At 42.5% G+C, this 288,358-nt stretch overlaps 2 protein-coding genes and 1 long non-coding RNA gene across 3 annotated transcripts; 1 reads left to right on the top strand and 2 right to left on the bottom strand.

Annotated features, from left to right (window-relative positions):
* Window positions 1-64,720: 64,720 nt before the first annotated feature.
* Window positions 64,721-194,300, bottom strand: KCNA7 (potassium voltage-gated channel subfamily A member 7). The gene is made up of 2 exons (XM_089681796.1): window positions 193,192-194,300; window positions 64,721-71,931 (listed from the first exon to the last, which is right to left on the bottom strand). Exons 1-2 carry the CDS (start codon window positions 193,777-193,779, stop codon window positions 71,062-71,064), a joined length of 1,458 nt encoding a protein of 485 aa, XP_089537922.1. The 5' UTR covers window positions 193,780-194,300; the 3' UTR covers window positions 64,721-71,061.
* On the top strand, window positions 121,899-183,686 carry LOC149458712 (uncharacterized). Its single transcript, XR_016313389.1, has 3 exons — window positions 121,899-122,052; window positions 162,071-162,165; window positions 183,547-183,686. It is a non-coding gene; the product is annotated as an uncharacterized LOC149458712 (long non-coding RNA).
* Window positions 194,301-243,797: 49,497 nt separating the features above from the next.
* On the bottom strand, window positions 243,798-261,423 carry LOC149458710 (lysoplasmalogenase TMEM86A-like). Its single transcript, XM_089681794.1, has 3 exons — window positions 261,269-261,423; window positions 250,716-250,974; window positions 243,798-244,537 (listed from the first exon to the last, which is right to left on the bottom strand). The coding sequence occupies exons 1-3, from the start codon at window positions 261,317-261,319 to the stop codon at window positions 244,116-244,118; spliced, it is 732 nt and encodes a 243-aa protein (XP_089537920.1). The 5' UTR covers window positions 261,320-261,423; the 3' UTR covers window positions 243,798-244,115.
* Window positions 261,424-288,358: the final 26,935 nt, after the last annotated feature.

The raw sequence follows: 288,358 nt of genomic DNA, 5'->3' as shown, positions 1-288,358 counted from the left end.
CTCTCCCTGTATGGTGGTAGCAACAGCGGAGGGAGGTCAACATCTGCCTAAACTTGTACCCTATATGGGTAAAAGTTTGTGAACACCTGACCATCACATCTATTCTATGTGGCCTATGGTTTTTAGACACCCTGCCAAAATATTCAGAAGAAAAGAATTCAGAAGTTTCAAGTAACAGGTACTGTTAATTCAAAGCATACAAAGGCATTTTAGACAATTATGGGCTTCCAACTGTTTGGCCACAATGTTCTAACAAGCTCAAGTGATGGGGAAAGTGAAACTAAACTCACCTTTTTTATAAAATAATATGAATATGTTTAAATATAAGTAGATTGTACCTTCTATTCTCTCTTCCTTTGTTTCATGTCTCAAATGTAATTTTTTTTACTGATTTTCTCTGACTTCCTGTTCTAAGGTGGCTATATTAATTTTTCATGCCCCTCCTGTGTATGTGAATGTAGCCACCCTTTCCTGTTTGCCCCCAAGGTGGACTACACATCTACCTGCAGAAGCATTCTATCCTATGGAAATTGTAGCATACATAGTGCATATGACAAAAAAATAATTGGCACTGCTCTCTGTACACTAGTAGAGGTGAGGTGCATCAACAGAGAATCGGGAGAGTGCACAGGATAATAAAGAAGCGTGAAAAAAACGGTAAGAGACAAGCTGCCATATACTTGATATTTTAGAACTATTGATGTAAAAAATTTGAGTTTAGTGTTACTGTAAGTGACTGTCAGGGAGCGAGGAGCCAGACACACAAGGAGGTGCAATTAAAGGTAGGTTTATTATACAAAAACAAGACAGAGTCTATGCAAGTCCAACAGCAACAGCGGATGACTTGGTAGAACAGTACCCAGGAAGGATGGTCGCCAGAGCCGGGGTCAGAAGCCAGGTAGGATGATCGCCAGAGCTGGGGTCAGAAGCCAGGAAGGATGGTCGCCAGAGCCGGGGTCAGAAGCCAGGAAGGATGGTCGACAGAGCCGGGGGTCAGAAGCCAGGAAGGAGTCTTGCCAAAGCCGAGTCGGTATCCAGGAGAGCAATGAGAAATTAAACAGGAGCTTGCTGCTGTACAACAGACAGGGCACGAGTGCAATGGACAGCTACAAACAGCAGACTTATATGTGATAAGCCGCCACCTCCTGGGGGAGGAGCCGCAGAGGGCTGAAAGAATAAAGGATCCCACAATGCTTTGCAGACACCTAAGATGGATGCCAGCACATAGAGCAGCACAAGACCTGAGGAAAGGTAGGACCTTGACAGTGACCTTGCAAGCCTCCTGAAACCGCTGACACTCAGGGTTCAGACTTATTTCAACAGTAGAGAATAATAATACAAGATACATAATTCTTTAGTAGCACCTCTATACTAGACTTATTCAACAGAGTAGACCAAAGGAATAATGGGTTTAGGGTGCACAACCCCTTGTACAATAGAAACTGTCAATTAGCAACGTTTAACAGATTACACATTTATGAGACACAAACTTCAACTATTTAAATGCAACACCGGCAGTAATAGAGGGAAGAAAAGATTTGTTGGTTTATCAGTTCACTCTGGGCCACTGGAACTACAAGGGGTATTCAGAGAATTATGTAAATGTATACTCCTGCACAAATATATGGATTTGAGTAACATTGGCCTTACAAAGGAAGAGGTATCTTTAATTAGAGATTGCAGCTTGAGTTCTGTTATGTTAAATGTTCCCGACATGGAAGTATCCGCTGTCTTCTGCTAGCAATGGTGGGGCCCATAAACATTAATGAATACTGGTAATTCAATTACATTAAACAGATAGGCTGTGGTACTGCTCAAAGCAAAGGTCTTCTGGTGACTGAGGTATAAAGATGTATGCATGCAGTGTCTCTAGAGTGATGACAGAAAGAGTTTGGGCATCCTCCCACTCACCAATCCTGTATATAGCACAGCCTCCTAGGAACAAGAGTTCTTGAACAGGCTCTTGACTGTCTGCAGAGATGTGTAGTTATCTCCTTACAGCCTGTCAGCACAGCGAGCAGCGATGTCTGTGTGGAGGCTGGACAGTGACAATCCTGGTGCAGAGAAAGATTGATAAATTCCTGGTGTGGCGATCAGCGTCACAGCTATGCTAAACTACTGCCCAGAGTCCTGTTGCCCCAGGCCTGTAATCTCGCTCTTGAGGAGAACAGCAGTCTGTCTACTTCAGCTCTGAAACCTGTGCCAAGAGACCCCTTGCAGAAGGATATACCTCCTCTCCCAGAATCCTTCTGGTTCGCCAGCTTTTTTGGTAGGTGTGGTTCAGTCAGCCCTCAGGAATACAGTATGCATTAACTATAAGACTAGAGGTCCCAAGATCTTCTCTTGTAGAATAGGATCCACTCTGCTGGCAGGAAGTGATATAGCTGTCCCAGTACTGGGTGCTAGGGTAGAAAAGTCTTAATTATAATCCCATCTGTAAGTGTCACTGAATTGCAGTTTTGGCATAGCTGGCCCTTGGCTGCATCATTTTTATTTTAATCAATGGTATGTGAATGTTTATATATGTAACAATGCCAATTGATACATCTCGGATTAAAATCAGAATGTATTATTGGTAATGTGTTGTCTACTTAATATGCAAAACTGTAATGAAAAAGTACTCAATGCAAGAGTTAAAACAGAAATGGATGGCTGCATAAAGTTTTGGAACTTATCACAGGATTTTTTATGCCTCTTTTTCTTGCAGTTCTACTGCAAGTTTTCTCGAGTATCTTGTACCAGTAAATCAAATCAACAAAAGAAAAAATAAGTGCTTTAGTGCTGTCCTTGTTCAAAACAATCCCAAACCACAGTAACTAAAGCTCATAATCTTTTAACATAATAAACAGATTAATTGTAAGAATCGCTTCAATTATATTATGGCACCTCCAGCAAAAGTTATATATAATTTCTCTGGAATATTGCAAATTTAATGTCCAGTTGAGTGGAAGTTATTTCGTATAGTTCTTGCCTGCCACCAAGGCGAACAAATTAAATAAATCCATCTAGCTTTCCCTGTGAAAAACACTTCTAAATCAGGAGCAGATGGTATCAGATGGCTCCTAATATGAATCCAACATGGAATAAGGGAGCGTGGGTGGCATCAAGGGTTTGGCAGGCTCCTTAGATGTAGAGAATAGATCACTTGGCTCACAGCTAACTGCAAGATATTGTATATTTTCCCAGAAATAGTAATATATTATACATCTCACCAGAAATAAGTATTTCCCAGGTTTATGTTAACTGTGATTGACATCTGATAAATAAACTGCTAATGTAATATTGTATGTTTAATTTGGCATGAATCAAACTGACACAGAGTTTAATACAAAATGTAAACAGCAACACTGAGAAAATGATGGTTTGCCAGGTAGTCCATACAAAAATAAAATGATTTCAATTAGACAGTTTCTTGGACAAAATCATACACAGGATTTAATTTGTTGGAGATTCTTTGGGGTTGATTTACTAATATTGGGGTGTGCAAAATCTGGTGCAGTTCTGCATAGAAACCAATTGGCTTCCAGTTTTTTTTTGTCAAACAAGCTGAAGTTAGAAGCTGATTGGCTACCATTGCACAACTGCACCAAACATTGCACTCTTCAGTTTTAGTAAATAAACCCCTTTGAGTCGGCTCTGCCCTCCAGATATAGATTATCATCACTTCTGCTGTCATAGAAAATGCCTTTGGAAGACAAAGATATTTAAGAACCACACTAAGGCTTTTGTGTCAATTTTATTATACTTTTGGTAAGTTTTTAACTGATATTTTAAATCTATTTTTGTACTGTCTATGTTGTATTGTTTGATTAAAACTAGAAAAGCTACAATTTCTGGGGAAATTGTGTGAAGTGTTCTTGCCTCCACCAGTAGTCTGCAACTGGAGTGGTTGCAGTTTAGAAATTGCCCTTCAAATCTGAGGTGGCTAGTTTCAATGAATGTCAATGGGCAGCGTGACTTGCAAACAAATGGTCATATTGTAAAAACTATCAGGACTATGGCTTAGCCGCAGACATTTTTAGTGGCAGCAGGGTTAGATGAGCGTTTTGATATATGATTTGTGTAAATGGGCTTGAAAATGAGGGAGTGATGGCAGTTTAGAAATCATGTTCTGATTTTTCAGCTCCCACTTTAGCTTTTGTCAGCTCCCACTCTAGTTTTGAACATTCTGCCATTCATTCCTATGGGACCAATTTCACCACAAAAGCGCCGATATTTCGTGAACCATTCGGCGAAATGTTCCACAAAGTAATAGCACACCAATCGGGAACAATCCGCACGTTTCGGTATATTACTGTCTATGTAGTGTAAAAACTGTGGGAGGAGTTAGGGTGGTAAATTTGGCTATAATAATAAGAATATATATGTGACATAACAGTAAGTGGTCTTGCCATGCAAGAACACTTAACTACATATGGCTGTTATCTGTAGACAGTAGGTAAGAAGGTTAAAGCAGAATTCCACCTGCAAAAAAAAAAAGTCAGCAGCTACAAAAACTGTAGCTGCTGACTTTTAAAATATACCCTTACCTGTCCCTCAGTCCAGCGGTGTCCTCACAACCGCTGGTTTCACCGGCCGTCTTCTCTCCCTGGCGTCGGCATCTTCAGTGTGGGCATCTGGCTGTGACAGTTTACGGCTTCACAGCCAGATGCCCACTACGCATGCGAAAGAAGCGCTGCGCTTTGTGAATGGCCCACATGTCCCATGTCCAAGAAGACTATGGGGAGGGAGGACAACTTCCGCTTCTGATTGCCTAGGCGGTCGCAGCGGAAGTGGGAGCGGGTACCTGTCAAATTCGGGTACCTGCTCCCCAAAGGTGCCAATCCTTAATGAGGAGTGGGGGAACAAAGGCTTAAAGCAGAACGTCCCTTTTTGGGTGTAGCTCCGCTTTAAAGTGTTAGTGAACATTCTTTTGCTGACAGACAGGAGGATATTTATGACAGAAGAAATCCTATTGGTCTCTTCTGTCAGAAATGCTTCCTCCTACCTGTCAGCGCATGGCAGCTCAGTGAACATTTATGGCTTGATCTGTGCCACTGTGATGTGACTACCTTGCGCATGCGTAGGGGTGACATCAATGCAGCCATTCAAGCGGCAGAAAGCACAAAACCCTTGAGGGAGACCAGGCAAAGATGGACCCGCCATTTCTTTCAAAGCACAGAGTTGGAGGGCTTGGTTTGACAGGTTAGTCTGTTATAATGTGCTAATATCCTGTGCATACAAGCACATTATGGCACAACCCACCTGGGGGCACCGAAAAATGAGAAACGTAAGCAGAATTTACTATCACTTTAAGGAGGGGCACGAGAATTCCAAATATGGCTATGATATACATAGTTAAATTGGTCCATGCTGAGTGGCTGGCCTGATGCATTGTGAACACAGGAGGTCCGCTACTGAGCACAGGCATCATTCAGAGAGAGCTTTGTATTTTCTGCATAAATGCAAAGCGTTCTCCGATTGGACAAGGTGGAGAGTGTGACGTCACTGCCCAACACATCCAATTACAGAATGCTTTGCATTCATTAAGAAAATACAAAGCACTCTCTGAATAGGACTCATGCTGAGTGGCAGACCACCTGTGTTCACTCTGCAACAATCTGGTCACTGGCACAGGCCCTGGAAACAATCAATGAATGAAGCAGTGTTATCTGCATTATTGATTTCCAGCTTCCAAGGACATTGGCCAGGCATTGTATATATATAGTTACATTGGTCAAAGCTGGACCAATGTAACTATGCATAATATAGCCACACCTGGAATTATTCTTTAAATGCAAGAAAAGTGAGAGCCAGCAGCTGGGCAGACTTGGAAACACCCACGTGATGTCATTGTTAAAGGTACTGAGTTTTTTCTATATTTCATCTATTGTAAAGGCTTTTTTTCTGATAAACATATATATCATAGAAAAACATCACAATAGAGGACAAACCACATACACAAAGCAAAAGTACCAAATTAACCCAACTTTACATATTCATAACATATTTTAGTATATTTTATCTACCAGGGCCTGTCAACAGAGAGTACAGTTAAGACCGTTCCTGCTCTAAAAATAAACTAAGGATTTCTATACATCCTATGGACAATAAATAACTAAGCTGTTCTCTCAGAGGTTGATATCAATGTCTTTAATATGTCCGACCATTTATCCTCTTCCACATTTCCTGTCTCAAACCCATTGCTCTCTGCATTTCAGGGAATGTTTTATTATATATTTATGGATTACTATGTTGTGTGCAAAAGAAATGGTCCCCACCTGCATGATCAGACAACACCACATCTGTTTTCTATACCTAATAAAGTTTTTTATGATTCCAGTGGCTGTACAAGGAACATGAAAGACTGGATTCAAACTTTTTTATGATTCCAGTGGCTCTACAGGGAACATGAAAACTGGTAAATAGTTGTTACTATACAATAATAAAGGGCCACGACCAGGGGCGGACTGACAACTCATGGGGCCCCCGGGCAATAGGGGATCATGGGGCCCCTGTGTCGTTTCCCAAACTCAAAAAAGCCTATGAAAAAAGTACCAGGGGCATCTCATGGGGCCCCCTACTGGCCCCGGCCCTCGGGCAGTGCCCGAGTTTCCAAATGGTCAGTCCGTCCCTGGCCACGACCATTCATACCACAAATATTTGGTCTATTAGTTTTATTTGGCTTTAGTCTCCAGTTCCATCACTGTATTGCAATTGCTAAAATCTTAAAGCAGAACTAAACCCATCAATTTAACAGTTTACCAAAACAGTTACATTCAAGGCATGCATTAAATGATATCTGTCACATTTGCTTGTGCTCCCAATCCAAACTCTCAAACCATCAATTGGCTGCAAGATGGTACTTAGTGCCTGAGCATCTTTTTGAAATTTACCCAGGTTCATCACCCTCCTGCTTTAAGGGCTGTGGCCAGGTTGGCTCCGTTCTCCATCTATTGTGGACCTACCCAAAGGTTTGGCGTTTTTGGACACGGGTTCATTCTTTCTTTGGTTACTATGGTTAACATCACCATAGATCCTCGGATCGCACTGCTCACTGAACCCGTGGGCAATATCGCAAGATCCACGCAGACTTTAATATATTACATGTTTCTGGAGGCCACAATAGCCATCACTACTGCTTGGAAAAGCCCCGTGATTGACTTAGCCTTAATGAAATAGAAGCTAACTTGGATCATGCTGCATGAAAAAATTGTCAGTGTCCTACGGGACAAACAACCTGTTTGAAAAAATATGGAACTCTTGGCTTTCTTACTTGCAAGTACCAGACACTTAAGGCCAGTTAAGGTCTGGTAGTTCTCCTGGACGGGCATGTCCTCATTTTTCTACTCTTCTCTTTTCTTCCTTCCTTTATTTTCCCTCTTTTCTTTCCCCTCACTTGTTTTGTCTGCCTTAATTGTTTTGGTGCAGTTTTGGTCCCCTTGTTGGACCTTTACTTAAGGTTAAAGATTCTAGTCTAGATTTTATATGTGATACATCCTTCATAAGTGGTGCTGGGACAAGGTCATCTAGCGCCCAGGGCAAAGATGCCAAACTGCACCCCTACAAGATGTATGAGCATCACGTGTCAGCAAAAACATCCCCCCCAAAAAAAGCATGCTTAGCCCCAAGCACTAATTCCTTTTGAAAGCCAAAATTCTCCCCAAATAAAAATTCCCCCTCCTCCCAGTAGAAATTCCATTACAAATCACTAAGCTCAAATCCTCTCTCTTCCCAAAAATTCCCTGCTAGCACACATCCGTACCACTCAAATTTCCCCTTCCTAGCAAAAAATACTCCCCCCCTCCACCCCCAATTTCCCTTCCTAGCACAAATACCCCTATTCAACCCTACTAGCACAAATCCTCTCCCCAAAATCCCCCTTCCTAACACAAATCCCCCCCCAAAAAAATTCCCCTTCTTGCACAAACCCCCCCCCTAAAAAAGTCCTCTTTTTGCACAAAGCCCCCCTCTCAAATTACCCCTTCTAGTACAACCCCCTCAAATCCCCCCTCCTAGCACAAATCCTCTTCCCCCCATCTGCCCAGTGCAAACCCCCCAAACCATTCCTACTAACACCCCCCAAAAAATGTACTCTTCTAGAACAAATTCTACTCCTGTCACCCCCCCAAAATTTCCCTTCCTAACAAATATCCATTCTCCCCCAAATTTTTCCCTTAGCAAAAATTCTCCCCCCCTCAATCCCCCTTTCTAACAGCCCCAAGATTTCACATTTTGCTAGTACAAATCATGCCCCTCCTACCCTTGTCCCGGCCCTGTTCATAAGGATATGAGGTTGAATCATTTTTTTGAGAATCTTCTGATACACATAAAGGGATGTTGCTTAGTACCATAATGGTTCCTGTATTGGCTATGGTTAACTACATACCATAATGTTATTCATCTGCCCAGTCGGTAGGTGGGTGGGTATAGTCCTGCTCGTCCTCTCTGCTGAGCAGACAATGTTGACCTAAAGCAAGGTCCCTTTGTGGTTAAAGTTCCTTCTGAAATATAGTTGCTTATACAGTGTTACATGGGACTCTTTATAATTGACCACTTTGGTGCAGTTCCTCATACCTACATATGGACACTTTATGGGTTCCCAGCTGAACTCCTCCTTGTTTATAATTTTCTTTTTGTTGTTTCTTGTTGTTGTCACCATTGTATACATTCTGATTATGTAGACATAGTTCACATTGTATATAGAAGGAGATGAAAGAAAGAGCACACAAACCTTGCGCATTACCTCAATAAATAGTGACTAATTTTATTTTATTTAGGAAATATACTCCCAAAAGTGATGGTAAAACATGCATAAGTAATCCATAATCCACACAGGGTTACAGGTAAATCCAAAGAGGGGGGGGATACATTCTAACGCGTTTCGAAGGGTGCTCCCTTCTTCATTAGAGCTGGGTTTGGCAGATAGAAACTTCAGTATAGCAGAGTTCCCATGGCAAGGAGACATTCAGCCACTGAGTGTCAGTATTACAGCATTTCAGCCTGTTTAGTCCTAAGACTAAAGACTATTATTTTTCAACAGACTAAGTCCAGCAAAAGTAGCAGTTTGAGAATTTAACACTGAGAGGGGTGCTTACAATAGTCAGCTTTCATTCATTTAAGTAAAACCTTTATCTCAAAAGGAAAAGAAGCTCATGCTCTGATTGCTTAGATGGTGTCTGGCTTTAATTTGTTCGTCAATTCAGTCAAGCTGCGGGTGGCAGCTCCAGGCCAGGGGACATACTGGTCATACGCCGTGACTGCTCTTCCGGGTTTGGGGTGCACATGCTCGCACCCCTTGCTGAATGGACACAGCACAATTTTGGCAGCTGATTTCAGCCAATGATTTTTGGCTGAAGTCAGCTGATTGGCTGTGTCCAATTACACACTGAGTTCTGTGTTTACAAAACACAGAACTCTGTGTACAGGGAAAAGAAAGCTGACTGTTTATTCTCCCTGCAAAACAGTGAGAATAAACAGCCATACAGTAAAATAAAAGCAGCACATATAACACACATTACACATTGATAGGCACACAGTTCACCCTTTGATTGGCCCTAGATGTTAACCCCTTCCCAGCCAGTGTCATTAGTACAGTATACAATATTAGCACTGATCACTGTATTAATGTCAGGGTGAGTTAGTCACTTAGTGTACCTCCCAGGCAGAGTCAGCTAGTGCCAGGTTGCTGATCACCACCATTACTAGTATAGTGTCACAGCAGCATAGATTAACGCATTTACAGTATACCATAGTTTGTAGATGTTACAACTTTTGCACAAACCAATTCATATACACTTATTAGGATTTTTTTTACCAAAGAGATTTAGCAGAATACATTTTGGCCTAATTTTATAAAGATTTTTTAATTTTTTTTTTATTGATCATGTTTTATAAAAGGAAGTAGAAAATATACATTTTTAAAAAATTCTCGACCTTTTTTCATTTATATCGCAAAAAATAATAAACCCACCCATATGGAAGAAAAATATATTTGAAAAATATTTTTAAAATATTCTTCCCAAATATATTGACATATATTTTAAATACTACAATTATGACCATGTTCAGTATTTTCAAAATATATTTATATATATATATATATATATATATATGTATATATATGTATATATATACACTGTATATTGAAATGCGTTTTTATTACAGAATATATGAAAAATATTTTTAAAAATACATTTCAAATATACTGTATGTCTTTAAAAATACAAATCTACATTTTTGGAATGCATTTACAAATATATGTAAAAATATATGTTAAAATGACTTTTTTATATGTTAAAAAAAATCTGAAGACTATATTTAAAAAAAATATGATTTTAAAACCCCATTACCCTATCCAAGTTCAATCCCCTCCATAAAAAAACAAAAACAACGCTCAAAGCCTGCTTTCTGTCCATGGATAAACGCTGTGTGAAAAATGCTAACTGACTGGCTGTGCAGGGCTATAGGGGACCCAAATTTAAGAGCAACCCCTAAGGGGGTAGTGTTTCACATCTATGACAAAGTATGGACAAAAATTATATTTCTTGCCTAAAAACAGATGTAAATGGGTATCATTTACATTTATTCAGATCCATCTAAACAGAAAACATTGCAGCATTGTTCTGTTAACTACCAGACACTTTCACCCCCTTCCTGCCCAGGCCAATTTTCAGTTTTCAGCACTGTCACACTTTGAATGACAATTGCACAGTCACGCTGTACTCATATAAAAAAAATTTTCACACAAATAGAGCTGTCTTTTAGTGGCATTTAATCAGCGCCAGGTTTTTTATTTTTTGCTAAACAATCGAAAAAAAGACCAAACATTTTGAAAAAAAAAAGGTTATAGTTTCTGTTATAAAATGTAGCAAATAGGTAATTTTTTTCCTTCACTGATGTGCGCTGATCAGGCTACACTGATGGGCACTGATAGGTAGCACTGATGAAGCAGCACTGATGAGGCTGCACTGATCTGTGGTACGGATGGCCACTGATAGGCAACACTAATGGGTACTGACTGGCATTAATAGGCAGCACTGATAGGTGGCACTGACTGGCAGCACTGATGGGCACTGATGGACACTGCTGGGGCTGCACAGATAATTAAGACACTGATAATCAGTGCCCTGTGTGACGAAACATGGTGCCCAACCCCTGCCCTTCTCATCAACTTGTGACAAAGAACCAGCCAATCTCACACCGCGCTGTCACTTGCGTAACAATGTCACTCTCAGCTGCACCCTGCACAAAGATTTTCCAGCTTGTGGGACCACAATCTATGTGCCAGCAGCCTGAGGGCGATTGTCACTGGGTTAGGTTAATTACGCAATTAACCTAACCCACCGCCTTTTTACAGAGAAGGAGGAAACTCACAAATCTTAGCAGTAACACTATGATATTAGTATAGGCTTCTGCAACACACACTGTCACCACAGATAGATATATTCAGAGGATTATTGCATACAGTAGCACTGTTCAAGAGAGAGGGATTCTTTAGTTTACATTAAAAGCTTTAGAGACAGTTTCAACACTTTTCAAAATAGGGTTTATTACTAAAAAGGTCAAAATGGTACAATTAAAATATTTACAGAAAAAGATGTTACAAAGACATAAAGAAAACAATAAAGCAACAGAGAAATAAAAGAAAGGAGTTAAAAAGGCAGAATACTTGCAAAGTCCTTGGTTTAGCAGTGTCCAATTGTCTGAGCAAAAATGTTGCCTTGGCTCTCAAGTCTGTTAAGATGTTTCTTTATTGATGTTAAACAGGGGCTCCCTTCTCCAGGCCTGTCAGTCCTTTTCTATGATATTAAAAGGGTGTCGCCTGAGAACAACTGACCAATCATCCGGTTTAGGGGATGGGTTCCAGGAGGTCACCATGTTTATGACCAAGTTCCAACTACAATTTCATACTAATATTAATAACTTCCAATATGTGCAGGTGGTATTCTAGGAGCTGGCAGATTAATATTCAGAATTATATTTCAAACCCAGGGATACCAAATACAGCGTACCTTTGACACCCAGGAGGGAAGAGACTGCTTTCTTCTCTTTCCTATGTGCTAACATAGTCATGTAGGACCTTGTTGGTTCAGCATGATCTGATCTATCCAAATATATATCTAATATTAATGTGCCTAGTTCCAGTTGAATTTTATGAATTGTTACATGAATAGATGTTTTATGGCACACTCTGCATTCCTAGAGCTCTAATGGCCTAACAGGTCATGTGTGATGGCTGACTGAGTTTTTGTTTTACAATAGGGCAGCGGAAAGTGTCTTTGCAAAATAGACATCCTACCAAGACTAATTAGCAGTTTACAGCTCTGGAGCTGGCCTCTATTTGTGTTTTATTTAAGATTAGAGGCTCTTTTAAAGTTTTGTTACAACTTACAGCTACAAATTTCATATTCAAGAGGAGGAGAGAAAGATGATTGTTCATGAAAAACAAAATGGATGAGACCTTAACAAGATGGCTGTTGTGTTCAGCTTCCATGTCTCTATTGCGCATAATCGTTATACCCTGGTTAAAAGTGTGAAGGTCCACTTTCACACTTACCGGTTACTGGCTCTCCTCTCCTCATGCTGTGACAGCCTGTAGAAAGTACTGCTGATAACCAGAAACTGTGTTTACATCGTGATCAGATATGTCATTGGTAAAGCGATCACAGAGCGTGCGTGGTATGTGTCGCAGCAGGCACATGGGGGACAGAGTTCTGGGGGGACGTCAATAGATGTCCTCCCAGAACTGGCCATCATTCGGCTATAGCGCAGTTACCAAGTGGATATATTTGATTAATCATACTGTACACCTGACTCTAATCCTACAAAATCCCTGACTGTGTGCAAGTTAAGAAATTATGCTGGTTTGAAGCCAAATGGTAGCCACACCAAATATTAATTTGATTTAGATTTGTCTTCTGTTTGCTCACTTTGCATTTTATAAAATGATATAAATAAACAATTACAATATATGTTTTTTAAACCACTCTCACTTTACAGCATTTCTTCACACCTGTCTAAAACGTCTGGTTAGTTTGGTAAACCATAACACTTCTGATGAATAAACAGGCAATACCCTAAAAACAGAACACAAGGACATTAGGGTCTATCTTTTTTTTTAAGAGTTGTTATTGCCAGACAACAAAGCATCAAATTACATACATGGCCCATAGCATAGCTATACATAACATAATAAAGACCAACAGCTAAACGTACAGTCTCAGCAATGACCATTGTAGAGAGCAATGTAATGGACTGTAAAAATAAGCCAGGTAGCATTATTTAACCCAACTCTAGCAAGGTCTATCTTTAATGTTGGTTGAGACTGTTATACCAAATGATCTAATAACCGAACCTGGCTGTGTCACCTTACTAATTCAAGGAAAGCATAGAGGTACAAACAACTACAACTGGTCTTTAAAAAAGTTTTTCTTAAAATGCACCAACATGTTACTTACTGAAAGAACAAAGTGCAAATCTACTTACAAAAAAACAAAAAAACAACTTGCTGCTATGATATCAAATAAGCAACCTGCAGCTACTACCATCTCTCACACTCTCATAAAACAGCATGTAAAATAAAGCTATTTATAAAATGGTGTAGCACTTGATGCATCAAAATTGTGAAATTTTACAGAAAGTTTTGAATGTCATGGAGATCCACTTTAGTGTCCTTCTTTATAAGGAACTTCCAAGAATATTAATCAAATGATTGTTATACCTTTCAGCTGAATATATCTGGAAGAGTTTAGAGGTCTACCATTTTGTCTGAAAAAAAGGACACAAAGTGCATTTGACCGTACATAATATGTAGGGTCCTACTAGTACGATGAGCGTACATCTAATGGGTTAAGCAGCACATATATGAGAATTAATATTCTTGGAAGTTCCCTATAAAGGAGGACACTGGGTGTTTTGAGATTCCAGTCGGACTAGGAGTTTAGGGTTTTCACAAATTGAAATTAAGAGACTCTATGTTTTTATTTGATTTACATGAGTCTACGATACAACTTTTGGAGTTTTGAGCTTGTGTTATGGATATAGTGTGAAATAACACACAGAGTGTGGGATTAAGTATTTAACAATTTTAATTTAATATTTTGATTTGCACATGCATTTCTGATTATTATGGTTATAACATGCATTATAGCGATATTGACACATTAAAACCCGGAGTAGGATACATTTTTCACTATTTTATTTCAAATTTTGCTTTGCACATGCGTTTTTAATAACATTTAAAGTTCTGTTGTGTACATGCATTTATAATATTGATGCATCAAGAGATACACCATTTTATTAAAAAAAAAATCACATCTACCTACCCCACCACCAACTTTCCCACTAACTGTTTTCTACTTTAAAACAGAAATATGCCAAAAAGGCTTCAACATATTTTCTAAGTGATGCAGCCTCTTTCCTTGTCTTCTTCTGTTCTCAAAGACAAAGGACAATTCAGTCTTCAAGAAGATAATTGATGGCAAATGAGATGTTTACCAAAGCCCAAGGACATTTTTGCAATGTGGAGATGAAGCAGTTGATATTTCAGGATACACAATCAATTTTAGTGATCCAAAATTGGAAAAACAAAGAATTATTAGGAGATATATTAAGCTTTTGCAGATGCCATTTTTTTGTTTTCTGTTATTTTGAAAGTGTAAATGATGGAAATAAAATCTAACTTTTGTTGACATATTATAAGAATGTCTAATCTGTAATTTTATGCCTGTTGGAGATTTTCCATCTTTTCTTGGCTTCTTTATGCACATTAATACAAATTTTTAGCTGGGGTGCCCAAACTTTCCATCCCCACTGTATGTCTATGCTTGGTTGACCTATATTATCATATCGATCCATTTCATGAGGTGAGTGACCATCCTTATCCGTAGGTGGAGGTGCACCTTTTTGTTGCGGTGGAGCACTGAAGTTTTTGGAGTTATCTGGAGCACGTTTTATATTCAAGCACTTATAAGCACATTATTGGATTTGAACCGTCACAATATAAAGACAAAAGATACATTTTTTTCTCATTTATTATTACTATACTATTATTTTTGTTGTGCTGAGTGTGGGATCACTTTTAAGTGTATTGCAGCAGCTCATTTAATGTTTCAATTTTTTTTATTGTAGTGCACATTGATTTTTATTTTTATTGTTGGCCAATATATTGTGTTTTTGTGCATTAAAATTCAAAAAAGTTTATTTTTTCCAAAAAATGTGCATTTGAAAAATCTCTGAGCAAGTACTGTGTGACATAAAAACCCATCTGCAAAAATATTATGCTTGGGGTTCAAAGTAATCGTCTAGCAAACAAAATCCTGATTTTTTTTCATGTGAACAAAAAGTGTCAGAAAGGCTTGGTCTTTAAGTGGTTAGAAGAGTGGCCACGATAACAACCCTCCCCCCATGACCCCTTTTTAGAAAGTAGATACCCTAAACTGTTTGAGACGCATGTTGAGTCAATAGAAGAATTTATTTTTTACCACAAGTTTTTGGAAAATTACATAAAAAAAAGAAAAATACACAAAGTTGTCATCTAAATGATAAATTGCTCACACATGTCATGAGTATATTATGATTATTATTACAGGATTTATATAGCGTTGAAAGTTTGTGCAGCGCTTTACAAAATGAAGGTAGACATTACAGTTACAATACAATTAGGTACAAGAGGAAACAGAGGGCCCTGCTCATTAGAGCTTACAATCTAAGAGGAAGGGTTGAGTGATACAAAAGGTAATGGCTGTGGGGGATGAGCAGATGGAGGAATAAATGGCAGTTTACTAGTTAGAAGCAGGATAGACTTCTTTAAAGAGAGAGGTTTTTAGGGATCATCTAAAGTTGGATAGATTAGGAGATAGGCAGACAGATTGGGGTAGTAAGTTCAATAGGATTATAGAAGCTCTGGAGAAGTCCTGGAGGCGAGCATGGGAGGAGGTGACACGAGAACTAGAGAACAGAAGGTCTTGGGAGCATCAAAAAGAGCGGTTTAGTTGATATTTTGAGACCAGGTTGGGGATGTAGCTGGGGGCAGAGTTGTGGATGGCTTTGTAAGTTGTTTTTAGTATTTTGAATTGAATTCGTTGGGCGAGTGGAAGCCAGTGGAGGGATTGACAGAGAGGGGTAGCAGGCACTAAATGGTTGGTAAGGTGGATGAGCCTGCCAGCAGCATTCATGATTGACTGGAGGGGGGATAGGCTATGTAAAGATAAGCCAATGAGGAGGGAGATGCAGTAGTCGAGAGATAACAAGGGGAGGAATCATTGGTTAAAAGGGGTGTATTCTGGAGATGTTGCAGGGGTTGAGGCGGTATGATTGGACAGGGATTGGATGTGGGCCTGAAATGATAGTTCATATGTGGAATTACACCCCAAAATATATTCTGCTACTTCTCCCGAGTATGGAGGTACCACATGAGAGACTTTTTGTTAGTCTAGCCGCATACAGGACCCCCAAATCCAATAAGCACTTTCAGGCTTTTAAAGGGCTTTATTTCCTCATTACACTTCCTGACTACCTATCACAGTTTCTGAGGCCCTGAAATGCCAGAATAGTACAAAACCCCCTCAAATTACCCCTTTTTGGAAAGTAGACACTCCAAGGTATTTGCTAAGAGGCATGGTGAGTATTTTGAAGATCTCATTTGTTGCCACAAGTTTATGGAAAATGAAGATAGCAAACAAAAACAAATTGATTCTTTTCTCTTTTTTAATATTTCAAAACCTTATAACAAAAAATTATTAAACTCCTTGGGGTGCCTACATTCCAAAAAGGGGTCATTTGGGGGGGGGGGGGTTGTGCTATCCTGGCATTTCAGAGCCTCTGAATCTGTGATAGGTAGTAAGGAAGTGAAATGAGGAAATTATGCACCTTCAGGCTTTCAAAAGGTCATTGAATTTCAAGCTCCTGTATGCAGCTAGGCTCCCAAAAGATCTAAAACATGCGGTATCCCCATACTCAGGAGAAGTAGCAGAATGTATTTTGGGGTGTAATTCCACATATAGCCATGGCATGTGTGAGCAATATATCATTTAACTGACAACTTTCTGTTAAAAAAAAGGCATTTTCCAAAAAATAAAGTATTCCATTGACTAAAAATGCCTCTCAGAAAATAGTTTGGGTTGTCTAGTTTCCAAAAAGGGGTCATTTATGAGGGGATTGTGCTATCCTGGCATTTCAGAGCCTCTGAAACTGTGAGAGATAGTAAGGAAGTGAAATGGGGAAATTAGGGAACTTCAGGCTTTCATAAGGGTCATTGAATTTCAGGCTTCTGTATGCGGCTAGGCTCCCAAAAAGTCTCACAACTGTGGTATCCCCATACTAAGGAAAAGTAGCAGAATATATTTTGGGGTGTAATTCCGAATATACCCATGGTGAATGTGAGCAATATACCATTTAAATAACAACTTTGTGTAAAAAAAAAATATTTTTTTGTCATTTTCCAAATAGTTGTGGAAAAAAATAAATCTTCCATGATTCCATGGACATGGAAAAGATAGTTACGTGGAGTACCCCGGATGCCCAGACTATATGGGGAGCAGTGGCAAGATAGTTTGGGACTTGGTGTTGCCCTTATCTCACTTATACGTTGACAATTTTTATACAAGCCTGCCATTATTTTGACATTTGTACAATCTTGGAATTGGCGCATGTGGCACCGTGCAACCTAATCGCCAGGGCTTCCCCCAACGGCTTGTAAATACCCTTCTTAGAAAGGGGGAGAAAGCCTGCTTGAAAAACGATGAATTTCTCACAGTGAAGTGGAAGGACGAATGGGATGTTTTCGTCCTGTCTTCCATGCAAGCAGACACGACCATCAAAATTTCCACGGCAGCTGGTGTTGCTGAGAAGCCCTGGCTATAACCTTAACATGGGAGGAGCAGACACCCGCTTTTTTTATCCCTCCTGTCTTAGCCAACCTGGTCTCTGCCTCAAGGACCACTTCCGTTGCTACCATACACTAGTGGAGTATTAGTGTAGGGTACAGCACGGCACAGTCTAGGGGACATATATACACAGGGTCTCGAAAGATGTTGGCTATCACATTTGAGAGACCCTAACTGAAGGTTACAGTTTAAAAAAAAAATAAAAAAAAAAACATTAAAAAAAAAATAGTTGTCATTTTATTGAGTTACTGTTTTATTGTTACTGTTTTATTGTTAACCATTCCTGTTTTTCTTGCAGGAATGCCATTCAGCTGCAGCACCAATCTTTTTATTCTGACAGCAACAGGGTCTTGCTCTCAAAATTTACATAAGTGTGTACAGCGCTGTTGGATGAAATTTTTCATCTGCAGTTAAAAAGAGCATATATTCCCAAGCATGGGGACCTGGGGTGGACAGTGGGTGGATCGCTCCTATACTTCAGCATATATATTTTACAATATTTTTTGGCACAGATTTCAATAAAAAGGTTGTTTTATTGAGTTATTGTTTTATTGTTACTGTTTTGTTGTTAACCATAGCTGTTTTCTTTTCAGGAATGCCATATATGCCCAAGCATGGGGGCCTGGGGTGGTCAGTGGGTGGATCGCTCCTATGCGTTGGCATATATTTTTAAAATTCTTTTTTTGGCAGAGATTTCTTCATCCACATCAATCAATGTGAATAGAGGAATCTGTTAGGTTCTTTTTTTTCATTCAGCTCATGGGCTAGTGGGCATACCACACACTTTTTCTGGCAGAGATTTATTCTCTTTTTTTCATTCAGCCCACAGGCTACATAAAAAAAAGAACATAACATATATACCCAACAAGGACCAGCGACGTACTGGTGCATCACTGGACTTTGAGCGGTTATACCAAGATGATGCCTGCATTGTTTTCAGCCAGCGATCAGTTTTACTGTAAAAGCAATCCTAATGGCTAATTAGCTGCAGGATTGCTTTTACAAGCAGTGGGAGGATATGCCCCCCTCCCCCACTGCCTTCCACGACTTTCTTGGGCAATCCCGTTCCATCAGGGAACCTGAGAATGCAGCCGCCATTTCCGCCAGCTGACCATAGAGCTGATTGGAGACCAGAATGGGGTCTATAGTCTAAGAAACTGGAAGCTACAAGCATTTCATCACTTCAGTTTCGCCGGATATAAACAGCATAATTTTTAAATTGGGAAAGCATCTGACCACACATCGCTTTGTGAGATCAGATGATTTAGGGCAGAGGAGATATTAAGAGTCTAAGAGACTCCAAATTTCTCAGAAAAAAAGAAAAGAATACCTGTCACTGTCTATTGCTATCACAGGGGATATTTACATTCCCTGTAATAACAATACAAATGATTTAAATAAATAAATAAAAGGGACAGTGGAAAAAAAAATTAAAAAAATTAAAGCACCCTTGTTCCCCCTGCACATGTGCGCAATGCAAGCGTTGGCCCTGTGTCAGTATGTAAACAGTGGTTTCACCATGCATGTGAGGTATTACTGTGAATGTCAGATTGAGGGCAATAATTCTAGCACTAGACCTCCTGTGCAAATCTAAAATGGTAGCCTGTAAAGGCTTTTAAAGCATTGCCAATAGATATTAAAAATGTATGTAGTGTGTCGCCATTGCATGGGGCATGCACATCTATAATGCATGTCATGTTTGGTATCTATTTACTCAGCATACCATCATCTTTTATATTTTAGCAAACAATTGGCCAATATATTGTGTTTTTGTGCATTAAAATTTTAAAAAGTGCATTTTTTAAAAAATATTTTGGGTTTGAAAATTGCTGTCCAAGTACTATGTGACATAAAAAAATTGCAACACCCACCATTTTATTCTCTAGGGCATCTGCTTTAAAAAATTTTTTTTATATATATATATATTTATTTGGGGGTTCAAAGTAATTTTCTAGCAAAAAATACTGATTTTTTTCATGTGAACAAAAGTGTCAGAAAAGGCTTGGTCTTCAAGTGGTTTGAAGAGTGAGTGATATGTGGCATAAGCTTCTAATGTTGGGCATAAAATGCGAAGATAACACCCCCCCCCCCCCCAAATGACCCCTTTTTGGATAGTAAACACCCCAGACTATTTACTACTAAGGTATGTACTTTCCTGGTCTGTTTTTTGGTTTAGATTGTCCACAGTCCCTGTTTTGGCATTTCAAGGGATGGCTTGACAAAGACACTGATCTAAAAAAAAATAAAAAAAAATGCTGTGCAACATCTCTGTGTCTCAAAGTTATTACCTCTGTTTGGCTATTGTGAGTGCTTAAACAAATAATGATTAAATAGCAGCAGTGCACCACTTTAAATGCTTGCCACAATATCTGGATACAATGTCCCCTTGAGGCTAAATCTCAGCATCACCTATTTCCAGCAATCCAGCGGCAATTCCAGGTTGACGCAATGATGTCATAGGCCCACCCTGACTTTATGAAAGAGTACTGTGGCAAGTGTTTGAAGTGGTGCACTGCTGTCTGAGTGCACCTATCCTGCAAGTGTACATATTGTAAGATTTTTAATAAAGGGATTGTGTGTTATACCAGTAACACAGTAATATACCATGCTATTCCTTTTTTTTTCAGTGGAGGAGTGCAGACGTGGAGGCTGCATAATAATGGTGATTCACACAGGAGCCAGTGGAGAAATCCCCAGGAGGGAGAGAGTGGTGAAGCCCTGGGAATAGACCCTTTAAAGAGGAAGGTGCATTGGACCTATTGCTTACACTAATAGGTCCTCAGGTGAGAGCACATGATGAATGATGGTGGGACTCACTTGTGCTGTTGATGCATGTTAAGAATTTAAGAAGAAGTATATCTCTTCACTTTGGAGAAGGCACAATTGAAGGGACTTATGTGATGGACATGTTAATGTCATTTATATTATTTTTGTTACTTTAAGGATAATAAGTGGTATCGTCACTCATCAATGTACACAGGTGCAGAAATCTTTATTTGATGAATGCAGCTGTGAGATTGGTTGTTTTGAGCATTTTTGTTGATTTATAGTAGCATTATTTACTCTTTATTTATTTACTATTGGAGCACTCACAATAGCCAAGTAGGGGTAATAACTTTGAGACACAGAGGTGTTGTGCAGCATTTTTTGTTTATTTTATATTGGTGCGAAACACATTATAGTGCGAGCAGCAACAGATTAACACAGAACAAGTCTTTACTAGCAGGAATGTGCAGAGAACAATTCCACTTATTGTCGCCAAAGACCCTGATATAGTGAAGGCTGCAACACTGGTTCAAAGCTTTTTTGGCTGGTCACACCTGAGCATGACAGTGTGATAAATGGTGATCTGATTAATAAAAAATTAAATTTTTGTGATTAAACAGTGGGTAAACATCCAACTGGTATTGATCCCATGGAAAATGATCATTCTGATTGTTTACAATCTGCATTGACAACTTGCGGTTTCACAGCCGGTGTCCACTGAGCATGCGCAAGAAGCGCTGCGCTTTGTGAATGGCTCCGTAGTCTTCTGGGACCTGTCACGTGTCCCAGAAGAAGGGAGGGAGGAAGGACAACTCCGCGGAAGTGGGAGCAAGTACCTTTCAAATTCGGGTACCCACTCTCCAAAGGTCTGTAGTCCCTGGAAATCTCCTGTACTATGTCCGCAGTCTCTGGTTATCTCCTGTGCTATGACCACAGTCTCTGGTCATCTCCTGCACTATGTCTGCAGTCTCTGGTCATCTCCTGTAGTATGTCCGCAGTCTCTGGTCATCTCCTGTAGTATGTCCGCAGTCTCTGGACATCTCCTGTACTATGTCCGCTGTCTCTGGTCATCTCCTATAAAATGTCCGCAGTCTCTGGTCATCTCCTGTAGCATGTCCGCAGTCTCTGGTCATCTCCTGTACTATGTGCACAGTTTCTTATCATCTCCTGTACTATATCCGCAGTCTCTGGTCATCTCCTGTAGCATGTCCGCAGTCTCTGGTCATCTCCTGTACTATGTGCACAGTTTCTTATCATCTCCTGTACTATGTCCGCAGTCTCTGGTCATCTCCAGTAGTATGTCCACAGTCTCTGGTCATCTTCTGTAATATGTCCGCAGTCTCTGGTCATCTCCTGTATTACGTCCACACTCTCTGGTCAATTCCTGTACTATGTCTGCAGTCCATTGGTTCAGAATATTTTTTTTCTTGTTTTCCTCCTCTAAAACCTAGGTGAGTCTTATGGTCAGGTGTGTCTTATGGAGCAAAAAATACAGTACACAAATTAGAGCTACAGTATTTCCCTCTCCTCTATGCTTTTGAGGATGTAGTGAAGGAGAATTATTTTCTTTTTTTTTCTCATGTTTATTTCTTTTGTGCGTATGACACAAAAAAGTGGAGACACAAAAATCCAAAACTGACATGTTTCACATAAAACCCTAAAAATGGACTGGACAAAATTATTGGCATAGTCCCTAGTGCTTTGTCCTGTGCCCTGCCTGCATTTTTACCGTTATTTCTGCCTGGAAACTTAGAAAAGTCCATGGCATCCAAAAAGCATCCCTTTAGGTCAAAAGCGGTTTTAGACCAGCTAGAAAACAGCGATAGTAAATCAGAACCACTTGCAGAATTGAGTGATAATGATTCGTGGGGAAATTCATCATCAGACACTGAAAACGATTCTGCGACTGAGCTCAGTGATGTGCGAACTTGGCGCTCTATTTCAAATGTCAGTGTTTTTGGTTTGATTATATTATTGAATTAAATTTATTATATTATTATTTTTTATGATTATTTATTATGTTATAATTTATGATTTCGTGTTTCAAATTTTATCATACCCGGGATGTTTACTAGACTCTTGTTCGGACAGATTTCAGGGAGTTATTCCTAAGAATTACAGGCCTACAATAAAAAAAACAACATATTTCCATGCAAAAAAAAGTACCACTTTGAGCACAGAAATACTGACATAATCAGACCACTAGGGAGGTTAATCAACGACCCTAGTATTGCCAAGCGGAAGTGCTAACCACTGAGCCACTGAGGTTCAGCAATCCCTGTTGTTTTCCTGTCTTCTCCTCTACCATCCTTGTTTTCTTTTGGATAGTGCATACTCAGTCGTCCATGAATAGCATTCTAGCATTGCTGCCATAAATGCGCTCTGAAAGTGTAGTTCCAGCACTCTGTAGATTAAACCTCTGTCGGTCTGGAAGCCAAATGTCATCTTATGCCTAGTCCTTATGGTTAGTCACTTTGTATGCTAAACTGTGTTATTATCACTGTTAATCCATTTTTTGCTTGCCTAGTTACCAACCAAATTGAATGAAAATATATCAAATTTGCCTTTATTAGCTAGTTTTTATGTAGCGTTATTACTGGGTAGTAAGTATTTTCAGTGATTTTCAATAATATTGTATGGTTGTATACTCAAACTGGTGTGTCAGTGGTGCTGAGGTTCTTGAGAAGGTCAAGGCAATGGACAGAGGACCCATCCTTTCCACCGGCTATCACAGGGGTAGTGCTACACATATAATGACACCCTTAGTTGTGAAAAATTGTGCAATATAGCTGAACACTGTCCCATTTGAGGAGCGCCAAATGCCTGTATAACTCCTGCTAACAAAGCTAGTGTGAACTTAGCCTTACCCGAGCTTGCAGCCCGGCGGGTCAAGAAAGGGGGAAGACAAAAGAGCGCCCCCCTCCAAGCACCTTGTTCCCATGTGGATGGGGACAAGGACGTATTCCCCACAACCCTGGCTGGTAGTTTTGGGGGTCTGCGGGTTGAGAGGGTTTCTGAATCTTGAAGCCCCCTTTAACAAGGGGACTTCCATATCCCGCCCCCCTGATGTAAATGAATGTGGGGTACACCCACTCTCCGGCTCTCACCATCCACTTCCTGCCTTCCTTTGCATGGGACTGACTGTAGCGTACATGATCTTGATGGCTTCAGTCCAGCACTAGGTTTTATTTACGAGCTGTTGCACAGAGAAGTGAAAAGGTTAAAAATCCTTCTACTTCCCTTCCAATGTCATGAGATGTCTTTCACTGCTATCATCCAATTCTGCTTCAATAACAAATTAATAAGAAAGAGAAGATACATTTCCTAACAGGGCAGAACTATTACTGGAGCGGAACTGCTCCCTCAGATATCTGCCTGAGGTAGAGGAAACTTTATAGCACCAACACTTTTAATTAAATCTATTTTTTAATAGAGACCCACTTAAAACCTGCATAGTGTGAAGAAACCATCATGTGAAGTGATTGCCCTGACATTCCCCTCTGGCCTCCAGCACATTTATTTTTTGTCTTGTGAACCAAGGATCAAGTCCTGGTGACATTTCCAGACCTCTTAACAAAGAAAATCTGAAATAACTCAACTGTACAAGTTAAAGTGGTTCTAGAGGCTGAAGGTTTTTTACCTTTATGCATTCTATTCATGAAGGTAAATAACCTTCAGTGTGCATCTCCCCCGTCAGCCCCTCTAACACTCACCTGTGCACCATTGGGATCCAGCAATGTGCACAAAAGCAGCAGCTCTCTCGGGTCTCTCCCCCCTCATTGGCTGGAACACGTCAATCGCTTCTGTCAGTCACAGCCAGTGAGGAAGGGACAGGGCTGAACCACGCTCTGTGTGTCTTGGGAGTGAGAATGCACAAGTGCCCCCAGAGCAAGAAGCTTGCTCTGGGGACACTCAGCAGGGATGAGGAGCCAGAAGCACCAGCAGAGGACTTATCAGAGCTGCTTTGCACAAAACCATTGAAAAAAAATCTGAACCTTTTGTATCACTTTAAACAACAGGGAGATAAAAAAAGATACACTTTAATGCATCTCTGTATTTATGTGTTTTTTATTTTCATAAATGCAAACAGTGTAAGAACCAAGTGGTTATAACAAACAAATGGTTGCAGCTGCAGCCATGAGCTTAGTGTCATTTTTTTTTTATAGCTGGTGTTTGGCTCTTCAGTAAAAGTGATCTGGGAAGCTCTACATCCACCCAATCACTGTTACTGTAATGAGAAGGGACCAATCTGTAATCAATCTCTCACTCTCATGAATGCTATCAGTGAGATAGTGAGAAAGGATGGTCAGAGCACTGCACAGTGTACTGGATGAATAGGATGGAGTAGGCAGTCTACCCCGGCCACACTCCACCCCCCTGATGTGAACACAGCAGTGAGAGGACTTGCTGTATATGTACTGCTCATGCTGGATTGCATACAGAGTGCAGGAAATAGCTGTAGACCCTGAGGCTGAGGGAGTAATTGGTGAGTCCAGGCATACTAACATCTCCCCCCCCCCCCTTGGATGTCCCTCACTCTACTGTTCTGGCTGAAAAAGAATGCTGCTCCTTTGAAAAGTAATTCAGTCACAGATTACTTTTCAGAGGCATTTCACAGCTGGTGAGGAGGCAACAAATTGCCTCCTCTCCCCCTGTTTTAACCCCCTAAATGCTACAACCACCACGACCACATGCATTGCACACAGTTACAGGGAGGTTGCAGCACGTACCTTTTTTTTCATTTTTAATGGGTCATGTTCAGTGATCAGTAGTACCCAGGGGCGGACTGACAACTCATGGGGCCCCCGGGCAATAGGGGATCATGGGGCCCCTGTGTCCTTGCCCAAACTCAAAAAAGACTATGAAAAAGGTACCATGGGGCCCCCTACTGACCCCGGGCCCTCGGCAGTGCCCGAGTTTCCAAATGGTCAGTCCGCCCCTGGTAGTACCTGCCAAATACAACAAGAGCAGGGGCTCAGTCCGCCCATGAACAAGAGGTATAATCCTTGCCGCAGCTGTAAAGCAAAGCGGCTGCAACATGTGTACACCACCAGCTGCTGCCTTGTCATCTAAGGATCTGTTCACACCAGACACTGCATTACAATTATGTTGTATCAGAGCAGTGCAGATGCGTCGATTGTGGTGCATCATACTGTTCCTTTTTTTAAAACAAAGTTTATTGAAATATCACACAACATTTTATAAAGTTCAAATGGCTACCACACAGTACGAGGCAGTAGACATCTTTGCACTGCCCTGCATTGAAATAAAGGACTGCATGCAATACTTCCTTTAGTGGACATCACTGAACCGGGCATACCAGAGACAAGGTATTTTGCTTTGTCATGCGGTGGGACTGAGCAGGAATAGAACTCCAACACAGACCCACTGCATCTGGTGTGAATCTACTCTAACCCCTGGATCACATCTGTGCAGGTACTGCTGCATATCCGCAGAAAAATCTGTACAGCTGCACCACCCGCACAGAGGAATGCGGACCCGCAGGCGGGTGCCATTAATTCTAATGGAACGCCGCCCGCACTGGAAATCGCACTGGAAAGGTTCCCATGCGGGCTGCGTTTTCCCCAGAGGTGCAGGAACTTCTTTCCTTCATGCCTGTGCAAAATGCAACCCGCAGGAATGCAGCCTAAGGACTAGTTCACATTAGATGCAGTCCAGTGCGTTTTTTTTCTGCATCAAAAATGCATGCGCAGTGTTTTCCATGTATTTCAATGGCCCTACTTCACAGCAATGCAGTCAGTTCCAGTCATTTTACGGTGCAGAAAAAAAATAGAACATGCTGCATTTTTTCTGCACAGAACTGTATTGAAACATATCAAACTGCATCAAAACTGCACTGGAATGGAGTGTGGTGTAAACTTTAAGCAAAAACGTATCCGGAATGAATCCAGAGTGCATTTTTGTACTGTGAACTGGCCCTAAAGGGAAGCAGTAAAACCACAGCTCAACCAAATGGTTTTACCTTTTTTTTTTTTTTACCTAAAGCCACAGAAAACCACGGCCCATTTTTGCTGCTGTGTGCTGTGAATGCCTCACTTTCTTTTCCTCTGGCAGGAGGGCCAAGTTATGATCATGTACACTGGCCCACTGCTTTCAGAAAACACCCCTGCCAAAGTAGCATGGCTACATGGTCTGTTGCTATTTGTGAAGAGGGGACTATGTTGTGATGGGGAATGGGGGGGCTCTGTTATACTGACAGGTGGTAATGATAATAATGATAGGTGGGATACTCGTAATGGGGAGAACTCCAAGGGCTCCAGTGGAAAGGAGGGGATTCTGATAGGATGGGGGAAACTCTGATTTGAAGGAGACGGTGTAATGGGAGGACTGTGATGTAAAGGTGACTGACTCTGAAGTGATGGGTGGAATCTGATATGAAGAGGGGACTTCCCCATGTGGCACCAAGGAGTCCGTGACATAATCATCCAATACAGATGTCAGTGTCCTTCAGCCCAATAAATTCAGTTCAGGCATGGAGTGTCTCGGATTTTGCATACTTTAAAAGTGTGCCATCAATAATGAAACACCGGCCTAATACATGTGTTTTTAATTGCAGCCACATGGAGAAGTAGGGAACTAAGAAAGGAGAGGATAAAACGATTGTGTGTTGACATTATGCCCCCCTGACTTTTTTTTACTGCACCCCCAGATTAGTTCATATTTGCATGTTTTAGGTACTCTACAGGTGTAAATCATTGCGAAAAGTGCTGCTTCTTACACCTTTGATGAAGTTTACATACAATTTAATGGTAAGGTATGTAAAACTTGCCAGAAACGCACAACACCTAAAACGTGTAGCTGTGGAACAGAGCCTAATGCCTGGTACACATGATCAGATAATTGGACAACTTATTGTTCATTTTTTTGTTGCATGGCAGTCTCATATCAAAAATCAGGAGGTTACTAAAGTTACAAAAATTCTCGTACGACAATGTAACTTTGGAAGTACAAATAAATATAAAAGTGATGCAGCGCTATAACTAGTAATAAACACTCAAGAGGTATTAGAAATAATTTTTACATAAAATAAAGTACTAAAAATGGACCTTAACAAACGGGGCAACAGATGACCCAAATCCACATGGGGATATATAAGGAATAGTGACCTCTAGTACCCAAAGGGTACCCAGTGAAGTGAATGGACTCCCGTGCCCTGTGACACACGGGAAGAAGTCCCTGCACTTTTTCTGAAAACACAGCCTGCACGGGAACCTCGGTTCCCAGTACGGCTGCGTTTTCAGTATTACACTATGAAGATTGTGTTCTCTTCTTGGTTTATGGGCATATGAGCTTTTGTACTTGATGAGAGTATATCTTCACCTGCCAATTGGTCCGGTCGAGTATTGCTTATTTGATGACTGCCTGCACCATCCTACCTGAGGAGCCACTAGTTTGAGGGATCCAGAGGTGATCTACATTTGCTTTGTGGCCCTGCGGAGTCGTGAAGTGGAGGTGAGAGGCCATTGCAGCCATACTGCTTGGGATCACGTTTGAAGGGTGCTGTTACTCACCTGCACGTCTTGGAAATTACAGCATTTTTATATGAACTGTGGACACGTCATTTGTTTTGCACAAAGCATTTGCTATCTGTTTGGCTTCTCCTGTAGATACTCACTTGGTCTTCACTGGGTACCCTTTGGGTACTAGGGGTCACTATTCCTTATATATCCCCATGTGGATTTGGGTCATCTGTTGCCCCATTTGTTAAGGTCCATTTTTAGTACTTTATTTTATGTAAAAATTATTTCTAATACCTCTTGAGTGTTTATTACTAGTTATACCGCTGCATCACTTTTATATTTATTTGTACGATAGTTCTTATTTGGTATAGGTTAGATGCTGGCTGCTTTTTAGTTGAGTTTAGTATCTACCATAAAAGCGCAGGAGGACATTTTTATATTATAACTTTGGAAGTGATGTATTATATTCTTTAGTTTCTGAGCATGCATGGTCTTGGTCTCTCAATTTTTTTTGGATGAATGCTGTACTAAATGAAAATCGTTTGTGCTGTTATTGTATGATAAATTTTTGCACTTGTTCGTTCAGATATTGTCGCATTAACTGTCATTATCATCTGTTGAAAGCTATGTACTTACAATCAGATTACTATACGATCCCTCCAAAAGCGACTTGGATTTCTGGTCGTGTGTATGGGGCATAAAGTTCTTCTAAACTTCAATTCTAGTCAGGCCTTGAAGCTTAGCTTGACGCACACACAATCCCCCCGGTGTTCCTAATTTTATGTTTTTAAGTGTGTTAAGGTTTTGTCTGCCTCTGAAAAGGCTTTACGATACTTAATGTTCTAAATTTGCTTCTGTTTATTTAATTTTAAGAGATGTAATATATATGTAAGGCATCTTATACATATAAAGGTTTGCATCTTTATAATACAATTGTCTAATATCTGTCTGTTTTGTAGAGTCAGTATACAATATACTTCTATATGTAGCATATTATTTCTTATACATATTTCTCTATGGCTTGATTGACATGTGTGGGTGGTGCCGCTGCGGAACTGCACGAAAATCCGTGCAGCCACACCACCCGCAGAGAGGAATGAGGACCTGTGTGTGGGTGCCATTAGTTCTAATGGCATGCCACCTGCACTGGAAAACGCAGCCATACTCGGAACCAAGGTTCCCGTGCAGGCTGTGTTTTCAGAAAAAGTGCAGGGACTTCTTCCCTGTGTGTCACGGAGCACGGGAGTCCATTCAAATGAATGGGCTCTCATGTCCGTGATAAACGCGGCCCGCACAGCCAAATATATGTGAACCAGGGGTTAATGTTACATTGTATAAAATCAATGAGTAATATAGATAGTGGTATGTTTGTATTTGAGTGTATTATTTATAGAAAAAAAGTGTGTTTTATGTGGGATTTTTTTTTAAGGGGGTAGGTTGAATAGGCTTCCTACGTTTCACCCTAGGTTCACACTTAAGCGTTTTCTGCAGTGTTTTCCAGAAACACAGTACAGTGTATTAACATGATTTCCTATGGGACACGTTAACATCTCTGCATTTTCACCCTGTGAGGTTTTTGGAAAGGGTGAAAGGGTCAAGGACTTTTTTTAACGCAAAAAGTTGCGTTTTTGGTTCTATAGATGCCTCAGAAAAGCATGTATTGCGCTTTTGATGGGTTCTGCGTTTTTAAATCTGCTTAGCAACAAGAAAAATTTTAAAATAAAACGCAATGCAGAAATGGCTGAAACACAACCTGCGTAGGTGTGAACCTAGCCTTAGCCTGGGTTCACACTGATGCGGTGCGGAACTCAGGTCGTTTTCTGTGCAAATTCTGCACTGCATCATAATCGTACCCTGTTCTTGTGAACCGCTGCAGGTGTGTATGTTAACACCTCAAAATTGGTTCGCAAAATGCGGTGCGATGTGCAGAATTGGATTGTATAAGTGTGATTACCCATGTGATACGATTCTAGTACAGACAAAAAAAAGGGTCCTGCACCTTCTTGGTGCGGATGCGGTATGATTTGAGCCATATAAAATGTATGGCTCAAATCGCACCGCACAGAATTCACATGTGATTTGCACTGCATTCCTGTGTGAACTACATGCGATGTGCCGCACCACAGAAGTGTGAACTCGGGCTCAATGTTGTTGCTGGATTGGGGCTCCATTCACATTTTGTGATAGGGCAGTCTGTGACCAGACTTAATCACTGCATGGTTACATGCAAATGGCCGTAAATACCTTCAGGCACTATCAGTTTCCCATAGCATTGAATGGGGCTTTCCACCCACAGCTCTTCATGGGGGACCCTGCTGAGTCTCCTGCAAGTAATTGCAGTCGGCTCCATTAAACCAACTGTGAATCAGGCCTAATAGACATAAACGGGTTGATTTATTAAAGGCAAATAGACTGTGCACTTTGATTCCACATGATTGGATGATGGAAGTCAGCAGAGCTCCTGATTATTTACCAAGCTCTGGATCAACATCACTTGCAGAGTTCAACTGCTCTCTGCAAAGTGCAGTCAATTTGCTTTTAGTAAATCATCCCCAGGGGCGGACTGACCATTTGGAAACTCAGGCACTGCCCGAGGGCCCGGGGTCAGTAGGGGGCCCCATGAGATGCCCCTGGTACCTTTTTCATAGGCTTTTTTGAGTTTGGCCAAGGACACAGGGGCCCCATGATCCCCTATTGCCCGGGGGCCCCATGAGTTGTCAGTCCACCCCTGATAATCCCCTTTGCATCACGACTAGATGATATTGTCAGACTTATTGCAACAAGGAAGGGAAGGTTTGAGCTGATACATTTTGATATATAGTTACTGTCCAGCAGTTAGCTTTTTTTTTTAGTAATGCTATATTTACAGTGTTTCCATCCTCTTCTCCCAAAAGCTGATTTGGGAAGGGGTTAATTCCTCTACAATGTACCCATGATGCTGCTGCGTACATCTAACAATATGTAATTGCAATCTCAGTGGTTTGATTTGCTGGCCTCTATTTCACTACTGTGTCCAGCAATTTGGGTCTAGTGGGAGGAACACCGCACACAAGGGATCTCTAAGGCTCTGTTCACACCAATGTGTTTTTTGCAGAAAAGCACTATAGTCCTTATAACAAAGCAAAAAGCAGCATTTTTGCTACAATAGTAATAGAGGAGAAGTTGCTGAAATGCCTGGTAGTGCAGTTTTATTCTGCCTAGCAACAAAAAAATTCCACTTTAACTAAAAAAAAAGCTGAACAAAACCTGGTAAAAACGTAGGTAGAAAAATGTAAAACAAACTGCAAAAAGCACTGGAGAAAGCATCAAACGCAAAATACATATATGTGAACCAAGGACAGCAGGGAAGGAGAGTACAGTCAAAAATAGTGTCGCGCTCCACTACCTATTGCAATAATAAAATTGTGAATTAATAAAAAATTTTTATTATTGCAGTTGGTAGTGGAGCGCATCACTATTTTTGACTGTATTCTCTATAACACAATGATATGAGTATGTGTAGAGTGTAAGCGAACCACATTTCTTCACAATTTTTACACACAATTTAATTTTATTTTCACCATTGCACTGATTTCACATTTAAGTTTAGTATTATTTAAAATATTTAATTAATTATTCACTAGCACTTTGTATACACCATAGTAGCTCACAAGACCCCATACGCCAAGGAAGGAGAGTATTTAGTGAATTTGTTTACACGGAGCCCTTTATTGGAAAGTTTCATTTTATTAAGAGTGTTGCTTTAATAAACTGCCATGATAGAAATGCTTAGGCTCTCATTGCTAATGTCTTTCCAAAATGCTTGGTCCATGGTTGTCACGCTGATGCTCTTGTTTAGAAAAAAAACTATAATGTCATATGTTATTTAATGCACCAGTCCCATAGAGTAGAAGGGACATATAATAGTTTGTCCCATCTTCCTAGGAGCTGTAGATGCTGAGCTTTAGTATTTGACAATGCACTCCAACAAATGTGTCTGTAATTTTATTTTTCTGTCAAGACAGATTTCCTTTAAAACTTATTTTTTTATTTTTTTTTTATCCCATTATCATTGAGATTGTCTGTCTCAATTTTCTGAATAGGAGGAGACCCAGCAAACACTATGGTAACTGATATGAAATGTATTGCAACTAACCATAGAAACCAATTCAGTGGTAGCCAATCACCCCAATGGCATAAAGCAGAAGCTGCTGTCACATTAACAAATGTTTCCGTAATTTTATTTTTCTGTCAAGACAGATTCCCTTTAAAACTTCTATTTTTATTTATTTTTTATCCCATTATCATTGAGATTGCCTGTCTCAATTTTCTGAATAGGAGGAGACCCAGCAAACACTATGGAAACTGATATTAAATGCATTGCAACTAACCATAGAAACCAATGCAGTGGTAGCCATTCACCCCAATGGCATAAAGCAGAAGCTTCTGTCACATTATATTCATGCCGCACGGTCCAGTTACAACTTCTTCAGAACAGGAATTTCGACTATCCTGACAGCCTAATTTTAACGTAGCTGTCTCAGCAGGCTAAAGAAGCATCTCATGCAAACAACATGACATGGAGTGGTACAGACAGTACCTTTACCATGGGGGCCCCTGTCATTTCTTTAGAAGGAATTCCAACAAATTAAAAGTACCAGTGCTGCCATATTGTAATATATATCTGTCATCCTTAAAGCCCAATTCCAGCCAACACATTTTTTTTTGTTTTGGATAGAGTGGGAAAGGATTAGGCCTTCTGTAAATAGATGACTGGGCATAGACAGTGGCAAGAGACAGCATATTGCTGAAGGTGGGCTGAAAGGCTGTTGCAGACTGCTGCAGCCTGCACAAAGCAATAACAGGCTGACAGAAGCAGCAGCTGTCCGCTAGTCTTCGCATGTATTGACACATCAAGCGTTTACCCGTTTACCTAGACAAACACAGATCCAGGAATACGCTGGATTCCTTCAGAATCTGGCGGCATGCTGTGTAAATGAGGACTTAACCTGGTGTAAATATACAGCTGTAATGTTTTAACTTTTTAAACTTATATTTGTAACAGGTGATTAGGAGAGGAAGGTATTAACTTTTTTGGTTCTGCAGGAATGTTGTACAGTAGAGATCAGTTATTGCTTAATAGGAGTGTCTGGGAGGAAAAATATAAATACAGCAGAACAGGGGCGGACTGACCTTTTGAGCACTCAGGCACTGCCTGATGGCCCAGGGTCAGTAGGTGGCCCCATGAAATGCCCCTGGTACCTTCTACAGGCTTTTTTGGGTGTGCTTTGAGTGTGGGCAAAGACACAGAGGCCCATATTGTCCCTATTGTCAGTCCGCCATTGCAGCAGAATACTTCTGGCCAATCAGAAGTTTGCAGGAGTAGGAAAAGAAGATAAAGGGGGCTTCTTACAGAGTGTGTGGCATTATATAGGTCCCAGTGAGCACATACGTATTGGGGGAGATTTACTAAAACTGGAGCACGCAGAATCTTGTGTGGTAGCCAATCAGCTTCTTACTTAAGCTTGTTTAATTAAGCTTTGGCAATAAAACCTGGAAGCTGATTGGAGAGAGAGACATCATTTTTCCCCTGTGAAAATCATTAGTAAGACCTCATCTGGAATATGCAGTTCAGTTTTGGGCAACAATTCACAAAAAGAACATTGGGGAACTGGAGAAAGTACAGAGAAGGGCAACCAAACTGATTCGAGGAATGGGGGAGATCAGCTATGAGGAAAGATTAGAGGAACTGAATTTATTCTCTCTTGAGAAGAGGAGATTAAGGGGGGGGTATGATCAACATGTATAAATACATCAGTGGTTCATATAGTGAACTCGGTGTAGAGTTATTCACCCTGAGGTCATCACAGAGGACAAGGGGGCACTCTTTACGTCTGGAGGGAAAGAAATTTAATTTTCAAACATGGAAAGGTTTCTTCTCAGTGAGGGCTGTGAAAATGTGGAATAGACTCCCTCAAGAGTTGGTTCTGACCAGCTCAGTGGATTGCTTTAAAAAAGGGCAGGATTCTTTCTTAGATACACAGAATATAACTGGATACTAACATTTAAGTTGATCCAGGGAATATCCGATTGCCTCTCGGGAGATCAGGAAGGAATTTTTTTCCCCTGCATGAGCAAATTGGATTATGCTTTGCTGTTTTTTTTTGCCTTCCTCTGGATCAACTGTGGGTATGGGGTTATAACTTTTTTTTAAATGGTTGAACTGGATGGACTTTGTCTATTTTCAGCCAGACTAACTTTGTAAGACCTGGGCACAGGGGTGGAAGCTTCATCTCACCCAATCTCTTTGAAGCCTCCGGACTAACAGACCCTCTTCCAGGAATAACAAAACACGGAGAAAACCAAAAACGTGGTTTTCTCCCCATAGAAAAACTATTCTGAAGCCCCTCACATATGTGAGACCCCTGTGTTATCTTGAATTGTTTTTCTACATAGCAAGGCAAAAGATCAGTCCAAGCGGCAGGCAAAAAACATGGTCAATTAACAGGCCGAGGTCCGTTCAGGTGGAAGGCAGAAACGTGGTTGACAGTTCAGACTGCAAGCAGAGGCATTGTCAATAAACAGGCTGGGGTCAGTTCTGGAGCAGGCAGATGTATGGTCAATTTAGGCGGCAGGCAGTGGTGTAGTCAAATAACATGCTAGGGCCAGTTCAGGAGCAGGCAGAGGCATGAGGAGTGTGAAGGCAAATGACAGGAATTCAGAATTATGTTTACCATACATCACTGATATTGTAGAGAAGTATAGTAACGGCAGCAACAGTCACCTATACAGAGGATTGGTTGGGAAGGACACTAGGGACAATAAAAACTTTTTCTGGGAGGGACTTTTTCAGAAAAATGGCGTTCCTGGAGTCTGTTCACTACATCTGAGCGTAAGCTTTCTGGTGGGCCTTCAGGGTACAAAAGGGCAGTGACAATTTCCTTCTGATAGCAAAGAAAGGATATGGTTGTCTCTGTGGATTTGTGGTAGATTGCATATGAATTATAAATGGACAGATTGAAAAAATAAATGGAGATTTTCTTGTACCAATGGTGGGTTCTTCTTACAGCAAGGCAGGGCTGGATCATCTGATCATTGAAGTTGACTCCCCCCTATGAGCAAATTGTAATCATGCACACATACTGGTTTCTGGTTTGAGCCATTTCTGGTGATTTGCACGTAGATGTCCTCATGAATTGATGAGGGCATGTAGATATCTTGTTTGTCCCTCCACTTCATAGCCAATATTTCTTTGTTCTGCAAACTCACCGACTCCCCTCATTGTAGTCTTGTGTTCACCATCTTTTGCGGGAAGCCCTTCCTACTAGCTCTCATAGTGCCACATACTAGTTTTCTTTTGCTGAAGATTGCAGAAAAAGGCCAAGCTGGTGCAGTAATTATCAACATAGAGATGTTAACCCTTTTCAAGGAGTGGAAATACAAGCTCCCAAACAACTTTTCCACTTGATTCAATATAATCTGAGAATTCAGAGAGATAAAGATGGGTGTCCTTTCCTTCGTACACGAGGAAGGCATAGGTGGCTCTGTCGTATAACTTGTAGGGCTTAAACTCATATTGAGCTCTTTTACTGGGGATAAACTGCTTGAAGTCCAGCCTGCCAGTGAAGGGGACAAGTGACTCATCCACGTAGGTATTTTTGTGGGACCTCCCATCCTCCCAGGCACCCGATCTGGGACCCCTCTGACTATCTGTGCCCGGTTGTGCCTCACCACCCCTCTATCATCCGCTTACTCCCCCCTTTATCCAATCTTAATGAACCCATGCTTCTCTCCTGGATTACCGGGGGGAACACTTCATAACCTTTTGAGCTCCCGCTGTTACCAAGCATCCCACTTTTTGCACTCCACACAGTGCCCTTCAATACAACACTCACCTCTGCGACGGAACACTACTGTCTGAACTTTTCGAGTGCCTTGCAGCTACGACATTTTTTTGATGACACTCCCTCTTCCGAACAGTTTTCAACGTCATTTGACTCCCTTTGAACACTTGAGTGAGGGGGATGGCCCTCTGCCTCATTCCCTATCTCAAATGTACTCTCATTTGATTACTCCACCAGAGGGTTACTTTCCCCCTTTCATACGAAAATGGGAACAGATCCTTCCCTTTTCCCTTCAGCCCAACAACGGCGGATTATTCGTTTTGCTCTCAAATCATCCAGAGGTATGAGGACGCAAGAAACAAACTTTAAACTTCTTACCAGATTGTACCGTACATCGTCGATACTTTCCAAATATTGTCCCACACTCTCAGACCAATGTTGGCGATGCCAGGATGGTGAGGTCTCTTTATTACACATCTTTTGGATGTGTCCAAAATTGTAATCCTTTTGGATAGAGGTACATCGTATCTCCCAGAAGTTCACTGACTATGACCATCCTGAAGACCCAGCCCTTTTCCTCTTACATGTCTCGGATATACCCGAAAAACATACAGCACATCGATTCTTCGCCATTTGTTTAATTCTGCTAGATCATGCATCACCCTTCGGTGGAGAGATACATGACCCCCTCCCATCTCCCTCTGGCTCTCGAAGGTGGAAGAGGTGAACAAGATGGAGGACCTGATGGAGGACCTGATACAATCATCGCAAAACAGAGAAGAGGCCTACTTGAAAACCTGTCTTCTCTGGAACATGTTTACTTTCTCTGAAGAGTGGAAAACCCTCTTTGTATCTTCCATGCAAGACTGACACATCAAACCCTCCCCCCCCCCTTCCTTTTTTCTTTCCTCTCTCCCCCCTTTTTTTGCTTTCTTTCCCGTTCTTCCTATTCTAGCTTTGCCTCTCTGATTTCACAACACTCCTCTTTCCCCTTAAAGACATTTTGTTAAAACAAACCCAGACACTCATAGATGCAATCAGATTAATCTCTGAAGTACACCCCTTGTTTGGTTCCTATTTAACAGCTTAAGGGCTAGTTGGAAATCTAATGAAAGCTTATTTTGCATTTTCTACTGTTTATATTGGTGGATGTATCTTTTCAGAATGACCTGTGTACAATTGGGGTGTTGCCCTTTGCTGTTTAGTATGTTCTGGATACATTGAATTGCTCTGTGAGTACAGTGTGGTTTACATAAATTAAGAATTTGAAAAAAAAATTAACGGTGGAAAATTTTGCATGGTCACCTGGACTGGGCTGGGCAATAAAAAGGGGGATGTCCACTGCTTCTGAGTTAGGGGGAAGCCATAGAGGGTTTACAAAGCATGGGTCCTAACCCTTTGGGGCTGAGGTGATACTCCATTAGTACCTGGCCTTTCTTGAGGTAGGCTCCTTTCACATGGGCGTTCCATATGTTCGTTTTTCATCTGTCCATTTACAGATAAAACACGGACCCCCATGTATTTCTATGGACTTGCAGATGTAAACGGATGAATATCTTTTTACATCTGTTAATGTCCGCATCCGTTAACATCTGTTTTTTTGATTGCAAGAAAACCCTATTTTTCTACCGCAACAAAAACCCGGAACGGATGAAAAACGGATGTAAACGGATGAAAAATGGATGTAAATGGATGAAAAATTTGTTGGGAATGCAACAGCATGTACTATAATGTACTATATATAGTATTATGTGTTAATATCACTTGAGCAGTAGATGGCACTATACACTAAAGGTTACTAGTTGTGTATATCTGAAAACTTGTTTGTTCCTCCCTTCTCTCTATCATCTTCAGGAAGTAATATCTGTCTGCTGTGAAATGTGCTCTGTATGTTTGTAACTTAAGCCACACAAGTAAAGTCTGAATTCTGCTATCACTACCAGTGTCTTCTCTAACACATAACCAACAGGTTATGGGCCCAGCTCCAGACACTGGAAAAAGGAGAACTACAAGCAAGTAAGTGCTGCATTTACAATCCTACCAATTCACTGAAAGATGGCAAGTGCTTCAGATATGAAGTTTACAATAGCAAAGCTCAACAATACCAACTACCAGCTATGGAAGTTTAAGCTTGAAATGATGTTATCCAAAGATGACTTGTAGCAGGTACTAGATACACACAGACCCAATGACAACCCAGAAGAATGGGACAGGAAAAACAGGCAAGCAAAAGCAGTCATAAGCCTGTTAGTGGAGGACGATCAGCTCATTCATATAAGGAAAGAAAGCACAGCTAAAGGTATGTGGACTGCATTACAAAAACTACATGAACGTGCAAACCTAAACAGTAAACTATATCTGCTATGCAAACTGTATAAGATGAGGCTGGAAAAAGGGCAGGAAATGGGTGAACATGTAAATGCTATGCTAGAAGTTGTGGACCAGCTGGCTGCAATAGGTGAAGAATTAAAAAGCAACCATGTTGTGTCAATACTTCTGTGCAGCCTTCCAGAATCATACAGTGCCCTTATAAATGCTCTAGAAACTAGACCGGAAACTGAACTGACACTAGAATATGTTAAGGGAAAATTAATTGATGAATACAGCAGAAGAAAGGAAAATTTGCATAGTGAAGAGAACGAGAGACCAGAGGCAGCTCTGAAGGTGCATGAAGGCATAAGACAAAGCAAATAAACCAGGGTATGTTTTCGCTGCAAAAAGGCCGGTCACCTGAAAAAGAACTGTTCAATCTGGAAAGCTGAGCAGCGAAAGCGGGAGCTACCCACAAGAGAAAGAGCTAAAGCGGTCATGAAAGAAAATGAAAGTGCATAATGGAGTGGTACTTTTAAAGTGACTCAGAATAGTACCTCACATGGATGGTACATTGATTCAGGGGCAACAAGTCACATGACAAGCGACGAGACATTCTTCACAGAAATTGATTTTAGTGTAAAAGATAAAGTCTTCCTAGCAAATGGGAAAAGTATTACAGCAGAAGGTAAAGGTCAGGGATTTCTGAACTGCAAAACACCATCAGGGGGCAAGCAGAGCATCCTTGTAAAGAATGTTCTATATGTTCCAAGCCTAGAAGGAAGCCTCCTATCAGTTAAAACCCTTGCAAGCAATGGACTCACTGTCCAGTTCAGAGGTAATGAATGCACAATTCAAAATGGAAAGCAAATTTTAGCAAGAGGAAGATTAAATGAACATCTGTACAAAATCATCACTGAAAGTGAGAAGGCTAATGCGGCAACTCATAACCCACATGACAAGTGCATCCACCTGTGGCATAGAAGATTGGGACATCAAAACCCAGAAGCTATAAAGGACTTTGCAAAGAGAGGTCTATCAGAAGACATGAAAATATTGCCTTGCCACACACTCAGCAAGTGCAAGTGTTGCATCAAAGCAAAGGCCACCCGAACCTCTCTTCCCCAGACCAGTCAGAGTAAAACCATTAAACCCATGGAACTGATACACAGTGATGTGTGCGGACCAATGAAAACCATCACACCTGGCGGGAACAGATATTTACTGACTTTCATCGATGATTATTCCAGATACACAATAACGTATCTAATGAAGCACAAAAGTGAGACATTAGAAAAACTTCAAGATTTTGTAGCTATGACAAGCAACAAGTTTCAAAGGAAACCTGGAATAATACGCACTGACAACAGAGGGGAATATATGAATAAAGAGATGGAATCATACCTAAAGAAACAAGGTATTATACAACAAACAACTGTACCATACACTCCTGAGCAAAACGGTGTAGCGGAAAGAAAGAATCGCACTCTTGTAGAAATGACCAGATGTATGATTTTGGACTCTGCCTTACCTAACAAATACTGGGGAGAAGCAATAATGACTGCAACATACCTACAAAACAGGCTCCCATCAAAAGCTATTGAGAGTACACCATATGAAATGTGGAATGGATCAAAACCCAACATAGGACATATCAGAGTATTTGGCTGTAAAGCATATGCCCACATTCCAAGTCAGAAACGCTCCAAGTTGGAGAACAAAGCCATAGAAGGCATTCTGGTTGGCTACAGTGAGCAGAGTAAGGGATATAGAATCCTTTGTCCAAAGACCAACAAGGTCACAGTAAGCCGCAGTGTTTATTTTGATGAAAGTGAAGCACCAGATAATACAATTCTTCAAAAATGTGGAGATTTACGCACTAAATCGGCAAGAGACACTGACCCATGCGAAGCAGGACAAGAGCCAGAACAAGAAGAAGTGGAACTTACGAGCCAATAGAACCCACTGAACAACAAGAAATCAGAAGATCCTCTCGAATGACAAAAGGGATACCACCCCGCAGGTTATCATACGTTGCTAAAACACATCAAACACAGGAGCCTACATCCTGGGAAGACATAGAAACTTTGCCGAGAAGGGAAGCCGATCAGTGGAGAAAAGCAGCTGAAGAAGAAATAAAATCACTTCAAGAAAATAAAACTTGGTCACTAACAGAACTCCCTCCTGGTCGCAAAACCATCGGAAGCAAATGGACTTTTAAAGTGAAATATGATACAGAAGGAAACATCTATAGATACAAAGCAAGATTAGTTGCCAAGGGATACTCCCAGAAATTTGGAGAAGATTACGATGAGACATTTGCTCCAGTTGTGAAACATTCTACCATAAGAACACTCCTTAGTATTGCTGCCGGAAAGGGAATGCTAGTAAAGCATCTAGATGTCAAAACTGCCTTTTTGTATGGAGACATCAAGGAGGATCTGTAGATGGAACAGCCACCAGGCTTTGAGAAAGAAAAGAACCTTGTATGCAAACTGCAAAAGAGCATCTACGGGCTCAAGCAAGCAGCGAGAGCATGGAATGAAAAAGTGAACGAAATACTCAGAAAAGAAGGGTTCTCAAAAAGTAAAGCAGAGCCATGTCTGTATTCAAAGAATCAAGAGAACAAATGGACATACATCCTAATATACGTCGATGACATCTTGACGTGTTTTGAACAAGAAGGGGACTATGACCAAATAGTTCACAAACTGAAACAAAATTTTGAAATTAAAGAGTTGGGGAACATTACTCACTACCTAGGAATTCAAATAGAGCGGGAAGAGGATGGAAGCTATCTTCTTAACCAAAGTCAGAATATTACAGAAATGTTAGAACAGTTTCACATGCAAGATGCAAAGGAAGCAAAAACACCAATGGAAGCAGATTATCCAAAAACAAGGGAACGTTATTGTTTTCTACAAAAGAGACTAAATGTCATATAATTATGCACATGCCGTTGAGAAGGGGTGTTGGTAATGCAACAGCATGTACTATAATATACTATATATAGTATTATGTGTTAATATCACTTGAGCAGTAGATGGCACTATACACTAAAGGTTACTAGTTGTGTATATCTGAAAACTTGTTTGTTCCTCCCTTCTCTCTATCATCTTCAGGAAGTAATATCTGTCTGCTGTGAAATGTGCTCTGTATGTTTGTAACTTAAGCCACACAAGTAAAGTCTGAATTCTGCTATCACTACCAGTGTCTTCTCTAACATATAACCAACAAAATTGATGTAAACGGATGAAAAAACGGATGTAAAACAGATTTTTAAAAAAAAGGTGACTGAACTGCAGAAAAAAAACCAGAGCGCTCGTGTAAAGGACCCATACTCCATTTCTGGAGGATGCTACTGTGCTACTGGTGGATGACACTGCTCTACTTGTGGTAGCCAGCTCCTCGCCAGAACGCCTTCATTTGGTGGGTACACTTTTCTCCTCCTCTGATTCTGTAGCATTCCCACTGCTTAAAATGGGCTTGTAATCCTCATCAGGATTAGACTCAAACACAGAGAATTCCCTGCTGCTCTTGCCAGTCATGCTTAGCATTTGTTATGCCTAATCACTGGAAAATAATTTTTTTTTCGACATATAGCAGATTTGTCAAAAAACCTGTACTTTTCTTTCAGAATCAACATTTTCTTTGTGACACTATACTACAAACACTCCCACAAATGCAGGCCATTGATTGCAAACACAATTTGTTAATTTGCACACACACAAACAAGTATTTTTCCTAAAAAATTAATTCAAGACCATGTTGCAAAAATGAATACACCCCGATGAAATTCTTAGGAGCAAAGCTAAATTTTAGACAACAAAATCCTAATTAACAAGAAATCAATTACAGGTAAATCTAATTATTCATTAAACAGGTATCCAGCAGACAGTTGATTAGAAAAGGGCGTTACTTAACAAAGAAAACCCCTTCCCATTTCATGCTGTCATCAATGGCACCTTATTGGAGAGAAATGTCACAAGGCCTGAGAAAGAAAATAATTTCTTTTACACAAGAAAGGTGAAGGCTACAAGAAGATCAGCAAAGCTTTACTTATCAGTCAGAATACTCTAACAAAAGTGATACAAAAATTTAACAAAATTGGAACTGCAACCATCTCACAGAGACATCCAGACCGTCCATGAAAGTTAACACCTCGTTATCTGATGAAAAGGGTTGAAGAAAATCGACATGCAAGCTCACTGCAGTTAGCTAAAGAAGTAGAAGGCCAAACTGGGGTGATTGTTTCCCGTGACATAATACGGCATGCACTGCAGAGGATTGGCATGCATGGGTGTCATCCATGAAGGAAGCCTCTCCTAAAGCCCATGCACAAAAAAAAGCCCGCCTAGAATATGCCATGGCCCATGCTGAAAATTAAGAATACTGGACTTTGTACTCTGCAGTGATGAGACCAAGATACACTTTGATGGCTTCAAAACTACATGGCGTCGCAAAGGTGAGGAGTACAAAAAATGCATTGTGCCTATAGTGAAACATGGTGGTGGCAGTGAACTTCTGTGGCGCTGCATGAGTGCTGCTGGTGTCAGGGAGCTGCATTTCATTGATGTTATCATGAATTCATAGATGTACTGCTCTATATTGTTGTCTTATATCATGAAGAAGGAGACGAATGACCAATGTATATTTATAAAAATGTATATTCCCGCAGCAACTAGTCCTACAGTTCTTTTCCAGAGAGATGCATTTAATTAGTTCAGCGACAGTTCATAAAACAGAGGTACAGACAAGACAGAAGACAGGGTATTTAGAATATACATGCAACCATCAGAAACCCTCAGAGGATTCACTTTCTCTTGTCACCACTTAACCAAAAGAAACTAATATACACATTCTTCCAATTCAGTATAATGACAAGCACTCTGATTGGCCACTTATAGGAGCCCCTTTGATCTTCTGGGTGACAGGTAATGCCTTTTGGGCTTGGACAGCTGCAGTCATAATTCTAATCAAAGTTGTCCAGATATTTCCTAAACTACATTCTTTTACTATTAATTAGATAAACAAGTTACCCTTTGAAGAATGCTATTTACCATACTTAATACCCCTTTTCATGTTATTAGATAGCAGATGTTGACCAAGTCCTTCCAAGTCTGACTGAGCTATCTGCATTTTATCACCCTTGCAAGTTTGCAAATTACATCCTTTGAAATGTAAAGAGTTGGCCCCCAAGTACCAAGGTGATATTGCATAAAATTAATATAGCAAAGAGTCCTTGGCTATGCTTTTGTTGTTTAAAATACATCTAGCTCAGCCCTATGCTGGCCTGCTCAATAACGTGAGAATACACCACCAAGGTAGAACTAATGAAAGTGTAGTGCCCTCCTAGATAGCTAGGGGGAGCTAGAGTTCAATAGCCCATAGCAACCATCCTGGGCTTGTCCAAAAGTCTCACTGCTGCTCTACAGGTGTCTCCTACAAGAGACTGTGATGCCAGAACAATGTGCTTTACTGTCACTATTTAAATTCTCAATCTGGAGACGTGCCACGAAAACGCAATGTAAACCAATAAAAAAATCTAAATTACAAAAATACAGCAGCTATCTGGTTGATAATATATCAACTTGTAACATATGAAAGAACTAGACAGAGCTATATAATATTGTCATTCTAAATGCATGATGTCAGGTGCATAAGCATTTTCTGATCCATCTATTCTCCACAGAGGAAATGCTAATATTTATGTTGCTGTTTACCCTACCACACTGTATTTAGTGTTAAAGGTTATGAACCTAAAATGTCAAGTGCATTGATATTTTGTGCACAAAAATCACATGAACCTACCATACCAGGTGCATTGGCATTTTTGTGCAAAAAGTATCATCAATAAAGTGCCTCCACATATTGTGCATATATAACATGCTCATAAAGTGACAATGCTAAATAATGTATCTCAAAAATAAAGTACAAGTGCATATATAAAACTCTGTCACTCTTATCAATAGTGCATATGTAACATTATCATAAAATAATTACAACGTGACAATCCTAAAACATCTTAAATAAACAAAATCAATGTGTAAAGTCCAAAATTCATAAATCTTTTCTTTTAGTGCACCACCGTGTATCATAAAGTTCTCAAAAATTAAATAAACTCAATTTTCTTCATCTGCAGTGAATCCTCTGTGTTGCACCTTAAATCATCATCAAGATGTTTATCCGTCACCAATTCTACTAGCCTCAACTCACCAAAAGATGTTGCTGGTAAGATCATAAACCAGCCCACCAAGTGTAGTGTAAAAAACGTCAGATTAATTTTATTAAAAAGTTATCTAAAACACTCACATTTTACAGTGTCGCCACCGACACTAGTATAAACAGCGTTTGTTTGTATCCAGAACTCGCTCTGGCCGTCATACTTTACCACAAGCATTCTCAATGTGCGCAGTGACATCACGTCTTATCCCCGCTAGGATGCTGTAAAATGTGAGTGTTTTATGACTTTTTAATAAAAATATTTTGCAGTTTTTTTTACACTATGCGAGTCACACAAGCAGAGGAAAGTTCCTGCTTGGCATTCCCGCTGGCGTCAAAATGTTTTGAGGAGGAGCATGGCCACGTCCATAAGTCCGTCCATTACACCCAGCATGCTGTGGGAGAGCATGAGAGGAGGAAGATGGCAGCTGCACTTCCCACTGGTCTAAGGAGTTTCATGCTGGAGGTTACCCTGGTGGACCCAGGGTACACCTAGAGCATAGCAGAGGCTTTGCTCTAGGTCTTTTAGAGGGAGTGGAGAGATTGTGCCTGCTGGGCCCTAAGTGCAGGAGACCGACCTCTCTGAGCAGAGCATGGATCAGATATGGGCACTGTGAGGTGCCATTGACCAGGCTGCTGCCCATCGATCTGGTGCTGTGCACATATACAGCCAGCCTACAGACAGGACTGTGTACTGAGAAGAAGGAGCGACGGAAGGTTGGACGATGACTTTGTTTGGATTTCATAAGAGAGGTTGAGTCAACAGACCCCAGCACCAGAGGTTGGCTTGCTGTGATCTATATACTGCCTGGAGATGCTGCTGATAAGCTGATGCCAGACAGCAATGCCCAGCACCAGCCAGTTGATGTCCTTGAGATGCTAGCCTCTCCCTCCAACCTTGCACAATCAGTATGGAAGGAGCCAGTCAGCGAGGACAGCCATTCCTCAGGTAAGCTGGCAGAGAGTGTCAGTGGTGGGGAGGTGAATTGGGGGTTTCCAAGAATTTTAGCAGACTTTGGGCCACTAGAGGTGGAGAAAGAGCAGGAAGATTGGCCCCCTGAGGAATCCAAGGAAGAGTGGTATTGGGGGGACACCACAGAGGACTATGAGTCGCTGACAGGGCCATGAGGGAGCTCATGTACCCCAGATCCTGCTGAACCTTCACACAGCGCTGAGGCTGTTCAGGTACCCCCTCAGGCCAGGCCTGAATTTGTTGCACCCTGGCCCAGGACTAGGGCCAAAAATCCAGAGTTTAAAAAACTGGTTTGCAGGGTCCCAAACCCCTGCGCTTTCCTGGGAGCAGGGAGCAAGGACAAGTTATCTAGATTTTCCCAGTTCCAGAGGGCCATACAAAAATGTGTGGCCCTAGAGTGGGGATGTAACTATACCTATGTCCCTCAAGACGTCATGAACATAGTGGATGACTCCAGACAGGAATGAGAGGAATATCTTGTCTGGGCCTACCTTCAAGACCCCAATCAATACTACTGAGGATGGACACAGGATTCCCAACTTAGTGGGCCTTGTTATCTGTTCTTTATACGGACTAGGCCGGACTTTGTTTCCAGTTGTACTAATATGGAACTTGTCTCTGAGACTGCCTAGTCTCCATCACTTCTTTAGGAGGGACTCCTCCCCAAAACGTATGCTGAAATGCCTTATTTGTCAATCAGTGTTAGGACTGCATGGTTTCTTTTTTGTGTCTACAGTTCTGCAGGTTTTAGGACAGCTGACTTCCTGCTAAAGGACCAAGAAGATGCTATCCTTTCTTCCAGTTTTTTTGTACTTATGTTATTGTACATGTATATTTGTTGGGGTCAGAGCTGAGAGGCTCTGCAGACTGGCTCTCTGAGGCTTCTCCCTGCACTAGAAATTTGGAGAAAGATTTTTCCACTCCTGAAACCAGGAGGTCAGAGTGTGTTTAAGTTCTGTGGGAACTGTGGTCAATAGGTTTGTGGGCCTCCTGAAAGTACAGTCAAATATAACATTGTAGGGCAAGCAGCCTGGTGAGGATCGTTGTATGGTTGTATTTCCAGACCACTTCAGCTAAGTAGTAGGTTAATTTCCTTCTTTTCTGAAGAGCTAAGCCTCTCAGCAGTTGTATCAGGATGTGATTGCACCTTGTGGGTCATGCAGCCAGACTATCAAATTCCTAGTGAGTGGCACCATTCTTGGAAGAATTCACATTTAAACCAGGGACCCAGTGGGGCAGACATACGTAAGCCAAGTCAGAGGTGGAGTTCAGTCCTCGGTACCCTTTCACGTGGAACAGACCACACAGTGTCAACAGGGCCCAAGCCCCAAACACTACGACCTAACAGGTCACTTACGAGCAATGGGGGACTTTATTCTGCAGCACAGTATCCCATCCCCAGGACAAAATGTGATCATGTTTGTTTGCTTCTGGTAGTGGCTTTGATCTTTTTCTGGGACTTGGCCATTATTACCATAACTAAATTGCCTCTATTACGGGGCTACCATTGTTTCCTCTCTCTGTGTCTGCCCAGTTACTCTCTTTCAGTACATACAGTATGAGGTTCACCTGAGGCCTACTCTTAGGCCTCCCTCCAGTCAAGTCCAGGAATTTCTATCTCTTCAGCTTCTTTATGCACACCTCAGTGAGGCCTGGCTAGTGGCTACAGCGATAGGGCTTGTGCATCCTGTTGCTTTTTCTAAAGTGATAATACAAAGAGAATTCAAACTTCACCAGAGCACAAATTTAACTGTTTTGAGATGCATCAATGAAATGTTATCCATCCAGACCTCAATCTTGGATCCTCTGAGGTACTCAGGAAAACTAAGCACCGCAGTGAGTGAGCACCAAAAGGCCAACAGCTCCAGCTTAATGGAGCTGTAGTTTGCAGTGTTCCTATCCGTCACATGTAGACTTTGACTGGGGTAGGCCATAACCTGCTATGTGTTTACATAGTTGGTTAGGTAGAAAAAGACTCAAGGCCATCTACAACATAGTTCAACCAATACAAGATGACCCTCTCTGGGTCACCTTGTACTTGTAAAATTATGGCCCCCAGTTCCTCAGTACTATAGCTGGTACAGAAAGTTGAAGTCAGCAAAGACCAGCACAAAGGCTGAAATCAGCTGTTGCGTCAAGAAGTAGAATGCCCCCTGTTTAGATTCCTATTCCACTTTTAATGCAACCCCCTTTTTAGTATACCCCATAGAGGAGCTTTTGAATTGGGGCAGAATGGGTTTAGTTACTTACTTTAGTTACAGTTGTTGAGAGTCTCCATTCCTATATGGATTTCACTTTTCTGGGATTAGGAAACACATCTTGTATGGAGATGATGTATCCCAGGAACTCAATCTGACATTTGAATAAATGGCACTCCCTAGGTTTGAGCTTTAGCTCATACAGATGCAGCAACAAATGGAGCCACTTCTGACAAGGGTTCCACTGGAACAATGAAGCCTTGAAATCCATGGCAAGAGCAGACATTTGTGGGGAGTATGAGTTCTTAGTTAGGTGGCACCACAATCTCTGTCTCAAAGGGAATCTAAACAATGCCAGCTTTTCCCCAAATGTTTATAGAGCACGCATCAAGGCTAGAAAAAAGCCCTTGTTAAAAAACAACTTGGATAGCTGGGCACTTCCATAATACATAGAGTATGTATCAATGCAAAAAAAAATAAACAAAAAGATTGCTAATCATCAGTGAACAGGTCTTTTAATAAAACTTAACAACATTAAAAATAATCAATTCCTTTAAGTAACATGCTTGGAGGATGCCTTAAACCTGCAAATGATGGGGCACACCTCATGTGTACAGTGACATTCAGAAAGGAAAAAAAAAGTCCATTGCCAATCAACACTCAGTTCCTTCCCTTGCCTGCTTCTTGTTGTTAACAAAGATACTATGGTTTCCAGGTGAAGATATTGACCACATACGGTCATTAGCATATTTGATCAAGGAAATCAGACAGTATTACTGACCAGTTTTTGACATTTAGCAGCTACCTGGGTTGCTTTCATTGTGGCGAGAGTGTAAGTTCATGTATAAGCTATGCTCTATGGGCTTAAAAAAAGTTTGAATGGCCTAAGGTTATTAGTTGTGTGTCGCAAGGTTCAGTGTTGGGATCCTTATTTTAACCTCTTTATAAATTATATAAAATGTGATAATAAAAGTATAATTTCATTGTTTGCAGATGAAGCCAAGCTATGTAGTGGAATGACGCCCTTACAGGATGTCTCCAACTTAAAAGCAGACCTTAATGCACCATTTGATTTGGCAACTCTGTTGCAAGGGAGGTTCAATGCTGATAAATATTATCACTTGGAAGTTAAAAACATGCATGCATCATACATTCTAGGAGGAGTACATTTGAGGAAGTCAATGGCCAAGAAGAATTTGGGTGTTCTGGTAGAGCATAGACTTAAAAATGTGTTCTTTACATTTAAGGGAAAAGAGATTTAACCTCCACATACAGAAAGGCTTCTTCACAGTAAGAGCTGTGAGAATGTGCAATAGACTTTCTCATGATCTAGACCTGGCCAGCTCAGTAGATTGTTAAAAAGAGGGCTTTAGTATAGTAAGTTAGTGTGCGTATATCTGAATATTAACATTTATAGGTATAACACGAGATTGGTTGATCCAGGGAATATTTGACTGCCTCCTCTGGAGCAAATTGGACCATACTTTACAGCGGTATTTTTAATTTTACTCTGAATCAACTGTGGTTATAGAATTCTGTATATGGTGGTTTTCTATTTATTCTACTGATTTATTTCTATTGGTTGAACTAGATGGACTTGTGTTTTGTTTGTTTTTTTTCAACTGCACTAACAATGAGTAGTGATGAGTAAAGCTGCCCTTGCTTCAGTTCGAGCAGAGTTCGGTGAACTTCAAAGAAGGTTGAATGCCAAACACAAACCTCATTGAAATCAATGGGAGCTGAATTTGTTAAATTAAAAATGCCCATTTTCTAGGTTAATAAACAAGGGGGTGTCAAAAAGTAGCATTGGGGGCTGGGCACTGCCCTGAGGAATATATTCCAATGCAAAAATGTTTCTTTAAAAATTCCATTTGGCCAGGGGCAATGGGTTTTTTTTAGGTGCTTAAAGTGGAACTTTAAAAATGCCTAAATAATTTATACTAACGTGCCTTAGGAGTGTTTGTGGGGTACCACCCTTAAAAATCCATACCAGAGACAAATTGCCTGGTATGAAAAAGAGGGGGGACTCACTCCAATTTTTTTTTCTTGTTAAACTATCCCTGCCATTTTGCTTACATGTTCATGTAAGTGAAGGGGGTTGGTGACAATGACAACACTGGTTATTAAAGTGTTACTAAACCCACAAAAGTAAAATCAGTCTGTATAGTAAAGTATGCTTGATATACTCCTTCTGGAACCTAAGGGGTTAATCCTCTGCATTGTGTAAAAAGGCTGTTTGATACTGACTCCTCAGATCCTCCCCTTCTTCCAGTGTCCCCCTCTTGGCTCCTAAGACATATGGTGTGGAGACACTCTGCACATGCTCTGTTTGGTGTGTATTGCTAGAAAGGTTTTTTTTTTTGTCTTGGGAGAGTGCATGTGATCAGCACAGGGCACTGTCCAGACAGAGGTCAGGGGTTCTGCATCCTCCTAGAGCAGAAAAAAACTCCTCTTACAAGCTTTAACCAGTGCTCTGCTGAACACTGATAGAAGTCATAAGACTGCTCTAACTGTTGATAAAAAAAAGTATTTAGCAGTTTATATTTACTAAAATAATTGCATTCTCATGTTCTATGTACTGTGGGAGACCAGATAGCGTGAATGCAGGGTCCTGGGTTGAGTAACACTTTAAGACTTGGTGGTGCCTGCACCTGCTGGCATCCTAAACAACCTTTAACAGCGTAAAGTTGTTGTGTAATAGGGGTAATAATACTGCTATTATACACGAAGTTCAGCTTCTGCTGCACAAGTAATTGTTTAGACATTCATCCAAATACCCAAACAGCCAAAATGCTTGTCAGCATGGGTAGACTTGATTTATAATTTTATTATTTATTTCAGGTACTTATATAGTGCCGTCAATTTACACAGTGCTTTACATATATATTGTACATTCACATCAGTCCCTAACCCTCAAGGATGTACAATCTAAGGTATGGTTTTACATTGTGGGACATGGTTGTAGTATTTTTTTTTTTTGAGTAACAACGGGTACCACATACTCCTTACTCATTCACGTGGGAGATGGATATCTGGGAGCCCTACTGAAGGCTTCCAGATTCCAATAGGTCCTCCTTACAGACCCCTACATTCACCTACCACAGATATAACACACAGAGAAAATGGCAGATGTACTCCCCAGGAAACATGCATTTCACTATGAGATCTCAGCTCTGTTGTGCTGGAAGGGTGGATGCTTTCGCTGGTTACTGTTTGCATAAAGGAGAGGAGAATGTGCAGATAGGCAGGCTTGAGAAAGATGCGCTACTGCCTTGAAACGCATTGCCATGATCCCTTCACGTTTCCAGCATCTGTCATCATAGAAGTTCCCCTGCTCCAGTGCCTGTGCTGCCTGTTTTTCCATCCTATATCAGTGTTTTTATGTTTATTGTTGTGATGCATCTCTGTACTGCCTGGGACTACAGATGACGGCCTTGTTTCTGTATGATATACATGTTACACCCTGGTATAATGTCAGCCGCAGGATGTTAAAACAAACACAAGATGGTCATGTCCTGCTATTTAGTGGCACTCACACACCATAGAACAGCCTCATGGTACTTGAATGCTGAACTGCAGGACTTTTCTGGGGAACAGCATACCCACGGACTACATTTCCCAGAGGAGTTGGTGTGTGGACAGGGGCAGATATATATCAAAGCCTGGGAGACTGGACCTGAAGTGAGAGGGGAGAGAGCTTGAGAGCAGCTCTTTTCAGCAAGACAGTCTGCCAGCAGATGACCCGGAGTGCTGGATGGAATGCTGCAAGTGAGACCGGAGAGCCTGTGGGGGCCCCTATCTGCAGAGTGAGAGGCTGCCAGGATCTGCTGGATGCCACCGATTGGGTGAGAGAGTCCCATACACCAACCAAACAAGTGAACGCTGACATTCTCCTCATAGCTGCTACTTTCCTGCACACAGTTGCAGGCATTACACATAGTTAACGTGTTGCAGCCTAGATCCCTCAGCCGCTACTGTTTGAACACATTTGCAGCACAGTATTATTAGAGCTGACTGCAGTTCACACCTCCTGCAGGCCAGACCACATCAGTGTTCCCTTAATCATCAGCCTACCTTCTTAAAAGAACAATAGTCTTTGCGGCTCAGTGGGGAATTACCATTTGCCAATGAGCACTTCTGCCAGCTTTTGACACTTAACTTGCCTAAAATCTGCCCTTTGCCTAGTGCCTTAAAGGTGCACTACCCAAGTCAAGCCACTGTAAGGATGTGTCTGTCCTTCCTTCTTCCTTTCCTTTGTATTATTCCCTTGAGGAACTGTCACTTACATCTTCCCATTGTGCACCAGCTGGGCCCCAACGAGCGTGCAGAAGATTCCTCACTGCATTAAAGAGACATTGGTTACTCTAGGTAAAGAGCTCTTTCCTATCTCTGGTTTAAACCCTGCCATCAGATCCTGAGGGCCCAAAGTGAGCTAGTATAGTCCTCCTTGGTCCCTGGGGACTAAGAAACACCTCAGGTTGGAGGAGTTGGGTTAACTTCTGAAAAGCAGGCCTGCTAACACGGATTGAAATTCTGTTGTATATGTTGTTTCTTTCCTTAAAGTTGATAAGAGTGATATCTGTTTTGGTACATACCAATTCTGCTTTGTGCTGTTTAACCAAGCTTACATTGAAGTTTAATATAAACTGCATGTCAGTTTACTCTAATCTGTGTGTGAGTCTATTTCTTGGTGATAATTTACTCTTTTTAAAAGTATGGTGGTGTCAGAGGGGTTGAGCTTTTAGAAAAGGGGTCAAGAATAACAGGCAGCCTGAAAATAACTCAGCGACTCCTAAGGGGGTAGTGCTACATACACATATTTACTTGACAACATGTGAGTGAATATTTATGCCTTTTTACTAATAAACTTACTATACTGCTGCACCTAAAGGCCCCCACATGTATTCCTTTGCTATATTACAGATACCCCTTCTATCTGATGAGGAGCTGCTCTAAGGATTTTGTGGCTAGATACTGATTGCAATATATCTATTATGAAAATATTTTTCTTTAAGTCTGGTTGCTGCCACTCCTGGAACTATTAGTGCCTTCTTACGTTATAACAGAATACAATTACAGAACTCTTATTGATTTCCCACCTAAGATGACCATGAGTGCATCTGAGCCAGTATATCTCTGCTCATGACACATTATGGGTGCTTCTAACAGTCCTATCTTGCTCTTGCACAGTTTCTCTGAATTTCAAACATCTGTTTGCATCACCTTAGCTGGGCTATCCTACTCTTCTTCTTTCGCTGTGACATACTTTGCTCAAAAAAATTAAAGGAACACTTTGAAAACACATCAGATCTCATTGGGGAAAAATATCATGCTAGATATTTATACTGATATGGACTGAGTAATATATTAGTAATGTAAGGATGCCGCAATGTTTGATGGAAATGAAAATTATCAGCTTACAGAGGACTGAATTCAAAGACACCCCGAAAATCAAAGTGAAAAAAATGTTGCAGCAGGTTAGTCCATTTTGCTGAAATTTCGTTGCAGCAACAACTCAAAATGGTACTCAGCAGTTTGTATGCCCCCCACTTGCTTGTATGCATGCCTGACAACGTTGGGGCATGCTCCTAATGAGATGATGGATGATGTCCTGGGGTATTTCCTCTCAAATCTGGAGCAGGGCATCACTGAGCTCCTGGACAGTCTGAGGTGCAACCTGTTGGCATCAAATGGACCGAAACATGATATCCCAGAGGTGTTCTATTGGATTTAGTTCAGGCAAATGTGGGGACCATTCAATAGTATCAATTCCTTCATCCTCCAGGAACTGCCTGCATACACTCGCCACATGAGACCAGGTATTGTTGTGCACCAGAAGGAACCCAGGACCCACTGCATCAGCGTAGGGTCTGACAATGGGTCCAATAATTTAATCTTGATATTTAATGGCAGTCAGGGTGCCATTGTCTTGCCTGTAGAGGTTTGTGTGTCCCTCCATGGATATGCCTCCCCAGGCCACCACTGACCCACCACCAAAACGGTCATGCTGAACGATGTTACAGGCAGCATAACGTTCTCCACAGCTTCTCCAGACCTTTTCATGTCTGTCACATGTGCTCAGGGTGAACCTGCTCTCATCTGTGAAAAGCATAGGGCGCCAATGATGGACCTGCCAATTCTGGTGTTCAATGGTAAATGCGAGCTCTATGGTGCTGGGCAGTAAGCACAGGTCCCACTAGAGGATGTCGGGCCCTCAGGCCACCCTCATGAAGTCTCTTCTTGATTGTTTGGTCAAAGACATTCACACCAGTGGCCTGCTGGAGGTCATTTTGTAGGGCTCTGGCTGTGCTCATTCTGTTCCTCCTTGCACAAAGAAGCAGATACCGGTCCTGCTGATAGATTAAGGACCTTCTACGGCCTTATCCAGATCTCCTAGAGTAACTGCCTGTCTCCTGGGATCTCCTCCATGCTTGTCAGGAATCCCAGGGCTCGCGGCGGCGCACGGGTCGGCTCATGCGCAGAACGCCGATGTGCATTAGCTGGCGGGCACTAGGACATAGGCATCCGCAGCAACAGCGGCATCCGCGCATGCTCACTCATGATCGCGGACACGCATCTGGCACCAATGACAGCGCAGGGCATGCTATTTAAACCAGCCCTGTGTATACTCAAGTTGCCGTATAGTCTTTGTTCCTTGTTCCCTGCTCATCTGGTCCTGAGAGATATACCTTGTTGCCGACCCTGCTTGATCCTGATCCCTGTTGACCTCTGGCTTGTTTGACTACTCTTCTGTCTACTCCTGATTACTTGACCTCCTGCTGCTGAACCTGGCTTGTGACCCTACTACTCTCTATCTGCTGCTCTGTACCGTTCTGCCTCCGCTGTTACAGACCTGGCCGGTCTAATTATGCTATACTTACTGTCATCCGTCCATCCATCCTGCACGGATCCAGTCACTACTGCCCGGGCCTGCCAGCCTCTTCACATCAGGCTCTCTTCCATTACATACCTCCAGTGGTTCCATCTACCACAGTTGGGTGTACTCAGGGGCCACGACCTGGTTTCAGTCTGCTCCAAGTCCATCCCTACCATCAGGGGCTCTGGTGAATAAGCAGATTGAGGCTTAGACCCCGCGCCCTGAGGAATCCTGTTCTGTGGGACGCTAGAGGTACCGCCGGGCGGTATATGACAATGCTCTTGAAACTGTGCAAACCTTCTGGCAATGGCACGTATTAATGTGCATCCTAGGGGAGTTGGACTGCCTGTGCAATCTCTGTAGGGTCCAGGTATCACCTCATGCTACCAGTAGTGACACTGACCCTAGCCAAATGCATAACTAGTGAGAAATAGTCAGAAAATATGAGCAGGGAAAAAAATGTCTGTGGCCTCCACCTGTACAACCATTCCTGTTTTGGGGGAAATCGTGTCATTGTTGTCCATCTAGTGCACCTGTTGTTAATTTCATTAACACCAAAGCAGCTAAAAATTAATTGACAACCCCCTCTGCTACTTAACTGACCAGATTGATATCCCAGGAGTTTAACTGACTTGATGCTATACTCTGATTAAAAAGTGATCCTTTAATTTTTTTGAGCAGTGTACTTTTGCTGCTATGTCTTGCCGTTCCAGTGCATAATGGATTCTCCCACTCTGCTTTCTGATGATGAATAAAGATGTGCACAAATGAAAAATTTTGTTTAGTTTCAGACTCATTCATTAAGACAATCATTTTGTTTTGTCATATTTGTTATGTTTGAATGATTCATTTTTGGAATTTGTTTTATATATTCGTTGTTCCGAATCGATTCATATTTTCAGAAGCTATTTTGAAATATTCTAATTAATTTGTTATGTCTTTATGCTATTTTAGCGACTTGCTTGTGACTTCAATACAACTTACTTGCAACTTCAATGCGACGTGCTTGTTTTTGATGTGACTTGCTTGCGACTTTGGCAACAGAGTGGGGCACATATTATTGAGCTTACAAAACCCTCTGAAGTCACAAACTAATGAAACAAATAAATGCAAATGAATTTGTTTTTGTTATAATTTATTTCGGATTAGTTGAAATTCATTACTATTGTGATTTGGAGATTCTGATACATCCGAATCTCTGGATAACAAAAAGTTTGTCCAAATTTTGATTCGTTCTGTCCACCGATGAAGTGGGCTCTAAGGTCCCCTACTGTACTGCCTGGATATACCCTGCTTTAAAGTTGTTATCTATCTTGTCAAGGGAATACTGGTCTCCTGCTAGGGGCAGTGGCATAGCATGGGGGAGGGTAGCTGGTGCGGTAGCATCGGGAGCAACATTTAGAGGGGAGCAAAAAATTAGTCCGCAGCTGGAGCCCGTGTGACTATGCACAGGCTACAGAGATCTGGAGACACAAGGGCACAGGCAACGTTTTAGACAGGCAGCGGCGAGGTGAACAGGAAGCCGGGGAGACCATCATCTTTGGCAGCGGAGGCAGCGGCCTGTTCCCGGCCCTCAACCAAAGCTGCCCCTCCCCCCCCATCCTTGTTAGACCATTACACAATGCTGACCTGAACATGTTTGTTACATGTTCTGGTATTTTCTCCTTTTTCTATTGATAAAAGGTGGATGAGTTCTACATTGCTTTCAGAGAGCTGGCATGAGCTTCTCATCTGCCCAGTGTGACAGTGTTGTGCCCTGCCACAGTATGAAAAGGTATTGGTATAACCTAGGATTTTCATCCAGGTAGGTTGAGGGGCTCCAAGGTGCTTGTCCTCCACAGAGGAAACTGTTTTTCAGTTTTCTCACTGGTTGGAAAAACCTGATTCAGGACCTGGAGCCTGGAGATTTCTTAGAGACCTGGGTGGGATGAAACCTCCAATCCTGGGTCCTGGTTTTGGGAAAAAATGGCTCATTGATTGTGCAGGTGTGTGATTGTTTTTTTTTTTTTGTGGAGGCAGGATTAGGGTTCTGAGATACACCCCGGCAGATAGAGGAGGTCTCTGTCCAGGAGTAGTGATGGGCCGAACACCCCCTTGTTCGGTTCCTGGTTGAACATTCGAACCTACCGAAAGTTCGACCGCAAACCTCAAACAGGGACAATTTACTGAGTGGTATCTTACAGCATCTGAGTAGCAAAAGAATTTTTGGTATTGCCTGACAATTACATTTTTTTTTACACGGTGTAGGGTCCCCCTCCCTTTCATACCAAGCCCTTCGGGTCTAGTATGGATTTTGAGGGGAGCCCCTACTACAAAATTTAAAAAAAAAAGGCGTGGGGGTCTACCCCAAAATCCCTACCAGACTCTTATCTCAACAGGTCAGTAAAGGAGGGGGAAGAGCGGGTGCCCTCCCTCCTAAACCATACCAGGCCACATGCCCTCAACATGGGAGGGGTGCTTTGGGGCAAGTGGGGCTCCCCTCCCAAAGCACCTTGTCCCCATGATGATGGGGACAAGGGCCTCTTCCCCTCAACCGTGGCCCCCAGATTCTGCCCCGCCCCATGTGAATGAGTGTGCGGTACATGGTACTGCTACACATTCACAAACAAAAGTGTAGTGTAAAAATGACAGGAGTCTTTGACAAGTCCTTTAATAAAAAATGTAAATTTAAAAAATGTCTCCTGAAATAGATCCGACATTAATCTCGATGCCCACCGCCACTGCTGACCCAAAAAAGAAGCTGCCATCTGACAGTTGCGCCACAATGCCAAATCATAAATACTGTGATGATGTCACATGCGCTGTGACATCATCATGCACTGTGATTGGCCAAAGCATTGCACCTAACCTGTGGTCAGGTGCATTGCTTTGGCCAATCACAATGCACAGTCTGCGGACGAACAGCCCACCAAATGCCCTTACTGATTGTGTGTTCAGCGAACACACGAACGGCCACTGTTTGAGTTGAACTTACATTCGGCTCGAACATGGAGCCCATCACTATCCAGGAGTACAGATGGGAGCTAGAGCAGCAAGGAGCTGCTAAAAGTATGAACCAAGTTTTTGTAAGGGGTACTAGTTTTTACTGTGTCACAGTTGGTGGGACCAGACTAAAGGCCAGGAGGCTTAATCTTGTTTTCTTTTTTTTTGAATGGAAAAGCAATGCTGAAAACCCCTGCAAGGGAAACATGTTGATTTTTTTTTATTTCTGGAACTGTAGGTTTCTTTTAATAAAAATGGGCAAGAAAAGTCCTTAAAAAGAAGAAAAGCAAGTGGTACTGTCCTTAAAAGCGCTATCACTTGAAGCTAGTTCTCAGACCACCCAGTAGGTGTAGAATTTTGGGGGAATATTTGGTGGTGGGACATTTTTTAAGAAACATCCCTGAGGTTCACAAAAGATAACCAACTAGCCATATATTCTCACTATATGTAACACTGTATTGTAGCCTACCCAAAACTGATATTTATATTTGTTGTGGATGAGTACTAATGCCATAATTGGTCTGTTGTCTTTCAATATGAGACAAGCATCCTGAACCTGCTGAATATTTTCTTCCCAGCTCCAAACTCTGTATCCTTTGGTATTATTCTGCCATATATAAAAAAAAAATTGTACAGAAGCAGCCCCCCACCCATATAATGGCCATCACTGTTTGGATGGGACGGGAAGTCAAATTCAGAGATTGAGACTCTAAGGTTCACCTTACTCATTACATTCTGATTGTACATTCTACTGTAGATCTACCAATAAGTAGTGCAAAAACCTGCTTTATTGCATACACTTACAAATTACATTTTTTGGTAAGTCTAAGGCTGATTGTACAAGGATTGTAAGATCAGATTGTAATGTGTATGGTAAACTTTAAAGCTATTAGAAGCCAACAGGCGACATTTGCTGCTGGTATGTACCCAAGACGCATCAGATTGGGATGCAGTAAATCTTTAGTTGTGATTGGATTTATTGTTTTGGAACATTTTCCAGCTGTTAAAAGACAGTAAGCTTAAATAAGTAAAAGAGGTTTGATAAAAGAATCAAGTGATTAAAGTCAGCCAAAGAAACTGGACTCCTAAATAGAAGGCTCAGAATTATATCATTATATATTCTTGGGAAACACATGAAGAGGCAATTTGTCAAGATTACATGTACGCATCCCATGGGGATAGCACATTTCCAGAAAAAGAAATGTCCTCAGGGAGAATACCAGACACACACACCAAGTATCACATTTCAGACGTTTATCTCTTGGGCTGCTTTACATTTCTATATGCTGGCATGTAACACATAACATACATTAGGTAAGACGTAAAAGAAGTTATTTTCTTTGGTGCAAATATTTCAGTAGGCCCAAGCTCCCTGTATATTTGCTGGATGTGTTGCAGTGACTGAATGCTAGTGCAAGAAAGGTCACCCAAGCATTGGGCACATGAATTCACCAACATGGAGCTTTGATTTGGAGATTAAATAACATTATATTTCATCTGCGTGGTGCATTACAAAATTATAAAACCTCTTGATTCAAAGTGAATGCATAGTGGTTTTGTAAAAATTTTCTTTGTAGCGCTACCCATGCAGGAGTCGCTTGGTAGATTGGGCCCTCTGTTCTTCTGCTTTGACTCTGGTGCATATGAGTATAGTCCTAGTAAAGTTTGCATGCAGTAAATAATGCTGTTAGTTAGATGGCTAGTCCATGTATGCTCAGTCTCTGTTAGCAGCAACAAGTTAATACCAGCAGTGTCCTCTCACCAGTCCCAGTGATGCAGTAACAGGGTTCTCTCTGTTCAGATATGAGTTTACTTTTGGATCCGCCTAGAGCGACTTTGGTCCTCCTCACGTGGCCGCAGGCTTGAAGCAGGTTGATTTGATATGCACAAAGGAACAGTGATGTGCGCACCTCAGTTTCTGCACAGCAAAAAGCAAGTTCCTTGGTATTTAGCCTGAGAAAATACAACTCTCTCTCCCCTCATACCCCTGGCTTGCACTGGTAATTGTAGTCAAACGATCCATAGATGCCCTAGTAAAGTTTATTTTCCAAACTTCATCTTCCATGATTCAGTGCTGCCAACAATCAAATCTCTTGTCAGCTCCCCTGGTGGATGGAGATTGAGGTAGTGTTTACCCATTCAACTGAAGTCAACTGGGAGCACAGAGGGCATTGCAGGACAGTGTCCTAAATCACTTTCTGTCACTAGCCAAGCACCTGGCTACCTCTTTGTTTTGGAAAATGAAAAAACAAATTTGGTCAATGAAATATGAAATAATTTCCAATTGTGATTTTGTATGCTAATTTTATAGCCAGCAGGTGGAACTTTAGGCTCCTTTTTTTATGTACTGTATACGAACTTGTTCTCATTTGCATTGTTGAAAAAAAAAAGCTATTTTCCTAATTATCCATTGAGGGACACAGGAATGCTGGGACAGTTGGGTTATACTACTGCCTGCAGAATGCTTTTAAACTGGAAAAAAAAAAATTGTTGAAACCAGCCATTGGATAACCCAGCCTCCAACTGTCATACATCAGTTTTTTTTTGGTTGTGTTCTAGGAGGTTCAATGCCTTTTCCTCAGCCCTGCTGAAAATAATTTCACCTATATTTTTCTCGAGGTTTGCCTATGATAACTTTTTTTCTTTTGGTGACTTCATTCAAGATTTTCACACTGCTGCTTGAGCATATCCTCAGCAACAGCTTGAGAACCTGTACCTGGATCCCACTTAACTGGATAATTGTCGGGAAAGACTGGAATGTAACCTTTAGGCACTGGGTTCAGCATTGTGGCACTTTCCAGACACCTGTGTACTATGCCAATGGCTATGGCTAAAGCCTCCCCCATGTCCATAAGGACCTCTGTGTTGGTTTTAGTCTTTTTGTCTGTAATTACTAGAACAACATGTTTGCAAAGGCTTTAAAGATGTTCCTGCACCATTCCTGGAAAAATCTACTTCTAGCCCATCTTGGCCTTGAGTTCCACATGTGCTTGAGAACCCTGTTACCATCTCTGACTCAGTCCCAACAGTCTATCCCTGGAGAGCAGTTTTTAGATCGCCTGCAGATGGCTCAGGTTGAGAAGGTTGTTTACAACTTGGTTGATATAATACATGCTACCATGCATTAGAGGATCAACCTGCTGATTCAGGCCTAGGGTCTTTCAGAGCTCTCACAGCTGTAATGACCTTTCCGTTGTACCCAGTGAAGTAATTCCTCTATGATAAGTGGAAACTCCCTGTAGGATCATGGGCTCCTCCAGACAATGTGGTGGAGATTTTCCCCTTTGAAAGGGGATTTATTTCCAGCATGGGTGCTCCAGTAATCCACCCTAACAGGCATACTACCAAACAGGTTGATGGTCAAAGGCTGAATAAACTGTCGTGACTCTCCAGCCATCACAGCTCCAAGCCTGTTCCATAATCCGGCTTCTGCACAGTACCTACCTGCAGTGTGTCCACATCTACCCTGGAAGACTACCATATACAAAAGATGTGCCTGTCTATATCACTCTTAATGTGAGTGCAATTTTATCATTTTGTAAGAAAGTGTTTACAGTCTACACTCAGTGGTGCCTTCTCTACTTTCTTTTCATATTCCCATCCAGGTGCAAATTGACCATTAGGGTATTGCCCGAGGGCCCAGGGTCAATAGGGGGCCCAATGAGAGGCTTCTGACTCATTTCTTCACCTCCCAGAAGGTGAGCACAGTGCAGCACATTCAATAACTGGAGAGTGGACAGTTTAATGCCTGCTGTCGTCCTCTACCTATCATTGTGCAGGCTAATAGCCCGGCTGTCCTCCTCCACCAATTACTATGCAGGCTCAGTGCCAGGTGTACTGCATTATTGCCAGGGTGGGACATTACAATGCAGCACATGGATGGAGGAGGCTTGTCTGTGGTCCATGTACATGATCTGTGGATGATCTCCTAGCCCTGCCATTGAGATTTTCTCCTTTCTTTGCCTCCTTGACTACACACATTACAATCACATTTTTCAGTATATCTTCCTTTTCATTCACACTATATCATTGAGCTGTGCTGACCTGCATAGATTATTGCAAGCTTAAAGAAGAATTCCAGGTATGGATATTTTATTAATAGTTACATTGGTCCAGCTTGGACTATTGAAACTGTATATACCATACCCAGCCAATGCCCCTGGCACGTGGAAATCAATTAAGTAGACATCAATACTCCAGTGATCTCCACTTGCTTCTGGGTCCTATGCCAATATGTAAGTGGGGCTTTGTGTGGGTGTGGCTTGAGTATGGGTGGGGACACAGGGGGCCCCATGAGTTGTCAGTCCGCCCCTGTTCCCATCCACTCTTCCCTCTTACATCAAGTTCTAAGAATGTAGCCCTACTTTCTTGTGTCTGATATCACTGTGGTTTAATTGATCCTTGAGCTATCAGAAACTTGACTTGAGAAAATCCTTGATTACTTAAAGTGGAACTTTAGGGGAAAAAAAGGGTGAACAATTTTAACCACTTGTGCTCCAGAGGATTTACCCCCCCCCCCCTTCCTGACCAAGCTATTTTTATGGTGCTGTGTTACTTTACCTGACAGTTACGCGGTCATGCAATGCTGTATATAAATTAAATTTATGTAATTTTTTTTCCCCACAGAGCTTTGTTGCAGTGGTATTTGATCACCTCTGCGTTTTTATTTTTTGCGCTATAAATAAAAGAAAAAACAATATTTTTGAGTTTTTGCTATAAAAAAATTTTTAAAAATCAAACTTCTTCCTAAATTTAGGACAAAATGGATTCCACTACATGCCTTTGCAAAAAAAAAAAATCCCAATACGTTTAAATGAATTGGTTTACTAGTGGTATACAAATGGCGGTATATATAGTGAATTTGTTTTTTGTTTTTTTTTTTCATACTTGTAATGATGGCGATCAACAACTTATAGCAGGACTGTGGTGGGCATTCTCACACTGGGTGGGAACTGACTAACTCCCACTGACATCCTCAGTGATACTAATACAGTGATCAGTGCTAATAAAAGTGCTGACAAGGTACAAATGACACTGGGCAGGAAAGAGTTAACATCTGCGGAGATCAAAGGGTTAACAGTGTGCTGTGTGTGTGTTTTACTAAGGAGGCATGCTGTTTTGTATCTCTGTGCTGTGCAGAAAGATACAAAAGAGCATGTTCATGCCAACAGGAGAGAGACCTGTGTTGTTTACACACAGGTCTCTCCCCTGTCAGATTCACCCGACGATCGCCAAGTTGCGGAACCCGGTGATTGACATCCCTAGCTGCCAATAGTGGCACAGGTAGGGCGGCTCGTGCATGCCCCCTATCCGGAAGTGCAAATTACGTATATATACATGATTTTGTGCAGCCCTGCCTAGCAGTACTTCTACAATAGGGTGGTGGGAAAGTGATCAATGCAAAAGAGACGTGCACACGCAGCTCACTGTACATATTCAGCAATGCTGAATCTGATTAAACTCAGATGGGCAGGAGTGCAGGAGTGATGTTATCACTGCCTGGCCAATGACAGCGGATGGCGATTGAGATCCAGAGGATGCTTCTTTAAGATTTTTTTTTTACAAATTGTGATCAGAGCAACACAATGTTACCATAGTAACATTGCACTACTCTGGGGAAGTGATCTTTTTACACGTAAAGATTACGTATAGCAGTGAATTTCATTGCTATAAACAAGAATTTTACTGAACAAATCAGTTAATTTAGTAAGTATTGTGATTAGCTGTGATTCGCCACAGCTAATTACATGGTACAGATGGGCTGTGATTGGCATTGTCTGTGCCATGTGATCACTGTAACCAATCACAACTAGCAACACAACTGTACACAATGAATGGCATGAAAGGAAGCCTTTTATTGTTTACAATTGTCATGTGATCTGCTGTGATTGGTCACAGTGATCACATGGTACTAGTAGTGGGCTGGTACAGTGATCTGTCATTAGCTGTGTCTGGTGGACACAGCAGGTGACAGATCGCATCTGTAGTGGCCACGTGCAAGGTGTGGTCCGGGAGGTTGTCCAATGACATCCACCCGATACGACGAAAATCCCGCCATATTACAATAGGCCAGGTGGGAACTGGTTAAAGAGTAACTCCTCTTTTGTTGATGAAAACAATGCCTTCTGAGTGATCTATGTGCATTTCAAGGATTTTACCAAAAGCTGTTCGTGCTACAATGTCCTTTGGAAGTCTGGATCCTGAATGGGAGTGTCTCTGTTCAACCTAATCAACTGATGTTCTCATAGTCTTCTGAGGAAAGTTGCAGTGTGTATATCCCTTTAGAAATAATTAACCCTTAGGGAGTATCTAGGTAAAAAGAGTAATTCCTATTGTTGAGGATGCTTAAAATGTAACTTTTATCTTAGTGCAGACTTCTGGGAAAATCAGAAAGTCAATCACACAAGCAGGATTTTATATTTCTAGAGAAGTTCTGTACACTAGCCGTATACAGAAGGTCTTCAGGTTGCCATATTGGATTGAATTGTACAGAACATTACAGTGTTTGCAGATTGAAAATGAAAGGAACATTTTTTTAACATTAAATTATCATATGGCTTGTGTAGCAATTGTATGGTATATGCTATATTTTGTTATTTGCCTTATTTTTCACAAAAGAGGAGTTATATTTTAAGTTCCATTTAAACAGATCAAAAACTAATATTTTGCAATTACCAGTCCTTAGATGTTGTGGATGTTTTCATTTTTCTTATTACAGGCTAAAAACATATTTTACTAAGTACAGAGAAATACCTGGTTATCCTGACAGAAATCGAGTCACTGTGTAACTTTCTGTGTACTGAATTCATATACAATATTTTCAGCCTTCCCAGTTATCTTCTGTAAGCCTCAAACCTCCTTACTCCTATGTAATGGAGATGAGGGTAGGGGGAGATGCTTGTAGTCCAAATCAGGAGAATTTTCGTAACTGGCAGTACACCAGATTAAAATAAGGAAATAAGAGCCTGAATTAAAAAAAAATGTTTTTGGATTTACACTACTTCTTGAAACATTAACCCAAACAAAATGTATACAGGTAAGAGTATTGGAGTCAGAACTCCTGATCTGCATATTTGTTCCAGGTCAGTGAGATTTTCGGGAGTGCTAAGCAATGGAAGCCTCTGTATTATCACAGTACAGGTTTACTTTAAAGTCAATCCAAAACCCACACCTACATGCCTTCACTTACCCATACCATTAAAAAAAAACAAACACAATCTCTGCAATAAATAATGATTTATTATTAGATAAATATATATTACTCCAATATGCCATTGTGCTTACATGGATTAAGAAGTAGCCTATATCACAGGCCTTTGTGCATGTGGCACATATTTCATGATTTAACAGTAGTAGTCCTGTGTAAACATTTTGCAGGTTTTTATTGTTGACCAATAAATTAAAACAAAATTATTTATGCGTAAAAGCACTCAAAGAATAAAACATTGTGGTTCTATAAAAACAGGCCTATTTATTCTTTTTGCCAAACAGCAAATTTGAAAGCAATGCTGTATTTAAGAGTTCACACTACACAGAAAAGCTTTTGTTGTATTTTGTTTAACTGGAGATGAGAAAATGCAGCTCTTTAGTAGTCAAGAAACTACAGGTTCTAGCATGCCACTTATTGTAGTTCCTTGGTAGTTGGGAAATGCTATTTGCATTGCCTGGATGTCATATTTTCTACATGTTATCAACTCCTGGGATAACTCAAACCGACTCCCTCTTCCCAGGAACAAAACTTCATCATCAATTCTTTCCTTGTCATCTTGTTGGCTTGGAAGGCTCATTAAAACAAGACAACTATGCAGTTTATTTTCTCAAGCCTCTTGGCAAGCTGGTTGATTGAGCCAATTACAGCTCTATGTTGCGTCTGCAATGACTATGACCTTACTGACTCGTGAAGCAGTTGAAGAGGTAGACATGAAAACCAACTCCTTCACTTTCTAATGACTTTAAAGACAGTCAGAAGCACGTGTATGGGCCCCGTTCTCCAAATGCCTAAGATAGAACTCTGGACTCTCTCTAAAATTACAGTTCTGATTGCATTATGTCCTATTTTAAAATGGTTTCTTGATACATGTCACACATTTTCATATTCCTCCCATAATCTTTTGCAAACCCTTTGCTATTTGTTAAAGTCCAAGTGGTGAGAGGGATTCTAAATCTGTGTTATTTCTCTGGTCTGTAACATTCCTGATGATCAATGCAACCTTAGCTTCCACAGGCATTGTAAATTCAGGCATGGATTGTATCTCTAGTTTCTACACTCTTCCTGGAAGGAATCAACACAATTCACAGTAATTCTAATATCAGATATGTTTTGAAGCAATTTTAGATTCTTGAAAGTATATAAAGGGGCAGAAAGGTGACACATAAATATTGCACATCTGTGGCCATTTATGCATTGCCAAATGGCAAACCTTTCAGAAAAAGATACAACACTGGATGCAGACAAAAGAGCAACTCAATACTGCATGGGAAGTACTGAGGCAATATTTTTATAACAATAGTTTCAGCTTTGGGCCAGTGTTCTGCATTAAGTCATGCACAGGCATAAAGTCCATTCAGTATATATAATACCTACCATTTTAGCAATTATCTACTGTATCTATGTGAATCTGTGCATTTATTATATTAGGGTAGACAACTGAACAAATAGTTGATCAAACTGGTTGGAAATTTTTTGGTTAACTTATTTTCAAAGGACAGTGTATGGATAAGCAACATCTAATCAGATATTTAAATGTGCATGTGTATGGAAAATGGGAGAAAATGTTTTGTTCTTAAAGTGGAATTAAAGGCAAAATGTTTTTCATTTTGGATAGAGTAAGGGGGGATTATACTCCCTGTAAAGTTTTTTTTTTTTTTTTTCATCTGTGTCTCATTTAGGAGATTCCCTTTAACTTCTTGTCCCATAGCCAAACCAGGAAGTGAGAAATTCTTTTAGATTGAGGGAATCCCTGGTTGTCGCCAGGATCTTCAGAACTAGTGTTCCCATTGGAAGATTCCTCCTCTATTACTTTTCTGTAGACAACTCATGATTTGGAATTTTCTTTTACTTTCACTTACAGTGATAACCTTAAACATGACAGAGGGTGACTCTTCCTAATGGGGATACATAAAGCAATAAAAACTTGGCCAGTGTTCTACTTCCTCCCCACTTTATTCAAAACAAAACAAAAAACATTTTGCCTTTAGCTATAGAGACAACAAAACATCAAAACACCTCTTTTTCTATAGATAACTCACTCCAAAGTCATATGACCAGCACTTAATGTTCACTTCTTACCCAAGTTTATTCCACTCCTGTAATTGGGGAATAGTGCTTAGAATGGAATCCCCATCAAAACCTTTTTTTTTCCTAAAGTAGGGGAAAGGTTAAAACACTACCAATGTTTTATTATTGTGTCCCTCATAGGAAGGAGTGATTCTGACAGACACAAGAAATATTATAACCCTGATGTGGTGTGTGGAGTATGGCTGAATATACTCCACCGGCCTAAGATGTACTGCTTCTTCTTGATGTTTGTGAGTTACTAATTTGTCTTTACCTTCATTAAATGTATTTTTTGCACAAGACCTTGTTCTGTTTCTATTGTTTCTGTCCTTGTTACACATACCGTAGGATAATATCTGATTAAGTCTGAGTTATTGCGGTTGTGAAACTGCTAATCATTGACTGCAGTTGCGATTAGTATTATTATTAATAATAATAATGTTATTATAACACTTGATTTAATATGCTTCCAGATCAGTGCGTGCCTAAATGTGTGCAGGGAATGCTGTATTTCAGAAAAAGTTTAGGAGTCTGGAAATGTCTTGTTTTAGAATGTACCAAAAAGCAGACAAATGCTGCTGAGATAACACAAACACTTTAAACTTGACCAGGGGATATATAGAAAATGGTGGATTTCTTCTTTGTGGTAACTGTATGATAACACACTGACCATATTTGCATACGTGACTTTATATAATATTGGATCCTGTTTTTAAATCTTTTAGTTTTTTTTTTCTACTGTAGTCTCCATAACCAACAAAGATGGCCACATTGCTAGATATCATCAAATTGGCCATCTGATGTGCCCAGTGAAAGAGGCCAGCTTACTATAGCTTCTTTCCATGGTCTCAAAATAGACATCAACAGTACCACAACTATTTCAGTCCTACAGACTCCAGGAACTTACAACTTACATGTGACTCTAGAGGTCAACTGAAATATTCCCTAGTTCAATGTTGCTGATTTTGTAAAGTGATCAACTGCTTGGTTATATCTGACATTATGCTACTAACTTGCCAGTAGGGATGGGCTGTATGTTCGAGTTGAACTAACATTCAGCGAACACACGAACGGCAAGGGCGTTCAGCAGGCTGTTTGCCTGCCTTGCTCCACAATGCACTGCGCCCTGACAGTGCATTGTGATTGGCCAAAGCAATGCACCTGGCCCCGCCCCCTTGTGACGTCATCACATTATCTAAGAACTGTCATTGCCACACAGCTGTCAGATGGCGGGAGCCAGTATCGAGAGTGGAGCTTTTATTTTTTTTCTTCGGGTCAGCGGTGGCGGCAGGCATCGTTATTGATGTTGGATCTACTTTGGGGGACAGTTTTTTTTTGGAGGGGGACAAGGTGCTTTGAAGGCACTCGCTTGCCCCCCCCCCTCCTTTCCTGATCTGCCAGGCTGCATGCTCGGATAAGGGTCTGGTATGGAGTTTTTGAAAAAATGTTGGTGTGGGGGTTCCCCTGAAAATTCAAACCAGACCTGAAGCGCTTGGTATGCATGGGGGGGACCTCACGCATTTATAAAAAAAAATTAAAATCACCGGACAATCCTGGCAATTCATTTTGCAATCAGCTGTCAGCGGGGAACCCTGCTGACAGCTGAAACAATAAACAATGCTTTACGCAGATGCAGTAAGATACCGTTTAGTGAATTGTCCTCTCTGTTTGAAGTTCACAGTTAAACTTTCATTATGTTCAAATGTTTGACCGCGAACCGAACGGGGGGTGTTCGGCCCCTCACTTCTTACCAGTTTGAAAGCATTTTGTCTTTTGATGACAATTGTAAACTCTAGCAATATAAAAAGGCAACAAAGTCATAAACACCTTGATGTAGAACTTACACCATGAACAGTCTACACTTCAGGATTTCTTAATAAAAGCTGATGAATAAAATTGAACACAATTACCACTATCCAGAAGGGGAAAAATAAATCGCTTATCAATACCTGTTCTCCCTAAACCCACTGAGGCTAATTTCACTCTATTTCATTCTCCAGTGTCTCTCATTAGAAGCAATGGATAAGAGGTGTACACTCTGGAGGTGATTTTATAAAGGGTCCTGCTATTATAGAATGTTAACACTAAAATATACATCGTTAGTGATATGATAGTGAGACCCCTTTAAAAAATCTCCACATCCAGACTACAGATTGTTGTTTAGGTATGTTATTTACTAAGTAACTTTAAAGTAGAACTATATGCAAAATCTTTTTTCTTTCGTTTTGGATACGGGTGAGTAAGGGAGAGCCATAACCCCTGTTGCATTTTTTTTTCCATCTGTGTCCCATTTCAGAGATGTCCCTTCACTTCCTGTCCCATTGCCAGACAGGAAGTGAAAGGAAATCCATACAAATTAAGGGAATTCCTTGGGAACCCCGGGTCTCCAGAACCAGTGTCCCCATTGGAAGATTTCCCCGCTATTACTTTTCTGGGGACAACCCAAAATGTGGGATTTTCTTTTACTTTCACTTTCAATGATAATGGTAAACAGGACAGAGAGAGGGGGTAAGTGTCCTGAACGGGGGCACAGACAACAATAAAAACTGATAGGTGCTCTAATTACTCTCCACTCTATCCAACACACAGAAAAAAGGTTTGCCTTTAGTTCTACTTTAAGAAAGGAACAGTATCAATTTCACTTGTGAGTCTGTGAAAAGATCTGGTAAATGAGGCTCATTGGTGATAAAAAGGGTAGTATATATTTTTATGCAGAAAAATAGGTAAAAGGCTTATAGGAAGTAGTCAGCTAACCTAAAAAATATTGATATGGAAGGTGCATGGATGCACTACTCTCACAGTATGAACAGAAACGATCAGAAAGTCAGCACTACATAAGGCATGCATCCATTGTAACATTTGTATTAAATATTCAAAACAGTACGATCTAGTTTTTTTGTCTATATGTTTTTTGCTGCTCCTGACCTTAGCCATTGCTGATGACTAATGGTAGGTGCAGATGAAACTATGCTGTATCCTAATTTGAAGACTTTGTAAAGATTAAATTGTGGATGCATGGCTCCTGGAGTGCTAGTTTTCTGACTGTGAAAATGGACAGCACCCGAAATGGCTATACAGATAATTGGGGCCCAGTATAAAAGATCTGTGCACCTCTGACTTAGATCAAAAGATGTAATACCAGAAAGAATAGACGCTATGTCAAGATTTTCAACTTAAAGACCTTGAATGCATTATTTTGTTACAAAATATACGTTATAAAAATTAAGACAGACCTGACTGAAATTTATATTCAGTTTGAGCAAAATAAACAGGAAAAAACCTCAAACACTCTGAATAATATGTACTTGCTGAGCATATAGATAAACATTTTCCTGCATAATTATTGACATGTAGAGAAACATATTAGAATATTCTAAGCAGTCCTTTATCTAGGTGTTCCAATTTAACGTTAACATATCTGCATAGATGCAGATCTTTAGAGATCACCCTTTTATCATTGGGGCCTAAACTTAATCATAGAAAAACTATAGACAATGTTATTTTGTAAATCTCAAGACTGTTCAAATCAATTTAACAAGCATGTTCACAAGCTGAGGTTTTCTGGTTCCCTCCAAAGCAAAAACCCAGTTTTCCAGTCTTTAAGGATTACATTCCAACAATAAATATACTGTAATGAATAGTGGAGCAATGGAATCTTGACATGCAACCTAAATACATTTTCCCTGTAATGCCATCATTTGGCTCCTTCAGCATTCATGCCTTTGGTTACCTTTACAGTCGTATATATGTATTTAGTCAGTTGCTGTTATTTGATCTTGCCCTCCACTACCTGTTTCTCTGGGCTCTGCAGCACTTGTAACTTAATAGGGCTGCTCTATTATTTCATAGTTGGGTAATAGCCAACTGCTTCCCTGGGGATGTTGGTGGGAAATCCTTTCTACTACAAGTGCAATGCATTTTGCAAACCCTTCCACTTGCCAACAATGAGTTCCAGTCTCCAAATCCATAAGTCTTCAATGAAAATCCTGTTACCTGTTGAAGTGTCATTTTGTTTTATCTCCAGCTTTGTATCAATCCATGATGACACTTCCTCAACATCATCTTTCATGTCAGATTGTTGAAAAAAAAAACACAAACCATAAAGCAGTTTCCACTGGTTGCAAAAAAAAAAAAAAGAAAGAAACCAAGGTTTAAAAAAAATCTGGGTACCATGCAGTTTCTTATTTTGGAGCGTCTATGTATTTCTGTAAAACTTTTAATTTAAGACTCCTGAATGAAGGCTGGTGAAATAAAGCTAGGTGGGAGTAAACCATAATAACAAAAGTCACACTTGAGTTATTATATGTGACTGTCCCACAATCATATTTTTATCATCCACAGGTCCAAGTCCATCAAGTAATTCTGCCTTGGAATTACTGTGAGAGTTCTTTAATTTGTCCAGCTCTGGGCTCTTATCCTTTGCTTTAGGCTTTGGTGTATGTGGAGGACCATTTGGACATGAGCCAACATGGTTGTACTGGCCAATATCTGAACATTCGGTTTCACGGTGGTAGAAGTAGCTAAAGTTGGATACGATGACTGGTACAGGAAGAGAGATGGTTAGGACACCTGCAATGGCACACAGAGAACCCACCAATTTTCCACCTACTGTCTCAGGAGACATGTCTCCATAACCTACTGTTGTCATGGTGACCACCGCCCACCAGAAGGCCTCGGGGATGCTGGTAAACTTTGTACCTTCATGATCAGCTTCAGCAAAGTACACAGCACTGGAGAAGAGGATAACTCCAATAAAGAGAAAGAATATGAGCAACCCCAACTCTCTCATACTTGCTTTAAGTGTTTGCCCCAAGATCTGTAATCCCTTGGAGTGTCGAGACAGCTTGAAGATACGAAATACTCTAACCAAACGGATAACTCTAAGGATAGCCAGTGACATGGCTGGCTGGCCCACCCCTCTGTGACGGGCAAGTTCTGTGCCCAGAGCAACAAAATACGGTATGATTGCTACAAAATCAATCATGTTCATGATATCTTTGAAGAAGGCAGCTTTGCTGGGACAAGCAAAGAAGCGCACAGAGAGTTCAAAAGAGAACCAGCAGATGCAAATAGTCTCCACGATGAAGAATGGGTCTTCAAACGGACTTTTCTCCTTAAAGACGTGAGTAATGTTGCTTCTGTGAAAGGTCTGTACCTGCAACAAAAATAAAAATGTAAACAAGCAAGCAAAAAAACAAATTAATCAGCTCAAAATTAAATAGTAACATCCATTGATTTATCATCTACCAAAGTGTTCCAAAATGTAGCCTATACTGTATACATTCAGTAGGACAATAAAGCACATTTAATCTAGGATAAATATGCAGGATATTAAAGATTTATCTTTTTCTGACTCCTTTCACAGAACTCTACTTGCAGAGGGACCCTTGTCATGTTGTGGTTTATTTTGCTCTTTTGAATGATACCAAACCACTAAGATGCAGTGCAGCGTATGAACAGGCTGTTCAGTAATACTTGATTTCACCAGCAGATGGAATTGTATATTAAATCTGAAACAGATTCCTGGTCACAGCAGAACTGAGAAGTTGCATGACTAGGGTACTTCAGATTGGATCACTTTTTACTAACCCACCACTTTGGCAACCTAAACTTTAACCATATCCTTAAAACCCACAAAAGACAGACCATGGACTGGAGTTAAGTGGCAACAGCAGTCTTTTATTACAACACAACAGAAAACATCTCTTTAATTACAGTCAAATGATAACTAAGTAACAAGTAAACAGTAAAGTAGTATTGGGTTCAAGATCCTTAAAGGTACTATCAGACATAACCAGATCCATATACCTGTGGCACCAATTCCATATATTAGGCTTTGATTCAAACAACAATATCTCAGGAAAGAATTCACAAACTGCCCATAGACAACTCCTGACCCATCAAGTATTGGGTCATGCAGAAGTCCACACTAAAGATGTGTCTGTGACAATCTTTTATTACACCAAAATAGACAAGTAAAGGTTATGGAATAGCATTTATGGTAAATTGAGTGAACTTTATGGCTTTGGCACAGTTGTAATGTTTGCTGGATAGTATTAGCAGTTCAATTCTTTTTGCAGTTTAATTCATTGCTTAGAATGGCTTTCTAAGAGATGATAGCAGTTTTCTGGGTTTTTTTTTCACTCTACATGCAGGCATTTTGTTTGGCATCAATGATCTTCAGTTTTTTATATATATATATTTAAAAAGATCATCTTTATATAGATAGTCTTTTTAATATGTGTTCAAGCTTTAAATACCTTGTTTCTATGTATCTTTTAAGGAAAAAACTGCTCATTACATGTGCATATTGTGCTTCCTTCTTCGCAGTGCTACTCAATGGGGTGGATTGACCAAAGGCAAATAGACTGTGCACTTTCCAAGTGCAGTTGCACTAATTTTCCCCAGAGCTTAGTAAATGCGGTAAAACTCTGCCGATTTCCATCATGTGCAAGCAAAAATGCTGTTTTTTACTTTCCTTGCACCTGATTGGGTATTCTTTACAAAGTGAAGCTGTACCATATTTACTGAGCTTTGGGGAAAATTAGTGCTAATGCACTTGCAAAGTGCACAATCTCTTTGCCTTTAGTAAATCCACCCCAATAGCTGTGTTTACTGCTCTTTGTTAAACTGTGAATCTATGAATTGTCTGATTTGCTGAAAACAATGTACTTCCTATATGGCTAATACATCATCTCAACAGTTGCTAATCAGCATATAGCGACTAACTGGGCATGATCCAGTGACTAATCTAGAGATCTTTACGTTTAATTTAAAATATACAGGAGAGTAAGCATATACAAATGTGAGTCATATCAAAATGATTTTAAGGCTGTGGCAAGCAGCCTTGGATAATGTAGGGTGTAGTCCTAGATAAGGGTATGTGTTGTACCAGGTACATGGCATTTTTATTGATAAGAGAAAGACCGGCCTGCAGGCACGCTTGAAAATGGGGTCCTGTTCCATTAGGGCTCTGGTCAGGGTAATAACGAAAGTTGGGTATCTGGCCATCAGTCCGGGATCTTTTTGAATCTCGTTGGAGAGCTCAGGATGTTGGAGCACAGTGTTCCCAATAGAACTCTCCATGCAAAATTGCTGTGTTATATTTTGGATCTGTTGACCAGGAGATGTAGAAAAACGCTTTTGTGTTTGGTGTACCACTGGAGAAATTACTTTATTATATTGAAAAGTAAATGCGAGTAAATAACTGACAGGGTGGATTGACCAGCATGTTCCTACTGTTTGGACTATTATGCTGATATCCCTGAGTCTTTCCCTTGTGGTTTTGTGCTAATCTCTCACAAGTGTACACTATATTAATACTTAAAATATGCTTTTTATTGAAAATACATTGTACTTTTCCTCACCAATATTGTAAAATACTTTTGATTGTACTACTTACAAAAGTAACCATGCAAATACAAAACCCCAAATAATTTGGTACCACTGACTCTAACCACTGCTTATGTATAACACGGGTTCATGTGAGGACATAACCTATCAAACTTTACACATGGGATGTTCTCTTCCAAATGAGCGCGTCCCAAAGCCAATACACATTGCATTCATGGTTCTACAACCCCTATCAAAAAGTATGGAATCACTACTCTTGGAAAATGTTCATTCAATTGTTTAATTGATTAATTGTGTAGAAAAAAAAAAATCACACACATGCCTCAAAACTATTTTCATTTAACATTCCAACCTTCTGGCTTTAAGAAACACTTAAAAAATAAAAAAGAAAGAAATTCATAGTCAATCGCAACTGTTTTTGCAGATCAAGCAGAGGAAAGAAATATGTAATCACTCAATTCTGAGGAAAATTTTATGGACTCACCATGTGCTTTGCAATTCTAAAACAAACATCTGCATCAGATTGCATCTGCTAATTAGTCTGCAGTTAAAGTTTTACTAAACCCACAACAGTAAAATCAGTCTGTATATGCAGTAAAGCAGGCTTGTTATACTCAATGTGGAACCTAAGGGGTTAATCTTCTGCATTGCGTAAAAAATGCTGTTTGATCTTTACTTCTCTGATCCTCCTCTTCTTCCAGTGTCCCCCACTTATCTCAAGATAAGTCATATCATGTGGAGACACTCTGCACATGCTCAGTTTAGTGTGTATTGCTAGAGAAGTTTTTTTTTTATCTTTGGAGAGTGTGTGTGATGAGCACAAGGCCAATCAGCACTGTCCACACAGAGGTCAGGGGTTTTGCATTCTCCTATTGCAGAAAGAAAACTCCTACAAGCTTTACCAGTGCTCTGCTGAACATTGATAGAAGTTATTATTATTATTATTATACAGGATTTATATAGCACCAACAGTTTGCTCAGCACTTTACAATATAGGTCACAACACTACTACTAACTGCTGATGAGAAAAGGTATTTAGCAATTTATATTTACTAAAATAATTGCATTTCCATGCTCTGTGTACTGTGGGAGACCAGATATAGTGAATGCAGGGTCCAGGGTTTAAAAAAAGAGTGCTTGCACACCTTGGTGAGTTGTTGCACCAAGCTGTTTGACATGAATCATGGCTCCAACACTAGAGATGTCAGTTGAAACAAAGGAGGATTATATAACTTCTTCAAAAAGGTAAAACATCATGGAATATTGCAAAAGATGGCGGTCCAGATTTTATACACAGCTGACTGGGAATAACCAAGTACAAATAAAATGGGAAGGTTGTAAATGGAAGTGTACTAGTAGACCAAGGAAGACATCAAAACGTCAAGATAGAAAACTTAAAGCAATATGCCCTGAAAACAGAAAATGCACAACAAAACAAATGAGGAACAAACAGGCAGAAACTGGAGTCAATGCCTGTGACCGAACTGTAAGACATTTCCTAATGGAAATTGGATTTACAAACAGAAAAGCCAAATGAAAACCATCATTAACACCTAAACAGAAAAAAACAAGGTTACAGTGGGCTAAAAAAAAGCAATCATGAACTGTGGATGACTGGATGAAAGTGATATTCAGTGATGAATCACAAATCTGCATTAGGCAGGGTGATGATGCTGGAACTTTTGTTTGGTGTCGTTCCAATGAAATGTATAAAGAAAACTGCCAGAAGAAAACATGCAAATTTACACAATCATTGATGATATGGGGTTGCATTTCATGCAAAGGTACGGGGAAGATGACAGACATTAAATCTTCAATAAATACACAAGTTTATATTGAGATTTTGGACACTTTTCTTATTTTATCAATTGAAAGGATGTTTGGTGATGATGACATCTTTTCCACGATGATAATGCATTTTGCCATAAGGCAGAAGCCATGAAAACTTTCCTTCAAGAAAGACATATGGGCCCTGATTTACTAAGAATTGAGTCTACCAGCAGACGCTGAACATTCAGGCAGACTCAATTCAATCAATCAAGACCTGTCAGTCTTCAGAAAGTCATCTAGCAAGCTTATTTTATTTATTTTATTTTTTGTAGACTCTTTCCTGTTAGTAAATACAGAATCACATCAGGCACATTTCTAGATGTAATACCGGATATGTTCGCTAGGTGGTGCACAACCGCGGGCTTTGTCCCATTGGTGTTTTTCTGTTTGCATATGAGAATACTTATAATTTCAAATACAAAGCACACCTATATTATAATTTTTTTTTGCTGTTTCTCCAAAAATGATCGGCCAACTAATGCATTTCCTAATGAATGTCATACATTCTATTTTCAAATGTCAAAAATTTTCACACTTTTATCTCAAATAATTTGAATGTCTAGTTCTAATTTCCCAATATAATGATATATCTTCATTCTCTTTAATCATGCAACTATTCTACATTCCAGCTCAAACTCTGTCTCCTACAGTGGCTTAGTGGTTAGTATTCAGGACTTACAGCACTTGGGTTACGGGTTCTAATCCCAGTCATGGCTGCACCTGTCTGGAATTTGCATGCTTTCTCTGCACGGGTGTTTCTGCCAACACTCCAAAGACATGCTGTTAGGTTAATTGGGCCTAGTATATGTCTGAGTTTCTGGCCTCTTGACATTCGTGAATGCCCAAAATATGGAGATCAGTTTCCAGGGTTCTGTCAGTGCCAAGAATATTGATCAATCAATTAAGATTTTGGCTACTGACTAGAAAGTGGAAAGGGAGTGAATCTTACCTGCGTCCTGTTCTTCTAACAAGTTTGAAACTTTCAATTTTCCTTCTGTTTATATTTCATTACAACTTTGTTTCTTTTCTCTTAGGCTACTTTCACACTAGCTTTGTCAGCAGGCGTCAGACAGGCGTTTGGGAAGCGTTTTTAACGAAAATTCTGCACATGGCAGCACACACTGCTGTTCACACTGAAGGGTTAGCGTTGCGTTGCGGCAAAACTGGCGCCTCATGTCGAGTCAGGATTTGAAGCCTCCCATTCAAGTCTATGGTGCCGCTCCTCAAATGCCTGGCAGGAATTTGCAGTGCGGTTGCGACGCATTTGCGGAGCGTTAATACCATTTAACTTCATTACAGTAATTTGTGGCGCAGTTTTAACGCTTGGGAAACGCTTATCAAATGCCTCAAAACTGTGCATAGGGCGTTTGGGGAGCATTTGAGTAGCATTAAAAATGCTTCCCAAACGCCTGTCAAATGCTATAGGGGTGTTTGGCAAGAGTTAGGAATAAAGTCAAGTGTGAATGAGCCCTTAAACCTCTCTCCTTATACAACTTGACCCCACCCCCCCTGTTATCACCTGTTCCATCTGCAAATCTATGTATCCCCGCCCCACTCTTTTTATTTAACTATTTATTTACTGATCAAGTTAATGTGTCTCATTTCCTATTAGCTACAGCTCAGATCTCACATTATTATACGATTCCTGATTGTATCTCACCACTAGTCTGATTGAATTCACAATTCCTGGTCAGTCCCGTTCCCTGACCTATAATAACCTTTAGGGCTGTGTTTCAGTTGCTTTTTTTTGCATCCAAAACACACAGAAAGAAGGTTATATGGTTGTCAATGTTCACATCAGCGCTTGCAGTTCCAGTGCGCTGCAGGTACTGCCAAAAAAGTTGAACAGGCTGCATTGTTTATGCAAAGAACTGTACTGGAATGCAGTAAAATGCCCTGGAAAGCACTAAAACGCACATGTCCCTAATTTAATTGAAGAAAAAGAGAGGGGAAAAAATTAACTGGAATGAATAAAAAATACACTGGAACACTTCAAAAACGCATCCAAAATGCACTGGAACACGTCAAAAACACATCCAAAATGCACTGGAACACGTCAAAAATGCATCAAAAATGCACTGGAACACGCTAAACATGCATCCAAAAATGCATGCAAAAACACATCTGGAACACATCTAGACTGTGTTTCTATGGTTTGAACTGGCCCTTAGGACTTGTTCACACCATTTCTGATGCAGAAACGCATGCAAGAGCATGCATTTTCCTGTACAGCAAAGAAATGCAATGCCCTCTGCAGATGTGCGCAGGTACCATGATGAAAACTTAATTGCACCTCCACACGTCTAGTAAACACAGACGCATTCACAGCCACCAAAACGCATGGCACCACACTACTATGCAGTTAGGTGCAACACACTTTTAAAATAATATGCCTGCAGTATTTTTGCATGTTCCCACACATTAGGCAGCCCATTGAAATTAATGAGCTGAAGGAAAAAAAAAGTAAAAAATGCCACATTCGCACAGGTCCTCTGGCCTGTACAGCATGAATGAGGGGGTTTTTCATGTGGCTGGAGCCACCTGTTACACTATGGGGACACTGCAGCTGTATGAACACAGGTTTTAATCTGACAGGTGTGAAGGCATGGGGAAGTGGCCCTGAATGCTCACTGTCTGTGTTCAGAGTTGTACACCTGCACCCATATGCTTGTCAAATTATGACCTGCAGCATTTCCATAGTGTAACATAGGTTGCCTGCAAACAGCGACAGCCACAAAAACAAACCACTGATTCACACTCTACAGGCCACAGCACCCATGTGAATGAGCCCCAAGACTTCAATTCAGCACACAGCGTTATTAACTCAGTACAGTTTTATCATTTAGATTTAACAGGAATATGGTTGGGATTGTGTCCATTAATAATGTTTTTAGTGTATTTTTATCATAAATATAATTTGGATATTTTCTATGGCGGTGGGGGGCTGTCATGTATGCTGTATGGGGCCCCGTGATATCTAACGGTGGCCCTGGGTGTATGCTTGTGTCTATGCCACCTGTATAGTTAGGAAGAACACTCATTTCTTCCTTGGAATACCTTGAACCTCTGCTATGTACCTCAATGTATCTAGGAATCGGACATGTTTTCAACAGAAAATACAATTATTAATAATGTTTCCCCGGCAAATGAGGATCAGCTCCTTGGTGGAGAACAGCGATCTCGCCATGTCCAGATGTGGTGTGGAATTCCACAAAAGAACATTTCACAAAGCCAAAAAATAGATTTGCAAATTACCACTAAACTCTCCTAACTACACTCCCATCCACTAACACTCCCCACTACCACTTTCAGGTGTGTGCAAACGTCCTTCCGCAAACGTCATGACGTATTTTTGATATGATAGCTGCTATAGCGCCTTCTCCAACAGCTGTCTTGGCGTTTATTTGTGCACCATAGTAATTTTCCTTGCGGCTCCATTGTGTATATGGCATTCGCGAATATATGTTTGCAGTTCTATTGTGGATTTGGCATTGGTGGATATATGTTTGCAGTTCTATTGTGGATTTGGCATTGGTGGATATATGTTTGCAGTTCTATTGTGGATTTGGCATTGGCGAATATATGCTTGTGGCTCTATTGTGTATATGACATTGAAAAGTCACGTATACACGTTTCGACTTCCTCGAAACGTGTCAGCCACCAGCTATCCAGAGGCTCCCAGTCCCCCAGCAGACCACCCACAGGGGTCTCTGTACCACTCTGCATCCTTTGTGACATGTTTCCCATGTACATCTGATTTTACATCATTTTATCTTGTGAGTATTTTACTTTTTTCAATTAACCCTATTTTTAAGGTAATGCACTAGGCCTGTGCACCCTCTTTTTGTTTTCTACACACATTGGTGAATATATGTTTGTGGCTCTATTGTGTATATGACATTGGTGAATATATGTTTGCAACTCTACTTTGTATATGACATTGGTGAATATATGTTTGCAACTCTATTGTGTATATGACATTGGTGAATATATGTTTGCAGTTCTATTGTGTATTTGGCATTGGTGAATATATGTTTGTGGCTCTATTGTGTATATGAAATTGGTGAATATATGTTTGCAGTTCTATTGTGTATATGACATTGGCGAATATATGTTTGCGGTTCTATTGTGTATTTGGCATTGGTGAATATATATGTGTCAGGGATCCCCTCGGCGCTGGTCCCGGCGCAGGCGCAGTGCGCCGCTCTCTGCAGGGACACGGGCACCAGTTCCTGGCCGACCGCGGCATTCAGGCTTGCGCATGCGCAGTAGGAACCGCGGTCGCGCGCCGGGCACCAATGACAGCGCAGGGCGCGATATTTAAACGGCCCTGAGCTGTCATTCAGTGCCTTCTGGTCTCTTCTGCATACCTGTACCTGTGATCCTGTTTCCTGTAAGTTGCTGACCCGGATTGGACCTGACCCTTGCTGTATTCTCCCACTCTGACCCCTGGCTTGCCTGACCTCTCTCCTGGATGCCCCTTACTAGATCTGACCTCCTGTTGCTGACCTGGCGTGTGACCCGACTATTCTCTGCCCGCTGTTTTGTACCGCACCGACCCCACTGTTACCGACCCGGCTTGTCTGACCTTGCACCTGCTCATCCATCCATCCATCCCACCGGGGTCTCCCGACCTCCTCACATCAGGCTCTTCCCCGTGGGAGCCCCTGGCGAATACCCCTACCACTGACAGGCGTACTCAGGAGCCACGACCTGGTCTCCGGGTACTCCAAGTCCATCCCCACCATCAGGGGCTCTGGTGAACAAGTACCCTGGGGCTTAGACTCCGTGCCCTGGGAGCACCTAATCAGTGGAGCGCTAGTGGTACCGCCAGGCGGTCCCTTACAATATGTTTGCCGGTAAAGGCCCAAAGTCAACATAAATTGGGGGCCTAATTTATTAATGTTAAGAGTATTGTAGAAAAAGAATAGCCAGCTGCACATTGAACACGACCTATTCACTGGTACATAACATTGTCTTGTGGTGCAATAGGGGGCTTTTGGTTTGTTAGTTTGGACATACTTGCATATGTGCACTCTAACAAGCTAGATTTGGGCATATTATATAGCTCGCAAAATATGTGTTAGGGGTGATAATATATTGAACTTGAGCATGAAATAACCCCCCAAAAAATATACATAGTCCAAACGTTTATTGATCAAATACATATTCCACATTTAATTGGACAGCAGCAACAAGTAGGTAGTCAATTTCTTGGGAAAAAAAAAGCAGGATTGATGTTGCTAAAATAGAATGGTCCTGCTCATAAAAGCTTACAATCTATAAGATTATACTTCTAATGAACTGTGCTTTCACAGGTTACAGCAGGAAACAAACGATTAATATGAATCACTTAGTAAGATTATCTATCCACAAAATAGGCTGCAGATCAAAATATTAATATGAAAATTCATAAGAAAGTGACAAAATAACAAACACCTCCCACCTCCCCAAATCCCCCACACATACACTTCTCTTCAGGTTTGTCCGAAAACTGCATTTCAGTCTAAATAAGCAAGCAAACTATAGCCAAGTGCAGATTTGGAAGAGCAGAGCAATTGACATGTGTTAGGATTACAATGCAAAGATAATAAACACACAATCATTGTACAATAACACACAAACACACTTTAGAAGGAAAAAAATGCAAAACATTTACAGCCCACATCAAAACACAGCGTGAGTGTGGTCTGGGGCAATTCAGCACAATATCTCTTCCTCCCCAAACCACCACAAGCAAGGACTTGCTGAAAATAACCTGGCCTGTACAAGGAAAATCAGCCACTACTACAACTCTTTATATAGCATAGGCCACACCCACCACTGTCATTCATTTGGTCAGAGAAAGTGTCTGCACCTGATTAATTCTCTTCCCACCTGTGTTAACCCTTGGTATACAGGCCCCACAAATCAGAGTCAGAAAGAAATCCACAGTGAAGTGTACCTGTGCAGCATACAACAGAACATTGAACAGGGATGTGAAGGGGAACCCCATGGCAACATTTATTGGCACTATGGGCACAATTCACTCCAAATTATTGCATGAGTTAAGGCAATCACATGAGCACATCTCGCATGCAATACTGAAAATGTCAATTCATTTTTGCTAGTATGCGTAATTTTCCATAAATCAGAAAAACACTCAGGAAATCAAACATAAAAAGACCTTAGACCCCGGTCACATCAAAGCCAATTTAGAAATTTTGCGACTTACAGTGAAGATGACGATTTCCTTGCAATTTGCAAGACATCTGACACAGATATCTATGCAAATTGCCACAAAAGTAGTACATGTACTACTTTAGAAATCAGTGTCAGAAACGCACCCATGTGACCGCTCTAATAGCAGACAATAGGGTGCGACTTGGCATACAATTTGCAAGTCGCATGTCATGCAAATCACATGCCAAGTCGCACTCAATGTGACCACTATTAGACCACTCCTCCTCGTCTTCCTCTCCTCCATCCCAAAAATCGCCTCCCTCTACCCGCCCACCCCCCCAAAACAGCTCTACATTGCCCCTTCACTTCTGCCCTCTCCCCACTACGGCACTCACCACCTCCTCCTGGTACTCCACTCCCCGGTCGACCCACGTGCCACCACTACCAGACCCACACGCTCCTACACCTCCCATTCCCATGCCACCCTCCTCACCCTTCTCCTTCTCCTATCCGCTGGGGACATCTCCCCGAACCCTGGCCCCCCACCACCTCTCCCCCCCTCCAGGGACCCCCCTGCCCCCGCCAGCCGCCGCAACCCCCTCAACCTCATACCTGTGCACCTCCTCCCCGCATCCATCCCCCCTCTCTCGGTTGCACTTCTGAACGCCCGTTCGGTTTGCAACAAACTAACTGCCATCCATGACCTCTTTATCTCCCGCTCCCTCAACCTCCTAGCCATCACCGAAACCTGGGTACAGGCCACTGACACTACCTCCCCTGCGGCACTCTCCCATGGAGGTCTCGTCTGGTCCCATTCACCAAGACTGAGCGGTCACAAAGGTGGTGGTGTCGGCCTGCTCCTATCACCGCTGAGCACCTTCCAGGTCCTCCCTAACCCCCCCTCCCTAACCTTCTCCTCCTTCGAGGCTCACTGCATCCGGCTCTTCTCACCCACCCCCCTAAGGATCGCAGTGATCTACAGGCCCCCCGGATCCATAGCCCGCTTCCTGGATGACTTCGCCGCCTGGCTTCCCTTCTTCCTCTCCTCTGAGCTACCGACCATCATCCTCGGGGACTTCAACATCCCCATCAATGACAACACCCCAGCTACCTCCCAACTCCTCCACCTAACCTCCTCCTTCACACTCACACAATACACTCAATCCTCCACCCACATCAATGGGAACACCCTGGACCTCGTCTTCTCCCACCTCTGTACCCTCAACCACTTCACTAACACCCCCTTCCCTCTCTCCGACCACCACCTCCTCACGTTCTCCACCTCCCCTTCCCCTAACTCCCCCCCCCAGTGCGCCAAACCATCACCAGCCGCAACCTCCACAACCTGCACCCGGCCCCCCTCCACTCGGCTGCCGACCGCTTACACGACAGCATCCTTCCACTGTCATGTCCTGACCTAGCCACCTCCACGTACAACGACTCACTATCAGCTACCCTAGACTCTCTGGCACCCCTAACCACACGCAACATCAACCCCAGACCGCTCCAACCATGGCAGAACAACCACACTAAATGCCTCAAACGTCGCAGTCGTGCGCTGGAGAGACTATGGCGCAAAACCAGGTCCCCTCATGCATTCTCCCTCTACAAATCTGCCTTCCTCACCTACACCTCCTCCCTCCACGCCGCCAAGCAGGCCTACTTTGTTAACCTGATTAACACCCTCTCCACCTGCCCTCGCCGACTCTTCTCCACCTTCAACTCCCTGCTCTCCCCCCCCCCTCCTCCACTCAGTACCTCACTTACCGCCCACGAGATTGCCACTCATCTCCACAACAAGATTGACGCAATCCGCAAGGACATAGTCAACTTGCAATCTACCTCCCCATCTAGCCTCCCCCCTTCCATCACCCCCTCATCTCTCCCCTCCTCTGACCTCGCAATGGCACTGCCCCCCACCACACCCAAGGCCCTGCCTACCGTAACCCCCCCATCACTGCACTCCTTCAGCCCTACTACCACTGAGGAAGTCAGCAGAGTCTTCTCAGAAGCCCGCCTCACTACCTGCCCCCTGGACCCTATCCCCTCTCAACTCCTCCGGTCACCCCCCTCTTCCCTCATCCGCTCCCTTACCCACATCTTTAATCTCTCCCTCTCTACTGGCGTCTTCCCCTCCCCCCTAAAACATGCGCACATCACCCCCATACTCAAAAAGCCCTCCCTGGACCCCACTGACCTCAACAACCTCAGACCAATTTCCCTGCTGCCACTCACTTCCAAGCTCCTTGAGCGCTTGGTCTTCGATCGCCTAAGCGCCCACCTGACTGACAGCAACCTCCTTGACCCACTACAGTCTGGCTTGCGTCCCCTTCACTCCACCGAAACTGCCCTCCTCAAAATCACCAACGATCTACTAACCGCCAAAGCCAAAGGCGACTACTCTGTCCTCCTCCTCCTAGACCTCTCCGCGGCCTTTGACACAGTCGACCACCCCCTCCTCCTTAATAAACTACTCTCCCTTGGCATCAGAGACACCGCTCTCTCCTGGTTCTCGTCCTATCTATCCCAACGCTCCTTCAGCGTTTCCTACAACGGTGCCACCTCCTCCTCACTCCCCCTCTCTGTTGGGGTCCCCCAGGGCTCTGTCCTTGGACCCCTTCTCTTCTCCATCTACACCTCCTCCCTTGGCAAACTCATACACTCCCACGGCTTCAATTACCACCTCTATGCTGATGATACTCAAATCTACCTATCCACCCCTCACCTCACCCCCACATTCTCCGCCCGCATCACTCACCTCCTAAACGACATCTCTGACTGGATGTCGCTCCATTTCCTCAAACTCAACCTCTCCAAAACCGAGCTTCTCATCTTCCCCCCAGCCCGCGCCCCCCCCCCCATCCTTTCCATCACTACCAACAACACCACCATCAATCCCGCCCAGCAAGCCAAGGTCCTTGGCGTCATTCTGGACTCAAACCTTTCCTTTCAACCTCATATCAAATCTCTCACAAACACATGCAGGCTCCACCTCCGGAACATCTCCAAGATACGCTCCTTCCTTACCCCAGACACCACTAAACTACTAGTACACTCCCTGATTATCTCACGCCTGGACTACTGCAACTCCCTCCTCACCGGCCTACCCCAGTGCAGGCTCTCCCCGCTTCAGACCATCCTGAACTCAGCGGCCAGACTCATCCACCTCACCAGCCGCTCCACCTCTGCCACCCCCCTCTGCCTCTCCCTCCACTGGCTCCCCATTGCCCAACGCATTAAATTCAAATTGCTCACCCTGACCTATAAGGCCATTCACAACACTGCCCCTAACTACCTCACTGACCTGATTCCCAGGTACCACCCTACCCGTACCCTTCGCTCTTCACAGGACCTCCTTCTATCTTGCTCCTTGGTCTCCTCCTCCCACGCACGACTGCAAGACTTCTCCAGGTCCTCCCCCATCCTCTGGAACTCACTACCCCAATCCATCAGACTGTCACCTTCCCTCCTCACCTTCAGGCGCTCCCTGAAAACCCACCTCTTCAGGGAAGCCTACCCCACCCTCACCTAACAGCCGCTGCCCTTCCCTCCTCCTACCACTCCATCCCCCACAGCCGTTTCCTCCTGTGCCTCTACCCCCTCCCTCCTAGATTGTAAGCTCGAAAGAGTAGGGCCCTCTTACCCCTTGTGTACTGTTTGATGTTACTGTTCTGTTTTATGTATTGTCCCCCCTCTATTGTACAGCGCTGAGCAAACCCTTTGGCGCTATATAAACTCGATAAATAAATAAATAAATCCACAGTGAAGTGTACCTGTACAGCATACAACAGAACATTGAACAGGGATGTGAAGGGGAACCCCATGGCAACATTTATTGGCACTATGGGCACAATTCACTCCAAATTATTGCATGAGTTAAGGCAATCACATGAGCACATCTCGCATGCAATACTGAAAATGTCAATTCATTTTTGCTAGTATGCGCAATTTTCCATAAATCAGAAAAACACTCAGGAAATCAAACATAAAAAGACCTTAGACCCCGGTCACATCAAAGCCGATTTAGAAATTTTGCGACTTACAGTGAAGATGACGATTTCCTTGCAATTTGCAAGACATCTGACACAGATATCTATGCAAATTGCCACAAAAGTAGTACATGTACTACTTTAGAAATCAGTGTCAGAAACGCACCCATGTGACCGCTCTAATAGCAGACAATAGGGTGCGACTTGGCATACAATTTGCAAGTCGCATGTCATGCAAATCACATGCCAAGTCGCACTCCATGTGACCACTATTAGAGCAAAGATGCTGCCACCAGCACATCTATGTTAGGACAGCTGCCCAGGGAGATCATGAAACTTCATTGCCGTGGTTGGGATTCAAACCGACGACCCTAGCGCTGTGAGGCAGCAGTGCTAACCACTTATTCACTTATCCACTGAGCTGTGGCACTAATCCAGCTTCTATTTCTGTGGTGTGAATCAACCCTAAGTCCCTGGGCAAGGTCACTGTAACTAGCCAGATATCTCAAATATGACACAAATGTTGTACTATGTTGCCAATTCAGATATATGTTGGTTCTATGTATCCCAATACAAAGGATTAATACTAATACAGGTGTACCTCGGTTTACGAACGCCTCTGTTAACGTAATTTTCGGTTTACGAATGAAAATCCATTGAAAATAATGCCTCGGTTTACACAATTCTTAATAATTTTTTTCACAATACAAAGTGTATGTCGGTGCTGATTTTTAAATGCAAATGCCAGCCTTTTTTTCTTCTTCACTATAGCTCACAAGCTTATCTATCGCTTTCCCCGAAGTTACAGAAAACTTTGTATCTTTTAATAAACTAAAAGTAAAACTTGTTTCCTTTAGGGATATAAACTCAAAGAAAACTTTCTCTTTTAGCTGGGGGAAGTGACAGCTGAATTTCTGAGCTATAGTGAAGAAAAAAAAGTGAGAATTACATTTAAAAACTGGCACCATAATAAATAAAAAAAAGGCGTGGGGTCCCCCCTCCCATCCACACCAAGCCCTTCGGGTCTGGTATGGATTTAAAGGGGAACTTCAACGCCAAAATTAAAAAAAAAAAAATGGCGTGGTGTCCCCCCCAAAATCCATACCGGACCCTTATCCGAGCATGCAGCCCAGCAGGTCAGGAAAGAGGGGGGGACAAGCGAGCACCCCCCCCTCCTGAACTATACCAGGCCACATGCCCTCAACATGGGTGGGTGCTTTGGGGCAGGGGGGCTCCCCCCCCAAAGTACCTTGTCCCCATGTTGATGGGGACAAGGGCCTCTTCCCCACAACCCTGGCAGGTGGTTGTGGGGGTCTGCGGGCAGGGGGCTTATCAGAATCTGCACCCCAGAAGGGTGGAATGTTAAATGAAAATAGTTTTGAGGCATGTCTGTGATTAGTTTTTTTTTTCTACACAATTAAATGAACATTTTCCAAGTGCGGTGATTCCATACTTTTTGCCAGGGGTTGTATGCAATGTAAAATGTATTATTTAATACCAATCAGCTGTGTCCCTTTTAAAGAAAAATGTAGACCAATATGAATTCTTATGAATATTTTTCCAAATGTAAAAAAGTTAACTCTTACTGGCCCTTCTGCCCATCTATTTCTGTGACTTGCAATGCATTCATCTACTTGCATTTACTTCATTGGCAATCTGTTAAATCTTAACCTGTGATCTAATTTACAGGATGGTCTCTCATCAGGAGAGGGCTGGACGTGGGAGATATGTTGGGATGAGGGCCCTGAGTAGAGATACTCCACAATTCAGACCTCATTTAAAGTAGGACATGTAGTCAGTAGCAGCTGTTTGGAATTAAATATTAGTATAGCAATTAAATCACCTGGCAAAGGAAAGACTTTCATCCTTGACTTCTTTTGTGGCTCTAAAATGTACAGAGAACCGCAAAGCAGGTTGGTGCTGAAGATATGTGTGTGTTTGTGCAGATTTGTGTGTTGCTAAATGAAAAGGGTTATTTGTGATCATGGTATGGTATTTTATTTATCATTTTAGGTGAATCCAGAATCCATAATTGTCACAGAGAAGCAGTTACCTTGTTCAACTCACAAAGTACTTCTTATTTTACAATTCATCCCTTACGATCCCTCCTATTAGCACATATTGTATGTGAAAAGGTTTGTTACAATACAGCATGATTTTTAAAGTACATGCAAAGCCAATTTTTTGATGAGGAATGGTTAAGACCACTGCTTTATTTTTCTCAGCAAATGAGCGCAGGAATGCAACCATGACCCTCCAATTTCACTAATAGTTTTAGGGTCTTAAAGAGACCTTAAATACCAGGAGCGCATTACATACAGAGTGAAGAGGTGGGGGACTGCAGCAGAGTTCAGCCTTCTTCCACAGCTGCTTATCTCTGCATCCCCCATCCACATTTCACTTACACCCCTCTTTAGCTCTGACCTCTGCAAGCAACCCACCCTCCATTACCCCCATCTTCACCACCCTCCTTAAAAGCTCCACTGTCTTTCACATGTCTAACTTTTGTTGCTGTATTAAGCTGAAGCACCTAGCCAGCTCTAGTACCTCCCTGCACACTGTAGGAGGGTCCTCCACCTCTCTGCAAAGGGATCATGAAGTGGGGGTGTCGTCATCCGCATTGCACCCCGGGCATCTCCCTTGTACCTATCCTGCACTCAGTGGGAACCATTCAGGAGACCAGATCTTTGGGAGCTGTTGGGAGACAAGCTGTCACTTATGAACACAGAAGCCAGATTTCTGTGTTTACAAGTGATAGTGGTGAGCAGGAAGCAGAGGGCCCGAGCCAGAGGTTCATGCTGAGAAAAAGCCCCGATTAAATTGGAGCTCAACCCAAAAGGGGAAGTTCCGCTTTAAGTCTTTGTCCCCCACTCCCCGTTAAGGATTGGCACCTTTGGGGAGCGGGTACCCGCTCCCACTTCCGCTGCGAACGCCTAAGACGATCGGAAGCAGAAGTTGTCCTCCCCCCTCCCTCCCCGTAGTCTTCTGGGATATGTTACAGGTTCCAGAAGACTACGGGGCAGTTCACAAAGCACAGCACTTCTCGCGCATGCGCAGTGGGCACCCGGCTGTGAAGCCACAAGCTGTCACAGCCAGGTGCCCACACTGAAGATTTTGGCGCCAGGGAGAGAAAACGGCTGGTGAAGCCAGCCATGGTGAGAACACCACTGGACCAAGGGACAGGTAACTGTATTTTAAAAGTCAGCAGCTACAGTTTTTGTATCTGCTGACTTTTTTTTTTTTAAATCAACTGGAACTCCACTTTAAGATCCCTCTCATGCTTTTTGTTTCTGTCTGAGTTCCATTTGCTTTAGCAGCTTATTATAGGGCACCCAAACAGGCTCGCTCCAGAGCCACTGCTCTGAGTGTCCATTCTCACACACAATTGCGACTCAGCCCCACCGCCTCTGTCTCATTGGCTCACTGGCTGTGATTGCCAGCAGCGGGAGGCAATAGCTCCCATTGCTGTCTCAGTCAATGAGGAGGTAGAGCCACCAGAGAGCTGAGGCTTTCATGCACATTGCAGGATCATGATGGGGCTCAGGTAAGCATTAGGGGGGCTGCTGCACACACACAGTTTTTTACCTTCATGCATAGAAAAAACTTGAGCCTTTAGAAGCACTTTAAATTCTCCATAATAGTAGATTGTAAGATATTGATAGATTGCTCAGTCCTCTGTTTCTTACAGTGAATGACAAACAGGTAAGGGCATGTGCTGCAATGCAGCAGTGATTGGTAGCAAAGGTATACGGTGGTGCATGTTGTCATAAAGTGTATGTAAAGCCCAAATATTTCATTTGATATAATTTGGAAGGGTTACCACTGGCTGGTTATTATTTACCCTTACTATTGGACCTGATAACCATTGTCTTGGGTGCAGAAAGAAAAGAAATCCAAACAGTTTAAGTTTTCACAGGAACAGAAGTTGAGAGGAAAACTGTTCTGCTGATCTTGCCCTTGTTCTTTGAATGATTTTTTTCTTAGACCTCGTTCATATGGGCATACTTAAGGTGGAACTTTAGCTAAGAATAAAAAATTGGTGGACAGGCAGGATTTTTAATGCAGAAGAGACATGCTCTACCTCTTCTGCATTAAACCTACCTACCTGCGTGTACAGGCACAGCTCACTGTACAAATTCGGTAAAGCCAAATTTGATTAAACTTTCGCCTCAGCCAATGACAGTGGCCAGTATTCAGAAACCAGAAGCTGGCCACCCAAAAATGTCAACAGCCAGGCAGGAAACTCCGGGACAGCACATTGCAGGATCGGAGGTGAGTATTGGTCCAGTTAAAGCATACACCCATGGGTCATGTTTGCCTGCATGGGATGCACAGGTGTTCTGGGCAAATGAATACAGGCAGTACTAATTATGTCAATTGGGACACTGCAGCTGCACAGCCATAGTCGCTACTCCTAATTTGAAATCTGTGTGGGTACAAGTGTGTGACCCTGAATTCATGCTGCCTGCATCTGGGGACACACACCTGTACACATCCAAACCTGCATGGATGTCAAAATAGATGTCATCGCTTCACCTCTGTACCCTGTCATCCTGGGAATGCCTTGGCTACTGGCCCATAACCCACATATTAACTGGGCCACAGGAGAAGTGAAATTCCAGTCCTCTTACTGCCAAGAACTTTGCTAGCTCAGCCCATTAGTTCAGACCTCGGCCCTATTATGCTGGACTCTGACAATGACCTGCGTTCAGTGGTTCTGGAGGCCTACCATGACTTCCTAGATTTCTTCAACAAATAGGGGGCTGACACCTTACCACCACACAGACCTTATGACTACCCCATTGAACTTCTACCCGGGGCTCAAATTCTGTTTGGACGAATATTTCTTCTTTCAGAACGTAAACTTGAGGCCCTGAAGGAATACCTGGACAACAATCTTAGCAAGGGGTTTATTCAGCCCTCCACTTCTCCAGCTGGAGCACAAATTTTCTTTGTGGAGAAAAAAGATCACTCCCTCCAGCCCTGTGTGGATTACAGAGACTTGAACAAGATCACAGTGAAGAATTGATTCCCTTTACCACTGGTCCCTGAACGTTTCCAAAGGCTTCGGTCTGCTGTAATCTTCACTAAACTGGACTTGTGGGGGACCCGTAATCTTGTACGGATCAAAGAAGGGGTCAAATAAAAAAACAGCCTTCCACACATGGTTTGGCCATTTTGAGTATCTTGTGATGCCCTTTGGATTATGCAGTGCACCGGCAACATTCTAGTACTTTGTTAATGATATTTTTAAGGACTTTCTGGATATTTTCATCGTTTACCTTCACGATACCTTGATATTTTCGGTTTCCCTAGAACTCCATCAACTACATGTCATGAAAGTTCTTCACTGGCTCAGGCTACATGAACTTTATGCAAAACCAGAAAAATGTAACTTTGAACAGCAAAGCATCCAGTTTCTGGGATTAATTATATCTACTGAGGGAATGAGATGGATCATCATGGGTCATCACTGACCCTGGCTTGACTTCTGACTATGCTCCTGCCTGCCACTTATACCTCATCTGCTTGCTAGTCGCTGACTGTCTGAGCCTGCCTTGTGCCTGTTCTTCAGCTGCCTCTACCATTCTGCATAAGCCTCAGTTCCAGTTCATCTGCCAGCCTATCCGGTCCTTGGGTTCTACTCTACTGACAACACATCAGCATTAACCAGTGAAAGACTATCAGGCACTCATGCCACCCCATGTTCTGGCGTTCCCTGTCACCCTACCAGGGGCTCCTGAACTGGGGCTGTGAGAGGAGCCTTCCCTCAGTACTTTAGGCTCCTCCATCAGGTACATTACAGGAAAACAGTAACCTGAAAAACTGACTGAACACACACCCAATCAGCAGAGGAGTATAAATTCTTGTTAATTGCCTTGATGCCAGTCCCTCTATCTCACTGGCGCCCACCCAATAGAACTCGCCTCAAGTTTCCCCAGTACCCTTTTCCTTATATCCTCTTTCCCCCCCCCCCCCCCCCCCCGCTCTTCTCCCTCTTTCTCTCCCCCTCCGATCCCCTTTTTCCCTTTATTCTCCAGCCTTTAGTGAGGCGCGGACAGATGCAACTTCAACCAATCACATGCTATGCTTCCTATGTTGAGGGGCTCTCTGTGTAGCACTTGAAAAACTGCAATTTAATGTTTTCTTTTGTTTTAGAAATGTTCTTTGTTTTAATTTATACTCCTTTTATTTTTCTTGTGACCCTGGAACCTCACAGACGCTACAAGCTCTCGCCGCAATAATTGGGTTGATGCCAGCTACTGGGTTGACCCACTTGGAGATTTTTCTGCTTTCCTGTAATTTGCACATTCAGGTGAAACTCAAAAAATTAGAACTTCATGCAAAAGTTTATTTATTTCAGTAATGCAACTTAAAAGGTGAAACTAATATATGAGATAGACTCATTACATGCAAAGCAAGATAGTTCAAGCTGTGATTTGTCATAATTGTGATGATTATGGCTTACAGCTCATGAAAACCCCAAATCCACAATCTCAGAATATTAGAATATTGTGAAAAGGTGCAATATTCTCGGCTCAAAGTGTCCCACTCTAATCAGCTAATTAAGCCATAACACCTGCAAAGGGTCCTGAGCCTTTAAATGGTCTCTCAGTCTGGTTCAGTGGGAATCACAATCATGGGAAAGACTGCTGACCTAACAGTTGTGCAGAAAACCATCACTGACATAAGGAGGGAAAGCCTCAAAAGGTAATTGCAAAAGAAGTTGGATGTTCCCAAAGTGCTGTATCAAAGCACATTAATAGAAAGTTATGTGGAAGGGAAAAGTGTGGAAGAAAAAGGTGCACAAGCAGCAGGGATAACCACAGCCTGGAGAGGATTGTCAGGAAAAGGCCATTCAAAAGTGTTGGGGACTTTCACAGGGAGTGGACTGAGGCTGGAGTCAGTGCATCAAGAGCCACCACACACAGACGGATCCTGGACATGGGCTTCAAATGTCGTATTCCTCTTATCAAGCCGCTCCTGAACAACAATGTCAGAAGCGTCTTACCTGGGCTAAAGAAAAACAGAACTGGTCTGTTGCTCAGTGGTCCAAAGTCCTCTTTTCTGATGAGAGCAACTTTTGCATCTTATTTGGAAACCAAGGACCCAGAGTATGGAGGAAGAATAGAGAGGTACACACTGCAAGATGCTTGAAGTCCAGTGTGAAGTTTCCACAGTCTGTGTTGATTTGGGGAGCCATGTCATCTGCGGGTGTTGGTCCACTGTGCTTCATTAAGTCCAGGGTCAACGCAGCCGTCTACCAGGAGATTTTGGAGCACTTCATGCTTCCTTCCGCAGACGAGCTTTATGGGGATGCTGACTTCATTTTCCAGCAGGATTTGGCACCTGCCTACACTGCCGAAAGCACCAAAACCTGGTTCAATGACCGTGGGATTACTGTGCTTGATTGGCCAGCAAACTCGTCTGACCTGAACCCCATAGAGAATCTATGGGGCATTGCCAAGATGAGAGACATAAGACCGAACAATGCAGAAGAGCTGAAGGCCGCTATTGAAGCATCCTGGTCTTCCATAACACCTCAGCAGTGCCACAGGCTGATAGCTTCCATGCCACGCCGCATTGAGGCAGTAATTGCTGCAAAAGGGGCCCAAACCAAGTACTGAGTACATATGCATGCTTATACTTTTCAGAGGTCCAATATTGTTCTATGTACAATCCTTGTTTTATTGATTGCATGTAATATTCTAATTTTCTGAGATTGTAGATTTGGGGTTTTCATGAGCTGTAAGCCATAATCATCACAATTATGACAAATCACAGCTTGAACTATCTTGCTTTGCATGTGATGAGTCTATTTCATATATTAGTTTCACCTTTTAAGTTGCATTACTGAACTAAATTAACTTTTGCACAATATTCAAATTTTTCGAGTTTCACCTGTACTGAGATTTACTGTGTTATCTAGTGGATTCTAGTGATCCAGCATCAGCAGGATTACTTGAACATACCCTAGAATGGACATGGGGTCTTTGGTTTTCAAAAACCTGTTTTACTCTATGTCTAGAGGTGGTTTGACTTTTAATATGTACAGCATGTGGCTGTTTCACTTTTTGGCCATCTAACCCTCCCTATCCCACCAATTACTCCTCCCCCCAAGGGGGGCTTCCTTCCCCTCCTCCCCCCTCACCCCCTCTCTCTGATTGTGCCGAGACCCTCATCTTATAAAACAAAACATAAATGGTCATTATTGTGACTCTCTACACATTGTTATTGTTGAATCTTAAGTTCACTTTTAATATGTTATTAAACAATATTTCTGGTCTAAGAGCAATGGGGATATTGCGGACACTGCAGTCCTAGGCCATTCAAATCAATGCCCACCTGTTATATTTCTGCCTACATGCACTATGCCATATCTCAATATTATTTCCCCATACTTACACATTCAGTACAGGGCTAAACTACCTGGTGGCCTCTGTGATCCTCCACAGCATGAACCATTGTGTTCTCTCGGTGAGCCTCAACACCTTTTTGATTATGCTGCTCAACCCCTTAGGGTCTTGCCTCCCATTTGCCTGCTGATGGTTCGTCCCCTCCTTTGTTAAGTGCAAGAATTTGTACTACTCATGCAACCCGGTCTCATCTTTCTCAGTCTTTGCTCCTTCCCTTTCTCCCTGATTCCGCAATACCACATCCCAATATCCCCCCCCTTTTTTTTTTCCTTTCCTTCCCCCTCCCCCACTTGCCCCCCCACCTTCCTTGCTCCCCTTCCCTACTTTCCTACTTTCAAAATAATAGATCCTCCGTCTCCTCCTCTATGGGAAGCTTATAAAGTGGTTTTTCGAGGCCATATCATATAGTTATCTTCCCAGTGCCAAAGGAGACATAAACAACAAAAAACAGCTCTAGAGAAAGATCTGGAGAACGCGACGCAACTCTTCAAAAAATCTCCATTTCTACGTAATAGGAGATGAGTTGAACAGCTGCGCACAGACCTTAATCTCTGCCTGACAGACAAGGCAGAACATCAACTCCGTTGGTCATGCCAAAAATTTTACACAAACGATAATAAAATTGGTACCATGCTAGCTAACTGACTTCAGTCGTTTGTTCCTAAGCACCAATTTTGCACCTTAAAAACTAGGAATCATTTATGTGCTTCCAACCAATGCCATATTGTGGACAAATTTCAATTCCATCTAGCCAGATTATATGCAAGCATATGAGGGGCCCCTATGGAGGCGATCTCTGATTCCCTACGAGACACCCCTCTCCCAGAAAGAACTTCCGACCAACAGCCAACCTTTGGCGCAGACCTCACGGAGGCTGAGATTCGACACACCATTATGGAACTGAAGACTAATAAGCACGCTGGACCAGACGGCTTTACAGCCCTATTCTATAAGAAGTTTATTGATATAGTGGCCCCTATCTTAACTTTTTAACCAACTTAAGCACAATGGTCAACTTACGTCCAAAATGCTTAAAGCACATATAGTAATGCTCCCCAAGCCTGTCAAAGACACAGAAACCTTGGGCAAACTACTGCCCTATTTCACTACTCAATGTAGACATTAAAATCCTAACAAAAACCCTGGGTACTAGATTGAACCACATAATGTGGGCTTTGTGCCCCACCGCCAAGCTTCCAACAACATACGCCAAACCATTTTGTTTAGTTATTTCGCCCATCGTCACTCCCAGGAACTGATGCTCCTTCCACTAGATATGAACAAAGCGTTTGATACGCTATCATGGACCTACTTACACCTGGCCGTACAACATTGGGGATTAGGAAACAACTTTTTGAAGTGGATTTCAATACAATCCACCCAGTTCCCCATACGAGGAAGAACACACCAGAGGTGCCCTCTTTCCCCTCTTCTTTTTATACTAGCGCTTGAACCCCTGGCTGCTCGTATCCGTCTTCATCCTGACATCACGGGTCTAGAACTGGCTGGGATTCTGCACAAAACCGCCCTTTTTGTAGATGATATTTTGCTATACTTGACTTCACTACACATCACTCTCCCTAACTTACAAATACTTCTGATGCACTTTGTGGAATTCTCAGGCCTGCGTGTGAATCATATGAAGTCCTTTGCAATAAATGTTTCATCATCTTCAGTGGCCCAGGCTCGCATTCAGGCTCAATTTCCTTTTTCTTTCAATAAATTTTTATTGAATAGTTTTGAATTTTAGAATATTCAAATGCAACCACTAGACTCAATTTCCTTTTCAATGGACTCTCACAATGTTGTACTTGGGGGAAGTTCTAACTCCCACTTATGATTCTCTTTACCAGGCTAATATTCCACCACAACTGTGGTCGCCCTTTTACTCAAATGAATCACGGAGGCTCCCTGGTGCTCTTTCGCTTTAGTTGCGTTCATCTTTATGGCAACAAAACAGACCATAGCTTGTGCTTAGAGGACACTAGGTCAAATCTGAGGAGGTCAAATCCAGGATCCAAAGTTTTCTTGTTAATGAAAAATTGACGGCAATATTCCTTTTGTCTACTTTCCTGCTTTTTTCTTTTATTCTTTCTGTGTCACCATTTGGTGTGATTCATAAGAGGGCCCCTTTAACCTGCATTTCAGGGGCTTTTATCATTTCTTAGGAGATTTATTTTCATTACTGGGACTAGGTACTTTTTCACAACACAAAACATCTTTTTTAAATTGTTCTAACTCACATTCACATTTCAGAATCTACAATTTGTAAGTCCCACTTCTCCTTTTGTTACTATTGTTAGCTGACGTACATCAAAGGGACCAGGTTGCATGATCTTTATCCAGAGACAAATCAGTATAATCTTTGGTTGCTACTATGTTGTCAACACAGGGTTTATGATCCCTCCATGTTTGTTTCATTGTTACTGCTATCAAATTAGTCCCTACTTTAATCATAAATTACATAAACTTGTTTCATTTGCCACACTTGTGTCATATTTTATGATTGTATTTTAAAGTCACCTTTGCAAATAAAGCTCTTCTGGTACCAGAAAAAAAGAAAAACAATCCTATTTAAAAAGTAAGAATTTACTTATGAGCCCCCCTCAAAAAAAGCAGCAACAGAAAATTTCAACAGCAGTCATAATTAATACTGTCTTGGCTAAGAACATTAAGACTGCTGCTACCAAAAAGAGAGAAAATCCTGGCTTGGAGACATATTGTACAGAGGAGCTAGTGAAAATATGTCAACACATAGGAATAACACTTATAAAAAAAATTTAAAACTATCATAAATCTTTTCTCAGATAAGAGAATGCCAATGACATTACAGGGTAAACTGTATCCATAAATGCAAAATTCCCAGGTATAAAATACAAAATGGAAAATAGTATAAAATAATTACCAAAGTTTCTCTTTCCTGATGCCAATGCATGACAGCATACATATGATATAGCTACGCCCCTATAGCCACCCACAGGACCTGTTTAAATCTATAAAAAGAAAGCAAGAACAGCCTCCCCCATCCTCCAAAAAAAAATCACATGTATGCTGCAATGTTGGCTTTAGGAAAATGTACAATATATACTGTAGCCTACCAGTGCTTACATGTAATAGCTTCATTTTTCTTTTCAGGATTTTTTTTCTTTATTTGCAGTTGTTAGTACAATGTTAGTGCTTTTTATTAGCATTGATCACTGTATTGGTGTCACTGGGGATGTCGGTGACACCAAGTCAGTTCCCCTCAGTGTCAGAGTGCCCACTGCAGTCCCACAGTCCTCCTATAAGTCGCTAATCGCCGCCATTACTAGTAAAAATATAATAAATAAAAAAAATCTCAGTATATATACCGCCATTTGTAAACGCTATAACTTTCATGCAAACCGATTAATTTACACATATTGGGATTATTTTTAGCAAAGGCATGTAGCAGAATACATTTTAGCCTACATTTATGACTAAATTAGATTTTTTTTATTTTTCTACTGGACATGTTTAATAGCAACAATTCAAAAATATTGTCTTTTTTCTCAAAATTGTTGGTCTTTTTTTCTTTATAGCGCAAAAGATTAAAAACGCACAGCCGATCAAATACCACCATAAAAAAGCTCTATTTGTGGGAAAAAGATGTAAATTTCATTTGGGTGCAGCATTGCATGAATGCGCAATTGTCAGTTAAAGTAACGCAGCGCCGAATCGCAAAAAAATGGCCTAGTCAGGAAGGGGGGTAAATCTTCTGTAGAGCAAGTGGTTAATGGCCATAAAATTATATGTTCATATCCATGTTTTATTTCAATTATTTCTAGCCTACGCCAAGTAATCAGAGATCTTAACCACATGCCGCCCAGCCACTGTATAAATACGGCGGCAGGGCTGGACAAAAGCACGGTTTAAAACATGTGTTTTGAAAACAGGTAGGGGCACACGCGAGGCACACTGCCACCCTACCTGTCCCGCCGATCACAACTGTGGATGTCAGTCGCCGGGTCACAGCCGGTCGTTACCAGCTATGTCCCGGCGATCGGCGGCAATCGCTGACAGAGAGCACAGCTGCAGTAGCTGTGCTTTCTGTCAGTTCCCTGACAGCTCCAGGACACGCTGATCGGGACAGAAGAGTTTCTCTCTCCCGATCAGCGGTGTTCCCTGCAAAACACTCCCCTCACACAGTTAACCCTTTCACTGAATAATAAATTCCTCCCCAGTGCCATTAGTACAGTCTCAGTGTTTTTTTTGCACTGATCACTGTATTGGTGTCATTGGGGATGTCAGTGACCCCAAGTCAGTACCCCCCAATGTCAGAATGTCCGCCGCAGTCCTGCCATAAGTCGCTGATCGCCGCCATTATTAGTATAAAAAAAAACTAAAAATCCCAGTATCTTTCCCGCCATTTGAAACGCTATAACTTTTACGTAAACCAATTAATTTACACGTATTGGGTTTTTTTTTTTTAGCAAATACATGTCACAGAATGAATTTTGGCAGAAATTTATGACTAAATTTGATTTTTAAATTTTTTTTTACTGGACATGTTTTATAGCAAAAAGTCCAAAATATAGTTTTTTTTCCTCAAAATTGTCAGCCTTTTTTTTTCTAGTGCAAAAAATAAAAACTGCACAGGCGATCAAATACCACCGAAAGAAAGCACAATTTGTGGGGAAAAAAAAGAATGTAAATTTCATTTATGTACCGTATTGCATGACCGCGCAATTGTCCGTTAAACTAGCGCAGCGCTGTATAGCAAAAAAAAATGGCGTAAATTGCAGTATCTATACCATAGTTTGTAGACGCTATAACTTTCACACAAAGCAATCAATATACACTTATTGGGATTTTTTTTTACCAAAAACATGTAGCAGAATACATTTTGGCCTAAATTTATAACCAACTTTGAGTTTACTATATATATATTTTTTATAGCTGAAAGTAAAAAATATCGTTTTTCTTCAAAATTTTTGGCCTTTTTTTGTTTATAGCATGAAAAATAAAAAGCGCACAGGTGATCAAATACCACCGAAAGAAAGCTCTATTTGTGTGAAAAAAAGGACGTAAATTTCGTTTGGGTGCAGCATTGCATGACCGCGCAATTATCAGTTGAATTAGTGCAGCGCCGAGTAGCAAAAAGAGGCCTGGTCATTAAGGGGGGTAAATCCTCTGGAGGTCAAGTGGTTAAAGTTTGAAAACATCTTTTTGAAGATTTACTTCTTTACAATCTGTGACATACTGTATATTCACTATGCCCTGCGGATAGGCACTGCTGTGTCCCCGAATTCACAGATTCTGCCTCCTGAACTACAGGGGTGCAGAGAGGAGGAGTTGGAGGCGGAGTCAGTACAAGAATCACTGCTTGCAAAAGAGAAGCTGCAAAGCATTCAGGGAAACCAGGAAGTTGTGGAAGATGGCCAGCAGGCAGGCAGCACTCACAACAAAGGATATTTTCCAAGTAGGTTTATATTGGATTGTAAAAAAGAACTATTTTTGTATTGCAATGCTGCTGTTATAAATGAATGTATATGCTTTGACTAGAGCTTTCCTTTATGACTAAACCTGGTACTACTTTACTTAGGCCAACACAATATGTAGCTGTTGCAAGTAATTGATGAATAAGTACAATTAGAGTTACTGCCTTGCATATCCTCACCTGAAACACCACTGTTTCCAGTAAAAAAAAAACCAAAATATTTGAGGGCAACAACGTATTTATGGCATAGTGCAGAGGTCTCCAAACTCTCTACACAAAGGGCCAGTTTACTGTCCCTCAGACCTTAGGGGGGCCGAACCGTAGCCAGAGGGAGTAGAAAATTCCCCGGCATCAGTGCTCCATCATCGATTATAAAGGGAGGGATAGTGCCCCATTGTTGATGTCAGTGAGAAGAAAAGTGCTCCATTGTTGATATCAGTGAGAAATATAGAGCCCCATTGATGGTGTCAGTAGGGGGAATGGTGCTCCATCATTGGTGGAATAGTGCCCCAAGTGCCAAATAAGTGCAAGCGAAGTGCCACATCCAGCCCCCCGGGCTGCAGTTTGGAGACCACTGGTATAGTGCATCATTTAAGGGCAATTAACAAGCAAATACACACAGAAACACAGGGAAAGATGTCCTTGACCTTTTTTTTACCACATTTACCACATTTGCCAATGCATGGGGTATCATTAAAAATTAATAGCACCCCTGCATGTCTGCTAAAGAGCAATGTGTTTGCATGTCGGGAACATGTGCACTTTTCCACACGTTCCCCAACATGCAGTAATGGGAACCAAGCCTTAGAATGGGGTGTCTCAATAATGAAAATACTTTTCAATTGTGCCCTGACTGGAAAAAGATTGATAAACACTTGATTGGGGCTACAGGCGTACATTTCTATCTTTCCGTATTTTATTATTATTATTATACAGTATTTATAAAGCGCCAATAGTTCGCTCAGCGTTGTACATTACAAAGGGGGACAGAACAGGTAAATCCCTGGGCAGGGGATCAAGTGCCTGTCACTTTAAAAGAAGCAACTAATCCAGTTTCCTACCAGAGTGCTTCTCCCCCTTACTGGCCCACGGGGTGTAGGTCTACTCACTCAGTCCTCCTCCTATGAGCTGATGGGTCAGTGGCTGCTCTCAGGCCTTCTTCTTGGTCTCTCCTTCCCTGCTGCATAGGTGGTCCTTGCTCTGGGGTCTGGTATGGTCCTGAGCTTTTCTCCTTTCCAGGTCCACTGCCTGTAGGTCAGCTCCTTCCCATCTGAGCGCCCTCCCATACATCTACTCTCCAGCCTTTCAAGTCTCCATCTTCCATCCAAACTCTCCTCCTGGTGAGCAGGCACTGTCACTCCTAAGGGCTATCCTGACCCTATGCCAAGCTACGTGTTGGAGATTGGTCAGGGTCCCTCAAGAGTGCAGACCAGCCACTTCTCACCCCCTCCCATTGCTTCTAGAATTTTCTCCATAACTCTAGAGTAGAGGGAAGTCCCAGAGAGCTGGTCTGCAGAGCCTCTCAGCTCAAACCTGAATTTGACTTCCCTCTGACTGCTACCAGAGGCTGCTACTCAGCCTCTGACTAACAGATTAACTTTAGAATCTAACTCCCCCTAGCTATCTAGGAGGGTGCTACATAAGATTTACATTGGCAGCAGTGCAGACTCTTGCACACACTCCTGGCTGCTAATGTGTTTATTTATTGAGCTGATTTTCCCACACTCCCAAAAGTACAAATACCCTGCTTGACCCCCCAATCCCCTGCCCACCCTGCCATGTATCTTGGGCTTTGCTGCCCCACCAGCGGGCTAGACATGAGCATGGAAGGTGTTGCCGGCTAGTGTGGGAGATTAGCAAACATCCATTCCCTGATCTTCCCCCTGGTGAATAAACATGGAACTTGGATTAGGTTGATACAACACGGTTAATTCCTAGCTGCTATGGCTGGGGTAGGAGCTGATTAAGCACCTTCCAGAGGTGAGAGCTGTGGATAAGGATAAGATGTGGACAAGGGGTGTAGAAGTGGGATGTGGAGGGGGGCAGAGGTAAACTGTGGAGGGGTGGTACAGAGGTGAACTGTAGATGGGGGCAAAGAGGAAAGTAGTGGAGGAAGGGAAGGGTGCAGAGGTGAGCCATGAATTATTACTTTTGGGAGGGTTGCTTGAGTTAGGGAGGGATCTTGCTTGTGAAGGAGGAAGATTTACTGGGGGACAGCAAAGGGCGGGATCTTGCTTGTGAAGGAGGAAGATTTACTGGGGGACAGCAAAGGGCGGGATCTTGCTTGTGAAGAAGGAGGAAGATTTACTGGGGGACAGCAAAGGGCGGGATCTTGCTTGTGAAGAAGGAGGAAGATTTACTGGGGGACAGCAAAGCATACAGAGTTCAGTGGTCAAGAGTATGAAGTGGGAGTTATTTACTAAAACTGGAGGATGCAAAATCTGGTCGGTTCTACACTATTTTGCATTAAGAGTTCCTATGGAACTCTTCACACTGATACGTTGCGGGCTCGGTACATTCTTTAAAATCCCGCACCTTTTTTTAAAAACTGCCCCAAAAATGCACCTCTCCATTGAAGTCAATGGAAAACGCAGAAAAAGCACATAAAAAATGCACCCACGTTGCGTTTTTGGTGCTGTGTTTGAGTCACATGTACTATAAAAAAACGCACAGTAAAAGTGGTAAAACACATATGCTTTTTTGCTCCAGATCAGTGTGAAAGTATCCTAATTGAACAAGCTGAAGTTAAAAGCTGTTTTGATTCTATGCAGATTTGTACCAGATTTTGCAAATCTCCTCCAATGCCTGACGTGGAATCCACAGTGCAGTGGTCAGGCTTTTGTAATGCACTTTTAATGTACATATCTTACTGTTCTATATTACATAATAATGGTCATTGGACCCTGAATATTTTAAGGAAGTGTTTCTGTAAAGTAGGCTCAAGTGTTAGCTTTATATCTATCTTCTATGCACAGAAAAGCATATGTTATTGAAGAGTTTCAGTTTTTACAGAAACGGTTTGTGTTACGGTACTGCGTTATTTTAACTGACAATTGCATGGTCATGCAACGCTGCACCCAAACAAAATTTACGTCCTTTTTTCCCATGAATTGAGCTTTCTTTTGGTGGTATTTGATCGCCTGTGCGTTTTTATTCTTTGCGCTATAAAAAAAAAAAAGGACTGACAAATTTGAGAAAAAAACAATATTTTGGATTTTTTGCTATAAAACATCCAGTAAAAAATAAAAAAATGTAATTTCATAATAAATTTAGGCCAAAATGTATTCTGCGACATGTGTAAATTAATTGGTTTATGTGAAAGTTATAGTGTCTACAAATGGCGGTATAGATACTGGAATTTTTATTTTATACTAATAATGGTGGCGATCAGCGACTTATGGTGGGACTGCAGTGGACATTCTGACACTGGCGGGAACTGACTTGGGGGTCACTGACATCCCCAGTGACACCAATACAGTGATCAGTGCAAAAAAAAAACCCACTGACACTGTGTTAATGGCACTGGGGAGGAAGGGGTTAACATTTGAAGGCAATCAATGGGTTAACTGTGTGAGGGGAGTGTTTCACTAGGGGGCAGGGAGTGTGTGCTTCACTGTAAGCACACTGATCAGGAAGGCTGAGCTCAGCCATCTGGATCAGTGTGCCCAAACTGACAGGGAGGATAGCTGCATTGTAAACAATGCAGCCATCCTCCCTGTCAGTGTTTGCCGGTAATCACCGGGCTCCGACAGGTAATCACCGGCCAGGACCTGGTGATTGACACCCACGGCTGCGATCGGCAGCGCGGGTAGGGCGGTCGCACGCGTCGCGTGGGCCCCCTACCCGAAATGCAAAATCATGTGTATATATACGTGATTTTGAGCAGCGGTGCCGCCCTGCCGCAGTGTAACTACTGTGGCTGGCCGGCAAGCAGTTAAAAATGATTGTGCTGAGGTTTATATGTTTCTGTTAGACTCTTGTGACACAATAATCAAAGCATGTTTTTTCATTACGTGACTGTGTATGCAGCAAGTAGTCTCAGGCTTTATTCAGAAATGCCCTTTTTAAGCCCCTTTCACTGGCAGCGCACTAAGGCCACGCTCTCTATTCATCATGGCATCCTACACGCTGCCTCATTCTTAGCCATGGGGTATCGAGGGTGCTTCAGATCTTTCAGAATCCTGGTGTCCCTGATACAGTCATACCCACTAATTTTTATTGTGTCTCTAGACACACGTGCCTGATTTCATGGCAAGATAGGAGCCCCAAGAGTGTGAACACTAGACAGTATAAAAATACCTTGCCACTGCAGCATCTGAGAAGAACAAGGGGAAGCTGCTGTGGAAACAAGAATGCTCTGGAGGTTTATATCAAACTTATGGCTGTTGTAGCAGTTGGTGTGGAAGGCAGGCCTGCTGTGAAAGGTGCTGTGGGAGGCAAAACTGCTGCGGAAGTGGCCATTAAAAGCAGGACTGCTGTGGAAGGATAAATTTGGAAATGCCCCTCAAGGTGCACTTACCATTTAAAGGAGGAGTTTTACTTTAAATCACTTTCAAAATTTATTTCCACTTTTTAGTCACAGGCAGGGGGAGGGACAAGACCTCCAAGTGTTAATTACCTTCAGCAGAAAAAAAATCAGGTCTCCTCATCCTCAGACTGGCTTTGTAACAGAGCTGTGTAAATCTCACAACTGGATGGACATAAATGCAAACCATTTGGGGGATAAAATAACTTCTATATATGTATTTCATCTGCTATTATTCTTCTTTAACCACTTGTCTACCAGGTGTAGTATATTGTAGTATAAAATTAGCATAGCAGAGAGTTCTATTGATGTGTAAAGTGGTCTTGTCATTGGCCTGCCCCAGAATGAACAGTATGTGTTTCAATATCTTCTATATATTACACACAATATACTACACCAGGGCCAGCTTTTCTGTTTTTGCACACATGGTAAAATGCATATGTTTGGCCTGAATATTAGTCAACCACCCCACACATTATATATTTTCTGAATGCAAATAAGAGAATACAATTATTATTACTCAGTATTTATATAGCGCCAACAGTTTGCTCAGCGCTGTACATTACAATGGGAGACAATACACGAGACAGTACAGTAACAGTACAATGAAATACACGAGGGGTTCGAGGGCCCTGCTCCTTGGAGTTTACAATCTAGGAGGGAGGGGAGAGTGGTACAGGAGGAAATAGCTGTGGGGGATGGAGTGGTGGGGAGAGCGGAGGAGATCAGCGGTTAGGTGAGGGAGGGGTAGGCTTCTCTGAAGAGGTGGGTTTTCAGGGTGCGCCTAAAGGTGAGGAGGGTAGGTGACAGTCTGATGGATTGGGGTAGTGAGTTCCAGAGGATGGGGGAAGCCCTGGAGAAGTCCTGGAGACGGGCATGGGAGGAGGAGACCAGGGAACTGGAGAGTAGGAGGTCTTGTGAGGAGCAGAGAGTGCGTTTTGGGTGGTAGATGGATATCAGGTCGGTGGCGGGTGCAATTTTTTATGTCACATGATATTAATGCACATTTATCAAACACAATTTTTAGTAAGAAATACACTAAGACTCATTTTGGTGCACTCAAATACAATTTTATTATCCAATTTTGTGGATGAGAATGAAACATGTTTGCATTGAGTAAATAGATACCCAAGCAGCCTGGGTCTGTAAGAGGGACAGTGGGGCCTGGGACACGTGGCGGAAGCAGCTTGGTGGTGGGGTGGGGGCAGTACCTTTGGTGGGCTGTGGAAGTATAATACTTCTACATGAAAGCCCATTGGATGCTCTCCAATTTTAAACTCACTGTGTTTAAAATTCCTGTCTACCAGCAGCCATTTAAAAACAGAGCTGGTAGAAAAGGGGGTTAAATTGGAATTCCGGCTACACACCTAGCTAGCCTTAAAGTGGTTCTAAAGTCTGGAAATTTTTTACCTTAATGCATTCCCTGCATTAAGGTAAAAAAGTTGCTGTATTTGTATTGCCCCCCCAACCCCACCCCTTGCATACTTACCTGAGCCTGATCTCGATCCAGTGCTGTGCCCGTCTTCAGCACCCCCCTCATCTGTAGCAACCCCCCTCCTACAGTAAAATCCTGAGAGCAAGGTGAGGCACTGAGCCACCTGTGTGTCAATAGACTCACACAGCCTGACTTGGGAGTGAGCTTGCAGGTGTGTCCCCATAGGAAGCGGCTTCCTATAGTGGTGCACCAAGAAGAGGAGGAGCCCAGTGCACCGGCAGGGGACTCAAGAAGAGGAGGTTTGGGTCAGCTCTGTGCAATCCATTGCACAGAGCAGGTAAGTAAAACATGTTTCATATTTTAATTTTAAAAAAAGCTCTACAAGGCTAGAAAGACTTTTTGGGTATATAGCCAGAATTCCTCTTTAAATTAGAAGCCAATCCACTTACAGGTTTTATTGGCAAAGCTTAATTGAACAAGCTGAAGTTAGAAGCTGATTGGCTGCCATGCACAACTGCACCAGGTTTTGCACTCTCCAGTTTTAGTAAAGCAACCCCATTTTGTGCCTATGCTGTGAATACAAAGACAATTGGTTGAGTAGTTAAACAACAGATAGTGGGCAGGGCTGACACCACCACTCATTGTTAGGAGACAACACTGAATTAAAAGCCAAGTTTGTTTCTGGCAGATAAACAGGTATTTGTACTTGCCAAGTCTTTCAAGAGATAAAAACTGGGCTACTTGGCATGTATTTCAGACATGTACTGGATATGTTTTTTCTTTTGCTACCTTGACATATGCTTTAAGCAAAGGTGCATTTTAAGATATCATTTACATGCGGATAATCAAATATAAAAAGAACCTTTACCATAGAGCATTAAATATCTATTTTATTACTTTTTTAACAAGATAATCTAGGGTTTCATAGATTCCATTTCTCTCCAATTCCGAGTACATGCCAGCAACAAACTGTGCCATCATGTTCTGGATTAAGTGACACCAAGTTGTCCATACACCTCAGAATGCTGCTAATCCTGTCAAGAATAGACATGTAACTAGGATGAGCCGTCACAAGAAATCCAACACGCCATGACATGGAAGGCTCGGTTTCCTTCACCCGAATGCAAGTTCAAAACTTAAAAAATAAAGTCTGTATCTAGCTATTTTGGTCAGAAATATATAAAGATTTTGAAGTCATACATTTCATTTTACTTATGACACAGTCTGTTTACTGGCACCTACAGTATAATTAAATAATTTACTGAAATCAAATGTCCGTGATTAAAGAAAATCAATGTTGGGAATAAGTATTGTAGATTTTCTTTTTTGAATGTCCTTATGAACATATTTGTTGTATTTTTATCAAATTAATTTAATGTCTAATGACTTACTGACCAGGAAGAGGTACTTACTGACTAGCTAAATTGTTTCAGATTACAGGCTCAAAACTCAGAAAAGACAGAGGATGAGCATGATGGCCAAGTACAGTGGGGCAAAAAAGTATTTAGTCAGCCACCAATTGTGCAAGTTCTCCCACTTAAAAAGATGAGAGAGGCCTGTAATTGGCATCATAGGTAGACCTCAACTATGAGAGACAAAATGAGAAAAAAAATCCAATCACATTTGGCTGATTTGGAAAGAATTTATTTGCAACTTATGGTGGAAAATAAGTATTTGGTCAATATCAAAAGTTCATCTCAATACTTTGTTATATATCCTTTGTTGGCAATGACAGAGGTCAAACGTTTCCTGTAAGTCTTCACAAGGTTGGCACACACTGTTGCTGGTATGTTGGCCCATTCCTCCATGCAGATCTCCTCTAGAGCAGTGATGTTTTGGGACTTTCAACTCCCTCCAAAGGTTTTCTATGGGGTTGAGATCTGGAGACTGGCTAGGCCACTCCAGGACCTTGAAATGCTTCTTACGAAGCCACTCCTTTGTTGCCCGGGCGGTATGTTTGGGATCATTGCCATGTTGGATCATCCAAATGCTCTCTAGCAAACCTCAGACGGGCCCGGACATGTACTGGCTTAAGCAGAGGGACACGTCTGGCACTGCAGGATCTGAGTCCCTGGCGGCGTAGTGTGTTACTGATGGTAGCCTTTGTTGCGTTGGTCTCAGCTCTCTGCAGGTCATTCACTAGGCCCCCCGTGTAGTCCTGGTATTTTTGCTCACCGTTCTTGAGATCATTTTGACCCCACGGGGTGAGATCTTGCGTGGAGCCCCAGATTGCGGGAGATTATCAGTGGTCTTGTATGTCTTCCATTTTCTAATTATTGCTCCCACAGTTGATTTGTTCATACCAAGCTGCTTGCCTATTGCAGATTCAGTCTTCCCAGCCTGGTGCAAGTCTGCAATTTTGTTTCTGGTGTCCTTCGACAGCTCTTTGATCTTCACCATAGTGGAGTTTGGAGTGTGACTGTTTGAGGTTGTGGACAGGTGTCTTTTATACTGATAACAAGTTCAAACAGGTTCCATTGATACAGGTAATGAGTGCAGGACAGAGGAGCCTCTTAAAGAAGAAGGTACAGGTCTGTGAGAGCCAGAAATCTTGCTTGTTTGTAGGTGACCAAATACTTATTTTCCACCATAATTTGCAAATAAATTCTTTCCAAATCAGGCAATGTGATTGTCTGGATTTTTTTTCTCATTTTGTCTCTCATTATTATTATTATTATTATTATACAGTATTTATAAAGCGCCAATAGTTCGCTCAGCGCTGTACATTATAAAGGGGGACAGAACATGTGACAGAACAATACCAATACAATGCAAAACATGAGGGGATCGAGGGCCCTGCTCTTTCAAGCTTACAATCTAGGAGGGAGGGGATGGTGGCACAGGAGGAGATAGCTGTGGGGGATGGAGTGGTAGGAAGAGTGGAGGAGGTCGGCAAGTTAGCAGGGGGCGGGGTAGGCTTCCCTGAAGAGATGGGTTTTCAGGGTGCGCCTAAAGGAGAGGAGAGTAGGTGATAATCTGATGGGTTGGGGCAGGGAGTTCCAGAGGATGGGTGACACCCTGGAGAAGTCCTGGAGGCGGGCATGGGAGGAGGAGACCAGGGAACTAGAGAGAAGGAGGTCTTGTGAGGAGCGGAGTGTGCGTGTTGGGCGGTACTTGGATATTAGGTCAGAGATGTAGTTCGGGGCAGTATGGTGGACAGCTTTGTACGTCAGTGTTAGGATTTTGAATTTGATCCGTTGTGCAATCGGAAGCCAGTGGAGGGATTGGCAGAGGGGGGTGGCGGAGATGGAGCTGTTGGAAAGGTGAATGAGTCTGGCAGCCGTATTCAGGATGGACTGAAGCGGGGATAGCCAGCGGCGAGGCAGGCCAGTGAGGAGGGAGTTGCAGTAGTCGAGTCGTGATATGATGAGGGAGTGGATGAGCTGTTTAGTGGTTTCTGGAGTTAGGAACGTGCGGATTTTGGCGATGTTGCGGAGGTAGAGTCTGCACGAGTTTGTTAAAGAGTGGACTTGGGGCTGGAAGGATAGGTTGGAGTCCAAAATGACACCAAGTACTCTGGCCTGCGGGGCGGGTTTGATGGTGGCATTGTTGGACATGATGGAGAAGTCAATGGGGGGTGGTGTCCGGGCTGGAGGGAAGACAAGAAACTCGGTTTTGGAGAGGTTCAGTTTAAGAAAGTGGAGCGACATCCAGTCTGATATGTCGCTCAACAGATGTGTGATTCGGGCGGAGACCGAGGGGGTGAGGTGGGGGGTTGAGAGATAGATTTGTGTGTCGTCGGCATAGAGGTGGTAGTTGAAGCCGTGAGAGTGTATGAGTTGGCCAAGGGAGGAGGTGTAGATGGAGAAGAGAAGGGGCCCGAGGACAGAGCCTTGAGGGACCCCAACAGAGAGGGGGAGTGAGAAGGAGGTGGTGGCATTATAGGTAACGCTGAAAGAGCGTTGTGACAGGTAGGATGAGAGCCAGGAAAGAGCAGAATCTCTGAGGCCGAGGGAGTGTAGTTTTTTTTGAGGAGGGGGTGGTCGACTGTGTCGAAGGCCGCAGAGAGGTCAAGGAGTAGGAGCACTGAATAGTGGCCATTAGCTTTGGCATAGGTAGACCTCATAGTTGAGGTCTACCTATGATGCCAATTACAGGCCTCTCTCATCTTTTTAAGTGGGAGAACTTGCACAATTGGTGGCTGACTAAATACTTTTTTGCCCCACTTTACATAGCATTTGCAGAGGCAGTGATCAGCAACTGCTGCCAAGGTGTCTCATTCAGCACAGGTTTCCAATATTCCTTGTACACTTTCCAAAATTAGTTTATGGTACGATTATTTCTATTTGTAATTATGCTTTCACTAGCCAGACCTCAACCCCATGCTACCACAGCCTTGTTAGAAAGAGAATAAACAGGTGGTTTTGTAATACTTAAAAAGAAAACAAAGTGCAGCGCTAAAATATTGCAAATTAATACTTCCAATCCATAAACCAGCTGAACATATTATAAAAGTTAAAATCACAGTATGTAAAATAAATGTGTAAAACAGTGACAATCTGTGGTAGGTGATGGTAACGGGAGATATAAGTGACTTCAATGTTCCAGGTGGCGAGGTGATAAAATAGCTAAAATACGCACTCACCAGATGCGTATCCTATATACGCATATAATCAATAACCAGAGGTCCCCCTCAGGGATGGGATGGATGAGCTGAACCGCTTATAACGGACTCTCCCTCTTGGTATTGGTCTGGTCAGTAGTCGTCTCTCTTGGGGAATCACCGAGTACCACCGTGGAAGCCTCTCAGATATAGAGCCAGGTGGGTCACCTTGGATCTGGCGTTCTCCTCAGGTGGTGGTAGGTTGGTGTCAGCAATATAGGGATATCTCCTGTGCCAAGGGGTGTGGGCTCTAGGAATGAATTGTTGACTCTTTGGGGAGTCAACAAAAATAATAGCTCATAGTGTAGTATTTTGATAAAAGCGATTTATTAATCCACGTGGGTAAATGGTAAACTCAAGGTATGTAAATAAATAAAAGTAAAAGTACACTGACCGTAAAATAAATTAAAGGGGGCCACCGGACCTATAACAGGAGCCTGGTGGCAGGATGTCACGGCGTTATGGCTCCTTGTACGCGTTTTGTGCAATTGCACTTCCTCAGCAAGGGGGTTTTGTAAGGTGATGGGAAAAGAGGTAAAGTTAAGTAAAGTTTGCTTCAAATGTCTACTCCAATGTTGGAAAATTTAAAGTATCTGTCAGGCATGGACTTGCCAGTAATGGTGGGACTCACCTGCCTTGTGGGCTGCAGTACCAGGGCTGGCCAGCGGGTGCTCCCAGCAATCAGAGACTCAACCCTGCAGCCAGCCAAACACCTGAAGTTGATCATGCAGGTGTATTTAAGGGATGGCCAGACCTGCAGTCTCTGCCTTGGTGTGTGTTTTTCCTGGGTCCTGTATCCTGTTCCTGTTCCTGTCTCTGTCTGATTCGTTGCTGACCCTGCCTGATCCGGACCTCTGCTGACTTCTCCTGTTTTATCCCTGGCTTGTGACCCCGACCATTCTCTGCCTGACCCCCTGTACCTACCTGCCCGATTGTTATTGACCCGGCCTGCCTGACGACGCTTGCATTGTATGTACTGTTATCTGTGGGTGGTTTGGTTTGGTTCGTTTGCACTGTGTTATGTTTTAGTATTGCACTGCGTTTATGTTTGTATTGTTAGTCTTTAATAAATTATATTGTTTATAACTTATCTGAAGCCTGCGTTTCCCTGCGTCAGTCACATACATCTGGTCACACCCCGGAGCCCTGACAGTATCAATATACCAATATTGGTGTTTTAGTTCTTGGGAGATGCTGGAGAATTAAACCAAACCACCTGTTTTTTTTAGTATTTATTTTGTGTTTTTCTTATATCTTTTAGGGACTCTTGGTGGTCTAAGCCCCTGGATCTTTTGGTGGGCTTACACTCCTCCTGCTTGATTTTTTTTAGTTATTTTATGTTATGGAAATTGTGAGTGGAGTAGTTGCTACATACAAGGTGGGTGGCAACACCCAAGACTTCTAGACTGAGAGAGGAATATATAGAACACACTGTAGAAGAATGCTTAACAAATAAGCCAAGATTGGCAGAATCAAACAAGCTTTACCTATAATTAAAGTTTTTTTTTTTGAATGGAGTGTGCACATGACTTTTGCATAGGTTTGTACACTTTAATAAATTACCTGGAATCACTTTGTTCTACAAATCTCAATCAAAAAGATTAATTAAAGAATGTCTGGAGATTAAAAATAAGATATACTGATATGAGCATGTTTAGATATTGAATGGGCCAAACAGGAAAATTTACTAGAGATGCAACATATCAACTCAAATTACAAAAACGAAACCATGTAAAGCTACAACATATTTAATATACTACTGAAAACATAAGTGATATTATACTTTCAACAACACCAGCTACACGGCTAAATACATTGTTAAATCATATATAGAAGAACTATTTGAGGATCTGTAGTTCTTTGGATTCTGTGTCATTGTCCCATCTCTTCTCTGCTCTTCACATTGCTTCCCAAAACTCTACTAGGTACCTCTTCCTCACAGCCATCAGCTTACAAGGTAGGCACATCTACTGCAAGCTTGATTTCAATTTTCAGATGGCATGTGATAGATCAAACTAATAAATATTTCAGCTCCTAACCAGATGCAAGCATCTTTTAGATGCATTTTAAATTTGATTTTACTTGTGCAAGAAAAATCAGGTATTACAAAAAAAATGTATCAACAGAAAATACTTTTTTCCAGTGCACCTAAAGCTGACGACTTATGTAAACATGATCTACAACAATTTGTGACTGCATGAAAGCATTCAGCAACATGCAGGAAAACACGCCTAATAAAAAGTGAAAAAAAAAATCATATATATATATATATATATATATATATATATATATACATATACATATATACACACATATATATATATATATATATATATATATATATGTATATATACATACACACAGTATATATTGTATATACACACAGTATATACAATACAATACTGCTCAAAATAATTAAACGAATCAGAGTATAGCATCAGGTCAATTAAACTCCTGGGATATTGATCTGGTCAGTTAAGTAGCAGAGGGGTTTTTTAATCAGTTTCAGCTGCTTTGGTGTTAATGAAATCAGCAACAGGTGCACTAGATGGGCAACAATGAGATGACCCCCAAAATGGGAATGGTTTTACTGGTGGAGGCCACTGACATGTTTTCCTCTACTCATCTTTTCCGAATATTTTTCACTAGTTTTGCATTTGGCTAGGGTCAGTGTCGCCACTGGCAGCATGGGGTGATACCTGGACCCTACAGGATTGCACAGGCAGTCCAACTCCTCAAGGATTGCACATCAGTACGTGCCATTGCCAGAAGGATTGCTGTGTCTCCCAGCACAGTCTCAAGAGCATGGAGGAGATTCCAGGAGAGAGGGAATTACTCTAGCAGAGCTGGACAGGGCCATAGAAGGTCTTTAACCCTTCAGCAGAACTGGTATCTGCTCCTTTGTGCAAGGAGGAACAGGATGAGCAGTGCCAGTGCCCTACAAAATGACCTCCAGCAGGCCACTGGTGTAAATGTCTCTGACCAAACAATCAGAAACAGATTTCATGAGGGTGGCCTGAGGGCCCAATGACCTCTAGTGGGCTCTGTCCTAACTGCCTGGCACCATAGAGCTCGACTGGCATTTGCCATTGAACACCAGAATTGGCAGGTCCACCACTGGCACCCATTGCTTTTCACAGATGAGAGAAAAATGAAAGTGAGCCAGATGATACTGAGCTAACATTCTTATTAATGATACAAAAAAACAAGACCAAAGAGTCAAGAGAACCCCATGGGACTTTGAAGGCAGAAAAGTATAAAACATACAGTATGTTAAAAGACCAAATGTCAGTCTTTATTTATAACAACAATAGTCACATGGCTGGTAAAAATTGATAAAACAAAGTGTGGTACACCAACTAGATTGAGGAAGGAACTTCATTCCAAAACATGTTGGGAGTTGTGGGAAGACTACACCACTGCCAATCAAGGCATGTATCCACATTGGTGTATCTGTAATCCATTTGGGAATATGTTGGTCAATCTAGTTGGCATACCACACTTTGTTTTAACAATTTTTACCGGCCATGTTGCTATTGTTATCATAAATAAAGATTGACAATTGGTCTTTTAACATATTGTATGCTTCGTACCTTTCTGCCTTCAAAGTCCAACGGTGTTCTCTTGACTCTTTGATCTTGTTTTTGTTTGTTTCACAGATGAGAGCAGGTTCACCCTGAGCACATGTGACAGACGTGAAAAGTTCTGGAGAAGCTGTAGAGAACGTTATACTGCTTGTAAAATCGTTCAGCATGACTGTTTTGGTGGTGGATCAGTGATGGTCTGGGGTGGCATATCCATGGAGGGACACACAGACCTCTACAGGCTAGACAATGGCACCCTGTCTTTAGGTATCGGAATGAAATCCTTGGACCCATTGTCAGACCCTACGCTGGTTCAGTGGGTCCTGGGTTCCTCCTGGTGCGTGACAATGCACAGCCACATGTGGTGAGAGTATGCAGGCAGTTCCTGGAGGATGAAGGAATTGATAACATTGAATGGCCCCCATGCTTGCCTGACCTTGATCCAATGGAACACCTCTGGGATATTATGTTTTGGTCCAACTGACGCCGCCAGGCTGCACCTCAGACTGTCCAGGAGCTTAGCGATGCCCTGGTCCAGATCTGGGAGGAAACACCCCAGGACACCATCCGTCGTCTCATTAGGAGCATGCCCTGACATTGTCAGGCATGCATGCAAGCACATGGGGGCCATACAAACTACTGAGTACCATTTTAAGATGCTGCAATGAAATTTCAGCAAAATTGACTAGCCTGCTGTATCATTTTTTCACTTTGATCTTCAGGGTGTCTTTGAATTCAGTCCTCTGTAGGTTTATAATTTTCATTTCCATCAAATGATGGGGCATCCTTACGTTCCTAACACATTACCCAGTCCATATCAGTATAGATATCTAGCAGGATATATATTGATATCAGGGGCGGACTGACAATTCTATATTTTTCCCCATTGAGATCTGATGTGTTTTCAAAATGTCCCTTTTTTTGAGCAGTGCGTATATACTGTATATATGTGTATGTGTGTGTGTGTGTGTATATATATATATATATATATAGAAGCACATTGCTAAGCGGTTAGCACTTCTGCCTGGCAGCTGTAGGGTCGTTGGTTTGAATCCCAACCAGGGCTATATCTGCATGCAGTTTGCATGTTCTCCCTGTGCCTGCATGTATATGTGAATATGAGTTAGGGACCTTAGATTGTACGCCCCTTGAGGGCAGGAACTGATATGAATGTATAATACATATGTAAAGCGCTGCCTAATGTGATGGTGCTGTATAAGTACCTGAAATAATATATATATATTTATATATCTTCAAGGAATAATTCGGCATGTTTACATACTTGTCTTGAATAGTTCTTTCAGCATTTCAGTACCCATGAATTGTGTAGTGCCCCTTTTATGTGTACATGACTGGTGATGGCGAAATGTAGGTGGTGTCACGTTAAGTCATGCTGACACTCATGGTATGCACATAGCAGAAGTGAGAAGAAGATATGAGAGCTTGATTGAGATCTGGATATAAATAGTCTGTCTTACAGCACAACTCACATACTCGCGGCTGGCATTTACTTCAGTGTCATATGCCCACTGCCAGACAGACCTTAAGCCTTGTATTTCACTTAAGGTTCCACAGGACTGACCCTGCTCCAGAGGGACAGATAAATTATATAAACATACTAAAGAAAATCATTGATACTTTCCTACAACTTCACAAGAGTATGGTTGCTCAATCCACCAAATATTGTTATTTTGCTTTTGAATAGATGCCACTAGGTTCAGTCATCTATCTCACTCTATCTGGTACAGTTAGGAGAAAAAAGCTCTGATGTCAGCTCCATCCACTTTATGCAGTTAAAGTGTTACTAAACCCACAATAGTAAAATCAGTCTGAATATGCAGTAAAGCATGCTTGTTATACTCACTGTAGAACCTAAGAGATTATTCCTCCGCAATTTATAAAAAAGGCTGTTTGATCCTGTCTTCTCGGATCCTCCCCTTCTACTGTCCTCAATCCATCTGCTGATAGTACAGAGCTCTAGGAGTCACTCTGCACATGCTCATTTTGGTGTGTATTGCTAGAGAGTTTTTTTTCCTTTGGGAGGGTACATGCGATCAGCAGAGGGCCAATCAGCGCTGTACAGACAGAGGGTCAGGGGGTTATGCAACCTCATAGGACAGTCAGAGCAGAATGAAAGCTCCTCCTGCAAGATTAACCAGTGCTCAGCTGAACACTGATAGAAGTCACAAGGTTGCTATATACTGCTGATGAGAAAAGGTATTTAGCAGTTTATATGTGCTACAATAATTGCATCTCCATGTTCTGTGTGCTGTGGGAGACCAGATATAATGAATGCAGGGTCATGGGTTTCGGAGCACTTTTGTAGCACCCTCCTAGTGCAGCTAGGGGGAGCTAGACCCTAATGGTTAGTCAGCAGCTGGTTAGCAGCTCAGGTGTGAAAGCCAGAGGGGTCAAATTGTGGTCAGTGCTGAGAGACTCTGCAGGCCAGCCCATATGGAATTTCCTCCTGCTCTGAGGCTTTTGGAAGAGGGCCTTGGAGGCAGTGGGTGGATCTGAGGAGTGGCTTGCTGCACCCTCGAGGGATTTCTGCCAATCCCCAACAGAAGGCTTGGCAAGGGGCTGGGACTCCCTTAAAAGTGTAAGAGCCTGTTCAGTAGCAGGAGTGTGGAGTGGAGGAGTCAGGTGGAATAAGGAGTAGGAAGAAGATGTGAGGCTGGAGGAGGAAGGCTGCCAGGAGGCCTAGTGGGATAAGGACTGCCTGCGAACCTGGACCTGGAGAGGAGGAAAACTTGGGACTTACTGATCCCCTCTGAGAGAGGATCATTTGTATGGCAGGGATGGAGCAGCCTAGCTGATAGGACTGGTAGCAGCAGCCAACCCGCAAGCAGTACAGGAGAGGATCTGAGTAGGTACACCTGTACCCCCTGAGCAGATAGGTGAAGGAGCACTCTAGTGGGAAAAGAGATTAGCCCCCTACTAGTGACTGTTCACCATTTAAAGGGACAGGAGCCAGATCCCCTGTTCAGGAAGAAAGTCTCCAGATTGCTGCGTGAAGAGGAGTTCATCTAGGGTCTGGAGTGGTACATCTAGGAGATGCTGGCTAGCACTCCAACAGAGACTGCATCAGAGAAGAGAAGCTTGTGAATAGTATACCCCCCTTACCCTAACCAAGTTCTAATCCCCTCAATAACTCCCCTCAAGGACTGATTTTTGTCTCCGAATGAAAGCTTGTGCGGAAAATGCTGAATGAGTGGCTCTGCAGGACTGTAGGGGGATCCAAATTCATCAGCAATCCCTAAGGGGGTAGTAGTACACGTGGGGGCTCCTAAATCCGGGATTCACCTATAGTAACCTGCTGACGTCACCCCAAGCAATGAACAAGCCAGAAGAAAAAAAGTGTCACAGAACCAAGTAAATCATGCCAGGCCTATTAAAAGGTCTTTCTGCTGTTCCCCAGGTGGCTACCAACAAAGACTGTGCCTTGTATGTGGTGCTCAACTCATGTGAAATGACTGATATACTTGCTGTCCTGTCCACTGTCACCCAGAGCAACCTGGGCAGCTCATCAGTACACAGTCATCCTTCGGCTGCTCTATAGGTATCCACCAACAAGGTTATGTGACTGCAAAGGACAGTAAAGTGCTCACTGTTAATGTATGAGATGTTGCCCTGGAGCAACCGTGACAGCTCATTGCTGCAAATCAGTGTGTGTGCTGCTGTACAAGTGGCGACAACATATGACTCTGCTTTAACAGTAATCTGCCTCTCTGTTATGACCGATGGATTACAAATACACTGCTCAAAAAAAGTAAAGGAACACTCTTTGAAAACACATCAGATCTCAATGGGGAAAAATATCTAGCTGGATATCAATACTGATATGGACTGGGTAATGTTTTAGGAACGTAAGGATGCTCCATCATTTGATGGAAATTAAAATTATTAACCTACGGAGAACTGAATTCAAAGACACCCTGAAAATCAAAGTGAAAAAATTATGCAGCAGGTTAGTCCATTTTGCTGAAATTTCATTGTAGCAACTCAAAATGCTATTTAGTAGTTTGTATGGCCCCCACGTGCTTGTATGCATGCCTGACAATGTCAGGGCATGCTCCTAATGAGACGACAGATGGCATCCTGGGGATTTCCTTCCAGATCTGGACCAGGGCATCACTGAGCTCCTGGACAGTCTGAGGGGAAACCTGGCGGCGTCAGATGGACCGAAACATGATATACCAAAGGTGTTCTATTGGATTTAGGTCAGGCGAGCGTGGGGGCCATTCAATGATATCAATTCCTTCATACTCCAGGAATTGCATGCATATTCTGGCCACATGAGGCTGTACATTGTAATGCACCAGGAGGAACCCAGGACCCACTGAACCAGAGTAGGGTCTGACAATGGGTTCAAGGATTTCATCCCAATACCGAATGGCAATCAGGGTGCCATTGTCTAGCCTGTAGAGGTCTGTGTGTCCCTCCATGGATATGCCTCCCCAGACCATAACTGACCCACCACCAAAATGGTCATGCTGAACGATGTTACAGGCAACATAACATTCTCCACAGTTTTTCCAGACCCTTTCACGTCTGTCACATGTGCTCAGAGTGAACCTGCTCTCATCTGTGAAAAGCACAGGGCACAGTGGCAGATCTGTCAATTCTGGTGTTCAATGGCAAATGCCAACTGAGCTCTATGGTGTCGGGCAGTGAGCACAGGGCCCACTAGGGGATGTCGGGCCCTCAGGCCACCCTCATGAAGTCTGTTTCTGATTGTTTGGTCAGAGACATTCACACCAGTGGACTGCTGGAGGTCATTTTGTAAGGCCCTGGCACTGTTCATATGGTTCCACCTTGCAAAAGGAGCAGATACCAATCCTGATGATGGGTTAAAGACCTTCTACAGCCCTGTCCAGCTCTCCTAAAGTAACTGCCTGTCTCCTGGAATCGTCTCTATGCTCTGGAGACTGTGCAGGGACATACAGAAAACCATTTGGCAATGGCACGTATTGATGTGCCATCCTGATTGAGTTGGACTGCCTGTTCAACGTCTGTAGGGTCCAAGTATCGCCTCATGCTACCAGTAGTGACACTGACTCTAGCCAAATGCAAAAATAGTGAAAAACAGTCAGAAATGATGAGTAGGGAAAAAAATGTCAGTGGCCTCCACCTGTAAAAACAATCCTGTTTTGGGGGTCATCTCATTGTTGCCCATCTAGAGCATCTGTTGTTAATTTCATTAACACCAAAGCAGCTGAAACTGATTAACAACCCCCTCTGCTACTTAAGTGACCAAATCAATATCTCAGAAGTTTAATTGACTTGATGAAATACTCTGATTAAAAAGTGTTCCTTTAATTTTTTTGAGCAGTGTACTTTATTGTCTTATGATGATTTAACTTGGTAATTCTGATGGTGACCTTGCATTCAGCAAGGGGTGTACTCCATACCCTGGTGATATCCTTAACAGCAACAGCATTGTTCCCAGCCTTCGCTTTACAAGTGCTATCCAGTGAACCGTTTGTGATCTGCCAGCAGGATACAGCCATCATGGTATTTGCAGTCCATCTTAAGTTAGCACTCCAGGGGGTTAATTCCTTGGCAGTCTGGCTGGCGCCAAGAGATCAGGAGAAGAAGCGTGGCCACGCCCACCAGCACACCCAATTTTATGCCCAAATATCTGTCCTTAAAACCACCCACTACACCCACCACGTGGAGGAAGAGCATGAGTGGAGAAAGATGTAGGGCATCTTGCTGGTTTACACCAGACCTTATCGACCTAAACTTATCCTGGTGGACACGGGAGTCCGCCTTGAGCATCGCGGCTGCTTTGTTCTGGGAATAATCAAGGACACTGAGAGGTTGTGCCTGGTTTGTCCTGAGTGCAGGAGGGCAACTGCCCTGGTTGCAGCTTGGAAATTGTAGGCAATAAAACGCTCAACTTTAAGAAAGCTAATTTTCCAAGGCTGAGAGCTGCTCTTAGACTAGGAGGGAATATTGGCATCAACTAACACAACACAGAAATGGGAGTTCTTCAAAAAGACTGTATGTGAACACTGCAAAATATATTCCCATGGGCAACAAGTTTAAAAGGCTAAAAATCAAACCTATGTGGCTTACGGCCAAAGTTAAAAAAAAGCTATAAATAATAAGAAAATAATATAACAGAATATGTAAAAAGGAAATCAAGGCTGCAAAAATGGAAAACAAACGACAGATTGCAAAAGATAGCAGGACAAACCCCACAAAATTTTTTAAATATATTAATAGTAAAAAGGTCAGGACCAAGCATGTAGACCCTTTACAAAATAATCTAGAGTGGGTGACTGGGGACAAAGAGAAGGCAGAGACTGGGCAAGTTCAGGTGAGTCATGCACCATGTGCAATGAATGTATATACTGAGTCCCAGTGAAACATGTTGTCCTGTATCACTGCACACCTCGACTGTGAACTGTAGCATTTAGGAGGGACACCACTGACCCTATGCCCACTCCACCAGTCCGGTGTACCTCTGCCACCTCTCTCCCAGTGACAGAATGGGGTCCCGCTGAGCACCTAGCAAGGACCTCATGCATGTTTTCCATTAACTCCTTGCTCTTTCTCTGTCCCGTACCATGCGGCTAGGTTGAGGGTCTCCATAACGAGAGTTTGGTCCCGGTTGCTATAGGAAACCGACCCCTGGGGAGGAGGCCAAAGCAATGACTGCCTCGCTACTGGAGGACATCTCACTATGCCCAGGTACCATGCTTCACAACAGGCTGCTATTTGCTTGACTCCAGACCTTGGTTACCTATGGCAACTGCTCTTCCTTACTGATGCTGAGCTAATCCCTTGTAACTGACCTGCTGCATACAGCTTTGTGCTTTACCTGATCCAAGTTCATTTAGCTGCCATTTGAGCCTTCATGTGCCCCTTTAAGTAACTTCAGACCAGGCTTGGTGAATGGATTAACAAACTTTACTGAGCATTGAAGCACAACAACATGTCTCCACATTTACAGTCTAGTGCAAAATATCCCTAACTGTCTGAGATGTGGTTGCCCAGGCATACTTTCTACAGGTGATAGTCCATTTCTGGTAGAAGTCTATGACTTGGCACTCTCTGGAAAAAGTCGGTTTCTTCAGGTGGACCGCAGGGCCCAGCCGTCCCCCTCTGCAGAGTGGTGTTACAGCATCTCCAGAACAGGCTGACAAACCAAAGGACAGAACATAATCCCACAACTCATGTTTGGCAAGAGGCAGAAGTGTCCAGTTTCCAGTCTTCCCCCACTTATATTAGCAGCACAGGACAGGTAGGCTGGGTCCTGAAAGCCTGGGAAATGGAATGGAAAGTTTTAACCCCTTCCCCTGCCTGGAGCAGCCACCACTGACTGAGCTACTATAGGAACTTACCTACAAAAGTATATTTTTTTTGCTGTAAAAAGAAAGGTATTTTGTTAAAAACGGGAAGTATTTCAACAATTTCTAAGCCACATATGCAAAGTTACATACCTCAGGCAGCTTCACTGTAATAAGCATTCAGATCACAAAGAAAGAAAAAAATCCCTGATTACCACCCCCCCTTCCCCCCCAGGGTAGTACAATGTCACTATGGTATGTTCTGATAGCAGTATGTGTGTGTGTGTGTATATGTGTATATATATATATATATATATATATACACACACACACGCGCGCGCGCACGGTGTTCAAGCCAAGCCAGAACTTAAAATTTTACAGGTGTAAAAAGGGATGCTAGAGCAGCGGTACTACATGCAGTAGTAATTAGCAAGTGTGTCTTATTACTGATAGGTGGCGCAAATGTCGTGGGCCCATCCAGAGAATGTTAATCAAGATTGCAGACAGCAGTGTTAGTGCGGGCATAGAACAGTGTGTGGTGATGAAGCAAACGAAGGTGTAAAACCTGAGGATATCTACAGAAGACTTCAAGCGCAGTACGGTGATGAAACGCTTAGCCACAGTAAGTCATTTGAATTGTGTAAACATTTCAAAGATGTCCTTACATCTGTCAGTGACAATCCCGGCCGTGGTGGTTCCCAGCCCACAGCAGTCATTCCTGTGAACATTCAGTGTGTGAAATGCATGATCTTGGATAATCAAAGCATAACATGTTGTGAAATTGCACACAAGAGAAATCTTTCTGTGGGAACGGTGAACACAATGATGACGAAGTGAAGCAGGCTATAAGGTGTACTGACAAATCTTTTTATGCCAAAGCTTTACAGGCATTAGTTAAATGCTGGGATAAGTGTATAAATGTAGAAGGAGAGTATGTAAAAAAATAAATACCATTTCCACTCCTTGAAATTTGTTCTTTTATTATATAAACTGAAAAGTCCAGGTTTGACCTGAATGTATATACATACTGCTCAAACAAAATAAAGGAACATTTTTTAATCAGAGCATAGTATCATGTCAATTAAAATCCTAGGATATTGATCTGGTGACTTAAGTAACAGAAGAGGTTGTTAATTAGTTTCAGTTGCTTTGACGTTAATTAAATTAACAGCAGGTGCACTAGATGAGCAACAATGAGACAATCCCCTCCAAAACAGGAATGGTTTTACAGGTGGAGGCCACTGACATTTTTTTCCCTACTCATCTTTTCTGCTTTTTTTCACTAGTTTTTAACTACTTGCACTTGTGAGGATTTACCCCTCTTAATGACCAGGCCTCTTTTTGCTACTCGGCGCTGCACTAATTCAACTGATAATTGCGCGGTCATGCAATGCTGCACCCAAACGAAATTTACGTACTTTTTTCACACAAATAGAGCTTTCTTTCGGTGGTATTTGATCACCTGTGCGCTTTTTATTTTTCACGCTATAAACACAAAAAGACCGGAAATTTTGAAGAAAAACTATATTTTTTACTTTCAGCTATAAAAAATATATAGTAAACTCAAAGTTAGTTATAAATTTAGGCCAAAATGTATTCTGCTACATGTTTTTGGTAAAAAAAATCCCAATAAGTATATATTGATTGCTTTGTGTGAAAGTTATAACGTCTACAAACTATGGTATAGATACTTCAATTTATGCCATTTTTATGCTATACAGTGCTGCGCTAGTTTAACGGACAATTGCGCTGTCTTGAAATACGGTACATAAATGAAATTTATTTCCTTTTTTTCACACAAATAGAGCTTTCTTTTGGTGGTATTTGATCACCTGTGCACTTTTTATTTTTGGTGCTATAAACAAAAACATTTTTGAAGAAAAACATTTTTTTTTTTAAAAATAATATTTTCTTATTTCGGTCATAAAAAATATCCAAAAAAAACTAAAATTTCATCATAAATTTAGGCCAAATAGTATTCTGCTACAAGTTTTTGGTTAAAAAAAATTCCAGTAAGTGTATATTTATTGCTTTGTGTGAAAGTTGTTAGCTTCTACAAACTATGGCATAGATAATGGAATTTACACAGCTTTTACTTTCTGACTGTCCATCACATTTCTTGAGGTGCTAAAATACCAGGATAGTACAAACACCCTCAAACGACCCCTTTTTGGAAAGTAGACACCCTACGCTATCTGCTGAGAGGCATATTGAATCCATGTAAGATTTATTTTTTTCCACAAGTTTCTGGAAAATGACAAAAACATTTTTTTTTTGTTTTTACACAAAGTTGTCATTTAAATTATTTATTTCTCGCACAAGCCATGGGTATATGTGGAATTACACCCCAAAATATATTCTGTTACTTCTACCGACTATGGGGATACCACATGTGTGAGACTTTTTGGGAGCCTAGCCACATACAGGAGCCTGAAATCCAATGACCACTTTGAAACTTCCTCATTTCACTTCCTCATTTCACTTCCTCAATACCTATCGCAGTTTCAAAGGCCCTTACATGCCAGGATAGCACCAAACCCCCCCCCCCAAATGACCCCTTTCTGGAAAGTAGACACCTCAAGGAATTTAAAAAGAGACATGGTGAGTATTTTGCAGATCTCATTCTTTCTCACAAGGTTTAGAAATATAAAAAAAAAATAGAAAAAATATGTTTTTGTTTTTTTTCTTAATTTTCCAAAAACTTGTGGCAACAAATGAGCTCTGCAAAATACTTACCATGCTTCTTATCAAATTCCTTGGGGGACCTACTTTCCAAAAAGGGGTCATTTGGAGGGGTTAGGTGCTATCCTGGCATTTCAGGGCCTCCAAAACTGTGATAGGTAGTCTGGAAGTGTAATGAAGAAATAAAATCCTTTAAAAGCCTGAAGGAGCCTATTGGATTTTGGGGTCTTGTGCTTGGCTAGATTGCCAAAATGTCTCTCACATGTGGTACCCCCATACTTGGGAGAAGTAGCAGAATGTATTTTGGGGAGTAATTCTACATATACCCATGGCATGTGTGAGCAGTAAATCATTTAAGTGACAATTTTGTGTAGAAAAAAAAAAAAAATTTTGTCATTTTTCAAAAACTTGTGGTAAAATAATAAATTCTTCTATTGATTCAACATTCCTCTCAGAAAATAGTTTGGGGTCTCTACTTTCCAAAAAGGGGTCGTTTTGGGGGGTGGGGGCGTTTTATTCCCAGCATTAGAAGTTTATGCCACACATCACTCACTCTTCTAACCACCTGAAGATCAAGCCTTTTCTGACACACTTTTTGTTCACATGAAAAAAATCAGTATTTTTTGCTAGGAAATTAATTTAAACCCTCAAACATTATATATTTTTTTAAAGCAGACACCCTAGTAAAAAAAATGGTGGGTACTACAATTTATTATGACACATAGTACTCACGCAGCGATTTTTCAAATGCAATTTTTAAAAACAAAATACACTTTTTTTACTTTTAATGCACAAAAACACACTATATTGGCCAATTATTTGGTAATATATAAAAGATGATGGTATGCCGAGTAAATAGATACCAAACACGACATGCTTTAAAACTGCGCATGCCCCATGCAATGGCAACAAACTGCATACATTTTTAATATCCATAGGCAACACTTTAAAAGCTACCATTTTAGATTTACAGAGGAGGTCTAGTGTTAGAATTACTGTCCTTGATCTGACGTTCACGGCGATACCTCACATGTATGGTGCAACCGCTGTTTACGTACTGGCACAGGGTCAATTCTTTTGTACACAGGTGTGCATGCATGGGAGGGGCAAGTTTTTTTTTTTAGTTATTTTGATTTTTTTTATTATTTTTACACTGTAACTTTCATTTTTTTTTATCACTTTTAATGCTATCACAAAGAATGCAAATATCCCCTAAAACTTCAATGGGCATTGTCATATATTCTTTTTTGAGAAATCTGGGGTCTATCAGACTCTGGATATCTCCTCTGCCCTTACATTATCTAATCAAACCAAAATCGGTGTGATCAGATGCTTTCCCAATTTACAAATGGCGCTGTTTATATCCTGCGAAACTGAAGTGATGAAATGCTCGTAGCTTCCGAATTCTTAGATGATTGGCACCGCTCTGGTCTCCAATTAGCAGCTCTATGGTCAGCTGGCAGAAACACTGGCTGCATTCTCAGGTTCCCCCGATGGCACGGGACTCCCCGAGAAGGCCGTGGAAGGCAGCGGGGGAGGGGGGCATAATCTCCCACTGCTTGTAAAAGCAATCCTGCAGCTAATTAGCCATTAGGATTTCTTTTACATGAAAGCCGATCGCTGGCTGAAAAAAAGGATTCCAGGATGATGCCTGCAGCTGTAGGCATCATCCTGGTATAACCAAAGTCCAGTGATGTACCAGTACATCGCTGGTCCTTGTTGGGTGTATATGCTATGTTCTTTTTTTTTGTATGCAGCCTGTGGACTGAATGAAAAAAAGAGAAGAAATCTCTGCCAGAAAAAGTGTGTGGTATGCCCACCATTAGAATATACCGCCCTGCATCCACCCACTTCTAATGGTGGGCACACATTAGGTCACAGTTTGCCACATGCGCCAGTTCCAAGATTGTACAAATGTCTAAATAGTGGCACACTTGAATAAAAATTGTCCACGTATAAGTGGTACCCCATATGGAAAAAGGATGACACCAAGTCCCAAACTATCTTGCCACTGCTCCCCATGTAGTCTGGGCATCCGGGGGGCTCCACGCGACTATCTATTCCCTCGTAAATCCGAAACGTATAAGTATAGCCTGTTGTCTTCTCACAGGTCTTCTACATCTTGTCCCCATATCTGGCAGGCTTGCTGGGGAGAAATTGTTTGAATGCAAGGTGGCCAGAAAAATTAATCAGGGACTCATCAACGCAGATTTTTTGCTGGGGAGTATAGACATCTGCAAATTTTTGGTTAAGGTGATTTGCGAGGGGCTGAATTTTGTGGAGCTAGTCAAATTCAGGGTCACCCCAAGGATGACAGAGTGTATTGTCGTTGAAATGCATAAAACACATATCTATGCCTGGCCATGGCAGCAGAGAACACGGCATATGATGATTCGGGTCTGCGGACCAATACAACCGCAATTCATTTCTTTTAGTGATGCCCATGTTGAGGTTTAGCCAAAAAAAATTTAAATTCGGAAACCCTAATGAGTTTCTATACGACTGGTCTGGCAAGGTTTGAATTTGGGTTGGCGGCGATAAATTGTTGTGCATAAAAAATTACTTTGATCCACAATCAACGCATTCAGATATTCTGTGAAAAACATCTCCAAAAATCAAGGAGATATGTAAAAGACCAAGATGTACTAGACCGCTGGTACTCGCCAGTTCACCAAAAGGTAGCGCGGCACTAGTACTGGCATTCTGCTGCATATGAGAGTCATCAAAATTTACCGGCAAGTGCTAACAGAGATCAGGCCTGATTCTGTGAACACTGAGGTTTTGTGTGCAATGTATCAAGTGACAGTGACCTACTGACACTGCACTTGCTGGGGGAGAAGTGGGGGCTAAGCGTAGGGGCTAAACGCAGGGGCTGATCCCGCTAACGCTGCATTTTTAAGGACGCTATACTAATGTGAACGCTGGTATAGTGCTGATCTGATAAAAGATATTGATCCGTTCAGACACTATACTAGCAATGGAGGTTTATTGTGCATGAGCGTGTTCCTGGAAACCAAGGGGTTAAATGTGATGACTGGTGTACTGACAGGCAATCTGACGTTATCTGGGAGGGGCGTGAAAACCACCGGAGCGCAAATCATGTATATATATATATATATATATATATATATATATATGTGTGTGTGATTTTGCGCACCCATGCCGCCCTGTAGCAGTATTTCTGCTATAGGGTGGTCAGGAAGCGGTTACTGAAGCAGTTTGTGTTAAGGTGCTGCGTTACTTTAACTGACAAATGCGCGGTCATGCAACACTGCACCCAGATTAAATTTACATCCTTTTTTTCCCACAAATTGAGCTTTATTTCGGTGGTATTTGATCGCCTGTGCGTTTTTTATTTTTTGCGCTGTAAAAAAAAAAGGCTGACAATTTTGAGAAAAAAAAACAATATTTTGGACTTTTTGCTATAAAACATGTCCAGTAAAAAAAATGTAAAAATCAAATTTCATCATAAATTTTGGCCAAAATGTATTCTGTGACATGTTTTTGCTAAAAAAAATCCCAATATGTGTAAATTAATTGGTTTACGTGAAAGTTATAGCATCTACAAATGGCAGGAAAGATACTGGGATTTTTTTTTTATACTAATAATGGTGGCGGATCAGCGACTTATGGCGGTGATCAGCGATTTATGACAGTGATCAGCGACTTATAGCGGGACTACAGAGAACATTTTGACACTGGGGGGGAACTGACATCCCCAGTGACACCAATACAGTGATCAGTGCAAAAAAAAAAACACTGCCACTGTACTAATGGCACTGGGGAGGAAGGGGTTAACTTTTTTTAGACAATGAAAGGGTTAACTGTGTGAGGGGAGTGTTTTACTAGGGGGCGGGGGTGTGTACTTCACAGGAACACACTGATCCTGAGAGATAAACTCCGCTCTCAGGATCAGCATGTTAGGAGCTGACAGGGAGCAGAGCTGCATTGTAAACAATGCAGCTGTGCTCTGTGTCACCGTTTGCCAGCAATCGCTGGGACCCAGCGGGTAATGACTGGCCGGGACCCAGTGATTGACACCCGCTGCCGCGATCAGTGAGACTGGTAGGGCGGGCACGTGCCTCGTGCGCACCCCCTACCTGTTTTGCAAAATGACGTTTTAAAATGTGATTTTGCCCAGCGGTGCCACCTTGTGGCCGTTTTTCTACAGTGGCTGGACGGCAAGCAGTTAATTTGGCTTGGGTCAGTGTCATTACTGGTAGCCTGAGGCGATACCTGGACCCTACAGAGGTTGCACAGGCACTTCAATACATGCCATTGCCAGAAGGTTTGCTGTGTCTCCCAGGACAGTCTCAAGAGCATGGAGGAGATTCCAGGAGACAGGCAGTTACTCTAGAAGAGCTGTACAGGGCCGCAGAAGGTCCTTAACCCATCAGCAGGACCGGTATCTGCTCCTTTGTGCAAGGAGAAACAGGATGAGCAGTGCCAGAGCCCTACAAAATGACCTCCAGCAGGCCACTGGCATGAATGTCACTGACCAAACAATCAGAAACAGACTTCATGAGGGTGGCCTGAGGGCCCGACGTTCTCTAGTGGGCCCTGTGCTAATTGCCCAGCACCATAGAGCTCGATTGGCATTTGTCATTAAACACCAGAATTGGCAGGTCCGCCACTGCGCCCTGTGTATTTCACAGATAAGAGCAGGTTCACCCTGAGCACGTGACAGACATGCTCAGGGTGAACCATGGAGAAACCATGGAAAATGTTATGTTGCCTGTAACATTGTTCAGCATGACTGTTTTTGTGGTGGGTCAGTGATGGTCTGGGGAGGCATTTCCATGGAGGGATGCACAGACCTTTAAAGGCTAGACAATGGCATCCTGACTGCCAAGAGGTATCGGGATAAAATCCTTGGACCCATTGTCAGACCCTACGCTGGTGCAGTGGGTCCTGGGTTCCTCCTGGTAAACAACAATGCTTGGCCTCGTGTGGTGAGAGTATGCAGGAAGTTCCTTATAGGATGAAGGAATTGATACCATTGAATGGCCCCCATGCTCGACTGACCTAAATTCAATAGAACACATTTGGGATATCATGTTTCGGTCCATCCGACGCTACCAGGTTGCACCTCAAACTGTCCAGGAGCTCAGTGAAGCCCTGTTTCAGATCTGGGAGGAAATAACCCAAGGACACCATCCGTCGTCTCATTAGGAGCAGGCTCCGACGTTGTCAGGCATGCATACAAGCAGGTGGGGGAGATACAAACTACTGAGTACCATTTTGAGTTGCTGCAATGAAATTTCAGCAAAATAGACTAGCCTGATGCAATTTTCATTTCCATCAAACGATGGGGCATCTTTACGTTCCTAACACATTACCCAGTCCATATCAGTGTAGATATCCAGCATGATATTTTTCCCCATTGAGATCTGATGTGTTTTCAAAGTGTTCCTTTACTTTTTTGAGCAATGCATATATATATATATATATATATATATAATATACACACTATATAAAAGTATTGGGATGCCTGCCTACACACTTGAACTTTAATGGCATCCCAGTCTTAGTCCGTAGGGTTCAATATTGAGTTGGCCCACCTTTTGCAGCTATAATGGCTTCAACTCTTCTGGGAAGGCTGTCCACAAGGTTTAGGAGGGTGTCTATGGGAATGTTTGACCATTCTTCCAGCAGCGGATTTGTGAGGTCAGGCAATGATGTCGGACAAGGAGTCCTGGCTCACAGTTTCTGCTCTAATTCATCCCAAAGGTGTACTATCGGGTTGAGGCCAGGACTCTGTGCAGGCCAGTCACGTTCCTCCACCCCAAATTCGCTCATCCGTGCCTTTATGGACCTTGCTTTGTGCACTGGTGCGCAGTCATGTTGGAACAGGAAGGGGCCATCCCCAAACTGTTCCAACAAAGTTGGGAGCATAAAATTGTCCAAAATGTCTTGGTATGCTGACGCCTTAAGAGTTCCCTTCACTGAAACTAAGGGTTCAAGCCCAACCCCTGAAAAACAACCCCACACCATAACCCCCCTCCACCAAACTTTATGCTTGGCACAATTCAGTCAGGCAAGTACCATTCCCCTGGCAACTGCCAAACCCAGACACGTCCATCGGATTGCCAGACACAGTAGCGTGATTCGTCACTCCAGAGAACACTTCTCCACTGCTCTAGAGCCCAGTGGCAGAGTGCTTTACACCACTTCATCCGACGCTTTCCATGGCAATGGGTGATGTAAAGTTTGGATGCAGCTGCTCGGCCATGGAAACCCATTCCATGAAGCTCTCTACAAACTGTTGTTGTGCTAATTAGAAGGCCACATGAAGTTTGGAGGTCTTTAGCTATTGGCTGTGCAGATAGTTGGCGACTTCTGCGCACTGTGCGCTTCAGCATGCGCTGACACCTCTCTGTCATTTTACGTGGCGTACCACTTTGTGACTGAGTTGGTATTGTTCCCAGTTGCTTCCACTCTGTTATAATACCACTAACAGTTGACTGTGGAATATTTATTATATATATATATATATATATACACACACATACATACACACACATTTGTTTTCATATACTGACACCAGAGCAAGTCCAGTGTCACTATGGTGACATTGTACGGCTGTGGTGGTGATCGTGTACAATGGCTTGCTGATCTGATATCTCTGATGGTGGTTATCATGTACAATGGCTGGCTGATCATTATCTCTGATCATTGCCACAGCAGTACAATGTCACCATATCTGTGCTGTCCATCAGTATCCCTAATCACCGCTGCACCAGTCAGTATTCCTAATCGCTGCAGTCCACTCGCAGTGTCCCGAATCCCCGCCACACCAGTCACTGTACCTAATCAACATTGCCACCCACTCAGTGTCCCTAATCAACATTGCCACCCACTCAGTGTCCCTAATCACAGCCACACCAGATGTATTGTCCCTGATCACCGGTACACCAGTCATATTGTCCCTAATCACCTCCACACCAGTCAGATTATCTCTGAACACCGCCATACCAGTCATATTGTCCCTAATCCCCACCACACCAGTGTCCCTGATCACTGCAAAGCCAGTTAGTATGCCTCTGATCACCACCACACCAGATACTGTGTCCCTGATCACTGCCCGTCCCATCATATTGTCCCTGATCACCATCACCCCAGTTACAGTGTGCTGGATTACCACCATACCACTGCAGTGTTGCCTCTGCCTGCCACCTGTGTTAACCATGGCCTGTTTTGTTGACCATGTCTCTGCCTGTGGCCTGAACTGACCAATCTGCACATGCTGATTACATTCCTGCAAGACACCATAGACTTATAGGAACTGGGATTGCAATAACTGATGCTACACTAAGCTATATTCTCTGACCTCTCCTACAGAAATGACCATTACAGCACAATTGGTTTTGACACAATTGTTTGCTTTGTGTGATACATAAACAGAGGTGGCTCTCTAATTAGGCCAATTAAGTGGTTGCCTAAGGTCTCATGCTCACATGGGCCTCGTGGCCGCCTAATTTGCCTGACGCAGCTGGCTGGAAGCTTGAAAGTGAAAATGATTCGGCAGCTCTATAGCTGACGATCACTTTCACGGAGCCAGCAGTACAGTGCCTCCCCCTTCCGCTGGTGACCCTCCTCCTCCCATGGTTCCCTGGAACACATCTGCCAGCTAGGGGAGGGAGAGCGCTGTCAGACCAAGGCAAAACCATGCCTCAATCTTGCATGTAAACAGTGAAACCAGAAGTGATGTCACTTCCGGTTTCAGATTCACCCTTTCCTTGCCAGTACAGCTAGGGAACACATCTAACCAAGCTGATCTGTGCTTGGTTTGATGGTGTGAAGAGCAAGGGGGACATTGGGGCCTATTAGACCCCTAATGTCTGCATAAGAGTGCCTGTCACCTACCCAATGCTATCACATGGGTTTATTAACCTCTTGTGATAGCAAGCAAGTAAAAATAAATAAAAAAGTTTTAAAAATTAAAATGATAAAATATATAATTGTTTTTTAAATTGCTGTAACTCCTGTTGCCCCGCACACCTGCACAAATGCAAATGCATGCCCAGGGCGTGCATGTGTATGTAAACCTCGGTCACACCACACGTGTGACATGTCTCCATGAATGTCAGCATGAGAACAATAAATCTAGCACAAGAGCTCTTAGTTAACTCTTAACTGATGAGCTGTATAGGTTTTTAAAGCATCATCTATGGTGATTGTAGTTTCTGGCGATATTGCGGGCACACGCAATTTTAAGACATGGAATGTCTGGTATCTACAGTGGGGCAAAAAAGTATTTAGTCAGCCACCAATTGTGCAAGTTCTCCCACTTAAAAAAATGAGAGAGGCCTGTAATTGGCATCATAGGTAGACCTCAAGATTTTTGGCTCTCACAGACCTTCTTCTTTAAGAGGCTCCTCTGTCCTGCACTCATTACCTGTATCAATGGCACCTGTTAGAACTTGTTATCAGTAAAAAAGACTCCTGTCCACAACCTCAAACAGTCACACTCCAAACTCCACTATGGTGAAGATCAAAGAGCTGTCGAAGGACACCAGAAACAAAATTGTAGACCTGCACCAGGCTGGGAAGACTGAATCTGCAATAGTCAAGCAGCTTGGTGTGAACAAATCAACTGTGGGAGCAATAATTAGAAAATGGAAGACATACAAGACCACTGATAATCTCCCTCGATCTGGGGCTCCACGCAAGATCTCACACCGTGGGGTCAAAATGATCACAAGAACGGTGAGCAAAAATCCCAGGACCACACGGGGGGGCCTAGTGAATGACTTGCAGAGAGCTGGGACCAACGTAACAAAGGCTACCATCAGTAACACACTACGCCGCCAGGGACTCAGATCCTGCAGTGCCAGACATGTCCCCCTGCTTAAGCCAGTACATGTCCGGGCCCGTCTGAAGTTTGCTAGAGAGCATTTGGATGATCCAGAAGAGGATTGGGAGAATGTCATATGGTCAGATGAAACCAAAATAGAACTGTTTGGTAGAAACACAACTTGTCGTGTTTGGAGGAGAGAAAATGCTGAGTTGCATCCAAAGAACACCATATCTACTGTGAAGCATGGGGGTGGCAACATCATGTTTTGGGGCTGTTTCTCCGCAAAGGGACCAGGACGACTGATCCATATACAGGACAGAATGAATGGGGCCATGTATCGGGAGATTTTGAGTGCAAACCTTCTTCCATCAGCAAGGGCATTGAAGATGAAACGTGGCTGGGTCTTCCAACATGACAGTGATCCCAAACATACCGCCCAGCCAACGAAGAAGTGGCTTCGTAAGAAGCATTTCAAGGTTCTGGAGTGGCCTAGCCAGTCTCCAGATTTCAACCCCATAGAAAACTTTTGGAGGGAGTTGAAAGTCCGTGTTGCCCAGCGACAGCCCCAAAACATCATTGCTCTAGAGGAGATCTGCATGGAGGAATGGGCCAACATACCAGCAACAGTGTGTGCCAACCTTGTGAAGACTTACAGGAAACGTTTGACCTCTGTCATTGCCAACAAAGGATATATAACAAAGTATTGAGATGAACTTTTGATATTGACCAAATACTTATTTTCCAACATAATTTGCAAATAAATGCTTTCCAAATCAGCCAATGTGATTGTCTGGATTTTTTTTTCTCATTTTGTCTCTCATAGTTGAGGTCTACCTATGATGCCAATTACAGGCCTCTCATCTTTTTAAGTGGGAAAACTTGCACGATTGGTGGCAGACTAAATACTTTTTTGCCCCACTGTATTTACTTGGTGCAACCTCATCTTTTATATTTTAACCAAAAATGGATATTCTATTGTGTGTTTTTGCACTAAAATTCATTTATATCAAATATCATGTGAGATAAAAATGTGCAAATATCACCTTTTTATTCTACGGAGCCTCTTATTTCAGAAAATTTATAATGTTCTGGGGGTTTAAGTAATTTTATTGCCAAAAATTTAGATTTGTACATGAATGCTAATATTTAAAAAAAATTATCTAGAGCCAAATTTCTTAACACTGCTGTGCACAGGCAGCGTTAGGAGCCCTGTCACACTCACCTCTCGCATAACCTAAGACTTCTGGAGCTTCCACCACCAGCACGTCACCCCTCCCATCCACCGCATGAGGATCCCAATCTGGGAAGGCCTGCTGTGTAGCTGACGGATGGACGGACAGATGGATGGGCATGAGTGGGGCCTCATGTCTAAATTAAGGCCTCACAAAGCCTAGAGCCTCCTCTGTACAGAAGATAAGATGTCTGGTACATAATCAGTCTAGACAGTGAAAAAGTCTCACACATGTGGTATTTCCGTATTCAAGAGAAGTAGCAGAATGCGTTTTGGGGTGTAATTCTAAGTATGCCCATGCTATGTGTGATAACTATTTTATTAAATTAACATCTTTGTGTAAAAAAATTATGTTCTGTTTTTTTTTCGGATTTTCCAAAAATGCAGCAATAACATGAAGTCTTCAAAAGACTCACCATGCCTCTTAAAAAGTACCTTTGGGTGTTTACTTTCCAAAATGTGTTTCTAGTGTCCTGGTGCTCCAGGACAGGTAGTCAGGAAACTGGAATGTGTAATTTATGTCCCTAGAACGCCTGAAGGTGCTCCTTGGATTTTGGGCCCCTCTATATGGCTAGGCTGTAAAAAGAAAAAAAAAAGGTCTCACCCATGTGGTATCGCCATAACACATGAGGAGTAGCAGAATGTGTTTTGGAGTGTAACTCTAAGTATGCCCATGAAGTGTGTATGAAATATTTTATTAATTGACAAGTTTGTGTAAAAAAAATTAATTTCCTTTCCTACATTTTCAAAAACCTGTGGCAAAAAATTACATTTTTAAAAGACTCACTGTGCCTTTCAGAAAATACCTTGGAATAAATTTTTTCCAAAATGGGGTATTTTTTTGGGTGTTTCCACTGTCCTGGTGCTCCAGGACCACCAAAATGTGATAGGTAGTCAGGAAATTAGATACATAATTTACTTATAATTTCTGCTCCTTGAAACCCCAAAAGGTGCTCCCTGGATTTTGGGCCCATCTATGCATCTAGGTTGTGAAAAGTCTCACACATATGGTATCCCCATACTTGGGAGGCATAACAGAATGTGTTTTGGTGTGTAATTCTAAGTGTGACTATGCTGTGTGTGAGAAATAACTTGTTAAAATGCCAACTTTGTACATATTGTTTTGTTCAATTTTCAAAACATAATAATGACAAAAAACAAAAAAATATAACTTCAAAAAGCTCACATGCCTCTTACTAAATACCTTGGGGTATCTACTTTCCAAAAATGGGTCATATGGGGGGGGGGGGGGAGTTATTTGTATTGTCCTGGCTATTTTGAGCCTGTTAACTAGGTTACGTGTATATGTGAATACACCTTAATCACTGTAGGGGTGTTTACATATACACAGCTAGATCTTAGAGTTCTTACACAAAAGAGGTAGTTCTGTCTGCAATATACATTTATTGTTAGACTTACATAACATATACAAATTGCATGCAAAACAGTATTTACAACACAATGTACAATGTAAGTCCTTTGACTTATAAGATGTTTACAAATTACCCACAAAACCATATTTACAATACAGTGTACAATACAAGTATGAAGTTAATTTACCTCGCAACCTAAAGTCTGGTCATGCTCACTGCTATGTGTCCCAGCACAAAGAAGGCCCACAGCTTGGTGACAAAGTATTATAGTCCCCCTTCACTTCTGTACTACGGCTTATACAATGTTCCCTAATTGGTCACTGTACTTAGCAAATGTATAATGGGCACAGCCTGATTGGAGGATTCAAACACTCATGTGGGATGTGATAAGAGATAACAAAAGGGCAGACCTTTTAAGTGGAAAACTATTTACAACACCAATATGGAAGGTAGGAATAGTTTTATGCTGCCACACACTCATTGGTTTAAATAATGTAAAGTTTCATTTTAACTGGAATATAGTGCTGGCAGCTTATGTGCTTTACTGACCAGCACAGATTCTTATGCTATTTTTCACAAAATATTTTTCTGTAGCACCACCCTCTTCGGAGTTGCAAGAGATTTGGGTCCCCCTATAGTCCCCTATAGTCCTGCACAGCCAGGTATTACACATTTTCCATTTGGACTTGCATCATAAGACAGAAAACCAGCCCTTGAGCTTTGTTTTGAAGTTTTATTAGGGATGTAGAACTTGGATGGGGTAAGGGGTGTATGGGATGCCCAAGGGAATGGCAACTGAGGTTAATCTTCCTGAACTATATTACAAGTCCCAAAGTCAGAACTTCTCTTTTAGGAGAGCTCTCCAGCCTCTCCTGGTGTATCCCCCCCAGACCCCACATAAATCCCCTTCTTTATCCAGCTGTCTAGAGAAATCCCTGAGCAAGGGAGTCCAGGCTGCCACTTGAAACGTAACTGTAACGGAACCAACCCAGACTGCACTTGAGTACTTTCGTTAGACTACAGCTTCCCCGTCCAAACACCGACAGCAGAAACCACAGCTGACCATACAAGACTTGACGACTTTATTTGAACACAGATACAAGATATATACACTCAGGGGACAATCCCCCCTCCCTGCATAATGACACAGGGGGGACAATCTACATTTAGTAACAAAAGACACACAGGTATTCAAACTTCACACCAGCAAACAGTGCCATCAGGAGGGAGGGCTGCTGGAGACACCCCCCCACTAAGGTAATACACATAAACACATACATCCAATAATAGTTTGCTTCCAAGCCAGACAAACAATAGAACATTGGGATGCAGCCACACAACATCAAACAATCAACAACCCCCACTCATCTCCCAAACATGTCCACATAGTCTGAGACAAAGCCCACACAACACTAGGACAGATCACCCTGTACCCCTAATGGGCACAGGGTGATTTACACATAAGTGGGATATGGGGTCTCCCCACCTCTCCAAAGTGAGCTGGGTTCCATGGGCCCTAAATCCAAAGTGACTCCCGTCACAGTAACATTCCTGGGTGTAGAGCTAGTCAGGTTCCCCACCCAAATGCTCTCTCCCCTCTCTGGTCCAGGGGGTGTAGGAGTACTCACTGAGTACTTCTCGTATGCTGCTGTTGGGTAGGTGGCTGCTGCCAGGCCTATCAGCTGGGCCGCTCCTTCCCTGCCACCAGGTGGTCCTCTCTCAGGGGGCCAGTGAAGTCCACAGCTTTCTTCCCTTCATGATCCCTCTGTTTGAAGGTGAGCCTCTTCCAGTCTGGACTCCCTCCCAAGCTCCTGCATCTCAACCTTTCTTCTCCATCTTGCACCTGCTATTCTCCTCCAACTCTCTTCCCCTCTCCTGCTTCTAAGCCGGCTCCAACACTTTTAAGGGTGTCCCAGACCCTTGCAAAGCCTTTCCTCTGAAGCTCTAGAGCAGGGGGAAATTCCAGAGGGGCTGGCCTGCAGATCCTCTCAGCCCTGACCACAATTTGACCCCAGTCTGGCTATTACACCTGGACTGCTGCTCATCCCCTATCTAACCATTGGAGTCTAGCTCCCCCTGGCTACCTAGGAGGGCACTACATTTCTAATTATAATGTTATTTACATATGTTAATATACTCTTTATCTAACAGACCTCAAGAAATGAGATAGGCAGTCAGTACATCAGGACTGATTAATTTTCAAATATGTATGCCATAGTCTGTAGACTCTTAAACTTTTACACAGACCAAATAATTTATACTAATTTGGGTCATTTTTTCAAAACAAGTGTACAGTTTAGCTTAAAATTATGAAGAAAGATTATTTATTTGCCAAATTGTATAACAAATATGAAAAGAAAAATGTGTTTTTTGTTTATATAGCAAAAAAAAACCAAACAAACTAGTGGTGATTAAATACCACCAAAAGAAAGCTCTCTCTGTCTGAAAAAAATGATAAAAATTTTATTTGGGTACAGTGTTGCATTACTGAGTAATTATAATTCAAAGTTTGAGAGCTTAGTACTCAACAAGATGGCACTATACACTATTGTGAATAAATTCTTTCAACTCCTAAAGGGGTAGGGCTACACTGCAATTTACCATAAGAAAAATAAATATCCATCAGTAATGGAAAAGTAGCTTGCATTGATAGTGCTATTTTGTGCACAGTGGAAGGTTTACTGTATTTTACGAGGGTTACATTTCCAGCTGTCAGGATGTAGTAATAGATGTGAGTTGTAAATAGGCATTTCAGATACAGTTCTCAGCTCTGTTTCACTCATTTAGCCCCATGAACCTCAACACATTAAAGCAGACAAAGAATGAATGGCCATGATTTATGACAGCAGTGCTGTTTACATTAATAGTCAGTTAACACACCATACAAACATGCACTTCATGCTATAATTCTATAAAGTACTGTACTCACTGCTTACAAAACGTATAGTTGGTCTGTCTGCCTGAAAATACTGGTGGCCTGCCTCTCTTGTTGAGCTAATGGATTTAATATTTTCTGAGACACTGACCAGGAAGGAATATGCAGATAAAGCTTTCCTACTTCCCTGACCGCATTGTTCAAGATCGGTTACTTTAAAAGTACTGAACTCAGAGGATCATCATGACTAACAGGCAGCTAACATTTTTTTTAGATAAAAGCTAGCAATGCTAGTATATTTTTCTCAAATCCAATGTTTCTCACATCCAGGGGCGGACTGACAACTCACTGGGCCCCCGGGCAATAGGGGATCATGGGGCCCCTGTGTCCTTGCCCAAACTCAAAAACGCCTATGAAAAAGGTACCAGGGGCATCTTGTGGGGCCCCCTACTGACCCCGGGCCCTCAATAGGGGATCATGGGGCCCCTGTGTCCTTGCCCAAACTCAAAAAAGCCTATGAAAAAGGTACCAGGGGCATCTCATGGGGCCCCCTACTGACCCCGGGCCCTCGGGCAGTGCCCGAGTTTCCAAATGGTTAGTCCGCCCCTGCTCACATCTGTACTGAAGTAAGGTTGTATAATATTCAGTGTAATGTCCTACATACTTGCTGCAATTTTGAAAATTCGTTAACAGCAATACTAAAGTATATCAATACAATTTGGTTTATGGACTGTCAGTTGAGTCAGCATGCATCCTTCTTCATCCCAAATGAAATTATGTTGTGCCTAAGCAACTAATTGTGGGCAAGCCCCTGTGCTGTCAGGCAGGAATGGGGATATACCTAAACATATGGAAATTACAATGTTTAGGAGGCTGTAAAAGTGCTTTGAAACTGCTTTTCAGTAATGCTGCTGGTAGGCTGTTGCACCTTATGATGCCTAATAATAAGACTGAATTTTAGCTTACATTTTTAAAACAGAAGGTATTTACAACTCATCAAAAGCAGAAAAAACCCTCATTGTTTAATATATGGAGCATGTATGTTCAAAGGGATGACAGCATTCTGAATTGAAAAAGTCAAAATTGTCATGATATTGGAACAACCTAAACCAGGCATCAAACACAGGTGGAAAACATTTGTCGGGACTGTTTTAATTGGAACAAGATTTGTAAAATTATACACATACCCTGTGACCGCAATACGTTTTTTAAACTTTAAAAATTAGTTGGTTGTTTTTTGTTTGGACGGTTCACCAGCAGAAATGGCACAGATTTTAGAGTAAATAACTTCTAGCGTTAAATACATGTAACTTTCAAAAAAATCTCCTGATGACACATGAAAAGGTAATAGTTACTTGCCGACTCTAGCCACACATTACAATCTGATTGTGTTATCTCATTTAGATGTACCAACAACAGCTATGTAGTGTTAAGGGTTTATTCAAACAATCCATTTAATGTATAGCTAAGTAGCCCTTCAAATTAAACATTTTAAGTCTAAAGAAGATTGTACCATGAGATTGCAATGTACTGGTATGTGGTCAGTTTAAATATCCAGAGACTGAAAAGAATTACCTAAAGTTAGACCCTTTACACAGACCTGAAATTTCATTATTTTCTACATTAAGGGCATTTGTATAGTTGCCTATCAGTTAGTATGGGCGCAACATGAGTACAACTGGTACACTGGTCACTGATGTTTTTGGCTTTCTGCCATGGTTGAAGACAGGTACTGTAAGATGAATGCACTGACTGATGCTCAGGCAAAGGCAGCCACTCAAGGTTTCTGCCCATAAGAAGACATGCCAGGCAACCCTTGAAAAGCCTGCACTAAGGATGGGTGAATCTGCCCATGTTTAATTTATGGGGGGGGGGGGGGGTAGTTGAATCCTGGTTGACATTTGTGAAACATGAACTAAGCAGTGAATCCCATGGGGGACAAATCCTGCAGTTAAATTTTAGCCATTTTGGGGCCTAATAGGCAAACAATGGGCATAGGGAGCTGGCCACTACCACAGAGGATACTGACAATGCAAAAAAATTAAATACTATACAGCAGGGAGAGGGTTCTTTTAACACGTTTCTGCCTGGCCTGTAGCAATTTGACAGCTGAGCAGGACATTCCTCCTTCTGAGTGGACGTCATATGACATCCTGTCAGAAGGCACCGCTCACACAGCCATGCAGCGGTGCAATCTGTCACCGGCTGTGTCCATCGGACACAGCCTATGGCTGATCACTACATTGGTCTGCTGACAGTGTCGTGTAATCGATGTGACCAATCACAGCAGATTACATGACAATTGTAAACAATGGATGGCTTCCTTTTAATGCCATCCATTGTATACAATTGTGTTAATTGTTATTGGACACAGCAATCACATGGTACAGACAAGGCAAACCACAGCTCATCTGTGCCATGTGATTAGTTTTGGCTAATCACATCAAAAGTCACTGAATGAATCAGTTTCATTCAGTACAAATGGTATCTTATATCAATGAAAAACATTGGTGTAAGCAATTATGTGTTAAAAAAAAATATCCTGATAACTTCCCCAGAGTAGTACAGTTTTACTGTGGTAACACTGTATTGCTCTGGTCACAGTGTATTAGAAAGAAAATCGTAAAAAATTTAATAAAACACTAAAAATATTAAACAAAAATTTAAAAACCTCACCATGCCTCTTATTAAATACCTTGGACTGTATATTTTCCAAAAAGGGGTCCTTTGGGGGGTACTTGTACTGTCCTGGCGTTTTCAGGCCTTAAGAAATGAGATAGGCCCTCAGTAGTTCAAGATTGATCGATTTTCTTATATATACCATAGTTTATGGACTCTATAACTTTCTTACGGACTAAAAAAATATACACTGATTTGGGTTATTTTCACCAAAGAAATGTAGCAGAATACATTTGGCTGCAAATTTATGAAGAAATGTTATTTATTTGCAAAATGTTATTGTTTTTTTTTCTAAAAGTTCTGAATTTTTTTGTTTAACAAAAAAATAAAAAAACTCTGGTGATTAAATACCACCAAAAAATTATAAAAGTTTCATATGGGTATAGTGTTGCATGACCGCGCAATTGTCATTCAAAGTGCGACAGTGCTTAAAGTTGAAAATTGACCTGGGCAGGAAGGGGGTAAAAGTGCCCGGTATTGAAATGGTTAAAGTGGCATGGAAAAAACATCAATCAAAAGTTACATTCTTGGGAGATGCCCTTAAGCTGTATAAGTTGTTGTGGAACATTATGATCTTTACAGACAGTGTCAGTCACACTGTGTTCTGGTATCACATATTTTGGATGCGTTTGGTTGGATTTTTTAACTTTTACATTTAGTTTGGCTTAAATACAGTAGCATGCCAAACTGATTATTTCAACTTTAAAAAAAAAAAAAGATTTTATTAGGTAGTTTTGGCTGTGACACCTGATTTTTAGAAAATTGTGATAGGCCTGAATTCCCCAGTGAAAGTAGCAGCCACAACAGATCTAAAAGCTATAGGAAAGTTTACTCTTAAAAATTTAAATCTATAGCTCTTAACTTTGAACATGTTACCCAATGGCAAAAAAAGTTTAATAGTAAAGTTTGTGAGCTATAAAATGTCAACGCAGAAAACCACTTGAAAACAACAATTCCACATTCCTTTAATCCCATACCATTCCCATATTCCTGATTATTCAGACTTCAGATTAAAATTTACTATTTATACAAATTGCAGTATACTATTTAAGAGACAAGAGTCACAGTTTTTATTCAGTGGCTGTACAGTATTTAAAGCAAAAGTATGGGCTTTAAAATAAAACATACTTACCTCCATGCTGCAGAAAGTATGTGATGCTGCAGATGCCCCATGAATTTTAAGAATGAGAACTGAGTGAACGCATGACTGTTGATTACTCAGTTCTCTGTCTGCTCCGAGCAGAGAGCAGTGACTGACTGTCACTGCTTTCCACTCTGCTCCTCCAGTGCTCACTGGAGTGCCGGGCATGAGAGGGGGCAGGCACTGTGAGCTGAAAGGTGGAGGCTGCTTTCAATCAGGCAGCGAGGTGGATCCTGACAATATTGTCAGGATCATTCCAGAGCTTGATGCATCTCAGCCCCGTCAGCTAATAGCGGGCAATAGCCTGGACAAATAGGAGGACAAAAGTAACTGTACTTCTGTGATCTACAACTTTGGCCATACTTCTCTTTTAATCAGCTTTGTTGGGCTACAATAAAAAAGGAAGAGTTATGCCACAATTGCCACAGATATTGAACAGTGGCTGGGCAGTTAGGTGAAGGGTAAGGCAAGTTATTACTTGCAAAAAATTTGAGTGTATTATCTGAGGTAGTTTGTATACAGAAATAAACATTAGTATATCATTTGAGAGGCAATAGACACAAATATAGTACAGTGGCTGAACAGCTTGATTACATAAGAGCAAGAGATGAGGCAGGTTTTATCTTGCGTTTAGTACAAGGGCTGGACAGCTTCATTATATAAGAGGAAGAGATGAGGCAGGTTTTATTTTGTGTGAGGCACTAGATGGCAAGGTTATGGATGGTGTATATGTGTCACCTAGTTTCTTAGCATCCAAAGAACAGAAGTTGACCGCACTCCAATGGTCAGGGAAATCCAAACTTTATTGTGTAAAATCCATATCACAAAGACATCACAGTTTCTAAATACAGGATGTTGGTAACATTACCCCCACCTTACACTTGAAATAGAAATTATAGTTTTTATTTTAGAGGCAATAACCAAGATATTATTCAGTGGCTGGACAGAATGTAAGCAGCTTGTTTAGGCCGCAATATGAGAGGGAGAGACAAGGCAGGTTTTATCTTTCAATAAAAAAATGAGAATGTATTATCTGAGAGACAATAGCCACAAATATTTTTCAGTGGCTGAATAGTATAATAGCAGCTTGGTAAGGCCACAATATAATATGGAGAGACAAGACAGGTTTTATCTTGAATACATTTGAGTGTATTATTTGAGGGATAATAGCCATAAATATTTTGAGTGCAGGAGTACTGGAGGCCACAGATTTTGAGGCACAATGCAGTATTTTCCCTGCAGTAAACATTAGAAATTCAGCAGGTATAGTCCAGCTGCGGAAATATTGTGTGGCATCTTTACAGTGCTTGAACTCTGAAATAGGTTATAAACTTTGAGGCATAACACAGATATTACCCTGCAGCAAGTTTTAGAAATTCAGCAGCTGAGGACCAGCTGCAGAAACATTGTGTTGCACCTTTACAGTGCTGCAACACTGAAATAGGCCAGGAGAGCCTACGGATTCACCTCACTGTAACAAAGCTTACTGCTGCACTGAAGGCACACCTAGTAATTTATGGGGTCCACAATTCTGAGTGTTTCCACAGCAAACCTGGACCTGATGCAGTCAGCAATCATGCTGTTCAGGAGATGTCATATAGTGTTGCCTAACCTTATCCTGTGGTTAAAAAAGGTAGTGCTGAGGCAATTTCTGCCATTGTGGTTCGTCTTTTCAGGGATGAGGGGATTGAAGGTCTATTGGTCATCAGGGGGTATGTTGCCACAAACAGAAAATGTGGCAAAGCGCTTTCTCAAAGTACCACATTTTGGGATCCTTGTGGCATTATGACAGTAGATCCACCCTTTTACCCTTTTTTCAAAGATCTAATAGGGTGGCCACCCAAAATCGGTACCTTTCTTTGATAACTCATATCCTGGGGTTCTTACACAGGTATTTGATCATAAAAGACCCAATTTACCACAAATTGCCCGGAGCAGGGGACCTCAAGTCCTTGGTGTTGCTGAGGACAACACTGCCCTCAACAATCTCACCTCTTTCACATGCTTTGGTCACCTCTTCAAAAGATATCAAGCTGCCACATACATCCTGAATGATTGGCTGTTGATGCAGTGAAAAGGACCCTGCTCTCCAAAGGCTGTTTTCATACCATTATTGTACCTGCACTCAAAGATGGCACAATGCTACTGGTGTGGCCACTGCAGCATTGCCAACATTGAGTTCAAGGACATGAGGTGTTCATAGGCAGTTGACAAGCAGCTGATGTTGGCACGTGAACCCTGACTGACTGAATTGGCCACTGACCTTTCTGGTCTGACAAAGGACCTCCTGGAAGTCAGTATACTTCATGATGAATCACTGGTGCCACCAAGTTGAAAATATGTGCCAGGCAAGATACATGTGTGATTTTTCCCACGTGATGGTGCTGTTCCCACCAAGCTCTATGATGCAGAGTCATGTGTTGCTAGGTACTTTTACCATGGCTAATATGCTGCAGGCAGAGGCTGCAGATTACAATGAAGCAATTGACAAAAAGGCCCACACTGCATAACTGTGTGAATTAACAATGGTGATAGCAGTGACTGTACCTGTTGGGCAGTGCGGCCAGATAGATTAGAATGTCTGTTCTCTTCAGTCTTCTGCAAGATGCCCCTGGACAAAATCCTTTCTCACTGCTGTTCTGTCTCTTATGCTGATGTATCTCCTCTTCAACAGGTGGCACCTATGGAAAGTATGCCACCTCATCATCCATCACCCCTTCATTGCTGAAGCCTGCCTTTTAGTAAGCTACAGCTGCTGGGACATCACTTTCTCTTAATGCTTTCTCCCTGATGTCTCCTTACTCTATAGTCATGTAGTCATATTCCTCATCAGAGAGGGAGCATGCTGGCACAGGTCTGTTTACTCCTCATTGCCAGTTTGCAGGGCTATGGCGGGATTTGCAGAACAAGAGTAGGAGGTATGTGGCTTTGTCAGCCACATAACTACTTTATGCACGTGATATGGCTATGTAGCACAGAAGCACATGGGAAAGGCAGCAAGTCCCATCTCTAGATGGTGCAGCCTGACCATTGCTTTGTCCTGCAGCACCTGCTCTGTCCCTATTACCTCCACATGAAGAACCTCCTGCCGGACATTTTTAGTAAAGAGAAATACCTAGATTTCTTGGCAAGTGAAGGGTTGGGTGCTGCTCTACCGACCCCCAGGAGACCAAGCCACAGTGGGTGGGGCGAAACACATCAGAGGGCGTGGCCAGTACGGTGGCTGAGGCCATTCCTCAACATTGGACTCCTGGCGCCAGTTGAGCAGCGTCCGTCCCTTCACTTGGCTGACACTGGAATCACTCGGACTCATGCTCCCCTCTTCTCACCTGCCGATGGGGTGATCCTTTTCCTTCCATCCTGTTAGGAATGGACTGGCCAGCAATGGTGGGACTCACCTGCCTTTTGATCTGCAGTACCAGGGCTGGCCAGCGGGTGCTCCCAGCAATCAGAGACTCAACCTTTCAGCCAGCTAACACCTGGAACTGATGATGCTGGGGTATTTAAGGGATGGCCAGACCCACAGACTCTGCCTTGGTGTTGTGTTTCTCTTGGGCCCTGTATCCTGTTCCTGCTCTCTGTTCCTGTCTGATTCTCTGCTACCTGTCCTGATCCCTGGCTTGTGACCCTGACCATCCCTCTGCTTGACCCTCTGTACTACGCTGCTTGCTACCTGCTGAACCTGGCCTGTGACCCCGACCATTCTCTGCTTGCTCCCCCTGTACCTACCTGCCCAATTGATATTGACCCGGCCTGCCTGACGACGCTTGCTTGTATATACTGTTATCTGTGGGTGGTTGGTTTGGTTTGTTTGCACTGTGTTATGTTTTAGCATTGCACTGCGTTTATGTTTGTATTGTTAGTGTTAATAAATTGTATTGTTTATCACATATCTGAAGTCTGAGTTTCCCTGCATCAGTCACACACCTCTGGTCATACCTGGGAGCCCTGACATTACACCAAGGCCAATCCTGACCAGAAGTGGCTGCACAGGGAAGCCATCTTGGCTTGTTGATGGGAAGGATGGATCTGGATGAGGTTGAATATTTATATCTGCTAGTGTTTGATGACAGGGAGTATGCTTATCAGACTCTGAAGGAGTATACCCGGGATGAACTGCTAGAATGTATACGGCTCGCTCATGTTCTAGTACAGTGGTGGGCAACCTTTTTTTTCAACTGAGCCAAATCTCGCCAAAACCATGATTGAAATTTATTTTGAGAGCCACATTTTTAAAACTGAAAATACATCTCCCATATAGTAATTCATCCCCCATAGTAATTCATCCCCCATATAGTAATTCATCCCCCATAGTGTAATTCATCCCCCATAGTGTAATTCATCCCCCATAGTGTAATTCATCCCCCATAGTAATTCATCCCCCATAGTAATTCATCCCCCATATAGTAATTCATCCCCCATATAGTAATTCATCCCCCATAGTAATTCATCCCCCATATAGTAATTCATCCCCCATAGCAATTCATCCCCCATATAGTATTTCATCCCTCATATAGTAATTCATCCCTCATATAGTATTTCATCCCTCATATAGTATTTCATCCCTCATATAGTATTTCATCCCCCATATAGTATTTCATCCCCCCATATAGTATTTCATCCCTCATATAGTAATTCATCCCTCATATAGTATTTCATCCCTCATATAGTATTTCATCCCCCCATATAGTATTTCATCCCTCATATAGTAATTCATCCCTCATATAGTAATTCATCCCTCATATAGTAATTCATCCCTCATATAGTATTTCATCCCTCATATAGTATTTCATCCCCCCATATAGTATTTCATCCCTCATAAAGTAATTCATCCCTCATATAGTATTTCATCCCCCACAGTACTATTCCCCCCCCCCTTCTAGTAAGCCAAGTCCCCCGTGTCAATTCACTTACCTTTTGCGTTCCTCTCGCTGTCTTCCCGCGCCGTTCGGGTCTTCAGGGCGGACTGTGAGAGGAGCCTAGCTCCCCTCCCCTCACGTTCGGCACGCTGCCCCGCCTACACACATCCTGACAGCCACATCCGCAGGCCGGATTAAAAGGTCCGCGCGGACTTTTGGGGCTGCCAACCGAGAGGAGGCAGGGGAGCGGCCGACCGAGAGGAGGGAGGGGAGCAGGCGCCCGGCACACAGAAGAGCCGCATTAGACTGGGTAAAGAGCCGCATGTGGCTCGCGAGCCGCGGCTTGCCGACCACTGTTCTAGTAGATCAGGGCACAGAGTTCTCTGAGGTGCAGCCTTTGATTGAAGTTTGTGCTGAGTTGGTTTCATCTGGTTCCCCCGAATGCAGGGATGAATTTTTGCCACCATTTAGTGCAGACCAGGTAGAGTCCCTGGTGTGGTTATTAGAGGATGATGTGGGTTACTTTCTGGAGCGTTATTCCACATGTTCACCACAGACACTAAGAGATTGTATAAACGCAGTACAGTCATTGACCAGACAGGCTTTGTGTAAGATCAGCTTTGTTCAACCCATACTGCAGACATGGACAGATTTGTTGCACCCAGCCTCAGTCAGCTTACAAAGACCCAGTCCTGCTTCTAATCTATTTCCTCAAAACTCTATTCCTGCATTCCCAACAGCTCCTCCTGCCCTGCTATCTACCGCATGTCAGTACCCTGTTCCCACTCGCTGCACCTATCCTGCCTTTAACCCTGTAAAAGAGCCCTCTGTAGCAACCGCTCCCTCTCCTGTTCCATCCTCCAGTTCTTCTCTGTCTCCAGCTGCTCCATTCGTTTGCAGACCTGCGTTTACTTGCAGTGCTCCAGTAGTTAAAACCAGAAAAAAGCGAAAATTCTTTCCAACCAATACCATCCTGCCAGTATCCAAACCGGTGAGCCTGCCTTCCGTGGTTCAGCCTGAAGCCTCTCTTCAGCCTGATGCCGGTACGCAGCCTGATGCCTCTCTTCAGCCTGATGCCTGTACGCAGCCTGATGCCTCTCTTCAGCCTGATGCCTCTACTCGGCCTGAAGCCTCTACTCGGCCTGAAGCCTCTACTCGGCCTGATGCCTCTACTCGGCCTGAAGCCTCTACTCGGCCTGATGCCTCTACTCGGCCTGATGCCTCTACTCGGCCTGAAGCCTCTACTCGGCCTGAAGCCTCTACTCGGCCTGAAGCCTCTACTCGGCCTGATGCCTCTACTCGGCCTGAAGCCTCTACTCGGCCTGATGCCTCTACTCGGCCTGAAGCCTCTACTCGGCCTGAAGCCTCTACTCGGCCTGAAGCCTCTACTCGGCCTGATGCCTCTACTCGGCCTGATGCCTCTACCCAGCATGATGAACTGATCCAGCCTGACGATCCTATTAGGCCAGTTGACTCGATGCCCGCTGTTGATCCAGATGATCCGGTACCTGATCCGGTGCCCGCTGTCGAGCCAAATGACCTGATGCCTGGTGACCCAGTGCCCGCTGTCATACCTGGTGACCCGATGCCCGCTGTCGAGCCAGACAATCCGGTACCTGATGACCCGGTGCTCACTGTCGTGCCTGTTGACTCGGAGCCCACTGCCTTGCCAGATGACGCGGTGCCCGCTGTCAAGCCAAATGACCTGATGCCTGGTGACCCAGTGCCCGCTGTCCAGCCAGACGATCCAATGTCTGACCCAGTGCCCGCGGTCATACCAGTTGACTCGGAGCCCACTGCCTTGCCAGATGACGCGGTGCCCGCTGTCGAGCCAGACAATCCGGTACCTGATGACCCGGTGCTCACTGTCGTGCCTGTTGACTCGGAGCCCACTGCCTTGCCAGATGACGCGGTGCCCGCTGTCAAGCCAAATGACCTGATGCCTGGTGACCCAGTGCCCGCTGTCCAGCCAGACGATCCAATGTCTGACCCAGTGCCCGCGGTCATACCAGTTGACTCGGAGCCCACTGCCTTGCCAGATGACGCGGTGCCCGCTGTCGAGCCAAATGACCTGATGCCTGGTGACCCGATGCCCGCTGTCCAGCCAGACGATCCAATGTCTGACCCAGTGCCAGCGGTCATCCCAGTTGACTCGGAGCCCACGGTTGTGCCTGGTGACTCGGTGCCCGCCGCCCCGCCTGGGGGCCTGAGACCTGTCGTTCCGCCTGGGGGTCCGGCACCCGCCACTCCGCCTGAGGGTCCGAGACCTGTCGCTCCGCCTGGGGGTCCGGCGCCCGCCGCTCCGCCTGAGGGCCCGAGACCTGTCGCTCCGCCTGGGGGTCCGGCGCCCGCCGCCCCGCCTGGGGGCACGATGCCCGTCGCCCCGCCTGGGGGCACGATGCCTGTCGCCCCGCCTGGGGGCACGATGCCTGTCGCCCCGATGCCTGTCGCCCCGCCTGGGGGCACGATGCCTGTCGCCCCGCCTGGGGGCACGATGCCTGTCGCCCCGCCTGGGGGCCCGATGCCTGTCGCCCCGCCTGGGGGCCCGATGCCTGTCGCCCCGCCTGGGGGCCCGATGCCTGTCGCCCCGATGCCTGCTGCTCCGCCCGGGGGCCCGGTGCCTGCTGCTCCGCCCGGGGGCCCGGTGCCTGCTGCTCCGCCCGGGGGCCCGGTGCCTGCTGCTCCGCCCGGGGGCCCGATGCATGTCGCCCCGCCCGGGGGCCCGGTGCCTGCTGCTCCGCCCGGGGGCCCGGTGCCTGCTGCTCCGCCTGGTGGCCCGCTGCCTGCTGCTTCGCCTGGTAAACCGATGTGCCTCTGCCCGGAGTCCTGCCCGATGTGCCTCTGCCCGGAGTCCTGCCCGATGTGCCTCTGCCCGGAGTCCTGCCCGATGTGCCTCTGCCCGGAGTCCTGCCCGATGTGCCTCTGCCCGGAGTCCTGCCCGATGTGCCTCTGCCCGGAGTCCTGCCCGATGTGCCTCTGCCTGATGTGCCTCTGCCTGATGTGCCTCTGCCTGGTGTGCCTCTGCCCGGTGTGCCTCTGCCCGGTGTGCCTCTGCTCGATGTGCCTCTGCCCGATGTGCCTCTGCCCGATGTGCCTCTGCCCGGTGTGCCTCTGCCCGATGTGCCTCTGCCTGATGTGCCTCTGCCCGGTGTGCCTCTGCTCGATGTGCCTCTGCCCGGAGTCCAGCCCGGTGTGCCTCTGCCCGGAGTCCAGCCCGGTGTGCCGCTGCCCGGAGTCCTGCCCGGTGTGCCAGTCTTTGATATCCCGCCAGTTACCAGACCCGGGCGGTGGAACATTTTGCCCAGCTAGGACTGTTTGGAGCGTCCTGAGGCCGCTCCTTGGGGGGGGGGTACTGTTAGGAATGGACTGGCCAGCAATGGTGGGACTCACCTGCCTTTTGATCTGCAGTACCAGGGCTGGCCAGCGGGTGCTCCCAGCAATCAGAGACTCAACCTTTCAGCCAGCTAACACCTGGAACTGATGATGCTGGGGTATTTAAGGGATGGCCAGACCCACAGACTCTGCCTTGGTGTTGTGTTTCTCTTGGGCCCTGTATCCTGTTCCTGCTCTCTGTTCCTGTCTGATTCTCTGCTACCTGTCCTGATCCCTGGCTTGTGACCCTGACCATCCCTCTGCTTGACCCTCTGTACTACGCTGCTTGCTACCTGCTGAACCTGGCCTGTGACCCCGACCATTCTCTGCTTGCTCCCCCTGTACCTACCTGCCCAATTGATATTGACCCGGCCTGCCTGACGACGCTTGCTTGTATATACTGTTATCTGTGGGTGGTTGGTTTGGTTTGTTTGCACTGTGTTATGTTTTAGCATTGCACTGCGTTTATGTTTGTATTGTTAGTGTTAATAAATTGTATTGTTTATCACATATCTGAAGTCTGCGTTTCCCTGCATCAGTCACACACCTCTGGTCATACCTGGGAGCCCTGACACATCCACAGCTTGGAGCCTTAAGGTATACTTTTCACTATGTAAATGCATTGATAGCTATAGGAAAAAGGGGGAAAATATTTGGTGCAGACTAATTTACTGCATACTGCTTACTGACCATACATTATACAATTTATATTTTTTTTGTACAATTTTCCTTTAGATTTACCAAAGCCATATAATATGAGGTCAAATCTAGAAACTCTCTCTCTCTCTCTCTCTATATATATATATATATATATATATATATATATATATATATATATATATATATATATATATATATATATTATGCATCATCTTCCCAAATAAATAAACCCTGAAACACTAAACCCCATGCTATATATTTTTAAAATAGTGGGAAATTACAAAATCATGAAATAAAAGAAAGTAGAAATAAAAACAGAAACTATACAACAATTAAAAAGAACGACTGCAAGAGGCCCCAGTGGCTAAACAGAAACTACAGTTGTTAGTTACGAACTAAAAGCTAAAAAGGTATTCCTAAAAAAGGACTGTTGAATCTCTGAGCTGTGAGTGCAGGGGTGCACAAAAATATGTAATCCATCACACTGCTATGCACAGTAATTTAGCACAATATAGAGCAGCATAGCAACTAACTCTCCCTATACAGACTATTAGCTCTCCCTAAACTACTCCAACACACACTGGTAAATGACTGAAAGGAACCCACCCTTTTATAATGTGGGGGCTGGCATATAACAGAGCCCCCCCGCTCCACTGGCCGTTCTAAACAGCTGAATTAAGTTTAAAGGCCATACAGTATATCATGGTTACAAAAAATTCAGACTGGCATATGTTTACATTAATTCATCAGGACTGGGAATTTCAAACCCGCTGGATCCACCATGAACCATGTGCATTACAACTTTGACTGTACATTAAAATGTTATCCTCCTGTTTTTAAACATAATCCTTACTTTTAAAGCCACTTCTCCACTTGGCTCCCCCTCTCTCAGTCTAAGCTGGAGGAACCAACAAATGGATGCCCAGCCCCAGTAGCTCAGGTACAAGCACTCAGCTCCAAGAACTCAACTTGCCTAACAATGCATGGGCAGTCCACTCCCTCTTGCAGATGAGCATCACTGTGAGTGAGAGAGAAACAGAAGACTGCACATGCATGGTTAGACTAGCTAGATTCTCATAGTCGAGTTCACTTTTGTTAGGTACTGAGGCTGAGGATTTAAACACAGGATGGAGGGGGGAATCCAATGGTATAGACAGCTTTAAAAAGAAGGCTTTTTTTTTTAAATGGAAGACAGCATTTTAATATACAGTAAAAGCTGTAGATGAATATTTTTTTTTGTAATGTCAAATATTTAAAGGGCAGGGCCATCACATATGTGACCCCGCCCCCGTGTGACATCAGTGACCAGCATGCCCCGGTCGATGTCACATGGGGGCGGGGTCACACGGGTAATGTCACCGGGAGGACCTTATATATTTAAGTACTGTCAAACCAGCTCAGAGGCATACGACCAGGGGCCAGCGTCGGGAGCGGAGCCTTTTTTTTTCTCCTTCGGAGCAGCGGTGGCTGGCATCGTGATTGACGGATCTACTTCAGGGGACATTCTTTTATTTTCCTTCTTTTAACCACTTCCTGTCTGGCCCATGTATATAAACAGCCAGACAGTGGCAGTGCAGGGTCGGGTGGCCATTTATAAACGGCCTCCCCGCACCCTGCTTGTGCACGCTCCCTGGGAGAGCGCAGCACCGCGATCCGGTGCCCGCTGTATCCTCCGGACACAGTGGAACACCGATCGTCGGACGGGACCTCTGTGCGAGTTCCCGATCATGTGATCACTGCTTGGCCAATCAGTGATCACATGCAGAGTAGTAAGCAAGATGTCACTTCTGACATCATTGCTTACTACGTGTGAAATCTGTGAATGATCACAGAGGTCACATGGTACAAGGCTATTCACAACAGCCTTGTACCATGTGACAAGCTGTGACCAATCACAGCTGACACAGTAGTTATCAATGGCTGCAAGAATGCAGCTAGAGGGAAGGAGAAATGATTGCTTTTACAACCTTTATGGGTGTAAAAACAATCAATGTAAAAAAAATCTTCATCACCCCCCACAAGTAGTACAGTGCCACCATGGTGATACTGTAGTGCTAGGATGACAGTATGTAAAAAAAAAAACAAAAAACATAAATAATAATATAAAAAAAATTTAAAAAAATTCAAAAAAAAATTTCAAATTATAATTTTTGGTTATAAACTAATTTGGGTTATTTTTTTTTACTAAAAAGATAATGGAATAAATTTTGCCCAAAATTTATGATGAAATCCTTTTTGCAAAATTTTATAAGAAAAACACTTTTTTCAAAATTTTTGGAGTTTTTCATTTACATAGCAAAAAAAATAAAAATCCCAGTGGTGAATAAATACCACCAAAACAAAGCTTTATTTGTCTCAAAAAACAATGCTAAAATATTCATATGGGTACAGTGTTGCATGACTGCGCAATTGTCATTCAAAGTGTGATAGCACTGAAAGGTGAAAATAGGCCTGGACAGGGAGGGGGTAAAAGTGTCCGGACTGAAGTGGCTAAACTAGCACAGCGCTGTATAGCAAAAAATGGTGTAAATTCCAATATCTATACCATAGTTTGTAGATGCTATAACTTTTACAGAAACAAATTAATATACACCTATATGGGTTTTTTACCAAGGACATGTAGCAGAATACATTTTGGCCTAAATTTACGATGAAATTTGAGTTCATTGGATATTTTTTGTAACAGAAATGAGAAAATATAATTTTTTTCAAAATTATTGGTCTTTTTTTGTTTATAGCACAAAAAGTTAAAAACCCAGAGGTGATCAAATACCATCAAAAGAAAGGTCTATTTGTGTGAAAAAAGGACATACATTTAGTTTGAGTACAGCATTGCATGACCGCACAATTACCAGTTGAAATAGCACAGCGCCATAAGGCAAAAATAGCCTGCTAGGAAGGGGGTAAATCCTCTGAAGGGCAAGTGGTTATGAAGATTTATGACACCAGTTTTTGCACTTCTATGGCACTTGTACTTTATATGGAACTGTGTAGCACTCTATATTTGAAGTTTTGATCATTTGAGTTGATTTATGGTTTATGTAGTATGCTGAAAAGGGTTAGGATTGGGTAAGTGCAGATCTTATGTAATATCCTTCACTGGATGTGGTTTTCACATGAACTGAGCAGCAGCTATCCAGGTGTTTGTGTATATCAAACTGAGTACTGTTGCTTGGGGTTTCGGTTGAATTTTCTTATATTATACCCACACGTGTGAAAAACTTGGGGAAAAACTCAACATGCCTATAAGGTGTCATCCATCAAAGTACCATTCTCTAAGTATTTAAGTCCAATAGCAGTGAGAATCTGGATAGAGTGGCAAAAGTTTAGAATTTGCTAGCTTTTTGCTGTCTGTGACCTCACTGAGAGTAGTCACGAAATATCATAAAAAGTTCTCTCGATTGGGGCTGTGAATATAAATGAGAAATTATATTTGTATAACAAATATGTTATTAGGAGAAATGTGAAAAAGGTGCCGTGACAAAATTAATTTGTACTTATGGAGGGTTGCAGATGAGCATGATAAACAGAGACCATGGGTGTCTAATATAAGACCATCTGCATTTAGTACCTACATTTCTGACATTTTGGCACCAATAATTTGGTGTGCTGAATCTTGGCAACACAATTGTTATCATTTATACTGCATATTGCAGAAAAGATTTGTTAGGGCACATTAACCACTTGATATGTTTGTTTTTCGATAGGTCTTCGGGGAAAACAGGTAGAGTTGGCGGGGTGTCGGGAAGCCAAAGAGGATTTTAAACACTTAAGACCCATGCTGAGATGGGGGGGTAGGAGTAGGTGTTCATGTTCAGAGTTTTACCCCAATTCAGGGATCACCAGTGGGGGAATCCTACATCAGATTCCAGAGCAACATACAGGTCAAGGGTTTTTTAGTTATTTAGGTAAGGGTTAGGGTGTGTGGGAGGGGGGGGGGGGAGGGAGGGTATGGGGAGGGGGGGGGGTGGGATGGAGGGAATGTGTGGAAGGGTGGGATTGGAGAAAGGTCCATGAGATGGGTAGTCTATATCGTTTTCCCTTTCAACAAGAAAGAGAACAGAAATATTAGACAGCTATGAGCCTGCTTAATTTATTGACATATAATGTGAAAGGTTTAAATTCTCCTACCAAAAGACATAAGATACTTAGGGAAGTTCATCAACTCTCCGCAGACGTTGTGTTCTTACGAGAGACACATCTATCATATGATACTAATGTCAAATTACACTCAAGGTACTACTCAACTTGATATTACGCGTAGTCACCAATAAAGAGGGCTAAAGAGTAACGAACGGGTTCTCAAAAAACATGGGTTTTGATGTGGATGAGAGACTGGTGGACCCAAAGGGACGGTTTCTATGTTTAAGAGGGAAAATGCGGGGACAAAGCTATACCTTGGTTAATATATATATCCTGAATCAAAATCCAGAACTATTTCTGTATGGAGTGTTGGGGAAAATTACAGCGTTTAAGAGGGGGACCCTGGTCTTGGCAGAAGATTGTAATTTTTGTCTTAATCCATGGATGGATACGTCTTCGATTGCGCAGAGAGGAGGAGGTAAAAAACTAAGAATGTTGAAAAAGAAGTTACATCAAAGTCAGCTAATGGACGTATGGAGAGTGAAATCCCAGAGAAAGAGATTATACCTTCTTCTCCCTGGCGCACAGATCGTACTCACGGTTGGATTATATTATGATCGAGCATAGACAAGGTAGGAGGAGAAGGGAACAAAAGGGCAATGTGGAGATTAAATGAGACGCTTATACAGGACCCGGAAGTAGAGAGGAGGTTAAGGGAGGAAATTGAGCAATTTTTTCTGTTAAATTAAACTGAGGAAGTCTCTTTGGCCACCACTTGGGAAGGAAATAAGGGGAATCCAGATAGCTACAGGAACTAAAAAAAAGAAAGCTTGGGAAAGAAAAATAAAGGTGGTGACAGAGGAGTTATATAGGTTAGAACAGGCACATAAATAGAGACAGGATACAGAGGTTCATTCGAAGATAATACTTAAAAGAAAAGAGTTAAAAGACCTACTAGAACAGGAATCAAGGAAGATTTTCAATAGGGTCACAAAAGAAAGATATTGGTGGGGGAATAAACCAGGAAAATATTTGATGAATAGACTTAAGGAGAAGAAATCGAAAAATTGTAAAACCTAAGAACCTGAAAGCTACAGAGGAAGAAAAGAGGGGGAAACAGCAGGAATTTTTAAAAGCAGCAGACCTGCCAAGAATATCAAAAGAAAACTTAATATAGTTAGAACAAGCGATCTCCCAGGACGAAATTAATCTGGCCCTGAAGAATACAGCAGGAGGGAAAAGCCCAAGACCTGATGGGTATACGGTGGGGTATTATAAGAGCTTTGGAGACTTATTGGTCCCTAAATTTTGTACATACATGAACGCCTTAGGAGAGGGAATGGGAATAAGAGCAGAATTGCTGCAAGCGTATATAACGATCATCCTAAAAGAAGGAAAGGATAGTTCACAATGAGCTAGCTTTAGACCTATATCATTATTAAATACAGATACAAAACTGTTTGCGAAGGTGCTAGCTACGAGGTTAAAAGAGCTGATGCCGGAATGGATACATTTGGATCAGGTGGGTTTTGTCCCAGGAAGGGAAGGGAGGGATAATGGTTTAAGAACATTGCTTATTTTACAGAAGGCAAAGAGAGAAAAGTTACCAACAATTTTATTGTCGATCGATGCCGAGAAAGCTTTTGACAAGGTAGACTGGGGTTTATGATAAATACCTTAGAGCAGGGGTGGGCAACTGTAGCCCTCCAGCTGTTGTAGAACTACAAGTCCCATGAGGCATTGCAAAACTGACAGTTACAAGCATGACTCCCAAAGGCAGAGGCATGATGGAACTTGTAGTTCGCCAACAGCTGGAGGGCCACAGTTGCCCACCCCTGCCTTAGAGGCCTTGGGAATAGGGGCGAAGATGATGAGTTGGATAAAGGAGCTCTATAACCACCCGTAAGCGGTGGTGAAAGTAAATGGGTCCCTCTCAAGGTCTTCTACGATGTACAACGGTACAAAACAGGGGGATGCCCCTTATCCCCGTTATTATTTGTAATATCCCTGGAACCTTTGTTGGCGATGGTAAGAATGAGTGTAGATATAAGAGGTATCAAGATAGGTGAGATAGAGCATAAGGTAGCAGCATATACTGATGATATGTTGTTTTATATTGTGAATCCTGGGTTAACCTTACCTAACCTAATGGGATTACTAAAAGGGTACAGAGAGCTTTCAAACTTGAAGATAAACCCTTCAAAATCAGAGATCTTGAACATTAGTGTTTCAAAGAATGTGATGCTGACCTTACAAAAAGACTTCCCATTTCCATGGAGGGAGAAGGAATTAGGTTACCTAGGCGTAAGGTTGACTCCTTCTATAAATAATATATACCGGGTAAACTATATCCTATTATTAAATGAAATAAAGGATAAGTTGAGAAGACTTTCAAGGGGAAGGGTCTCTTGGATCGGGCTTATAAATTTGGTTAAGATGGTGATAGTCCAAAAAATCTTATATAAATTCCACATGCTCCCAGTCCATATCCCAGGATCCTTCTTTGGGATAATAAAAAACTAATACTTAAATATATATGGGCTAATAAGAAACTGAGAATTAGGTGTGAAGTTCTGTGTAATAAGAAAGAAAAAAGAGGAATAAACCTGCCCAATTTTAAGAATAATTATACTGTGGTGATATTGTCACAAATTGTAGATTGGACATAAAATTCACAGGGGAAGAGTTGGGTTAAAATAGAAAGTATATAAAGTAATAAACGATTAGAGAGGATTATCTGGATACCACTAAAGTTTTGCACTATGGATGAGACTAGTAGTACATTGACACAGGAGGTATTAAGAGTATGGAATATAATGCACAATCGAATGGATTGGAAATATAATTCACTGTTGATTCCCTGGTGGGTACTGAGTTTTTCCTGCCGGGGAAGGATAACATTTTGGGGAAATGTAGGTGCATGTTTGGGGGATATAGTAGTTAAAGGGAAGTTGGGCACTTTTCAAGACTTAAAGGGTAAAAAAGAGTTATTTGTGCCGTTAGATGAACTGAGATACTATCAATTGAGACATTTTATTGCAAAGTTGCCCCAACCACTGAGGACATGCTCCCGTTTGAAAAGATGTTGGGTTCCAGTATGGCGCCAAAACATGTTACCTCTGGGATATATAAGATTGAGGAGAAAGATCACAGGTATAGAATGGAAAGTTGTAAAGAGAAGGGAAGAGCTATATGAACCGGGGTAAATTGTAAGGGGGTTTGGATGAGGGGGGGGGGAGGGGGTAAGTTGGATTGCAAAACTTAGGGGAATGTTTGTATTTTGGTTGTAAATGATACTTTGCTTTATTTTTGTAATGGAAAAAAAGTTTAATAAAAGATTTTAATTAAAAATAAATAACTACTTGATATATAATACCCCTTAATTACTGTTCATTTTTCAGTTTTGTTATAGTTTGAATGACAACTACAAAGTCATGCAATAGTGTACCCAAATAAATTTATCTAATTTTTTTAGCCATTCAGAGCTTTTTCCTTTTTTTTTCATTTTACCTATAAACAGGGCAGTACAAACATCTCCAAAACAATCCTGTTTTGGAAGTTAAACACCCCAAGATAATCTCACGTTTTGCCACAATTTTTTGGAAAGGAAGAAACATTCTGGTTTTGAGGTGAGGTGATTAAGGTTCACTTAACCTTTAAATATCCCCCAAGAAAGCCAAGTAGTATCCATAAATTCCTCCTTCCCTAATCAATGGTGGTCTGTGACATTTTAAAACCTTCAATTGTTGGTGCCCCGTGGCATTTTAACACTCCCCCATCCCCCTACAATCCCTTCCTTCCTGCAATCATCTTTCCTTTGTTGTGAAAGGAAGGGGAGGGATGAATATTTGTAAACAAATCCAGTGCTGGATCCTCAGCCATCACAAGGTATAGAGCCACTCTGATTGGCTCTGTGCATTTTGTCTGTGATGTGTGCTTGCTTACAAACATTCAAAGGATGCATTGACTGCCCATGCAGGTTTTCTGCTGCACCATTTATAGACAGTGCTACAGAAAATTGAGTTCCCCTGCTTTTTTTTCTTTACAATAGCGCAATATCAAAGTAGTTAAAACAGCAAATTATCACTTGCAGTATACGCAATAGTGCCAATTTGGCATACGTAACAACAATGCAGACAGATACAAGTGTATGATCCTGAAAATGCATGTGAAATGTTATGAAATATCTTAGCATTGACACTCTGATCCCAAAAACTACTACCCCAATAATAACGAGTTAAAAACAATGTCAGGAGAGATAGAACTGCAGGCTTTACTTCTGAATAAATCTTTTAATGATCAGACTGTTTTCAAATTGATATGGTCAACCAATGTTCTTTCGAAGTCATTACTACTGGATTACTTATGGCTGGAACATGCCTCATCTCTGTGTGTGCTATGAGATATCTCATTTTGCCTTCAGAGCCAGTCTGAGAGCCGTGTGAAATTTGATCAGAGCTGAATTTAGATTTTGTGTTGCACTAGGCCTCTAGTGTAAACACAGAACCTTGTAACTCTGCACCAGCGTAGCCCTATCTAGCCACCACAGTTCTGCCCGATCAATGGAAGGTCATTACATATATGCACACAAAAGGTGAGCACAGCAACATAAACCAATCACATGGTGCTGTCTGAATTATAATTTGCTTTGGACTACTATGGCCCAGAAATAGTCACTGGAAACAGTTCTTGACAATTTTAGTAATAAGACCTTGACTTCATTGATTGCCGAAAAGACCTCAGTTATGTCCTGAGCTCTCTTGGCTAACAACGCTAGTGAATAGTCTTCTATAAAAAGATTAGAGATAGTTTACAAATTGTGCCTATGCCCACAACCTAGATGAATTATGCACACATTCTGAATCCACTATTAGATGTGTAAAACACTCCTGGGTCTAGGAAATCTTGTGTTCTCAGAACATCTACTACTGAACAGACCACTGATTCCCAACTCCGCCCAGTAGAATTTGTATACAGTCTTTTTTTCTTTCCTTATTTAGAAACAATGATCTAATATGGTCTGCAGAGATGCAAAAATAAATTATAGCATTCTTGCATTGGCATTGCTCCAGATATTCCCTCATGGCAATATCAATTTGTTGGATGCTATAAGTTATTAATTAATGCTATTTGTTTTAACAAGAAGATTTTAGCTTATCAATTAGGTTTAAAGGGTTAATGATAGATTACTAAAAATGGATAATTAACTAAAGCACTTTTGAGGAATCCACCAAAAATTCTACAGTGAAAGATGAAAGTCAATGTATAGTTACAACTACCTTTCTCAAGAAAAGAAAAATATCTGATATAAAACCTTATAAGATCCCCAATATCTTTTTTACATTGGTGTGTTCCATGCTCATCTCTGCCAACCAATTGTGAGCACATAAAATGAAAACCAAAATCTAAAAGGATGCCAATAAAACTGAGAGCCCTGTGTTTTTATCAAGAAATAGAACAGAAAAGATCAAAGGTTATACTTGTAGGTAAATTAAAGAAATAATGTGTTTTAAATGTGATCTTATTTTTTTAAGTCATTCTATCCCAAAAGTGATATTTCAGCTAGTGGGTGGGTAGGCTGACGTACAAGTCAGGCTTTATATATCTTTAAGGGACTCTAGTAGCAAGAATTTCCTGCAATAAACCCAGGCACTGTAGTTGTCCAGTATGAGCTTACGCTTTATGTTGCACTTAAACATGTAGAAGTTTACCTATCAATGGCACAAACTAGAGAGCACAGAGATGGCAGCACTGCGGTTCACAGGAAATGTAGGAAAGTAGCATCTACCAAAATAACATGGACTGCATCTTTAAATAAATAGCTCAGCCTGCTAACATGACCTAGCAAATAGTCAAGCAATAAACCCATTGTAGGGTCAAAACCTGCATTTTCTAAAATGGGTACTACACTAGAACATGAAGAATTATGCCAAGAATTTACCATGTAATGAAATTTACTCACAGCCTTGCTATAGTTTAGCAGTTAGTACAGTTTTGAAATGAATTGGAACTCTGTTATTTTGGCACAAGAGGATGCTTCTCTACCTAAATATTCTATATTCTCAATGGCTACATTTATACTGAATTCCACATGTAGGAATGTGAAGTAGAGTAATGCCTGTATTATTTTTTCACACTGATAGCGTTCCATAGGAATTCCCCAAAAGAGTACAGGACTTGTACTCCAAATAGTATTACAGTAAAGGATGAATAACTGCATAGTAAGGGCCCATTCAACCTTGTTTTACCGCGTGATTATGCATTTTATACAAAAATCCCAGCAATTTACAATGTTGCTAGTTCATGTCTTCTGTATGTGTTGCAGCGCAGTGCAAATGGTCATGTAGAATTTTTGTGCATTATTATTACAAGGTTTATAATATTATTATTGTTGTACATTTTTGCATATGCATAGATGTGAAAGGGCTGGTAAACACAGCATATTTATGTGATCCAAGCCTTATTTCAAGACTTCTGAAACTATTCTTCTGTCCTGTTTACAGTGTCAGAAGTTCTCACAATTACCATGTATTAATCTCAATTAGAAATATGTTCATTATTATTATGTATTGTTCAATGGAATGTAAAATGTTTTACCACATTTTGTTCTTTATTTGGTTCTGATTCATAAAGCTGCTAAGCGGTTTTTAGCACATGATAAAATGGCCTCTCAATATATTTATTTGATGTCATTTTAGCATCCTTTAGGCACTATTATCTTTTTTTTTAGGTAACATTGTAGCTTAATGTGAACCAGGGGCTTCATGCGTCATGTTCATGAATAAAAAAAAATCTAATTTTTTTATGTTAAAGAAAATGTCTTTATTTAGTCAGCTAAATAATAAATGTTGCATAAAAATACTTATTTGTTTTACCGTTTTGCAGGAAACCTCAGACAGCTGTTTACTGCTGTGCTGTGAATACAGACCTGAAGAGCAGGACCATGGATTGCACACACACAGCAGAATGACTCAAAGGAGGTACTGTATGTCCCCGTTTCCTTTACTGTAGTGATGGTGTTGTATAGATCTCCAGTTTATTGTATTATTATCAAGAACAGTCCTAGCGATGGACTTTCTTATTAGACAGCCCAACATGCAACGCACACTATGAAGCATGGACGCACACTGTAATAAGTGTTTACAGTGAGGAATTTATTGTTAAGGTTTGTTTTGCTTTCCTTATTGCTGTCTGCTTTACCAATTTGCAACATTTCTTGTCTAAGAAGAAGATAAATTTTACTTTAGACAGCTGTCACTGAACACTTATTCTTACTGGGAATCCCCGTCTACTTTGTCCCCATATCAGCTGTAGCATATATTTTTCCTTCCTTCTTTTTTCTATCCAAGATAGAGAGTTTCTACTATGGGAACACAATAATAAAATGGTAAAGGTTTTAACCCTTACTGTAAAAAAAAATGAAAAAGGATTTAGCTGAAGTTACTCTGTTTAGCTGTCACTAGCATTATTGTAGGGAGTGATAACCCAGGATTCATGAGGAAATTACATTTAGGAAGAGTACAAAGCACTATTGTACCTCTTCCAGTATGTCCGTAGGACTGGAGTTCTGTGCACTGTTGTCCAATCATAGCAAGGAGTAAAGTCCTAGGTGTCACTCTAGACTCAAACCTGTCCTTCCAACCCCATGTCCAATCGTTGGCAAACTCATACATGCTCCACCTCCGCAACATCTCCAAAATAGTACGTTCCTAACCCCAGTATTGTACCGCGCTCCAATATATTCAACCTTATGTGATATTATAAATTACTAAGTGTACCACCAATAATCCAATAATTATATAAATAAATTATACTTAAATATATAATTAATGTAAATATATAAATTAATTATTTAATAAATGTGAAAAAATAAATAATTTTTTAAAAAATATATAAGTGAAAAATATATATGAGAAAAAAATTAATTTGAAATGGGAATGACAGTTCATTTCTTTGGGAATGAGATGGTATAGTAGTTCAATCTAATCTGTGTGATGAGTCTGTGTTCACAGCGTGAACCTCTCTCTCCTTTCTCCTCTCCTCTCTCCTCAGCACAGCCTTCTCAATAGGACTTTCTCCGCTGGCTGCTTGGCTTATTCCTCCATATACGGAACATACAGAGAAGGGAAAAGAAACATAGTGTCTTATCCGGGATAACGATTATTTATTAAGCTTTGATCTCCCACTCACATTGTGTAAATATAAGTAGCGCTTTGTATGGAATGTATCCAGATCGTACTACAAACAGCCTTGCAGGTGTGTTTGCCTTCAATGAATATACTCGCCGTTCCTCTGTGGATGCGTGATGACGTCACCGCCCCTCCCCTACGCGTTACGCTACAGGGACTCGTAGCTTCCTCTGCGGGATGTAGTTTTGCATGCCATCATGCACAGAGACTATTTATATCCTACCGGCGCCATTTTTGCTATGATATATTAGCTCTTCGTTTCTCCTCCATAATTTTGGAGTTCAGACTGTGTCTCAATGTCATACATATGATTTTTGATTTTGATTTTTAATTTTATTTTTATCTTTATTTTTATTTGTATTTTTATTTCTATTTTCATTCTCATTTTTATTAAATTTTTTAAAAAAAATTTTTTTAATTTTTTATTTATTTATTTTTTTTTTTATGTTTTTTTTATATTTTTTATATTTTTTTTTTTTAAGATTTTTATATTTTAATTTAAAACTTAAGACACAGTCTGAACTCCAAAATTATGGAGGAGAAACGAAGAGCTAATATATCATAGCAAAAATGGCGCCGGTAGGATATAAATAGTCTCTGTGCATGATGGCATGCAAAACTACATCCCCCAGAGGAAGCTACGAGTCCCTGTAACGTAACGCGTAGGGGAGGGGCGGTGACGTCATCACGCATCCACAGAGGAACGGCGAGTATATTCATTGAAGGCAAACACACCTGGAAGGCTGTTTGTAGTACGATCTGGATACATTCCATACAAAGCGCTACTTATATTTACACAATGTGAGTGGGAGATCAAAGCTTAATAAATAATCGTTATCCCGGATAAGACACTATGTTTCTTTTCCCTTCTCTGTATGTTCCGTATATGGAGGAATAAGCCAAGCAGCCAGCGGAGAAAGTCCTATTGAGAAGGCTGTGCTGAGGAGAGAGGAGAGGAGAAAGGAGAGAGAGGTTCACGCTGTGAACACAGACTCATCACACAGATTAGATTGAACTACTATACCATCTCATTCCCAAAGAAGTGAACTGTCATTCCCATTTCAAATTAATTTTTTTCTCATATATATTTTTCACTTATATATTTTTTAAAAAATTATTTATTTTTTCACATTTATTAAATAATTAATTTATATATTTACATTAATTATATATTTAAGTATAATTTATTTATATAATTATTGGATTATTGGTGGTACACTTAGTAATTTATAATATCACATAAGGTTGCATATATTGGAGCGCGGTACAATATTGGTATCTAAAGTTAACATTCATACACCTAGAGAGGGTGTAATAAGTACCTGGCGATCTAATATTTTATGAAATTCATTAAAGCACGCAATGAACTAATTAGTAATACTTCAGTAGTTTACATGTATATTTTTTATATACATTTTTTATGCACGTAATTAATTGATTATAGAGTAAGAAAACTTCTAGTGGCTCACAAGTAATTATTCAATTCTAATTTTACGTTCCTAACCCCAGACACTACTAAACAACTCGTTCACTCCCTTATTATCTCACGTCTGGACTACTGCAACCCCCTTCTCACCAGCCTACCTCATCACAGACTATCCCCGCTTCAGTCTATCCTGAACTCTGTGGCCAGACTCATCCACCTTACCAACCGTTCCGTATCCGCCACCCCCCTCTGTCATTCCCTCCACTGGCTCCCGATTGCACAACCCATTAAATTTAAACTACTAACACAGACATACAAAGCCATTCATAACTGTGCCCCAAACTACCTCACCGACCTGATACCCAAATACCACCCAACCCGTACTCTTCGCACCTCAGAAGACCTCCTACTTTCTAGCTCCCTGGTCTCCACCTCCCACGCCCGACTGCAGGACTTCTCCAGGACTTCCCCCATCCTCTGGAACTCACTACCCTAATCCATCAGACTGTCACCTACCCTCCTCGCCTTTAGGCGCACCCTGAAAACCCATCTCTTCAGGAAAGCCTACCCCACCCTCACCTAACAGCCAATCTCCTACACTCCTCCTACCACTCCATCCCCCACAGCCACTTCCTCCTGTACCACTATCCCCTCCCTCCTAGATTGTAAGCTCGAAAGAGCAGGGCCCTTGACCCCCTCATGTTTTGTTTTGTTACTGTATTGTCTCATGTTCTGTCCCCCACTATAATGTACAGCGCTGAGCAAACCTTTTAGTGCTATATAAATACTGTATAATAATGTGCCTGACCAATGGACTGCAGACTAGGTTCCCCAGAGGCTTTAACGGAAACATAACAGGACAGAACCAGAAGTTGAATAGAGCTTATTCAACAGAAAAAAACTAATTGCTATAAAAACAAAAGGTAAGAAAATGAAGCTAATGTAAAGTAGGGATGTTAAGTGATATCTTGCAGAAATTATTATTGTGAAGTCTGAAATTTAGCAGTCTGGTGAATATGTGATTTGTCCATGCTAGACAAAACAAAAGGTCCACTATAGGAGGAACTGAACTCAAAACGTTAAGATTTGATATGTTATAGGAAACATCTAGAGGTGTTAATTGTTTAGAATTCCGACTGAAAAATACCAGCTCCCTTCCTGGTTAGTAAGCCATGCAGCTGTATATCTTCAGTGTGAATCTAAGACACTGTTTCTTTTGACAGCTATTCTCAGGAGCTATGGAGTGAGATTTGGTGATTTCACTGCTGTAATGCTCACTGTTCTTCCTCCTGGAGGCTTTCATATGAGGAAGCAAAATTGTGACTACTAAGCTGATAACCTCCCCATAGTGATACTCCAACCAGCTGCTGACAAACTTTCCAAACTAAAGTACACTTTATTAAATGATCCTTTTAATATCATAAAGTCCAAATACATTGTTTCATATCTATCAAGCCCCGATGTATGGAATGTGGCTTTAGGCTCTGAAATGCTTTAGCTTTGCATATAATCCTCCTTCAGGTTTTACAATGGAATAAACTTGAATCTGGGCCTGGTGCTTAAATTAGTACTACACCCTTGACAGCCACTGATTTTGAGTTTCCCTATTTTCCTGCACAGCCAGGCAACACACATTTTCCAACTTGTATCCAGATATGAAAAACAGTCCATGGGCTTGTTTTTTTGTATTGCTTGGGGATTTAATTTTATATAGGGAAAAAGGGTTCATGGGATACCCAACTTGACTTGCAGAACATCAAAAATTAGGACAACGTCCTTCTCTGGCACTCTGCAACAACAGATACTTGACTATATTCCCTCTGGAACAGGAACAGTCTTTGTCAAAGTAGGCCCCTCCGAGGAGTCTGCTGTCCCCCCGACTGGATTTTTAGCAAAGTTTTAACTTGTAGATGCTCTCAGTCCCCTTAGTGAAAAACAATACCAGCCTACCTGGCCACAGTATCTTATCCCAAGATAAGGGATTTGGTAAGCAATAAACTGTCCCCTGAAGACTTGCCAAGAACTTGCAGCTAGCAGACTTCTCCCTTATAGGCCCTGGGAGTGTAGAGGTACTCACACTGTCCTTGCCCTGCAGCTGTGGCTAGAACTTCTTTCAGGTCTTCTGCTGGGGTGGTTCTTTTCCATATTATGCAGGCTGTTCTTCCCCGGTGGACTGCAGTGCAGTGGAGCTTAATTTTGCCTCCACCCTCCAACCACCAGACTGGAGGCAGAACTTCCTTCTCCGGGGCACCCTCCTAGGCAACACAGCAGCACCTCAACCATCCATCTTCCATCTGACTCCCCTTGCTGGCCAAACTCTCTCATGTTTATGGGCCAGTCTGCCACACTGCCAGGCCTCCTGCCTGGGATTGCTCAGACTTCCATGAATATGCAGATAAGCTCTTCCTTGCCTCCACCTACTGGCTTCTCCAAGCTTCTAGAGCAGGGGGAGGTACCAGAGAACTGACCTGTACAGCCCTCCAGCCTGACCTGAAAAAAACTCTCTAGCTATACCCAGGCCCTAAACCAACTATGTACACTAGAGGGCGCTACACTTATACAGTGCAGAATAATGCATGGTAAGTCAGTAATTGAGGAAAGTTCAGCTTTGGAAGGACCACAGGCAATACTGGTGAGCTACTATAGCTGGCCATACAATGTAAGATTCCTCTTATTCATCCCTGAAAGCCTGAATGAGAGATATCTATCGATTCTCCAATTCACACTACAAGCATGGATGAAAGAATCTGCAGTGGAAACTAATGTTTTTTGACAGCCAGCACCTGTGGCTATCACACTACATGAACAATGCTTGCATCTGATCAGATGCAGCTGCTGGGGGGGCCGACAGTTTTCCTTCCAGCTCTTTCAATTTTCAGATTGAAGGTTGTTGGAAAGGAGGGTGCTGATAGGGTCACCTACGACTTGACCTTTGGCCAGAACCTGATAAACCAGCCAAAATTCAAGCCATGGTTGACCCTGTTTGTGCCCCCTGCCCCATATCCTTCAATATGAAAATTCTTTCCATGTTGTATGGACAGCTTCAGACCAGGATTGGCAAAAACAGTCATACCGTTTTTGACCTGTATTTGCTATGGATAAATAAACTTGTACTGTGGATTTACTGAAAAATGCTGACTACCTGTGTTTGCATTTTGCTAGACCATAGGAACATTGCCTTGAACCACCTGCAGTCCTTTGCTCTCTGTTTGCCTGTTTTACCCTCTGCTTGCCTGTTTTAGCAGAGGTCCCACAATTTAGTTGTTTGTAAATTACCCTTCCTTTCCTCATTGTTTATACTTATTTTCCATTCAGTCCCCTGCAGCCCTGTTCCCCACCAGAGCATAAAGACCTTGTGTAAATTCCAAGTCAATATAGTCTAAGGAATAGGAAAGCCACCGAAAACTAGAAGGAACAGGGTTATTTACTTTGCTCTAGCAGGTGAACAGAGTAGCAAAGGGAAGGTAAGAATAAGCAATGGAAGGGAAGGCAATGATCTTCATCTGTTTTAATAGAGGTATGGACAGTAGAGATGAGCGAAGAAATGAAAAATTCGATTCGACTGATTCGGCGAATTCGTGGACAATATTCGATTCGAGTCGAATAAATTCGCTGTGAATTTAACTTAAAAAAAGGTGTTTCTAGGCTTCAGAGAGACTTAATATTAGTGCAGAACACTGTACCTTTAATTTAAATGCCCTTGGAGTCTGCTGGGGAAGAGAAATAATACTGTCTGTCAGTATGACATGCAGATGAGTGCCGTCGATCTTAGAATCACTGCACACTTCACTCCTTTGGCCAGTCACGGGGCCAAAACCAGTGTTTGGAGCCACAGTGTGGCGGTGGAGGCAGCAGCAATGGGAGGCCATACAGCAACCTATGACAAAATGGAAACCAGCAGGAGCGTGAGGAGACCTGAAAGTGGCACATGGCAGAGTGGGAGCAATGGGAGGCGGTACAGGGACCCAGGTCACACTATGGGCCCAGCAGCAGCGTGACCAGGCGGTACGGGGGCCCATGGCCGATATGGGGCTTGGTGGCACCTATGGAAGGCCTGTAATCTGCCAGCAACCTATGACAAAATGGACAACCGCAGGAGTGTGAGGAGATTTCAAAGTGGCACATGGCAGAGTGGAAGCAATGGGAGGCCGTACAGGGACCCAGGTCACACTGTGGGACCAGCATCAGCGTGAACAGGCGGTACGGGCGCCCATGGCCGATTTGACCTCATTCATCCCATAGTCCTGCCGACTCACGAATAGCGTGGCCTCCTCAAAGGGCCTGAGCAAGCGCAGGTGTCACACATGAGCTGCCAATGGCTGACATCTAAGTTACACAGGGAGTACCTTTATCCGCTTTTAACATCAGGAAATCTGTGATGGCCTTTAGCTGTTCGTAAAGGCGGTCTAACATATGTAGGGTTGAATTCCACCTTGTTGCAACGTCACAGCATGAGGAGTCGGTACGGGGGCCCATGGCAGATTACATGTCTGGCAGCAGCTATGTGAGGCCCGTAATCTGCCTGCACCCTATGTCAAAAAATTTAACACACCAGCAGTGTGAAGAGACCTGAAAGTGGCACATGGCAGCAGAGTGTGGCGATGGAGACAGCAGCAATGGGAGGCCGTACAGGGACCCATGAGAGACTCTAGACTTGGCAGCAGCATGAGGAGGCGGTATATAGGGGCCCATGGCAGATTAGGGGCCTGGCAGCAGCTATGTGAGGCCCGTAATCTGCCTGCACCCTATGTCCAAAAATTTAACACACCAGCAGTGTGAAGAGACCTGAAAGTGGCACATGGCAGCAGAGTGTGGCGATGGAGACAGCAGCAATGGGAGGCCGTACAGGGACCCATGACAGACTCTGGACTTGGCAGCAGCATGAGGAGGCGGTATATAGGGGCCCATGGCAGATTAGGGGCCTGGCAGCAGCTATGTGAGGCCCGTAATCTGCCTGCACCCTATGTCAAAAAATTTAACACACCAGCAGTGTGAAGAGACCTGAAAGTGGCACATGGCAGCAGAGTGTGGCGATGGAGACAGCAGCAATGGGAGGCCGTACAGGGACCCATGAGAGACTCTAGACTTGGCAGCAGCATGAGGAGGCGGTATATAGGGGCCCATGGCAGATTAGGGGCCTGGCAGCAGCTATGTGAGGCCCGTAATCTGCCTGCACCCTATGTCAAAAAATTTAACACACCAGCAGTGTGAAGAGACCTGAAAGTGGCACATGGCAGCAGAGTGTGGCGATGGAGACAGCAGCAATGGGAGGCCGTACAGGGACCCATGACAGACTCTAGACTTGGCAGCAGCATGAGGAGGCGGTATATAGGGGCCCATGGCAGATTAGGGGCCTGGCAGCAGCTATGTGAGGCCCGTAATCTGCCTGCACCCTATGTCAAAAAATTAAACACACCAGCAGTGTGAAGAGACCTGAAAGTGGCACATGGCAGCAGAGTGTGGCGATGGAGACAGCAGCAATGGGAGGCCGTACAGGGACCCATGACAGACTCTGGACTTGGCAGCAGCATGAGGAGGCGGTATATAGGGGCCCATGGCAGATTAGGGGCCTGGCAGCAGCTATGTGAGGCCCGTAATCTGCCTGCACCCTATGTCAAAAAATTTAACACACCAGCAGTGTGAAGAGACCTGAAAGTGGCACATGGCAGCAGAGTGTGGCGATGGAGACAGCAGCAATGGGAGGCCGTACAGGGACCCATGAGAGACTCTAGACTTGGCAGCAGCATGAGGAGGCGGTATATAGGGGCCCATGGCAGATTAGGGGCCTGGCAGCAGCTATGTGAGGCCCGTAATCTGCCTGCACCCTATGTCAAAAAATTTAACACACCAGCAGTGTGAAGAGACCTGAAAGTGGCACATGGCAGCAGAGTGTGGCGATGGAGACAGCAGCAATGGGAGGCCGTACAGGGACCCATGAGAGACTCTAGACTTGGCAGCAGCATGAGGAGGCGGTATATAGGGGCCCATGGCAGATTAGGGGCCTGGCAGCAGCTATGTGAGGCCCGTAATCTGCCTGCACCCTATGTCAAAAAATTAAACACACCAGCAGTGTGAAGAGACCTGAAAGTGGCACATGGCAGCAGAGTGTGGCGATGGAGACAGCAGCAATGGGAGGCCTTACAGGGACCCATGACAGACTCTGGACTTGGCAGCAGCATGAGGAGGCGGTATATAGGGGCCCATGGCAGATTAGGGGCCTGGCAGCAGCTATGTGAGGCCCGTAATCTGCCTGCACCCTATGTCTAAAAATTTAACACACCAGCAGTGTGAAGAGACCTGAAAGTGGCACATGGCAGCAGAGTGTGGCGATGGAGACAGCAGCAATGGGAGGCCGTACAGGGACCCATGACAGACTCTAGACTTGGCAGCAGCATGAGGAGGCGGTATATAGGGGCCCATGGCAGATTAGGGGCCTGGCAGCAGCTATGTGAGGCCCGTAATCTGCCTGCACCCTATGTCAAAAAATTAAACACACCAGCAGTGTGAAGAGACCTGAAAGTGGCACATGGCAGCAGAGTGTGGCGATGGAGACAGCAGCAATGGGAGGCCGTACAGGGACCCATGAGAGACTCTGGACTTGGCAGCAGCATGAGGAGGCGGTATATAGGGGCCCATGGCAGATTAGGGGCCTGGCAGCAGCTATGTGAGGCCCGTAATCTGCCTGCACCCTATGTCAAAAAATTAAACACACCAGCAGTGTGAAGAGACCTGAAAGTGGCACATGGCAGCAGAGTGTGGCGATGGAGACAGCAGCAATGGGAGGCCGTACAGGGACCCATGAGAGACTCTAGACTTGGCAGCAGCATGAGGAGGCGGTATATAGGGGCCCATGGCAGATTAGGGGCCTGGCAGCAGCTATGTGAGGCCCGTAATCTGCCTGCACCCTATGTCAAAAAATTTAACACACCAGCAGTGTGAAGAGACCTGAAAGTGGCACATGGCAGCAGAGTGTGGCGATGGAGACAGCAGCAATGGGAGGCCGTACAGGGACCCATGAGAGACTCTAGACTTGGCAGCAGCATGAGGAGGCGGTATATAGGGGCCCATGGCAGATTAGGGGCCTGGCAGCAGCTATGTGAGGCCCGTAATCTGCCTGCACCCTATGTCAAAAAATTTAACACACCAGCAGTGTGAAGAGACCTGAAAGTGGCACATGGCAGCAGAGTGTGGCGATGGAGACAGCAGCAATGGGAGGCCGTACAGGGACCCATGACAGACTCTAGACTTGGCAGCAGCATGAGGAGGCGGTATATAGGGGCCCATGGCAGATTAGGGGCCTGGCAGCAGCTATGTGAGGCCCGTAATCTGCCTGCACCCTATGTCAAAAAATTTAACACACCAGCAGTGTGAAGAGACCTGAAAGTGGCACATGGCAGCAGAGTGTGGCGATGGAGACAGCAGCAATGGGAGGCCGTACAGGGACCCATGACAGACTCTAGACTTGGCAGCAGCATGAGGAGGCGGTATATAGGGGCCCATGGCAGATTAGGGGCCTGGCAGCAGCTATGTGAGGCCCGTAATCTGCCTGCACCCTATGTCAAAAAATTTAACACACCAGCAGTGTGAAGAGACCTGAAAGTGGCACATGGCAGCAGAGTGTGGCGATGGAGACAGCAGCAATGGGAGGCCGTACAGGGACCCATGAGAGACTCTAGACTTGGCAGCAGCATGAGGAGGCGGTATATAGGGGCCCATGGCAGATTAGGGGCCTGGCAGCAGCTATGTGAGGCCCGTAATCTGCCTGCACCCTATGTCAAAAAATTTAACACACCAGCAGTGTGAAGAGACCTGAAAGTGGCACATGGCAGCAGAGTGTGGCGATGGAGACAGCAGCAATGGGAGGCCGTACAGGGACCCATGAGAGACTCTAGACTTGGCAGCAGCATGAGGAGGCGGTATATAGGGGCCCATGGCAGATTAGGGGCCTGGCAGCAGCTATGTGAGGCCCGTAATCTGCCTGCACCCTATGTCAAAAAATTAAACACACCAGCAGTGTGAAGAGACCTGAAAGTGGCACATGGCAGCAGAGTGTGGCGATGGAGACAGCAGCAATGGGAGGCCGTACAGGGACCCATGACAGACTCTGGACTTGGCAGCAGCATGAGGAGGCGGTATATAGGGGCCCATGGCAGATTAGGGGCCTGGCAGCAGCTATGTGAGGCCCGTAATCTGCCTGCACCCTATGTCAAAAAATTTAACACACCAGCAGTGTGAAGAGACCTGAAAGTGGCACATGGCAGCAGAGTGTGGCGATGGAGACAGCAGCAATGGGAGGCCGTACAGGGACCCATGAGAGACTCTAGACTTGGCAGCAGCATGAGGAGGCGGTATATAGGGGCCCATGGCAGATTAGGGGCCTGGCAGCAGCTATGTGAGGCCCGTAATCTGCCTGCACCCTATGTCAAAAAATTTAACACACCAGCAGTGTGAAGAGACCTGAAAGTGGCACATGGCAGCAGAGTGTGGCGATGGAGACAGCAGCAATGGGAGGCCGTACAGGGACCCATGAGAGACTCTAGACTTGGCAGCAGCATGAGGAGGCGGTATATAGGGGCCCATGGCAGATTAGGGGCCTGGCAGCAGCTATGTGAGGCCCGTAATCTGCCTGCACCCTATGTCAAAAAATTTAACACACCAGCAGTGTGAAGAGACCTGAAAGTGGCACATGGCAGCAGAGTGTGGCGATGGAGACAGCAGCAATGGGAGGCCGTACAGGGACCCATGACAGACTCTAGACTTGGCAGCAGCATGAGGAGGCGGTATATAGGGGCCCATGGCAGATTAGGGGCCTGGCAGCAGCTATGTGAGGCCCGTAATCTGCCTGCACCCTATGTCAAAAAATTTAACACACCAGCAGTGTGAAGAGACCTGAAAGTGGCACATGGCAGCAGAGTGTGGCGATGGAGACAGCAGCAATGGGAGGCCGTACAGGGACCCATGACAGACTCTAGACTTGGCAGCAGCATGAGGAGGCGGTATATAGGGGCCCATGGCAGATTAGGGGCCTGGCAGCAGCTATGTGAGGCCCGTAATCTGCCTGCACCCTATGTCAAAAAATTTAACACACCAGCAGTGTGAAGAGACCTGAAAGTGGCACATGGCAGCAGAGTGTGGCGATGGAGACAGCAGCAATGGGAGGCCGTACAGGGACCCATGAGAGACTCTAGACTTGGCAGCAGCATGAGGAGGCGGTATATAGGGGCCCATGGCAGATTAGGGGCCTGGCAGCAGCTATGTGAGGCCCGTAATCTGCCTGCACCCTATGTCAAAAAATTTAACACACCAGCAGTGTGAAGAGACCTGAAAGTGGCACATGGCAGCAGAGTGTGGCGATGGAGACAGCAGCAATGGGAGGCCGTACAGGGACCCATGAGAGACTCTGGACTTGGCAGCAGCATGAGGAGGCGGTATATAGGGGCCCATGGCAGATTAGGGGCCTGGCAGCAGCTATGTGAGGCCCGTAATCTGCCTGCACCCTATGTCAAAAAATTTAACACACCAGCAGTGTGAAGAGACCTGAAAGTGGCACATGGCAGCAGAGTGTGGCGATGGAGACAGCAGCAATGGGAGGCCGTACAGGGACCCATGAGAGACTCTAGACTTGGCAGCAGCATGAGGAGGCGGTATATAGGGGCCCATGGCAGATTAGGGGCCTGGCAGCAGCTATGTGAGGCCCGTAATCTGCCTGCACCCTATGTCAAAAAATTTAACACACCAGCAGTGTGAAGAGACCTGAAAGTGGCACATGGCAGCAGAGTGTGGCGATGGAGACAGCAGCAATGGGAGGCCGTACAGGGACCCATGAGAGACTCTAGACTTGGCAGCAGCATGAGGAGGCGGTATATAGGGGCCCATGGCAGATTAGGGGCCTGGCAGCAGCTATGTGAGGCCCGTAATCTGCCTGCACCCTATGTCAAAAAATTTAACACACCAGCAGTGTGAAGAGACCTGAAAGTGGCACATGGCAGCAGAGTGTGGCGATGGAGACAGCAGCAATGGGAGGCCGTACAGGGACCCATGACAGACTCTAGACTTGGCAGCAGCATGAGGAGGCGGTATATAGGGGCCCATGGCAGATTAGGGGCCTGGCAGCAGCTATGTGAGGCCCGTAATCTGCCTGCACCCTATGTCAAAAAATTTAACACACCAGCAGTGTGAAGAGACCTGAAAGTGGCACATGGCAGCAGAGTGTGGCGATGGAGACAGCAGCAATGGGAGGCCGTACAGGGACCCATGACAGACTCTAGACTTGGCAGCAGCATGAGGAGGCGGTATATAGGGGCCCATGGCAGATTAGGGGCCTGGCAGCAGCTATGTGAGGCCCGTAATCTGCCTGCACCCTATGTCAAAAAATTAAACACACCAGCAGTGTGAAGAGACCTGAAAGTGGCACATGGCAGCAGAGTGTGGCGATGGAGACAGCAGCAATGGGAGGCCATACAGGGACCCATGACAGACTCTGGACTTGGCAGCAGCATGAGGAGGCGGTATATAGGGGCCCATGGCAGATTAGGGGCCTGGCAGCAGCTATAGGAGGCCCGTAATCTGCCAGCACCCTATGTCAAAAAATTAAACACACCAGCAGTGTGAGGAGACCTGAAAGTGGCACATGTTTGAGGCATGATTCATGGCGGATTTAGTCAGTTGTGTCAGGAACTGGTGGTTTGAAATCCAGACTAATCCACGCCTGATTCATTTTCACAAACGTGAGTCTCTCCACACTTTGGGTGGACAGTCGTGTCCTCCGCGGAGTTACAATACCTCCTGCCGCACTAAACACGCGCTCCGATGCCACGCTACTGGCCGGGCATGACAGCCTTTCAAGGGCAAATTCAGCTAGTTGGGGCCAAAGGTCAAGTTTCGTTGCCCAGTAGTCAAGGGGATTGTCTACCTCGGTTGGCAGGGTGCTGTCCAAGTAGGCCCAAGCCTGTTGTTTGAGCTCCTGCTCCAGGTCCACCTGATGCTGCTGCTGCTGCTGCGGCTGGTTAGTAGTTTCCTCACTGCGCTGGTGAAGAAAGCTACTCATCATCGACTGCAGACTGAGGCAGCCACTGCTGGTGGAGCTGCCACTGCTCCTACCACCCCACCCCTCCCCTGCTGCCATGCCAGCGGAACGCGAGCGCACAGGGCCCACAGTGTCTGAGGATGGACGTTGGCGCACAAAGGCAGAGACCAACTGACTACATAGGTGGTTTTTATAGTACGTAATTTTGGCCTCCCTCTCAGCAGGTGTGAAAAAGGCCACCATTTTGGACCGGTAGCGAGGGTCCAACAAGGTGGACAGCCAAAAGTCATCCCTCTGTCTGATGGTTATTATTCGGCTGTCGCTACGCAAGCAACCGAGCATGCTATGGGCCATTTGTGCCAAGGAATGCGAGGGACTCCCTGCCTCCATCTCCACAGCATACTGCCACGGTGCGTCTGGGTCCTCTGTCTCCTCCTCCTCCTCCTCTACCAGATGCTCCTGCTCCTCCACTCCTGTCCGCTGAGTGGAAAAACCACCCATTTCACTCAATAATTCCTGAGCACAAATGTCCTCCTCTACCTCCTCCTCTTCTTCCTGTCCTGCCCCCACAGGGGTCATGTGGCGTTGAGATCTGTGCGCCACGTCTACCGCACCCTGACCAGCCATTGTTAACAGCATTTGTTCCAGGACGTGCAACAGAGGAATGACGTCGTTCATCCCATAGTCCTGCCGACTCACGAATAGCGTGGCCTCCTCAAAGGGCCTGAGCAAGCGGCAGGTGTCACGCATGAGCTGCCAATGGCTGACATCTAAGTTACACAGGGGAGTACCTTTATCCGCTTGTAACATCAGGAAATCGGTGATGGCCTTTCGCTGCTCGTAAAGGCGGTCTAACATGTGTAGGGTTGAATTCCACCTTGTTGCAACGTCGCAGATCAGGCGATGCTGTGGAATTCCGTTCTGCCGCTGCAGCTCAATGAGGGTGTTCTTTGCGGTGTAGGAATGGCTGAAATGCATGCACAGTTTACGTGACATTTTAAGGATGTCTTGCAGTGGGATGGTGGATTTTAGGAACCGCTTGACAACCAGATTGAACACGTGAGCCATGCATGGCGCATGGCACAACCTTCCTTGACGCAGAGCAGACACCATGTTCTTTCCGTTGTCAGTCAACATGGTTCCGATTTTTAGTTTGCGCGGAGACAGCCATCTGTCGATTTCTCTGTTCATTACACTCAGCAGTTCCTCCCCTGTGTGACTACGTTCGCCAAGGCATACCAGGTGCAGCACAGCGTGACACCGTTGCGCCCTGCACATGTGATATGCCGGTCGGGTAATGGGACTTGGCACGGGGGTGGCGGCTGAGGACACGGCGGAAAAAGAGGTGGTAGAGGCGGACATGCTTGCTGGACCAAGGACGTGCAAACGTGGAGGCAAAAGCGTCGTGACCTGTCCAAGTTGCTGGTGCGGCTGTGCCGGCACCACGTTCACCCAGTGGGCCGTAAATGACATGTACTGTCCCTGACCGTAGTTACAGCTCCACACGTCGGCGCTGCCGTGCACTTTGGCAGAGACCGACATGCTCAAAGACTGGCCCACCATCTCTTCTACATGTGAATGCAGGGCTGGCACTGCCTTTTGGGCAAAGAAATGACGGCTTGGCACTCTCCACCGCGGCGCGGCACAAGCCATCATTTCTCGGAAAGGTGCTGAGTCCACCAGTTGGAAAGGGAGGGACTGCAGCACCAGCAACTTGGACAGGAGGACGTTCAGCTTTTGCACCGTCGGGTGCGTGCTCGCAAACTGTTGTCTCTTGGATACGGATTCCAAGAAAGACTGTTGACGGAATCCGAGAAGAGGAGTAGCAGGAGAAGGAGCATCTGAACGAGCGGAAGATGCCAATGAGCGACAACTCCCCTCAGCAGAGGTGTTGGAGCCTTGACTGGCTGATAGAGGGCGATTGACGACGTCGGGTGACGGAGCAAGTAACGGAGCGGGTGATGGAGCGGGGGCTGGGGCAGGCAGAACCGCCGTATGTTTATCACGGTTTTCCCAGGCCACCGAATGGTGACGCTGCATATGCTGACGCAACGCTGTAGTCCCAACATGGGCCCCCTGGCCACGCTTGCATTTCTGGCCACATAGTCGACATACGGCTACGTTTACTTCCTCGGGCGGCTTGAGGAAAAATTGCCACACCACCGAGTAGGAAACTTTGCCCCCGCTACTCTTCACTGGCTGACTGCTACTTCCTCCGTGCGCAACGGCACCACTACTGGCCGTGGTGGTAGGCTGCAGTGGAGCTGGTGCTCTACTCCGTGGACGTTTGGCTCCACTGACACTGATGCGACCCTGCTGCTGTCTCCTGGGCAACCCACCGACTGTTTTGCTCGCTGCCAAGCTGCCACCCTCTTCTCCTGATGATGCGGAAGAAATTGCCTGATGACGACGAGGCTGCCAAGTGCGATCAACCTCCTCATCATCAAGTAGGGTCTCCGCCTCACTACTAGCCCCCTCGGCTGCGTCTGGGTCAGGAGACAGACCTGTCTCTAGACCGGCTACCGAGCCACTCTCCTCGCCAGTACTTGTTCGCTTGGCTGCTGAAAAGGCCGATGTCTCCCCCCGTTCCTGACCGCCCTCTGTTAGCTCTTCCTCACTGTACAGTGGGGCTGAGCCCACAGCATGCGATACTTCGCTTGGTGAGGGAACAGCAAAGGACAGGGGCAGGTAGAGGACACGTGATTTCAGTGGGCTTGGTCCCGGGCCATGCCAACTAACGGTTGTGTCTGACGTACCCACCGACCGTTGGCTGTAGGTGTCAGAGGTGACCTGGGAAGAGGAAGACGACCGAGCCAACCAATCAATGACGGCAGGGTTGTCGGTGGAGACACGACCGCTGGATGACACCGGGAGCACTGGCCTCTGGCTGCGAATACTGCTGCCTCGACCCCTTCCTCTGCTGCCACGTCTGCTCGCTCCTAAAACATTGCCTCCTCTGCCACTCCTCTGCATGTTGTCTGACATACTATTTAATTCAACGATTAGGTGTCCCTGAGTAACAATTCTCTGGCACTCAGTAACAATTCTGTCTGTCCCTGAGTATGAATTCTGTGGCCCTGAGTAACAATTATGTGTCTGTGCGAGTAACAATTCTGTGTCTGTGCGAGTAACAATTCTGTGTCTGTGCAAGTAACAATTTTGTGTCTGTGCGAGTAACAATTCTCTGGCACTCAGTAACAATTCTGTCTGTCCCTGAGTAACAATTCTCTGGCACTCAGTAACAATTCTGTCTGTCCCTGAGTATGAATTCTGTGGCCCTGAGTAACAATTCTGTGTCTGTGCGAGTAACAATTCTGTGTCTGTGCAAGTAACAATTTTGTGTCTGTGCGAGTAACAATTCTCTGGCACTCAGTAACAATTCTGTCTGTCCCTGAGTAACAATTCTCTGGCACTCAGTAACAATTCTGTCTGTCCCTGAGTATGAATTCTGTGGCCCTGAGTAACAATTCTGTGTCTGTGCGAGTAACAATTCTGTGTCTGTGCAAGTAACAATTTTGTGTCTGTGCGAGTAACAATTCTCTGGCACTCAGTAACAATTCTGTCTGTCCCTGAGTAACAATTCTCTGGCACTCAGTAACAATTCTGTCTGTCCCTGAGTAACAATTCTCTGGCACTCAGTAACAATTCTGTCTATCCCTGAGTATGAATTCTGTGGCCCTGAGTAACAATTCTGTGTCTGTGCGAGTAACAATTCTGTGTCTGTGCAAGTAACAATTTTGTGTCTGTGCGAGTAACAATTCTCTGGCACTCAGTAACAATTCTGTCTGTCCCTGAGTAACAATTCTCTGGCACTCAGTAACAATTCTGTCTGTCCCTGAGTAACAATTCTCTGGCACTCAGTAACAATTCTGTCTGTCCCTGAGTATGAATTCTGTGGCCCTGAGTAACAATTCTGTGTCTGTGCGAGTAACAATTCTGTGTCTGTGCAAGTAACAATTTTGTGTCTGTGCGAGTAACAATTCTCTGGCACTCAGTAACAATTCTGTCTGTCCCTGAGTAACAATTCTCTGGCACTCAGTAACAATTCTGTCTGTCCCAGAGTAACAATTCTCTGGCACTCAGTAACAATTCTGTCTATCCCTGAGTATGAATTCTGTGGCCCTGAGTAACAATTCTGTGTCTGTGCGAGTAACAATTCTGTGTCTGTGCAAGTAACAATTTTGTGTCTGTGCGAGTAACAATTCTCTGGCACTCAGTAACAATTCTGTCTGTCCCTGAGTAACAATTCTCTGGCACTCAGTAACAATTCTGTCTGTCCCTGAGTAACAATTCTCTGGCACTCAGTAACAATTCTGTCTGTCCCTGAGTAACAATTCTCTGGCACTCAGTAACAATTCTGTCTGTCCCTGAGTAACAATTCTCTGGCACTCAGTAACAATTCTGTCTGTCCCTGAGTATGAATTCTGTGGCCCTGAGTAACAATTCTGTGTCTGTGCGAGTAACAATTCTGTGTCTGTGCAAGTAACAATTTTGTGTCTGTGCGAGTAACAAATCTCTGGCACTCAGTAACAATTCTGTCTGTCCCTGAGTAACAATTCTCTGGCACTCAGTAACAATTCTGTCTGTCCCTGAGTAACAATTCTCTGGCACTCAGTAACAATTCTGTCTGTCCCTGAGTATGAATTCTGTGGCCCTGAGTAACAATTCTGTGTCTGTGCGAGTAACAATTCTGTGTCTGTGCAAGTAACAATTTTGTGTCTGTGCGAGTAACAATTCTCTGGCACTCAGTAACAATTCTGTCTGTCCCTGAGTAACAATTCTCTGGCACTCAGTAACAATTCTGTCTGTCCCTGAGTAACAATTCTCTGGCACTCAGTAACAATTCTGTCTGTCCCTGAGTAACAATTCTCTGGCACTCAGTAACAATTCTGTCTGTCCCTGAGTAACAATTCTCTGGCACTCAGTAACAATTCTGTCTGTCCCTGAGTATGAATTCTGTGGCCCTGAGTAACAATTCTGTGTCTGTGCGAGTAACAATTCTGTGTCTGTGCAAGTAACAATTTTGTGTCTGTGCGAGTAACAAATCTCTGGCACTCAGTAACAATTCTGTCTGTCCCTGAGTAACAATTCTCTGGCACTCAGTAACAATTCTGTCTGTCCCTGAGTAACAATTCTCTGGCACTCAGTAACAATTCTGTCTGTCCCTGAGTATGAATTCTGTGGCCCTGAGTAACAATTCTGTGTCTGTGCGAGTAACAATTCTGTGTCTGTGCAAGTAACAATTTTGTGTCTGTGCGAGTAACAATTCTCTGGCACTCAGTAACAATTCTGTCTGTCCCTGAGTAACAATTCTCTGGCACTCAGTAACAATTCTGTCTGTCCCTGAGTAACAATTCTCTGGCACTCAGTAACAATTCTGTCTATCCCTGAGTATGAATTCTGTGGCCCTGAGTAACAATTCTGTGTCTGTGCGAGTAACAATTCTGTGTCTGTGCAAGTAACAATTTTGTGTCTGTGCGAGTAACAATTCTCTGGCACTCAGTAACAATTCTGTCTGTCCCTGAGTAACAATTCTCTGGCACTCAGTAACAATTCTGTCTGTCCCTGAGTAACAATTCTCTGGCACTCAGTAACAATTCTGTCTGTCCCTGAGTATGAATTCTGTGGCCCTGAGTAACAATTCTGTGTCTGTGCGAGTAACAATTCTGTGTCTGTGCAAGTAACAATTTTGTGTCTGTGCGAGTAACAATTCTCTGGCACTCAGTAACAATTCTGTCTGTCCCTGAGTAACAATTCTCTGGCACTCAGTAACAATTCTGTCTGTCCCTGAGTAACAATTCTCTGGCACTCAGTAACAATTCTGTCTGTCCCTGAGTATGAATTCTGTGGCCCTGAGTAACAATTCTGTGTCTGTGCGAGTAACAATTCTGTGTCTGTGCAAGTAACAATTTTGTGTCTGTGCGAGTAACAATTCTCTGGCACTCAGTAACAATTCTGTCTGTCCCTGAGTAACAATTCTCTGGCACTCAGTAACAATTCTGTCTGTCCCTGAGTAACAATTCTCTGGCACTCAGTAACAATTCTGTCTGTCCCTGAGTAACAATTCTCTGGCACTCAGTAACAATTCTGTCTGTCCCTGAGTAACAATTCTCTGGCACTCAGTAACAATTCTGTCTGTCCCTGAGTAACAATTCTCTGGCACTCAGTAACAATTCTGTCTGTCCCTGAGTAACAATTCTCTGGCACTCAGTAACAATTCTGTCTGTCCCTGAGTAACAATTCTCTGGCACTCAGTAACAATTCTGTCTGTCCCTGAGTAACAATTCTGTCTGTCCCTGAGAATGAATTCTGTGGCCCTGAGTAAGAATTCTCTGGCACTCAGTAACAATTCTGTCTGTCCCTGAGTAACAATTCTCTGGCACTCAGTAACAATTCTGTCTGTCCCTGAGTAAAAATTCTGTGGCCCTAATAACGTTTCTGTGGCCCTAAGTAACAATTCTCTGGCACTGAGTAACAATTCTGTCTGTCCCTGAGTATGAATTCTGTGGCCCTAACTAGCGTTTCTTTGTCCCTAAATAACGATTCTGTGGCCCTCATTAACAAGTCTGTGTCCCTGAGTAATGGTTCTCTGTCCCTAAGTAACTTCTCTCTGTCCCCAATTCTCGTTTCTGTGGCCCTAACTCTGTCCCTGTCCCTAGTACAGAGCGGTCTGCCTCTGTTCAATGACTGCAGGCAAATGAAGATTTCCAAAATGGCCGCTATATATACCTCGACCATTACACAGTGCTGGCTGGCTGGCTGCTGATTGGCTGATGCGATCACATGTCGTTGAGGAATGCATTATGGGGCAGCGCGCCTTGTCTGCGCGCCTTCCCCGACATCCCCGCTCCGTCGCCGCACATGTCAGCCGCCATTTTCGGAAAAATTTCGATTCGCGCGTCCGAATTAGGCTGTTTTTCGGATTCGGCACGAATCGAAATTTTTCCGATATTCGACTCGAATTCCACTTCGGATACTTCGATTCGCTCATCTCTAATGGACAGCATAAGAGAAAGAGGGGCAAATGGGGTGAGAAGGTAAGATAAGCATTTTATTCTGTACAGAACGAAGTATGAGCTCACAGATGATAAAAGGGTATGAAAAACAGTGACATATAGGCCCCAGGATGTTCTGTGCACCTCTCACCCATAGCTAGAGTATACTTTTATGCTTCCAATTTGGTACATCGTGTATGATGAGATAGCATGGGACCCTTGCTCCTATTTTCACAAGGCCCAGAACAGCTTAAAGTGGAACTTTAGTCAAAAAATAAAGTCCTGTTAGATCAGTTCAGGCTGGCCTCTTTTGCAGGTATAGCTAAAACAATAAAAATATACTCTTTACAATTTAGTAATACACTGTTTAACCCTGCTCTATACATGCTCAGGTGCTCTCTAATTTTAGGCACTGTGCCGAATTTGTAGAGGCCAGTCTTCTGACAGCCTAAAGGTTTACTGCTGCTCCGAACTCTGGGCTTCAGTAAAATGGCAGCCTACAGCAAGAAGAAACAGGAGCAATGCTGGAGGCACTTTACAGCACACACTAATTTTGGTAGCATAATTAATTATGTGGAATGTAAGTTTCTTGCTAAAGAACATTATTGTTTATCAAGTTGTTATGGGCTACGTTCCACTTTAGCTATACCTTTGTATAACACTTTTTGTTTAAAAGAACTGTTACTTGTATTGTGACTTTTTCATGTGATCATTTATTATGTTAGGTGAAAGCTATGCGGGATACTCTGCCCTGGCTCCAATTACTCCACACTTGTCACAGCTATATCTTAGCCAGCATTTCTTTTTTTGACACTGAAGTTGAAGAGATAATCCATGTATCTGAAACCCTTCACATTTTGGTAAGTCAATGCTAATGAATAAGGTGTAAACACATTTGGACTTTTATGTTAAAATTTCACCTCTTCTCTTCACAATCACAAATGTGCTTCTATAAATCAGCATTGTGAGCAGTTTTAAAGGATGATTCCTTGTTTCTCAGTTGTGTGTGAAAGATACCCTCACCCCTTGGTCTCTGATAATGGTGTGTTCCCCCTGGTCATCACAAGTTTGGTCCATCTCAATGTTTCTTTCTGGTGTCCCCATATCAATAGCCCAACATGAGGATCTCTGCATTCAATGTTTAATAAGTTTTGATTGTAATACCTATAAAAGTTGATTACATCTGGGTTATATGACTACCATTGTCCCTTAGTTACCAGCTTTGGGTGGGTTACACTGTATTTCTACTTTTATATGTGCACAGTGAACACAGACAGCATGACGATGATGTAGTCTTAAGGATCAAAGGTGTGTCCATAACTTCCTGTGCTTACAGTAGAGGGTTGGGCAAAACTGGTGTCATTCAACCAGGAAATTGACTTCAACTAATACCAGAACCCTGAGTTTGACACAGTTGTGTGCAAAGAGTAAATGTTAAAATGAAAGCTATAAATATGCTAAAATGAGTGAAAATTGATTCCACACAGTTAACATAGCAGTGAAGCTGGTCTTTAACCCCTTGGCACCAAGCGTCCGCATATATGCGGCCCCACTGGTTTGGGATTTTTTTTCTGTAGGACCACATATGCATACCATATGCACGTTCCCAGCACTGGGAGCTGGGAGCTCTGGGTCCTGTACTAACGGTCACCTGATCGCTGTGATAGCCTCTGACTGGCTATCACAGTGATCAGTTACTGTGAAGCCCGCCCCTCTGTTTTTGTCTCTCTGCGAATGGAGAGGAGAGATACATTGTATCTCTCTCTGTTCACAGAGAGATAAAAATAAAGAACTGTTTGTAAAAAAAATGAAAATAATTAATAATAATAAAAAATAAAGAAAATATACCTAGATCAAGGTTTGATCTAGGTCAATGCCAAGGTTAGTGTAAGGGTCAAAGTTCAAGGTCATGGTCAAAAGTCATGGCCAATTTCTTTTGGGCAGGATTTTTTTATTTTCAATTTTTAAATTATTGTTAGTGTCAGTGTATTTTGGGTAGGATAAAAAAAGCAAAATGTGCACTATTGTTTATGGGCCTTACTACAGATACAAACAACTAACATACACATATGTGGTATCTCTCTGATCGCTAGGAGCAGAATTTATTTTGCGTTGATCTTTGGTGGTAGGTTATGGTAGTAACAAGAAATATACAGCTAAATTAAAAAAATGATTTTTTTTTACTATTTTGGTCCAGTTTTCCTCTGATTAAAAAAATCTGGAAATATCCATTACCATTTACCACAAAATGAAAGCCCAATTTGTCCTGAAAAAAAAACAAGGTATAATCCACCTGTATGCACAAAGTAGTTGTGATGATATATATGGTTTTACTAACACATGTCAAAGTTGCAAAATTCTGCTTAGGCATTAACATTAGTTTCACCATTAGGTGGGAAGGAGTTAAGATAGGGTGAAATCACAGAACTTGGCATGAAATCAAGAGAGCTAAGCTGTAACTGCAGAGAAAAGGAAAGGACCAAAATATATGGTGGAAAACCTCCCCACTATCACTGAGTGTTATAAAAATCTACAGTAGCAGATGAATGGATACATCTACATCCACCCAAACCGAAAATATGAAGTTTGAAAAAAATGTATCCTATAAAAGTTAATTGTAACTTTAACCTCTTCACGCCGGCCGCACACAAATGTGCAGCCTCCCCACGTCTGGGCCTAGACGCCGAGCGGCCGCACATTTGCGTGCAATTAACAAAAAACATATGTACTGAGAGCATGCACCCTGCGCGCTCCCAGCACATATGTCCGCTACTCACGGAAAGGTCCCGGTCTGCTCTTTCGATTGGGACCTTTCCCGATCATGTGACCGCCGTGACGACGCGTCACGGCGGTCACATGATCCCTAAACCCTGCCCGTCCCGCCTTCTGAAACTCTTAAAGGGCCGGGAGGCACCGGCGGGAAGGAGTTAAAAAAGATATATTTTACCCCTTTCATGTGCTAAATATGTAAAGCAGCCTTTCTCTACCTTTCACATTAAGGAGAAACTTTTAATTAATTTTCAGGTCCCAGGCAACCCCTGCTAAAATTAATTTATCAGGGGTCAGTGGGAAGAATGCCTCTTACATTGGTGCTCAGTGAGAAGACTGTTCCTCTTACATTGTTGGCATTTGACGCAAAATCAGATGGGAGGTCAATCAGGCAGAGCTCAAGGAATTTCTAGCAACCTTTGGAGGAACCCTAGGATTCCATGGAACCCTTGTTGAGAATGACTGATGTAGATAATTTAAGTTTAGGACTTGCCAGTGTGCTGCTTCCTGAGTCTTATCACACAGGTAGCAACTTCATTCAGCCCACCTATCACTAGCAGCCGTTTCATATATAGAAAGATAGGGTTCATGATAGGGTGAAGCTGCCTAATTGCTAATGCTTATGACCGGCTCCAAACCAGCATTTATGCTACACAGTGGACATGTGGTTATTGCTGTATGTTCTACTCCAGTTAAAACTAAAAATGAAAGCACACTTTCAGGCAAACCCCCTTTTTAAAAAGAAATTGGCTAGAATGGTGAATAGGTACAAACGTTATCAGGATTTTATTGTGGTCTGTGACCCAATTGAAGAAATGTTCGTTTATTTCCTGTAGGGCCACCTGGGAAAGAAGTAAAGAGAAATTCTCCATCAGAATTCAGACAACAATTAAATCATTTTTGTTTAGTGAGGGTAGTTTAAAACCTATATTTGGTTTTTGGATTTCTGTGTTCTCCGAGAAGTGAAAGGATATACTGGCACACAGAAAGCAATAAAAAGTCTGACAGAGGTTATACCCTTCCGGACTCTACCCTTATGGAATATGTTGGTTAGAGTTGGGATTTAGGCTTTGAGCAAATAAAGGCACATTCTGCCTGTCCCAGACCTTCAGTGTGTCCTCCAGGCATTGCTGTAGTTAATAAGTCTATCCCATTACCCTTTGTCAGTAATCTGTGATCTGAGAAAGCAAGCTCTATGAAATGTGTAGGCTAGAAATAATTAAAATGCAATGTGGAAATGAATATATGATTTCACATTTTGACCATATATATGCTTTAAGGGTTCGCTGATCAACTTCTGAAGTTAACCAAATCAAAAGTGCAGTAAACAGCAATTTCTTCAGTATTTGTCAATCAGAATTTAAAAAATCAGTATTGTCTTCCACAGTGTTATTAATCACCCCTGTGGGAGATCACAAAATGCAGTCTCCCATCTCTCAATGATTTCCTCAGTTGAGAAGGGTAGAATAAGACCCTATGGCTGCAGACCATGTTTTGTTAACCATACTAACACACTCTGAAAAAATAAAATAAAAGTCATGATGATCCAAATCTACACCAAAATCTATCTCTCTACCCCTCAGCTCACAACATCAGTCTCCTCATGCATCACTAGCTTACTGACCATCATATCAGTCTAAATGTCACACCATTTCCTTCAACTTAAGACCCATCTCCCTGCTGCCATTTACCTCTAAACTCCTAGAACGCTTAGTCTACAATCACCTGAGCTCCCAACTCACCAACAACAACCTTCTTGACAATTTACAGTCTGGCTTTCACTCACTACACTCCACTGAAACTGCCCTACTAAAACTCACTAATGATCTACTAACAGCTAAAACCAATGGCCACTACTTCGTACTCTTACTACTTGACCTCTCTGCAGCTTTTGATACGGTTGACCATCCCCTCCTCCTAAAAAAACTCCACTCTCTTGGTCTCAGAGACTCTACTCTCTCCTGGTTCTCCTCCTACCTATCGCAGCGCTCATCAGTGTTACCTATAACGCTGCCTCCTCCTCTTCACTCCCTCTTTCTGTAGGGGTCCCTCAAGGTTCTGTCCTTGGACCCCTTCTCTTCTCCATCTACATCTCCTCCCTTGGTCACTTGATAAACTCCCATGGCTTTAAGTACCATCTCTATGCTAATGACACACAAATCTATCTTTCTACCCCTCACCTCAACCCTTCAGTCTCCTCTCGCATTACTAACCTACTAAGCGACATATCGGGCATGGATGTCACTCCACTTTCTCAAACTCAATCTTTCCAAAACTGAGCTCCTAGTATTCCCACCATCCCGTGCCCCCTCCCCTGACTTCTCCATCAAGATCAATAACACAATAATCAGTCCCTCCCCTCATGTCAGGGTACTAGGTGTAATCCTAGACTCCCATCTGTCTTTTCATCCCCAAATCCAATCACTGTCCAAATCTTGTAGACTTCACTTCCGCAACATCTCCAAGATATGCCCGTTCCTAACCTCGGAAACCACTAAGCAACTTATTCACTCCCTTGTTATATCTCGCCTTGACTATTGCAACTCCCTCCTCATTGGCCTACCGAGTCGCAGGCTATCCCCTCTTTAGTCTATCATGAACGCTGCTGCCAGACTTATCCACCTTACTAATCGTTCTGTATCTGCCACCCCTCTCTGCCAATCCCTCCACTCGCTTCCCATTGCCCAACGGATAAAATTCAAAACATTAACAATAACGTATAAAGCCATTTATAACTCTGCCCCAAATTACATCAACCATCTTGTCTCCAAATATCATCCAAACCATCCTCTCTGCTCCTTGCAAGACCTCCTGCTCTCTAGCTCCCTTGTCTCCTCCTCCCATGCTCGTCTCCAGGACTCTTCCAGAGCTTCCCCCATCCTCTAGAACTCTCCACCCCAATTTATCAGACTATCCCCTACTCTGCTCACTTTTAGGCAACCTCTGAAAACCTATCTCTTCAAGGAAGCCTATCCTGCCCTCAGCTAATAATGGAATCTTCTACTCTTCCAACCAGTCCATCCCCCACAGTTACTACCTTTTCAACCACTAGCCCCTCCCTCCTAGATTGTAAGCTCCAAGGAGCAGGGCCCTCCTATCCCTCTTGTATTGAACTGTATTGTTGCTGTATTGTCTCCCATTATATTGTAAAGCGCTGAGCAAACTGTTGGTGCTATATAAATCCTGTATAATAATAATAATAATTTCCTCAAACTTAATCTATCCAAAACTGAGCTCATAATATTTCCACTCCCACGTGCCCCTTCCTCTGACTTCTCTGTCAAGATCAATGGCACAACCATAACCCCGTCCCCATATGCCAGGGTACTAGGTGTAATCCTGGACTCTGAATTCTCCTTTCGGCCCCACATCCAATCACTTTCACCCAACAAATTAAATTCAAAATACTTACAACAACTTACAAAGCCATCCACAACGTGGCCCCCAGCTACATTATTAACCTAGTCTCAAAATGCTAACCAAAACGCTTTCTTTATAATAGTGCAATTCAGCGAGCGGTAAAAAATGAATAGAAGCAGCAAAATGTATATGAATGCTTGAGGTTCAACGTTGAACACACAAATTAATATAATAAGACCATAAATTAGGCGGAGGAGCCACACACCTCTGTGACGTCACGCCACTGGATCACGGAGGTCCAGTGGCCACACAACTACCCAGCTGTACGTGATCAAAGCAGTTTCCGCTGTACGCTATCTGCATGATATTTACCTATTGGCAAAGGCGTATTGGAATTTTAATGTGTGTTTACTAGTTTTATATTTTATAATTTTGATCCATTAATAAAATATCCACTATTTTGACATACTACACTATGGATACTATTCTTTGCTCCACACCAAGCATCTAATTCCCCAGGACCCATTGGTGACCATCCCTAAGGCCCAGAGAAGAGTAATTTAATTGCTGACACCTACTGCAGCCCACAACTTGGGAAGACCTTTAGAGGTGTCATCCTACTGCCCATTCCTGACTGAAAGACAACCCACTGCAAACTGCACCTTTCCAGGACAGAGGGGACCTCTGGTTTTGATCACTGTGCTTATTAATTGCGCATCTGGTGAGTGCACAATTTTAACATTTCCTGCACGACACCAAAATTATGCCTTATTGGGAATATCTGAGTCACCTTCCAAATTACATCTTCGTAAAGAGCACTATAGAAATTTTATACACAATTTTATACCACTACTGGACTTTATAATTTATGGTCTTATTATATTAATTTATGTCTTTAACGTTGAACCTCAGGCATTCATATATATATATCATTTTAATAGCGCCGCACTTTCTGTTTTACAAAACGCTTTCTTTGTTCTTCCTAAGACCTCCTGCTCTCTAGTTCCCTTGCCACCTCCTCCCATGCTCTCCTCAAGGACTTTTCCCGAGCCTCTTTCATCCTATGGAATTCCCTACCCCAATCTGTCTGATTATCTCCTACTCTGTCCGCTTTTAGGCGATCCCTGAAAACATTTCTTTCAGAGAAGCCTATCCTGCCTCCACCTAACAACTGTATATGTATTTTCTCAATCAGCTCATCCCCACAGTTATTACCTTTTGTATCATTTAACCCTCCCCTTTTAGATTGTAAGCTCTAAGGAGTAGGGCCATCTGATTCCTCCTGTATTGAATTGTATTGTAACTGTACTGTTTGCCCTCACATTGTAAAGTGCTGCGCAAACTGTTGGTGCTATATAAATCCTGTATAATAACAAAAAAAACACAGCCCCATGCAGTGGGGCTGTGCCTCACTTTTGTCTAAGGGTGAAGAGAATGGAGATATACTTACCTAATCCGCTGATCCTCCAAGGGGTCCTTGCCATTCCTGCCCTCCTGCACGCTAGCAGTCTTTTGAATGGACTGTTACTGATGTCATCATGCTCATAGACCGGGTGTGGAAGCGAGGATAGCAGGAACAGTCCAGCTCTGGACATGGGGGAGCACTGTTTTCTGGAGGATAGAAGGATCGGGTAAGTATAGCCTTTTGGTGCACCCCTGCACAAAACGAGTAGTTAACCCATGCACAGCCCCACTGCATGGGAGAAAAAAAAAATCATGGAGTTCTGTTTTAAATAAAGTAGGAAATGTTTAAGGAATAAAACAAACTTTTTCAATTGGATGTATTGTGGTAATGTGCACATTTTAGTACCTTGCTGTGACATTCATTTTTAATGGCCCCCCAACGCACTTGCTTCAACGCATGTGCATTGCACCACACTGCAATTCATAGCAATACACTATTGTGCATTGCGGTGCGCTGTGTCGGAAACATTTTTTATATCTGTTTTTGGCCTGTTCCCGTGCATTGGCATCCTATTAAAAATGAAGAGACTGCAAACATGTTAACATGTGACACAACATGCATTAACACGCAGAAACTGAGAATTGTAAATGGGCCCTTAGACACCTGTCAGGTAATTTCTGTTGGTGTGACATTGGGGAAATTTTTCTTCATTAGATTGATTAGAAGGTGAAAGGAAATCTCTCCAAATTGGGAGGAAATCCAATCTAAGACAACGAGATAAGATAGATAAGATAAGTTAGATAAGTCTCTGAGTGGAAAACTTTTCTCTATTCCTGTTTCGGTGACAGTTGTAAAACTGTGGATTTCAAATCACTTTTGTCACCAGATAATGGTCACCAGAAGAAATAGAGAGGGTGAATCTTCTCGGTGAAAACTCAAACAAGAGAATTCTGTCCAAGCAAAAAAGCTTTGCCTTTGATTATACTTTAAATCTTTATTCTGACACTAAAAGCTGCATGAAAGTTAGAATTTCTAGATACTGCAAATATTAGTTCAACATGGTTGTGCCAAGAGCAAGAGATTTTTGCATGATAATATGTATCCAGTTACTGATAGATTTATCGAAAACATGTTACTTTATCTAATAAATTCACTGCTAAGGTCCACTGTTTTTGTGGCTTGATGATAGACTGTCATTAGCATAGCTAACTGCCAGTCTGCAACTAGTTATGTGTGAACATGGTTATAAACTAAAGGGCTTACAGTTATGTTTGCAATGTGTGACAACAATAAAACTCCTTATTGCCGCAACAGCCACTTAGCACCCTTGTTTTGTTTTCTACTCTATATTGCAAAAATGACTTGTTAGCATACTTTTAAAAGCTCCCTGCAGTCTCTCGAGCAATGCAGGACCAGTTTCTGGTGCTTTTATTTTGCCCCAAACTAAGCCTTAGCATTATACTGTATATGTGTATCTAATATTTTATCAAAACATTTTTTTTTATACCAACGAACCTGAAGTTTATATTATGATTCCAATAGCATGTTGCTAATGAGAGGTACATCAGTGAAGGTCTGGACTGAAAATCCATATGCTCTAGCAATCAAAGCATGCTAGCCCACATTTCTGCTCATGGCCAAACTTTGACAAGACAATAGAGCTAAAATATTTGTGTACTACTCCACTTAATGTAGTATTTAGGGCTTACAAAAAAATCACTTTGAATAAATTCTTAATTACGTTAATAGTTCTAATTGGTGCTGTGCAGCCAATAAGAGAATTTAGCAGCCCACAAACGTACCAGTCAAATTCCAGTTTTTCCAGACTGCCATTCCAATGTACCTTGATGTATCCTGTGAACCTATAACCTGCTCCTGTTCAGAAACCAACAATAGTCATAAAATGAATCTACTTATTACATTTATATTCCCAGCTCCTTCAGAATTTGAAGATGAAACTATAAAGATTAAAGTGGAGTTTGTATGAAAATGTAAGGTCCACATATTTACTCCCCCCCCCACACACACACACACACACACACACACCAACAAAAAAATGTATATACTCTGTGTAATGTGAGTATATTTTACTTCTTTCTCACAGTTTATTTTAAATTATGACATTGCTTTCTTAATGCTGAATATATACAAAAAACAGTAAGTATCACACTGTCCTATGTATCCGAGAAGTTACTTTAAAGAGAACCTGTGAGGATAGAAGCACAGGGGTTGCTTTTCCTGACTTGATTTTTAGATAGACTGCCCTTGCTTTATAAACTAGTGAGTGACTTCACTGGTTACATTCTTGTTCCAGGCCAGTTACTCTCTAAATAATTCAGAATCGGGATGACAGCCCTGAAGTCTAAATCTTTATAAGTCAAGTCTACAATGACAGCTCCCATATTTCTGCCCTCATAGGTTCATGCTAAGGTGTTGTGGGTGGAGACATGTAAATCATACTTCCATGTCTCAGTGGTCACCGCCACATGCAGAATTGGTGTACCGGTAACTAAAAAATCCCCCTCTATAGTTACAGTAAAACAACATTGCCTTGTTAAAAATGAATGTATTTGCATATAACCATTTTCCTTCCTACCCAAAATGTTGGTAGATTATTGCTTTAAAGATTTCTAATTGAGACTTGTAAATCATAATTTCACAACTGAATGGTCAACTGTACATTGAGAAATGCTGGTTAACAGAAAAGGTTTTGTCTATACAACCAGTATACCAATGTTAGCCAGTTTTCAGTGGAAGGTTTGTTATAAGTATGGATTATAAATTACTTATAAATAAAACTGCATGTAGTGGTAGAGAATAAAATCATAACACTTACCGGTAAAGACAGATCCCTTTCATCCCGGAATTCAGGTAGTGTTTCTAAGCAGAAAATGACTATGGAGATGAGGATGACCATAACAGAAATAATGGCAATGATTCGGGCTGCAGATGAACTGTCTGGGTGTTCAAACAGGAGCCAGACTTGCTTCATGAACTCACAATCTGGAAGAAGTCTCTCCTCTTCTTTCAGAAAGCCCTCATCTTCCCTAAATTTACTGATCACATCATCTCCAAGCTCGTAAAACATTAGCTCCTCCATAAAGACATCTAGGGGTACATTGGCAGGCCGACGCAGTCGACCTCCTGATTGGTAAAAATAAAGTATTGAGTCAAAGCATGGGCGATTTCGATCAAAGAAGTACTCATTCCTCAAGGGATCAAAAAAACGCATTCTTCGCCGTGGGTCTCCCAACAAGGTATCAGGAAACCGGCTCAGTGTCCTTATCTGGGTCTCAAACCTCAACCCCGAGACGTTGATCACAACCCGCTCACAGCAGTCTTTCTGGCGGCAGAGCTCATACTTCTTCTCATTGGGAACTATCATGAGATTGGAACTCCCAATCACCTCCTCCCCGTGCTCCATGACTGAGAGCAAACAACGATCCTCAAGGTAGTCTCATCCACAACGATTTATCCATAGTCCCCCAAGTCCTGGCTTTCTATAGTCTTCTTTTTTCAAAGTTTTCACATACTCTTTTCCCAAATACTTTTCCTTCCTATCTTCAGATGGCAGTGTCTCTCAAAATGTTCTCTCTCCTCAGTAAGGAGGGATAAGCTTACAGACCATGTCTGATTGACTTTTCTGTAAAGTTTATCTTTCCAACTTTTCAAACTTCTCCTATAAAGTTCCAGTGGAGATTTCTTTCATGCAATGAGCTTACACACCAGCCTTCTCTCTCAAGCCTTTTCTTTCTGTTTTGTGATTGTGCCTGCCCTGCTCAAGGGATTAACGTTATGTCACATTCTCTCTCTTTCTCTCTCTCTGTATACTTCTTTCCAGACCTTCATAGCAATAGCAGCACTTCACTCTGTGCTGTAAACACATGCAGAGCTCAAGGTATCGAGTTCTCTTAACTGCATAAGCTAACAGTTCCATGCAAAATAAAAATACACATCTGAGACTCCTCCCTTTCAACTCCCCTGCCTTGCTAATGTCCAGGAACCCACTGAAGGCTGTAGGTCAGCCCGGCCCAAAGAGCATCACTGTGCAGCCACTAAAAATAATATCTTGCTAGCTATTCTTCTTTTAGCAGACTGCTGATGAGGCGTTAGACTGCTTTCGGTAGTCCCATGCTTCCAATACATTACAATTATTTCCAGGGACATGTTGCTGGTAAAACATTATATGCAATATATTTTCTTGGAAGGTCATGGTGCACTGCAAACCCATAATGACATACCGTATTTGTGCATAATATCAAGTGTATCTAAAGCCAAATCTTTTATTTTTTTAGTTTTGGATAGAATGCTGGGTTAGAACCTTTGTCATGTTTCTGTTGCTGTCTGTGTCCCTAATATAGAGATTCACTCCCTCAGAGTGTAATTTTGAAGAGGTTTCCTCTCAATTCCTCTTATGTCTATACAATTGGAAGTTAATAGAAATCTCCTCAATGGAACAAATAACACAAAACAATAATTTACATGGGGTATTAACCATTTTCTACTCGGTCTAAAATGACAAAAGTTTTTGTTTTAGGTATACTTTAATTAACTGATTTAAACAATACTCATGTTAAAAACTCTTACAAAATATATTGAAGAACATTGCATGCCCCAAAGGTCACGAGAAAGAACAAAAAACTGATATACAATCTCTGTTAGATGTTGGGGAGTTTTCAATGTTTCCCAAACACTTTGTGTTGGGATCTCTCTAGACTTGAGTTCTTGGGTCTGCACACTTACTGGGGCCAGCAGATGGTGGCCCTGCTCTACCTTTTGGATTTTTTAGGAGCTTAACTGCATTATCATTTGTTACGCCAGCTATACAGTACATGGATCAAAATTCGACCCATGTATGGGGACAGTAGATGTAAACCACTCTGTCAGGTTTTCACGATCAGTCAGTGCTGCCGACTATAGCCCACAGCACTGATCATTGTATTCTGATGGCGGGGAAGTCTCCCCGCTGTCAGAACAGAGTAGCTCAGTGGGAGTGATTCCCCTATCCATCTCAAGTGTGTGGATGGGGAAATCGGGACATTTTATTTTTCATTAAACCCACTGGCTGAATGAAAAAAAAAAAAAAAAGACTAATCCATGGGTTGCTTTACATAAACATTAACTGCATTACCTTTCTTGCTGTGGACTGGAAAAAAGAATGTGATTGAGATACCCATAGGTGTGTATTGTGCATATCTCCTTCATTTTATAAAGCACCAGATACCCTGAGGGCCCATTCACACAAAGACAGTCACAGCTCTGTGCTCAGAGTGGACCTTAGAACTGAGGGATCAGCAGTCTTATTTCTTTTCCCACGCTTCTTTTTTAACCACTTTAGCTTCAGAAAATATTACCTACTTTGTGGCCATTTTTTGCTATTCTGCACTGCATTACTTTAACTGGATCTCTTACGATCCTCAGGGATGTTTCTTAAAAAATGTCCTACCACCAAAAATTCTACACCTACTGGGTGGTGTGAGAATCAGGGGCGGACTGACTATTTGGAAACTCGGGCACTGCCCGAGGGCCCGAAGTCAGTAGGGGGCCCCATGAGATGCCCCTGGTACCTTTTTCATAGGCTTTTTTGAGTTTGGGAAAGGACACATGGGCCCCATGATCCCCTATTGCCCGGGGGCTCCATAAGTTGTCAGTCCGCCCCTGGTGAGAACTAACTTCAAGTGATAGAGAATTTAAGGACACCACCACTCACTTTTCTTCTTTATAAGGGCTTTTATTGCCCAGTAAGCTCCGGAAGATTTTACCCCCTTCATGACCAGACCAATTTTTGCTATTCGGCACTGCACTACTTTAACTGGCAATTGCTAAGGATCCAGGGTCACAAATGCCTTAGACATGGATGTAGAAGATGCATCATAACATTTGAAAATACTTCTGCAGAGGTAGCAGTCATATTTGAAGGTGAATCAAAGTATTCTGAACTTACTGAAGGCAAAGACATAGCTGACCACGGAATTACAGATTCTGCATATGTGGAAAACACATCTTAGCATGAAATTACGACTCCCCAGTTGTGGAGGGCATAACAGAGCAGGGCATTACATATTTTGCAGATGCAGTGCTGTAAAAAGGCAAATCTGCACATATGATAAAAGTTTTACCAGTTGTAGACATATATGAACATGATGTAGGTTTGTTATGTTCAGAACGGATCATACTCATGCCTTCTTGTGACACTACCTATAGTTTTTTGTCTAAACATGCCTCTTTAAACACTTGGTCATGGACAGACAAACTTGACATAGAAGATATAGAAATAGTTGCAGCATTTTGCATGCACACTTTTTGCTGACTAGGAGCTGATCATGCTTCAAACAGTCCTTTTTGGTAGCCTAATAATGCTTTTGTGAACCCGTGTTACATTTTTTTGGTGCATCTCTTTACTTTTCTCACTTGTGGAATACCTTCTTAGAAGACATGAGCATACCCTATTGGTAACACATAAACTATTAATTGAAATGCCTTGACCTGGGTGTGGGAATCAGGGGTTTGGGGCAATTAAGTTTGGGGATCAGCCTTTAAGCAAAAAAAAGTATCCACATAACTAGGCTTTAAGACATTACAGATTTTGAGTTTCAATTTAGATGAAGGAATGGAGCAGTGCTGCTTGGCCTGCTGGAGGAGGTTACTGTGTTACATCATCTTTGGTGTCGGTTGGCCTCTAAAATGATTTGGTTGCAAATTCTGAGGTTTCCAAATATTCATTTTCCCACTAATGTTTTAGACATTACAGGTTTCAGCATATAATACCTTACAAAAAAATTAAGGTAAAACAATAAGCAGAAAACTCAAGCTATATTACATAACTCATAAGCAAGCAATCACCTCAGCTAACTCATTATACAACTGACATAGTATGTTATATACATTGCATAGTACATTTTGTTTATCTTTGGCCTCACTAAAATATTTCCAAACACTGAATGATATTCATGTGAACATGCAAAATTGCACATGATAAATTCATTTGCAACCAGCAGATGGAGATCTGTTCTTCTTGTCACATGACGTATAGCAGCGGTGGTCAACTTGAAAATTATAAAAGGCCTCTGGATAATTCCACATTCAGTAGCGAAACAAATCATTTTAATTTTTAACACCACTAAGCAAACAAAAGTCCACTCTTGGAAAACTCCTGCTTTGAACTTCTCTGAAGTCCTTTCCCGAAAAAATGGAACCATCGTAAATAAAAACTCATCAGCCCCTGCATCCGATACTGACACTGATAGGGTTATATTGAGACACACCAATGATAATTAAAATCCCTGTCATTCCTTGTAAGTTAAAAATCTTTTTTGAATACCTCTATGTCTGCAGCAGCAATTGCTTTGTCATTACCTCCTTCATGTGTTGTACCCTACAATTTATTTATTCAGTTTTTTTGCTATGGTAAAAACCTTAACGTTACTATTAAAATTACTAAAATGAAAAATGTTTTTTAATTAAAAAAAACAAAAATGTTATACTTACCTGCTCCTTGCAATGGTATTGCACAGAGTGGCCCTGATCCTCCTCTTCTCAGGTCCCCAGCCAGTAATCTTGGCTCCACCTCTTCTTCATGTGTCCCCATAGTAAGACGTATGCTATGGAGGCACACGTGCGCACCCCCCCCCGAGCTGTGTGTCTATGGAGCAGCTCTCCACAGACTTGTACAGCGGGACTTAATCTCGCCACCACTTCCTCCTCACTGCATTGGCTCCTACTGCTGCTTGAGTGCTGTGTGAGGAGAGAAGATATGCAGAAATGCCCAGCGCTGGACCTCTTCTCCCCTCTCTTCCCCTTTACACATGGAAGGGAGGGGGGGCGGCAGAGAAAAAGAAAACATTTTTTACCTTAATGCAAGGAATGCATTAAGGCAAAAAAAAGGTTTTTAGCTTTAGTGTCACTTTAACAAGGACAACTGAGCAAGAAAATAATTCAGATGTCCACCAGCGCTCAAGTGCTCCAAATACAACCCCCAGCTGAACAAAACACCAACTTCCCCTTGTGTATCAAAGTTAAATAATAAAAATCCAACTGTCCAGCACCTCAGGAATACGTTAACTGTCAAAGGTGAGTAGTCTCCTTCCCTAGACTCATACCAGATTTTCTGACCCACATGTATCAAAATGAGTCTAATAAAGCTTCACGACACCCCGTCTCTGTGTCCTCTGTTTCTACAATAGTGCTTTCACTTCAGTGTTTCCACATCTTCCACAAAAATCTTCATCTCATGTCATATACAGCTCACAAAAAATAAAACACTCATATAGTGCAGTCATTTTGAAATTACTATTTAAAAAATTACTATATTGTGCTCACATGTGTGTATGACAATCGAGTGTGAAAATCACCATTGATACATGACTTCTCACCCCTCCTGCTTATCTTCTTACCAAACATCTACTTTAGAAGGCTAATCGGGTCACCCCAAATCCACGTCCTCCTCCCCAGAATCCACCTCTTCTCAGAATCACTCAAAAAGGAAATAGCTTAAATAGTGTAGTATCACTACACTATTGTACACTAAATACATTGTGCTCACAATAAACCGTGCTCTATATAGTGCAAAGGTTGTGAATCCATCAATACATGCCACCGTGCACCACCCCCATATGCACACAACTCCTTACTAATGCAGACCCTAAGGCACAGGGTTGGGTGATATTGCAAACACAAATGCTCCTGCGCTTGGGGATGGACTCGATGCAGGCTACAACCACATTAAGAATGTCCTGGAACATGCACACCTTGCTGCCCTCAACAGACCGGGGAAATCCAAATAAACTGAATGAGGAAAAACAAAACAGATGGCGCACAGGCCTAGTGCATTACCATAAAAAATGTTTAATAAAAAATAAAGTAGGTGTTGTTCCTCAGTGGCTCTGAGGAAGAGGCAAGTCCTCGAAACGCGTCAGCCTTTTGGATGTCTAAACTCCCTATTGCGGACTGTTACTCAGCGCGGTGTTGACCCAGCTGTTCTTTATGATGTGCCTTGACTATATTGTCGTTTGTGAGTACAACACCTACTTTATTTTTTATTAAATATTTTTTATGGTAATGCACTAGGCCTGTGCGCCCTCTGTTTTGTTTTTCCTCATTGGGTGATATTGCATCTGATACTCCTCTTAGATGTCACTCCTCTGGTCCCCTTATTGCACAGACTCCCAGTGGGTGAATAATACATAGGACATAAAAGGATAAAAGAAGCTGCAGAAATCCCCATTAAACCACTTTATCTACCATAAAACTGCTCACATAAATAAAGAGATGAAGGTTTCCAATACTCAAGATAGCATAATGAGCATTTCCAGTTCCAGAGTCAGCATCTGATGTCACTTCCTGGCATGTTTCGTCCCCAGACTTTATAACAGCATCCTTTGCTAATAGACCATGCTTCATAGGGGTTTTTATTTGCCTTCCTCTGGTTCTACTATGGGTATAGAATTCTGTATGGCAGTTTTCTATTTAATAGGAAGAAGGATCAGCCACACACCAGAGGATAGATGAATATAGTATGTATTTATTGATCCATAGGACACACAAAACACCAGGACATACATACAGGACGTGGTTTTGCGTTTCACACAATCTCGTGCTTAATCAGTTAGGATTAAGCACGAGATCGTGTGATCGTGTGTTTCACACGATCTCGTGCTTAATCAGTTATGGTTAAGCATGAGATTGTGTGAAACGCGTTAACAAGTCCTGTATTCCTGGTCCTGGTGTGTTGTGTGTCCTATGGATCAATAAATACACATTATATTCATCTATCCTCCGATGTGCGGCTGATCCTTCTTCATATTGCATCGTGTGTGGTGTCTAGCCAGAGTCTACACCTGTTGTGGATTGATCTGGATTGTTTGCCTGAGCGATATACCTTTGTTCTTTGGAGTTTTCTATTTACTTATTCTATTTTTGTTTATAGGATGAACTAGGTGGACTTTTTCAACCTAATTATGTAACTATGCAACACAGGTATTATGCTTTGTAGCAGATTCCTTTCCTCCTTTCAACATGTTGGGGATAAAAGGTGTCTCCCACTGCTGTCAATCACAGTCAGTGAGCCAATGAGAGAAAATGTCAGCAGGGCTGAGCCGCGGCTGTGTGTGTGAATGGACATACAGGGCAGCAGCTCGGGAGTGAGCCTGCTCTGGTGCCCTCATAACAAGCTGATTGCTCTGGGGACACTTGCAGGAGGCAGGGGTCAGGAGTGCCAGCGGGGGACCCTAGAGGAGGAGGATCGGGGCTCCTCTGTGATACCACTGCACAGAGCATGTAAGTATGACATGTTTGTTGTTGTGTTTTTTTTGTTTTAATATTGCCTTTAATATCACTTTAATGTCCACTTTTTTTTGTCAGCCTGTCATTTGGCAACTCACTTTGTTGTGTATGACACTGCAGATCTATATATTGTATATGCATCGCTGTGACCTGTAAGAAGCTGTTACATCATGTACCCAGCCAAAAATACGACACACTGCTATTACTGGCCAGTTTGTGCAGTGATTATATGCAACAGTAGAAAGTATTAACAAAGAATTAGTGTAGTTACATATTATAATAAGACTTATCATATTTAGAATCTCTTCTATTCATTCTGCTACTGTACATGTAAATCCAGCACTCTGATTTTGCATAATCCTGTTTGGCAGGACAAAAGATAATGTTTCCGACACACTTCAACTGAAACAATCTACACTGCAATAACAATTTACGGTCTAAGCCACCATTACCTAACCTATTAGGTTGCTTTTAATTCTGATGCCAGAGAAAAAGTTTTAACAGATCAGAAGCCATCAAATGTTTGCCAGCAGTTTAATTCTAGTTCTAGTCAAGTAGCTTAAAGTTGAACTCAGGGCAAAAAAAAATAATTCAAATATATTCCTCAAAAGCCACAAAGGATATAAATCCACTTTGTGTTCAACAAATGCATTTGCAAACCCAAATATTACCTTGTAAAATTAGCAGTTACATAATCACTGTGCTGTACGTAACCTGTGCAGAGAGTTGAGCTGTGGGACACACCCAGCAGGTTCACCCACTACAAGAAGGGGTGGATACAAGACCCATCACCCTACAGAAAGACAGTGCAGCAGGGACCAGCCATTATTACAGGAAGCTCCTGTAGAGAGGCAACATATTTGCACTGCATTACTAGAAGAAATACACAAAACACACCAAGATTCAAGTAAGAGTATACGTGCCTCTTGTTTTTAGACATTTGTTTATCCTGGAGTTCAGCTTTAAATTCTACTGTACCTCCATACAAAATGTTTTTTCTAGTCTTGAATAGTGTGGGGAAGAGCTAAACATACTGGCAGGTTTTCATATCTGTCTGTGACCTCTCAGATATGAATTTCTTTCACTTCCTGTCCCTTTAACACCGGTACAGGAAATGAGGGTGCATTTGTAACTGGGACAGAAAGTGAAGAAAAATGATTTATTTGTCTAATCCTTCCCCACTTTTCTAAATATGTTTGCTTCTGTGTCCCTATTGGAGTTTCTTATCACTTCCTCCCTTATTACTATTTGTCATCTCTCAGTGTTGGCAGATGACAATAAAAATCTGATATCTAATCCTTCACCACTCTGTTCAAGACAAAATAAAACGTTTTGCTGGGGTTGAGCTTTAAATGTTGCACCACTGTAGCAACAGGCACAACAATGTCAAGGAGAAGACAGAAGACTAGGGCAGGGTGTTGTTGTGCTTTTTCCTTTCAGCCTGTTAACCAGAAACCAAAAACTCAGCCCATCAAGCCAGCCGGGCCAAAGATGAAACCAGTCAGCCAGGCCAGAACTAAATCCAGCTAACCAGACAGTCAGGCCAAAACTCAGACCAGTCAGGTGGGCCAGAGCTCAGCCTGTGAATGGGGGCTAACCAGCATAGCCAAAGATTTGGGGGAGTCAAGACACATTGGTACTCAAATGTTATTTTATATTGTAGAAATGGAATGACCTTTGAAATTGGGTAGTTTTCAGAACTGACATCACATACTGTATATTGTGGGTTACACACTTGTTACACACTTGTTACAAACAAAAAGGTAACCTTTGTCAGCAAGGTGCTTTTTCAAAAGCAATAAAATATGAGCAGGAGCACTGCCTTTGGGGGAGGTGTCTAGATTACTGGATCGCCCTGAGATCCCCAAAGTCCTTGCAGTGTATCTGACTGATGTTGATAGAGTTCCAATATGCTGGGATAAGAGATACCCTGTAAGGGAAAACCTACTCTTTTCCTCTTCATCAGGTACCTCTCTGTAACACTGCTCCTTCTCTCTCCGTAACTGCTGGCATTCCAAATGATGCAGAAACTGCTATTTAACACCTTCCCACCCATCAATCTGCTATAGGCCGGGCGGGACACTCCTCCTTCTGAGTTGGCGTCATATGACATCCTATCAGAATGTGCTGCTCACGCAGCTGCGGGGCACAGTCAATGACAGATCACTACACAGGCCCGCTGCCAATCTCATGTGACCGCTGTGACCAATCACAGCAGATCACATGACAATTGTACACAATGGATGGCTTCCTGTCATGCCATCCATTGTATACAATTGTATTGTTAGCTTTGATTGGTCACAAGGTACAGACAGGGCCAATCACAGCCCATATGTACCATGTGATGAGCTTTGTCCAATCACAGCTAATCACAACAAAAGACTGAATGAATCAGTTTCATTCAGTAAAAAATGCAACAACGCTGAAAGCTGAAAATTGGCCTGGGCAGGAAGGAGGTAAAAGTGCTAGGAGATGCCAGCCTCCACAAGATGGCTGCCTGGAGCCCATATATAGGGACAAATTGGACCCCAATGATTCACCATCAGCCTGAAGGAGTGTCACAGTACCATCTTCAGGGCAGCAGACAAATTGCAGCCCCACACCTGCCTACAAGCTCAGTAAGTCCAGATTCAAGTTGAGCCAGGCCTGAAACTAGTCGAGCAAGTAAGCCTGCAATGCCAGTTGTTCTGCCTTGATGATGGCAAACAAAAAATAAACAAAAAATTTTATTTCCATTGTGAATGAGAGAACACGATTCATTTCTTATTGATGTGAATGGGAAGTGTCTGTTTGTTGTACAAAGCTTCCATTTCTTTAGTCAAAGAAAAGGAAATGTTGAGAGACCCGCTAGAAGTTAATTTCATGCTAAAATAAATTATGACTTTCCCCCCAAGTCTCTGTTAGGAAAACAGGACACAGAAATTGCACAAATTAAAAAAGCTGCTTAATACACAGCAAATAATGTTTAAAGGCCTGCAGTGAAAAGCATAGTCCTTTTGGCCTCCTATTGCATGCCTCAGCTAATAGTAAAGAGGAAAAAATCATTAGTGAATAGGGACATGAATAAATAAGCCTTTGTAGAAGCTGTCAAATCCTTCATTGATCATTCTAAAAACAAAACAGAAATATGTGCAATAAATTCCCTTTAACATTCTGCTAGATCAATTGCAAGGAAGAGTTGAAGTCATGGCAGCTGACACAATTTCACAACTAAAAACTTGCATGACTGCAGCTTTTTTTCCCTTTAACTTAATAAGTCAGTTGAGGTGACTGATAAATCACAATTAGTTATGTTTGTTAGAAAAGTTTTCAGTGACTTTGAAAAAGGCCATACCAGAGATGAAGATAGCTAATAAAAAGTGAAAGAATTTTTCATCTCTGAAAGTATTCAAATACAACAGTTTATTGGCATTACTACAAATGGGGCTTCTGCTTTCAATTGCAGCACAGATGACATTCTAGCTTTCTGCCAAAGAGGTGCAAGTTTTTTCCTTGCATCCTGCACCAGAAAGCACTCTGTGGAAAGTTTTTGAACATGAATAATGTATTTTAAAAATGTGATTAAGATTGTTAACAAATTTTGGGCCCATTCTCTTGAATGAACATTAATTAGGGAGTTGATTAGAAAGCTTGAAAGGAGAATGGTGATCTTCAATTCTGTATCAACAAAGGAAACGTTCTCTATTTCTTCAAGTGGCTTCTGCCAGCCATAGTAACATTTCCAAAAGAGAGTAATCAAGAAGCATTTGTAGTGTTGTATGATTTTAATTGGCTTTAAGACTTCGCCTTTAAATATTTCCAATTGTATTACATACTTTATTTTAGACCCAATGGGTCCATGTGCTTCTCTATGCAATACAGGCAGAAAATATCACAGCACCCTACTTCAATACCTTTCCCAAAATCTCACTAGTGATGCAAGCAGTGGGCTGGCTCTAGTGATTTTAAATATCAAAATGCCTTCATGGGTGTATGTCAATTATAGGCAGGCCACCCTATGGAATGCTCTTAGATTTGATGCTGTGTCTCCATGTTTGAAAGAACTGAAATTTAGTGAATGAAAGAGGCAGACTAGGGATAGTAATACTGGACGATGCTAGATGTCAAATGTCGAAAAATCATGGTGGGGCATCAAATAAACCAGCAAGATAAACTAACATGAAGGTGTCCTTTTATCATGCGGTGGTAAATGACCGCTGCTCAGTTCTCCGGCATTCTCGGAGAACACAGTTCTCCTGTGAATGCCTTTTTATGAAGCGGTGTAGATCAGTTCTCCAATGAAGGGAGAAGCGATCTACAAACGCTGGAAAACGGCTGCTTTTACTATAATCTCGTGAGATTACAGTAAGAGATCAGTCAAACACCGTTTACTAAGCAGCAGTAAATTATCGCTGCTCCGTTTGCGGTTCCTCCGATTCTTCAGCTCTGAGATGGAGAATCTGGAGGGAGAACACAGATCGCCAGGGAAGGGCTGACATCACTCCTTCATATACTTGCCATCTGTGTGCTGAGATGATCAGTGGAGAACATGTTCACCACTGATCATCTCTGTTTCCTAAACCACTAATGATCGGAGATCAGCAACGATCCTCAGGATCGCCGCTGATCTCTGTTTCATAAAAGGACACCATAGTTACATAGTTAGTGTGGCTGAAAAAAAGACACGTCCATCTAGTTCAACCATAAAAGGACACAAAAAATATTAATTTATATACTATACCCACAGTAGATCCAGAAGAAGGCAAAAAAAAAAACCCAGCGAAAAATTCCTTCCTGATCCTCAAGAGGCAATTGGATATTCCCTGGATCAACTTTACCTATAAATGTTAGTATCCAGTTATATTCTGTGTATCTAGGAAAGAATCCAGGCCTTTTTTAAAGCAATCCACTGAGCTGGCCAGAACCAACTCTTGAGGGAGTCTATTCCACATTTTCACAGCTCTCACTGTGAAGAAACCTTTCTGTGTTTGGAGATTACATTTCTTTTCCTCCAGACGTAAAGATGACCTCTGTGATGACCTCAGGGTGAATAGCTCTACACCAAGTTCACTATATGAACCACTGATATATTATTACATGTTGATCATATTCCCCTTAATCTCCTCTTCTCAAGAGATAATAAATTCAGTTCCTCTAATCTTTCCTCCTAGCTGATCTTCTCCATGCCTTGTATCAGTTTGGTTGCCCTTCTCTGTACTTTCTCCAGTTCCCCAATGTTCTTTTTGAGAATTGGTGCCCAAACCTGAACTGCATATTCCGGATGAGGTCTTACTAATGACTTGTACAGGAGTAAAATGATATCTCTCTCTCTGGAGTCTATACCTCTTTTAATACAAGAGAGGATTTTGCTCGCTTTAGAAAAGGTAGTTTGGCATTGCATGCCATTATTAAGCTTGTGATCTACCAGAACTCCCAGATCCTTCTCCACCATTGATTCCTCCAGTTGTACCCCCCCCAGTATGTATGATGCATGCATATTCTTAGCCCCCAAGTGCATAACCTTACATTTATCAACATTAAACCTCATTTGCCACATAGTTGCCCAATTACACAGAGCATTGACGTTGGCTTGTAAGTTGGAGACATCCTGTAAGGACGTTATTCCACTGCACAGCTTAATGCCATCTGCAAAGACTGAAATGGGATTTATAATCCCAGACCCTATATTGTTTATAAATATATCAAAAAGTAAGGGTCCCAACACTGAACCTTGAGGTACACCACTGACAACTCTAGACCATTCAGAGTATGAATCATTAACCACTACTCTCTGAATTCAGTCTTTTAGTCAGTTTTCTATCCATTTACAAACTTATTTTTCCAAGCCTGTAGACTTTACCTTACACATTAGTGGCATTTATATTCTGAGAGCACATGAGTTCAGTGTCTTTCCTGGGAGTGGATAGCACCAAGCCAGGCTGGAGGCAGGTTGCCTTTCCTGGCACTTGCTGCCATGCGTCCTCAGGTGGGTTGACCTGAGGGCCTGAAGTTAGAGAGAGTGACCCTGGTTCTAAAGTAAGCTGACCAAGGGGAGCTGTCTGCCAAAGTTCTGTCTGGTATCACTGGGTCTTTTGCTTGAAAGATTGGAAGGAGGCAACCATTCTGTCCTTGGGCCTTGTGAGTACTGACATCGAAGAACTTGGGGACACTGTGTGCTTGCTACCTCCCCGGGTGTCCTATAGTCAGCGTGGGTCTGAGAAAAGGGAACAATGGCTAGTGTTCTGAAGAACTAGTCTAAGTGTTGCTACGGCAAAGGACTTTGCTCAGCTATGTTACCTTTGGGCTGTCGCAGTCTGTCGTAACTGTCTTATACCTGAAGAGCTCAGCCCTGTAGCTATTACTACTGCTAACTTTGCTCACACCTAAAATTACTTGCTGCTATATGTTTACTTGCCGTTATATGTTACGAGAGAAGTCTGCTATCTACTGTCAGCAAAGACTTCATAAGTGTTCAACTAAGAGATCAGCTAGAAGTGTGAATAGTTCTGATTTTGGAGTATCCTACTACAATTCCCCATCCCTATCCCCAGTTTTACGATAAACTCCAAAAACTAACATCCCCTAGACTGGTCATTGAAGACAATGAGCTGAAGTGTGTATAAGTGTATTTGGCTGCGAGGCGAAGCACGGGGAGCCCATGGAAAACATACAAGCGTCTCCTTCGGGGTAGCGTTACACCAGCAAGAACTTCAAGAAGTTAAACTAACAGGTCTATAGTTACTTTATAAAGACTTTGATCCCTTTTTAAATCTATGCACCACATTTGCTTTACACCAATCCATTGGCACAATGCCAGTTATTCCTAAAAAGTTCCTAAAAATTAGAAACAATGGCTTTGAAATGACAGAGCTCAATTCTTTTAGGACCCGTGGGTGTATGCCATCTGCCATCTGGTTCACGTGCTTTTTTCACCTTTACGCTGTCTAAATATTTCAGGACCATCAATCAATTTTGAGCCGTTGGGGATAATTTGGTCACTAGTTTAACTGACAATTACGCGGTCATGCAATGCTGTACATAAATTAAATTTATGTCATTATTTTCCGACAAATAGAGCTTTCATTTGGTGGTATTTGATCACCTCTGGGGTTTTTTATTTTTTGCACTATAAACAAAAAAAGACATTTAAATGGTATATTGCTCACACATGCCATGGGTATATTTGGAATTATACCCCAAAATATATTCTGCTACTTCTCCTGAGTATGAGGATAACACATGTGTGAGACTTTTTTGGGAGTCTAGCCACATACAGGAGCCCGAAATCCAATGACCACTTTGAAAGCCTGAAGGTGCTGTACATTGCTCATTGCACTTCCTTACTACCTATCAGAGTTACGGAAGCCCTGAATTGCTAGGATAACACAACCCCCCCCCCCCAAATTACCTGATTTTGGAAAGTGGACACCCCAAGGAGTTTAAAAGGAGGTGAATATTTTGCAGATCTCATTTTTTCTCACAAACTTTTGAAAAAGAAAAAAAGAAAAGAAAAAATATTTTTGTTTTCTTTCTTCATCTGCAAAATACTCACCATGCTTCTTATCAAATTCCTTGTGGTGTCTGTTTTCCATTGGGGGGGTTGTACTATTCCAGCATTTCAGGGCCTCCAAAACTGTGATAGGTAGTCAGGTAGTGTAAAGAGGAAATGAAGCCCTTTAAAAGCCTGAAGGTGCCTATTGGATTTTGGGGTTCTATACACGACTAGTTTGCCAAGAAGTCTCTCACATGTGGTATCCCCATACTCGGGAGAAGTAGCAGAATGTATTTTGGAGTGTAATTCCACATATACCCATGGCATGTGTGAGCAATATCTTTTAAGTGACAGCTTTGTGTAAATAAATAAAAAAAGTGTTATTTTTCAAAAACTTGGGGTACAAAATTAATTCTTCTATTGACTCAGCATACTTTCAGCAAATAGTGTGGGGTGTCTACTTTCCAAAAGGGGGTCATTTGGGGTGGAGTGTTATCTTGGCATTGTATGCCCAGCATTAGAAGCTTATGCCACATGTATCACTCAACTCTTCTAACCACTTGAAGACCAAGCCTTCTCTAACACTTTTTGTTCACGTGAAAAAATCTGTAGTTTTTGCTAGAAAATTACTTTGAGCCCCCAAACATTATATATTTTTTAAAGCAGACACCATAAAGATAGTAAAATGGTGGGTGTTGCAAATTTTGTATGTTACATAGTACTTGCACAGTGATTTTTCAAACGCAAATTGTTTGAAAAAAATACACTTTTTAAAATTTTAATGCCCCAAAACACAATATATTGGCTGATTGTTTGGTAAAATATAAAAGATGATCGTATGCTGAGTACATAGATGCCAAACATGCTAGTGCTAGAATTACTGCCCTCGATTTGACGCTGTTTACATACCAACACAGAGACGACGCTTGCGTATGCTGTTACGGGGGGGGGGGCGAGGGTGCTTTAATTTTTTTTTTTCTATTGTTATTTTTACACTGTCGCTTTCATTTTAGTTATCACTTTTATTGTTATAACAGGGAATGTAAAAATTCTCTGTGATAGCAATAGGCAATGACAGGTATTCTTTTCTAATAAATCTGGGGTCTCTTAAACTGTATATATCTCCTCTGCCCCTAAATCATCTGATTTCATCAAGATCAGTGTGATCAGATGCTTTCCCAATTTAAAAATGGCGCTGTTTATATCCGGACAAAAAGTGATAAAATGCTTATATCTTCTGGTTTCTTAGACTATAGAGATGATTGGCCCCATTCTGGTTTCCAATCAGTTCACTGGTCAGCTGGTGGAAATGCCGGCTACATTCTTAGGTCCCCTGATGGCACGTGACTGCCCGAGAAAGTCGTGGAAGGCAGCTGGATGGGGGGGAGTGGAGGGGTGGGCATATACCAGAATGATCATCCTGGCATGACCACTCAAAGTGATGTACCAGTACATCACTGATCTTTGTTGAGTATATATGTTATGTTCCTTTTTTTAATGCAATCTGTGGGCTGATTGAAAAAAAAAAGAAAAAGTGTGTGGTATGCCCACCATTAGAATATACCGCTTTGCATCCACCCTCTTCTAATGTTGGGCATACATGAAATATTCTTTTTTTTTCATTCAGCTGTGGATTCCTCTATTCACATTGATTGATGTGAATGAAGAAATCTTTGCAAAAAAATGTTTTAAAAATGTATGCCGAAGCATAGGAGCGATCCACCCACTGGCCACCCCAGGCCCCCATACTTGGACATATAGGTTCTTTTTTAACTGCGGATGAAAAATATCATTCAACAGCACTTACTGCACATACTGACATCTATTCTGAGAGGAAGACCCTGTTGCTGTCACAATAAACAGATCGGTGCTGCAGCTGAATGGCATTCCTGCAAAGAACACAGCAATGGTTAACAATAAAACAATAACTCAATAAAACAACTTTTTTATTAAAATCTGTGCCAAAACATATTATAAAATATATATGCCAAAGCATAGGAGTGATCCACCCACTGGCCACCTTAGGCCCCCATGCTTGGGCATATTTATTCTTTTTTTTAACTGTGGATGAAAAATCTCATCCAACAGCGCTGCACACACTGACGTATATTCTGAGAGCAAGACCCCCCCCCCCCGTTGCTGTCAGAATAAACAGATTGGTGCTGCAGCTGAATGGCATTCCTGCAAACAGCAATGATTAACAATAAAACAGTATCTATAAAACAGTGACTCAATAAAACTACTTTTTTATTAAAATCTGTGGTAAAAAATATTATAAAATATACATGCAGAAGAATAGGAGCAATCCACCCACTGGCCACCCCAGGCCCCCCTGCTTGGGCATATATGTTCTTTTTTAACTGTGGGCGAAAAATCTCATCCAACAGTGCTGCAAACACGGACGTATATTCAAAACCCCCCCTGTTGCTGTCAGAATAAAAAAAAATCGGTGCTGCAGCTGAATGGCATACCTGCAAAGAAAACAGCAATGGTTAACAATAAAACAGTAACGTAATAAAAGCACAACTATTTTTGTTTATTTTTTTTAAACTGTAAACTCCAGATGTTAGGGTCTCAAAATGCGATAGCCAGTTTCCTGACTACCTAACATCTTTCGAAACCCAATGAATATATGTGCCCTAGACTTTGCCGTGCTGTACCCTATACTAATACTCCACAAGTGTGTGGTATCGACAGAAGCAGTCCTTCAGACAGAGACCAGGTTGGCCTGGACGAACAAAAAAAGCGGGTGTCACGCCTAATTCCATCTCTGACACAGACAAGACATCCTTTTTGCGGTGACTTTTGGTTTGGAGTACCAAGAATGGCATCAGGAACATGCATCTCATGCAGCTGGCTCACTGCATCTGGGTTGGGGGTTTGGGCCAGAGCACCTTCTGGATACAAAAGGGCCGTGATGATCTGTTCCTGGAATTTTAGGAAAGATCCACTTAATTCAGTTGCTTTGTAAAGCACAAAAGCGTGATACAGAGCCAATTGAAATAAATGTGCAGACACTTTTTTGTACCAGCGTCTGGCTTTACAGAAACTAAGTACTTCATCATCTGGTTGTTCAAGTCCACCCCTCCCATGTTAAGGTTATAGCGGTGGACACAGAGACACTTCTCAACAACACCAGCTGCCATTTGTCTTTCCACTTCACTGCGAGCAATTCATCATTTTTCAAGCATGCTTTCTCCCCTTTCTAAGATAGGTATTTACAAGCTGTTGGGAGAAGCTCTGGCGATTAGGTTGCACTGTGCCACATGCATCAATTCCAAGATTGTACAAATGTCTAAATAGTAGCACGCTTATATAAAAATTGTCCACGTATAGGTGGTACTCCATATAGAAAAAGGGTGACACCAAGTCCCAAACCATCTTGCTACTGCTCCCCGTGTAGTCAGGGGGCTCCACGTGACTATCTTTTCCCTCGTAAATCAGAAACGTACATGTATAGCCTGTTACCCTCTCACAGGTCTTATACATTTTGACCCCATATCTGGCACGCTTGCTGGGGAGAAATTGTTTGAATGCAAGGCGGCCAGGAAAATTAATGAGGGACTCATCAATACAGATGTTTTGCTGGGGAGTATACACATCTGCAAATTTTTGATTAAGGTGATTTACGAGGGGTTGAATTTTGTGGAGCTGGTCATATTCAGGGTCACCCCAAGGACAACAGAGTGTGTTATCATTGAAATGCATAAATCACATTATATTCTCATATCTATGCCTGGCCATGACAGCAGAGAACACGGGCATATGATGAATCGGGTTTGTGGAACAATACAACCGCAATTCCGTTTTTTTGTAATGCCCATGTTGAGGGTTAGGCCCAGAAAAACTTTAAATCTGGAAACCGTAATAGGTTTCCATACAAATAGTCTGGCAAGATTTGAATTTGGGTTGGCACGATAAATTGTTGTGATCCACAATCAATCCATTATTTATTTATTTATTATTTATTTCAGGTACTTATATAGCGCTGTCAATCTACGCAGCGCTTTACATATATATATATATATATATATATATATATATATTGTACATTCACATCAGTCCCTAACCCTCAAGGGGTGTACAATCTAAAGTCCCTAATTCATATTCATACATATACATATTAGGGCCAATTTAGACAGGAGCCAATTAACCTACCAGCATGTCTTTGGAATGTGGGAGGAAACCGGAGTATCCGGAGGAAACCCACGCAAGCACAGGGAGAACATGCAGACTCCATGCAGGAAGCGCCATGGTTGGGAATCGAACCCATGACCCATTTACGGCAGACGTGCTAACCACTAAGCCACTGTGCTGCCCCATACAGATCTTCTGTGAAAAACAACTACAAAAAAAATCAAGGAAAGTAATTAAATTTGCTGTTTCCACCTGAATTCTGGGTTTGGCAGTGAATGGGGCAAATATGGGTGCTACAAAATTTGTGGGCTGCCAATAATAATTTGCAAGCACATTTAGAAGGACACTATGGGCTCTACAGGCCTGTGTTCGAATTTTTGGTGGCTGTGGGACACTACTTGTGCTAGCCACCGCACCAGTTTGCACTGCACTTATGGGACTCGCCAGGTCACCAAGTGATACTGCAGTGCTGGTATGTAAAAGTCCAGGATGTACTAGGCCGCTGGGGCTATCCAGTTCACCAAAAGCTAGAGAAGCACTAGTACTGGCACTCTGCTGCATATGAGAATCATCATGTAATTATAACACCTCAGCAACCTGGGAACATGGTTCAGGTATGCAGGGACTTGTACTCCATCGTCTGAGCTATTTGTCAGTGTGCCACTGCCCTCTACAGGTTTATATTCTGAGCCTGATTCTGTTAGTGAGGCTTCCCCTTCGCTCTCATCTGACATACTCAGAATCCTGTAGGCCTCTTCACTACTGTACCATTCATTGGACATTTTGGCCACTAAATGTATAGGTCCCTATTGCGACTCACAGGAAAAAGAGCACCTGGCTGTCAGGGACTGCTTGAACTGCTACAAAAAAATGTACCTGATAGTGCTAGCAGGGATCAGGCCTGATTCTGTTAAAACTGTGTTTTTCTGTGCAATGAATCAAGTGAAAGTGATCTACTGACACTGCACTTTCTGGGAGAGAAGGGGGGTAAAGCGTAGGGGCTAAACGCAGGTGCTTGCAGGTGCCAGGGACGATCCCGCTAATGCTGCGTTTTTGGGGAAACTATACTGTTGTAAACGCTGGTATAGTTCTGATATAATCAAAAATATTGATCCGTTCATACACTATACCAGCAATAAAGGTTTATTGTGTATGTGAGCATGTTCCTGGCAATCAAAGGGTTAAATGTGATGACTGATGTAGTGGCGGGCAATCTGACACTATCTGGGAGGGACAGGAACTGATGCTAACTGATGTAACAATATCTGAAGTCGCCTGTGACACTAATACAGTGATCAGTGAAAAAATCTGTACACTGTACTAATGACACTGGTGACAGGGCAGTGAAGGAGTTAACTGGGGGGCCATCAGGGGGTTAAATGCGACCTAGCTGTGCTTTTACTGTCTCAGTGTAGTGCTTTGACTTTGGCTCTGCTTTCTTCCCTCTCTGGAATGGAATGTGTTCCAGGGAGAGAAGATTGCATCCTTTCCCGTGCCTGTAATGTAAACACAGGGACAGGCTGAGTTCTGATAGGGTACATCTGATCAGCATTCATTGGCCTGAATCTGCTGAGTGATCGGTGCTGTACCGAATCACAGCACCACTGGGCTGACTGATGCGCACTTGCCCCCTTCTGTTGAACACGGTGGGAGCATGGATCATGTGTGTGTTTGTGTATATATATATATATATATATATATATATATATATATATGTGATTTTGCGCAGGGAGTCCACCCTGTAGCAGTTAAACTGCTATAGGGCGGATGGTACCTGGTTAACCATACCTACAGAACTGTACCCACCTTTTACCATGGTTCGCCTTATGCAAAGCTGCCCCTCCTCCTATTTGGTTTTAAGAGAACCAAAAGGTGGAAACTATAGTCTCCCACCCACTTTTTTAATTGGTTCCTGGTTTTTAACAGCCAAAAGAACAGAAGCACAATGAAAACCAATCAAAATCATTGTAGTGCCAGCAGAAAAGTGATAAAGTCCCACCTCAATTGCAATCACTCAGCTAAAGGTGGCAGGTTACTGTGAACTGTGTATTCCTGTGCACGTGTGAGTTTAAAGTGATGTTAAAGCTTCAGTTTTTTTCTTTATTAAAATAACAAACATCTCATACTTACCTGCTCTGTGCAATGCTTTTGCACAGAGCAGCCTCAATCCTCCTCCTCTGGCGTCCCCTGACAGAGTTCCAGGCTCCTCCCCTGCCAAGTGCCCACCATAGGAAGCCACGTCCTATGGTGGTCATTTGTGTGAACTCTTTCCAGCGACAACTGACTCGGCCCGTCCCCCGATCTCTGCTCACTGGTTTTGACTGACATCAACAGCTCCCGCTGTTCTTAGCCAAGCCTGTGAGAGCTAGGAGAGGGGAGAGGAGCTTCTGCAGGCCTGCACTCACTGGACTGAGATTAGGCTCAGGTAAGTATATAGGGGGCTGCTCTTAAATTTTTTTTTACTTTAATGCAGAGAATGCATTAAAGCGCAGCTCCAGTCTCCTTGTCTATTTTCTTTTTTTTTAAATCACCTCCCCCGTGTATGTCTTTGCTATTACCATCTAATTTCAAATCAGTTTTTTGGCTTTGAAATTTGAAATACTCACTGCACCCCGAGTAGGCACTATGTGGGAGAGAAACTGGAGGGAGCCAGACCACAGGTAGCAGTGCAGTGTAAAGCTTCCGATGTCACCCTTGGAACAGCCTGTGCTGGGAGCAAGGCTTAGGAGAATAGTGGAGGGGTGCTAAGATACTGCCAGTTCAGGAGCGGTGGTGGTGATTATGTCAGTGTGGCATGGATTACTTGGCAAAGGTCAGCTGATATGAATGGCCATTTGAACAGAAAGTTTATAATTATTTGGGTTTAATAACTCTTATTTTCAATCCTGTAACCTTTCTATATGAAATTTAGATTTTAACATTTGTTGCTTTTCTTAACACAGTTGTGGATTTTTTAGGGGGCCTCCCTCTGAAGTTTTTTTGTTTTTTAATAATATGAGCCATTGTTTATAAATGATCCTATCAGTATCCCAATGTTTGTTATTATATTTGTGTTAAATGTGTCTGAGGAAACTTCTCCATCCTTCATATCCATTGTTTTTGGGTACGTATTGTTATTCACAATCCCTAGTATTGACTAAATGGTATGTTGTGTTTCCAACTGGGATGGTGGCAACTCTGATGATGGAAATATGAGTTGCCAGTCATCTGTTTAAAATGAGTTTTGGGGATGATGTTACCAGAAACAGCAAAAGATTGCAGGTCAGCTACATAAGTGAATTGGATGTTACATAGATTGCTTCTGCAGGATAGGATAAATCAAGGTGGCCCACTCCTAATGATAAAGATGTCATCAATGTAAGGGCTATAAAAGACCAGATTTTCCACATATGGGTTATTGGACCAGATGGTCCTGCTACAGTCCTATGAACAGATCAGCATAATGCAACGCAAAATTAGTACCCTTGACTTTGCCGGTCTTTTAGAAATAGTACATAACTGTTGGCACTATATAAATCCTGTATAATAATAGTAATATCTAGAAATTGAAAGAAATTATGGTCTAAGGTGAACCATGTACAACTAGAAATGAATTGTGCCTGTAAAAGATTCATGTTTCCATTTGCTGAAAGAAAGTGGTCGAATGCAACAAACCTTACATAGTGGGGGATACATATGTAAAGAGAGCAGACATCCTATGATAGTCATGAAAACAAGATTCTGAATGATAGAATTGCAATGCTTCCAGGAGGTAAAGCCAACTGTTGAAAAACATTTTGTATAGATGTAAATATTATTAGTGAGACTATATTGGTAATAATAGGCCTACATCGAGGGCATTTTGGGCTCTTTTATAATTTGGGATGTAGTAAAAGTAAGGAGTGGAATAGTGATCCTTCAGCAAAAAGACCCTCTTCACTACATTCAACACTCTATTCTGATATAGGTCCATTCAGTGAGATGTTGTAATTGAAGTTTACAACTTCCTGTGAAAGATCTTTATAAGCATTGTATAGGTGGAACTATCAGATAGTAGGTGTGATGTTTCCAGCAAGTAGTCCCTTCTGTCCTGGACCACTAACCTGCCACCCGAATTACTAGTTGTGTATTCCCCTTCAAAGTTCTCAAAGTTTGCTGTTCTCCTTTGGTAAGATTAACTGCTCTATTTTGAACTGTCCTTTGTTTCTTGTACAAGTTTACAAAGTCGGTGTACACCATGGTTATAAAAGGATTTAATGAATTTAGTCTGAGAGGGCAGGTGTAGTGGATAATAGGATTGTTCATAAGTGTATTAAATAAAATGTATTCAGGTACATTGCCTTCCTCGAATAGCCTATTGAGAGCTTCCAATGCCTCCAAATCTGCATCATCATACAAATCTAGTCCCCAATCTTCTATGGGGAGTCTGTTATCAGGAGTGTAAAGCTGGTGGGCCTCCAGCTGTTGTGAAACTACAAGTCCCATAATGCCTCTGCCTTTCAGAGTCATGCTTGTAACTGTCAATCTTGCAATGCCTCATGGGACGTGTAGTTTGGCAAAAGCTGGAGGGCCGCCAGTTTGACACCTGTGAGTTACAGGATCAGCTGGATTGTCCTTAAACATTTCAAACAAATTTGTCTCTGAACTTGGGACAAAGTTCAATCTGTTCTGTAATAATGGCATTTAATGATCATGTAACAGATAAGATGCATTTCATGATCATGTAACAAATAAGATGATAAATAAAACATTTTTATAGTAGATGCTCCTGCTTTTCCCATTTGTTTGTTCCTTCCTCTGGATTCTCTATATCTGTTTTCTTTTCTTTTGGAGGAATGTGAATCCCCCTCAAAAAAGATGCGGTATTGTGGACTGTGGGGAACCTCTTTTACGGTATATCTTCAATGATGGGTTGAGAGTTGCTTCCTGAAATTGTTTTCAGTGCCTGAATGGAATTGCTAACAGGGCATGTTAAACTGTAAAGAAAGCAAGTCTTCAGCAGCATTGGAATGAGGCATAGCTTCCTATGTGTGTTATTATCCACACTGTTGGGGGGGTTTTCCTTGTGTGCAGCGGGGAGTCCCTGATCTTTAGTGGAATTCTAATGAGTTGCTGAAATGTTCATGGACTTATCTTCTGATGTCGCCTTTGATAACTTGTCTATTTTATAGACAGATTTTGTCTTCCTGTGCAAACAGAAAACACATGAAATATGAAGATATCAGTGAACCATACCCAAATGACAAAATACATAACTCGCAACCTAACTGAGTGACAGAAAGCCTAACTAACAAACAAACGTTAAAGGGTAACATGGATCAATAGGGTAAAACTGGGGGTGTAAAAAACAGTCAGGAAGAGAGAACCAAGACTGGGATTAGGAACAAATTGAGCAGGTATAAGGCAGCAGGGTACAGTATATATGTACAGGGCAAGAGCAGACTCAGGATTTAACATCAACCAGAATCTGGCTAACAGAGCAAAACACTGAAGCACAATAGAACAGTAGAGGAGAAAATAAATACCCTCCCAGCAGCCATTAGGTGAGGACTGATTGCTGGGGTCTACTGGCTGCTGGGAGACACCAAAACTACAACCTTCCTCTGGGAACCACAGTGCTACCCACAGGTGATCAAGGTCCTGACAGCCACTTGCTCCAAGGTTTTTACAAATCTACATGTAAAAAGATGCACACTATTGTAATTCTCAGTCCCCTAGGTGCTAGACCTTCTGTTAAGTACATCCTTAACCACTTCCAGTCCGGACACTTTTACCCCCTTCCTGCCCAGGCCAATTTTCAGCTTTCAGTGCTATCACACTTTGAATGACAATTGCGCGGTCATGCAACACTGTACCCATATGATTTTTTTAGCATTAGTTTGAGACAAAGTTTTATTTTGGTGGTATTTATTCACCACTGAAATTTTATTTTTTTTGCTATGTAAATGAAAAAGTCCAAAAATTTTGAAATAAAGTGTTTTTCTTCTAAAATTTTGCAAATAAATAATATCTCTTCATAAATCTTGGCCAAAATTTATTCCGTTATCTTTTTAGTAAAAAAAACAAAACAACAAAATTAGTTTATAACCAAAAATTATAATTTTTAAACTTTGTTTTACATTTTTATTTATTTTTTATGGGGGTTTTTTTTACATACTGTCACCCTAGCAGTACAGTGTCACCATGGTGACACTGTACAATTTTGGGGGGGGTGATTTTTATTTTTTTTTTTTACACTGATTGCTTTTACACCCATAAAGGCTTTAAAAGCAATCATTTCTCCTTCTCTTTGGCTGCATTCTTGCAGCCATTGAGAACTACTGTGTGAGCTGTGATTGGTCACAGCTTGTCACATGGTACAGCTTGTCACTGTTGTGAATAGCCTTGTACCATGTGACCTCTTAACATTCACAGATTTCCCAGGGAGCGCGCACAAGCAGGGGGCGGGGAGGCCATTTATAAACAGTCACCAGACCCTGCACTGCCACCGCCTGCCCGTTTATATACAACGGCCGGACGGGAAGTGGTTAAAACTGCAATCCCCCACTGTTGGGTATGATCATAGTTACATGCCTCCTCCAGTGTTTTGCAAACCCTCCAGAATCCTTCATCTAATATACAAAGGTTTTCTCAGTTTTGTTTCTGACTTAAAATATTTTCTGAATTAATGTTTTGGCTATTTGAAGTAATACTCTGGTTGGTGTTAGGATTATAAAATTAAGGATAGTTTTTTAAACATGTCTATAGAGTTTGTCTTTTGTCATTCTTTTCAAATTATCCAATGCACTATAAATCTACTATCATTAATGAATAAGTATTACGTTGCCTCAACAGTGAGCTGTTAGTAGTGGATAAAAACCTTCTATAAACAGTCAATCAAACTTGGAAAAAAATATCCCTTCTGCTTTGTGCAGCTTGAGTTGGGTGCAATCTAGTAAAGGGTTCAAATGAATCTTCCTGAGTATACTATGATAAAAATACCTGTAGCTCTCTGCAGGACCCAGGTAGCAAATGACCCTTGTTCTCCAAATGCCCACAATCACCATCACCATCAAAAAAAGAAAAATGTCTTTAAGTATCAAGACACATACAGTTAAAAATAAATCAAGAAATAAAAAAAAAAAATGGTTAAAGAGAAAGCTGCTCTTTTTTTTAGCCCAACTTACCTGTGATACAGCATTGTCATAGATGCAAATACTCACCTTTCTAGGGGATTCAGTATTGTCCTGGTGTGATCTGCTAATCAGGTTCGGCAGCTTGGGTCTTGCAACACCATCTTGGCTCTAGCTGGCCTCCGATGATGTCCACAGCTCTTCCAACCAGCCTCTATACGCCTCTACACCTGCAGCCTCCTGGGATATGTGGCAAGGCAGCAGGGACATATCCTTTTCGAGTTGTCAAAAAAGGCGGCGGGTGGGCGTGGTCAAGCCTAAAGTTTAAAAAGCGTAAGCAGTCTTCGTCATGACCACATGGTTATGACTAAGCCCATGTAGGGATGATACACATATCTGTATCTGTCACTTGTGTAGCAGTAGAGAGTGTTTCACTTGCTATCAAGTCCACACTGGCATTATTCAATGTAAATTATATAAACTGCTGTCACCAGGGAATGCAGCTGACATCCACCCTGGGGTGTGCTGCAAATCCACTACTTTACCCAGCTGAAAAAAAGGTGTTTTAATCCAGGAAGGTCAGTATAATTATGGCCAAGAATCGGGGAAGGGGCGGTACTTAGACACAGTAGGCATCTATCAGTGATTTTATACAGAATGGTTTCTATAGGAAATCACTTGTATGTAACTCTTTATTCCAATAAACTTTTCAGTTCTTGGGTGTGGTTGTACTGACATCCTTTGTTTAAATTGGCATTATAATATTACTCCCATTTGCTCATTATTTTTCTAGATAAACAGCAAAAAGGCAATTTGCAACAACAAAAAGCCATCTGGGCTTACAAAGTTTCATGTTTTGGCAATACACGGCTTGTCAGAAGTATAAAAATACTGTAAATGTGTTTCAGGTTTGAGGTCTCCTTACCATGGTTGAGAATGAAAAAGATACAATGGCTATTATTAGCAGCCCACTTGGAGAAGACAGAATGTCTGGTGATGCATAAAATTAGAAGAAAATGACATAATTATAATGCCCTGATTGACAAAATTTGCAAGTGCTGTGAGTAATCTAAGCACAAAATTAGCAAACTGAAGTGGCATCTCCAACATATGACATATAAGTAATGTTCTGATACATGACTGTTTTTAGGGACATGCCATATAAAACTAGTATTTCAATTATAGGTGGATAATAATGGGTTGACTCATCAAGTGACTTTTTACATTTCCAAGAAATGTTAACATCCTGACCTTACCTTCAAAGGCCCTAGCTATTCTCTGATAATTATAGTGATACTTTAACCCCTTAATGCCTTCTGTATCATGTGACCTTTATGACTGGCTCTCACAGCAGTCACATGAACAGGAACCCATCCCGATTGGCTCCTAATCAGAGGACGTGATCGAAAGCTGCTGGTGACAGCTCTGTCAATGCACTGGGAGCGCACAATGAGCATGCTCTCGGTATATAACCTCAGGCCACAGTGGACGCATATATGTGGTGGCTAAGAGCACTTTTCTAGAGTCAGCATATATGCATTACAAGGTTGGCAAGAGGTATTAAAAAAAAAATCAAATTCTTCACTTTAAACTACTATAACTGCCATGTAAAAGAGGAACTTCAACCTTATCTTAAAATTATAACATAGGTACCTTTAGAAATGTTTTGTAATAGCAGCCTACAAACAGGTACTTTTTGTAGATTTTTGCATGCTTTTTATCCTTTGCATACCTTATTTCTTTCCTCCCTGTTCTTCTCATGATGGCCTTTTTCATGAATGACCCCATCTCTCTTTATTTCCTGGAACTCTTGGTCTTCCTATTGGAACATGTGACAGTGCATGTCATTGGTGACATATCCTTCCCAGGATGCAGCTATGAGGCCAGGGTTACATCACCAGTGCCTCAAGAAACAAGGAAGTGGAAAAGCGCTAAGCTTCAGCGCATCACAATCATACAGAGGAAATGCTAGTGCAGAGCTACCCTCTTGAAGGCCACTGTGTTTCTGGGTTCCCCGACGCTTCACACAGCCAGGCAACACACATTTTCCACACTTGTATCCACAGTTAGTAAACAGTCCATGAGCCTGGTTTTTGTTATTTTAATAGGGGAAATAACTTGGGTGGTGTAATAGGGATTATGGGATGCCCAACTTGACTGAATCAATGCACGGGGACAACTTCCTTCCTATTAGGGATGGTCTATATGTTCGTGTGTCTATATATTCTGGCGGTCCATTGTAATTGACCAAAGCACTGCACCTGATCACAGGTCAAGTGCAATGCTTTAGCCAATCACAGCTGAGTTCACAATAAGAGCCATGATTGGCCAAAGTCTCAGTGACTATGGCCAATGATGGCTCGCGGCGGTGACGTCACCGTGGGTGCGGACAGGTTGGTGGGTTTGGGTTTTTAAAAATTTCGGTGAATAGGCGGCAGCATGAGAACACTGGGTGCCGTGATTGATGATGGATTACAACGCTGGAACCATTTTTTTTGGCTTTTTTTTTTTTATGAAGGACTTGTCAAAAAACTGTTTTTTTGTTTTTTGTTCAATAAAGGATTTTTCAAATGTCTGATCTCTTTATTTTTCCACACTTTTAACCCTTTAGTGAATGGGGAGGGGTACAAGTATCCCCTTAATCTTTCACAAGGGGGGGCAGCATCAGGGTGCCCCTTATTTAAAGGGGTACCCTGATGCTGATGAGTCCCCCTGCCCGCAGACCCTCATAACCGCCTGGCCAGGGTTGTGGGGAAGAGGCCCTTGTCCTCATCAGCATAGGGACACCGCCACTGGCACGTGGGGGCGCTTGGTCTTCTACACCCTTTCTTGGCATGCCAGGCCTTTTCTTGGATCAAGGGTCTGGTAGGAATTTAGGAGGGACCTTCACGCTTCCCCCCCCCCCATTTTTGGGGGTGGGATACCCCTTAAATGTCATACCAGGCCTAAAGGGCCTGGTATTGCTTTTAGGGGGAGCCCCATGCACTTTTTTCCCCCAATTACGGGAGGTGGGGTTCCCCTTAAAGTCCTATCAGGCCTAAATGTTCTGATACGGCTTTTAGGCACACTTTGAAAAAAATTTTACTGTGGGGATCCTCCTAACCTTCTTACCAGACCTAAAAGGTCTGTTATAGATTGGGGAGGGGGGAACCCCATACTGTTTTTTTTTCTTTAAATAATAATTTTTTCAAATTTAAGTCCTGCTGTAGCAGATTCTGTACATTGTATAGATGTGCAACTTTGCGAGTAGTTTCAGGGGACCCCCCCCCCCCCAGGCATGATATTTAAAGGAATTTTTCAATTGTTTTTTACTTTAAGCAATGTAAAATGACTGCCCTTTAAAAACGTTACTTTTTTTTTCACTGATTCATGTACCTCAGGGCAGTACCCGAGTCCCCATACCCCTTTTATGGCTAATAACTTGCAAATAAGACTTCAGAATAGGCACTTTTGAATTTACAAGTTCGAGTCCAATAGAATTGCATTATGTTCAATATTCACGGTAGAACTTTCTTTAGGTTAGAATGTTCTATCACAAACCGAACAGGGGAGTGTTCAGACCATCACTACTTCCTATTTACAGAAAAAGATCCTGGACTGTTCTTCTCCTTGAATGCTGGCAGTCTTTGCGGATCAGTAGCAAACATTTCTTACCAGCTAGGGACTTTCAGCCCCTCTGAAAGTTAGGATTGTTGCAAACTACTACATGCAGAAATATATCCTCTCCCCTGTAGAACTGCTCCCAGCTCCACATCCTGCAGACACTACCAGCCCCCCTGGCTCCAAGGACAAGGATAAAGGATTAGGCACAGCGCTGTCCTTGGAAAGCTTGCTACATGTGGCAGTATTTCCCCTTGTCAATCCCTGTGTGTGCTGATGTACTCACTCCGTCCTCCTTGCTCCCAGGCAATGATCCTGTTCCTACCGTGATGCAGAATGGATCTTTCTGAGCCAGCTGAGCCCAATTCCTCCTAGACCTAGGGGACCCCTTCCAGGCCACCAACAGCCTCCTCAGCACTCCATCCTTCACTCGACACCTCTGCTAGCATGGCTTTCTCATATTTATGGGTTAGTGTTACCAAACTACCAGGACCTTCAAACATGGGATTGGCCAGACTCCGATAAACAGGCAGATTTAGGTCTCCACCCATCCCGCCAACTGGCTTCTTGAAGCTTCCATGGTCCTCCAGAGCCAGGTGAGGCGATAGAGTCCCAACCTGCTGAGTGACCTGCAGTAACCCGACATAAATACAGACTCACACAATTACCATGAGTCATACCATAATAAATTTACCTACACTAAAATTAATAGCATACTAGCGGGTGCTACACTTTTATGTGCTCTGATCTTTACATGCCACTTTAAATTATTAGTCCTGTGCATACATGTCAATTCAGTCTTGAGTCACTTGAGCACTGCAGCTCTCAAATTCCGCCAGAGGCCAGGAAAAATTCTAGAACAAAAACAGAGAGCACACAATTGCCCTAGTGTAAAATCATTTATTTTATCTTTTCATTAAAGAAATGATACACTAGGGTGATCGTGCACTCTCTGTTTCAGTACATCACACAGTTGTCCTTTTTAATCTTTCTTTCTCAACTGAATATGAAGAACACAAAGTGAAACTTCATTAATGTCAGCACACAGCAGCGTGGTGTGTTGTGCTGCTGTTTGGTGACAGGCAGAGCCATCCAGTGTGCTGAAATAGAATGCAACATGTCTACATTTAATCACAGCTCACTGCATCACACCTCAGGGCTATGTGGCAGCATGAAGGGGACACATACAAAACTATTGTTTTCTATGTGCCCTAGATATGACTGGTGTTCTTCCAGCTTGAATAAACGATAGTCACTGCAGTATATTTAAATGGGTCCTTAAAGTCTGTATCTGTGCAGATTAGAGAAGAAACTGGGAACAACAGCAACTCAGCCATGAAGTGGTAGGCCACATAAAATGACAGAGCATGCTGAAGCGCAGTGTTCAAAAGTCATCAACTGTCTGCAGAGTCAATAGCTAAAGACCTCCAAACTTCGTGAGGCCTTCAGATTAGCACAACAGTGCATGGAGAGCTTCATGGAATTGGTTTCCATGGCCGAGCAGCTGCATCCAAGCCTTATATCACCACGTGCAATGCAAAGCATCGGATGCAGTGGTGTAAAGCACGCCATCACTGGACTCTAGAGCAGTGAAGACTTTTACTATGGAGTGACAAATCAAGCTTCTCTCTCTGGCAATCCAATGGATGTATCTGGGTTTGGTGGTTGTCAGGTGAACGGTACTTGCCTGACTGCATTGTACCAATTGTAAAGTTTGTTGGAGGGGGAATTATGGTGTGGGGCTGTTTTTCAGGGGTTGGGCCTGGCCCCTTAGTTCCAGTAAAGGGAACTCTTAAGGCTGCAGCACACCAAGACATTTTGGACACTATCATACTCCCAACTTTGTGGGAACAGTTTGGGGATGGCCGCTTCCTGTTCCAACATGACTGTGCACCAGTGCACAAAGCAAGGTCCATAAAGACATGGATGAGCAAGTTTGGGGTGAAGGAACTTGATTGACATGCACAGTCCTGACCTCAACTCGATAGAACACCTATGGGATGAATTAGAGCGGAGACTGTGAGCCAGGCCTTCACGTCTGACATCAGTGCCTGAACTCACAAATGCGCTTCTGGAAGAATGGTCAAACATTCCCATAGACACACTCCTAAACCTTGTGGACAGCCTTCCCAGAAGAGTTGAAGTTGTTATAGCTGCAAAGAGTGGGCCAACTCAGTATTGAACTCAATGAACTAAGACTGGGATGCCATTAAAGTTCATGTGCATGTAAAGGCTGGTGTTCCAATACTTTTGGCAATATTGTGTATATCAATGCAGCAACAGCAGAGTAGCTAGAGTATAATACAGGAGCCATGCACCATAAAAATAAAATAAACTTTTAAAACTAAATTGACCTAAAACCATTATAGTTTCCCATTAAAATAAAGTCCCTAACAGCTACAGTATATGTAGACAGAAGGTGATTTATCCTGACAACAAAGGCCCAGATTTGGGCCTAATATCATTATATACTTGGCTTTATAGCTTAAGGAAATAGTATGCTTTTAACACACCTTTAGTCCTCAAACGTATTATGTAAATTGTGCAAGTTTTCAGATTAAATACATTATTAGTATCTTTACATTTTGTCTGCTGTCCCATGAGGGATGTTTTGAGTACAGTTTGGAGTACTCAGGGGTTCCCACTCAAGAAAGGTGAGAGATCCTGGTTATAAAAGGGAAAACTGATTTAAGTTTTCCAAAATTCCTTATATGGTATCAAGGATTTGGAGGCATTGAAAGAATTTGCATGGGAAAGAGCCCCCAACCATGATTACATAGATTTTGGTCCTGACATGGTTAACTCACCTGCAGGAGAGATCTAAAAAGGAACAAGAAACAATCTGCAGGTATCTGTAAGGTGGAATGTGAAGCAGGACACACTTAGGAGATAAAGTTGTGGAATGCTGAAGGCTGAGACACTGCTAATTGACTGACGACTTTGTCTTTGAACCCCTCAGACAGGCAGGGATGCAACCCTGTTAAGGGACAAGTTTTGTGGGTGGGGAGCAAAAGGTTTGATTTTGTACCAGTATTTTGGGCTGTTTTGGAATTTCAGGGGGTACATCAAAGAGTGGCTTGTGTTCCTTAGTGACAATTTAAGGCAGTGTGCCTTGAACAGCGGTGGTAGGTGGTTGTGTTGCATAGATAGTAGTCTCAATGTTTATTTAACCAAAAGGAGAGGATCACAGAATTAACATATAAGTAAATTCAGAGGCTTCCCTAGCGTTGGTGTCACCCAGTGCGGTAACACCAAGTGACACCCCCTCCGACGATCCCCGCAGAATGGATCAGATCTGCGGATTGAGTATAATGGATCGGACTCGAATCCATTATGCTCAATCCGCAGATCCGATCCATCCTGCGGGGATCGTCGGCTTTCTTTACAACTTACCTTTGCTTGGAGTGGGTCCGGTGTCACCCGTGTGGTCGGTGTCACCCCATGCAGACCGCACCCCCGCACCTGCCCCGGGACGCCACTGAGTAAATTAACTGCCAAAGTATTGCTTTTAAACTCATTATAACACAGTATCTGCCATAATCATTGTATATTGTTTCATTCATATACAGTGGGGATGGAAAGTTTGGGCACCCCAGCTAAAAATTTGTATTAATGTGCATAAAGAAGCCAAGGAAAGATGGAAAAATCTCCAAAAGGCATCAAATTACAGATTAGACATTCTGATAATATGTCAACAAAAGTTAGATTTTATTTCCATCATTTACACTTTCAAAATAACAGAAAACAAAAAAATGGCATCTGCAAAAGTTTGGGCACCCTGCAGAATTTATAGCATGCACTGCCCCCTTTGCAAAGCTGAGACCTGCCAGTGTCATGGATTGTTCTCAATCATCGTCTGGGAAGACCAGGTTATGTCAATCTCAAAAGGTTTTAAATGCCCAGACTCATCTGACCTTGCCCCAACAATCAGCACCATGGGTTCTTCTAAGCAGTTGTCTAGAAAACTGAAACTGAAAATAGTTGACGCTCACAAAGCTGGAGAAGGCTATAAGAAGACAGCAAAGCGTTTTCAGATGTCAATATCCTCTGTTCGGAATGTAATTAAGAAATGGCAGTCATCAGGAACAGTGGAAGTTAAAGCAAGATCTGGAAGACCAAGAAAAATATCGGACAGAACAGCTCGCAGGATTGTGAGAAAAACAATTCAAAACCCACGTTTGACTGCACGATCCCTCCAGAAAGATCTGGCAGACACTGGAGTTGTGATACACTATTCCACTATAAAGAGATACTTGTACAAATATGGTCTTCATGGAAGAGTCATCAGAAGAAAACCTCTTCTACGTCCTCACCACAAAAATCATCGTTTGAACTTTGCAAATGAACATATAGACAAGCCTGATGCATTTTGGAAACAAGTTCTGTTGACCGATGAGGTTCAAATTGAACTTTTTGGCTGGAATGAGCAAAGGTACGTTTGGAGAAGAAGGGGCACAGAATTTAATGAAAAGAACCTCTGTCCAACTGTTAAGCATGGGGTTGGATCAATCATGCTTTGGGGTTGTGTTGCAGCCAGTGGCACAGGGAACATCTCACGAGTAGAAGGAAAAATGGATTCAATAAAATTTCAGCAAATTTTGGATGGTAACTTGATGCCATCTGTGAAAAAGCTGAAGTTAAAGAGAGGATGGCTTCTACAAATGGATAATGATCCTAAACACACCTCGAAATCCACGGGGGATTACATCAAGAGGCGTAAACTGAAGGTTTTGCCATGGCCTTCACAATCTGCTGACCTCAACATAATTGAAAATCTATGGATAGACCTTAAAAAAACAGTGCGTGACAGACAGCCCAGAAATCTCAAAGAACTGGAAGACTTTTGTAAGGAAGAATGGGCAAAGATACCTCAAACAAGAATTGAAAGACTCTTGGCTGGCTACAAAAAGCGTTTGCAATCTGTGATACTTGCCAAAGGGGGCAGTACAAGATATTAACTCTGCAGGGTGCCCAAACTTTTGCAGACGCCATTTTTTTTTCTCTGTTATTTTGAAAGTGTAAATGATGGAAATAAAATCTAACTTTTGTTGACATATTATAAGAATGTCTAATCTGTAATTTGATGCCTTTTGGAGATTTTTCCATCTTTCCTTGGCTTCTTTATGCACATTAATACAAATTTTTAGCTGGGGTGCCCAAACTTTCGATCCCCACTGTATGTATATTGTTTCACTCATAAATTCACAAATGTGTAGCACTACCCTCATGAGGGCAGATTTTATTTGTCCTCGGTTTCCCCTTACTTCGCCCTGCGGCCAGGTACATTGTATATCTTCAGCCAAATACAGACACTTCCACTCGTTGTGTTCAGTGACCAGTCTAGGGGATGTTTGTTTTGGAGTTTTATTGTAGAACTGGGGATAAGGATGGGGAATTGTAGTAGAATACTCCAAAATCAGAACTATTCACACTTAGGACATCTAGCTGATCTCTTAGTTGAGCAGTATTGAAATCCTGACTGAAAGCAGATAGACTGCTCTTCAAAGTGTAATAACAAGTAGTTTCAGGAGTGCACAAAGTCCCTTTAGCAGCAGCAAACAGTTGAACAAACTCTTCAGAACATTAGCCTGTGTTCCCTTTCTCAGACCCACGCTGACTATCAAGCACCAGAGGGGTTGCAAAGCACAAAGTGTCCCCAAAATCTCTCAATGTCTGTACTCAAGTCCAAGAACAGAATGGTTGCCTCCTTCCAATCTCCTAAGCATGTCTCTCTCTCCTGTGATACCAGACAGATCTTTGGCAGACAGCTTCCCTCAGTCAGGATATTGTAGGACCAGGGTCACTTTCTCTAACTTCAGGCTGTCAGTCTGACCCACCTGAGGATGCATGGCAGCAAGTTCCAGGTGAGGCAGCCTGGCTTTTCAATCCCAGGAAAGACGCTGAAATCATGTGCTCACAAAAAATAAATAAATACCACATGCAATGGGGTCACCTTTCCCTGCAATTGACCAGGGCTGTATCCATATTCATGCTGTTCATTTGCCTAGCCCCTACCCATGTTCGTGAAGGCCCTCATAACTTTCTGAAGGTGGGCAGAACTCAAATTCAAACAACACCAGAGCATCATAAGCAGACCTGACTAAACAATCACAGCATCTGTTAACCACTTTACAATCGTGCTATAGCTGAATGACTGTTATGGCGCAGTTGTCCAGTTTTGAGAGGGCATCATATGACGTCCTGCTAGAACGTGCCCCCCACACGCCACCAGTGACGCACCCTCGGCGCTGTTTGTGATTGCTGTGTATTACAGACACAGATGATCACATGACAAGGTAAAAGACTAAGCACAGTGGCCTTTTACCACGTGATTAGCTGTGTTTAATGACACTGCTGATCACAAAGTAAATACAGTTGCCGGTTATCAGCTGCAATTTCCTCACGCTGTCACAGTGTAAGGAAAGTACTGCCGATAACCAGCAAGTGTCACAGAGGACATCTGCACTGATTATCAGTGCCCTGATTAGTGCAGCCCCAAAAGTGCCCATCCGTGCCACCCGTCAGTGCTGCTCAGCAGTGCCACACAGCAGTGCCCATCAGTGCTGCCAGTTCCACCAATCAGTGCCGCCTATCAGTGCCCATCATTGCCGCCTATCAGTGCCCATCAGTGTTGCATATCAGTGCCGCCTCATCAGTGCTGCCTATCAGTGCAGCCTCATCAAAGCACATCAGTGAAGGAGAAAATCTACCTGTTAGAAAAATTTTATAGAAACAAAAACTTTTCAAATTATTTGCTCTTTTTTAATGTTTATAGTGCAAAAAAGAAAACACTCAGCAGCAATTAAGTACCACCAAAAGAAAGCTATATTTGTGTGGAAAAAATGCAAAATATTTCATATGGTTACAGTGTTGCATGACCGTGTAATTATCATTCAAAGTGCAACAGCACTGAAAGCTGAAAATTGGCCTGGGCAGGAAGGGGGTAAAAGTGCTCGGTGCGCAAGTGTTAAGCAGAATACCACACTGAATTACCTGACAGCCTCTGTGGTAAGTAGAGAAACACAGCTATACTATTCTAACTATAAAAATCCTAGCTCCTGACTAGGAGGGTGCAACAAATGTATATTGTTTCACTCAGAAAATTTGATGAATATTTTGGTGCTGGAGATCTGAAAGTTTCCAAAGAATGGTTTGTGAATCCATATTCCTACAATTTGGACCTTAATTTTTTTAGGTTCAATTTGTTCACCTGCAGTATTGTGTGCAGTTAGTGGTTGAAAAATTAGAAATGAGATTTCATCCTTAAATGTGATATTACAAAAGGTCCCTGCCAGGTGGTTTTGAGGTTCTTAAATTATAATTCCAGCTTACACCTAAATAGCTTTAAAACTGCCTCATCCCTTTTCCTAGCACCAATGCAAATTAACCTGTGTAAGAAAGATGTACAGTTGTGTTCAAAATAATAGCAGTCAGACATCACTAACCTGATCAATCACTGTTTTTGGTGGAAATGATATTTTTACATGGCAACTAATTTACTAGCAGGTGTAGTAGAGTAATAGAAATCCAACAGACCCAACAGTCATGACATGCATGCTGCTGATTCTGTGTAATTGAATCACTAATTGAATGGGGCATGTTCAAAATAATAGCAGTGTGGAGTTCTATTCGTGAGGTCATTCATTCTTTGAAAAACAGGTGGCAATTATTGCCCTTATTTAAGGAAGGAAGGCAGCAAATGTTGTACATGCTGGTTACAGTGCATTTCTCTCTGAAATTCTGAGGAAAATAGGTCGTTCCAGACATTTTTCAGAAGAACAGTGTACCTTGATTAAAAAGTTGATTGGAGAGGGGAAAACATATAAAGAAGTGCAGAAAATGATAGGCTGCTCAGCTAAAATGATCGCAAATGCTTTAAAACGGCAACCAAAATCTGAAAGATGTGGAAGAAAGCAAAAAACTACCATTTGAATGGATAGAAGAATAGCCAAAATGGCAAGGACTCAGCCAACAATCAGCTCCAGGAAGATCAAAGAAGGTCTAACGTTACCTGTGAGTACTGTTACAATTAGAAGACGCCTATGGGAAGCCAAGCTATCTGCAAGAAGCCCCCGCAAAGTCCCACTGTTGAAAAAAAGACATGTGCTGAAGAGGTTACTTTTTGCCAAAGAGCACATTGACTGGCCTAAAGAGAATTGGCGCAACATTTTGTGGACTGATGAAAGTAAGATTGTTCTTTTTGGGTCTAGTGGCCGGAGACAGTTTGTCAGACGACCCCCAAACACTGAATTCAAGCCACAGTACACAGTGAAGACAGTGAAGCATGGTTGCGCAAGCATCATGATATGGGGATGTTTCTCATACTACGGTGTTGCGCCTATTTATCGCATACCAGGGATCATGGATCAGTTTGAATACATCAGAATACTTGAAGAGGTCATGCTGCCTTATGCTGAAGAGGAAATGTCCTTGAAATGGGTGTTCCAACAAGACAACGACCCCAAACATACCAGTAAACGTGCAACATCTTGGTTCCAGACCAACAAGATTGATGTTATGAAGTGACCAGCCCAATCCCCGGATCTTAATCCAATAGAAAACTTGTGTGGTGACATCAAAAATGCAGTTTCTGAGGCAAAACCAAGAAATAGAGAAGAACTGTGGAATGTAGTCCAATCATCCTGGGCTGGAATACCTGTTCACAGGTGCCAGAAGTTGGTTGACTCCATGCAACACAGATGTACAGCAGTTCTCAGAAACAGTGCTTATACAACTAAATATTAATTAAGTGATTCAAAGGAAAGCAAAATCTTCAAACATTTTTCAGTTTATATAGTGAATGTTTGAGTTTGTAAAGAATACAAACACTGCTATTTTTTTTGAACAGTCCAATATTCACTTTTCTTAAATTTTTTTAGAGGAACAACACAAATTTGATATATTTTTCTTCATGTTTTGATTTGGAATAGAATGTGTAGTGTTCCCAATGCATTTGTGTGGATGGAAATAAAAGCTATTAGAAGGATTTTGAGCTTTATTCACTTTCTTCAACACACTGCTATTATTTTGAACACAGCTGTATATACTTGCCTATTTTCAGGCTGATCCAGTCTGGTCATGTGATCTGCCTCAAAACAAAAGAAAGAGGGCGCAACGGCCTAGTGCATTATCTCCAGGGGATAAGTCAAGCTAAAAACATACTCACAAACGTGTGATATCAGGCATGGAAAGTCACCACCTCGTGACGCAGTGAAAACGCTGTCCAGGATCCAGAAGAAGCTTATGCATTTTGAGGGAACTCCCTCTTCTTTAGAGTCCTTGGGCTTTGAAGAAGAGGGAGTTCCCTCGAAACGCGTAAGCCGTTTCTGGATCCCGGACAGCGCTTTCCTGGCGTTGGTTCATTACTTTTACTGTGCCACGAGGTGGTGGCTTTCCATGCCTGATATCACACATTTGTGAGTATGTTTTTAGCTTAACTTATTATCAATAACCCCCCGGGGATAATGCACTACGCTGGTGTGCCCTCTTTCTTTTGTTTCTTTGCAGTTTGCTGTTCTCCCCCGGTCGTAAGAGGGCAGCAAGGCCTCATTTTTCCCTGGATGTGGTTATTGGGGACATCCGCCATTTGACCATAGTCTATATTGCCTATGCGCACCAGGATTTGTTCTATTTTTGCCGTGTGATCTGGCTCCCCTGTGTCAGACAGTGTGGCTGCAGGGGAGAGGAGGGAGCTCTAACAACAGATAGGTCATTGAAGACTATGGGTGACATCACCACTCCAGGCTTTACTAGCCATTTTCATAGCGCTCTCATCTCCCCTGCTGCTGGGGAGGTAAGTATATACAGTACATCTTTCTTAGGTGTTAGCTTGGGTGCTAGGATGGGGGGGCAGCTTTAAAGGAAAAGTTCACCCTTTTTGCAGAAAAAAAATAATCTGCATTTATTTTTTTTCTGCAGGAGCCTGGAAAGCACTGCACCAATGATCAGTAGATCTCGGGTGCAATGGGGGCTCTTGCAGACATGTACTTCGGCTTCCAGCCTTTACCTCTTTACAGGCTGTTTGAAGGCCAGAAGACATGTCAGATGGACTATGGAGCACTCCTCAGCGCCCCGCAGCCCATTGAAACTACAACTCTGTCTTCCGCAGTGCAAGACAGTACTGTTTTGGACTAGGTCACCTACAGACCATTTACCGTGATCTACCAGTGAGCCAAATTAATATAGAATTACGTGCAGTGGAAGCAAGACACTGACACTGTTGCAGTTTGCCAACTTCCTAAAATTCTGTTTTATTGAGGAACAGTATCATTTATAGGGCTTATGATACAGGCAAAGCATATACATTGATTGGGTGAAAAGTCCACTGGGTTTCTACATGTTCTTCCATTCGTGTTGATATCTTCCAATCATTGTCCCCAAAAAGACTCATTCCCTTTTATGGGGGTTGTTTACATTAAAAGATACTTTTCTCCTAATGAGTCACCTAGGGTGAGACTTCGGATGAAGGCGCCATCTTAATTATCATCATTGTTCTGTCAACCTATATCTGATTGTTTACTTAAGAGAGTAAGGAATTTAAAAAGCAAGAAGCAGAAAGTAGCAAGACTATAAAATTGTCATTTTACTGATCATCTAATAAAACGTGGACTGTCTATCACAATCCACTACAGTACTTGTAATTTATGCATTCACAGGAATCTGTTAATGAGAGATGCGGCTGTATGGGTAGAGCCCTACACAGCCATGCTGGCTTTAACCCCTTCCCTGGTGCCTCCTAGCCCTTTAAGAGCATTTGGGCCCTGCAATTGCTGTGATTGGCTGTCACATCGGTCACAAATATGCATTGGGAGCTTTCCGGTCCCTGCTGGTAACTGTGCTGGGGGTGTGCACTGTCAGCACAGAAAACTGTTAAAATGGAGATTCATATATGTGGCCTCTTGGCAGTAAAGCCTGCCTGCCGAGAGGCCACATATATGTGTACCTCTGGTGGGAAGAGGTGAAACTGTGACAGCAGGTGTGGGGAGAAGAACCCCTGCCTGCTGTCACTGGGAGGGGGTAGGAGCTTGAACATGTGAAATGTTCCATCCTAAATACTGGTGAAACCTGTACCATGTTCCAGAGGTGAACCTACCCATTAGGGCAAGTTAGATGTAAGCTGGAATTCCCCTTTAAAGATTGTGGATGAATGATACATGTAATAATATATTTAAGTTTATTCATACCAATTTACCATTGCTTAAGTCCATCCAAGTCCTTCAGGTTTTTTTGTCTCATCATATATGCATATATCTGGATACTATGGATAATTATATGATCCTTTGCAAATCTGATATCAGTTTTTTCTTTTTTTTTGCTGTTCTATTTAATAATAAATGACTACATCTTCATTTATGTGGTAATGTGAACGTGAAAAGTTTAGTCAGGTAGCACCATCTAGTGCTTGTAATTAAAAATACTTGAGATAAATGTAGTTGTATTTGTGCACTTGTAGCAAAAACAATTGAATGCTGTCTTGACACTTTTAATATTAAGATTTTCAGGACAAGCTTCCGGGGTGCGTCCTCTTCTAAGATCCAACCAGGTCCAGTTGCATATTTTCAAGTAAAAATTTATCAATTCCATACACAGTGTTTCTTGTCTAGCCCAGGATCCTTTGCTGTTGGGTGCATCTTAGAAAACTCCAAATAGGAGACTCTAAGATGATATCCAGAGGCTGATAACTACCACGAGGCACTACCAAGCCACACAAACTATAGACTGAATTTTTTTTCTTTTATGGTTTCTCTGGCCACCTTTAGTTGGATTCAATAAGAGTAGAGGAAGGAGGAACATGTATATAGAGAGAAGTCAGAACACTCTATATAGTTCACAAAGCACTGGGACTGCACATACAGGGGGTTATTTACTAAAGCTGGAGAGTGCAATATCTGGTGCAGATGTGCATGATAGCCAATCAGCTACCAGGTTTTATTGCCAAAGCTTAATTGAAAAGCTGAAGTTAGAAGTTGATTGACTACCATGCACAGGTGCACCAGATTCTGAGTGCTCCAATTTTAGTAAATATCCTCCACTGCACCTATCCCTCCTAACTGTAAAAGGAAATACAATGTTCACAATTAAACACTTTAAATTAACATAAAATAAAGACTACAACATATATGATTTCATTGGCTTTTGATGGCCAGGGTTATTTATTTTAAGTTTTAATGTATGATACCTATACCATAAAAAACACCCAAAACAAAAGCTCAGCCATTTAAGCCCAAGCCCAACCAGCAAGATCCAAAAGCAGATAAACTAAACGATTTAGCAATCAAAGCTCAAGCCTCAACATTGGTATAAATCTCCATGGTATAAAATCATTTTGTCTACTCATTTAGTGAGTGATATTACCTGTGTATCAAAGCGCCAATTTACTGACCATGCCTAGATACAGGTGCAGACCCTTTTGTCTCCTTTTCCCATCACTCCCTTGGTTCCTGGACACTCTGACGAAAGATAAATTTCCCTATTTTTCTCCCTCAGCTCACAGAGGTTATAGCCAGGTGAGGCAGCCAGGCGGGAGTTTAACACACAACTTCACTGGCAGACCCTGCCTCTGGTGGGAGCACCTCCCCAATTGCTACCAGAGTAGTCTTGTTTTCAGTGGGGTGCCCCCCTGTGCCCTCAGTCTTTGGATCCCTCCAGCTATTGGACAATTGCAAGTACTGTAGCTGTTTGTGTTCTGAACTGTTTTACTGAAGTTGTGTTTCTCTAGCTAGATCTAGACTCTCTGTTGCTATAGAGCAGTTGTGGCGAACCTATGGCACGCGTGCCACAGCAGGCTCTCAGAGCCCTCTCTGTCGGCACGCGAACCAAGCAGCCGAGCATCGCATACAGTGCACATAGGAGCCATGCGCATGCTCAGAAAAAAATAGCGGCACCAGGCAATGACATCAAGAGCCGCGACTCGTCCGAGCTTTCGCATGGCCGGTCAGTGGCTAGGATGTATATATTGAACTGCCTGTGAGTTTTAATACATTCATTTTTATTAACACAGGATTTTAGCTTGTGTTGGTGGTCAGTGGAACTTTGCCCCCTTGTGTTGGTGGTCAGTGGAAGCTCTGTTATTGTGTTTTTCTTTTAAAGGCAAAAGATGTTAATGTATTGGTTGTTTTTTCTAAACTAAAACCTTGGTATTCAGGTTTAATTGCAGTGTTGGCACTTTGCGATAAATAAGTGGATTTTGGGTTGCAGTTTGGGAACTAAAAGATTCGCAATCACTCCTATAGAGTCTTTTAGAGCCTATGCTATGTAGCCACACATTACCCCGATTGCACCACAGAAGCATTGCTGTGAAGAGGGCATGTTTGTGCATTTTTCATAGTCTGGTAGGTAACTATTGGACAACTGAAAAGTTAAGAGTCCTGTAAATTATGAGGTTTGCATAGGGTAAGTGGTTGTGTGCACAATAGAAGCCGAAGGAAGCCAAGACTTTGTGCAAAGTCTGTGAGGCTGCAACAGTCTTACTCCCATACTTGATTCAAAGCCACTGTAACAGTCTTCATTTTGTCAACTGTAGCCTACATTTTTATGAAATTTTGATTTTTTTGCATGCATTTGCTTTTTTTTGTTTCAATATTTTTATTGCAATTTCAAGTAAAAATAGTTATAACAAGCACATTCAAGGGAGACATCAAACAGGCATGTAAAGAAACAGTGTGTGTAGACATAAGTAGTAACGTAACAGTAAACTGTTATCAGGACCAGTGAGGTCCAGGTTAAATATATTTGTTACTGGTCAGTCATAATGAAAAAAATTATGATGCTTACATCCCAAAGCACTAAAGAGCACACATTTTTGGGAGCAGGGACTTTCCAAGCACCACAATTTGACAAATATTATAAAATTACTTTTTATTGCATTTACTCTTTAAAAGCCATAGAAAGATTATTTGTACATAGCATGACACTATGGTATCAGCAAGTAAAATTGACAAATGGAAAAGCTTTGGCTGTATCCAAGCAAGCAGTGTAACCCCAATGCGGTTCAATTTATATAATTCATACTTTGAATATTCTTCGGGGGGAGCATCAAAATACAGCAAAAACTTATATAAAACAAAAAAGGTGTAAATAATACAACATATATTGCTATCTTCTCATAAATCATTAATTTTCTTCTCAGATCTGTACTTAACTTACATAACCATATGTCAGTTAAAAACAAAAATTTTGCTGGTGATCCTCTGCTGTCACGTGAGCAAAAGGACCTTCTGGTGATCCCTCTGAAAAGAAGGGGGCTTGTAAAAAGACTTACAGAGATACTAGTTATTTTCAGGGTGTACATAACCTAAGATTTTAATACGTCTATCTATATAAATCAGACGCCTACATTTAAAAAGGTAGTAGTAGACAATAGTGGGCCATGGCAAATTGAAAATGATTGGACATACAGGATTCAGCAAAATACAGTATTTACACCTGATATAGATAGTCCTCTAGGAAATAATAAAAATACACGCCATCACAAAATATCAGACATCATAATAGTTACCAAAATGATTACCATAAAGAATATATATACCATATATATACTATATGACCTTAAGTAATCCAACATGGTATGGAATGAAGTAAAACATCTATAAATTGAGAATTACACATCAAAAAATATACTAGACAATATCCCAACAAATATTCAAATAACAGGGACCATTGTACAATGGCACTAACTGATCCAAAATACAAAGCGTTACCCGAAGACACAGGCCGCCGATGTGTGAATGAAAAATTAAACATCAGAAAGTATGCTGGAAACAGTACCAACACATGTCTATGTATCAGGGATCAATTAAAAGGACCTCCAGCTTAGTTTAAAGCACACCAGATAATTGCAGGAAAATACATTCAGTGGATCAGAAAGTCCAGATCTATAATCACAAATCAATATCAAACAGTGAACCCTTTTCTTTTCATATACCTACATTATCTGCAGAGTGCCAAAGTGTCAGTTCGCCATGGTCAAATTGTCCACATCAAGAAACTAGAATAAACTGGTTCTGGACGTTCTGACACACTGAATGTATTTACCTGCAATTATCTGGTGTGCTTTAACCGCCTCCTGCCCGCCACATAAGGAAATGGACGGGCGGTGATCGTCTCGTTCTGAGAGGACGTCATATGACATCCTCCTACACTAACTGTGCATGCATGCCCCCGGAGGCACGCTGTGTCCCTGGGACACAGCAGATCACCGATCACAGTAAAAAGCTGATGACGTCGGCTCTGTCATGCGATCGGCTGTGTCCAGTCACAGCTGATCGCATGTAAACAAGGAAATGCCGGTTATTGGCAGTCCTCTCCTCATGCTGACATGCTCATGCGTGCAGAGAGGAGAGTTGGTAAGCATCATTCCTCAGAGGGGACATCTACACTGATCACCAGGGCACTAATGATCAGTGCCCTGATTATCAGTGTAGCCCCATCAGTGCCACCTCTCAGTGCCCCTCAAAAATTCTACATAGCAGTGCCCATCAATACACATCAAAGCCACATAGCAGTGCCTACCAGTGCGTATCAATGCCACCTATTAGTGCCCATCAGTGCCACCTATCAGTCCCATATATGAGTGCTGCCTTTCAGTACCCATCAGTGCCTCCTCATCAGTGCCACCTATCAGTGCCTATCGGTGCAGCCTATCAGTGCCCATCACTGCAGCCTCATTAGCGCACATCAGTAAAGGAGAAAAATTACTTACTTACAAAATTTTATAACAGAAACTAAGAAAAAACTTTCTTTTCACAATTTTCAGTATTTTTCAGTTTGTTTAGATAAAAATAAAAAACACAGTGGTCATTAAATACCACCAAAAGAAAGCTCTGTCTCAAAAAAATGCTAAAAATTTTGTTTGGGTACAGTGTTGCATGACCGCACAATTGTCAAAATGCGACAGTGCTGAAAGCTGAAAACTGGCCTGGCCAGGAAGGGGGTAAAAGTGCCCAATAGGCAAGTTAAAGTTAAACTAAGTTGGAGGTCCTTTTCATAGACCCGTGATACATAGACATGTGTTGGTACTGTTTCCAGCATACCTTATACATTTTTGCTGTATTTTGATGCTTACCCTGAAGAAGATTCAAAGTATGAATTATATGAATTGACACGCATCGTGATTACTTTGCTTTCTTGAATACAGCCAAAGATTTTTCGTTTTTCAATTTTACTTGCGGATACCATACTCTCATGCTATGTAGAAGGAACCTTTCTATGGCTTTTAAAGATTGAATTCAATAAAATGTAATTTTATAATATTTGTTGTTAAATTGTGGTGCTTGAAAAGTCCTTGTTTCCAAAAATATATGCTCTTTAATGCGAGGACCAGGTTAAAGATTAGATAAATATCACAGGCAATACTGAACTCTCCCCTAAAGGACATCAGTCTTCACTAATCGCCTTTGTGTTAGGAATGAAGAGGAGAGGAAGGAACCAGAAGCCGGTCAGACATGGGCATGACCACCACGTATGTAGGCCATCTCCACGCTGACTACAATTCCAAAAACATATGTCACTGCTGCCAGTTTAAGCATGGGTAAGCCTAGCCAGGAACCAGTACCACCAAAGGGGCACTTTGTAAGCGGCCTCAAGCGTGGTAGTGTGGAATGAGCATGTCACTATTGTTGTTCACACCTTACTCTAGTTCTCCCCCTCAATACTAGATCCAACATCTCACTCCCATTGTGTCACATAGGAAAGGGACAACAAAGACAGCCTACCATTACAATTAGAGTAAAGCATCAAAATAAGACCAAGGGACCCCAGGGAGTGTAAACAAGTATGCTTAAAAGACGTTTTATGAAGAGGAAAGGTGGAAGTACTACGGAGTGACAAAATCCAATTCTGCAATTGCAGATGATGGAAATGTTCCTGCCTAGGGATCTTGTGCGTCTCCTGGAGAGCCTCCCACGATGGAAACAAGCACATGGATAAAAAATGATGCACCCCGTAAAGCCATGGGAGGTCTGGTTGTTCCAACCAGAAAAAGAGGACATCAAATTTACCAAATATCAAACAGAATCCCAACACTTCAAACTATGGAGCATGAGAAGGCTTAGCAATAGAGGGCGTAAATTATGAAGAAACCGAAACAATGCTTGTAAAGAAATTAGGGGCGCAACTAGGTAGTTCCAGTAGCACCCACAGCGGGATGTCAGAGATGGCATGTAACATAGATAATGGAGAAATCTGAGCAGCCAAATATTTAGTCATATTAGGGGCTTGCAGGCCACCTTGCAATCTATAGGCTATCTTCCCATTCATCCGTGGAGGTGGAGCTGCGCCTGCGGAGTAAGGTAATGTCTGACTCTGATGTCTCATATATGAGTGTGACCCTGCCAGCCAGCCGGCCAGCCATCCATCACATGTGCAATGTGTCAGTGAGTGGTGACATAATCACAACCCCACAGCCTGCTCTCCTAGTTCCTGCTGATCTGTGTCAGTGTTGGTGGTGGTGTGTTGTGCCCAATCTGTCACTGTGTGGGATCGCTCAGTTCAGCTGTCTGCTGTCACATAATTTTATCTTCCCACCCATTGCCTGGGGAATTCCAGCCTGATATCTGTCAGGGTGTGGATCCATCATCCTCCACTCACTGCAACTGTCACTGCCAGCCACAGATACAGTCTGTCTGTGACACTGATTTTGTCTTTAATATTGGTGCTGGCGACATCTTATGGCACTTATTTTTGCAAGTTAAAAGAAATGTTGCAGTTTCATGTTTTGTTGATTTAATATTTTCTACTGTTTAGAAACATTTTTTTTTGGGGGGGGGTGCAAGTAGCTGGTCTTGCCTAGGTAGCAAAATAGTCTAGCACCAGTCCTGCTGGGGGTCCTTATACTTCTATGTCTATACTAGAAGATAGTGTATCCTTCGTTTCCTGTGTGGTGGCTTCATCACAGCACAAGTCATCAAAGTTTGCTTTCCCAATAGCTCCCTCATCCAACAGCTTGATTTTACAGGTTCCAAATAAATAATTTTCCCTGCGCTAGTTATTCACCCTACCAGTAAATAAGCTTTGTTAGTTGCTTTACCTTTCATTTACTAGATCTTTCCCCTTCCCATGTTCTCCTTTCTACCAACATCACTCCAAGTTAGGTGAAAATGTAAAGAAAATAATCTGTTTGCTGCATTCATTTCCCCTCTGTACTTTCAAACCAACCTGACATGATAAGGTCATATCAAAGTATGTTAAAACACAAAAAGAGCTTCAATGTATCAAACCTTCTGTAAGCTTTGTACCAACTGGACTCCCTCCAACTGGAGTCCTTCACATTTTGCTTGTTTATTCAAATATGGAACAGGTAAAGCAGATTTATTTTTTTTTATCTGCAAAAGTCTGGAACTATAGGCTTTGCTGAGACAAAGTCATCAGTACCCAGGATAAAGATGGGGAAACTGTGACTCCTGAATCCCCCCCTGCTGGCTAGAGAAGAGGACATGGCCAATAGCAGCATATGTCCAAAATGTATGTTTGTCATGCTATGAAATCGTACTTGTGTTTGTGGTATGCTACAGTAAACTGAAGAGCATAAAACTGGTACCTAAATATGGGGCTTATGGAGGTGAAGGAAAAATTATCCCTAAGTCAGTAGTGTCGCTAAAAGAAAAAAATGTACCCGCATTCAATGCCAGGACAAAGTCATCCAGCGACCCAGGGTAAAGAAGCCAAACTGCGACCCCCTCCCCCTTCCCGTATATGATGTGCAAGCTTATTTCAACGCAGTCCCACCACAAGACAAGGAAAAATGCTGTGCCTCCAATCTGGCTGGTTCACATCACTGCGTTGTGATGGTGTTCACTGAAAAAAAGGACTGCATTCACCACTTTTTTCAGTGCAGTGTGAGGCAACCTACTGTTTTTCATTATGCTGTGGCAAATAGAACTATCTAAAATGTCATTATGTGGCAATTCGATAAAGTTTGTAAGAAAAAAGAAAAAAAAAGTTCATAACATTTATTTTAGGTTTCTGTTTTTTTTCATTTCTTTTACATCTATGAATTGATTTGTGTTTGTTAATAAATCCATTCATAGTTCTGATCTTTGAAGTAAGCAAAGTGTTGAATCACCATTTTACTCCCTCCTTTAAACATTCAGCTGAATGGTTTATTTACCTTCACACCCATTTATACATAATCAACGGGTGTGAAGTTATTCAAAGCCATTCATACCCTCAAAGGCTGCTGTCAGATCTGGGCAGCACTGCAGACAGTACTGCAGGCTTCTATATACAGTTGCATTAACAGATCTAGAATTTTCAGGGTTTTCTTACTGGCCCCCCTCCTTCAATTTCTCCTGCCAAGGAGGTAGCAGGGGGTGTAAGATAACAGAAAACAAACAGTCTGGAGCTGTCAGTGCACCTGTATGCAAAAGGCAGCAGCTCTGTTTACAGAATCATTGCACTGGCAGGAGGGAGGAGCAGGAGGGACAGCGAAAACTCAGCCCCACCTCTTCCCAAACCTCTCCTTCACTCCTGACTCTCTCCTGGACACTTCTGCTATGGGCTGTGATCTTTCTTTTCCTCCTGCCAGTGCAGCCCTTCTGTGTGTCTAATTACTACTGCTGGCTTGGTAATACAGGAGCGCGGCACAGGCAGGTAGGAGGAGGGGGAGAGAGAACACAGTCTGCTCTACCTCCTGGCTCTCTTCTCTGCTGTCATTACTCGTCAGCTTTGTAATAGAAGGAAGGTGCCCCCATCTCTACAGTAAACCATTGTGCTGAGGGCAGTTGTGCCTCTCTCTCTATCACTAATCCCAGCCCTGTTTGCATCTGTGGTGTCACTGAAAGGAAAAAATGTCCCTCTGTCTATGGTGTCACTAAAAGGAAAAAATGTACCTGCATCTGTCGTGTGACTGGAAGGGTAAATGTCTCTCTCAGTGGCGTCACTGGAATAAAAAAAATGCCCGTGTCAGTGGTGTTGCTAAGAAGAAAATGGTTCTGCATCAGTGTCTATGGAGAAAAAAATGCCCCTCCATCCATAGTGTTAGTCTGGGGGCTCATAAGTGCATGCTGTGCAAGGCACAGGGTTCAGAAGTGCATATTGCACAGGGGAGGGGGAGGGTATTGCACAGGATGCAGAAATGGGTATTGTACAGGGGGTACTTTTGAACAGGTCTCACAGTACAAAGTTCAACCTGCAACTCCCCCCCACCCCAGTACAGAGCTCTTCCCCCCCCCAGTATAGAGCTCTTCCCTCACCCCCCCTTCCCTCACCCCCCCTTCCCAGTGCGGAGCTCTTCCTCCATTCCCCCCACAGTACAAAGCTCTCCACCCACCCGGCACCTCCAATGCAGAGTTTTATCCACCAACCTCCCTTCTCCTAGCTACTTATCCAATGCAAGATGAACAGCTGCCATGAGGCTGTACTCTGCTGTCATGCTGCAGGGCAGGGAGAACTCTGTGTGAGCCCATGTGAGGCACGCTGTCATGCTGTAAACACAGAAGCCAGCAGAAGTCGTCAGGTTCTGTGTTTACAAGTGACAGCACTGATCACAAATCCAGTACCAGAGGTGGTGGAATGGAGCATACACCAGGCTTAGTACAAATGTTATAGTGGATAAAAAAAAGTGTTTTAGATTTGAGCTGTTTGAGGTTAACAATGTAAAGGATGATATGGCACCATATTACTGGATTTTAGTATTCTGTATAAATACAAGATGTTTCTTAGTGTAGCTCTACAGGTTAGTATGCAAATAAGCAAGCAAGCCAATCTTTTTTTTTCAATTGTTTTGGAGGGAGAAAGCCCAACAAATTTTTAAAGAAGCCATAATTTATATTTATACCCCTGATGATAAATGCATTTTTTTTCAATGTCTTCCATTATAACATCAGATGGACTTGGATCTTTAGCAAAGTAATCTACATGTTACACTTTATTTTGTGTACACTTGTTTTATTCATTTGTTGTCTTTCATTCATTGTCAACAGGAGCAAATACAAAGATAAATATGGATATATTTAGTAAAACAATGTAATTTTCAATGTGCAATAACCTGTAGAAACCAAGCACATTTCCCTTTTCAGTGGACAAAATAAGTGAAGATGTAGTGGTTGCTGTGGGTTGCTGTATGTTGCATTTTTTCTTTACTTTTCATATTGCACCTAATAGTAGGGTTAGCTCTTTCAGTAAACTTTCCATGAAGACAAAAGTTTATGTCAAGTATTTCTACTAATCCAGGAGTGTTTTATATTATCTTGACTTATACAGAAAATCATCTTGAAATGGCCTAATTATTGATAGGGAGATTAGCAATTGGGCTCCATAATATGTTGACATGACAATGGCTCTTGCATTGGAAAATGGGAAACAGAATTTATCAACTGCAAGGACACAGTCAGAGATCATGAAGGATATGGAGCCTAATGCAGCAGACATATGTGCCCAGGAAAAATCATGGGATGCCAGCTTGGACAGCGCCCTCCATGCCATGGTACTGATCAACATTGAGTAGCCAGCCACCATATAAATAAAAGGTCCACTTAAATAAGAGACAACCGAAGAGTAAAATGTGGCACAAAAGAGAGCGAAGATAATGAAGATACGAATATTTAGAGGATGGAAGCCAAACGCAGTTGTGTACATGATATGGGCCAGTCCAAACATCACCATTCCTGAAAAAGAACAAAACATATTATAGTAAAGATTTTTGCTTCTGCAATCACATTGGAACTATACTGAATGGCAGAAACAAGGAATACAGGATAATTATTATCCTTACAAATAATATCTACTCTTGAGGGACAATCATGTCTGTCATATATTTGTAACATAACCAGATTATGTACTTTTTTAGTCATTTATAGGCAGTTTCTAAGAAAAATACAAGCCCCTAACTTAGCTGAGATCCCTCCTTCCAGCAGTAAAATGCAAGGGTTTCCACCTCAAATATTTACTCAGAAACTAACAGCAGCACCCCATCCTCCTATTCTGTGTATTCCTAGTCTGTTATTATTATTATTATAAAGGATTTATATAGTGCCAACAGTTTGCTCAGAGCTTTACAATATAAAGGGAGACAATACAGTTCAATACAAGAGGGATTTGAGGGCCCTGCTCCTTGGAGCTTACAATCTAGGAGGGAGGGGCTAGTAGTACATTGGTCTGTGTTTTTAAATACTTAAATAACATTTTCATATCAGACACATTAACTCTGCTTTCTATTCAGTGCCATGCTCTCTTTTTAAATTATCTCAACCTGGATGTATTCTTCCTGCATGCACACCACAGTCTCCAATAATTTCTGTTGAAATGCCATTCACCACTTTTTTCTGACACATGCAGAAATATCAACACCCAGCTGTGAGAGCTTCAAATTAAAGTGATTGTAAAGGTTCCGATTTTTTGTCTTAAATAACAAGCATGTTATACTTACCCCGATCCCCCTCTTCTCGGGTCCCCCGCTTCAGGCACCTCCCCCCTGCTGAGTGCCCCCAAAGCAAGCTGTTTGCTCTGGAGGCACCCATGCGTGCTTGCTCCAAGCCACTTGTGCATGTCTATGAAACACACAGAGTATGACTTGGGTCCCCTCCCTCCTCACTGGCTGTGATTGAATGAGAAGGCAGAGAGCCAGGAGAGCTTCTACTCTCATGCACATCACTGGATCGGGCTCGAGCTCAGATGAGTAGGGGGCTAGAGTGATAGCTGCATACTGAAGGTTTTTTACCTTCATGCATAGAATAAATGAAAGTAAAAAACCTTCAGGCTTTAGAAAGTATAAAACTTAGGGTGCTGGGGGTGGGTACCTGATGCTAAAAAGTATTGCAAGAATACCAGTTCTGTTGCAGGTAAAAAAAAAAAGGGCATTTATTTTTTTTTTCTAAGGAGCCTGCAGGGCATTGCACCCACAATCATGGATGCAACGAAAGGCTCCTGCAGACACTTAGGACTGCTGTCTGCCCGAACCTCCAATATGGACAGACAGCTACCTGAGAGCAAGAAAATCAATGATCAACACCCTTGTAGGTCATCGAGAACTGCAAGCTGTCAGCCTCAGTGGCTGACGGTACTTGTAGTCTATTTACAGAAAACTGAATGAATGACATAGCTGTGTGGGTGGAGAAGATCCCCCTGCCGCTGTCACAGAGCAGAGAGAACGTGGGGCAGGAGATAAGAAAATAGGAGCATGTTACACCCAAAATATGGGTGTAACATATCCCTAAAGGTGAGCTTCTCTTTTAGGTCAGACCACAAAAATGCAGATTTCCATAAGTAAGGATGAGTTTAAGGTTCAGTTCGAACACAAGTTCAGACCGAACTTTGGCTGTTAGTGAATTCGGACTACTTGATGATGGTCTGGTATGTAATTTGAAGGAGGGGGGGTCCGCATTATGCTATTTACAGAATAAAGGAGAATTGCAGAGAAATGTGGATTAATGGCATTTTAAACATCTTTCTTTTGTCACTTTTCCTATATTATTTTGTTTACATAGTATAGCTGTGCCACTTCAAAGGCAGTATTTTTTCCTTTTATTTGCATGTTTGTAATGTCCTCTGGGGCATTGCCCAAGCCACCCCCCCCCCCATGCACTTTTTTACTACTAATCCCTTTGCTATTAGCCTTAAAGGGTAACTCCTTTAGGAATAGGTTAAAACTGTATTTAGACAGTTAACAGATAATATATTGCTAAGCAACTCCCCTCCTTCAAAGTTCATCTGCCCCACAGCACCTGTCAAATTTGAAAATTGGTGCAGCGTTCCACCTGCTCATTCATTTATAGAGATCTGTGAATGAATGAACTACAAGTCCAGTCTGCCACCACAGCAGACGGATTTGTAGTTCTCAAAGGAATAGAAGTTTGGTAATCAACACACTTGTAGTCCTTTGACATTTCCTCCAGCTCAGTAACTGGAAGTCTTTACAGGGGTAGAGGCAGAGAGCCGGAGCAATGCTTTGCAGGCTATGGTAAAAAAATAATAAATGCACATTTTGTTTCTAAAAATTATGTGCATTTATTTTATTTTTTTTATGAAGGTGAACTTAAGCCGGGGATACACTAGTAGAATTTCAAACAAAATGTGTATGAAATTTCTCTACATTTGAATGTCATTTGAAAGTAGTACATGATCTCATTTGCTTTTAACATTTGATTTTGCAATGAATGGACTACTGAAGAAAAAACCAAATACACTTAAAATTCGTACATTCAAGAAACATTTTCCATCCTGCTCCTTTGAATTTTCTCATCACTGTGGTTGAAAAGGAATGTTGATTCTACATCACTAATGATTAAAAAAACAAGCGAATGTTCTTATAATGTACTTGCAATCTGTCAAGCAAAATTCTACTAGTGTACTGTATATTCAGCTTTAGTCTTTAAAAATGGAGATAATTGATCTGACAGATTTTATTCCTATTGACTTTAATGGGTTTCAGATTAGGTTTAGCAAACCCAGTTGTGTTTGTTTTATCCCAAACCATAAGGATTTGTGGTAAACCTCTTTAAATAGAAATTTTAACTCTTTAGTTCGAGGCATGGTCAGATTCAGCCAACTCCTGTTCTTTACTAGCTGGACTAATATACACATAAGCACTGTGCTACAAGCCATGCTTGTCCATCTTAATTTTTATTTAGTTTTCATGGGCTCTGCATGAAAGCTGCCCACTAATATACAGCATTAAACATTTGTACATGTGCAGCTACTATTCTCCATATCCCCGTACACCCTGTTTACTAAGAAACACATCTAAAAGTTTTTGAATTTATCTACACTCTCCACTGATACCGCCAACTGTAAAGGGAGTTCTACATTCTTACCACACTAACAGTATAGAACCTCTTACGCAGTTTATGACTGAACTTCTTGTCCAACTTCATTGTGTGGTTATGTTTCTTTTTTTTTTTTTAGAGGCCCAAGACTAAAAAGTTTCCTCCAAATTTTAGAGTTACCATTCAAGGATTTGTACATTGCAATCATATCCCCTCTAACAGCGGTATTAAACCCAAAACATATATATAATAGCAGCTTATCAATCATTAGATGTAGTGGCTTCATTAGTTTTTTAGGATTTTTTTCACCTGGTAATATGGCCAGTAACATACCTCCTGTACTAGAGTGCCACCACTCCGGATGAAGGAGCATAGGGGCTACCTTTAGACAACAGTATTGTCAGTCTGGGGGAAGAGGAGTGTTAATTCTACCAGCAGATTTAAATACACTAACAAATTGAAGCTGAACTCAAGCTTATACTTTATAATCAGTTACAGCAAATAGTTTTTTTCCTTTTTAAATAAAGGTTTTAGATAAATAAAAGCTGATAATTTTAAGCACCCCTGCCAGTGTTAAATGGTCTGTCTCATCCCTGAAATTGCAAGAGAGCTTTTCTGTTGAGAAACAGACTTTTGCAGGTCATACATGGGTCGAATTCTGAACTAATTTTCTTTAAAAAAAAATCAGACATTTTGTGCGTTTTGTAATCCGATGGTGCCACCAATGATTTCGAAAATCGGTCGTATTTTACGAATTTTACAGCATGCCCGATAAACGAAATGGGGAGGAACTACAAAAAGCAGCTGGTGCCATTGCCCCACTAACAGAGTGAAAAATCGGCCAATTATTCTTACGTCCGATTTTCGTACAAAATCGTTTGGAAATCGACCCATGTATGGCCGGCCTTACTGGCCAGATCACCAGATGAAAATGAAAAAAAAAAAAGCCTTAAAAAAGGAAACTCATTCTAATAATAAACATTTGCTTCTGGGTCAGGGGCGGACTGACCATTTGGAAACTCGGGCACTGCCCAAGGGCCTGGGGTCAGTAGGGGCCCCATGAGATGCCCCTGGTACCTTTTTCATAGGCTTTTTTGAGTTTGGGCAAGGACACAGGGGCCCCATTATCCCTCTATTGCCCGGGGGCCCATGAGTTGTCAGTCCGCCCCTGTTCTGGGTTTAATACTGCTTTAAGCATCTGTTCTACAGGGAGAATAAGTTTAATGTTTGTAGTTATTGTTCACCCCTAGCCCCCTTGTTAGCTTTGTTGCCCTTTTCTGGACCCCCTCCTTAAGCACATACTTCCTGAGGATTGGTGACCAGAACTGGACAGAATACTTAAGATGTGGCTTAACCAGAGTTTTGAAAAGTGGTAGAATTATAGTTTTATCATTTGAGTAAATATGTATTTAATACATGCTAACAGTCTGCTGGCCTTGCCTGCTGCAACTTGGTACTGCTCTTGCTGAGTTTCTCATCTTCTTGGACCCCCAGATCCTTTTCCATCCTCGATTCTCTCAGAGCTTCTCTCCCTAGCAAGTAACGCGCATGCGTATTTATAGCTCCCTAGTGCAGGGCTTACAATTTCAAGTCCTGAGCTACTAGCCAAACCTTAGGAGTTACTCACCACCAGTTGCTCCACCCAACCGCTACCATGCCACGCCCCATAATCCCTCCCCTAAACACGCCCACGTAAATTCGCTCATTAAATTACACTGTTAAATGTTTTATGCAGAATACAGTTACAGAAATAAATATTCCCTCCTTCACCCCCGCCCCCATAGCCATGTCCTCTACCTCCTTTTAAAAAAAAAAAAAAAGAAAGGGGGATGAGAGAAGGGGGTGAGAGAAGAAGAGGGGTGAAGGGGGCAAAAAAGGGGGGTGATTGGTATTTCTGCTACTCACAATTATGGCACCGTCCCCCCATAATTTGAGGTTATAAGGAGCACACAACCCACCTCTTAGAACACATGGTCTCCATTATGGTACAATGCGCCCCCCCCCCCACAAGGCCCCCTACTACATAAAGTGAATACAGAGCCCCCCCCACCACCACATACACACACATACATACACACACACATATACACAGGCACCCACACGACTCCCCTCTGGCTCTCTTAGCCTGTCACACTCATTTTCTAAGCACTCCTGTCACAGCCATTTCTCCCCCTTCCTCCCACTGTTACATGCTGAGTTCTCACCAGTCTGTGGATTCTCCTCCTCCTTGGGCTCTGTCAGTCACTCTCTCCTCTCACCAGACCGGACTCGTAGCATGCTTGCACAAACCACCCTGCGGCCCCTCCCCATCCTTTCAGGGGCCTGTCATATGACCTCCTAAGGACTCTGGGCCCTTGGGTAGTGTGTGAGTGCTTAATGCCTGAAAGCTTATTCTGCCTCTGGTGCAGGCACCCCGCTGCTTATCCATCGGCTGTTTGATTGATATGACCCTCGCCCCCATGTTATTTCTACTCACGAAATGCGAGCAGGAAGGTGGAAATTTCAAGGCCTGCCCTAGTGCATCAATTTACATTTGTCTATATTAAGGCTCATCTGCCATATAGCTGCCCACCACTCTATTTTCACTGGGTCTTCTTGTAAAGTTGCTATATCCTTTTGTGAAGTTATTGCCCTGCTTAGTTTTGTATTGACGGAAAACACTGAGATGGAACTATTTATTCCAACCTCTATATCAGTTATGAACAAGTTAAATAGAATTGGTCACAGGACAGAGCCTTGGGACATCCCACTCACAACTCCAGACCATTCAGAAATATGCCATCAATCACCACTCTCTAGATGTCCTGCAACCAGTTTTCTATCCAGTTATATACCATGTCATCAATACCAAAAGAACTCAATTTTTAAATTAATTGTTTGTGGGGTACTGTATCAAATACCTTAGTGAAATCTAGATACACTACATTCACAAGCCTTCATCTATTCAAATTATAGCTCACCTCCTCGTAGAATCTTGTAGAGAACCTAGGGAAGGCTAAAAAACCAGATGAAATTCCCTATACACTTATTAAAGCCAAATTCATTTTAGAATTTCAGAATAACTATGCTTGGCAGATCTTACCAAGGTGAAAATATTCTGGCCAAACAAGGCAAACATCCCCAGCTGCTGAGAAGGCTAATCCCAGAAAGATCTTCTTCGAATATGAGCTGAACTTTCCTGAGCCAATGGAGTGGACAACAATGAAAAACTTCAGACAGATGATTGGTAGGCACTTAATAAGTGCATTGTACCAGCTTGGCTCCGAGAGAGGAATCCACAGCACAAAATAATTGCAAACAGTCACTAGGAAGGGAAGTAGTTTTGAAATAGTACTTCTTACCTATTTGAGAAAGAAACATAATTAAACAAAATGATCTTCGTATACCATTTATTAAGACAAAATTATACCAAAAATGTTATATATGTAATGAATAATTTTGGTTTAAGGAGTACCACTGTTTCTTAACTGGAATTCTGGTTTCAGTCTTTAATATGACACTATATGCATCGGGCTTGTAGCAGGGGCGTATTTACCACAAGGCAAACAAGGCACTTGCCTAGGGCAGCATTTTTCAGGGGGGCAGCACCTCCCCTCAGAAGAAGGGATGAAAGAAGGGACACGCGTGCCATGAGAACCAGGTGGGATCCAGGAGAGGCTGCGGGCTGCTTGATGATATGTAGAGCATAACTCCCGTTCCCAGGGATGTCCGGAGCTTTGAAGATGAGTGTCTTTGTCTCTATCACTGGGGGGGGGGGGGTAGTAGAAGGCTCTCCCGAGTGGGGGGCAGGGGTGTTGTTGGTCAGTAAATCAAAGACGAATTCTCCTGCTCTAGGACTCAGACAGGTGGCGAATAGATGGAACCAGGCCTGGAGAAATCGTCCACCAATGCATAAAGGGCTGTGTGGCTCCAAAACAAGGCTGGGGAAGCCCGATCAATACTGCAGAATGAAATGAAAACGAGAAGCGCACCAACCTTGCGCATTACCTCAGTATCCAAAATGTATTAATTGTAAAAAATATACTCACAAACAGCGAATGAAATCAGGCATGTAAGTCCTCACAGGGACTTGAAGATAGCGCGAGTCCCATCAAGGGAATGGGTGTTCAGTATAGCTGACGCGTTTCGAAGGGAGTCCCTTCTTCATCAGAGCTAACTGAACTGTGAGTGCTCTCTCCTATATATACTCCTGGACTGAACATAGACCCTCCCCTCTGGGTTGGGCAGTCTCAGGTTAGTAGGAGGGGCCAAGGTATCGTCAACAGACAATAGCTATTTGTAATGCCATCAGAGAGAAATAATATAAAAAAAAATCTATATAATATATAAAACCACATTTTGCATAAACCACTTAGTATGCATGCAATATATCAACTGAGAGATAACAGCAATGGAAATGATGATGATAGATAATACATGATGAAAAATAATAAATAGTAAATAGTTATTATTACATGATTCATTAGTGAACGATGTGTCAAATGGGCAATTCATCCAAAGAGCTTGTCATGATGCTGGATGAGTATATAGCATATAATGTAAAAATATCAATAAATTATTAGTCAATAGATGTCTTAATGGATAGGTGACCATACAGTGACACAAGCACATATATATATACACACACATAAACCTTCAACCAGAAGCTGTGTGATGTGTATTACCAGGCAGCTGCATGTACTTCATGATCGGATGATGGAGAATCCATGTCTCTGGTGGATATTATTGGATCAGTAATATTGAATAATCAACAGCAGAGGGAGATCTTGTGCTTCCCTCTATAGCTGCAGGCTGATCCTGTGTGTGGAACGCACGCCAGTATAGCGTGGTCGTGACTGCGCATGCGTGGACCAACATGTGCATGAGGTGAGATGCTTTTTGCTGGGGAGGGAGGTTTATTTGGAGGGGGGTTTATTAAGGAGGGAGAGGCTTGCTTTAGGATGGAAATTTTGCTGGAAAAAAAAATTCTTTTGGGTGGAAGGGTTCTACTATGGTTGGTGTTTTTCTGAGGGAGGAAGGGGTTTTCTGGGCAAGGGTAGTTGCTTAACAGCGAGAGTGGACATTTTGGGAGGGTTGCTTGAGAAAAGGGAGGTTTTCCATTTTGACAGGTTTTTTTTTTTAGGTTTCTTTCTTCTATTATCATCTGGTGATCAAGCCAGTAAGTCTGTTTTTCAAAAGAATAAGCTCTCTTCCAGATGTATCAGTTTACAGGGATGAGATAAACCATTTATTACTGGCAGTGTTGATTACAACGATAAGCTTTTATTTATTCATATAAAACTTCTACCCCAAAAGGAAAAAAAAGCTTTTTCTTTTTTTGCAACGGAATATAGTGTGAGCTGGAGTTTGACATCAATGTGTTAGTATATTAAAATCTGCTACTACATGCACTTTAATACAGGAAATGTGTTACAAGCTAGATCACCAGGTGAAAAGATTTTGCTTGTGGTTGTGGGGGGGTCAGAAGTAGGGGAGTAGTGTTTTAAAATGTAATAAATTAGTTACATTAATAAGAAAATTTCGTTTTTGCACTGGAACATGCAGATAACTTCAGTTGCTGACCTCTGCACTGTGTACTTTACATACATATGACCCCATTCCTTCCTACTGTGTAATTTGTCCCTCTGCACAGGGCTCCATGATTTCTAGATCTCATGCACCTCGGCTAACTACTGGAATCCCCTACTCCCCCACAACTAATTACCGTATTTGCCGGCGTATAAGACGACTGGGCGTATAAGACGACCCCCCTACTTTTCCTGCTAAAATGTAGTGTTTGGGCTATACTCGCCGTATAAGACTACCCCTCTTCCAATGCACACCAGTGGGAGGAATAGTGCCCCATCATTGATGTCAGTGGGAGGAATAGTGCCCCATCATTGGTATCAGTGGGAGGAATAGTGCCCCATCATTGGTATTAGTGGCAGGAATAGTGCCCCATCATTGGTATCAGTGGGAGGAATAGTGCCCCATCATTGGTATCAGTGGCAGGAATAGTGCCCCATCATTGGCATTAGTGGCAGGAATAGTGCCCTATCATTAGTATCAGTGGAGGAATAGTGCTCCATCATTGGTATCAGTGTGAGGAATAGTGCCCCATCATTGGTGTCAGTGGGAGGAATAGTGCCCCATCATTGGTATCAGTGGGAGGAATAGTGCCCCATCATTGGTATCAGTGGGGGGAATAGGTGCCCCATCATTGGTATCAGTGGCAGGAATGGTGCCCCATCATTGGTATCAGTGGCAGGAATAGTGCCCCATCATTGGTGTCAGTGGGAGGAATAGTGCCCCATCATTGATGTCAGTGAGGGGTGGAATAGTGCCCCATCATTGGTGTCAGTGGGGGGTGGAATAGTGCCCCATCGTTGGTGTCAGTGGGGGGGAGGAATAGTGCCCCATCATTGATGTCAGTGTGAGGAATAGTGCCCCATCGTTGGTGTCAGTGGGAGGAATAGTGCCCCATCATTGGTATCAGTGGGAGGAATAGTGCCCCATCATTGGTATCAGTGACACCAATGATGGGGCACTATTCCTCCCACTGAGACTTGCTGACCGATGTTCTCGTATGGTGCTGCTGCAGCCAGCATATGTGGTTGCAGCAGCACCTCTACACAGCACACTTACCTGCTGCTCCGGCACTCAATTTTCGCGGGGCCACTCGGCTCCGCCCCCTCGCCGGTGATTGGCCGCCTGTGTGCCTTTCCTGAGCTACAGTTCTGGCGGCCAATCACCGGTGAGGAGGCGGAGCCGAGCAGCCGCACGAACATCCAGTGGCCGAACTGAAGGAGACGCCGCGCTTCCTGGACCGGATCGTCGTGGGACTGGATCCAGGTAAGAGACATCAGCCCCTGCAAACCCCTGTACTTAATGCCGCAGCCCCCCTAACATGTGTACCGGCGTATAAGACGACCCCCGACTTTTGAGAAGATTTTCAAGGGTCAAAAAGTCGTCTTATACGCCGGCAAATACGGTACCTCTTGTACCACTATCCCCTCTCTCCTAGATTGTAAGCTCCAAGGATCAGGCCCTCTAATCCCTCTTGTATTGAACTGTATTGTTACTGTACTGTCTCCCTCCATAATGTAAAGCGCTGAGCAAACTGTTGGCGCTATACAAGTCCTGTATAATAATAATAATAAAAACTGTGCAGCGCAAAGAAGCTATATCAATCAGCTCCTGGGCTTCCAGAGGCTAGGGCAGAGCTGCCTCTGTCTACAGCAATAGATACGTGTTATGGTGATCTATTGCACAATGATTACAGCTAAAAATTGATCATTGTTAGAAATGTAGTGAATTACGTTATTGCTATTGGATGCTTTATTCCCTGCGTAGTTATGACTGTTATCTCTGCCTAAAAACACAAAAAAAATATTGTGACAGAAATTTGTAGCTGAAGCGCTACATAGAGGGCTGGATCAGGTCTTCGTCTTGATCAAAACCCTCCCCACACTAGGATGTGCAAATTATGTAAAAGTTGTACAAGAAAAAATGATATGAAATGCATTTTTCTTCATTTTTCACTATTTCATCCTAATTAATATTTAATATGTGTAATATATTTGGGTAATCTCCGAAAGTTAAAGAGGAGCTACAGTTGTTTCTAAACAAATTTATAAGTCAGCAGCTACAAATACAGCAGTCCAGGGATCCAGCGCTGTCTTCACCCGGCCTGAAAAGACAAAGAAAACAGCAGCGCAGGATCACCGTCAGCAATATATGTGATTTTATTGAAACAATTAAAAGGAGTACTCACGTTTAATGTTCTTGGCAAGCGGCTCAGAAACAGATCTCAACATGCAAATAACATCAAGTGTGTTCAGTACACGATCATTCCGAATCCCTCAGCCGGCATATTGAGGGACTGAATTTGACAGCTGTCAAAGACCGCTAATGGTTGACACCACTAACAGTGCCTCTTGGATCTCCGACACTGTTGGAATGGAGGAGAGGGAACAGTAACGCGTTTCAAAGGACACGCCTTCTTTGTCATAACTTACCCCTAATCATTATATGGAGATTTAAATAGGGTCCGATCGGCTGATGATTGTAACTGTGTGTGCCCTCAGTCAACTATGCCAGTGAAGACCAGAGGTCATCATAACATAATTTATAAAGGATAATTTGTAAAGAAATAATGATTTTAAATAATTCTAAGGGCAGCATATAAATATTTATTTATAAGTTTGTTTCCCTTTTTAAAATGTCTTGTATAATAAGAATGATTATATTGTAGGGGATATATCTATTTAATATATGTATTCAGGATAGGGACAATAGAGGAGGATGTACCTATCCCCTTTTTTAAAATGATCCCCTTATCACTTTTTTTTTTTGCTTTTTTAAAAATATCTCTTTACCTTTTATCACTACTTTTGTTTATTTATTGTAAATATGCAAATTTAAACTACTATTTGTTACAATATTGGAGTTTTTAATTTTATTGTTCTTCCTTTCATTATCCTTTACAAATTATTCTTTATAAATTATGTTACGATGACCGCTGGCCTTCACTGACATAGTTGGCTGAGGGCACACACAGTTCCAATCATCGGCCGATCATACCCTATTTAAATCTCCATACAATGATTATGGGTAAGTTATGACAAAGAAGGTGTGTCCTTTGAAATGCGTACCACCCTCTCCCTGCCCTCCCTCTCTTTCATTCCAACAGTGTACGGAGATCCACAAGACAGTGTTAGCGGTGTCGGCCATTAGTGGTCTTTGACAGCTGTCAAATTCAGTCTCTCGGTATGCTGGCTGAGGGATTCGGAATGATCGTGTACTTAACACACTTGATGTTATTTCCATGTTGAGATCTGTTTCTGAGCCGCTTGCCAAGAACTTTACACGTGTGTGTATTAATTTTAATTGATTCAATAAAATCACATATATTGCTGACGGAGATCCTGCGCTGCTGTTCCCTGTCTTTTCAAGCTATTTTGGATCTTCCCGTGTCTATTGGTAGCTGCAGGATCCTTTGGCTGTGTCCAACTCAGCATTAGCTTTCCCCATCCCTGCAATAAATAGGACAATGGATTTGGAAAGCTGGGACCTGTAGTGCGCTAGATGGGTTTGTGATTTGTTTTGTGTCTTCACCTGGCCTGGTTCTTCACCATTTTGCTTGTTGGAAGCTCGCTGTCACATCCTGCAGCTTCACACTGCACTTTATGAATGGACCCTCAGTCTCCTGGAACCTGTGACGTGTCCCAGAAGGTTGTGGGCAGGCAGGTCTAGACAATCAGAGTGGAAGTAGGAGCGGATACCTGTTAAAACTAAGTTCCTGCTGCCAGAAAAAAAAAAAGTTTGCAAAAGTGCTGGTGCGAGGTGGGGGCTTCCCTTTTTAGGTGAAGTTCCACATTAAAAAGGTATGGGGTGCAGAACCTAAACTACTCTGAAATGAAAAAAAAAAAAAAAAACACACTGGGATGAGTGTGAACATACAGGGAACAAGGCTCAGGCTCCTGAGGCTCAGGTGGTGGCACGTAATCAATCCAATCACAAGTTTTGTATAAAAGACTAATGCAGGCCATACATGGGTCAAATTTTGAACTTATTTACTTCCAAAAATCATAACTAAGAATTTTCATTCGAATTTTGCACCATTGGTGGGCCACAGCATCAGCAGATTTTCGTGCAACCATCGAATTTCAGTGATTGGGCATGTTGAAATTCTTTTGAAAAATGAATTTCTAATCAATGATGGGAGAATCATGCAAGAAATATAATCGAAAAAAAAATGAGCATGAGCTGTGACCTGAAATAAAAGAAGATTCCCAACCACGAAAACCCTTTTCTGTAGCAACACATAAAATTGAAGGCTTTGTGGGTTGAATTCCGAAATCAATGGTGGCACCATCGGATTACAAAATGCACAAAATGTCCGATTTTCTCAATAAAATTTGTCAAGAATTCGACCCATGTATGGCCTGCATAACACATGCAAGTTTAAAATAACTTTGTTGTGCAGAGTTTGCATTTGATTTAACCACATAATGCAATTTCAGAGGAGCAGCAAATCATGTTTATGTGGTCCCCAGTATTCTAACAGTTATTTAGATGTGTCATTTTATCTGTCAGTGACCATGCATCATCCTCAGCATTTCATAGCTAAACAGGTCTTAAATCAGAGCTGCGAATGCTCTGGTACCAAAAACCAACTGGAGCATTTATACTGTAAATGATTTATCAAAATGATGAAACTCTCAAACTTTGACCTTGATATCTATAAAGTACACTGCCATATCTGGATTATTGGCTTACTGGAGAAGTGACAGCAACATTACTCTCAGGGCTGGTTCACACTGGAACATGCAGGTTTGAACTTGGGCATTCCTATGCGTTCTCGTGTGGTGTAGTTTTGCAGCCCATTCATTGGAATGGGCTGCAAATAACAAAGAATGCAGAAAAAGTAGTGCATGCTCTACTTTTAAAAATACGCCGCACCAAATCGATAGTACTCAGGTACTATGGGATGTAGTGCCCGCAAACGCAGTGTGTCTTCAATTTGCATTTTGGGTGCTGGTAACATTACATTGGCATTCACATACAAATTGCAAAGACAGTGAATTTGAAAGTGGCGCAGGAAACGCACATGGAACGTGCCTTACCTGCACTGCTTTCTGGTGTGAGCTGACCCTTAGAGCAGTCTAGAGAGAAGCTTGATGAAAGTCTAGGGCAGGCCTGATGGAGGTGGGTTGGCTGTGTTTTAATCGTCACTTACCTTCTTCTGGTCACAGAGAAGAGGTTTGCCTGCCCCAAAGCCTGTGTATCTACCAGGTGCTTGTGTATTAGCTGAACATGCCCAGTTGCCCTTTTGCCAGTGAACTGCCTGTGTATACCCTTATTGTTCACACATTGCTTGTATATGCCCAGATTGTCCATGTATTGTGTATGCCCAATTTATGTGGTGCTTACCACATTCCAATCTAAAGCCACAGTTACAATGTATATTGCAAGTTACCCAACTGTAGCAAACTCGGCACAACACGACACTGCCAATATTTTACTGAGAAGCCACCATGCACATCTCAGTGTCATGAGTTTTCAAAAGTTCTCATATATGATGATATAACAGCAGCGAATACATGAACAGCAAGATTACCATTGACTTTAGAGGTAGAAATTAATTACTTATTGTGCACCACCTAAACACTAAGCTTAAAATATGCCTTTTAAATGTCCTAGTACATGGATACATAGAACATCGAACTGCTTCTACAGGCAAAACAAAAAAAACTCTTGTAAAAGCATCATTTTTTTTTAGGCCAGTGTGCATGGACCTTAATCTTTAAACAAAATTCTTATTAGGTGTAGCGCTAAAGTAATGAATGAATCAACTGAAATACTTCTAAAACATGTGCATATACATAATAATAAGGTGAATAGAACCAACAATAGAACGAATAGCAGCAATAATAAAAGGAAAACACAGTGAGGCGCTCTGATCAGCGCTACCAGTCTAAAGTGTGAGAGTTCATGAGTTATTGATATAGCAATAATTAATATACTGATTAGTGTGGTGATGGTATCCGTGACACTGAGTGGTCAGCGTTGGGTGATATAAAATGAATAGTGACTGATAGTGAACATATATCAAATGACACAATTGCGATAAACAATAGTTATAAAAAAGTCCAGAAAATAAATCCATGAACAGGTGACATTCAGTGCTGGTGAATCCGTGAAAAGTATTCCTTTATATGCACTCACCAGAAGCACATATAAAATGCGCATGAACAGCTGGTTTCTTTCCCAGGTAAGTTAGGCAGCACACCCATCAGTCATAGGACCATGAAGGCCAGGATGATCTCAGATAGGGATGACACCAAGCAGCATTCAAACCGCAAAATCCTGAGGAGTTAGCTCACAAAAGAGCCAAAGAAAATCTCTTTAGGGAATTATATGCGCTTCTGGTGAGTGCATATAAAGGAATACTTTTCACAGATTCACCAGCACTGAATGTCACCTGTTCATGGATTTATTTTCTGGACTTTTTTATAACTATTGTTTGTCGCAATTTTGTCATTTTATATATGTTCACTACTAGTCACTATTCATTTGATATCACCCAACACTGACCACTCAGTGTCACAGATACCATCACCACAGTTATCAGTATATTAATTATTGCTATATTAATAACTCATGAACTCTCGCAATTTAGATTGGTAGCGCTGATCAGAGCTCCTCACTGTGTTGCCTTTCAATATTGCTGCTATTCGTTCTATTGCTGCTTCTATTCACATTATTTATTTATGTATATGCACATGTTTTAGAAGTATTTCATTTGATTCATTCATTACTTTAGCGCTGCACCTTTTATATTTCATTCACTAGTGAGGATACCAAGGGTGGTCCTTTAGTGCCAGCAGCCTATACCTTTCTACACACTCATAGCGCTCACTGACATTCCATATAAAATTCTTACTAGGTTACAGGTAGAAAGATGTAAAAATGTATGTCATTAGACACATGCCAATAAAATTATTTCAGCTTCCCTAAATTTTATGGACAGTTACTCAGAAATTAAGTTATTGAACAAAGATTCTGCAGAACACAACATCCTGCACATTACTGTTGATAATTCCACTGAATGACAGTTATTCTGCCAGAAATAACTGGTGACAAGTACACGTGGAAGCTTTGTCATGTACTGAGCATACAATGATGTCACTGACAGGTCTTTCATATAGATCATGTATGTTTACTAGCCCTTTAAATATCACAGAACATGTTTCAGAAGTTGTATAATTAAACTGCAAATTTTAGCCTGGGTTCACACACATGTGCGGTGTGGTATATCACATGTGATTCGCACAGGAACCGCACCGCATTCCTGTGCAAATCACATGCGAATTGGAGCCATAGATTTGGTATGACTCAAATCGCACCGCATCCACACCAAAAAGGTGCAGGACCCTTTTTTTTGGTCTGCCCTAGAATCGGATCGCGTAGGTATTCACACCTATGTGATCCGATTCTGCATATCGCACCGCGTTTTGCGGACCGATTTCGGGTGTTAACTTAAAATACACACCCGCATCAGTTTGCATGAACGGGGTGCGATTGTGATGCGGTGCAGAATTCACACAAACCACTGCGAATTCCACACCGCATCAGTGTGAACCCAGGCTGAAGCTGTTGCTTCGAAAGTTAATGCAATGTTAATGTAAACGATAAAAGCAATCTCTGCATTGTTCTATAATGCTGTACAATAATCCAGTCTTGTGTATAAGAGATTTGTTCCTATTACTTATATTATCCTGTTATTGACCCTTGATTACCAAATTTACTCTGCCACTATGAAATAACTTCAGGCAGATTCAATATTTTGGCTGTGTGAGAATTCCCAGACAAGTGTCTAACTGCAAAAAGATTACACAAAGCCCCCTATTGTAAGAATATATTGCCCTTTAAACGTGGTAGATGCTCCAAAAAGCTTTAAAGACATAAAACTACAAAACAAGCAATACATCATATTTACACAAACTGATGATTTTCTCTGCCTGTATTGCAGTACTAACATTGTCAAAAAAAGTGGAGCTACATGTTAAAGAATGAAGGGTGATTCAGCGATTCGTGTCTCATTGTTCAGCAGCACCCTTTCATTCCAGCTTTTACCATTTCCAAACTTACATTAGCCAGAGAGCTTTTCTTATATCTTGCGTTTGTCTCTAGGATATCCATGTCTTTTAGACTTTCTCATGCAAATTACATAAAAACTTGATTGATGACTCCTCTTCTCTGGGATAGAAGATGAATTAATTCAGTGTGCAAAACACATTGTGCGTTTGTTACATTTTAACCTGTAATCTGGTGGCCTGGACTTTTAACTTAGGCAAAGTGTATCCTTACTGATAACGGGGTGTCTATGCATCACTCATCTGGGCAAAGGTCAACAGTGATGGCAAATTAAATTTGTTTTGCATGCAAGATGTATATGTTGAATTGCACCATGCTATGATAGGATAAAACATTACTACTCATTACCTGCTAATGGTAATCAAGGATACTGTATAATAAATCTAGTTCTATCGCTGCAAATGCAGAGAAAGATATAGGTCTGAGATGAACAAATCCCAGGATCTAGGTAACCTATACAGCTAAAATTTTGTATTCAAGCTATTTTATTGTAATTGATAGAAGTGTTTGGTCCCTTTTTAATGTTTGCACCAGCTGTGGGTAGACTGGCTTCTGAATTCCACCTGGGGAGAATACAGTAAGAGAGACTGATATAGACAGATTTCAACACACCGTATTCTCTCTGTACGTGTTGGTAGTTCAGAACACTAAAAGCTCCAGGCAAATACAGAAGAAATATTCATGCATTAAAAATTGTATATTTTTAAAATCAACTAGTGTGTTTACCTGAATTTGACTTGGTATCAGCCTTTTGTAATCCTCTGTACAGCAGATCTCAGACTGGGAGAGGGGGAAGCAAAACAAGGAGCCGATCAGGAACATCTCAATTGGGGAGTGACAGAAAGAGAAACTCATCAGTCTGCTACTTCTTCACTGTCACAGGCTGGGTGGTAGGGACAAGACCTATGTCTATTACTTGAGGGCTTGTTTACCCAGCGTGGAGACTGGTGCTTTTCCGCACAGGAAACACTAGGGCAGAAAGAAAACAATTATTTTCTGTGTGCCCCGTTCACACTGAAACTTCGCACAGAGGTACAGTGCAGTTAAAGTGTTACTAAACCCAGGACCATGCATTCACTAGATCTGGTCTCCCACAGTACACGGAAATGCAATTATTTCAGTAAATCTAACTGCTAAATACCTTTTTCATGAGCAGTTAGAGCAGTCTTGTGACTTTTATCAGTGTCCAGCAAAGCCCTGGTTAAAGCTTGTAGGAGGAGTTTTCATTCTGCTCTAGGAGGATGCAAAACCCTTGACCTTTGTCTGGACAATGCTGATTGGCCCTGTGCTGATCACATGCACTCTCCCAAGCAAAAAAAACCTCTCTAGCAATACACAACAAACTGAGCATGTGCAGAGTGACTCCAAATGATATGTCTTATCAGAATTTAAAAGGGGGACACGCATGCTTTACTGCATATTGACTGATTTTACTGTTGTGGGTTAAGTAACACTTTAACTGCAGCATTTTACTGAAGCACACAGGCAGACACCACATATTTTGCTACTGTAAGGAGACATGAACGATGTATCACTCTGTGCACTTCAAATACGTCAGCAGCTACAAAAACTACAGTTGCTGACTTTTAAAAAAACAGCCGCTTACCTGTCCCTTGGTGTGTCCCCCGCAGCCCATCTTCAGTGTAGGCACCCAGCTGTGACAGCTTGTGGCTTCACAGCCGGGTACCCACTGCGCATGCGCAAGTAGTGCTGATCTTCCTGAATGGTCCTGTAGTCTTCTAAGACCTGTCACGTGTCCCAAAAGACAACAGGGAGGGAGGACACCTTCCCCTTCCGATTGCCTAGGCAATCGGACTGGAATTGGGAGTGGGTACCTGTCAAATTTGGGTACCCGCTCCCCCCCAAAGGTGCGAATCCTTAATGGAGAGCGGGGGAGCAGTCCTTAAAGCAGAACTTCCCTTTTGGGTGGAGCTCCACTTTAACAAAAGAAAAGGAAACTGTGATGTAATGAAATGAACATCACACTACCACCTAACTGCAGCCAAAACCGACAGCTGCCTGCACACTAAAGCCTCGTATACACGATTAGAATATTGGACAAATGATCATTCTTTTTTTGTTGTTTTTTTGTTTTTGCCAGCTACTCTCATATTAAAAATGAAGGGGTTACTAAAGTTGCAAAAATTCACATATGACAGAATATAACTGCGAAAGAGATGTAATGTATTCTTTTGTTTCTGAGCATGGCTGGTTTTGGTCACTCGATTTTTTTTTTTTACAAATAGGGCTCGTTCACACTTGACTGTTTTTCCAACTCTTGCCAAATGCCCCTATAGCATTTGACAAGCGTTGGTCCGGCGTTTGCGCAGCGTTTTTAACGCTCCGCAAACGCTGCATGCGTGGTTCAGCGGCGGTTGCTAGGCAATTGCCGCCTGTTAAAAACGCCCCACAAACGCCTATAATGAAGTTTGAATGGTGTTAACGTTCAGCAAGCATCCCGCAACCGCATCGCAAACGCACGTCGTTTGCGGAGCGGCACCATAGACTTGAATAGGAGGCTTCAACTCCTCCTGACTCGACCAAAGGCGTCCGTTTTGCCGCGATGCTAACGCTTCCGTTGGAACAGCACTATGTGCTGCAATGTACAAACTTTTCCCAGGCGTTTGGGAAACGGTAAAAACGCTTCCCAAACGCCTGTCTGTCGCTTGCTAACATGGCTAGTGTGAACGTAGCCATACTGTGCTGATTAAAACAAAAATTGTTCATTCTGGTATTGTACGAGAAAAATTTTCATGCTTGCCCCTTCGGATAATTTCTCATGAACTGTTGTGATTGGCTTTCAAAAGCTGTGTACAAATCACTTTTGGACAAATCACTATTGGGCAATCACTTCGAAAGCGTTACTTTTCATCTGATTTTCTCATTGTGTGCACTAGGCTTTTATTATGAGAGAAATGTGAACAGGCTTTAAATGGACCAGAGAAAAGACAGGTCTACAGGCTTGCTGTGCTGTCAGGCAGGGCTGGTCAAATACAACACAGCTGGCCAGTAACAGTTCCTATATATGTATTTAGCTGCTTGTTGGCTGGTCGGGTTTTACCTAACTCATGCTTGCGACCAGCTGCTTTGTCTTTCCCAGATATGACCAAGCATTGATGCTGTGAAATCTGTAATGTCTGCCTGCTCAGCACCTGTGATAAATCTGGGTAGGACTGAACTTGCTTGTAGAATTATATTAAACATAGAAATGCATAGTTGCCAACATTTAAAATCTATTTGGAGGGACACCTTAAAGCAGATGTAGGCAATCTTAAAGAGGTGGAGATCTACCTGAACAATATGGGAGAAGCCAAGATCATCGGGCACAGAGTGGCCTCCTCACATCTGATTTACACCTCTAACTGCCGTACTACCCTGTCGCAGTCATATGCATTGCACGGCAATCATGGGTTTAAATCAGGTGGTGAGGAGGCAACATATCACCTCCTCACCACCTGTCAAACACACTCAGATCACTGTTCTGAGGTGCAGCAGTGCCTTCTGCACTTGTGAATGAGCCCTTAGTTGCATTTGGCAGCAGCACGCTTAGGGCTTGTTCACATGTAAAGTTGGAGGGTGGTAAAAATATTTCACCTTCTCTCTATGATCTTCCCATTTTTTCCATTTAATATAACTCCATCTTATCTATATGCATATAATAAAGTCTTTCCGTCCCACAAATCTGATTCACTCTAACCATCCAATCCTCCTCTGTCGGTACTTCCTTTTTTTTCCCCAAAACCTAGGTATCAAGCTCTTCGCTGCACTCAAAAAATACCACATACCCAAATCCTTATATAATTTCACTGGAAGCTCTGTATTATGGAAAAGACATACTGTAACTCTGGATCTAATCTAATATTAATTTCAGTAATCTTCCCTACTAAATGAACTATTTTCTGCCAAAATATTTGTATTTTTGAACACTCCCACCATATATGATATAACGTGCCTATCTCTCCGCAACCCCTCCAACACAATGGTGAAATTTGCCCATTCATTTTGTGCTCCACTTTCGGTGTGATGTGCCATCTTACCAAACACTTATAATTTAATTCCACTTCTCGCATACTAATGTTTTTGTGAATTAATCTATATATTTTCCTCTGCATCTACTCATCCATTTCCCTTCCCAAATCTCTTTCCCATTTCTCTATATATATTGGTTTTGTGCTAGTGTCTAACTCAGTGAAAATCTTATATATTTTAGCGATTCCATGTTTCCCGTCACCCTGTGCTTCTAAGAACCTTTCAAATGGGTTCCAATCTTTTCTAGTTCTCAAAGGTTTCGGGAGACTCCCGACAAAATGCTTCAATTGGTGATATCGTAACCTATCCATTCTATTGAAAACTTCTTTTTTCTTTTCCAACTCCTTATATGATCCCAATTCCTCCCCCACCATTATGTCTCTCAGTTGCACATCCTGCTTTATGATCCATTTCCCTGTGATGTCTTCCCTCCCTGGGGCAAAATATTCTGTATTCCTTAGTGGCATTAACTGTGAATTAAAAACCCATCCCTTTTGTCTATATAATATTTCCCAGACTCTTAAAACATTTAAAGTGTACAAACGTGTGTTAACATCTAATCCCCTATATTGTGCAGGCACCCATATAATCCTACTTAAATTTGTTCCACTCAGTGTATTTTCGATTTTGACCCAACATTTCCCTGGATTATGAGTCCAGTCAAAAATTCTCGCAACTATTACAGCTTTATAGTATCTCTTAACCACTTGCCGACCGCGCATAGCCGAATGACGGCTTCACCGCGGCCGGCCAGTTCTGAGTGGACGTCATATGACGTCCTCCCAGAACGCGCTCTCCTGCGCGCCCCAGGGGGCGCGCACCCGGCGATCTCCGTGATCGCTGTGTCCTACGGACACAGCTGATCACGAGATGTGGTGAAAGGCCGATCCCACCGGCCTTTTACCACGTGATCAGCGGTGTCCAATGACACGCTGATCACAGGAAAATGCAAGTGCCGGTTCTCGGCTGCACTTTCCTCACGCTGTCAGATCGTGAGGAAAGTACTGCCGAGAACCGGCAGTTGTCAGAGCGGGGATCGGCACCGATCATCAGGGCACTGATGATCAGTGCCCTGATGATCGGTGCCCAGCAGTGACCCCCGCAAGTTCCGATCAGCTGTGCGCCCACTAGCCCCGCCCACCCATTCCCAGCGGTGCCCCCACCTGTGCCCAGCAGTGCCCCCACCTGTGCCCAGCAGTGCCCCCACCTGTGCCACTCTGCAGTGCCACCTACCTGTGCCCAGCAGTGCCACCTACATGTGCCCAGCAGTGCCACCCACCTGTGCCCACCCACCTGTGCCCACCAGCGCCACCCACCTGTGCCCACCAGTGCCACCCACCTGTGCCCACCCACCAGTGCTGTCCACCAGTGCCACCCACCAGTGCCACCCACCAGTGCTGCCAGTCAGTGCCACCAGTCAGTGCCCAGGGGTTGTGCCAGTCAGTGCCGCCAGTCAGTGCCCAGAAGTGATGCCAGTCAGTGCCGTCTATCAGTACCCATCATCAGTGTCACCTATCAGTGCTGCATATCAGTGCCGCCTATCCGTGACCCCTAATTAGTGCTGTCTATCAGTGCCGCCTATCCGTGCCACCTCATTAGTACTGCCTATCAGTGCCCTTTAGTGCTGCCTATCAGTGCCCATCAGTGCCCATCAGTGCCGCCTCATCAACGCAAATCAGTGAAGGAGAAAAAATACCTGTTTGAAAAATTTTATAAAAGAAACAAATAAACTTTTTTTTTTTTTTCAAATTTTTTGCACATTTTTTATTTTATAACGCAAAAAGTAAAGCGCCCAGTGGCGATTAAATACCACCAAAAGAAAGCTCTATTTGTGAGAAAAAAATGATCAAAATTTCATATGGGTACAATGTTGCATGACCGCGCAATTGTCAATCAAAGTGCGGCAGCGCTGAAAGCTGAAAATTGGCCTGGTAAGGAAGGGGGTATAAGTGCCTGGTAGGCAAGTGGTTAAAATATGGTAAACCTAAACCACCTCTCTCTTTATTTCTAGTCAGCATTTCATAACATATTCTAGTTTTTTTGTTCCTCCATATATATCTCGTTATTTTTTTGAGTTCTTTAAAATATGCCTCTGGAAGTTTGATTGGAATCATTTGGAATTTATATAAAACTTTAGGCACAATTACCATTTTTATTAGATTTATGCGACCTATCCAAGATGGATTTCCACTCCCCACTCTCTTTAATCTCATTTAATAGTGAAATATAATTAAATTTATACATGTTTTTAATTGAGGCGGACAGTTTTATCGCTAAATACTTTAATTTTTTTTCTCTCCAAACAAAGGGGAATTCCTCTTGTATTTTTTCTTTTTCACTGTTTTTAAGGTTTATATTTAAGATTTCAGTTTTTGTCAGGTTAATTTTTAAATTTGATAATTCCCCATATTCCTTCAATGTCCTCATTAAGTTTGGAAGTGATATCCTAGGATTTCCAACATAGAACATCAAATCATCCGCATAGGCCGCCACCTTATGTTCTCTATCTCCTATCCATATTCCCTTTATGTTCTTCCTTATTGTAGTTAGCAATGGCTCCAACGATAAAACATATAACAGTGGGGAAAGTGGGCATCCCTGTCTTGTTCCATTTGACATCCTGAAAAGCTCTGACCTTCCTCCATTAACCGTGATAGCTGCTGAAGGCGTCCTATATAACTTTCCAATCCACTTTCTCATTCTATCTCCCAACCCTAGCGCTTCCAAGGTGTCCATCATAAATCCCCAATTCACTCTATCAAATGCTTTCTTGGCGTCAATTGACAATAGCACCACCGGGGTTTTCCCTTTTTTACCTTCCTGAATGAGCAACAATGATCTCAAACCGTTATCTCTACCCTCTCTCCCCACCTGGTCTCCATGTATCCAGTCTGGCATCAAATCCTTCAGCCTATTTGCCAAAACCTTTGTGTACAGTTTAGTATCAACATTCAACAGTGCAATTGGTCTATAGCTTGCACACTGAGAGGGATCCTTATCTTCCTTATGAATTAAAACTATATTAGCCTGTAGAGATTCTTCCCTCATTTCCAACTCACCTCCCAGAGCATTCATGTATATCTTCAATTTGGGTATTAGCAACTCTTTATATTTTTTATAATATTTTACAGTATACCCATCTGGCCCCAGGCTTTTCCCCGTCGTGGTACTTTTTAATGCTGTTTTTATTTCCTCTAACGTAATTTCTGATTCTAGGGAATTCAATTGTGCTTCACTCAATTTTGATAGACCTGCATTTTTTAAGTATGTTCTTCTTTTTTCTCTATTTACTATTTCAACTTTATTTAAAGTATCCTGGGGGATAATATTATACAACTTACTATAATATTCCTTGAATACTCTAGCAATGTCTTTGGTTGAGTGAACCAGTTCACCCTTGGGGTTTCTTATTTTTTTTCTATATAATTCCTTTTTTTCTTTTTCCTTAGGGCTCTCATTAAATACTTTCCCGACATATCTCCCCATCTATACCTTTCACTTATTACTAAAGACTGTTCTTTTTTCCTCTTCCATCACATTCTCTAATTCTTCTGTTTTATTATTTTCTGCATTATCTCCTTAGATATTTTCCTTTTATGTGCCTGTTCAAGATCGAATATTTCACTTAGAAGTCCGTTGATCTTTTCCCTCCTTTCTTTTTTTCTTTTTTGCCCCTATTGCAATAAGTAGTCCTCTAATGTAGGCCTTATGGGCCTCAAGCCTTAAAATGTTGTGCATCTATAAAATTGTGAAAAACTAAATTCTCCATAGACAACACTTTAAAAGCCTCCACAAGTTAGTAGTTTAGATTTAACTATGAACTATGGTCCTAGAATGATTTGCTCTCACTCTGACGTCCATGGCGATACCTTGTGTGTGGTGCCATTTTTTTATTATACCATACCTTATGCTGCATGTGTGCTTTGGGGTATGCACAGAGGCGAGGGGGATGCTTTAAAAACAAAAAAAACACCCTTAATATTTTCCCTGCCCTCCACTGCAGCTAATCACACTTGATTAGCTTCATCCCCTGCCACAGTAGCTAAGAAATTACAGCTGTGACTGTGTTCTAATGTATGTTTCTTCTGGGTTCATTAATTGCAGAGGAGACCACCTGCCTGGTGCATGGCTTTCTCTATGGTACTGAACCACATTCTACCACTTTGCCCAAGCGTGACCTGCCACCAGCTGCGTCGACGGGATGTCAGATCACTACACCGACCCGCTGCCAGTGTCATGTGATCGCTGTGACCAATCACAACAGATCACATGACAACTGTATACAAATCGGTGGCTTGCTTTCATGTCATCCATTGTATACAATTGTGTTAGCTGCGATTGGTCACAGCGGTCACATGGTACAGACAGGGCCAATCACAGCCCATTTGTACCATGTGATGACCTTTGGCCAATTACAGCTAATCACAGCAAGAGGCTGAATGCATTAGTTTCATTCAGTAAAAATGGTTGCGAATATCAATGAAATACATTGTTATAAGCAATTATGTGTAAAAAAAAATAAAAAAAATAATCCTGATCACTTGCCCAGAGTAGTACAATGTTACTATGCTAACATTGTATTTATCTGGTCACAGCATTGAAAAAAAAGAAAAAAGTAAAAAAAAATTGGGAAAAAACTTTTTTTTTCACATACTGTCACCAGTCAGTGTCCTTTATCACCACCACACCAGTTATATGATATCGCTGCCCTGAACTAATGACAATCTATAAAGAAAAAAAAAATTGTGAATTTTTTTTTCAATGCCTTTATTTTCCCAAAAATTACAACTTCAAAAAACTCGCCATGCTTCTTACTAAACACCTTGGACAGTCTATTTTCCAAAAAGGGGTCATTTGGGGGGTATTTGTACTATCCTGGCATTTTCGGGCCTCAAGAAATGAGATTGGCTGTCAGTACATTAGGATTGATTGATTGTCAGATATATATCCCATAGTTTATGGGCTCTATAACTTTCCCGCAGACTTAATTATATACACTAATTTGTGTTATTCTCACCAAAGAAATGTAGCAGAATAAATGTTGACCTAAATTTATGAAGAAAGGTGATTTATTTGCAAAATTTTATAACAGAAACAAAAAAGTGTTTTTTTTTTCAAAGGTTTTTTTTAGCAAAAAAAAAAAAAAAAAAACCTCAGTGGTGATTAAATACCACCCACAGAAAGCTCTATTTGCGTGAAAAAAATTAGCAGAATTTTTTATGAGTAGTGTTGCATGACCGTGTAATTGTCATTCCAACTGCGGTGATGCTGAAAGCTGAAAATTGGCCTGGGCAGGAAGGGGGTAAAAGTGCATGGTATTGAAGTGGTTAAACTTTTTTTTTTTTTTCTTACATTTCTTCAGATACTTCCTGGTTTCCAGGCCTAGACAAATGATGTCATACATCCCAGCAGTCTTCAGATGGGGACACAGGGTTTTCTGTTCAGCCAAAGCCTGAACTAAAAGCAGATGGATTCCAGGAAGTAAATGATACATGAATCATCTGCCCTTGCTACGGCAAGAAATACCAGGGGGTGCTTTTCAAAATTATTTCTCAGTAAAATAAAGAATGGAGACATGGATTGATGGGTGAGTTTGCTTTGAATATTACAATAAATAAACCACTTTCTGTCCGCCTGCAATGTAATCTGAACGGGCCACAGCTACAGGACCAGTGACGTACCCATACGTTGCTGGTGTTGTACCCACACAGGGGGCGCTCCCCCCCACATCTGCTGTGTCCACTGGACAGAACGGAATGAAGATCCCGATGAATGGGCCCTGGTGGTCATGTGATTCATAACAGATTTGCTTCTGTTCCTGGAGAGCACAGTACCCTGTACCATGTGACCAGCTGGAGCCAATCACAGATCACTGTACAGAGGCATAACTAGAACCTTCATGGCGCCGATGCAAGAAAACATGAAGGCCCCCCCCTGACCCGGGGCCCTTGCCACTAGTCCCAGGGACCCATCCCAGTGCATTCAGGGCCCTTTATTCCTGTTGCAGGGCTCTTTATTACAGTCCCATAGCAGACCCTTTCATGTGTTCTGCAGCGGGATCCCTTCCTACATAGTTGCTAACCTTTCCAAAACATTTTCAGGGACACCTTTTTTTTTTCTCTGTGTTCAGCCAGCCATTGTAGGCAAATGTATCTTAATAAGAGGTAGGGCATTTAAAATGGGCGTAGTTCTACAAGAACCAACTAATGCTATACCCCTTTGCAATTCCCCCCCCCCCCCGAAATTCCTCCGTACTCCTCAGCACACTTCTATTCCCCCTGCACATCTCTGTACCTCCCAAATAACCCCTGTACCCCTAGCACATCCCTGTATCGTCCCCCCCAGCACACTTCTGTACCGTTTTGTACATTGCTGCACCTCCTACAAATACCTCTGCACCTCCCAGCATCCTTATTACCCCCAGCACATCTCTGCACCTCCTAGAATCCTCTTAACCCCCCCAGTAAGCCTCCATACTCCCAGCAAGCTTCTGTAACTCCCGACCCACCTCCCCCCCCCACACACACACCTCTGTACCTCCTGGAATTTTCTTTATCCCCCAGTATAGCTCCATACTCTTAGCAAGCCTTTCTCACCCCCCCCCCCCACACACACACCTCTGTACCTCCTGGAATTTTCTTTATCCCCCAGTATAGCTCCATACTCCCAGCAAGCCTTTGTCACCCACACACACACCTCTGCACCTCCCAGCATCCTCTGTATTCCCCGGCACACCTCTCTGCACCCTTGACACTTACGTACCCCCCCCCCCACCACCCAGAAACACACACCGCTGCACCTCCAGCATCCCTTCAGCACACTACTTTACACTGCAGCAAGTGATCTTTGCACCCCCCACACATCTCTGCTCTGTACCGACTTGTGCACCTCCAACCCCCAGCACATCTCTGTGCCCCCCCATACACACACACACTTTCCCAAAAACACACAACAGTGTACTTCCAGTACAGTCAGGTCACGCCATGGCCACTCACTTGCACATTGATCAGCAGCTCTGTGGTTCCAGCAGCATCTCCCCCTGTACCTCAGCTCACTATGCAGTGGTGGTGGTGGGGGTGATTAGCAGCTCTGTGGTGCTTGAGGTGATCTCCCTCTGGCTAGCAGTCCACTTGACTCTATACAGTGGGGAGGGGCCTATAACCAGAGCAAGCACTAGATTCAGCATACAAGTGAGTCGCTCTTCTTGTGCACTGAAGCCAATATCTGCCCCTCCCTTCCCCACTGTATAGAGTGAAGTGGACTGCTAGCCAGAGGGAGATCCCACACCACCACCACTGCCTAGTCTTCTGTTAGCCGGAGGTGCAGGGGAAGACACTGGGTTTTGGTACTATGGTAACATTGCACTACTTGGATTAAAGTTTTTTTAAAATTGAAAAAAAAAAGGTTTTTTTTAAAAAATATATATATGTTAATTGAGAGCAATTTTAACTTTTTTTTGTAAACTACTTTCCGCCCGCCCACAATGTGCGGGCCAGTGGCTGCTCTGGGCAAAGCGCCGTACCTTAAAGCTGCTTTCTAGTTCCAGGTGTGCATGCACCCCCCCGCTGCCCCTTATGCTGGTCCAGGGAGAGAAGAGAGAACTCCAAGCTAAGTAAAAGCACTACATTAGATTAGCACATTTAACCCTTTGATCACCCTGTCACTACGTGCCATTAGTACAGTGTCAGGATATAACAATTTTCACTGATCACTGCATTCCTGCCACTAGTGACTTCAGATAAGCAATGTTAGCAGGATCAGGCCTGTTCACTGCCAGTACTAGCATTTAGCCACTCCTCTGTTTTTTATGGAAGATTTGTATCAATTGATTGTGGGTCAAAGCAATTTATTCGCACAATACATGGCCGCCCACCCAAAATCAGCTCTTGCAAGACAATACGCAAGGAAACCAATCACGGTTTCTGAATGTAAAACTTTTTTGGGCCTAACCCTCAACATGGGCATTACAAAAAAGATTGAATTGCGGTCATATTGGTCCACAGACCCGATTCAGCATATGCCCATGTTCTCTGCTGTTACATATGCCCAACAAGGACCAGCAATATACTGGTACGTTGCTGGACTTTGAGTGGCTATACCAGGATGATGCCTGCAACTACAGGCACCATCTTTGTATCATTTTTTTTCATCTGGTGGCCGGCTTTTATGTAGAAGCAATCCTAACATCCAATTAGCTGCTGGATCACTTTTACAAGGGGCAGGAAGGGCTGCCCCCCCCCCCCTCCACAGTTTTCTCGTGCTCTCCCATTCCACCAGGGAACCCGAGAATGCAGCCGCCAGATCCGTTGGCTGACCATAGAGCTGATCGGAGACCAGAATGCCTCTAGTCATCTCTATGGTCTAAGAGAATGGAAACTACAAACTTCTTCATTTCCATTTCGATGGATATAAACAGTGCCATTTTAAAATTGGGAAAGCATCTGATCACACCGATCTTGGTGTGATCAGATGCTTTAAAGGCAGAGGAGAGATCTAGAGTCTAATAAACCCCAGATTTCTCCAGAAAAGAGTCGCTACCTATTGCTATCACAGGGGATAATTAAATTTCCCGTGATAATAAAAGTGATTAAATAAAAAAGAAATGAAAGGGACAGTGTAAAAATAAAAAAAAAAAGCAAAGTAATTTTAAAGAAAATTCCCCCCCAGCATACTCACGCGTACAGGCAAACACAAGAGGCGGCCCGTGTCGGTATGTAAACAGAGATTGCACCATGTGTGTGAGGTATCTTTGTGAACGTAAGATTGAGGGCAGTAATTCTAGCACTAGACCTCCTGTGTAAATCTAAAATGGTGACCTGTAAAGACTTTTAAAGTTGCGCTTATGGATATAAAAAAATTGATGTAGTTTGTCGCCGCTGCATGGGCGTGCGCAATTTTAAAGTACACTGTTTTGGTATCCATTTACTTGGCGTAACATCATCTTTTAGATTGTATTAAACAATTGGGCAATATAGTGTTTTTGTGCATTAAAATTCTAAAAAACTTTTTCTCAAAAAATTGCATTTGAAAAATCTCAACACCCATCATTTTATTCTCTAGGACCTCTGTTTAAAAAAAAAAATAATGTATGGGGGTTCAAAGTAATTTTCTAGCAAAAAAAAAAAAGTTTTTTCATATAAACAAAAAGTGTCAGAAAAGGCTTGGTCTTCAAGTGGTTAGAAGAGTGAGTGGAGAGTAGACATTCTAAAGTATTTGCTAAGGGGCATGGTGATTATTTTGCAGATCTCCTCTGTTGCCACAACTGTTTGGAAAACAAAAATGTATTTTTCTTCTTTTTCAAAACCCTGTGACAAAATTATATCTGCAAAATACTCACCATTTCGCTTACCAAATTCCTTGGGCTGTCTACTTTCCAAAAATGGGTCATGGGGGGGGGGAGTTTGTACTATCCTGGCATTTTAGGGCCTCTGAAACTGTGATAGGTAGTACGGAAGTGACATGAGGAAATATGCCCTTTGAAAGCCTGGAGGTGGTCATTGGATTTTCGGGGACTATATGTAAGCTAGGCTGCCAAAAAGTCTCACATGTGGTATCCCCATACTCGGGAGAAGTAGCTGAATGTGTTTTGGGGTGTTGTTCCATATATACCCATGGCATCTATGAGCAATATATAATTTAAATAACAACTGTGTATATAAAGAAAAAAAAAATTGTCACTTTCCAAAAATTTGTGGCAAAAAACAAAGTCCTCCATGGACTCAACATGCCTCTCAGCAAATTCCTTGGGGTGTCTACTTTTCAAAAATGGGTCATTTCTGGGTGGGGGGGGTTTACTTCCCTGGCATTTTAGCACTCAAAAAATTATATAGGCAGTCAAAAAGTAAAACCAATATATATACCATAGTTTGTAGACGCTATAACTTTCACACAAACCAATTAATATACATGTATTGGGATGTTTTGTTACCAAAGACATGTAGCAGAATACATTTTGGCCTAGATTTATGACTGAGTTTACTTGATATTTTTTATCAAGTAAACTCAGATATTGATATTTTTCTATTTGAAAGTAGAAAAATTGTTTTTTCAAAATTTTCAGTCTTTTTTCGTTTATATCACAAAAAATAAATACCACCAAAAGAAAGCTTTATTTGTGTGAAAAAAAGGACATAACTGTCATATGGGTAGAGTGTTGCATGACTGCACAGTTACCAGTCGAAATAGCTCAGTGACGAATAGCAAAAAATGGCCTGGTCATTAAGGGGGGTAAATCTTCCGGAGGGCAAGCATTTTTGGTTTGTGTTGCTCAGATGCAGTGTAGTTCCACTAAGTTATGCATAATCAAATGAAATGACACAGGGAAAAAGTATTGAACACATGAAGAAAGGGAGGTGCAAATATGCATGAAAAGTCAAGACACCAGCTGAAATCTACCAGCAATTAGAAAACTATCCTGCCCCTTGTCAGTGCAAATCAATATCAGCTGGTTCAGTCTCAACTGATGGCCTATAAAAAGGTGTCATTACCAAGGTGTCACACAAGAAACATCTTATGATGGGTAAAAGCAAACAGCTCTCTCAAGACCTTCACAACCTTATTGTTGCAAAACATACTGATGGCATTGGTTACAGAATGATTTCTAAACTTCGAATGTTCCAGTGAGCACTGTTGGGCCCATAATCTGGAAGTGGAAAGAATATCATTTCAAAATAAACTGGCCATGACCAGGTGCTCCAAACAAGATTTCTGACAGAAGAGTGAAAAGAATTATCAGAAGAGTTGTCAGAGAGTTAAGGACCACTTGTGGAGAGCTCCAGAAAGACCTGGAATTGCCAGGTACAATTGTTTCAAAGAAAACAAGTAATGCACTCAACCACCATGGCCTGTATGCACACTCACCATGCAAGACTCCAGTGCTGAATAAAAAGCATGTTGAAGCTCATTGAAAGTTTGCTGCACAACATTTAGACTGGGGCTGTTTTTCAGCGTACTGTACTGGAAAAATGCACCAAGACATTCATGATAAAAATCTGCTGCCAACTACCAGGATGCAGATGAAACGAAGGTGGACATTTCAGCAAGACAAGGATCCAAAACACAAAGCCAAGGAAACTCTCATTGGGTTTCAAAGAGAGAAAATAAAGCTGGCAGAAAATTGATCTAAAGAACTAAAAGGTCAGAGTTCATGACGACTGTGGAAAAATGGACCAAAATCACACCTGAGCAATGCATGCGACTATTTTCTCCATACAGCAGAACCAACAAAGGATTTTGCGCAATGTATTAAATAAATTTCAGTTAGAGTGTTCAATATTTTTTGACTGTGTTATTCCAAATTATTACACAGAACTTCATTTCTGAACTTATTTGTTTTGGTTTCTTTGTATGTATGGATTGAATGGGTTGTTACAGACATGTGGTGAAAATTTCATGTCAATAGCACCTTTAGAAATATATTTACTGAGAACGATGGTGACGTGTTCAATACTTATTTTACCAGCTGTATGTGCCATAGATTGTAGGCTCTATACCTTTCACACAGACTAAATAATATACACTGATTTGAGTTATTTGTATCAAAGAAATGCAGCAGAATACATTTTGGCCTAAGTTTCATTAACCTGCCATTTTTCCCCAGCAGATATACGGTGAAAGGCTTCCCATGCTCTCTGGTACCCTCTTCAGGCACAAAAGTAACTTTTTCACTGTTGTCAGAAGTGACAGACACTTTTGCACATGAAATTGGGCCTATATATAAAGCCTCCTGCCCAGTGACATCATCTGTTGCAGTATACCTTAGATTGTGCGCTCCTTGAGGGTTAGGGACTGATGTGAATGTACAATATATATGTAAAGCGCTGCGTAAATTGATGGCGCTATATAAGTACCTGAAATAAATAAAATATTCCACATACTGTATTTCCATCCTGGTGACACACTTTCTTTGGTTGCTATGAGAAATTGTCTTATCCTAATGTAGACTTGCTGGCAGTCCCAATCACTGTGGATTACCTGGCCGTGCAGAATTCCATTGGATTCATTCCAGTCTTAGCCCATCAAACCATAAGCTACCCAGAACTTCACCAGTAAAAATGCCTGTAATAATTCAGACGAGCGTTCTCTGGGCAACACGTTCCACGCAGCAACATGCTCAAATTCAGCCAAAAGGTTTGCAACATCATCTGTAGGTAGCATAGATTTATGAAGTCTGCTGCTCTGATTTCCACTATGTTGCCTTGGGCAACAGCACTCTGCTTAGGCACAACCATTGGGTCTTTAACAGCACTAAAAGCTGGTATGGATCTCTCTGTAGCTAGGGGGACACAGCTACCAAGTGGCATTTAGACCTGTCCATGACAGACTCCCAAACTGGTGAAATCTGTTTAGGCACATGTGGGGCCCACCCAAGTGGTGGAATCCCCTCCAGCAATAGAACTAACTCTCTCAATTTAGCAATTTCCTGCTTTGTTAGCCACCCTATACTGCAGGACACACTGCTTACAAAGTCCCCAGCTACTTGTATAGTTCCAGCAAACTAGGACACTGTCACTTGTAAAAGCGGCTACTCTTGCTGGTATACACCATCTGCCACACGCATTGTGCTGGTTTGTTGGTGTGTTGTTGACACTTTAGCAGAGATCATAGACAGTTCCTTACATCAACATTTTAGTGAGCATTAGCAGACTTCACATTTGCCTGCATTCTCCATCAATTGCGGAGACTCTGTTTTAAGATCAGTACCTTTCACAAACCTTTGTCCAGTCAGTAAAGTGCATTTCAGGGCTTTCTGTTTACATTTATTCAAACTAAAGTTCAAACACTTACATAAAGGGTTACCTTATCCGGGGTTTTCAGCTTTGCAATGACAAATTGATATTTTCCAGCCTCCAGGCAATTCAGACCGCATAGTCCCTGAGCCGTTCTCTTTGCAGACTCTCTATGTTACATCATTCTGCCTTTTGATGAGAAAACTACCCAACTTGGGGCAGAACAGACTTTTGTCTAATTACACACAGTCTCTTGATACTTCTCTGAGGCAATGGCCTGGAACGATCACCTCTTCTTGAGGCCAGAAGACATTCTTCCAGTGTCTGTTCACACACTCTGCTTGCGCAGCTTGTCTCCAGGGAAAGAGCCCTGACCCATAGCCAGCCCTGTATTAAAAACAAAAAAAAGCTGGGCACACCTGTACAATCAGGATGATGGTTTCCATTAAAATAAGGACAAAGGGTTAGAGGCTTCCTCCTTCCCAAGTCTCTACAAAGCCTCTGGGCTCCAGAACCCAATCCAGGAGTTCACAATCCTGGAGAAGACAGCAAAACCCATTTTGTCCACTCAGAACAGACATCCTGAATCCCCTCCCTCATCCTTCATAAGTGAGAATCCTGGGTGACAGCTAACTCTTACAGTATGTTTGTGTTTGTGTATTTAAGGTAAACAATATTTTTCTTCATTCTTGAGGATAAATAGTACAGGGATGTATTGTACTGTTAGAGTACTGTAAGGACCAATCATATGATTAGGAACCGGTTGTCCTGGCTCTTGATCTATGACAACTAGCTCTCCACTATGGAGTGTACCTCCACTACAGGAGTGCATTTATGCAGCACCACAGATGGGGCTAACCTCCACAACATTTCATATACAGTTGCAAGAAAAAGTATGTGAACCCCTTGGGATTATGTGGAGTTTTGCATGAATTGGGCATAAAATGTGCTCTGAACGTCATCTAAGTCACAACAATACAGTCTGCTGAACAGAATACTACACAAACATTAGATGTTGCCATGGTTTAATTGCACATAACATGTAAACATTCACAGTGCAGGAAGGAAATAGTATGTGAACCTTTGGACTTAATAACTGGTTGACCCTCCTTTGGCAGCAATAACCTCAACCAAGCGTTTCCTGTAGTTGCAGATCAGACCTGCACAATGATCTGGAGTAATTTTGGACCACTCCTCTTCACAAAACGGTTTCAGTGTAGCAATATTCTTGGGATGTCTGGTGTGAATCTCTCTCTTAAGGTCATGCCACAGCATTTCAATCGGGTTGAGATCAGGACTCTGACTGGGCCACTCCAGAAGGCGTATTCTGTGCTGTTGCAGCCATTGTTTTGTTGAATTACTTGTATGCTTTGGGTCATTGTCCTGTTGCATCACCCATCCTCTGCGGAGCTTCAGTTGGCAGACAGATGGTTGTACGTTTTCCTGCAAAATGTCTTGATAAACTCTGGAATTCATTTTCCCATCAATGACAACAATCCGTCCAGGCCCTGAGGCAGCCAAGCAGCCCCAAACCATGATGCTCCCTCCGTCATGTTTTACAGTGGGGATGAGGTTTCGATGTTGGTGTGCTGTGCCTTTTTTTCTCCACACATACTGTAGGTGTTGTGTGTTCTTCCCAAACAATTCAATCTTGGTTTCATCTGTCCACAGTATATTTTGCCAGTAGTGCTGTGGAACATCCAGGTGCTCTTTTGCAAACTTCAAACGTGATGCAATATTCTTTTTGGACAGCAATGGCTTCCTCCGTGGTGTCCTCCCATGTACTCCATTCTTGTTTAATGTTTTCCTTATTGTATATGTGTCAACAAAAATGTTAGCATGTGCCAGAGATTTCTGTAGGTCTTTAGCTGACACTCTGGGATTCTTCTTTACCTCATGCAGCATTCTGCGCTGTGTTCTTGCAGTCATTTTTACAGGACAACCACGCCTAGGGAGAGTAGCAACAGTGCTAAACTTTCTCCATTTGTAGACAGTCTGTCTTACCGTGGACACATGAACATCAAGGCTTTTGGAGATACTTTTGTAACCCTTTCCAGCTTCATGCAAGTCAACAATTCTTGATCGTAGGTCTTCTGAGAGCTCTTTTCTGCGAGGCATGGTTCAGATCAGACAGTGCTTCTTGAAACCAGTAAACCCAAAACAGGTGTGTGATTTTTAAGGGCAGGACAGCTGTCAGCAAAACATCCAATATCATCACACTGATTGGAGTCAAGGTTGGCTCACTCCTGGCTCCAATTAGCTCTGGGAGAAGTCATTAAGCTAGGGCCTCACATACTTTTTCCTCCCTGCACTGTGAATGTTTACATGTTATGTGCAATTAAACCATGGCAACATCTAATGTTTGTGTAGTATTATGTTCAGCAGACTGTGTTCTTCTATTGTTGTGACTTAGATGACGTTCAGAGCACATTTTATGCCCAATTCATGCAAAACTCCATGTAATCCCAAGGGGTTCACATACTTTTTCTTGCAACTGTATGTGTGCGGATAGTGGCAATGGTCAGAGAATCAGCATGGCTGTCAAGAAAAACTACTGTTTTTAGAAGTAGGTCAGAAACGGCAGTCCACTATTCCTTTCATAAAAGGTTTCTCTTAGAGTGGAAATCCAGACAAAATTTTGTAGCAATTCAGAACTCTAATTAATGTTCCTTATGCTTAAAGTGCTACTAAACCCAGCCGTCTGCATTCACTGTATCTGGTCACTCATAGTACACAAACATTGAAATGCAATTATTTTAGTAAATATAAACTGCTATAAATATCAGCAGTATATAACCGTCTGACTTCTGTCAGTCTCCGCCTGAGCACTGGTTAAAGCATGGAAGAGGAGTTTTCATTCTCCTCTGACTGTCCTATGAGGCTGCATAACCCCTAACCCTCTGTCTGGACAGTGCTGATTGGCCCTGAGATGATCACATGCACCCTCCCAAGGAAAAAAAAACAAACTAGCAATACACACTAAACCGAGCATGTGCAGAGCGACTCCTAGAGCTCTGTGCTATCAGCAGATGGATTGCGGACAGAAGAAGAAAGGGAATATCAGAGAAGACAGGATCAAACAGCCTTTTTACACAATGTTGAGGATTAACCCCTTAGGTTCCACAATCAGTATAACAAGTATGCTTTACTGCATACACAGACTGATTTTACGGTTGTGAGTTTAGTAGCACGTTAACATTATTGCTTTACAGCCAGCATTGTGGATGCATCAGGAATGACATTTCAAATCCAAACAAATAAAGGATTTCCCAGCAACACTTACCAGCCAGCAAAACAACCAATTTGGCCATGTCTAACATTTTGCGTTAAAAACAGAGGGTTTTGTTTGCACACATTTGCAAATACATGCGTAAGCCATGGTCCCACATCAAGAGTCCTCTGTGTATTGTGTACCTAACTCTAAAATTTTCAGAGCCTCCATAGTAGGAGCACCTATCAATGGATAGGTTAAGGGCAGGTGTGCCTGGAGGAGCCCATCCCTCAAAGGTACAGGGAAACACATGATGACCAGCTATAGCAAAATTACAGCAAAGGCATCCAGTGTGTCCCTGCATAAATTTCAAATCCAACCTGGAAAAAAAAAAGTTTCTATGGCCTGTAGTAAGGCCACCACCTGTAAGATCCATGGCTCAGAGTTCATACTGGATACTGGTTTTCTGTTACCTGACTACTTTACATTAGTTGTTAGAATGACTGTAGCAAACCCCGTCCATTATGACTACAACCTTTGAAATAGTAAGCAAGACAGAAGGATCACATGAACAGGTTTTACAACAATTTAACAAATTTTAAAAAGTAAGATTTTCAGCGATATCTCAGGGGACACAAGAACAACTTCCAAAATTTTGACAAAACAGTTTTATAGAACATTTGTTTAGCTCATTACATGAATGTAAGGTTATTATAACTTGGATTATAAAATCTGCAGTTTTACTCACATTAGTTGATGTAAAAAATAAATAAACCCCACAACAAAATTTACTACATCTAGTGTTTTGTATGACCTCCATAATTTGTAAGGACAGCATCAAGTCTTCTAGGCATGGAATGAACACATTGGTGACATATTAAAACATCTATCTTTTTCCATTCTTCAAGAACGACCTCTTTTAGAGCCTGGATGCTGGATAAAGAGTGATGCTTGATTGGGTTCATATCTGGAGACGTACTTGGACACTGAATCACTTTCACTCTGTTCTTCAGAAATGCAGCAGGTGCCTTAGATGTGTTTTTGGATCATTATGTTGGAAAAGTGCACGCGACCAAGGGCACGGAGTGATGGTAGCATCTTCTCTTTCAATATAGAGCAGCGCATCTGTGAATTCATGATACCATCAATGAAATGCAGCTCCCAGACACCTGCAGCACTCGTGCAGCCCCACAGAAGGACACTGCCACCATGTCTCACTGTAGGCACCATACATTTTTCTTGGTACTCCTCATCTTTATGACGCCATACCTTTTTTAAGCCATCAGTTCCAAAAACCTTTATTTTGGTCTCATCACTTCAGAGTCCCAGTAGTCTTCCTTTTTAGCACGGGCTGTGGCCAATTCATGGCGGGCTTTTTTTATGCATGGGCATTAGGAAAGGCTTCCTTCGTGGATGACACACATGCCTGCCATTCCTCTGCAGTGTACACCATACTGTGTCACGGGAAACTATCACCCCAGTTTGGTTTTCTACTTCTTTAGCTAACTACAGTGGCATAGTGACTTTCCTCAACCCCTCTTATCAGAAGACACTCCTGTCAAGGTGTTAACTTCCGTGGATGGCCTGGACGTCTCTGTGACATGGTTGCAATTCCATCTGTGTTAAATTTTTGTATCACTTTTGCTACAGTATTCTGACTAATAAGTTTTGCTGATCTTCTTGTAGCCTTCACCTTTCTTGTGTAAAAAACAAAATCATTTTTTGGGGGAGTGGCCTGATCATGGCGCTGGGAGACTCCTAGCTGCAGGACCTCCTGACTCCTGCCAGGAACATGCTGCCTGCAGCCTGACCCTTCCCATACCACCCCGCAAGCTTACCTGGCTGGCTGTTGGCTCCCAGTCGGAGCTGTGCGTTGCCACCCCCCCCCCTTTCCGGTCACGTGGCGGCCGGGAGCCCTGCCGGAGGGATCAAAAGGCTCGGATCCCCATGCCCTCAGAGTAGCCTGTGCTGGTTGTCGGGAGAGTGTCCAGGAGCTTAGGAGGCCCTTGGAGAAGAGAGGAGGAATTATTCGGGTAAACTGTCTGTACAGTGCCTGCTCTGGGCAGGCCAGCTGGAAGTTACACTGCAGGGACTGGAGGCCAGGAGATACCAGAGGACATGGGATATAACTGGATACAGGACACCCTGAGCTCCCGCCCAGACACCCACTCAAGTGATACCACAACCGGGGGCACAAGACCCCAATGGGGCAGAAGAGAGGACAGCACAGAGACAGATGGACCCAGAATCTCAGGATCGAAAGGGATAGTGAGTTGCTGTGGACAATGGCAAGAAATTTAAAGCTGTTCCTGTTCTCAGTTGCTAAGTAAATTGTATACCTGAGTTGTGGGGCTGCACAGTTAGAGGATTAAGGAATCGGGGTATCTCAGGGGCCAAGCATTGCTACTAATAATGTATGCGTTATAAACGATATTCGGGACTGTAAAAACTTCTGGAGATGGGCTCCACTGGAGGTGTGAGAATACTGTACTGTGAATATTGAACAGAGCATCTGCATCCAAGCATAGTTAACATGAGGAGTAGATCCACTAAAGGTGAGGGAGGGAAAAACACCATAATCCAGCGCAATTACTAGCACAATAAAGAAATACATGCCAATACAGGAAAAAAGCCCAGAGATACAATGTTCGGAGAAACAACAGGAAGGAGGAAGAAAACATAACGGGGAGCAGTCCAGACTGTCATTGGGAGTTTGGGAAGAGAATCAGACTAATTAATCTATAAATATTGACAATATAAATGATCAAAACGCCCCCCGAACAACGGAGCCATATCACAAATCCCCACAAAAACAGATCGAGGAAATGTTTGCAAAACTGGAATTTTATGAAAAAGGAAATGGTGGCGATCCATAAGGATCTCGGATGAATGTTATCAAAGGTGGAAGAAGTGGAAGAGAATATGGAGACACAGGCTCGGCAGATATGTAACCTGGAAACGCAGTTGTAGGAGATGCAAAGGGAACAAAGGAAGCTGTTGTACAAATTAGAGGACCAAGAAAATAGAGAGAGAAGAAATAATTTAAGGATCAAGGGCCTCCCAGAAGATGCGCATGAAGAGGACCTCCGGGGAAAAAGTAAAGAAAGTGTTCAGTCCATTCTTAGGTAGATTAGTCACAGATCCTTTGAAGATTGAGAGAATTCATAGATTAAGACGCCCACCAGATGAATCAGACACCCCTGGAGACGTGATTTTGCGATTCCATGTTTATGAGGACAGAGAAAGAATATGGAAAAAGCTGCAGGCGACCTCAGAGTTAAAATATGGAGAAACAAACCTACAAGTCTTTGCACACATTTCTTCTGACACACTAGCTAGAAGAAGATTGCTGAAACCCCTGTTGGATCAGATGAAGGAAAAAAGAATTCGATACAACTGGGGATTCCTGGCATGTTTGATCAGGTGGAAAGATGGGAAATCAGCAAGGCTAAGATTCCCAGAAGAACTCAGTGACCTTTGTGAAAAATTAGAACTGCAGAAGTGGGAATTGTGGGGTGGATAGATCGGTCAAATGAAAGTCTAAGAGTAAGGTCCAAAAAAGAAGAGTGGCAGTCAGTGAAAAGAGAAAATAGATGGAATTGGGGGAGGTGGGTGGAGGGGTTAGTAGGAGAGGGATAGGGGGTTACAGGGGATAAATCGTTGCCCCCCCTTTATTTTTCTCTCTCTCTCCCCCCACCTCTCCTGTGTTTTTCAGCAGGTTTTCAAGTAAGATAAGTAGAGTTGGTGGGGTGTCGGGAGGCCAAACAGAAATTGAAACACAAACCCCATGCTGAGAGTGGGGGGGTAGGAGCACGTATCCATGTTAAGAGTGTTACTCCAATTTAGTAATCACCAGTGGGGCAGTCATACGCAATATTCCAGGGCAACATATAGGCCAAGGGTTTTTTAGTAAAAGTTTGGGTGGGGGGGGGGGGCGAGGGAGGGGGGGAAGGGCGGGATTAGAAGAAGGTCCATGAGATGGATAGTCTATACCGTTATCCCTCTGAACAAGAAAGAGTAGAAATATTAGACAGCTATGAGCCTGACTAATTTAATGACATACAATGTGAAAGGTTTAAATTATCCTACCAAAAGACATAAGATACATAGGGAAGTTCATGAACTCTCCGCAGACATTGTGTTCTTACAAGAGACACACTTATCATATGATACCATGTCAAATTACACTCAAGTTACTACCAAACTTGGTATTATGCAGACTCATCAATAAAGGAGGGCTAATCGGGTCCTCATAAAATGAAAATATTTGATGAAAAGATTTAAAGAGAAGAAATCAGAGAATTATATTGAAAAAATTAAAGATGAAAATGGAGAACTGGTATACTCCACCACTGATATTTCGGAAACGTTCCAAAATTTTTATAGTAGGTTGTATGATGTAAAACCTAGGAAGCTGGAATTTTCAGAGGAAGAAAAAAAGAGGCAAACGGCAGGAATTTTTAAAGGTGGCAGACCTCCCAAAAATATCAAAAGAAAACTTCAAAGCGTTAGAACAAGCGATCTCCCAAGAGGAAATATATATGGCCCTGAAGAATAAGGCAGGAGGGAAAAGTCCAGGACCCGATGGGTATACGGTGGATTGTTATAAGAGATTTGGAGACTTATTGGTCCCTAAATTTTGTACATATATGAATGACTTAGGAGAGGGAATGGGAATAAGAGAAGAATCGCTGCAAACGTATATAACGATCATCCTAACAGAAGGAAAAACCAAGTTACACTTACGGTAACGTCTTTTCCAGGAGTCTTTCAGGCCAGCACTCTGAGAGACCTCGGCTCCTCCACATCTGAGGAAACACCTCCACCTACAATAAAAAAGCTCCACTCCCCTCTGACCTCAGTTCTCCAAGCATCCTCCGGTCATCTGGGGAGACACAATGCGAGACAACATAATCATAATAAGCCATCTTCACATAACCAATATCAACAGTGGGTGGGAAACCGGTGCTGGCCTGAAAGACTCCTGGAAAAGACGTTACCGTAAGTGTAACTTGGTTTTTCCCCTACCGTCTTTCAGGCCAGCACTCTGAGAGGATAAGCGAGTACTACACCCTTCAGGCGGGCTAACTGCTTGTAAGACCTTACGACCAAAGTCCTGCTCCTGCACCGAGACCAGGTCCAGTCTGTAATGCTTGGCAAATGTGTCATAGCTGGACCATGTTGCCGCTCTGCAAATCTGCCCTGGGGAAACCCCTGCTAACTCTGCCTGGGTAGCCACCACAGCTCGGGTGGAATGTGCCTTGATACCCTCCGGGACTTCCAGGCCTTCTGCCTGATATGCTCCTGTAATCGCCAGCCGCAGCCAGCTGGCCAGCGTCCTTCTAGACGCCTTCTTGCCTCTTCTAGCCCCCTTAAAAAAAACAAAAAGGGATTCGGTGCTTCTGAACTCCCTAGATTTCTCTAGATACTGGAGAACGCACCTTCTGACATCTAAACAATGATACCTCTCCTGATCTACCCCCACCGGGTCAGGAAAAAATGAGGGAAGGACAATGTCCTGTTCCCTCTGGAAACTCCGAGCTACCTTCGGAATGAAGGACGGGTCTGGTCTGAAAACGATCCTGTCTGAAAAAATACGGAGATAGGGTGTTCTGATCGAGAGGGCCTCCATCTCACACACCCTCCTCGCCGTGGTAATCGCCACCAGAAAAGCCGTCTTAATGGTGAGCTCACCTATCGGACAGGACTCCAAGGGCTCGAACGGAGCCCTAGTCATCCCCCCGAGCACCTTGGCCAAATCCCACACCGGAAATGGTCTGGACCTCGGAGGCCTCTGCCTCACCAGAGCTTTGAAAAACCTACTCACCAACGCCTCCCTGGCCAGGGGCGTCTCCAAGAACACACTGAGGGCCGAGACCTGGCCCTTGAGCGTGCTGACAGACAATCCCTTGTCCGCTCCCGCCTGCAGGAATTCCAACACAGAAACCAAACTATGGGTTGCCACTGCTGTCCGGTCACACCAGGCTGTAAAGCAACCCCAGACCCTACCATAAATGGCCTGGGTCTCCTCCTTCCTACTGGCCAGTAATGTCGCCACCACCCTAGGCGAGAACCCCTTCTCTAAGAGGAGCTGCTGCTCAGAAACCAGGCCATTAACCGCAATCTTCCTACGCTGGGGCAAAGAACCGGCCCCTCTGTTAACAAATCCACTCTTGGTGGCAGCTCCCAGGGTGGACGAGAGGCCAAACTCTTCAGGGTCGCAAACCACGCCCGCCGCGGCCAGAAGGGAGCTATCAGGATTAACGAGGTCCCCTCTGTCCTGAATTTCCTCAGGACCAGGGGGAGCAAAGGAACCGGGGGAAAGGCGTAACAAAGCCGGTAGTCCCACCTCTGACCTAATGCGTCCACCGCTCTGGACCCGTCCCAGCGGGATAGAGAGAAGAAATTTGGGACCTTGTTGTTCCTTCCTGAGGCAAAAAGGTCCACATCCGGGGATCCCCACCTTCGCACAATCTCCTGAAAGACATCGGGGTTCAAGGCCCATTCCGACTCCCTGAGCCGAGTCCTGCTCAGGAAGTCTGCCTTCTGGTTCAGCTCCCCCTTTAAGTGTATCGCAGACAGGGACGCCAAATTCAGCTCTGCCCAGGACAACAGTGTCGCCGCTAAGGCCCCGAGGGCCTTGCTCCGCGTCCCTCCCTGCCTGTTTATATAAGCCACTGCCGTGGCATTGTCCGTCAGGACACGCACGTGCTGGCCCGTGACCCCCGCCTGGAAGGAGTGCAGAGCCTCCCACACTGCCCTCAATTCCTTCCAATTCGAGGATTTGTCCTTCTGCCCTAAGGACCATTCCCCCTGAGTCACCAAATTTCCCAGGTGGGCTCCCCAGCCCCTGGCGCTGGCATCCGTAGTGACCTCCGCGGAAATCGGAAAGCACCACAACAGCCCCTGAGTTATGCTGGACGATCTCCTCCACCACCATAGAGACCTTTTCACACTGGGGGGCACCAAGACCCTGCGTTCTAGGGAGTGACACTTCCTGTCCCAAACCCTCAGGATCCACAACTGGAGGGGACGCATATGCAGACCTGCCCACTGAACCGCCGGAATGGACGCTGTCAGCAATCCAAGTACCGACATGGCCTGTCTTATGGACAT

The sequence above is a fragment of the Staurois parvus genome, unplaced genomic scaffold (assembly GCF_062004578.1).
Source record: "Staurois parvus isolate SC_StPar_1 unplaced genomic scaffold, SC_StPar_1.0 ptg000279l, whole genome shotgun sequence".
In the NCBI taxonomy this organism is placed as follows: Eukaryota; Metazoa; Chordata; class Amphibia; order Anura; family Ranidae; genus Staurois; species Staurois parvus.
Note: the sequence above shows the minus strand (reverse complement) of the source record. Positions and strands in the feature narration are given on the sequence as shown.

Bases quoted from the DNA above. Each gene is read 5' to 3' on its own strand.
- KCNA7 (XM_089681796.1), bottom strand. From the start codon at position 193,779: ATGGAGCACGGGGAGGAGGTGATTGGGAGTTCCAATCTCATGATAGTT. The intron at 71,932-193,191 runs GTAAGTGTTATG...TTTTTGTTGCAG, and splicing joins AAAGGGATCTGTCTTTACCG to GTACAGACCTTTCACAGAAG.
- LOC149458710 (XM_089681794.1), bottom strand. From the start codon at position 261,319: ATGGATATCCTAGAGACAAACGCAAGATATAAGAAAAGCTCTCTGGCT. The intron at 250,975-261,268 runs GTAAGTTTGGAA...TTTCTCAAATAG, and splicing joins AGAAAAGCTCTCTGGCTAAT to GTAAGAAGTACTATTTCAAA. The intron at 244,538-250,715 runs GTAAGATCTGCC...GTTCTTTTTCAG, and splicing joins GCCAGAATATTTTCACCTTG to GAATGGTGATGTTTGGACTG.